The sequence below is a fragment of the Nothobranchius furzeri genome, chromosome 12, assembly GCF_043380555.1.
Source record: "Nothobranchius furzeri strain GRZ-AD chromosome 12, NfurGRZ-RIMD1, whole genome shotgun sequence".
Lineage (NCBI taxonomy): Eukaryota > Metazoa > Chordata > Actinopteri > Cyprinodontiformes > Nothobranchiidae > Nothobranchius > Nothobranchius furzeri.
Genome location: NC_091752.1, coordinates 12388631 through 12676988, shown reverse-complemented (window position 1 = coordinate 12676988; position 288358 = coordinate 12388631). Strand labels below are relative to the sequence as shown.

The 288358-nt window shown below is 44.7% G+C and overlaps 4 protein-coding genes and 1 long non-coding RNA gene across 17 annotated transcripts in view; 2 read left to right on the top strand and 3 right to left on the bottom strand.

Annotated features, from left to right (window-relative positions):
• LOC129161159 (adhesion G protein-coupled receptor A2-like) overlaps window positions 1–41820 on the bottom strand; it is a 113216-nt gene extending 71396 nt beyond the window's left edge. Inside the window, exon 1 of the mRNA XM_054738226.2 lies at window positions 40921–41820. Within this exon, the coding sequence (XP_054594201.2) occupies window positions 40921–41132 (212 nt within the window). The 5' untranslated portion in view covers window positions 41133–41820. The remainder of the gene's footprint in view (window positions 1–40920) is intronic.
• Window positions 41821–73728: 31908 nt separating this feature from the next.
• LOC107374282 (gamma-aminobutyric acid receptor subunit pi) lies at window positions 73729–256747 on the bottom strand. Of its 10 annotated transcripts, XM_070542263.1 has the most exons (12): window positions 255685–256742; window positions 230026–230141; window positions 229656–229824; window positions 187799–187888; window positions 166572–166684; window positions 163554–163621; window positions 156732–156949; window positions 108984–109066; window positions 99495–99632; window positions 80630–80782; window positions 78424–78728; window positions 73729–78335 (listed from the first exon to the last, which is right to left on the bottom strand). In XM_070542263.1, exons 4-12 carry the CDS (start codon window positions 187849–187851, stop codon window positions 77970–77972), a joined length of 1497 nt encoding a protein of 498 aa, XP_070398364.1. In that variant the 5' UTR covers window positions 187852–187888; window positions 229656–229824; window positions 230026–230141; window positions 255685–256742; the 3' UTR covers window positions 73729–77969. The 10 variants fall into 10 exon arrangements, 7 of the variants coding, with proteins under 7 accessions (XP_070398364.1, XP_070398362.1, XP_070398361.1 ...); XM_070542261.1 differs by lacking the exon at window positions 255685–256742 and having other exon boundaries at window positions 230026–233703; XM_070542260.1 differs by lacking the exons at window positions 229656–229824; window positions 230026–230141 and having other exon boundaries at window positions 255685–256741.
• Window positions 119770–121486, top strand: LOC139062063 (uncharacterized). Its single transcript, XM_070542267.1, has 2 exons — window positions 119770–121374; window positions 121455–121486. Exons 1-2 carry the CDS (start codon window positions 119934–119936, stop codon window positions 121469–121471), a joined length of 1458 nt encoding a protein of 485 aa, XP_070398368.1. The 5' UTR covers window positions 119770–119933; the 3' UTR covers window positions 121472–121486.
• A 14566-nt stretch (window positions 256748–271313) lies between the features above and the next one.
• Window positions 271314–279555, top strand: LOC139062065 (uncharacterized). Of its 2 annotated transcripts, XR_011515652.1 has the most exons (4): window positions 271314–271351; window positions 277867–278166; window positions 279076–279139; window positions 279226–279555. It is a non-coding gene; the product is annotated as an uncharacterized lncRNA (long non-coding RNA). The 2 variants fall into 2 exon arrangements; XR_011515651.1 differs by lacking the exon at window positions 271314–271351 and having other exon boundaries at window positions 277749–278166.
• A 1805-nt stretch (window positions 279556–281360) lies between these two features.
• On the bottom strand, window positions 281361–284540 carry LOC139062064 (spectrin alpha chain, non-erythrocytic 1-like). Of its 3 annotated transcripts, XM_070542271.1 has the most exons (7): window positions 284052–284540; window positions 282733–282855; window positions 282445–282662; window positions 282256–282360; window positions 282067–282171; window positions 281959–281991; window positions 281361–281886 (listed from the first exon to the last, which is right to left on the bottom strand). In XM_070542271.1, the coding sequence occupies exons 2-4, from the start codon at window positions 282743–282745 to the stop codon at window positions 282325–282327; spliced, it is 267 nt and encodes an 88-aa protein (XP_070398372.1). In that variant the 5' UTR covers window positions 282746–282855; window positions 284052–284540; the 3' UTR covers window positions 281361–281886; window positions 281959–281991; window positions 282067–282171; window positions 282256–282324. The 3 variants fall into 3 exon arrangements, with proteins under 3 accessions (XP_070398372.1, XP_070398371.1, XP_070398370.1); XM_070542270.1 differs by having other exon boundaries at window positions 281959–282171; XM_070542269.1 differs by having other exon boundaries at window positions 281361–281991.
• Window positions 284541–288358: the final 3818 nt, after the last annotated feature.

Genomic DNA, 288358 nt, shown 5'->3' with positions numbered 1-288358 from the left:
CATGACCCAAGGATCACCATAATATGGTAACATACAGAATATTTTACTGTAATATGCAGTAAATACACTCTATACTTGAATGCCTGACTTCACGTAACCTACTCAGGGTAACCTTTGACCCACCTTGTGTGGACTGACCAATGAGGAGAGAGTCTTAACTTGAGGCCCTCTCTTCATTGGTCAGTCTGCAAGAGACTGACTCTCAACTGACGTTCAAAGTCATAGGCAGCGAAGCGTCTCTGTGCAGCGCAAAAGCCCGGGTGGACAGTTTGTTTAATATAGGGTGAGCATATTTCCATTTCCAAACAAGAGGACAGGGGATCTGTGCCTATGACGTCACACTATGGCAACGCCACACAACGCTGGGACCCATTTTTTTGTAAGAACTAAATTAATATCCGATTCTGCCAATAAAAGGGCTCTAAAACAATAAATACTTAGCATATTTACTGCAAAATCTCATTTTTCTGCTTTAGTGCTGCAACAAGGTTTTATTAATAATAAATTATTATACCTTTTGTTTTACTACAGCATCGGTAAGCTTCCTGTGCACAGATTATCAAGGATGCTTGTTTCAGCTGTGAGATTAGACGATAGGATCAATGATCAAATAAGTTGTCACACTGGAAACTTTCAGAGAATCCACAAATAGTGGCTTTCAAATGGTTTAGTTACTTTTTGCAAGTTTAGAAAAAAAGCAGACGAGACAGCATGTCTGATAATTTAGTTTTTCATCTGATAATATTAGAACATGTCAGTAATGTCAGAGGTTTTTTTTATAAACACTGTATAACTAATATTCCTGGAGAGGGTATGGATTACACAGAGGCTTCTGGGGAGCCCAGCTATGGGGGTGGGGTGGGGGGGTCATTTTGCCTTGGCCCCCAAAATGCCTTGAAACGGCCCTGGGTGTGTGACTGAGTTGTGAAGGTGATCTGAATTGTATCAGATGTATAATTATTACATGTGTATAACTTATTGTTTTGCAGGTAAAAACGTGTAGTGGAGATAAATCTACCTACATTTTACTTTTCAACACTTTGTTTTGTTTTCTTGTTTTTATTTAACTATATTTTCCTGTCCTTGTCTCTCATCTTCCTGCATCTCCTCTAAACTCTCCAGAAAATCTGCTGCCTGGATTCTTACTTTTTCACCTCATCGGTTACTTTTGAGCAGATCAAAGGGATCTCCTGACCACAAAGCGGAGAGCGTGTTTCGATGCGTCAGTGCAGGTGATGAGCTCCGCAGTGGCAGAGCGCTTCAGGCACAAATAAGACAGAAAGTAGAGAACATGTGCGGACATGAACGATCGTGTGTTAATTATAGTTTTTTGGTTGCGCCACTTTGAGAATGGACCGTGCGCTGGACGCAGCAGCCTGGAGCGCTGCGCACCGATCATCGCTCTGCCGCTCTCTGCTGAAAAGAGTCCATGAATGATAATATAGTAATATAGGTAAAAAAAAAAAATTCCGGCTCCCCTGGATGTGTAGGATATACAGCTCCCCCATCCCTGCTCCTGGATGAAAAGCCGGACATTTTCATCAATACAAGAACCCGGACATCCCGGACAACAGAGTGAAAAGAGGACATGTCTGGGGAAAACAGGACGTACGGTCACACTAGTTTAATATGAAGCAGGAGATTACAGATACAGTAATTTGCTCGTGCCCTTGCTGCCCTGGGCCCTTTAGAGTTTGTGAGCCCTGGGCAATTGCCCAGTTGCCCATATGGTTAATCCGGCCTTGCATATTGATGAAAGAAAAATATTTGTAAAAGTAACATTGATTACTACTGTATATGTTCAACAAATAAAAATTATTTAAAAACATAAAGGAGACAGGTTTTCTTGCAAAACTTTATTGAACTCATTTACAAATAAAAGGCACACACGGTATTTGAAAAAAACGTTGTCAAGAATATATCTCAGAAACCAAAGCAGCACAAACGTCAATTTTACCTGCACAAATCAGCACAAACGAAGCACTAAAAAAGTTGACTAATATGGTCCATTTTGGAGCAGTTTGGGAATTTGATGATGTCATCATGCTAAATTAAAATGTGTAATATCTCAGAAACTGTTGCAGCACAAACGTCAGTTTCACCTGCACAACTCAGCACAGACGAAGCACTAAAAAGTTAGACTATCGTGGTCCATTTTGGAGCATTGTGGAGTAGTCTGGGGGGGACGGTGACCTCTGAAAGACCTATTGAATAAAGTGTAATATCTCAGAAACCATTGCAGCACAAACGTTAGTTTCACCTGCACAAATCAGCACAAACGAAGCACTAACCGAGCAGCCTATTTGCCTCCACTTTTGAAGCTGACGGGGGGTCAGCTTCACAGAGCTTCGCGTTGCTGGATCGTCTGTGCACGACACGTGTACGAGCGCAAAATTTCACACGCACGTTTTTCGCGTTTCGTTTAGTAGGAGGGAGACCCGCGATTATCGCTTTGCCGTGCATGTCTCATTGAAAATGAATGGAGGAGAGGCAATGTCGCCTCCCGTGTGTCGAGCCCATAACAAGGTCTGGTGCAGAGCTCTCTGGTTTGGAGGCCAGACAGATGGGGTGTTTGTGTCTGCAAAGTAAAAGTTACTTTCTGCTCATTTTTTTAGATGTAAATTTGACCTTTGATCCGCTACAATATTTTTGATGATCTTTGAGTTTTTTTACAACGGAGTTCTCTAGACATGAAAGTAAATTTCACTATAGTCGGTCTCTATCTGACAATGCTGTTGCATCAATTCAATTCAAGTTTATTTATAAGACGCCAAATCAGGACCAGAGTCGTCTCAAGGACCTTCACACAGTAAACATTCCAATACAGGTCAGGTCATTAAGCCAATCAGAGAAAAGTTTCCTATATAAGGAACCCAGCAGGTTGCATCGAGTCACTGACTAGTGTCAGAGTCTTTACAGCAATCCTCATACTAAGCAAGCATGCAGCGACAGTGGAGAGGAAAACTCCCTTTTAACAGGAAGAAACCTCCAGAGGATCCTGGCTCAGTATAAGCAGCCATCCACCATGACTCCCTGGGGATGGAGAAGACAGAGCGCGCGCGCACACACACACACACACACACACACACACACACACACACACACACACACACACACACACAGCAGTCTTCTTTCTGTGTGTTTTTAACAGTAGTCAGCATCCTTAGGGTTGTAAAGGCTGCCACACCACCTTTCCATAAAGGGAAGAACAGTGTTGAGCTGTGTGGCTCAAATAAGCAGACATTCTGCATTCTTCCATTTGGACTACAAAAATCTTAGCGAGAAGACTGGCTCTGTGTTCAGCCGGATGTCCAGGACCAGATTTGGCAGTTATCATGACGACATAGTCACAAGATGTATTAGACAATTAAAAAACTGAACAGGCGGACAAATATGACCTAAACTTCATAATAAAATACCTAAATAGCACCTCTAATGAATAATATAAGGCGTTTTGCACACTTAGACACTTAAAATGTTCAACGCACTGTGTTAAGGGATAAAAAAAGTTGATTTTTCATGTCTCCTTTAAGTGCATCACCGACGATGAGCTCCTCTGCAGGTCAGAGGATTAGCAAACATCCTGGGTTTGACAGAAACTGGAAGGAAGAAATCAGAATGTAATACAGTTTCCTAGTAACTAGTCCAGTCTGTCAGCTCGGCTCTGACGCTGATGTCCTTGTGCACATGATTCACACAAGGACAGATGTTTCACTACAGCAGAGGTATTTCACCCTCTGGAGCTTAGCTGACTCATTCATCTCAACACCAATCTCTTTTTTTTTCTGACATCATAGAGAAGGACCAAAGAAGCAAATCAAATTATTGGCTGTCATGACGTTCCTGTCATGAAGGAACTTTATCTATTTTCTCATCAGAGCCATTTCAGCAGCACCTCGGCAGATTAACCTGTAAGTAAATGTTTGTGATTTCCGCTAATCCGTTCTACTCTCAAAGTCCTGATCTGCTCTGCGCCCACAAGGTTTACCGATGAGAAAACGCACAGGTGTAGACAGGCTGTGTGCTGATGAAATATTCATAGATACGTACTCAGAACTCTGAAGAGGGTAGAGCACAAACAGCACCTCAGCAGACAAGGAAAAGGCCTCTGAGGAATAACAGCGATGAAGGGAATAAAAGAGGAGAAGTGAAAGGAAAAGGAGGATCCAAAAACCAAGGATGACCCGATATAAACTCACTCTGATGGTTGAAAAGACCTAATATACCAGTTCTCTTTGATCTTTGACTGTGGAGCTAAAAGGAGGAAAATAAAAATCGGGTTTTGTTTTTAACCCGTTTTCACGATGGCTGGAGTTTGATCAGGAGCCTCCAGACTCTCCTGTGTGGACACCGTTTGTAACTGAAAAGATGTTTGGATGTAAAACGGAACATTATTTTCTGTATTTGTCTGGTAAAATTCAGTTATGGATGATAAATCTAACAACTAATACCCTGAATCATCTCAGATGTTGACTTGCTGGATGCATTACAAGAGGTCTGGTTCGGTTTCACTAAAAGACCACAAAAAGTGAGATAGTTCGTATTTAACAGTGCTGCAGAGATACAAACTGTAGAGCACTTCAGACACTTCTGTAAGTAGATGTGTTAAGTTAAAGTCCCGTTCGTCGTCGTCACACACCGCTGTGGGAAATTTGTTCTCCACATTAGACACATCCCCTAGGAGGGCAGTGACCAGTGTTGCCACTGTTACTTACAAATAGTAATCTGACTACTGGCTACTGATTACTTCTTCCAAAAGTAACTTTGTTACTTTACTGAGTCATTTAAAAAGTAACTAAGTTAGATTACAAGTTACTTTATTAGTTACTTTCAGCATCTACCAAAAACACTCTCCACTGCCTCATCATGAAAACTACAACTGGTTTTGCCAACACTCACTTTATTGCAAATGCTTTTTAACAGTAGTCAACAATGTATCTTCTTACATTAAGTTGAACTTAAAACCTATTGCCTGACATAATGCATGTTTGTATAAAAATAAAATAAAAACAGTCTTTCTTGACGTCACTTAAAATAAACATTATTCATAAAAAATAAAACACACAGAGCCAGCACAGAGTGTACAACGAACCTTAATATTTTCATCTTTAGCTGATACAAACTCAAAATAGTGTCTATATTTCCAGCTAGAAAACGCACCTCTCTCTCCTCCCGCCATTGTTGATCACGCTGTAGTACAGGGGTCGGCAACCTTTTCCCATCAAAGAGCCATTATTACCCATTTCCCACAGTAAAGAAAACACTGGGAGCCAGTGTCGGTACAGGATCTGCTCAGGGTCCTTCGACTGCCGATGACGTCACATTACTGCAAATCTACTCGGCTTTCACACATACGTTTTGGAAAGACATCAGCAGTTTTGTTAATAAATTCTTGTTTGTTAACACCTAAATGTTTTCTTTATAATTGTAATTTGTTAATAAATCACCATATTATCTTTGTTTTGTAAAGAATGTGAAACTGCATAAAACCAACATCGGACTGACAAAACAATAGAACAGTTCTTATATGTGAAGCCATTTCTGTTTGTATTAATGTGGAGTTCATCTGTATATTTCCTTAGTTGTTATCTAAATACATTCTTTGACTCAAAATATTGCTTGGTGTCTTTCAATAGTTCTTATATTTTATTTTGCCTCATTTCATCAACATCAAGAGCTTTTGAGGGTCACCGTTTATCATTTGCTTATATTTTACATTTCCTTTAGAAATTCAAACCTATTTTCACCAAAAAGTGTTGATTTTTGGACTACAGGACTACAACCGCTAAGACTACAACCGCAAATTTGTTCTGACCAATCAAAATCATAACGTTATAACGTAACTTCCGTAAGCTTCATGTTTCAGCCAATCAACTACTTTGACGTCATCGGCAGTCGAAGGACCCCGAGCCGATCCTGCACCGGCACCGCAGCAGCCACGGCGATGTGAGCGGAGCCTACCCTCAGACAGCAGAGAGCTGCTTTAACCGATCACAACAGGTGACAGCAACCAAACCCAGTCGCTCATGTACCTCAAAGTTATCTTTCAACAGAAGATAATTAATAAAACAGTTTGTATAAAATTAACATAACTAGTAGCCCGTCTGTGTCGACAGTACTTAGATATTTTTCACTCTGTCACTGGTTTTAATGTTGAGCAGGTGGCGCTTTTTGACGCGTCACACACGTCTCCTTTTAAAACATGTTTAAACTGTTCAGAATACAAATCCAGGCTCTGTCTCGTTGGATTGTTGTAATTAAACTTTGTGATGAACTAAACTTTACATTAAACAACGTTGAAAGGGTAAGAAAAGGATCCGATCAATTTGTTTTTGCCTCATTAACAGAGATGGAGATAACGGCGTAGTGCGCGTGGCTAGGGATGGGTACCGAATTCGGTACTTTTTAAGGTACCGACCGAATTCCATAGTACTGACCGAGCACTGATTCACGTCATTTCATACGGTGCCTCGTTTCGGTACCCGTCCTTCATAACGAGAACTTGCCAAGACAGCTGCACATGCGCAAGAGTGTTATGTTGTCGCTCGCTGCGAGCGAGTGGTAAACAGAGCAGCATGGTAGAAAGAATGCACGCTAAAGCTTGGGTCCACTTCACTAAATGTGATGGGTAACTGGGTGATGATGAAACCAGCGACAACGATCTAAGTGAGACATCCTCATCTTAATCTGCTCCGGTAGGTAAAAAAAAAACGTTAAAGATAACGTTAGCTTGATATGTTAGCTTCCGTTTTGCTAATGGTGAGTTCGCTTTCTCCTCGGAACTCCGAATTTCCGACTAGAAGAACATAAACGCGCTCTAAAGTTTGGCTTCACTTTACTAAATGCGACAGGTGAAGATGAAACCAGTGACAATGATCTGTGTGAGGCATCATTGTTTTAATCTGCTCCAGCAGCTAAATAAACTGTTTAAGATAACGTTAGCTTGATATGTTAGCTTCCATTGCCACCATTCTTGTCAGCTATTGGTGCGTTCACTTTCTCCTCGGAAATTCTAACTTCCCAGTAGGAAAAATCTAATGAAAAAGGACGGCAAAAGGAATGAAGATACACAGTAAATTTAGTTCACAGTAAAGATGTTTGCTTCAGTTTAATTATCAGCTTATAAAACTACAAGGACGATGTTAAAATACAAACAGTTGAATGTTACTTATCGTGATATATATCAAATATTGTTATATATTGAGAAAGATATATATTTAATTATAAAAGAGAATTAAAATAATAAACACTCAAAAGTATCGAAAATTGGTACCGTTAAGTACCGGTATCGATTCCTAGGTACCGGGAATTAGTACCGAATCGATTCAAATGTCAAAGGTACCCATCCCTACGCGTGGCTCTGGTGTTAATCAGGTTTAATGTTCCTGTTTGCAACGATCTTCACAAGAAGGCAAAACAGTTAAATGACATGGTTCACAATGATTGGATATTTCCCGAATTTGATCATTTATTCTGACGGAGAAACCTCAAGTCTGCAGATGCGCTGATATTTGTATCGTTACGCACATGGCGGAGGTAGCTACACCAATCAAGAACAGATTCCCATCAGAACATCTGAGCTGGACACTGAGCTCCGCGCAGCACGCTGTCAGCTCACATGTAAGGTGCTGACAGCGAGCTGAAAATGTGTAGATCGGGGGCTTGGAGCGCGTTGCAGAACTAGAACCATTCGGGGAGGTTTCTCTCACTGAGGCGAGTGTTTTCCAAACCCTGTCTCTCAGAGAGACTTGTCACTTAGAAAATGTTCCTGATGATGAAACTTTGGCTGAATAGCGCTTGTTCCTGTCTCCAATGTGGCGATGCATCCATGAGCCGTCTGAGGAACAGTCCAGAATCTCACATCCTCTTCAGCTCAGAAAGCTCCTATAGAGACATCTGATTATGCACAAGCAGGTGGCCTGTTCAGGTTTATGCAGACTATCTTTACATTTAGAATTGGCATAACGATAAAAATGAATGCAGTAAAATAAAATATATTTTAATTAAATATTCATTAATTATTTTACAAGCACTCCTCCATGAACCGTCACCTTATCGTGGTGAAGGAGTTTGAGTGCCCTAATGATCCTAGGAGCTATGTTGTCTGGGGCACTTTGTGCCCCTGATAGAGTCTCCCATGACAAATTGGTCTTAGGTGAAGAGTGAGACAAAGAACGGTTCACAGGATCTTTCATGGATGTAAATTCAAAGAGTCGGAGTACCCGGCCCGGAGGGTTACCGGGGTCCCACCCTGGAGGCAGGCCTGGGGTTGGGGCCCGTGAGCAGGCGCCTGGTGGCCGGGCTTTCGCCCATGGGGCCCGGCCGGGCCCAGCCCGAGCAGGATACATGGGCTCATCCAACTGTGGACCCACCACCCGCAGGAGGAACATGAAGGGTCTGGTGCAGTGTGGATCAGGTGGCAGACCGAGATAAATGATAAATAATGATAAATGGCCCGCACTTGGATAGCGCTTCTCAGAGTAAGGACTCCAAAGCGCTTTACACTACAGTGTATCATTCATCCATTCACAAACACATTCACACACTGGTGGGGATGAGCTACGATGTAGCCACAGCTGCCCTGGGGCGCACTGACAGAGGCGAGGCTGCCGAGCACAGGCGCCACCGGTCCCTCCGACCACCACCAGTAGGCAAGGTGGGTTAAGTGTCTTGCCCAAGGACACAACAGCAGTATTCTCTGTCAGGAACCGGGATCGAACCTGCAACCTTCCGATTACTGGACAACCCGCTCAACCTGTTGAGCTACTGCTGCCCCAAAGATGGTCTGGAGCTCCCTAGTTGGGATGCTGCCCCCGTGACCCAGACCCAGATGAGATTACAAGCAGAGAGCCGCATCAGATGGATGAAAGAGCCGCATCCAGCTCCAGAGTGCATTATGGGTAGCCAGTTTTCCAGTTTTATGTTTTTATTGAGCATTTTGTTGGGGTTTTATAGGGTTGTGTTTGATGTTTTTAGTTGTTTATTCAGTAAAATGACTGTGCTTTTTTTGTTGGTTTTAATTTTGCACCACGAGTGAGAGTTATATTCCAACAAATGGTATCGCGGTGCCGTTCTATTTTTTGGTGAAGCAGTATACTGCTTCCCTTGTGCAAAGAAAGTGCGCGTTCATTGGTCAAATACATTATGTAAAGCTGATCTTGGCTTCTCCTCTGCCGTGTTTTATTTCCTTTACTCAGGAATTTCCTAAGGAGGAAAAATTCAGAGTAAAGGACAAAATAACGCAGAATGGCTTGGACAAGTAACTTTAATTTGATTACTAGTATGGAAATAGTAACGCGTTAGGTTAGTCGTTACCAAGAAATGATGTAACGCGTTACTGGCATCACTCGCGTGGCATCACTGGTGACTCATAACCTGGGGGAGCAGTGAACCATCCCCCAGGGAATGGCTCTAACCCTAACCCTGACCATTTACTAATAAGTTTGATCTTTTAAATGACCATCAATACAGATCTAGGAAAAATTGTTCAACCAATTAGCAGTTATGGAATTTGTAGAGCATATTGCAAAAGCAGTTTATCAGAAACTTCGTGTAGTGGTGTTTTAATTGACTTCAATCAATCAAAGCTTTATTTATAAAGCGCCTTCCGCAACCCTGTCAGGAAGCCCAAAGCGCTGAACATGGTACAGTTGTAAGTAATTATACTGAATAAATCAACAATAAAAGAAATTCAAATTACAAAATACAAATTACAAAATACAAAATGGAAATAACAAGATAGATGAAACATTCCGGTAAAATACAAATGTGTGAAACACAATTGGATTGAGTGGATGGATAGAGTGTACCAATGAAAACTGTGGAATGGATTCAACATAATAGAGGGCCATAATCAAACATGTTCTGGAAACGCCAAGTGGAGGAGGTGTGTTTTTAGGTGATTCTTAAAGACTGGCAGAGAAGGGGACAGCCTGACTGAGGGTGGCAACTGGTTCCAGAGTAACGGTGCTAGGACTGAGAAAGCCCGGTCCCCACGGGTACGACACCTAGACCGAGGGACAGCGAGCAGGCCTTGGTCTGAGGAGCGCAGAGCGCGTGATGGGGAATGTCTGTTCAGGAGTGTGGCCAGATAGGGGGGAGCACCACCCTGGAAGAAATGATAAACAAAGACGAGTATTTTGAATTGTGAGCGATAGCAAATCGGAAGCCAGTGCAGGGAGGCCAGAACTGTACTGATGTGGTCCCGTTTCCTGGTCCCAGTCAGGAACCTGGCAGCGCTGTTCTGCACAACCTGCAGGCGACGCAGTGTTGACTGACACAACCCTGCATAGAGAGAGTTGCAGTAGTCAAGCCGAGAAATTACAAAGGCATGCAGTACCCGCTCCAGGTGGGCTCTCGACAGCATATGCTTGATTTTAGCAAGGCGTCTCAGGTGAAAGAAACTGGACCGGATCACAGAATTGATGTGAGCATCAAATTTAAGTCCTTGTTACGGCCGCAGCCGTTTTGAAGCCCAGAGGTGTGCTCCGCGCCGTTCCCTGTGCAGCAGCGCAGCACCACGGACAGCTACGCTCTGGGATGTTGTCCTTACTCCAGCACCATGGAGAGCGCCGGAGCGGCAGGCACAAGCAGCTGGGACTTTTTATCTCATCAGCCGGCCCTTCAAAAGCGGCCAGCTGGAGCTCATCAGGGGAGAGAAATGTTTGGAGTTGCAGAGGCAACGTTTGTTCTCTCCCCGTTGGCAGTTAACAGGTTGTTGTTGGCTTTTTGTAAAGAAGCAGCTTTAGAACCTTTTGTGTTTTGGGATAGTTGCATTTAAGCGGTAATTTTGGTTTTGGTGTGTCTGCTAGACCATCTTGTGGTTTAAATTACCAGGTGGGGATTATTCCCCTTTTGAAGTCTCAGTTTCCTGAGCTATTTTTGTTGTTTGGGTAACCTAAGTTAATTCAGCATTTGGTGTTGTCTGTTAGACAAACCTTGGTTAATTTAAGGGTGGGATTTTCCCCTTTTGCGTTTCATTCCCTTTTTAAATAAAGGAGATTAATTTTAAGAGTGGTTGGTCCTCTGGACATTTTCAGTTATTCGTTTAAACTTAGTTTGGTAAGGGTTTTTGGCCCTTCTTTTGGTACTTTCTTTTTGTAATAAAATCCTTAAAAGGAAACTTTGAGTTTGGTCTTGCTTGGACAAGAGGTGCCTTTTTTTTCCCAACGAGGGTCACTTTTGTTAGACTGGTCCATCTTATGTTTATTCCCCTCACCTTCCTAGCTGAGCCCATAGAGGGGTGTAACATAAATGGGGGCTCATCCGGGATCTTACACTGATTTATAGTTGTTTTATTACACGTTTATAGCCTGTTTTAGATCAGTTAAGCCCGTGCCAAACGTTTGGACTAGTTTTAACATTTGCTCTTTGTTGGTTTTGCGAAGACACAAAACCCACGCTGTTTTGCGTTGTGTCATTTTGTTTTGTGCTTAAACATGGCTCAGTTTTGTGTGGAGACATTTATGGAGGCTCCATCCCGTGAGGTGCTGGAGCGTTGCCGCAAGGCTGACCTTCTGCAGATAGCTGTCAACCTTGCTCTTGACATCCCAAACCCTGTGCTGAAAAAAGACTTGAAATTGCTCATTGTGGAGCATTTGGAGGACATGGGGATTTTAAAGACTGAGAATGAGTCTGGTGCAAAGACGGAACCAGAAGGATCTCCTGCAGATCCTGATGAATGTGACGATCCTGAAGTCCCTGCTGCTGCGGAGGATCATGAGGGTGAGACGATGGAGACAGGAAAAACTCCTCTAACCGTACGAAAGTCTGTTCCGACCTCCCCAGGTTCGCCGACGGAAGGATCTCAAGACGCACGACTACAGGTGCGGCTGGCACGTCTGGACATGGAAAGAGAGGAGAGAGCCCAGGCAAAAAGACTCCAGATGGAACTGGAGGTTCGGAGGATGGAGATTGAAGCTGATACAGCTGTGAGAATAAGGAAATTGGAACTGGAAGCCCAGCTTTCCAACCCTGGACTTCATATCACGCCCACCAAAGCTCCGCAACCCGCCACAACCCCGGCCTTTGACATTAGTAAGTGCATTTCCTTAATGCCTACATTTAGAGAGACCGAGGTTGACAGCTATTTTGTAGCTTTTGAAAGAATTGCGGAGACGTTGCAGTGGCCGCGCGGGGTGTGGTCTCTGCTGCTCCAGTGCAAGCTGAGCGGCAGAGCTTTAGAAGTTCTGTCTGCGCTCCCTGTCACAGATAGTCTGGACTATGACCGAGTGAAAACTGTTATACTACAAGCGTATGAGTTAATCCCTGAAGCTTATCGTCAAAAATTCAGACAAGCTAAGAAAAGTGCTGGACAAACACATGTGGAATTTGCACGTGAAATAAGCATGCTGTTTGATAAATGGTGTTCGTCCACAAAAATTAAAACTTTGAGTGACCTCCGAGAGCTTATCCTTTTGGAGGATTTTAAACGTAAGCTGCCTGAGAGACTGGTAACCTACTTAAACGAACAAAAAGTCAGCACTTTATCAGCTGCGTCCCTTTTAGCGGACGAATTCACACTCACTCACAGAGAGATTGTGAGGAGAGATGAGAGAAAAGACGTTCAGCCCGTTTTGATGAAGAAATCCATAAAAAGAAGCTCTCAAAACGGAAATCCTGAAACCCGTACCTGTTACTATTGTCACAGAACGGGACACGTTCTTAAGGATTGTTTTATGTTGCAGAAAAAGAACGGGAAGCCCACTGCAGCTCCTAAGGAAGTTGCATTCCTTAAAAAGTCGCCTGTGGTTAACCCCTTGTGCGCCGCCGGGGAGCCTGATGCTTGTTTTGCACCCTTTATTCTTTCGGGGGGAGATCTCGTTGACTCCTGGTGATGCAGACAAGCAAAACGTTCGCATTTTGAGAGACACAGGTGCGTCTCAAACGTTAATACTGAGCAGCGCACTCCCATTTTCAGCCAGTAGTTCACGCGGGTACGCTGTTTTGTTACAGGGAATTGAAATGAAATCCCTGCCTGCCCAGGTGCACCGCGTTCACCTGGAATGCCAGCTCGTTAGCGGCTGCTTTGATGTTGCCATTTGTGACCATTTACCGGTAAACGGGGTTGATGTGTTGTTGGGGAATGATGTTGCTGGAGGTAAAGTGCTACCTCTTCTGGAAGTAGTTCCTCAACCTCAAGCCGAACGTGTAAATTGTGCTGCTGATTCACATTTTTACCCAGCTTGTGCTGTCACCCGTTCGCAAACGCAGAATAATGCGGACATCCAGTTAAGTGACTCAGTGCTGATGAGACTCCTCAGTGATGATTCCGAACAGACAGCCCATGATGGATTTGGATTTGTTCCGTCATCAGACGCAGAAGAGCAGAGAGAAAAGGCTGATGCTGATCCTCAGCAAGGAGAACCTTTTCCACTTACAGCAGAAACCCTTTCTGCTGCACAGAAGAGTGATATTACTCTGAAACCTTATTTTGAACAGGTGACCCCTTCAGATAAAACAGACAAAACTACAACACATTATTTATTAGATAATGATGTGCTGGTGCGTTGTTGGCCTCAGCCCGCGGCTGAGGGCATGGAATGGGGGTTGGTGAAACAAATAATTGTTCCATCCTCTTACAGAGAACATGTGGTCTCCTTGGCACACGAGAGTGACTGGTCTGGCCATTTGGGTGTCAACAAAACTTATAAACTGTTGTTGCAGCATTTCTTTTGGCCAGGGATGAAGAAAGAGGTGTCTCTCTTCTGTCGGCGTTGCCATGTCTGTCAGATGACAGGAAAGCCGAACCAGCCCATTCCTCCTGCCCCGTTACAGCCCATTCCTGTAGTGAGTACGCCTTTTGACCATGTCATCTTAGACTGTGTGGGACCTTTACCTCCTTCTAGAACAGGAAAGCGATTTTTGTTAACCCTTATGTGTTCAGCTACAAGGTTTCCGGAGGCCATACCGCTGAACTCCATCACCACCAGGTCTATAATCAGAGCTCTAACCCATTTCTTCTCCATCTTTGGGTTACCAAAGGTAATACAGACCGACCAAGGGACAAACTTCAAATCTAAACTGTTCAAACAGGTAACAAAAACCTTAGGAATCACACATGTCATGTCATCCGCGTATCATCCTCAGAGTCAAGGCACTTTGGAAAGATGGCACCAAACTTTAAAGGCAATGCTGACAAAGTATTGCTTAAGTAAAAGCAAAACGTGGGAAGAAGGATTGCCTTTTGTGTTGTTTGCTGCTCGTGAGGCTGTGCAGGATTCTCTTGGTTTTAGTCCTGCCCAGCTTGTGTTTGGACACACTCCTCGTGGTCCCCTGAAAGCTCTAAAAGAGAGATTTCTTTTTTCTGATCCGCCTGACAGAAAAGTGAGGGAGTATGTCCAACTCTTCCAGAAAAGATTAAAGGAAGCAAACTCTATTGCTAAAACTCACTTGGACAAAGCTAAACTGAAGATGAAGGTTCAGTATGATAAGACGGCAACCAGACGTAACTTTGCAGTTGGAGACAAGGTACTGGTTCTAACGCCTTTGTCCAATTCGGCTCTCAGCACCAAATTTGAGGGACCATTTGAGATCCTGAGTAAGCTCGGGGACACAAATTATGTGCTACACACACCTGCCAGGAGACAAAAAAGCAGGGTTTGTCATGTTAACATGTTGAAGCGCTATGAGGATGGTTCCCCTCTGTCTAAACCTGTAACAACTTGTGTTTTAGTACCAGATGCTGCTAACAAACCTATGGTACCACAGGAAGCTGGTGAAGTCGGAGAAGACTTCCCCTCTAGTTGTAGTCCTCGGTTAAATAACTCCGAGGCACTTACGGAACTGGAAGGACAGATAACACATTTGTCACCTGAAATGGCTGGAGACTTGGTGAAGTTAATTCACTCTAGGAAGAGTCTGTTTGATGATGTGCCCACTCAGACCACTGTGTTAGCACATCATGTTGAGGTGAGTGAAGCCAAGCCCATTAGACAGCATCCGTACCGTGCTAGTCCCGAGAAAAGACTGATTATGAAAGAAGAAACGGAGTACTTATTGAAAAATGGCTTTGCTATTCCCAGCAGGAGCCCCTGGAGTTCACCCTGTCTGGTGGAGAGGAAACCAGATGGAACCGCTCGGTTTATAACCGATTACAGGAAGTTAAATGCGGTTACCATCTCAGACTCATATCCTCTACCCCGTGTAGATGATTGCGTTGACAGTGTGGGACCTTCCAAGTTTGTGACTAAGTTGGACCTGTTAAAGGGATATTGGCAGGTACCTTTAACAGAAGAAGCTTCTCTTGTGTCAGCTTTTGTTACCCCAGATGCCTTTTTACAGTACACTGTGTTACCCTTTGGAATGAAAAATGCACCTGCCACCTTCCAAAGGTTAATTAACACTTACTTCTGGCCTCTCACATTGTAGTGCTTACCTCGACGATATTGTTGTTTATACAGACACCTGGGAAGAACACCTCAACACTCTCACTCAGTTATTTGATCGTCTGGTGCAGGCCAACCTGACCCTGAACTTGGCCAAATGTGACTTTGTTAAGGCTACCGTCACTTACTTAGGTAAAGAAGTTGGGCAGGGGAAAGTAAAGGTCCTGCATGAAAAGGTGAAGGCTATGATGTCGTTTCCTCCTCCCTCTACTCGCCGAGAACTGAGACGGTTCCTGGGCATGGTTGGATACTATAGGGGGTTTTGTCGAAACTTTTCTGCCGTTGTTCTTCCTCTCACAGATCAGCTAAGTCCCAAAAGGAAGTTTGAATGGACTCCGGAGTGCCAAGCCTCTTTTGAGGCTGCCAAGCTGCTGCTGTGCTCTGCTCCTGTCCTGGCTGCACCCGATCTGACCAGGCCGTTCAAGCTGGAAGTTGATGCCAGCGCTATAGCCGCTGGAAGTGTGCTGATCCAGGAAGATTCAGCTGGTATTGATCATCCGGTCTGTTATTTTTCTAAGAAGTTCAACCGACACCAACTGCACTATTCCACCATTGAAAAGGAAACGTTGGCTCTACTCCTTTCATTGCAGCATTTCCACGTTTACGTGGGTTCCAGTTGTTCTCCTACAATAGTGTATACAGACCATAACCCTTTGACTTTCCTCAGTAGGATGTATAACCAGAACCAGCGGCTTATGCGGTGGGCGCTCATCCTACAGGAATATGCCATCGAGGTTCGACACAAGAAGGGGACTAACAACATCATTGCTGATGGGTTGCCCAGAAGTTTTGGTAACCTGTAGCGTCCAATAACCACTACATATCACAGATGCATACAATTTGTTTTAACTCCTCCTTCCAGGGCCCCTTGTAGGCACAAGGGCTTCACCCTCTTTAGGGTGTTGCCGTTTGTTATTTTCTCTAGGGTTGCGGCAAGAGGCTAGTGTTGTCTGTGTCCTGCAGACATCTCGGGAGCACCCCAGGGTGATGGGGGGACGGGCTTGCCAATGGGCCACCCCTCGTCGTCGCTGGTTTGTATGTGTACACCCACACATGTGCTTAATCTGCCCGCCTTAACCCGCATGAAGAGCAAGGGTTGAGTTAGAGAAGCTCCCCCATAGGTAGTTAGCGGGATGCCCTGGTTGTGTGTAAATGGAGGATACTGTTGAGTTTTAAATGTATCTTGCGTTTTAAGAAAAAAGATGGTGGTGTCTTGGGTATGGTTTTAGATTCTTTATCTCACCCCCTCCTTTTTTCTTTTAAGGGTGGGGATGTTACGGCCGCAGCCGTTTTGAAGCCCAGAGGTGTGCTCCGCGCCGTTCCCTGTGCAGCAGCGCAGCACCACGGACAGCTACGCTCTGGGATGTTGTCCTTACTCCAGCACCATGGAGAGCGCCGGAGCGGCAGGCACAAGCAGCTGGGACTTTTTATCTCATCAGCCGGCCCTTCAAAAGCGGCCAGCTGGAGCTCATCAGGGGAGAGAAATGTTTGGAGTTGCAGAGGCAACGTTTGTTCTCTCCCCGTTGGCAGTTAACAGGTTGTTGTTGGCTTTTTGTAAAGAAGCAGCTTTAGAACCTTTTGTGTTTTGGGATAGTTGCATTTAAGCGGTAATTTTGGTTTTGGTGTGTCTGCTAGACCATCTTGTGGTTTAAATTACCAGGTGGGGATTATTCCCCTTTTGAAGTCTCAGTTTCCTGAGCTATTTTTGTTGTTTGGGTAACCTAAGTTAATTCAGCATTTGGTGTTGTCTGTTAGACAAACCTTGGTTAATTTAAGGGTGGGATTTTCCCCTTTTGCGTTTCATTCCCTTTTTAAATAAAGGAGATTAATTTTAAGAGTGGTTGGTCCTCTGGACATTTTCAGTTATTCGTTTAAACTTAGTTTGGTAAGGGTTTTTGGCCCTTCTTTTGGTACTTTCTTTTTGTAATAAAATCCTTAAAAGGAAACTTTGAGTTTGGTCTTGCTTGGACAAGAGGTGCCTTTTTTTTCCCAACGAGGGTCACTTTTGTTAGACTGGTCCATCTTATGTTTATTCCCCTCACCTTCCTAGCTGAGCCCATAGAGGGGTGTAACAGTCCTACATCAAGTTTCACCCCCAAACTGGTAACAACTGGTTTTGAGTATGGAGAAAGAGGGCCAAGATCAGCATAACGATCCACATTCCTGCTGTTGGGGTGAAAAACAATGAGCTCTGTCTTTCCCTCATTCAGATGTAGATAGTTGGACATTAGCCAAGACTTCACCTCATTAACACAGGAGACAAAGGACTGAATAGAGTGACCTTTCTCCTGACACAATGGAGAGTAAATCTGGCAATCGTCAGCATACAGATGGAATGATAGGCCATGTTTACGAAAGATTGACCCCAGAGGTAGCAGATAAATGGCAAACAAAAGTGGACCAAGGATCGACCCCTGCGGGACCCCCCACCGGAGCCCCTCCCAAGAAGAAAAAACGTCACCCAGTTTAACACAGAATATCCTGTTTTGGTGATACGATCTAAACCAGTCCAGAGCTGACCCTTTGATCCCAACCCATCGTTCCAAGCGATCGAGTAGAATCGCGTGGTCAACTGTGTCGAAGGCTGCTGTCAGGTCTAATAACAGAAGCAGCACAGATGTTCCCTGATCTAGTGATAGATAGATGTCATTTAGGACCCTCAGTAGAGCAGACTTTGTGCTATGGCCAGACCTGAACCCTGATTGGAAAACCTCAAACAGATCAGAGTCAGCTAAATGTGAGACCAGCTCCTGATAAACGACTTTCTCAAGCAGTTTAGATGTAAAGGGCAGGGTAGAGATAGGCCTGTAATTTTCGATCACAGAGACATCAGCACCAGGTTTCTTCAGGGTCGGCCGAATAACTGCTGCTTTCAAAGCAGCTGGGACCACACCTGTGCTGAGGCTCCCATTGATAATCTGAAAAAGTGATGGGCCAAGGCACGGAAAGGCAGCCTTCCAGAGACGAGGCGGTAGAACATTAAGTGGAGAGCCAGATGGCTTCTGCCTCGCAACTAGCTTACTCAGCTCAGAGTATGAAACTGTATTGAGGGAGCTCAGGGTGGGTGGTAATGGAGGAACTGGAACAGGGTCAACAGAGTTACCAGAAATGACTGCTCTAATGCCAGACACTTTATCAACAAAGAATTTGTGAAAAGCTTCAGAGTTTCCAGTAGCTGTAGGAGACATGGAGCTAGGCTCCTGATACACCAGAACTGAGTTTAGCGTTTTGAAGAGAATCTTAGGATTATTGGAGTTTGTCTCAATGATGTCTGCAAAATAGGCCATTCTGGCGGCCTTCACTGCATCCTGATAAGCAACCAGAGATGCTCTGAACAACTCACGCGAGACCTGTAGGCCATCCTTTTTCCACTTTCTCTCAGAGGATCTACACGCCCGCCTACAAGCCCGTGTGACATCAGAGAGCCAAGGCTCCCTCCTAGGCCGAGACTTGCAAAGCTTGAGAGGGGCAACCACGTCCAGGACCTGATTACAAAGTACATCAAAGTGTTGTGAATAGTGATCAACGTTAGATGGATCAGGGTTAAAGGTCTCTAACCTTACAGACATACAGTCCACAAACTTTGAAATTGTTTCTGCATCCAGGGCTCTGAACCTAGTAGCGGGAGCTTCGCACACAGGAACAGGACATGGCAACGTAACATCACAGAGTATTGGAGAGTGGTCAGAGAACACAGGAGGCAAAGTCACAAGGTTCATGATGGGTAGACCATAAGAGATAACCAGGTCCAGGGTGTGACCCCTGGCATGAGTTGGGGATGATACCCATTGAGTTAGATTGAATGACTCTAGCAAATTAAAAAAACCTTTAGCAAGCACATTATCAGGACAGCAGATATGGATGTTAAAATCACCAAAAAATAGGACATAATCATATTTTAGGATGCAGTCTGCCACAAGATCACAGAAATCATTAAGGAAGTTAGAGTCAGTCTTTGGAGGCCGATAAATCAGCACAACGAGCAGGCGGGGGGAGATGCACAACTCAAATAAGCACAGTTCAAAGGAAGAAAATGACATGGTGGGTGTAAGCTGTTTACAAGGAAAGCTGGATTTAAAAACAACAACCAGCCCTCCACCTCTGCCCCGCGACCTGGGGATATTAAAACACGAGCAGCCAGGTGGTATGAGCTTGAGTAGGGAACTTGTGTCGCCAGACGGGATCCAGGACTCACAGATGCAGAGAAAACCCAGGTCATGCTGAATAAAAAAGTCACGAAGAATACAAGTTTTGTTCAGCACAGACCTGGCATTGACCAAACCAAACCGGGTCTGCAGCGGGGCTGCAGCACAGAGATCGCGCACGGACCCAGTCCCCTCTAACTCTGTGCCCGTAACCGAGCGCAGATTCTCCCAGCAAACCCCAGTCTGGCGTGATCTTCGAGCCGATAGGCCGTGGCGCGGTGCCGATACACCATCAGAGCCGGCCGAGTTCCCTGGGCAGGGCGCCGAGTAATCCAGGAGACATCTCGGAACCATCAGGTCAGAAGCTGGGCCGGATCGGGCCAGCCGCTTGTTCAGGGATCCAGGCCGACGTCTCACGCGCCGGCTACCTCTCTTTCCTCGTCTTCTCCGATGCTTCCTTCTCGAGCTGGGGCGGACAGAGGGCCGACACATCACGGCTTAGGTGGAGAGAGCACGCGGGCAGTTCAACCAGCAGCATCGTCCGTGAGGTTCATAGCTCGCACAGCCCGGTTCCCAGCGCGCGCTGCCGGCTACATCAACGGAAGGACGAAGCCTCAGCAGCGCAGCTCGATCATATGTCAGCAGAGGATCCACACCATTCCAAAAAGGGATCAGCGACAAGAAAAGTGCATAAAAGCCAATAAAACGCCAATAAAAACCGATAAAATGCAAGGCATCAGTGCGTAAAGAGGACGAGCAGCTCGCAGCGTGACTGTGCGTAAGCGCCATCTCTCTCAACTCCTTGACTTCAACAAGGCATTCTGATATTTCATATTTATATGGAATATTACATCTTATTGTATGTCAGACACAAGGCCCGCGGGCCAGATGCGGCCCGCGGAGCATTTTTATGTGGCCCGCGAGATAAATATCAAAAATATATTAAAACTGGTCCGCTGGCCGATTTTACCGCAAAGACTTCAACTCCCATGATGCTTTGCGGCGTTAGCGCGGAGCCGACGCGCCCCCTCCTTTGTGTTTTTTCCAGGGCCTGCTGCCGGTGTCTGCAGCTCCGCTGTCTTGGACAAACACTCCTCTCACTCAGCGCCGAGTTTACTCAGCTGTTTTCTGACGTTGAAGCCCAGAAACAGAGATTCTAGCCGCTCAGTAATGTGTTCACGACTGAAAGAGAAAGTTTTCCAACTAACTTCCAGACAGAGCTTATATAACTTTTACACAATGTGTAAAACTAAAAGGTCCCACCATCACACAGTTTATAAAACTACAAGGACCCACCATCACACAGTTTATAAAACTACAAGGACCACCATCACACAGTTAATAAAACTATAAGGACCCACCATCACACAGTTTATAAAGCTAAAAGGACCCACCATCACACAGTTAATAAAACTATAAGGACCCACCATCACACAGTTTATAAAACTATAAGGACCCACCATCACACAGTTTATAAAGCTAAAAGGACCCACCATCACACAGTTAATAAAACTACAAGGACCCACCATCACACAGTTTATAAAACTACAAGGTCCCACCATCACACAGTTTATAAAACTACAAGGACCACCATCACACAGTTTATAAAACTACAAGGACCCACCATCACACAGTTTATAAAACTACAAGGACCCACCATCACACAGTTTGTCCAGAGGCGAAAGGAGAGGAACAGGAGTCCATGGAGCTGGTTTGGTTTTTGAAACACATCAAAATTTTCTTCTTTCTGTCCCCTTTTCATTTTGGTTCGAGTAACTTACAATTTGTGTGTTGACGCTTTTCTTTTATAAATAAATGAAAATAAAATTTGGGAAAAAAATTATTTTAAAAATTAAATTACAAACAGTTGTATGGTTTCAAAGTTTGCTTTAGTTTCATTTGTAGTTTATAAAACATGGTCTCCTCATCAGTTATTCCAGAGGGATTAGAAGAGGATTAGGAGTACATGGAGCTGGGTTCATTTTTGAGTCATTTAGAAACAGTTGTTAAAGGTTTTCATGTTGAAGAATTGTGCACAACACTACGATGATAAAATACAAACAGTTATATGTTATTTATCATGGTATTTATCAAATATGGTTATATATTGGGAAAATGACAGATTTAATTTAAAAAGCAATTTAAATTATTATTAAACACCCAAAAGTATCAAAAATTGGTACTGTTACGTACTGGTATCGATTCGTTGTCACAATGGGTGTAGCTAACCGCTCTGAGTTTTCCTGTTTGCAGGTGGGCGCGCCCGGAGAGTAGCTGCTGCGAATTCCCTCATCAGCTCGCAGGGGATTTAAGGAGCGGTGTGACAATTCACCAGTGCTGGATAATTACTCACATTGGGTAGTTTACTACAGCTCTAGACCTGTTTCAGATTATTCTGCATCCTGTTCTGCCTGTTTTAAGCCTCGTCATCATCTGTCCCGTTCCTCCATTCTCCCGCCCAGGTACTCTCATCATCTGCCTGTTACCAGCTTGTCAACCTGCACTCTCACTGTTACTACAAGGAGCCTCTGGATCTCCTGTCCACCAGACACACCGCTTCTCTTGGCCGCCTGCTCTCCTGCGCTCACCTGCCCGCTCTTGGAACCGGTGCTCAGCTCCCAGCCTCCTCCACCAGCTACCACTCAGACCTGACACGCCCTCCTCTCCGCGCTCCACTACCTTACTGGAATCCGTAAGCCTCTATTCGATCGCACCTTCCCCGTTTGCATTACATTTCTCATTCTTGTTCTCTATCTCAGAACGCTGCCAGAACCGTCCCCCTCCGACGTCTCCCCAGCCTCATCAACCTCAATAAATTATATATTATTTTTACTCACCTTGTCTCTTTCGTGATTCTGCATGTCGTGGGTCAAAAGACTCGACCACATCATGAGTAAGTACTGGGAATTGGTACTGTATCGATGCAAATGTCACTCCCCCACCCCCACACCCATATGTAGTGAATCCTTAACGCTACATTATCATGATATATCTCCGGTCAGCACACAGTGAAAAGGCTCAATAAAACATGAACAAACATCTGTAAATAGTAAAAGCCATAAAGCCAAAATGCAAAGTTTAGGGCAGAACATTGACCCAGAGGTTTCCTGATCAAGCAGACACATGAGAATATATGTAATGACCGCTTAGAGATGACACAAACTAGTGGCTAGTGCTAGCGGCTAGCAACTAGCACTGTAATAAAAAATGGTGTTCTTCTTCAAAGATTCATACTCGTTTATGCCTCTTAATTCTTCTTAATGCCTCGATTATTAGATTATTTTCCTCAGCTCTATCTAGCAGCCCAGCTCAACAAATAGGGCTGTAGCGAAGCCTCGACGACGTCGACGGCTCGATTCTAAAAATTTGTCGATGTCAGATCCGGAAGTCGACGCACCGTGCCCACTTGTTGCATCCCCAGGAGTTTGTAAATAGAAGAGGAATCTGCATGTTTTTCCTCTAGTTCGCCCTCTTCTCCGCCTTCACTAACATATCCGCCAAATACCGAAGACCCGGAACAATGTCCGTCCGCTACTAGATTCTTTTCCTGTTTTGTCCGCCTTCGTCTCCCGGCAACGGACAACAACTTCCGGGGTCAGATGCGCTGCTCCGTCTCTACCGCAGATGTAGAACATCACCGGGAGCCTTTCTCCCTTCATTAAGGAGCTTCTTTCAGACATTAGGAGAGCTGTTTTGGTGGTAGCAGTCTCTCCTCCGTGCTGGTCTGTTTGCTGCTGGGTGTTTTTGGTCTATTTAAACTTGGTAACCTGAACTTAACGTTGGTAAAGCTACTGTTAGCATCTTCGCTAACAGCTTCTTGCGTTTGGATAAGCTGTTACGTTTTGGTTTAGAGTTCATCGTTTTTGTGGCGCAGATCTCCTTTTTATTACATTTAGAGTGTTGTGGGTTTTCGGTTTAGTGTAAAATATAACCTTGAGTTTGGTTTAACCACCCAGTTTAGAGTTTGGACTTTTGGCGATTCTTATTTTGGTCCAGAACCCTGTAATCTTTGCCCAGTGGGACATCCCTAGTTATTTGTACTTTGTTTTAATTCCCCACAGGCAGAATTAGTTTTATTATTCCCAACCTGTGGATGGAAAGATTTATGATTTTTTGTAGTGTAAATAAACCTGATCATCATTTTAGCTTTTAAATCCCGTTATTGTCCCTTCCTTTTTGCACACGAGCCAATCTCCCCAGGAAGAGTCGTAACACCACTCGCCTCACGCACATAAGTGACCAAAACAAAGCAGCATGGAGACACTCCGTCTCCAGCCACCTCTCAGGCAGCAGCCTGCACCCCCAAGTTCTACACGTCACCAGAACATAACCAACCGCAACACAATAAAAGCAGTGTTATACAAAATGGAAGGCCTGTAGTGTTTATTCTCCTACAGTAAGAATTTATCAATTTTTTTGAGGAATTTGAGATTTTCAGGTTTTTGTTAATTGTGCAATAGAAAAATAATCATTAGATTAATTTTCTAAATAGTCATTAGAATAGTCGACTATTTGATAAAATAATCGTCAGAATAATCGTTTTAAAAATAATCGTTTACCCCCAGCCCTATCAACAAACCAAAACTTTGCCTAAAACTTGTTCTTATTGGTTCATCCATGTGTCTGCCATGCTGACAGAAGCAGAGTAGCAAATGGTACAGCTCGGTTGGGAGAAGAAAAAAAACATGTTGTTTACCCGAAGATGCATCCCGAAATAACTGCCCAGATGGGTTATTTAATCCAAATAGGCAGCTATATCAAATACCGGCCATTTAGCTAGCAGCTGTCACCTCCAGAAGTTCTCTGATGACTCAGCCATTGTCAGCTGTGTGTCTGAGGGGAATGACCAGCGGTACAGGTCACCATGGACTTTGTGGACTGGTGTGAGCATAACCACCTTCGCTTGAACACCAGTAAGACAAGGGAAATGGTGATTGACTTCTAGAGATACTCTCCTCCTCACTCACCAGTAAAGATCCTGGGAGCAGACATGGAGGTGGTAGATACCTTTAAGTACCTGGGTGTTCACCTCAACAGGAAACTGAAGTGGTCCAACAACACAGATGTTCTGTATAAGAAGTAGGGCCCGACCGATATGCTTTTTTGGGGCCGATACCGATATAAAACATTTAACAAAGACCCATAGCCGATATAATGGCCGATAAATCCCCCTCACAAAAAAAATTAATACAAATTTTCTTAAGATTAAACCCTTCATTCTCTGCCTTTTTGATGCTAACTTATTTCTATATTACACACCAAAGAACTGTCTCAATAACTCACTAGGGTTTCCAAGTAATGCAAATAAAATTTATTTTGCAATCTCAAAAACAACAGAACACACAAACTCAGTCAGTATAAATCTAACATTCAAGTTTTTTGTTTTCTGAGTCTGTGGAGTTTTACACTTTTGTGTTTTGATCCTTTCCAAAGCCGACAGTATTAGGAAAATAAAAATAAGATACGTTAAATGACTAGTATGTGGCAATGTATAAGCCTTATGTAAAATAAAAGGCTGAAAAAATACAATAGATTTATTCTATTGTAGAGAGGAATGTTTATTTTCTCGTATTACCGCCCCCCCTCCTCTCCCAGCTAGGGAGAGGAGGGGGGGACTCCCTCCACAGCGTTTCATTGCTTTGTTGCCAACCCCCCCTCGCCCGTCCTCAGCTGCGACAACGGTCGTGTGCCGCCGAAGCGCCGCGAAATGGGGACCGCCTTCATTCGTCTCCCTTGTTATCCTATTCTATAGGCCACATGGGCCGCCGAAGCGCTGCGCACGGGCGCTCCAGCCCACACCATGCAGCGATCGTTTCGGCGTCTGCACTATTTTTTTCGCAAGCCACGGGTGAACAGCGTAAGTTTGAAAAGACTGCTGAAGAAGAGCGGAGGAAATTGTCTGAGAATATTCCAAATGTCTACCAGAAAAAGGCCAATGTTACTTACTTACTGCCCTGCATGACTAAAGGGGAAGCAGTGTGAGCTCTGCTGCAGCAGTTTTATTTTATTTTTTCAGGTTAACTTTTCAATACGAGGCCACGAGGCACACAATAAACTTAGGAAGCATGTTGAGGGGAAACATACTTTTGTAATTGCTTATTTTATTGTTCAACTTACCACTGACACAACAAATATGCTTAAAACTGAAGATTTACCTCCTACTTCCTCATCACCGTCGTCTCTGCTGCTGCTCTGCTGCATGTGTGCTGTGACTGTGGCTCCACCCCCCGAGGAATGGAGCCACACAACATGAGTTCATAAAGCTGGCGCCATCTGCTGGATAGGTAGCGCAATATCGGCCATATCGTCTGTCTTTTTGGCCGATAGCCGATAGTGTTAATGACCCCTATATCGGCCGATAATATCGATCGGCCGATATATCGGTCGGGCCCTAATAAGAAGGACCAAAGCCACCTCCACCTCCTGAGGAGGCTGAGGTCCTTCAGTGGTAAAATCCTTTCATCACTCTGTGGTTGGCTCTGTTATCCACTCTGATGGTCTGTTGGGGTGCAGGCAGCTCTGACCGAGACAGGTAGAGACTGAACAAGCTAGTTCACAAAGCTAGCTCGGTTCTGAGCTGCCCACTGGATTCAGTTGAGGAGACGTGTGAAAGGAGGCTGCTGGTGAAGATGACCTCCATCTTTAAAAAACAAACCTAACCCACCCACTGCATCCCACTGTGGAGACCAACGGACAGCTCCTTCAGAGGCAGATTGAGACATCCCAGATGTAAAACAAAACGCTACCGTAGGTCATTCATCCCCTCTGCAGTAAGAGTGTAGAACTCCTCAGTTTAACTGGTACTGGCATTATCCTGGTACACAATACCACCAATGCAGTACCCAGTATGTGTTCAATATTCGTGCAAACCTGATGTACATCAGTGTGTCTAAGTTCCTGTGGCTGCATAGTGTTGGAACCCACCTTTTTTCCTTTTCTTTATTTGTGGTTTTTAGTGGTCAAAGGTTACGATACTAGACTACTGCCTATGTGTATAAATATATGTACCTTTGTTATTATTTGATCTTCAAATTAATTATAATAATTTGTTACGTGTTGGTGCTGCTGTAACAAGTAAATTTCCCCACTGTGGGGTCAATGGCGTCTATTCTATTCTTCACCAAATACAGTTATATGATCTCCGAGTTTTAGTAAATCGTTATCTCTTTATAACCCTCAAGAATCTTATATTGTCAGATCGCACGGCCCTAGCTGGGCCTGGTTAAGTTAGGCTAGGCTGGGCAGAGTTTACATGTTTCCATGGCAACGCTGGAAGTCCGCTTCAGCTCTTGGCTGTGTCTCAATTCAGGGTCTGCATCCTTCGAAGGACCCAGTCTACTCGGCCGACGTGGGCTGGGTCCTCCGTCGGCCGAGTTGACCGGATGTTAACAACTGTGAATTTGGACAGGCCTAGGCTTCATGAATTCCCGTCACTCCCTCGGCAAATGTTCCGTCGCCTAGCGACCGTGGAACCGCTGAGCAGAACAGAGAAGGAACTTTAAACGATGGAGCTCGAAGTCTTATTTAGCTTTTTAATCATTTCCTTGACTGTTGGAGAGCTAATTGAGCGAAAATACTTTCGACAAGCTGAGCCTGAGCAAAGATGTGATATTAGTTTTTATTACTTTCTAAGGGTCTTAATTTGACCAAAACCAATTTATCACCTTTTAAAGAGCAAGTCAACCCCTACCAGAGTCTAACTCCACTCCCACTTCTTGTTTGAAAAATGCAACAAATGCTGTTGCCTGGCAGATTGAGAAGGCGGAGCTGCTAACAAATACACACACACACAGGCTCACGACAGCATTGTGACATCATAATGTACCAGTTTACATCATAGCATACCTCTTAGCCAATAGCGGTGGCAGATTTAAATTAAAATACAGTGCAGAGTTTTTACCTGACAACGGCACAACACTGCCAGTTTTAGGCAGAATATTTAAATTTTAACTAAGATGCACTAAAGTGCAAAACTACTGACTACCCGTGTCTGCAGCACGATTAGACACTCGTTTATTTAGTTTATCGGCAAAAAAAGTTTATTTGGGAGTGACTTGCTCTTTAAGACTTTTCAAGACCCAGCGGGATACCCTCTAGTAAACAATTCTCATTTGTAAACAAAAATAAAATTCAAGAGTTTAATACAGAACTGATTTTATTTAGATATTTCTTTTATATGTACATTTTTTATCTTCCTTAACCAGTTTTTCTAGCAAAGTAAAAAGCCTGTCAGTTCTCCCTTCTCTCCTGTGCCCTCTGCTGCTCTGCCTCCCTCTGCAGCCTCATGTCCTCCCTGATCAGCTCCAGAAGCTGGTCATCGCTGTCACCTTCTCCTGGATGCCCATTTTCTCCAGAATAGTCTTAACAAACATGTAAGAAAAAAACAGATAGAGAAAAAAGGACAACGGGTTATTCCTTTCATGTTGTCGCAGAAAACAACTAAACTCAAACGAGTTTTTAAAATATGAGATGTTATTGTACCTCCATGCCACAGCCACCAAATGCTTTGCTCCAGTGATCATGTGGTCCATCTCCGCCCTAAGCTTAATAAATTCCCTGGTTTTCTCTTTTGTCCCTAAAATACAAACTCCTATTAAAATCAGGGGGAAAACGTAGCGGGAGAAGTACGACACCGAGCGGCCGAACATACGAGCCGAGACCGCAATAAAAGCACTTTTACTGTAACATTTCTAACTAAAATAACGTTCATGTATCACAAAAAGCCCTTAACCTAACAGTTTAAGTTTATACTGACATTTGGATGCGCAATCCTCTCAGACAGCTCCTGCTTCACTGTCCGCCATTGTTTTTAAAAGTTCTACCATCCGGCCCGCAAGGCATCTTGGGAAATGTAAACCATTGAAGGATACACCGGATCCATCCTTCATACAGGCGAAAAGAAGGCCGAATTCGACCGCATTTGAAGGAGTCTTTGAATTGGGACAGGCCTGGTCGCGGCGCTGTGATGTAACCGGCCGACGAAGGATGCAGACCCTGAATTGAGATACAGCCCTTGTTTCTCCACTTATTTTATTAAAGAGCAAGTCACCCCCTACCAGAGTCTTACTCGACTCCCACTTCCTGTTTGAAAAATGCAACGAATGCTGTTGTCTAGCAGACCAAGAGGGCAGAGCCGCTAACAAATACACACACACACACACACACACACACACACACACACACACACACACACACACACACACACACACAGACTCACAATGGCATTGTGACATCATATGATACCAGCTAACATTCTAGGGTACCTTTTAGCCAATAGCGATGGCAGATTTAAATTCAGCTGCAGTGCAGAGTTTTTACCTGACAACCGAACAACACTGATAGTTTTAGGCAGAAAATTTAAATTTTAACTAAAATGCACTAAAGTGCAAAACTATTGACTACACGTGTCTGCAGCACGATTAGACACACATTTATATAGTTTATCAGAGAAAAAAAAAGTTGATTTGGGGGTGACTTGCTCTTTAAAGTTGTCTAGCTTCCCTCATGATTTTACAGTCAACTTGACACAACCACCACTGGGTGGTGCTGGTGGTCCAAACATTTGAATTGAATAACTTCATTTTTACATTTACCAGTGTGTGATAATCCACCCATTTATATAACTCGAGCTTAACTACAGTCAAAATATTTCAGGAATTCTGCTAGAATCTGATTTAAATTAGCTCTATTGATCAGATATAAATACGTGTGAAATGATGACAATAAGTAGGAATGAAAATGACAAACAAGGTGTAAAACAAAGTTGAATTAAAAGAAATTCTTTTTTTACTACCTCATGTGTCCTAATGTTGCATAAAAGAACCTCTAGGCTGTAGTTTTATACATTTTTATATACTTACTGTAAAGATACACCCCCCGCTCCTCATGCCGATTATGTCCCCCCACCTCTAAAGTCAAATACATGTCTTCAGGAAACAACGCTGCAAGGAGCTCATGGGGTGAAAACAAAGACGGCACATGGGGAGGCATTTCAGACGTCTGCACAGGAGACTTCCATGTACACATTTCTCCTCGTATGTCTGTTTATTTGCACAGCCCACCTAAACAAAAGGCTGAGCAGTGCAGCCTGACAAAGGTCACGTTTCCCAACGCAGGAAAACTACTTCCTGACCAGCCGGAGCTCTGCTGTGGGACTAAATCCATCAGTCACATGGTCCTGAGTGGTGTTCAAACCAATTTTTACTGGTCTAATAATAACACACACACACACATACACACACACACTGGGGCATCTAGTATCTATGCTTGAGGCCCACACTAAAGACTCAGGCTCATCTGTAGGCTACAGAAAAAAACTGTTCATTCTGAAAAACCTTTTGAAGCCTTTAAGCGTTCTCATAAAGGAACAAAGCTCCTCTCATGTAAGCAAACACCACTCTAAATATACTAACTGTGAAGTGCTGCCGTTAGTCAGCGGGGCTTGTGGCTCCGAACACGCCGTCTGCCTGCGCCGTCTCCAGCATCTTTCCATTTCCTCCAGAGGCAGGCGTCAGACATCTCATAATCATAAGTCCTTAATGTAGCATGAGTCAGCGCTGGCTGACAGTGAGGACGGGTGAACAAACCTCTCCTGTCTGAAGACTCACATGATAAATCAAGCAGGTTGTTACAGATGAAGATCAGCCAACATTTGGATAACTTTGGATAGCAGGCAAATGGAGACAGCAGGGGGAGGCCAGAGTCTTCATGCAGATGGGCTGAAGACAAACTACAGAAGCCTTCAGTTATATTTTATTTCATGAGGATTTAACAATGGCCGATTACTGCGACCGTCCAAACAGATTAGAGCAAGTGTCAGACACAAGGCCCGCGAGAGATTCAAGTGTCTTAAAATAAGACTATGCTGCTTCAAAGCACACACTGACTATAAACTACATTTCCCATAATGCACGGCAATTGTGTTCCCAGTGCAGTGACTCATCACCAGGTTGCAGTGTATCCACTTCCATGTTTAATTAATACAACAAGTGAAACTAACTGTCCACACATCATCCCAACACGTCCAGGAAGAGAAAGATTGATGCAGAAGAAAGGAGTTTCAACAAAGACGAATCATGTTGATGCTTCAAGCAGAAAAACCGGTATGTTTACAGTAATTAGCATCCATGCTACTAGCAACAGCGTCTGCAGCATTACCTCCTCTGCCTCGGACAACCTGAGAACACTCCTCTTCCTCAGCGCCGAGTTTACTCAGCAACTAGCTGACTGAAGCCCAGAAATGGATTTTAACAGCTCAGTAATCTGTTGCTGCTGACAGAAAGTACACCGACCAACTTCCAGACCCAGATGATTTAACTCCAGTTTAGCGACACACTCAAGTCACATGACTCTGTGGCTGCTGCAGCTTTGATCCCCCTCCCCGGCACAACTGTGTGGTCCAGATGCTCTCCATGTCCAGCAGCACAAACTTGTGTGAGCAACTGTTTCTCACTGATGAACTCCTTCCTCAGCTCAGAGCCCAACCCCACAGGTGCAGGTCTGGTGGAAGAGGTGAGCATCACAGGAAACCAGAGTGGAGAAAACTGGGACTGAATTATTTTGCTTTTATTAACCTTTTCTGCTCCAAAGCATGAAAGTAAATAGGTGAGATATTGCATTTTCATTTAAGAGAATGACATTTTTTTATTTGTGTTGTTGGTCTGTGAAAATAAATTAAACCTACTTTAAAACAGGACAGAATACAGATAGAATAGAAATAAAATTAAAAAATCCCTTTATTGTCCCTCAGTGGGCAAAGCTTGGTGTCACAGCAGCAATAACATTCATCACAGGAGCAACAAAGGAGAGTCCAAAATAAAGAATAAACAAGAAAACAATATAGAGACACCTAAAAGATTCAAAAGATAAAAATAAGAAGAAATGCTGAATATGTACAGATTTGAAGGAATAAAATGTTTAAAAATTGAGTCATAAGTAACGAATACCACCGATGTGCTTTATTTAAAATGGACTTGCTTGTGTGTAAGGTGGTTATTCCACATTCAGTGTTACTGCAAAAATAAGTGTAACGTGAGGAAATATGGGTTTTCTGTCACAATGGGGGTGTTGGACTCAGCTGTGTCAAAGCTGGGTCGCTGAGAACTTTCACCCACAGATTAAGACCTGAACGCCAGCGAGTCTGGGAGGAAACCATAACATCTGCCACCTGCAGTCTACCAGAAGATGTGTTTACATGAGTTGTACCCAGACCAAGTCAAAACATAAAGTTTAAACTTCTTTTTCTTGATTTTAATGTTAAAGTAACCATTATCATTTTGCTCATTATAAATGTGATTAATCAAATGAATGACTATTTAGCTTTGGGGTAATTATAATGGTTTAATGAATCCATTCTTAAATAATGTTGAGAATGTTTGTTACTGACCTTCACACACACTCAAGCACAAACATTCACACACATCCACACACACCTGCTCACAGTAAACTCCAGACACATTTAATGGCGAGCGTATCCAGTCTTCTATATCTGCGATATGTCTGATTTCTAACATCTAAAAGCTACAAACAACGCTTTTCTCTGTGTTTCACTTTGATGTCTTATTTTGAAAAACCGGAAATTGTTCCGCTGAAGTCACTCTTCCGGGAGACGTCCGGGTGATAACTTGACGGAGAAGACCTCCGATCTCAAATTGACCGCAAATTACAGACCTAACTTTGATTTATCCCATCTTCGCCTTCGGAGCGAACGTGTGAGTTGTGCTTTTGACTAAATTCTGTCCATTTTGACGCGCCGCCGCGTCTCTAATCTAACCTCAGGTCGGACAGCTCCGTTTCCGCTCTGATCATTGCTGGGTGAGCTACCGTGCAGCTTATCCTCAGTTCCTAAAATTATCACTAAATTCTCCGAACCTCAGAACCGAGACTAACTTCTCGGACACCTTTCGTCTCAGTGTGTTGACACTGTGGGCGAGCTATTGTGAAAGAAGTTTCTACTGCATTCAGATTGCGTGCGCTTTTTAAACGGAATGCTCGGTGACACCTGCCGGAGCTTGACTGCTCGGTAAACGTCGTAAAGCGAGGCACAGCCGTTACGCGTTACTGCATTCGGATTGCGTACGTTTTTTTTAAAGTCCGTATTAAAAGTGGAGCGAGATGCCTACTTGTTAATCGGGGATATTTCAGTCTGGCCGCTACAGACAAAGAACGCTAGGCCTGGCCGGGGAGCTAAGCTAGCGCCACAGTTAGACAAATAGGGCACGCGTCCCGTTAAATTGTCATCATTTCTGGCACAGTCAGTCTGTGTCCTCACAAAACCCGCATTGGCGGTGATTCTTGTAAATCGCTACGGTGTGTAGAATCTACATTTTGCTACGTTTGTCCGTCTGATACCAACACGGCAGCGTAGGGTTTGTTATTTTTTTTTTATTATTTTTATTTTGGACCGGTGAACGGGTCGGCTTTCACAGCCTCCGTTGCTCGGTTCCATGCCTTTTTCTTCCATCTTGTGAAGTTGTGTGTATTCATTTCTCTATCAACAATTCCTTGTTTTACCCTGTGTCATAAAGTTAAGTAGGCTACGGTCAGTCCTTGTTTGTGTGAGACATATTAAGGAATCTGCCCGGAGTTTTACGTCGGCTCAGAAGGTAAAAACGCGAGTTGCTCTGAACTTAATGGGAGATGGACGAGACACGACAAAATCTTTCTTGCACTGTTACACCTGATGTAAGGTTCTCTGACGTTCTGCTTCCAGAACATGCCAAGACGCAGGAAATTCACCGGCCGAGCATCGCTGGTCCCTCCGCCCGCCCGAACGGGCCCGTTTTAGGCGGGTGCCGCCGGTCGGGAACAGTGGGGACTAGTGGCTGCGGTTCGGTGCCAGCTGCACTGGGTCGGAGGTGGTTCTGGTTTGCACTTCATGTCGTGAATTCGAGCAGCATGCTGTTTACAGTCATAACGCTTTTTCTTTACTTTTATTTCTTCCAGGGGGTCAAAAACCCACCATCAACATCAAGGTTTGAAATAAACAACACTTTCTCTGCTGCTTTTAAGCTGAATAAATCTCTTGAGCCTATGGTTAACCTCTCTGACAAACAGGTTGTGCTTAACCCTTTGTTTCCTGATGCTTCTCCTCTGTCATCCATGTTAAAGGCTGAACATCTCTCCAGCATGGGTGTGAAATCTTCAGGCTGTGACCCACCGCTTCAGTCAGAGGTCGGTTTTACTCGTCAGTCCGCCTCATGTACAAACCAGCTTCTTTATCGGGGCGTGATGGAAACGTCAGCCACCGTGAAACACTTGTGGTCTCCGGACGGAGCTACCATGCCATTTAAGGGGTTTGTGCCCGGACATCTTGACCTTTATGTGAATGACCTTGTCACTTTTCAGTTTGTGACCTCTGCTAATACGGTGGCCAATTCTTTTCTCCTTTCACAGGGGTGTGACTTAGTCTCGGGCCTCTGTGCTCTCTTTCCTGTGATTTCTCTTACAGGTGACCACGACGACGCAGAAAACCCTGCGGTTTCCAGCAGTCCTGTGGTCAGTGGCGATATTAAAGGTGGCTCGGTGGTTGCTGCGCACACCTCTCTCATGGGCTCGGGAAGGCAACCCGGCCCGGGAGGTGTAGATGCGTGCAGTGATGCTCTGCTCGGGGCCCCTCCTGACAAAGGGGGGGTGCTGAGTGGCTCTGAGTTTTCCGTTGCGGACTTCAACCGGTTCGGGGGAACGCCTCCTCCGAGCGGGCGGGTCATTGCAGAACTCGACACTGACCTTCCTCCAATTCAGCTGACAACATTGACCTCCGACCCGGAGTTAGGTGCTGCACCTTCTACGGGGCGGAGTTCTAGTCGGTCTGTAAATACTCTGGTTAAACCGGGTTTTTCTGATTCTGTGTGGGAACCTCCATCATTCTTGGGAATAAAGTATTCATGGCTTCAGTTTTCAGGACAGACCATGTTCCTAAAGCTAGCATCATGTCTGTATCTGATTCTAAACATGGCTAGGTTTGCTTTGACACCCGTGACACAACCATCCTTGGATCACTCCTTTTCAGAACCTCCAAGTCCAGCACCTCCAGGTCTTTGGACATCTGAACACCTGCTCTTTCAGCACGATTCAGGTGACAATGTGCATCTTCTTGGTAATAGAGCTTTTAAGAGCTTAAGAACTGTTCTTTGTTATGCTTCTCCTGTCTCACAGACATGGCATAGGTTTGTGCAACAAAAGGGGGGTGGGGAGCCTCCTCCCGCTTTGCGAGCATCAGTTTCGCATTTCCAGTTCACTACCATTTCTGATCACAACAAAGTTGCCTCCGTTAAGCTGCAACCCAACTTTGAGCAGGTAAAATCAGGTTCTGATCTAACAGCTAAACCATCAGCTTCGCTCCAGTTCCAAACGGAACCCTCAGGTAAATTCAAACAAGTTTCCCTGTGGGTTCGTAACACCAGATACAAACAGGTTGATAACCAAATCGCTTATGAGCCTGCTCCCACAGATACGTCCAAACTCGTGTCTCTGTGGGTCCGCAATACCAGATTCAAAACTCTATTCTGACCGACTCTATTCTGACCGGATTATTTTCCACTGACTGGTGGACCGTTACAAATTCTCTCGTTGTGGGATGGATTTTTAACAAATGTGATATCCTTTGAGTTTTTTTTTCAGGTTACCTGCCTCCAGCCAGGGTCCTGTTACTAACTCACATTTTTAGGGATTACTAACCTACTGATTTACATTTTTAGAACTGATTTACATCTCTATCTTTTTATTAGTGCTTTGTGTAGCATGATTATATTTGATTACAAATTTAATTTTATTTTCTTGCTATTTCCCTTAAAGGGCCACAAGCCAATTTGCCCTTCATTTTCATGATTATTTCCTTTATATATATGCCTTTAATTAGTGCAGCCTGCTGAGTTTCACATATCAGTTAGGATTTACTTTTTTTTTTATTTGTGGTTTCACTGCATCACGTTTTTACATGACACGTAGAACAGGGTGCAGAACATTTCTTCTTTAGATAATTCACAAAAGGCACCCACATTTTCCCAGAGGCACCCATAGATAGGTTTTGATTGATTTCTTTGTTTTGCATCAAGTGCTATCTATCGTGTGGGCTGTCTCACTTTGTCTCCTTCTCCGAGCTCGTATGGACTACATCCCATCAGAGGGGCCGTCTTCACCATCCTTCAACTGGTTTTCTGTCGCATGGGTCTTCGGTCGTGGTTCGAGATGGGTCGAGGTCTGCGCTGGACTTCGCCTGGACTACGCCTGAGGAATACATCACCTGCCCAGCTCCGTGTGGCACACGAGCTGCTTATCCTTTGCATACCTTTGCATTATTGCTGATGAAATTAACTGCTATTGAAAAAGCTCTGCTTTCAAGATTTCCTAAGTGGATTACTTTACAATGATTGCAACAGTTTTGGCCTTAATCATCTGATCAGGATACACTCCCTTCTACACGAGACCTGTGGTGACACTTCATCATTCCTGCCTTCATCTGGGATGTCTACCTTCACGAGTACATCACGTTATTGTGTTTGTAACGGCAGGTGGCCTGTGCTTGACCACCATGTCGTCACAAAAAGGGGGGGAATGTAACGTGAGGAAATATGGGTTTTCTGTCACAATGGGGGTGTTGGACTCAGCTGTGTCAAAGCTGGGTCGCTGAGAACTTTCACCCACAGATTAAGACCTGAACGCCAGCGAGTCTGGGAGGAAACCATAACATCTGCCACCTGCAGTGTACCAGAAGATGTGTTTACATGAGTTGTACCCAGACCAAGTCAAAACATAAAGTTTAAACTTCTTTTTCTTGATTTTAATGTTAAAGTAACCATTATCATTTTGCTCATTATAAATGTGATTAATCAAATGAATGACTATTTAGCTTTGGGGTAATTATAATGGTTTAATGAATCCATTCTTAAATAATGTTGAGAATGTTTGTTACTGACCTTCACACACACTCAAGCACAAACATTCACACACATCCACACACACCTGCTCACAGTAAACTCCAGACACATTTGATGACGCACGTTTGCTTTGAGAAGAGAAAGGTTTTTTGGTAAGTTTTCAGTCTTATGATTCAGTTCGTGTTGGGCCACGAGAGAGAGAGGACTTGTGAACCCTCGCTAACGGGGAACGGAGCCCATGGGCTCAATCCCCCCCCCCTCCTCTCACGCTGTTTCTGCCACGCCAGGCAGAATAGCTGAATCGCAACTTCTAACGCAGACTCATTACTGAGTCTTTTGATTTCTGAGTGAATTAACTTAAGAAAGCGCGTCGACAAAACGCTTTACCATCAACGTGTACCGAGGGGCAACTCTGGACCGGGTCCGCTCAACACCTACGTCTCCTGTCAGCGTCGGTGTCATCCGGATGAACCACAACATCCTCCACGGCCCGGATCCGAAAGAGGGTCCACAAGAATTCGGTGAGACAGAACACGGTGTTTAGCGTTTGATGCATCTTTTCCAACTAAAAGCCTAAGTTTATTAAAACCATCACTTTTCACTCAGACACCTGTTTCTTCCTGAAGCAAAATCAGATGCACTCACGCACCCATCCCAGCTCATATCACTCTCACCATCACAACATTCTCAATCTTCATAAATTCACCAGAAGGTCCATTTGAGCAAGAACAGCATATAAACTGTTAAAAGATTGTCCCACAAAGTTGCCAATGTGATTGTTATTTCCTGTTTGTCAATTTTCAAAATCATTAGTTTAATTTGAAGAATTAAAACTTTTAATCCTTCAAACTTGTTTCCTCATTGAACTGAAACACAGACAATCAGATATTATCGGCAGTTTATGGATGAAAACAACCTTTGAGTCTTCTGAACAATATAAAATTTGGTTATTGATTTATTAAAATTAATATTCCGAATTAATACGTAGCATGGTTTCTCTTTCATAAAAGAGCATAAATCCATAACGCTACATAAGTTTGTTTCCAAATGAAAAGGTTAAACCGTTCGTATCTGTAGATAAAGGAAAATCTGCACATTTGTGTCACTTTCAAAAAAAGTTTGACCCGCGACTTCGTCCCAGTTTTTCATTTTTGCCCGGTGGGAATTTGAGTTGGACACCCCTGGATTAAAGGCTTGTTTTTATGAACACAAGCAGCCATCTTACAAAAAGTGTTTTAGAGTGCTGATGTTCGTGTGTGTGTGTGTGTGTGTGTGTGTGTGTGTGTGTGTGTGTGTGTGTGTGTGTGTGTGTGTGTGTGAGACACAAGCTTATGAGAACACACACAGCAAATTAATAAGCTAATGTTGTTCAGAGTCTCCAGAAGCAGCACAGCTCATGTCCGCCTTTGTTTACCTGATTATGTAGGACACGGCGGACTTGCAGCGCGTATTAAACTCCACCCACAGGCTCGGGGATTTCCTCAATCCTGAGAAGTCCTTCAGATTTATATGTGAGCACTGTTCCGCCCATCCGAGACTGACCTCACGCCATCTAGCTCGACCGGACCCCAAATGTGCCGACGCTAGTGTGTAAGCACTATAAAGTTCAACGATCTGTCTGACCCTCCTCTCCAGAGCTCCTGAATAGTCCTTACCAGGGAGGCTCAGTAGTTTGATCCCTCTGTAGTTGGAGACCACTACCCCAGTCTGCCAGTCCAGTGGAACTGCCCATCGAGTCCCACAAGCCAAAAAGACCCTGTAGGACTCTTTCTTCAGCTTGACAGCATCCCTAACCACTGGTGTCCACCAGCAGGTTTGGGGGTTGCCGCCACGACAGGCACCAACGACTCTGCAGCCACAGCTCCAGTCAGTTGCCTCGACAATGGAAGCATTGAACAGGGCCCACTCCCCGCCTCCCCCCGAACTTTTTGGAAGTTCTGTCAGAGGTGGGAATTGAAACTTCTTCTGACAGGAGACTCCGCCAGACGTTCCCAGCAGACCCTCACAACACGTTTAGGCCTGCCAGGTCTGACCGGCATCCTCCCTCACCATCGAAGCCAACTCACCATGGTGAGGAATGGTGTAATGGTGTTCATTATGGACAATGCATGACGAGCACAGAAGTCCAACATCAAAACACCGCTCAGATTCAGATCGGGGGGGTTGTTCCTGCCCACCACACCTCTCCAGGTCTCACTGTCGTTGCCAACATGAGCGCTAAAGTCCCCCAGGAGAACGAGGGAGTCACCAGAAGGAGCGCTCTCCAGCACCTCCTCCAAGGTCTCCAAACAGGGTGGGTAGTCTGAGCTGTAGTTTGGTGCATAAGCACAGGCCACAGTCAGATCCTGTCCCCCCACACGTAGGCACACCGCCTCAGGCTCCTTCTCCACCAGAGGTGACATTACACATACCGAACTCCAGCTTTTGTAGCCAAGGATCAGACCACCACAGTCTCTGCCTTCGGCTGCAACCTATCACCCGACCCCTTTAGCCCTACCCGCAAATGGTGAGCCCATAGAGAGGGAGACCCAGTTTCCTCTTCGGGTTGTGACTAGTCAGGCTCCATGGGTGAAAGCCCGGCCACCAGGCACCCGCTGACATGTCCCTCCTCCAGGTCTGGCTCCAGAGGGGGGCCCCGGTGACCTGCGTTCGGGATAGGGGGCACTGTGTCCATTTATATAATTCATCTTAAGATGTCTTTGGGCTTCTCTTTGTCTGATCCTCACCTAGGACCTGTTTGCCATGGGTGACCCTACCAGAGGCATAAAGCCTCAGACAACTTACCTCCTAGATCATTGGGACACTAAACACCGCCACCACGGTAAGGTGGCAGTGGAGAAAAGGGGGGATTTTTAAATTTTTTTAAGCTTTTTAGTTTATTTGTCACCCACAGATCATAGAAAACGTCGGTGTACAAGTTGCAAAGACAATAAAGGTGAACTGAACTGAATCTTTGTCAGTTTGATATTAGTAAAGAGAAAACAGGTAAATCGATGGAGACTTGAGAACATCTCGAATGTGTTTCGTTTCAGAGGCTGACTTTGATCACATTAAGATAACATCATGGTCATCTGTGCCCTAGACTGAAAACATTTATGCATGCAGCCGTTTCCTCTTTCATGTTCTCTGATGTGAGGGATGGATCTGCAGAAGCTACAGAACATAAATACTACCAATAATAATATTAATAATTCATTTAACTTCTAAGTGCCTTTCTTTGTGTTAAATCTTTACCTACTTTATGTGATATAATACAATGATTCATCTGGTAAATAAACTAACTTTAATATCTTATCTTTACGCTAAAGCGGACCCTCAGAGCTGCCGATGGTCCCTGACTGCTGACGTGTGGACCAGCCGTGCTACAGAGGCTACTGTGGTGTGTCCTGCTATCTCCTGAGTTAAGATTGGAAGATGAAGCACTTCAACCTTGCCACCATGCCTCTTGTGAAAACAAGTCATTATGGTTTTAGGTGCCTACCTCCACCTGACTGCAGCATTTGTATTAACAGGTCTTTATTACTAGATAGCTCATAGCAGATCACAGCTAATGATGTGTACTGGGTTAGGGTTAGTCGACTACTCAAACAGTGGTTTGAAGCAGCCCTAGTCTGTAGCTACTAACTTGGTCAGTGGCCAGATTTCACGATTGCAGTTATGAGTCCTATCAAGTTGGCCTTTTGTAAATGATACATTTCTAAGGGTTTACAAGAGCGATGTTTTATCCATACCAAATGTGTCTTTGGAATATTTTAGTGCTGGGGTTCACTCGCATCATTCCTGCTGAGAGGGAAAGGGTCTGCTGACTCAGAGGCTGGGATCTCCGTGAGGTTTGAAATTAGACGCCAACTCTTCAACTGAACTAATGAAGTAGTTGTTTAGAGCTTTTGCCGTTGTTGTAATGTGTCCGTTAACGTTCCATTGAGTCAGTCCTGTCTTCTCTTTGTTGATGTGAGACCAGAGAGCTGAGCTGCTACCTCCTGATTGGTCTATCAGTTCAGTGACGTTGGCTGCTTTTGCTTCTCTTAAGGAAAATGTGATGTATCCTTGTTAAAAGCAAGTTGCCAGTTCACAGCAGGACAATGCTGAGACTCAGGACAAGCCACCATAGATGCACACAGCTTAGGACCAACAGTCATATCTGGGCTGTGGGAGGAACCTGGGGGGAACCCATGCATGCACAGGAAGAACAAGCTAACGGGATTTGAACCCAGGACCTTGTTGCTGCAGGGCCACGGTGCTGCTCACCAGCCCCAGCCCTGTCTAGGCATCACTGGTTTCCTCCAATCAGGAGCCAGAATCGGTTGATTACGTTGTGTTGAGTCTCTCACCTGTTTTACTCTGGTTTTATTTTAGTGTCTGAAACTAAACATGCGCCCTGACCTCAACTCAGGTGTGCTGAACGGGATCAACTTCCGGATTGACTTCCTGATGAGTATTTCAGCGACAACAGGGACTAAACGGTGTGTTTTACCGGGTTGACTCGCCGGTTCCGGTGCTCGTTTTACTCACAGAGAAACGGTCCTGTTGGGCAGGAAGCTGGGCGGCAGGGTGTCCGTCAGCTCCACATCCACACACACGACGCGGACGCGCTGCCTGCTCCGCGGCGCGGACCTCTCCGCTGCGCAGCGGCAGCTCTCCACGATCAGGTCCGGACAGGTTCTATAGCTCCGGGCGGACTCCAGCAGCAGGACCGTGACGCAGAGGAAACCCAGCGCTCCCATCGTGACTTTAATGGCACTTTTCTGCTTTACATGACGTCATCCAGGTTCCAAAGGGTCGGTATGTACAGTCTATGGTCGGAACCGAACGGCAGATGGAGTTCCGGTGTCCCGGCCACCTGCCTGCAGCCCCACCACACCGGGATCCCGCTGCGTAAACCAGTCAAGCGCCTAAAAAGTTCCCATGAACTTTTACTTGGGCTCGTCCTTCAGCCAGTCAGAGCTCCTCGTCCAGCCGTCCAGAAGCGCTCCAGAGACGAGTCCGCGTGCTGAGGAGTAAATCTCCTGAGGTCCAGCCTGGAAGACGCAGATCAGCCTCCACGGAGCTGACCGGCTGTGATGACGCCTGGTTTGGTCTTCGCGGTGAAACCTAAGCAGCTCTGGTCCCTCTGGCTTTCCGTGCAACAGACCCGGCTGGTGAAGCGGTTCCCGTTTTCACGTTAAACTTCTTTAGAGAGTTTCTCATGAAACCAGGCACCAGTGGGTAGTCTTCCTGCAACAGTCCGAACAGCCTTAGTGTGGAGAAATGGAGGGTCTGTCCTGATGTCCAACACCTCCTAACATCTACAACAGATCATCTGATTTTATTCTAAAGCAGATTTTAGTGAAACGGGTTTGAAAATCATCAAAGTTCTACAACAACTTTGTTTATCAGCCCAAAAGCTGAAGTGGAGTCCTGAACTTTACTTCCTCATCAAGAAAACCCAGCTGAGTTTCTGTTTTAGCATTTTTATTCATCTGGAACAACAAGGGCCATGAAGGACCCTAGATAATAAATGTAGAAGTGGAATCATGTGATCATATTCAGCTTTTAGACCGACATCCTCACATGCTCCAGGTAACTGCAGTGCCGTTCATTAAAATGACTGGAACAGGAAGCTGTGACATCACATAGTTAAAGGGCTAATTAGGTCCAAACCTATGTAAAACCAGGGCGTTGGAGGTTTTACTTCAAGATGGCAGTAACTCATGCTGACATGTAGGAGGTCAGATGCTTTTGACCCCGCGTGCCACAAGTCACTGCTGACGCCACCAGGCGCTGTACAGGTGCGGTGGTGCACCTGACCAACTCTTTGTGAGTAAGGAATATCTGATGTTTTTATTTATGATAAAAGGCTTTTAGGCTTGATCTCTGAAGCACATTTATTATCATTCATTTGTTTTCAGTGCATCGATGTGGACTTCAGCGAAGAGAATTACCCACAATCCATTTCTGCAGGAGAAAACGCTCAAGTTCCTTTTCTGAAAGTATTTTTTAATGAAAGTCGTTCGTTTTACGACGACTAGTTGATGCTCTGAAGTTTTCAGACAAGCGCAGCAATCAATGTAAATTTATTTCTAATCATTGGTTGTTGGTTTGAAATTTGTTAATAAAGGTTTTTGAAAAAAGTATCACAGCGACCAGCACCCCGGCACGCGTTGTGATCGATGATGCGGCACGAGTTGTGATCGATGATGCAACGCTCCCCGTCTCTGTTCGGTAAATATGTGCCCACTTGTACCTCGCACTCGAAGCCTTACAGCGTGCCTCCTCCTAGTGCACACTGCTGAAGAGCGCAGGGCGAGTGCTGGGATTGGGCCTCTGTGATGCAACCTCACCAGGTCAAAGAGAACTTCCAAAGGTTGGACTCAAACAGGGAGTAGAGGTCAGTATGGACAGTGAGCTCTGCACTGCCCCCTAGTGTACATTCTGTCTAAAAACCACACCAGCATGAAGCCGTGTGAGGAGCTTTTAGGCCGTGGTGATGTTTGAAGCAGCCCTACACAAAGGGATCAGAAATGAGCGTTCAAACTGCCATTAGGTCACTTTGGAGCGGCCCTTGAGTTTCATGCAGCTTATTTTTTAGCCACAAACTCCATGAAAATGGTGCATAAAATCATAAAAAAAGAGACTTCAACCTGAATTTCTAAATGGAGCTCAGACTTTCTCTGAAATAAGACTTCATTTGTGGAATTGCTGTAGCAACTTTTATGTCCACAGATGTGTTGCCTACATGCTCAGGTAACCTTAACAACAGAAGAAATCATCAAAGCTCAATGAAGCAGATAAAACAACAGGTGTGAAGATTAGTTGGTCGTTGAATGAGTGAAGGAACAAAACACCAGCCGAACATGAACACAGCAACGAGACAGGGACTGTGGCCGTGTTCCAGATGAGCCAGTTCTGTGCAGATTAGATCACCGGTGATCGTCGTGCAGTGCATGCCGGTTAGATTTGTGTCCGACTTGCTCTGACGTCATGCATACGTAGGCAACGATAACCTCGTGAGATCAAGGCGGCCGCAGATTTTGGAGCAAGGCGCTGCAGTTGCTCTCCCTCGGCTGCAAAACCTAGAGGATGACGGGAAACGCCTGGCTCTCACCTGATCTAAGATCTGATTGGTTCATATTTTGATCCAAACATCCGGTGGTAGAACATGAAATGTTAGTTGGTCACATGTATTCTGAAAATCATGTAACGTTGATGATGACAACTATATAGGCCATAAAGAGAAATGTGTTTTGTGTTCTTTTGTCACGTTTCCTATGAGCACACTAAACCTCTACAGCTGATAACCTTTACTTATTATTACAGTCATGTCTCCATATGTATTTTATGATATCCACAAGCATGTGAGGATGTTCCAGTTGCTAACAGGCACCAGAATTAAAATAAACAGTTAAACAAGTATGAACTCTAATGCGATATCTTCATCCATCGTCACCCCCGAGCTACACATGTAGGGAAATCTGTCCGACTTAAACGCCGGCTTTCAGCCACTCCCCCTGCTGCGTCTGTCTGCTTTCATCTGTTTTCCAGGCGAGGCGCTGCTCAACTCGAACAAGCCTTGTGTGAAGGTCCTCAGGTGTTGGGCGTTACCTGAATCAGGCAGGTGTAGGAAGCGTGTCCTGATTAGCCACCAGGAGACCCAAAGGTTGGAACCAGATGTTTGAGAGACAAATACAGGTCCTTCTCAAAAATTAGCATATTGTGATAAAGTTCATCATTGTAATGTACTGATAAACATTAGACTATCATATATATTAGATTCATTACACACAACTGAAGTAGTTCAAGCCTTTTATTGTTTCTAATATTGATGATTTTGGCATACAGCTCATGAAAACCCAAAATTCCTATCTCAAATAATGAGCATATTTCATGCGACCAATAAAAGAAAAGTGTTTTAATACAAAAAAGTCAACCTTCAAATAACTATGTTCAGTTATGCACTCAATACTTGGTCGGGAATCCTTTTGCAGAAATGACTGCTTCAATGCGGCGTGACATGGAGGCAATCAGCCTGTGGCTCTGCTGAGGTGTTCTGGAGGCCCAAGATGCTTCGATAGCGGCCTTAAGCTCATCCAGAGTGTTGGGTCTTGCGTCTCTCAACTTTCTCTTCACAATATCCCACAGATTCTCTATGGGGTTCAGGTCAGGAGAGTTGGCAGGCCAATTGAGCCCAGTAATATCATGGTCAGTAAACCATTTACCAGTGGTTTTGGCACTGTGAGCAGGTGCCAGGTCGTGCTGAAAAATGAAATCTTCATCTCCATAAAGCTTTTCAGCAGATGTACGCATTAAGTGCTCCAAAATCTCCTGATAGTTAGCTGCAATGACCCTGCCCTTGATGTAGTTCTCTGTGGGGACTTTAATGTTGATCTGGAAAATGTAAACAATTCAAAGACAGCAAACGACTTCATAAATTCAATGCATCTACTGGGTCTGTTTCCACTGATAACCAAACCAACAAGAATGGATGCGCATAGCTCAACAATTATAGATAATATATTTACTAATGCTTCAGAGGGGATAGAGAGAAGTGGAATAGTATTGATTGATATCAGTGATTATCTGCCAATTTTCACAGTCTATAAAAATCACCTGATCAAAAATCAACAGAAAATGGAAAAACTTATAAGGGACAGGTCACAAAACGCTATAGATGCACTAAAAAGCGATCTGGAACAACAAAACTGGGATGAAGTATATGTGGATGATGTAAACGTGGCTTACAATTCCTTTATAGGAATATTATATGTAGTCAGTATGACAAAAACTGTAAAACAAAAACTCAAACAAAAAGAGGATGAACAAACCATGGATGACAAAAGGGCTGCTGGATGCCTGTAAGAAAAAATACATTATATAGATGTTTTTTTAAACTAAGAACAAGTGAAGCAGAAAGGAAATACAAAAAAATATAAGAATAAATTAGTTTATATAATCAAAAGACAAAAAAGGAATATTATAGCAATTTATTAGAAGAAAACAAAAATAATATTAGTGCAACTTGGGGAACAATAAATGTCATAAAAAGAAATAAAATAGCTTCAACTGTTCCAAATTATTTTCAAAACGGACAGTCTGAAATTAGTGAAACCAGTAAAATTGTAAATGAATTTAACAATGTTTTTTACTAATGTGGGACCTGACTTGGCAAAAAACATTCCAAAAAGAACTAATTATAGTACAGGCGAGAATATCAAAAGCATTAAAAACAGTATATATTTAAGTCCAGTAAGTAGTGATGAAATAAGAAATATTATCAATAAATGCATCAATAAAAGAAGGACTTGATGGTTTAGACATAACAGTAATAAAAAATATAATAGAAAGTATTATTCATCCATTGACTTACATATGTAATTTATCTTTTGCAACAGGGACATTTCCTAACAGGATGAAAATTGCAAAAGTCATACCACTTCATAAAAGTGGAGACAAACATATCTTTTCCAACTATAGACCAATATCTTTAATGTCACAATTCTCAAAAATACTAGAAAAATTATATATTGCTAGGTTGGACCGATTCCTGATCAAAGAAGAGATATTAAATGACAGTCAGTATGGTTTTAGAACAAATCATTCAACATCCATGGCATTAATGGAATTTACAGAAGAAATATCAGAAGCCATTGACAAAAAAAACTCATAAGTATCTTTGTTGATTTTAAAAAAGCATTCGATGCAGTGGATCATAAAATTCTTATTAAAAACAGTAAATATGGCATCACAGGGATGGCCATAAAATGGATAATAAGTTATCTCACCGATAGGCAGCCATATGTTCAAATAAACAGCACAAAATCACATAAATAGCATTACTTGTGGTGTGCCACAAGGGTCGGTATTGGGCCCTAAACTATTTATCATTTATATAAATGACATTGTTGAGGTATCCAATATATTAAAATGCACCTTATTTGCAGATGATATAACTTTTTACTATTCAGGAGATAATGTTGAGCATATGATAGAAGTGATACAAACAGAGATGAAAAAAATTAAACTATGGATTAATGGGAACAAACTATCATTGAACAGTGATTAATCATGTTTTATAATATTTAGTAATACATATTCAAATGATGAAATTTTATTAAATATAGATTAGATTAATATTAAAAGAGTTAAAGAAGTCAAGTATCTGGGAGTCGTCAATGATGAAAAAATGACTGCATATAAACAGTGTCAAAACTAAAATATCTAAAACTATTGCACTGTTACATAGAGCAAAATGGTTACTTGATAATAATTCCCTATATTTGTTATATAACTCACTGATCATACCGTACCTGAACTACTGCATTGAAATCTGGGGAACAACATATAAAACTTACACAAATTCCATTTACATCTTACAGAAAACAGCATTAAGAATATTCACAAGGAGGAACTACAGAGATCCGTCCCATCCATTATTTATAAAATTAAAAACATTGAAATTCTATGATCTGGTGGATTACAATATTTTAAAATGTATGTATAATGCAAACAAAAGGAACGTACCTGCAGGATTAATCAAAAGATTTTCAAAAAGACATAGCAAATATGATTTAAAAGGACATGAATTATTTAACATACCTAGACATCGGATACTTGTAAAGGAACATTGTGTGTTCACATATGGAGATAAAATGTGGAATAAATTAAATACTGAAATCAAGAATGCAAAAACAATATTGACTTTCAAAAAATAGATAAAAAAAAGAAATGATTAACTTATATAGATCTGTTACATAAATGTGTGAGGGGAGGGGGGTTGGGGGGTGAAAGAAAAAAAATCAACTAGTATGTATTCATATGTGTATACATGTATGTATATACAGTAGGTCTATAACTTCATGCTTCTTTCTGTGTAACTTGTTTTCTCTTTTTTCAATTCTTGGGTTGAGATTGTGTCAGCCAACAAGTCCAGGAACCCATGCATCATCCCACAAACAGGACTGCTCTGTTATTTTGGCGCACCTCACTGCAGCAATACCTCCCCAATGGCTGTTCAAGGCCCAGCCCTGGTCATAACAAAGTGATAGCCTAATAGTAATGTCATAAAAATCAGAAAGGGCTCAGGTTCCACTGTATGAAATTCAAAACAAGACACAATTTGAACTGTTTCCTTTATTCACTTTTTTAAAACTCAAAATCACGACAAACATGTTTTTTTAAACATCTAACACACATTTATGACATAGTTCCCACACAATCCACACAATCCATCATTTTTGCATAGGTGTGTGTACTGGTTATGTAAGCTCTTGTGTGCAAAGATAAGTGTACCCCCAGCTGTACATCAACATCTTCATTAGCTTTTCAACTAGCTAGCTATCATTAGACTGTGAGATACAAGCTAATGTTTGCTAGCAAGAAAATGATGTATGGTAACGTATAAAAATCCTATACACACAGGCCTTGAATATCTGTGAAGATATTTATCTTGGAAAAGAATTCTGAGAGGACTAAAATGAGCCATTGTACATCATTAAGTAAATTAGGAGCGATCCTGCAGAGAGTTTTCCTTTAGTTAGCGATATGCTTTGTGCCCACTGGCAACTATTGTTGCCACTCACAGAAATAAGCTTATTAAGAAAAAAAAAATTATCTTTGGTATAACTTTTGGATGGAGGGTTACTCTAGAGACTTGAATGAGTAAATTATTACAAATATATTTGGGGGCAGTTCATCGGAAATGTCTAAAAATTACCTGTTTCCAGGATGATTTGCAGTCACCATGTCTTCAGCGGGAAGGAGCAGGAAGCAGATGATGTGATACGATAGGAAGCACTTGGAAACAAAATTTTTTAAAACAAAACTTTCGTCTAAGTTGTTTACTAGCAAAATAAGTGGAAAATGCTGGATTAGTAACACTGTAATTTTTTATTGTGAGTCAAAAATGACAGTGATACACTTTGGCAACAATAGTTGCCAGTGGGGCTAAACGGGTTGATAAAGATTAAAAAAAAACACAGTGGACCAACACCAGCAGGTGACACCCCAGACCATCACTGACTCTGGGTACTTGACACTGGACTTCAGGCATTTTGGCATTTCCCTCTGCCCAGTCTTCCTCCAGACTCTGGCACCTTGATTTCCGAATGACATGCAAAATTTGCTTTCATCTAAAAAATGTTCATTGGACCACTGAGCAACAGTCCAGTGCTGCTTCTCTTTAGCCCAGGTCAGGCGCTTCTGCCACTGTTTCTGGTTCAAAAGTGGCTTGACCTGGGGAATGTGGCACCTGCAGCCCATTTCCTGAATGTTTCTACTCCAGACTCGGTCCACAGCTTCCGCAGGTCCCCCAAGGTCTGGAATCGGTCCTTCTCCACAATCTTCCTCAGGGTCCCGTTACCTCTTCTCGTTGTGCAGCGTTTTCTGCCACACGTTTTCCTTCCCACAGACTTCCCACTGAGGTGCCTTGATACAGCACTCTGGGAACAGCCTATTCGTTCAGAAATTGCTTTCTGTGTCTTACTCTCTTGCTTGAGGGTGTCAATGATGGCCTTCTGGACAGCAGTCAGGTCGGCGGTCTTATCCATGATTGCGGTTTTGAGTAATGAACCAGGCTGGGAGTTTTTAAAAGCCTCAGGAATCTTTTGCAGGTGTTTAGAGTTAATTAGTTGATTCAGATGATTAGGTTAATAGCTCGTTTAGAGAACCTTTTCATGATATGCTAATTTTTTGAGACAGGAATTTTGGGTTTTCATGAGTTGTATGCCAAAATCATAAATATTAGAAACAATAAAAGGCTTGAACTACTTCAGTTGTGTGTAATGAATCTCACATGTTTGAAAGTCTAATGTTTATCAGTACATTACAGACAATAATGAACTTTATCACAAAATGCTAATTTTTTTAGAAGGACCTGTATACTTTAAGTTCACATTTGCTGTTTCATCATTTCTCCACACCTAAAGTCGTCCTCCTGAGCAGATGCTCTTCCTAACCCTGAACGTAATCCAGATCATCTGAGTTAGTGACGTCTGTCAGGTCGTTTAGAGGTGACTCCTCTCAAGGGTTCAGCCCTCATCACGCTGCTGGGTTTAGTTCACAGCAGAGGCTGAGATGAGGTGTTGTATCAAGGCTCCAGAGTCCATCTGCATTGTCCCCAACAGCAGCCCAATGGTAGCCAGGAGATCTCAGCCTCTCCCACTGACTCCAATGACCCCAGAGGCGTCTCTCTGGAAGAAAAGATGGGATAGGAAGTCCACACCCCTTGCCTCCTTGTTTATTGACATAAGGAGGTCTAGCTTGTGGGTTATGCTTGTTTACACAGATGAATGTTTATCTTGTACCACAGAAGGTGTAGGGGAGGATGGTTCAGCCAGCTGACCCCTGGGATGCCTCAAGGAAAGTCACCCGGCGTAGCTGACATGAGTGTTTGGAGTGATCCATCTTTAATCAACCCTCCAGGAACCTTTTTCCTTGGAAAGAAGCCATGGCTGCTCACTAAGCTACTTCTAATAAAAACCAGACCCTGCACAGCCGTGCTGCATCACAGACAGACAGTCTGTTGTAATCTGATTACAGCAAAAATAACAACAAACCAGAGAGAAGTATCAGAGCTCCACCCCGCTGAGGTGGGACACCAATACCTGGTGACCGCTGCTGCTGCAGGATGACAGCTCATCATCGTACCAGGACTTCAGTGGTGTTCTGGTTTCCTTTTGTCCTAAAAACGAGGTCAGAGCTGTTGCTCTGGGTTAGGGTTGGTTTCCAGGTGCATCCCACTGGCATCAGAGTTTCTGTTGTTTAGGGTTAGGTCTGTTGTTTAAAACTCCTGTAGTGTTGTTGAAGGACACACAGCTGAGGCTGAAATGCTTTTGCAGCTCATCGGAACATTTTGGTGCTTGTATGGCTTTTTCTTAGGGCTCTTACTCTGGTTAGTAAAAAACGCCTACATCTCATCTAAGAATCGAAACCACAAAACAACTTTCTGATTCCTCACGTTGCCTTACGCCGTCACTCATCAGGGAAACACTTGTTTCATGTTGCAGTCACTAGAGAACACTCTAACAGTCACACGTTCATATCTGCACAGATGGTTGAATAACATCAAAGTGAGGCTGAATCATAAGAAAATAGATCAGATCACACCTGAACTATCTGTTTTAGAACTTATGAAGACACGTCTTAAGCGTTTGTTATTTTAAAATGAAATATTTGGTTCTCTGAAGTATGTTTCTGTAAAGATACATAAATATCTCTTCTTCTCTGTTTGGAGGTAAAATAATGAGATTTTTGCTGCCGAATGCTTTATGATGACTGAATATGTCTCATTTTATGATGTACCTCTAAACAGTCTAACAGTAATAAGAAATAAAACAGGCCCTCACCACCTGTAGGTTCTCCACCAGGGGGCAGCAGACACGTACAGGACTAGATAGGGACAGCAGCAGCTCAGGAGGTACAGTGGGTTGTCCAGTAATCAGAAGGTTGCAGGTTCGATTCTGGCTCCCACCAGAATGCTGCTGTTGTGTCCCACCTTGCCTGCTGGTGGTGGCCAGGGGGACACCGGTGTTCAGCAGCCTCGCCTCTGTAAGAGCACCCAGGGCAGCTGTGGCTACACCGTAGCTCATCACCACCAGCGCGTGAATGTGTGTGTATGGACAGACTGTGTTGTGAAGCGCCTTGGGGGGTTGTAGAATCCCAGGGCACTATACAAAGACAGACCATTTACTATTTACCATGAAGGTAGGACAGAAGGGCTCTGGTGTGTGTGTGTGCGTGCGTGCGTGCGTGTGTGAGGCATCTTAGCCTTTCAGCTTCCAAGAGACCTACAAGAAAACAGAACATCTGAGGGGCTTCAGCTCCTCCCACCAGAGGTGAAGACGGAAAACATCAGCTCGATGTAAACGACGTAGTCACATGTTCCACCAGCAACAATGTGGTTGTTCAGCTAAAAGCTGCCCAGGCCTGTGTTTACCATCAGCAGATACTCCAGGTGCCAGGAGGATGTGGGACACCAGATCGACTTTTAAAGCTGAGCAATGAGGGTGATGTGGTGTGATGGGTGGATCCACTGACCAACAACCACCATGGCATGGCAGCAAGAGCTTTCAAACATTTAAAATCCTTTAAATAGAAACTATTGTAAAAAAAAAACTGTTATTATGTCCTTGTCTGGTCAGGGTTAGAGCCAGCTGTCATCAGGTTCTTCTGTACGGAGAGCTCTGTTGCATTATTGTTGTAGAAGGAGGAGGTTGCACACAAAATCAGGATCAGCTCATTTCTAACACGGAGTTTCATGAACATGCTGCACATAAATGTTACTCCTGTTTTCCCATTTCAATAAGATCCCCTGAAATTTCATCAGCCCACTCTTTTGTCATTATGAGCCCTGACGGAGGTCATTCTGGTGACTCTGAACTCCGAGTCCTGATGGGTGTCATGTGCTGCAGCTTTTGGTTGTCTTGGTGGAGAGCGGAAGGGGATCTCCAGCTCTGTCTGTAGCTCAGCACTGATGTGGTGTTATTCTTCCATGATCTAGGCTGTATGAGCAGGAACCCAATGAGAAGATGAGGTACCACGGCAGCAAGTGATGCTATCATGTATGGTGCTACCTCACAAACCCCTCTTCATGGAGTGGACATCTGAGAGTCGACCTAAACACGAGAACCTAGTGGAACCTCCAGCAGCCAGGTCATCCTCGGTCCAAACGATGAAGCAGACACACAGAAACACATGTCATATGAGCACATGGCCCGGCTCCGTCTAAACTCATACCCAACACTAAAGAAGACCCGAGGCTGGTGTTCACGTGAACTCAGTGGCTGTGGACTCACATCCTGCCCCGCCATGACTCTTCTGTTCAGTAATTCCTTCTTGTTCTCTGCTGAGAGGTCCTGTCACCGCTGAAGCTCTCCCACAGCAGACATCTCACGCCTGCAGTGGCTCGTTCTGCCCATCACTGATAAACAGACCCACTTGAGTTTGACGCAGACGTGTCCTCTTTGCTGAGACTTACGCTGGCCTGAATCTGAAGCCAGTGATTTTTGTTACAATCATCTAATTAATTGCAAACCCACTCATCCTTGACTAGCCTTTGGAAAAGAGACATCACTTCCCGTTTCCTGTTGGACTCAAGGTTGTAGGAACCCAGGAAAGCACATGCTGACCTGTAGCTACGCTCTGCCACATGATGCTGACTGTTCCCCACTCAGCCTGTTTCCCGTCTCTCCGTTGCCTACCCACGATCCAAACCTCAGCCCTGAATTCCCAACACAACTCTGCTGAGTGGAGCAGCATCAGTGTGGAAGCAAAGGAATGGGCTGCTTGTTGAGTTGCTCTGTACAATAATAATAATAATAATATTAATAATAATAATAATAATAATAATAATAATAAACATTCCTGTTGATTCCTGATCATGCTCAACAAGAATGTATATTTAAAAACATTTCTGTTGGTTTTGACGTGATCCTGATTCTGTGTTTTGGTTTGTGCAGCTGAATTAACCTCGATTCAACCACCGAGGTAGGTTGACCTCCCCCCAGCTGCGCTCTACCCTACCTAGCGTAGGTGAGTGTGTGCAGCAGCAGCAGCCTCTGACAGAAGACCTCAGGCATCCAGACAAGCTGAATCAACAGTCTTGACAGAGAAAGGTTCCCTCACTCCCTCACATGCACAACATTTTGGCCTCTTCTGTTCTTATTTGCCGAAGAGAAAAGCATAAAAAGTGGCAAGCTCAGTGCTCACAGTGATATTTATGACCTCTTGAGGTCAGCATGGGGGTAAAGCAGACAGAAGTGATGCAGTGAATGACATCAGAAGTTGATCCTGGCAGATGTGTGTGTCCTCAGCAGATGGGCCCATGCACTGGACTTAAAATATGAGTTTCCTTTACTTCTCGTTCCATTCCGTTGCACTCCCACGGTTCATGACACTGAACGCATGCCAAGCACAATGTTGATGTTGATACCCATCATTGGTTCTGCAGGGTTCAGACTCCGGCCTGCGGCAGGGCTGACCTGCAGCTGATGCTCTCCAACTCACAAGTAGTGGACCTTGGAAGACTGAGTGCCTGGACAGAATCAGCTTCTGACGAGCCTTTTTGTTACTGATGGCCGGTCAGCAGAAGGGTCAGGACGTTCCCGAGGGAGAGGAAAGTTAACGCTGAGCATAAGTGAGAACACTAGATCTCCATCCAGAAAATGCTCATGATATGAACTGGCTGCTCAGCTTTTGCAGCTCTAAATATGGACTGACAAAATCTTCTACTCTCCACACAGCTAGCTGTCAGGTCCTGGCCATGGCCCAGCCTGGCTGCAGCCCTACTGACACTGTGTGACATCACATCCTGTTATTGAGCACTTTAGTCCATCAAGACTCGTTTAGAAAGGAAAACAGATCAAAGCTGCATCATCTAAGCCACGCGTGCTGAATGAAGTCGTTTCCAGTGGAAAGGTCCAACACCACGCTGCTCAGCCTCACTAGAGAGCTCTGTGCTGGGATGTTGGAAACGAGGCTCAGCATCAGAAGGAGCGGTTCTTGACCCTTACGCGGTTACTGAGGGTGTGTGGTGCTGGGATACGTGCTTCTAAGTGGAAAAGGTGGAGTTATCCAATATCCATCTGCACATAGGAGGACATCAGTCCAGTCTGTAGCGAGGAGGCATGAGCTAAACTAAAAGGCAAAGCTCTCCATTCACTGATTCAGCCAAACCCCCATCAGCGTTCCTGAGTTTTAGGTCAAGACTCCTGGAAACAAGCAGCTGGAATGCACTTCTTTTGTGGGCCAACCGGGATCAGGAGCTTTGTCACACTAGAGGAGAAACGTGACCTTCATTTGAAGGTTTTCTGGAGCTTTCTATGGTGTTCCATGCTGGGAGGAGACCCCAGGGTCCACCCAGAGCCTGCTGGAGGGCTGGGCGGTGTCACTGGCTCGTTTTCCTCCTGGATCTTTGCCTCCATCACCCAAACTTAATATCCATGTATTGTTATGTGTGTGTAGATGTGCTGGCACCATAAATTCACACAAGAAGAATATTTTACTGTAGACTAATAACAAAATGAAATCTTTCCCCACTTGTATAACTCATGGGCCTGCTCCCACTGTCCCCAGGTGCATTCCCAGAGGTGAAAGGGCATCAGGGGAGTCTTCTGAACCATTCCTGATGCTTACAAATATAAAACATGATGCTCACCAAGTCTGAGAACTTTTCTCCTCTTCAGCACAAGTAATGAACTATTTTAGGAACACATGTGTTTTCTGTAGCCACGCACAAGGCAGGACTTCTTTAGCTGTGTGTGTGCAAGCATTAGATACAGATAGTTAATGTTTTCCTGTGTGTGTGTTTGTGTTTATGACTGCTTGCTCCTAATTAAGGAGAGCAGCGAGCTTTTCAGCTCTGGAGGGGATGTTATGGCAGCATGAACATCATACATCCTGACTCGGCGAGGTGAAGCAAACACAGCCCTGCAGCTGCCAAATCTCACTTGGTTTGTAGTCTAGATGTCAACAGTAAAGAGTGACAAAGCAGGAGGAGATAAGATTACTTAGATTTGAATGCTTAAACGTCTGTGTGTTGTTTGACTCCAATGATGGAATCTAAAAAGTTAGAAAATTATCAGAAATCGGTGTTGAAGCAGGAAGACGAATGCTACCTCATGTTGAAACCGAGAGACGTTCCATATGACTCTTTATCTGACTTCAAGACATTGTATGAATGACTTGGATGAACATAAAACATCTTTATGTGTTTATTAAAGTATGTAGATCCTCCACCAGGGGGCAGTAGACACCTGTAGGACTGGAGAAGGCACCTCACACATGCACATGCACATTCACATTCACACACACGCACACACACACATGCACACACATGAGTCATCAAGGTTGTGAGATGCAGGACTTCTTATCATCTACTCTGAAAAAAGTCTCTTTCCTGGCAAAACGACTCATAAACTTCATATAATCACATTTGGTTGAATGAACAACTTGTTTAAATCCAAAGTGTTTGAATAATGTGTTCTATACTTTACACTGTGGGTTAAAATGAATATATTTTTCCTGTAATGATTCCTTTCAGATCCTAAACTACACCAGATCAGTAATTGTTGATTCTAATAATTAAACAAGTGTGTGCTGCTGGGAAACCCATCAACTCCGTGCTACGGCCCGATTATAAGGAGAAGAACAAGGTAACTGTTAAACAGGACTAATTGAAAATGATGGGAGATATCTTCGGAACACTGTTAATGAGTTCATGTGCAGGAAAACAAGTAGCACCATCATTTAACCAACAGCAAGGACACAGCCTCTCATTTTAGTAATGGCTTCACTGATAAATTCATAAAGTAAGATGTGGAACGCAAGGTTATGAAAAGCCATGCCATCAAAAAGGATCATTGACTCACTAACAAAGGGTAAACGGTGCAGTGCTGATTTGTTGAGACCACGGGTAGAACCGAGTAGCAACAGACCAGCTGGATGGCTAAAGCTGGCAGCAAGTAAAGGAGAATAGCCATGTAGCTCTCTCACATGCTGGAACGCTGAGTACGGACTTGTAGGATGTCTGCTATGACACAAGTTCCAACAGAAAACCATGAAGTTACACTTCAGCCTGTCTTCCACTCTGAGCCATGAGAGATGCTCATGTGGAGCTGACGTGGCTTCCCTTGAGTAAAAGGGAAGTCCCAGGACTCGTCTGGTAGCTTTATTTTGTCTGAAGTGTAGTCAGATGTTCTCACCGCACCCGACCTCACCACCAACCAGTAATCCAAGTGGGACATCACCGAAGTGTTAACCACAAGAACTCTAGAAGGTCTACATCTCCTTATACACACAATACTTCTGGCCATTTGCTCCACAATCTATTTTATATGATCCCCAGGAACACCTGTCATGAGCTCCTGGTGCTTTTAGTGGGCACGGTGATGACATCATAGGATCTTATTTGGTAAACGCTTTGTGTCTTTTTTGCATTGTATGAATTATTTTGGAAAAGGACTCCAGGAAGAGTAGTTCAATAATAATCACCTTGATTTCCACATGATTTCCCCTTTTCACCTGATCCCCACAGGTAGCTCACCTGAGTTCAGGTGAGGAAAACAAACAACCAACAGCCAGATATGATCGTTTCTAGCAGCGTTCCACGAAGACAGACGTCAGACATCACAGTTCTGATCACGACACCTTCTAATTAAGCCAAACCACTCCAACACATTCCTTTACCTTTTCATCTTCAGCTTCCTGGTTGCTTTTCAAAATAAGATGTAAGAGTACAAAATATGAATGAATAAAACGAGGCTCGATTTCACACAATAACTGGTAAAATTCATTTTTTTAACTAAAACCAACTTTCTTCCCCGCTGAGACGAGTGACCACAGACAACCTGTGAGAGGGTTTGGGTCTGACAGCTGGACCCAAACACAGATTTGTGAGGGAACTTAATCCTGCTAGACTCTCTTTACATGTTTTGGGTAAAAATGACACTTCTCCTGTCTCACCCTTTCACTGCTGCCTGAATGGCCTCAGCTTGGAGAAATAAAGGAGCTAGCGGTCAGTTATTTAGTTATTCTCTTTCAACGTGACTCCACGTTTTTTCACTCGAGCAACCGCACACATGTCGATAAATAAACCCCACATAAACCAAGCTCCGCCCCTTCACCCACCTGCCCAGCATCAGTTAATCAGCTGAGTAAAGGTTTGTCCATGAGCCTTTCCCCCTGGTTTTATGCTTTGGATAACCCTAAACTACCTGCACCTTGGGTCCTACCTCTCAACAGGTGACATCATCAGCTCAGACATGTGTACTTCTTCATTTTCTCCACTTGTGCGGAGTTAAAGTCACTTTCAGGGATTATTTCTCTTTCAGAACAGTAAAGTTTCTAATTTTTTAAAACCTTTTGTGTTTTTATTGTTTTTCTCTGAATGAGAAGCTCTTATTATCCCTTCTTCTGTGTTTCTGCAGGATGTGGAGCTGTTGTCATCTCCATCAACTGTTTCCTATTTGCCGCTGAGCCTCACCAATGTAGAATAAAAGCAGGCCGCTTGTGAAGTCCTACTCTGCTGTGGGCACCTACATCATCGATCAGGTAAGACACAATGCTGTTTCAGATAAAGAGAGCTGGTGAGAAACCACCACTGCTGCAGGACCAACTAGAAACCGGAGGGTAAAGAATCCAGTGGGGGGTTGTGGGGAGAACTTGCAAAAATATACATCACACAACGCTGTTCTTCTGAGATGCCACTGCGGGCTTGGACAGTGCAGTGGTGGGAAAATGGAAAACACGCTCTTTAGCCACGGAGAGATGAAACTCAAACATCGAGCTGTGATACAACAGCAGAAACTGTTACCGTAGAGGCGTGCTTAAGAGAGGATGTGGAGGTGAAGGAGTCAAAAAGGGAAAAAATCACAGGAATTTTGCAGCATCAGGGGAAGAGGATCCAACGTGATCGTCTGCTGCTGGGAAAATCTATTCACATTCAACAGGTCATCAAAGACACGGGGAACCAACCGATGCTCAGACCTGTCTGAGTAAATCATGGTGTGGGGATCAGCTGAAGGGTCAGAGGTTGGGGGTTCTCTGCTTCAGGGAAGAAGCTGAGCTAGTCCAGGGTGTGAGGCTGCTCGGTAATCTGCCTGAAGGATGGAGGGTGAGCAGTAACAGGATGGGTGGGTGGGATGATTTGGTTTGTTTGCCAAGAACATTCTTCTTCATTTGCTTTATCAGGACATAAACTATTTAAAGTCTAATGATAATCATTTCTATTCTCCTGTAAAGTCCTGCCGCAATATAACAATAATACAAAAATAAAACTGGCCCTCACCATCTGTAGAGCCTCCACCAGGGGGCAGCAGACATGCTTAGGATTAGACTTAGCAGATTTCTGATCAAGTTACTAATGCTGATGCTCCATCTGGAGGCTTTGGGCCAATAAGGAGTTAGATGAGGCATCTGTGACCATGTGGTGAAGTGTACATGATTATGACTGCTCATTCTCATTGTAACATGAGTTCTTGTGTGTGTGTGTGTGTGTGTGTGGATAAATAAAGGTCAAAATAATAAAGTATGTATGTGTTGATGAAATACTGAATTTGCTCTGTCTTCTCTGCTTCCCGCTGAGCTGCAGAGGCACCACACTGAGTTATGAGTCATCATGAGCTCCAGCTGAGCTCACACACAACTACAGCAGACCGAGGGAGAGACGTTCCATAAGGAGCAACGACACACACCTTCAGCTTTGGTTTTCACATGCAGGTCACCGCTGTTCCACATTCAGCTCAGTTTATTTATATAGCGCCAAATCACGACAAGAGTCGTCTCAAGGACATTCGCACAGTAAACATTCCAACACAGGTCAGGTCATTATCAGTAACAAGTTTCCCTTATAAGGAACCCAGCAGGTTGCATCGAGTCACTGACTAGTGTCAGAGTCTTTACAGCAATCCTCATACTAAGCAAGCATATAGCGACAGTGGAGAGGAAAACTCCCTTTTAACAGGAAGAAACCTCCAGAGGATCCTGGCTCAGTATAAGCAGCCATCTACCACGACTCACTGCGGATGAAGAAGACTGAACACACACACACACACACACACACGCACACACACGCACACACACACACACACACACACACACACACACACACGCCAAGTAGTGTTTCTATGGTTACATTGTGATTTCTTGGTAAATATTCTATTTGGTGAGAGATAAACTTTATTGTATTTATCCTAGTGAATCTATAATTAATGTCACAGAGAGTAAAACGTTATCAGGAAAGGCATCCATTAAGCGTTCCATTTAGGACTGCTTAATGGATGTAAAGCAGCGGATGTCTATCAGGTTTATGACACTGAACAACCCCAATACTGAGATTTGAGTCTTTGGCAGACAACACCTTGTAGTTGGAGCTGTGAGTCCCCTTGGTCCCTTATCTGCATTCATGAAGCCCTCCATAAAAGACCTTGGGGTCTATTGGGGGTTCTTTTAACGCTGATAGACAGGTGAGTGTAGTGGTCAAGTCTGGCTTCTATCACTTAGTCTCTTTCCAGAGTATTTCTCTTATTCGATGGCACCACCTAGTGACAAGCATTTCACACAAATAATCTTGGCGACTTCACGGTTTTTATTTATAAATGTGCTTCTGAAGCTGACAAACAGCTAAAACACGTTGTTTTACAAGCATTGTCATGTTGTGTTTTCATATATTTATATTTGAAGCACTAACTTGTCTGTGAAAAGCCGAGGTTTTCCTTACATTTGAAGCAAGTAAGCACTATTCTAACACTATTGGTTGGTTCTGATCGGTGCACAGTTTCCTATTGCACGGAGTTCTGTGGGGCAGGGGGTGTGCTTAGCAACAAACATAAAAGGTATCGCTTACATTATATCACAGTACATGATGAGAGAATAACTTTTATGGATTTCTCAAAAATCCTACGTCATTTCTGAAAGTAGAAAAGTCCAGAAAGCTACTTTAAGGCAACTGGCAAGGGTTAAAAATATCTACCAGCAAATGTTTGGGAACAAGTTGTTCATTTGTTTTTCTGTTGTTGGCTGGACTACTGCAACTCCCTCTATAACGGCCTAGTACACCACCTCACGTCATCTGCCGTTGGTCCAAAATGCAGCAGCTCGCTTGTTAACAAGGGATCACATCACTTCGGTGCTTGCTGCCCTTCACTGACTTCCTGTTCAGTATTGGATTCAATGTAAACTATTGCATTTAGTTTTTAAATCTCTCTGGCCTTGCTCCCCCCTATGTTGATGATTTTGTTCCCAGTCACTGTTAGTGGTCCCAAAAGCTCATCTAAAGTCCCGTGGGGATCGAGATTTTCAGTGGCTGGCCCTACAACCGAAGGCCACTCAAAGCATGTAGCAGTTTAAGCCAAAAGTTCAAACATGTTTATTTTATGTGCAATACTGAGTTGTGTATCTATTCTATTTTATCTGGTTTGTTGTAGTTGTTGTTGTTTGTTGTTTTATTTTCCACTGGTCTGTTATTGTTTACTCATCCTTTTATTTATGGCTTTTATCATATACTTTGTTTTTAACGCCATATGTGTTGCTGGAGCATGTGTGATTTTATGGCATTGTTCTGTTCACTGGGTTACGTGAGCGACAGTAAAGGTGCTACCCTAATAAAGCTGACTGTGACCAGTTGGAGTCCTCTACCTAAAGTTACTTTCCTGTTGTGCTAAAGTCAGCACATTCCACGCATCTTTATGCGTCTTTAAAGCTCACGGACATCCTTTGTGAAATCCATGGAAAATATCAAACGAGACCAGAAAACAACTTCTATCCTCTCATAGACTCACTTTCATTTTGTCGGGGTGAGTTTGGGACCCATGGACCGGAAGTAGATGAGCGTGGCTCATGTTGGCACTCAGTCGGTGCCTTTGAGTGGAACAGCTGGTTAGTAGGCTACATGCAGCACCAAGTTGGTTTGAAGGGATTATTTACTCAAATGGAATCAGTAGCACATTTTCACAAGAAACACAGGAAAGAGAAAACAAATAAAACTGTGACTTCATCCAAACATCAAAGTGTTCTCACATCCTCACAGCTGATTTTATCACAGGTCTGAGATGCTGCAGCAGATTCCTTCAGGTTACTGCTTCTCTACTGCCATCTGGTGGTCACACTGAGCAGTGCATGCTGTCTCAGGGAGTGACCTTGGTAAAATCAAACTATTACCCAGAATCCTTCAGTGGATACTCCAGGTAGGAGGAATACTTTAAACATAATAAAATGTTCATAAATCAAAAAATGATATTTGGTGTAATTTAATACATTCTCATCTTCAGATAGATTCAGTTGGATCAGTACTGATGCTGTGTGTGTGTGTGTGTGGGGGGGGGGGATCTATTTACCTCATCAGGTGTTGCACTAATGTGCACATGCTCCTCTGAGGTGCAGAGAAAATGTTTGATCTGGTTTTGACTTTAAGTGTTATTAGAACAGACTGCCGGAGGACCTCGGGGCCATGGAGAACGTCCAGGCTCAAGACCCGCCATTTTGGATTAGCTTTTAACTCATTATTGTTTTTATGGCAGATGATTTACTTTGCATATTTTAATGAATTACATTTTACCACAAATTTATTCTACATCTGTTTTATTTTAATATTTATTACGTTTAAATAAGTTATTTTATTACTTACATTTACTGTTTTATTAGCTCCTGATATTCTATATTTCGCTTTATATTAATCTTTCTTCCAGTGTTTCCTCCATGGGGGCCCTCCGCCTCGGGGGCGATGGTCAGCTGTTGCTGCCTGGGATCGGAACGACAATACCCCCCATGTGGGAGGTGTGGGAATGAGGGTGTGTAGGGTAATTTTAATATGTAAAGCACTTTGAGTTGCATTCTGTGTAGGAAACCACTTTACAATAGAATAGAATAGAATAGAATAGAGTAGAATAAAAAAACGTTATTGTCTGACACCAAGCGGTTACAGAAATGTGTCTTTCAACGGCATTCACCATCATCCACCTCATCATCACACTTGCATAGAACAGTAAATACCATACCATACCATAACAACTTTATTTCTATGGCACAATTTAAGACACAGCGTGAGAGCTGACCAAATTGCTGAACAGGCAGGATTAATTCAAACAAAAGTAAAAACAAGAAGATAAAACACAACAATAAAATCTATAAAATCATAATATGATAACATGAATCGCTGTCTAAAAGCCAAGTCATAAAAATAGGTTTTTAAACAAGATTTAAAAACTGGCAGAGAGGATGCCAGCCTAACTGTAATGGGCAATGAGTTCCAGAGCATGGGGGCAGCATGGACTAACGCATGTTCACCTCGTGATTTGTAGGCCATACAGGGAGTGCAAAGCAGTAGACGCTCAGCTGACGTCAACATATGAGTAGGTACAAAGGGAGTCAGCAGGTAGGACAGATAAGGAGGAGCTAGGTCATGTAGGGCTTTAAAAACAAACATCAGTATCTTAAAACACACACGAAATGTGATGGGGAGCCAGTGAAGAAGTTCCAGGACTGGTGTAATATGGCTATGTCGACTTGTGTTTGTTAAAAAGCTAGCAGCGGCATTTTGGACAACCTGCAACCGGTTCAGGGCAGAGACAGGAGTTCCAACTATTAGTGCATTAGTGTAGTCCAAGCGAGAGTTGATGAAAGTGTGGATGACTGATTCCAAGTGCTTTCTCTTTAAGATTGGTCTTAAACGAGATAGGCGGCGTAACTGATAAAAACAAGACCTCCCCACTGAGTTTATCTGAGGAGTCATTGAGAAGTTGGCATCCATTTTTACCCCGAGGCAAATTACACACTGCTTAGGGTTTAAACCACCAAAAGTGGAATGAGAGCTAGAAGGATTGCAGGTATCAAAGACAATGGACTCAGTCTTTTGATCATTCAGCCTGAGGAAATTGGGCGCTAGCCAGCCCTTTACATATGCCAGACATGCCGCAAGATGAGAGTCCACATTTCCGTTTTTTAGTGCCACATATATTTGACAATTGTAAGCATAGATGTGATAATTAAGACTTTGCAGATTTAGGATTTTGCCCAGTGCTAGGAGATATATAGAGAAAAGGAGAGGCCCCAGAACAGAGCCCTGAGGCACACCCCAAGGCAGAGGGAGAGAGGAGGAGGAACAATCGCCAATCTGAACAGTAATAGATCTGTTGGATAAATAGGAGCGAAACCATTCAAGTGCAACCCCCTTTACCCCAACCCAAGACTCAAGATGGTCCAGCAGAACATGGTGGTCCACAGTATCAAAAGCTGCTGAAAGGTCTAGCAAGAGCAGTAATACCTTAGACCCAGAGTCTGATGCCACCAGGATATAATTTAGCACCCTAATCAGGGCTGATTCAGTACTATGGTGTGGTCTGAAAGCAGACTGAAACACATCAAACAATGAGTTACTCTCCATGTGAGCAAAGATTTGCATGTGAACAATTTTCTCCAAAACCTTTGAAAGAAATGGGACTTTTGAGATGGGACGGAAATTATCGTAAATGGTGTGATCCAAATCTGGTTTCTTCAATATCGGCTGTATAACCACATTTTAAAAAACTGTAGGAAAAACTCCAGTACTGAGACTAGTATTAAAAATGTTCAATAGAGCTGGGCTCAGTGCTGACCTTGTGCTGACTTATGGCATAGAGCAGGGGTGTCAAACTCAAACTCGCACAGGGCCGAAATGAAACTCTGGGTGGAGTCGAGGGCCAAACTTAATATTTTTTGAAAAAGTGACGGCAAATTTGCACATTTTCTTTATCAACATACAGGTGCTGGCCAGTAAATTAGAATATCATCAAAAGGTTGAAAATATTTCAGTAATTCCATTCAAAACGTGAAACTTGTACATTATATTCATGCAATGCACACAGACCAATGTATTTCCAATGTTCATTACATTTAAATTTGATATTCATAAGTGACAACTAATGAAAACTCCAAATTTGGTATCTCAAAAAATTAGAATATTCTGAAAAGGCTGAATATAGAAGACACCTGCTGCCACTCTAATCAGCTGATTTACTCAAAACACCTGCAAAGGCCTTTAAAAGGTCCCTCAGTCTTGTTTTGAAGGCACCACAATCATGGGGAAGACTTCTGACTTAACAGCTTTCCAAAAGACAATCATTGACACCTTGCACAAGGAGGGCAAGACACAAAAGGTGATTGCTAAAGAAGCTGGCTGTTTGCAGAGCTCTGTGTCCAAGCACATTAACAGACAGGCGAAGGGACGGAAAAAATGTGGTAGAAAAAAGTGTACAAGCTCTAGGGATAACCGCACCCTGCAGAGAATTGTGACGACAAACCCATTCAAAAATGTGGGGGAGATCCACAAAGAGTGGACTGCAGCTGGAGTCAGCGCTTCAAGAACCACCACGAGGAGACTCATGAAAGACATGGGATTCAGGTGTCGCATTCCGTGTGTCAAGCCACTCTTGAACAAGAAACAGCGCAAGAAGCGTCTCGCCTGGGCCAAGGACAAAAAGGACTGGACTGATGCTGAGTGGTCCAAAGTTATGTTTTCTGATGAAAGCAAGTTCTGCATTTCCTTTGGAAATCAAGGACCCAGAGTCTGGAGGAAGAGCGGAGAAGCACAGAATCCACGTTGCATGAGGTCCAGTGTAAAGTTTCCACCGTCAGTGATGGTGTGGGGTGCCATGTCATCTGCCGGTGTTGGCCCACTCTGTTTCCTGAGGTCCAGGGTCAATGCAGCCGTCTACCAGGAAGTTTTAGAGCACTTCATGCTTCCTGCTGCTGACCAACTTTATGGGGATGCAGACTTCACCTTTCAACAGGACTTGGCACCTGCACACAGTGCCAAAACCACCAGCACCTGGTTCAAGGACCATGGTATCCCTGTCCTTGATTGGCCAGCAAACTCGCCTGACCTTAACCCCATAGAAAATCTATGGGGTATTGTGAAGCGGAGGATGCAATACGCTAGACCCAACAATGCAGAGGAGCTGAAGACGACTATCAGAGCAACCTGGGCTCTCATAACACCTGAGCAGTGCCACAGACTGATCGAGTCCATGCCACGCCGCATTACTGCAGTTATTGAGGCAAAAGGAGCCCCGACTAAGTATTGAGTGCTATACATGCACATTCTTTTCATGTTCATTCTTTTCAGTTGGCCAACATTAGAGAAACAAACATTTTTTCATTGGCCTTTAGAATATTCTAATTTTCTGAGATACCAGATTTGATGTTTTCATTGGTTGTCACCTATAAATATCAAAATTAAACGTAATAAACATCGGAAATACATTGGTCTGTGTGCATTGCATGAATATAATGTACAAGTTTCACGTTTTGAATGGAATTACTGAAATATTTTCAACCTTTTGATGATATTCTAATTTACTGGCCAGCACCTGTATATGCAATTTTGAACCTTTAAATTTGGGAACAAACTTATTTCTGCATTAACACTGAATGTGGAATAACCAAATTACACACGAGCAAGTCAGTTTTAAATAAAAGGCATCAGTGGTATTCAATACTTGTGGTAAAATCATCATTTTTAAAATCTTTAAAATCTTTAAATCTTTTAAATCTTTTCTCACGGGCCAACAACAAAATAAAAATATAATTTTATCTTAAATGAAAATGCAATATCTCACCTGTTAACTTTCATGCTTTGGAACAGAAAAAGAGCATAAAACCAACATATTTAAAGCTCAGTTTGTTCCACTGGTTTACTGTGATGCTCACCTGTTCCAGCCAGATACCTGCATCATGGGGTTGATCTGAGCTGAGGAGGAGACTCCTGTTGTTTTGTTCATCTTCATCATAATAATGACAACATTAGATGACAACAGGTGCTCACATAGGTTTGTGCTGATGAACATGTCTGAGCAGCTTGACCACATTGTTGTGTGTCGTGGAGGAAACACAACGACAGCAACCACAGGGCCGTGCTGGTTTGAGCGTGTCGCTGTTCGCTGGAGTTATATCAGCTCTGTATGGACGTTAGTTGGAAAACTTTCTCTTTCAGTCGTGAACACATTACTGAGCAGCTAGAATCTCCTTTTCTGGGCTTCAACGTCAGAAAATAGCTGAACTCGGCGCTGAGCGAGAGGAGTGTAGTTTGTCCAAGACAGCGGAGCTGCAGACACCGGCAGCAGGCGCTGGAAAAAACACAAAGGAGGGGGCACGTCGGCTCCGCGCTGACGTCGCAAAGCATCATGGGAGTTGAAGTCTTTGCGGTAAAATTGGCCAGCGGGCCAGATTTAATATATTTTTGATATTTATCTCACGGACCACATAAAAATGCTCCGCGGGCCGCATCTGGCCTTGAGTCTGACATATGTGGCATAGAGTGTGAGGAAATAACAATCTTTCCACATAATCCAGTCCTCTCGGACCACTTTTTGATAACCTTTGACTTTTTTATAACTGAGTTCTCGAAACATGAAAGTAAATTTCACTATAGTCAATCTCTATCTGACAACGCTGTTGCATCTTTTAAATCAACTGTTCCATCTTTACTATTTTCAGCATCTCAGAGGAACATAGCAGAGGGCAATATTTTTATTTCTAGCCCCTCACAAATTGATTCTTTAGTTCATAACGTTACTTCCTCTTTACGTGTGGCATTAGATGATGTTGCCCCTTAAAAAAAGGTACTTAGGGACAGGAAGTTGGCTCCCTGGTTTAATTCTCATTCACGAGCTTTAAAACAAAACTAGAAAATTGGAGAGATGGTGGTCTACGCACCAGAAGTCCTACTTATCCTGGAAAAATAGTCTTGTGCTTTATAAAAATAAGCTTCAGCAAGCTAGAACTGCTTATTTTTCATCACTAATTGAGGAGAATAAGAATAATGCAAAATTTGTTTTCAGTACAGTTGCCAAACTTACACAGAATAATAGCTCTGAACCATCTATTCCCTTAGCCCTCAGCAGTAATGACTTTATGGTATTTTTTACAAGTAAAATTAATTCTATTTGAATCTAAATCATTAGCATCCTCCCTAATGCGATTTCTTCTTCCTCAGTAAGTGAGCCAGCATCAGAGGTAACTGTAGAACCTCATCTGTGTTTGAACCGTTTTGATCCAGTTGAGCTTTCATAGTTATCAAAAATATTAGCTTCATCTAAACCTTTCACTTGTATTTTAGATCCATTCCCAACCAAATTATTTAAAGATGCATTTCCTTTTTTCACTGCCCCCATTCTAGATATAATCAATCTATTCTTAGTAAATGGATATGTACCACAGGATTTTAAGGTTGCTGTAATCAAACCTTTACTTAAGAAACCTTCTCTGGATCCAGATGACCCAATGAATTATAGATCAATATCTAACCTTCCATTTTTATCCAAAGTCCTGGAGAAAATAGTGGCCATCCAAGTATGTGAGCAATTAAACACTAATGATCTGTTTGAGGAATTTCAGTCTGATTTTAGAGAGTATCACAGCACTGAAACTGCATTAGTGAGAGTTACAAATGATATTCTCATGGCCTCAGATAAGAATCTTGTGTCTGTTCTAGTCGTGTTAGATATCGGTGCTGCTTTTGACACAGTAGATCACAATATTCTTTTAGAAAGGCTTGAACATGTTGTAGGGATCAAAGGGAAAGCGCTAGGCTGGTTTAAATCCTACATGTCTGATAGATTTCATTTTGTAAATGTACTTGACAAATCTTCATATTCCAGGGTTACTTGGGGAGTACCACAGGGTTCAGTGCTTGGACCAATTCTTTTTACTATATATATATATATATATATATATATGCTTCCTATTGGTAAAACCACTAGACAGTATGGGATAAACTTCCACTGTTATGCTGATGATACTCAGTTATATTTATCCATTAACCCTGATGAACTTAATCGGTTAGTTAGATTACAGGCTTGTCTTGAAGTCACAAAAAATTGGACGGCTCAAAACGTTTTGCTTTTAAATCAAGACAAGACGGAAGTTCTCATCTTTGGACCTGAAATTCAGAAAAGGAAATTTCTTAGTCAGTCACCTGACCTGAATGGCATTAAATTAGTCTCTGAGAACAAAGTAGGGAACCTTGGTGTTATCTTTGACCAGGACATGTCATTCAAATCCCACATTAAACAGGTTTGTAGGATTTCCTTTTTCCACCTTTAGAATATTGCTAAGATTAGATGCATCCTTTCCAGGAGTGATGCTGAAAAACTAGTTCATGCATTTATTACATCAAGACTGGATTACTGTAATTCATTACTCTCAGGAAGTCCACAGAATGTAGTTAAAAGTCTTCAGCTTGTCCAAAATGCTGCAACTAGAGTTCTGATGAGAATTAAAAAGAGAGATCATATCTCTCCTGTCTTAGCTTCCCTACATTGGCTGCCTGTTAAATTCAGAGTAGATTTTAAGATATTCCTTCTCACATATAAACCTCTTAATAATCAAGCTCCATCATACATCAGTGACCTGATTGTTCCATTTGTTCCTAACCGAGCACTTCGCTCTGACTGCAGGTTTACTGGTGGTTCCCAGAATATCTAAAAATAGGATGGGAGGCAGATCTTTTAGCTATCAGGCTCCTCTCTTGTGGAACCAACTCCCAGCTTTAGTCTGTGAGGCAGACACCTTGTCTACTTTTAAGACTAGGCTTAAAACATTTTAATTTGATAGGGTCTATGGTTAAAATCTGATGTTAGCCTAGATCTGGACAAGTGGGGAGTAGAGGGAGGTGGAGTGTACAGTCGTTGAAGACGACTCTCCCTTGCCCTGCCTCCAACATGCCTCCATCTAAAAGGCTAGGTTATCCAGAGTTATCTCTGTAGTTGTGCTGCTATAGGAATAGACTACTGTAGATTTCTGACACTGACCACTTTCCACACTCGACTACTTTCTTCTACAATCTGCTCTTTAACTTTATTTTTTCCTGCTATTTCAGTTGTTAACTTTATTTTTTCTCTAAGTGTTATTCTCCCCAGAAGAAGCTACAATGATGTTCTGCTGAGCTGTAGTAGCCTCATGGAGGGGGCCATCAGCTAGCACACTGCTGCTAACCACTTAAACATCCTCCCTCTCCCGATAATAACACTTTACTTTCCTTGACATTGAATGTGCTACTACTAGTTGACCCGTTTAGTTATAGATTCACTAGGATAAATACAATAAAGTTTATCTCTCACCAAATAGAATATTTACTAAGAAATCACAATGTAACCGTAGAAACACTACTTGGTGTGTGTGTGTGTGTGTGTGTGTGTGTGTGTGTGTGTGTGTGCGTGTGCGTGCGTGTGTGTGTTTGTGCGTGCGTGTGCTCTGTCTTCTTGATCCCCAGTGAGTCGTGGTGGATGGCTGCTTATACTGAGCCAGGATTCTCTGGAGGTTTCTTCCTGTTAAAAGGGAGTTTTCCTCTCCACTGTCACTTTATGCTTGCTTAGTATGAGGATTGCTGTAAAGACTCCGACACTAGTCAGTGACTCAATGCACTTTGCTGGGTTCCTTATATAGGAAACTTTTTTTCTGATTGGCTTAATGAATTGACCTGTATTGGAATGTTTATTATGTGAAGTGCCTTGAGACGACTTGAGAGCCAGCTGGCTTCATGGAGCTGATTAACTTCACCAAGGCAGGAAACTGAACTGGAGTAAAGTCCGAGAAATTAGGTGGACTTGGTGGATCTACATGGACAATTTGTCCTAGATGCTGAAGGCTGAGTCTATCACAGATCTTATTTAAAAAAAAGTTCTGTAAGTCAGTGCGTAACTCAGCAGTGGGAGTAAAGCCAACAGACTCAAAGATAGCACAGAATTAATTGTGCTGTACATTTCGACTGGTCTCCATGGTGTTGTGAGATGATGTTTGAAAAATAGGTGTTTCGAGCAGATCTCACAGCAATAAACATCATACAATCTAAAGCACAGATAAAAGCTTAAAAGCCATAAAACCAAGGACACAACTATTTGCCTAAAACACATAAAATCATTATTGAAGTTGTGTGTCTGTTGAGGGCTGTGATTGCTGATGAGATGAATGGTTTCTTATGGCTTGCTGTTTTGGACGGTGGGATGTTGTATCTCCTGCCTGATGGGAGAAGACTGAAGGAATGGTGGAGGGGGTGAGAAGGTTCCTCTGGCTTTCCTAATCACAGAGTGCTCGTGCAGAAGGGAAAGGGGGTTTGCAGTGAACCCGTTATTTAGCCTGCTTGATGTGTGATCCGTTGGAGTTTACTTTTGTGCTTACAAGTGAGAAAGTTGTACCAGGATGTGATGTTAAACGTTAACATGGATTCTATGATTATAGATCAGAGTTAAAATGATTTTCCTGACATTAGAATCCCTTAATGTCCTGATGAGATGGAGGCGCTGGAGGGCTTTATTGTAAATGGAAGCTGAGGGTTGTTGAAAGGACAGATGATCATCTATCTGAGTCCCCAAACATTTAAAACTCTCCACCTGTTCAACCTGCTCTCCCTGAATGATCACCGGTTTAAAGAGCTGAGATGCAGTGGCTCTGTCTCTGCCTGCACTACACAACTCCTTGGTTTTGATGCTGAGTTCCTGTGAGTTTTCCTTAAAACTTGTGGTCAGGTCATCTTCTGCAAGTTGGTCCTGAGCCAGAGCCTCCACACTGTCCACCTGGACCACCAGGGCCATGTCCTCTGCATGTTTTAAAAGCTGAAATCCCGCCCTGCTACAGGTGATGTCATCAGTGCAAATGGAGAAAAGCAGTGGGGATAAAACACTGCCTTGTGGGAGTCCTGTGTTTAAAACCAGCCTGGTGACATAAAACCATTTACCTGTTGTGGTCTGTCCTCTAAAAAGTCCTTTATCCATAAAATCAAGGCTGGGTGAATCTGAGTCCAACAGAGGGATTTACGGAGTTAAAAGCAGAAGAAAAGTCCATAAAAATCCTAGCGTGCGGTCAGGCAGAGTCCGTGGTTGTTGCGACTGTATTTAAGAGTCAGACTTGCATCCTCTGCACCTCATTTTGCCCTGCAGGCAAATTGGAGAGGGTCCAGCTTCCCACACAGTGTGACATGAGATCACATACATTCATATGCAATAATTATCTTAACTTATTATGTACTCTTGTGTGATATTGTGTGCTACTGCTGCTATCCTGCTGTACCTGAACCATTGCAATATTGCAATTTCCCCACTGAGAGACTAATAAAGGTATTCTTATTCTTAACTCTCTCCATGCATTACCACAGCACCGCTGTAAGGGCCGCCAATCTGAAGTCATTAGGGTCTTTTGGATTTGCCTTTTTAGGAACTGGAATGATGTGGGATTCCTTCCACAAACTGGAAACAAAACTAAAGTTCAAAAGAAGCTGACGCAGTCTGGTGATGACGACACCCAGCTGTGTAACACCCTGCCCCTGAGCCTGTTTGGGCCCGGGGCCTTGTACGGGTTGACTTGCTGTAAAAGGGAAGTCACCAGTTTTTCATCAACACTGAGGTTTTGATTGCTGGTCTGACTGTTCCAGTTCTGGTTTCCTGTTGAAATATTTTGGTTGTATTTGCAGAAGAAAATGTTTAGTTCTTCTGCTAACAGACCAGGGTTTGTTCAGCGTGTCACAGCTGGTTTAGCGGCGTGGCCCATCATGCTATTTAGTCCTTGCCATGCCTGCTTTACATTCCCAGATGTTTGTTTCTTCTCAACCTTTTTCCTGTAGTTGTTGCTTTGCAAGCACAGACTGTCTCCTGAACTTCCTCTCCAGTTCTCTCACCTTCTGCTTATCCCCCTGGACGTTTGATTGGTTGATTATGCACTCACATGTTACAAGGTATTGCTAAGACTTTAGATACACTGACAGTTTTTGAGTCTTCTAAGGAGGACCCAGGACACGCTGGAGGAACTTTGCCTTTCAGCTGACCAGGGAACACCTTAGGATTCCCCTGGAGGAGCTGGTCCAAGTGGCTGGGGAGAAGGAAGTCTGGGCCTCCCTGTCACGAATAGAACTCAGAAGACCCGTAATGATGCCAAACACAGTAAAAGTATATATATAAAAAATCTTTTATTTTTTGTGGAATTACCAGAGGAGGGCGAGGCAGGAGACAGAGTCGGAGGGCAGGCGTGAGTCAAAACCAGATCGGCACAATCAGGTACAGGGAGCCGGCTGGAGACGTGGTAGAAGACAGGCGAGGGTCGTGATGGCAGGCAGAGTTCAAGGCAGGGGTCAGGAGAAAAATGAGGTCCGGAGGCAGAGATCAGGCAGGGTGGATGGCTGGAGAATTTACTGGCAAATGTTTTCAATAATCTGGCAGAGACTGGGTAGCTGAATGGATCTTTTATAGCAGGGGAAGCAGGTGTGTGAGATGAGCTGAGGAGTCAGGAGCAGGTGAAGTGGATGAAGCTGATTACAGGAACAGGTGAGATGAATGGAGTTGATGGTGGTTGCCAGGGAAACTGGGCTTGTCAGGAGCTTGGTGAGGGGACCAGGTGAGCTGAATGAAGGCTAAAAAATGAGAGTCATGACACTCCCTGCTTAGCTTGCTGCCTCTGCGGCCCGATTGAGATCAAGACACAAGCTTGGGTCTAGACTCAGGTGTGAGCCTACACTCGGGTGTGGATCTAAACTCAGGTGTGGGTCTACACTCAAGTGTGGGTCTAGACTCAGGTGTGGATCTAGACTCGGGTGTGGGTGTACACTCGGGTGTGGGTCTAGACTCAGATGTGGGTCTACACTCGGGTGTGGATCTAGACTCAGGTGTGGGTCTACACTCAGGTGTGGATCTAGACTCAGGTGTGGGTCTACACTCAGATGTGGGTCTAGACTCAGGTGTGGATCTAGACTCGGGTGTGGGTCTACACTCAGATGTGGGTCTAGACTCAGATGTGGGTCTACACTCGGGTGTGGATCTAGACTCAGGTGTGGGTCTACACTCAGATGTGGATCTAGACTCAGGTGTGGGTCTACACTCAGATGTGGGTCTAGACTCAGATGTGGGTCTACACTCGGGTGTGGATCTAGACTCAGGTGTGGGTCTACACTCAGATGTGGATCTAGACTCAGGTGTGGGTCTAGACTCAGATGTGGGTCTACACTCGGGTGTGGATCTAGACTCAGGCGTGGATCTAGACTCGGGTGTGGGTCTACCCTCGGGTGTGGGTCTACACTCGGTTGTGGATCTACACTTGGGTGTGGGTCAAGATCTAGACTCAGGTGTGGGTCTACACTCAGGTGTGGGTTTAGACTCAGGTGTGGGTCTACACTCAGGTGTGGGTTTAGACTCAGGTGTGGCTCTAAACTCAGGTGTGGGAGCAACATGATGAGTCAGCCAACCTTGTGAGGATGGATTTTAATCTGTAAAGGTGTGGATATTTAGATTTACCTGATGAATCAAATTGTTTCTAAATAAAGTAGGAACCTCTGGATAATTCAATCATTAAACAAAGTTAGCTTTTTCCGCTCAGATGGTAAAACATGGTAAATGGCCTGCATGTGATATAGCGCCTTTTAGAGTCCTAGAACCCCCAAGGCACTTTACAACACAACCAGTCATTCACCCGTTCACACACACAATCACACGCTGGTGGTGATGAGCTACGATATAGCCACAGCTGCCCTGGAGCGCGCTGACAGAGGCTGTGTATGACACGCTGTCGTACACAGGTACCATGGGTCACTCCGACCACCACCAGCAGGTAAGGGAGGTTAAGTGTCTTGCCCAAGGACACAATGACAGTGACAAACTGAATGGGGCTTGAACCTGCAACCTTCCGATTATGGGGAGTGCACTTAACTCCTGTGCCACCGTCGCCCCACCGATGGGCAAAGTCACCTAATGGAAATGTCCTCATGTGTCCGTTAGATGTAATTCCAGGGACAGTGATGTCCTCATCCTCTTCCTGTTGACCTCCCACTGGGACTCTGCGACCAGCGGAGGATCCACACCGACGGGCTTTCTGAAGACTTGAGAAAAAAAGTCCCAATAATCCACACTAACCTTTTTATTGCCATCATTCATATTCAGACACCAAATTAACATGCATAGTATCACTTATGTAAATTAGGTTAGGCCAACAGGTGCTCTACAGCTTATCAATACATTTCACTAAAGTTCTCAGTCCGTCTGACCTTTGACTCATGAGTCTGAGATCCAGAAGTAAAATTAAAAATCCACTCTGTTGTTTTACCAAAAGTGTTTAGAAAGACACTTCTGATGAACACGTGCACTCACATCTGAATGTGGCTGAGGAGCTGTAGGATTGGATGTGTGGTTTGGAGCCGCAGAAAATTCAAGGTAAAAATCTAGTTTTTACTTGTTTCTGGTGGCTCAAAACTAACAAAGCTGTTATTGTCTCATAGTTCATAAAACAGAAGCATCTCTCAGACTCCATCTGGAACCAGCTCTGATCCTGGTGGTGACCTGGGGTTACCGTCCTGTTACACAGGTCCTTAGAGAGCAGAACAAAGTTCATCATGCAGGAAAGACATTAAGTACTAAAACACTTTTACTAAATGGTGAAAGAAAAAAATCAGGAGTGAGTTATCAGGAGTGAGTCGTGTTTATGTTCCTGTCTCAGCAAATACAGATTCAGCTGTGTAGTTTCAGCCTGATGTCACTTCATCTGCTTAGATTTACTCCTGAAATGTTCCAGATCTTCGTTGGAGCTCCCCCATGGCTGCCCTGCATCAGTAACTGGCAGCCATTTGTTTTCTTATTAAAGCTTGAGATTCTTCTAGGCTCCTCCTGCTTCTCCAAGCTCTGGTCCTCACCTCCACATGACCCCAGATGGATGTTATTTCAACTTACAGCAAGTAACAGGACATAAAAACCACCATGTGAGGTTTGTTGTTTAGTCTTTCATAATCAGTGTTGGGCAAGTTACTTCAAAACTGCATTATTTATTACTTGTTACTCTCATTTTAAAGTAATTCATTACATTACAATAGTACTGATTATAAAATGTAAGGCATTACACTACTTTTGCATTACTCTAAGTTATTTTCACCAAAACAACTTCTGTATGAATCTGGTAATCTGACGCTCAGTGAGCTCATGACATATTTGTGGAAAGTGATGTGGTGTCTGAGCTAGGGTTGCTGTTAAAAACAGTCAGATATAATAACAGTGCTTTAAAATGATTGTTTATTAAATGAAAGCAACAACAATCTGTACTCTCAGCATGCTGCCATCTTATATTAACTGAGCAGGGAGTGAGGTGGTGGGGGCTCCAAGCCTATATTTGCCTTGGTCTCCAAATGCCTTGATACGGCCCTGGATGTGGGACTGACTTCTGGGGTGATCTGATTCTATCACATGTATAAATATTAAATGCTTATATATCATTGTTTTTCACTGGTAAAAATGTGTATTGGGGATAAATCTACCTACTTTTTTTCTTTTCAAGCACTTTGTTTTGTTTTCTTGATTTTATTTGAATGATTTTCTGCCCTTTCTCCCTCTAACCTTCCTGCATGCTGCATGTTTTCTCCGTCTTCCAGAAAAACTGTTTCCTAGATTTCCTATTTTCTAACCATCAGCCAAAGGGATCTACCGAACGCAAAAAAAAAAGCTTCATATGCGCTGCGCTCCAGCAACAATGAGTTGAAATCACCAGGGCACAGATTATGAACTCAGCTGAAAAGTACATGAAGTACCAGAGAATATGGGCTGATATAAATGATCGCAAATGAATTACTTTGTTTTGGTGGAGCGATTTTGTGAATATAACAGCAGCAGCGCGCAGGACGAGTATTTGAGCCATTACTGCTGCATCCTCTCTGCTCATAGAATGCCCGCAAAGCTGAGTCCATAAATGACGTCATATATGTGGATACCAGATCTTTTTTCAGGCTTCCCACAATTGGAATTTTTAGGAAACCCGCATCTTGATTCTAGGTTTAAAAATGCATTGTAATTACCGTGTTACTGACAATTGTACCTAGTAAATATCACCATTTTCTTTCCCTGTAATGCCTTACATTACGACATTACAGCATAAAGCAATGCATTACAGTAATTTATTACTTTTGTAATGCTTTACACCCAACACTGTTCATACTGATGAAGACCCAGAAGATTAGATGATTTAATGTGCTAAAATAACTCGGAAAGCATCCGTGACGAAAGAAGATAAACAGATGTTTTCCTAATTAAATATCAAATATGACATTGTTACCTTTAAACATTTGATGCATTCATCATTTATAAAACACCAGGAGTCTCTGAAGAGAGACAAACAGCAGAAGTGTGTAGTTTTCTTCAAAAGGTCATGCAGCAGTTCTCTGTGTGTGTGTGTGCGCACGCGTGCGTGTGTGCGCGCGTGTGTGTGTGAATGTATGGGTGTGTGTTGCTAAAGGTTTTCAGTTAGTTGCTTTTTGCCGTTGTGCCACTAGATGTCACTGTATCTTACACTTCTGTGATGCTTCATGCTGTCTTGCACCACGGACCCATAGCTGCTGCTTCTTTAGTCCAGCTGTTTATAAACAAGGCAGCTTTTGTTTGGAAATACTGAGGCAGATTTAAAAGATGACAAACTATTCACCAGATTTCTGATTAAAATCAATGAGGCCAAAGGCCACCACATTTATATGCAGGCAGTAAGAGAGCACACCTCTTCCACGACGGATGTTAGTAGGATTGTTCCTTTCTCCTCCACTGTCCATTTCCTCCATTATTGTTATTTAAATATTAGCTTTGCTGGCAAAACCGGAAAATTAGCCATAAAATACCGATGATTATTTTGTCACAACAGAACAGTTACATTTATTTCACGCTGTGGAAAACACACCTGTCGTCAAGTGTCAGATCACCACTCCGTCCTACAGTCCCAGATCATCCTAGAACAGCGATTCCTTCCATTAGCTAAATAACTGTCTCTGTGTAAAAGCTCACTGCAGGTTTGCTCACACACACACACACACGCACGCACGCACGCACACACACACACACACACACACACACACACACACACAGGTCTGATTCTGTTCCTTCCTCTGAGCTGACGAACATGTAGGATCCTGTCAGTGTTCCCAAACCAGAGCAGGCAGAACTCGGGAGGTAGAGCGCGCTGTCCTAATCAGATCGATTCCAGCTCCCTACAGAGAACTCTGCTGTTGTGTCCTTGGGCAAGACAGTTCAAGATTCAAGACGTATTTGTGATTTTGCACCATATTTGCAGAAATACAAATCTCACTAGCCTCTCCAAGGCATACTCAGTAAAAAAAAAAAACATTTAAAACTACAAATATGGTGACACTTCACCCCCCTGCCTGCCTGTTGTGTCCTTGGGCAAGACTCTGTAAGCGTGTCCCAGAGCAGCTGTGGCTACAATGTAGCTCACCACCATCGGCATGTGAGTGGATGATACACTGTGGTGTAAAGCGCTTTGGAGTCCAACGACTATGAAAGGTGCCATGCAACTGCAGCTCACTTCATAGTAAATGGCCTGTAGTTGTATAGTGTTCTACAGCCCCCCATGGCGCTTCACAACTCAGCCATTCACCCATTCACATGCTGGTGAGGATGAGCCACAATGTAATCACAGCTGCCCTGCAGCGTACTGACACAGGCGCCAGCGATCCCTCCAACCACCACCAGCAGGCAGAGTGGGCCAAAAGTCTTGCCCAAGGACACAACAGCAGCATTCTGTGGCGGGAGCGGGGATCAAACCTGCAACCTTGCTAGACAACCCACTCTACCCCTAGAGCTGCCCATTTCACAAGTGAAGTTCATTTTTTTGTTCCTTGTTCATATGAGCAACATGTGGAAAACATGTTTTCACATGTGACCTCCATGTGAAGATCATGTAGGGTGTCCTATGGAACCGTCCAGGAGGAGTTTCTTCCTAATTCTACCAACATCTTGTGTAATCGCGTATTTTATCTTGACACGTCTGGATCTGACTTCATGTAAACGGCAGAAACTAATGGAAGCACAAATTTTACATGAGCTGCTGTAAGACTGAAGCTGCAGCAGCATGCTCAGGCCAGCAGGACAAAGACTGTAAATATGCATAACCTTTAAGCAGGCAGAAACGTCCCACAGGTGTATCTAAGGTGCATCTTAATCATAAACTAGCAGGAGTAAGCTTCAAACGTTCACTAGAAATATGACTCCATTCATGAACCTAGATGTAGAAACTGAAAGAATCCATCTCAAAACACGCTCAGGTACCACTTCCTGTCTAGCCTCACATTCTCCTGGACACGTGTTGCACTGAAGCCGACGCTACAAGTACAGATAGTATGTCCAGTAGAGCAGGTTGACACCAACGAACGAAAGCGGGAAGGCAACTCTGGAATAGTTGTCTATGTGGTGCGGGTTCTCCACATGGCAGCAGCTTATAAGACGGAAAATTTTGCGAAAGGTGGCCAGAGTTGTGAGGCACAAGTTGGTGGGTTCTGGAGGGGACGCCTCAGGTTTGGGTTCACTGCCAGAGGGGCTGGAGGGGCTGACCGTGAGTTGTGTTGAGGCATGAGCAGGAGGCGTTGTTCCTGCAGGCTCCTTACGCCGCTTGGCTCTGTGGGAGTGACTGGTTATAGTGGTGACGATGCCGTTAATTTCATCCTCCATCTCCTGCATTTGGTGGCTATACTGGAGGAGGGAGAAGCAAGAAGGACAGTGGTGTGTGAGTGGAGGAGAATTTCTCAAAGCAGTGATTTTTATGACACGTTACACTCACCAAGATGAGGATGACAGGGATGACAAAGACAGAAACCATCACGATGAACACACTGACTGTAACCATGGCAACAGTCATGACCACAACAGTAATATTTATGTGAAGGAGTCTCACCATGAACATGTGAGCATCAGCATGACTCAGAGAGCAGAAATGAGCCACAGCGTATTCAATAAGCGCTCCGAAGATGAAGCTGAAGCAGATCCCCAGGTAGACGTCGATGGCTTTGATGAAGCAGTTGGCGTTGGGCAGCGAAGTCCGGGCTCCCATCATCAGGGTGGTCATGGTCAGAACGGTAGTCACTCCTGGAAAAACAAAAATAAACATGAAAATAAAATAAATCTAGATGGCATCTTAGGTGTTTTTTCTCCAATAATCAAGATGATAAATGTCAACAAATGTTAAAACTCAACATAATACCAGATAAAATACACTAATATGCGTGTGTTTACATATGTTTTTATATACATACATATATACACACACACAGACACACACACACACACACACACACACACACATATATATATATATATATATATATATATATGTGTGTGTGTGTGTGTGTGTGTGTGTGTGTATAAATGTATATATATATGTATTAATGTATGGATTTATGTATTTATACATATATGCATATGTTTATATGTGTGTGTGTATAAAAATGAAACCAAACATACAGTAAGAGTTGGATTTGAGGTGAAATGTGGTACAAATCTGATGCAATAAGATGTGAACAAACACAAGCTAATGTGATATTCTGCTATGAGATAAAATGAGATTTGTAAAATGATGATAAACAGCAAGATCCAACTAGGTGAGAGACAGTAAAGCAGAACAAGCTGAGAGTCCACTTCTTTATTTCTTGTCCACTGACGTCTCAGGCAGACGAGCCTTTTGTGATGATGGTGATGGTTTTATGATGAATGCTCCAGCTCCAGTCAGTAATTCAGACAGTTTTGCTGCTTATTTAAGGTTAATGTGTAGGTTCCAGGTCAAGAAGGAAAGCTCAGATGTTCCTGGTCCCAGCAGCACTCTTCTGTTACCCAGGTGAGATTGCCTAAGGAGTCCTTGGACCAGACAGGAAATATGATCCCTCCTGTGAGTTCTGAGTCTGTACAGAGGGAAACAACCAGAGGCTGGGCTCTTTAGTGCCAAAGCTGCTCTTGTCCTTTCAGTCACAATCCAAACCTTCTGACTATAGGTCAAATTTGGATTGTGGACATTCAGCTTCTTCAGATGGGAGTAATGCCCTTGTTACCAACTCTACTCCATCCACATCACCCATCAGCAAAAAAAGATTACTGGTTTTCAGCAGAGAAGCAGGACCTCCGACTCACATCTTTGGAATTAAAGGTTTACGTTAGTATCAGTGTCTAGTAGGGATGAATGCCTCAGGGGGATAACAACCAGTTACCCACATCCCAGCTGAGCTTCAGACGACAGGATCTGGAGTCTTAGTTCCTGATGTGTGGACATCTCTCCTCAGATTGGCTAACAGTAACACGACTCTACCACTGACTCTGTTCGCTGTACAACGTTGATGTTGTATCTACACAAATACCACAAACCTGGAGGAGTTCTGCTTTGTGGTGGAGTTGCTAATGCTAATGGTTAGCTTCTACTAGACGAGACGTTCTCTGCTGTTTCCTGTCCTAAACAAACAACAGCTTCCCCGTCGTGAGTCCAGATGGGTGAGGCCATGAATGTTAGTGACAGTGTGACGTAGATATGTCAGCATTTTCTATCCTAGAGTTTCACGATCTGTTTTCTATCAGAAGCTACTGCAGGAGGTAGGTGTAGGAGACATGTTCAGCCTGCATGAAACACTCAGAGTGGCCAATCAGATAAACAAACAAACAAATAACCGACTTGATCAGTAGGATATTTATCTAGGAGACTCTAGTAAATATTATTTAGTTTTAGTTTTGTTTTGTTTTGATTCTGTGAACTTGTCTTCTCTTGATATTTATTTATTCAGCTTGAAGTACACAAATTTAGATTTGCAAATAAAGACTTCCTGCAGGTTTGTGATGGAGACGTCTAAAGTCACGCCAGAAATGTTGGGCGTATTCATCCGGGAACCCAACAACCTGAGCAGGGACTTTGAGTCACATCAACACGGCAGTGGTTTAAAAACAAGAAACATGACATCAAATGAAGCCAACTATAAGATCAGGTTTGAGTGAACAAGCAGCAGAAATACCTATACAGATGCGAGCTGGAACAGAGGATAAGGAAATCCAGAAGGAAACCCATGAGAGGACCACCAGCAGGCTGGAGGGGACGTAGGTTTCCAGGATGAAATACAAAATGCTCCTCTTCAGCTCGAAATGGAAAACCAGCTTGGGGTAACTGCCTTTGAGAGGAGGGATGGAAATCTATTAGTGTATTTGTTGGATAATGGCTGAACTGGAGCTCTAAAGCTACATGAGATGAGCTGCTGCCAGGGTGTAGGTCATTAGTAGAACATCTCCAGAACCACAGGACAGACTTTAATGAGAAAGTTGTGTTCAGCCAGATTCAACATGGCTGCCACAGATAATCAGCCTTAAAGCTGTACGGCTCTGAGTAGAGCTGCTGCTCCTCCACTGCTGACAGGTGTGTGTGTGTGTGTGTATGTGTGTGGGCATAGTAATTCACCCATTTGTGACATCACAACAAGGGTTTTGTAGAAACTGTTCATTTTAGGCTATTTCCTGAGGCCAAACAGATTTATATGGGATTAGATTTGTGCCAATAGGATCAAGAAAAAACACTTTGGAGATCAAACAAATATTAAGATATTGACAGAGAAAAATCATCTCAAAAGAAAAACGATCTGAATCAGCTTCTTAAAATGAGTAATAAAGTATGTTTTATTTTTCTGTTTGCCTCTATGTGTTTTTGTTATCTATTTCCATTGTTTCATTCTTGCTGCTCAGAGCTTTGCTCTCACTACCAGATTTGCACTTACACTTTTTGCTTTCTCCGTTGCAATATCTGAGTTTTTGTTTGCAATTCTGACACAACCCTTTTGGGTGGGTGGGACTTCTGAGAAGTCCTCTCCCATAGAACAGTGGTTTCTCAAGAGTTCTCTTGAGTTCAGTGACCCGGAAGTGATGTAGCCTCCAAGACTATTTTTTTCCCACTTCGGTCAACAACATGAATTTTGAGCCCCAACCACGTTATTTCTGCTGTCTGTGGTGTCTACTGAGGATCTAAAGTGAGTATTGATAATATATTTTACCTTTTCTTAGTTAATCTGTAAGTTAAGCCACTTTTTAAGTTGGTTTTAACCAGAGGTGGAAAGAGTACTAAAATGTTGTACTTAAGTACAAGTATAATTACTTTCATAAAATTTTACTCAATTACACGTAAAATTACCTGCCTCAAAATGTAATCAAGTAAAAGTAAAAAGTAGCTTATTTCAAATGTAGTCAGAGTAAAAGTTACTTAGTTACTTTTTTGACTGTGCAAGGACGGGCTCTTCTGAATAGTTAAAAAAAAGACAATGGGGTATAAATGTCAAAGTGGCCGTTTTTTTAATTAAATGAACAAAGATGCATATTGAAGTACAAAGGCAGTTACACTGCAAACTAGTAACATGAATTAGGTTATAGTCACAGGCCCATGACTTTTCCCTGAATGCTTATTTAGAGCAGCTGATTTTTAAAGTTAGCAGAGTTCATCTTTGGTAGTGGGTTCACTCACTCATTTAAAGATATCGGCCAGAGGCAAAATTTGTTTGAACAGCATGTGTAAATGTGTATTAAAATCTCAGATGAAAAAGGTTTTTGGATTTTGACGGCTGGAATTGGAAGAAAATCTGATGTTTGTGACTGGCGCAGGAAAAACAGAAACTACCTTCCAGTCTAAGCCCTGGGCAGCAGTTGACGTTTCACATGGAGCTCTGCTGAAACAGCTGTAGTAAACAATGCCCAACTCCGGTGTTTCTGCATTAGCGTTACAGCAGAGAACAATGTGTCATCAATCAGATGTAGCTTCTGAAGCCTCTACTAGTCCATCAGATTTGTTTTTTCTCTGGGATACGGCGACGAGAACGGATGTTAGATTACTGGAGAAGTTCAACCGAACTCCGACCCCGCCAGCTGGATATCACTACCAGAGGTGCAGACATGTTTTAGACCGTTTGACTCAGAAGACCTGCGACCTGATTTGGACATAGAGGAGGATTCTGTTCATCTTCAGAACCAAAATCGGTACAGTTTGTTTACTTTTCTTAAATATTTCATTTCTGTGCTCCACTGGAAGCTCTAAGCTGGCAAGTTTTCAGCTGGTCTTAGCTCCATCATGTGTCCCAATATAGTTCAGTAATCTACAGTTTTACTGCTGTGTGTATTTATTGATATAACTCTGGAAAATAATGAACCTACAATTTACCAGAATAAATCTTCCTGATACTGAAGTAACTCCTTAGCTCAATTCGTTGTTTGCACTAATCCAGGATGTCATGGAGGTTCTAATGTTGAAATATAGAGATCATCTTTTAGATTATATCTCTGTGTAAGTGTGTGTGTGTGTGTGTGTGTGTGTGTGTGTGTGTGTGTGTGTGAGTGCGTGCGTGCGTGCGTGTGTGTGTGTCGTAGCTTTCCCAAAGGACTTGTTCTTTCCTTACAGGAGCTAACTCGGTTAGCAGTTTTGCTGCAGTCATGCTAACGGGACTCGTCTGGAGTCCAGAAGTAGCGGTGCGGTTCTAGATGGATTTATAGATGTAGGTTTAGATCAGACCTGTTATTTAAAAATGCGTGTAGGACACAGACACATGGCTCAGACCTTTTGCTGCAGCTGTAAACGCAATTTTACGTAATAATTACGAGCATGAAAGTAAACAAATAACAGTGATTCACAATATTAGCATCAGCAGCTAGCTTGTTTTACGTGCTGGAGTGACGTATGCGAAACACAGTTCTTCACTGTCTGGAGGAGAGGATTTATATTTTCTGTAATCATTTATGACAAAAGTCCTTAATAAAACAAAAAACTGGACCCAGTACATGTTTATATAGATAATAAAGTGTAGTTATTTTGCATTTCTACAATTTTAATGCCGAGCATTTAACCCTTCACCACTGAAATCAGTTTGTTCATTCCAGTCCTTCTAAATAATCCTCCAATCATCCAACTGGAATCCTTAAGGGTCCCGTAACGTCCATCCTGTCAGAACAGGCCTTGGGAGCCCAGGTGTTACTAGAACTAATGGTGTCTCCTCACCAGCGTGAGCCTCCAAACTGTGAAGGTTGGTCTCCAAACATGAACTTCAAATGCATGCATTTATCTCCTCTTGTAACACTTTAACATGTTTTAAAAGGCTTGTATCATGATATGTTACACCTCCCAGACCAAAAATAGGTCCAATATAAGATAAAACATTATCATAAACAATGCAGAGACGTCATGGTTTATTAAATACAAGTTATTTTCCTGAGCCATTACTTCAGCCAAGATATAGGATGCATGGATTTGATGAAGCCATGCTGTCTTATGCAGTCCTACACACACACACACACACACACACACACACACACACACACACACACACACACACACACACACACACACACACACACACACACACACACCATGACTAATTTAACTACACTGAACTGCTTTTGTAATAATTTAATCTCTTATTCTGGAGTAAAATAAAGAAACAAGCTAAATCATCACATATCTGTGGCATCAAGAAGCATCTTCTGAGTTCAAACACAGGGATGGAGCACAATGTTTACACCTGAACAGTATCAGGATGTTTTAACTCACAGAGGCCTGCAGGTCTTCTGTTTTATGAGCAGAGCGCTGATAATCCGCTTGTTATGATCGCTAAACGTTATTTTGCCGCTTCCGTGCGCGGTAAGGAAACACATTTCAAACACGGAACCGAGTCTGGTTGCCGAACCGAGCAGAATTCTGATGACGTCACACCGGTGCGCGAAGGTGCGGGTTCCAACCCACAGGAGAGGAGGGAGAGAGGAGGTAAACAGCGAGTGGATCACAGGGACTGAACTGATGTTTTTGAGCAAAACTGCGGTAAAAATGGCTGTTTGTCCTCACCATAAAGCGTGTAGCCCCCCCTCCCCGGTTTAGACATGGTGCTCATGCAGGTGTCTCTTTCTGTTCCGACGCTGCTACACGTAATATTTTTAATTTATTAAGCCTACAATTTATTTTTACTCAGTAACGGATATGATTTAAAATGTAGCGAATTACAATTCTTTTTTAAAAACTTACTCAAGTAAAAGTAAAAGTACAGATTTTAAAAACGACTTCAAAAGTATAAATTGTTGAGGGTCTGACCTCATGAGGAAATTACTATGCAGTGATTTTCTCCAAGATGACTGTGCTTAAATTGCTCTGAAAAGCAAATAATCACATCAGCGCCAAGAAACTTCATTTCCCATGATGCTTTGCACACAGAAGCATTGGGTGATGTCACCGCCTAGTACCAGAAACACGTTCTGCACATGTGCGGGAAGCCGTGGAGCTTTTCCCGCGAACTAAGACCATAAATCTTCAGCAGAGACAAAGAAACCTGGTTCTTTTGCCCAGGATACCTGGCGGTAAGGACACGCTTGTCGAACGCTCCGACAACTTGAGCACGCGGAAGCTCTAAGTGCCCAAGTTGAGCCACGAAACCGCTGGAAGCCACTCAACTCCATCGGGACCTGACTGGGAATGAGCGGAGCTCCATTCAGCTCTCAGAGACGCTGTAAGTTGTCAAACTCAGCACAAAAGAAACTTCGTTCTCTTTGTGTCCAGCCCGTGGAGAAACACTCCCGGAGAACGCCAAACAACGGAGAAAGCATCAAACCGACGGATGACGCTGAAAACTGCGGAGAAAACGGAGAACCGTCAAATCAAACAGCTGGGGACGCCTTGCTGCTCATCTGGTGATCAGAAAACTCATTTTTCTCTCTCCTTTTCTTCTCCCGTTTCCTCTATAGTCCAGAATAAGCAATAAAACCACGCTATTGCTTTAAAAGTAGCTTCGTGTTTTCCTCTTTCGTTCCCAAAACACGTCCGCCGGGTCATTTTGAAAGAATAAACTGCTTATTGATCATCGCTAATATCTTTAGTCGTCAGCTCTGGCCAGGCTGCCGACTCCTTTTAGATTAAATAATTTACAAGTGACCTTTTGTTGTTTGTTAACTTTTGAAGTGTTTGAGTTAAGTTTTACTGTGATTCTAAGCCACTAAGTGTTCGGGAAAGTAGAAAACTTTACACATCCAGGTCTCCTGTTGAATGCGAGGGGAGGGGAAGAGCCCCACACACACTCACAGCTCACTCCCCCCACCTACTCTGGGGAAACAAAGACCCATTCATCTCACACACACACACACACTCACTCACACACACCACACAAACACCTTGAACATTATTTTGAATATACATCCTTTTATTATATCACATGGTTATTATTCATTTATGCCACTGTTTATTCATTTGACAAATTGTTAATTAAACGTTATAAAATTCAGATTTTCGTCTCCAGTAGCTTTGTTGTGTCGAAGAGAAGTCTCTGCTCCAAGGATTCTACGAACTTCAAGAAAGACTGATAAGAGTTTTGGATTCAATTTTTCCCCGGTTAAAGGGGAATGGTGCCCCGTATATCTAAGAATATCTTAATTAATTAATAAATCAGTAAATATTTAGATATTTACAGAATTTATTGAAGAATCCAAAAGTAAGTTGAAGCTTACTAATTGTTCGCTCCTAATAACCCCAACATTAATTGGTGCGGCCGTGTGAGGCTTGGATACACAGAGACTTTCTATCCGGCACAAACAAACAAATAAATCCAAAGAGCTTGAATTAAAAATAATCAGTTGTTCAGCCTTGAACCAGCAACAGAGTGGTGCTGATTTCGCTGAGCAGGAAGCTGCATCGAACTCTCACCAGTAACTCAGTGCTTCTTTAAAGGTGCAACGTGTAAATTAATTCTGGTTGACCTTTTAGGTTAAAAATTCAGTTTTTCCTTAAAGGTGCAACGTGTAATTAATTCTGGCTAACCTTTTAGGTTACAATTCAGTTCCTCATTAAAGGTGCAGTGTGTAAGTAATTCTGACTAACCCTTTTAGGCTAAAATTAACTGCTAATTTAGCGACTTTAACTCACAGTGGCTATTATAACTAACTGAAACCTTCACTCAAAGACTGATAACACCCTGTTTGCTAATATTCTGAAGGAATAACTAGCATATTTAACACTGCAAGTGTTGTAAGACGTTGCTACGGCAACGCACCAGCTTGTGCTAAAATACTGAAAGGAATAGTATTTTAAGCGTCAGTCACGGCATTCCGTGCAATCTTAAAACGCTAAAACCTGTGCGCACAAAGGTTAATTTAGTGTTTTTCTGCTACAAAGCTAGCAGTTGCTGCCCAAAAGGTGCAGCTTGAGCTATCTGCAGAAGCTCTACTAGGCTATTTTTGGTTCGGTTGTTAAAATGGAGGGACAGAGTAGTGAACTGACCAACTCCCAGCAACCAGGTGGCGCTGCGGCCCACAAATGTGAACCTGGCCTACTTTCTGGACAAATATTGTCCAAACTGGTCGCGGTTGCTCGAGAACCCGACTACCCTTCTAGGGATTTCACTGAAGAACAGCGTAGCGACGAGCTAGAAGCTGTAATTGATCAAATAGAAAACCTGGATGGTACAAAACCAATCCAGGTTCACTTAGCTAAGTTAGCCTTGATCCTCTATCAGAGAGAACTCCAACATGATCGAGAGATCATGAAGCTCCAGAGCATGCTAGCTGAAAGGCAGCAAAATGGAAGGCAGAAGGATGACGAGGAGGAAGACAACACCGATTCTGGGGAAGATGGGGAGAAGACCCCGCCCCCCTCTGCTGATGACAACAGACAGTGGGAAGGGGGGAAACACCAGGACTCTCTGGACGGACGCACGCCGCAGGGGAGAGATGAAGCTCATCTGTCCCAACCTTCGGCCCCGTTCCCTACACACACTCTAGGGCATTCAGGACCACCTAGGGGCCGAGGGCAGTTCGCCCTCGAACCCCAGGTTGGACCACCACCCTCATCTTCACGGCCTTCTCAATCAGTGAGAAGTCGACCAGCTGAGCGGCACCTCTATTTAGATCGCTCCCCAGTCCACGAAGGGTGCAAGGTGCCGATTGGGGTTATGCACCCCAACCTGCACCTCAACCATTCACCCATCCTAGCTACTCCGGTATTTGGCATGCCAGCAACCAGCTGCAGGACAAAGCATCATACGCCAGTCCGTACCCGGACAGAGCGTATTACGCAGAAGCCCCAGTTGAAAGACGCAGGCTGCACTACGCAGACGTGCCCCGGGAGGAGGACCTCCCAGGACACCCACGTGACGTGCCAGCAGCCCGTCACAGCATGCCGAACCCCAATTTGGGCCCCAGGAGTCAACATTGGGAGCCCAGAGCACACCAGCGATATCCAGCACCCTCTGAGACAGACCGTGGGTCAGAGTCAGAGGATGACGCGCCGTACCGTGAGTCAGGGCTCCGTGTACGTCAAATTGAATCGCTAGCTAAAGACATAGAACGCTTTGATCCTAACACCAATTAATCCAACGTCGACGATTATCTCAGGGAGATAGAACGTTGTCTGCTTGATCTTCCAGCACCCTCTTCAAGGGAAAAGCTCAAGCTAATTTGGAAAACCACATCTAGAACGGTGCACGGTTTCATGGAAACTCTACTACCTGACATTCGAGATCGGTACTCTTCGCTCTGCCGAGCGTTGAGAGATGAATACGCCACGTATGCAGACTCTGCGTCTGCTACAATGGGGGCCTTCTCCATCAAACACGGGAGGAACGAACCCCCCAGAGAGTATTATCGCCGACTCAAAAGTGCTTATTTCCAAGGTCGAAACGGCCCTGGGGTCGAGGAAGACCCTGCCTTCAGATCCCTGTTCATTCACAACCTGCACGAGTGTGTTCGCTCCGAAGTCTCAATGTATTGTCGGATGAAAAAACTGACAACTCAGGAGGGTAGGAGATACGCCCAACAGGCTTGGGAAGCTGGCGGAAAGCCCCAAAAGCCTGACGCACATCACCGCGTCATGCACCTAACTCCCGACACCGAGCCGCGTTTGGAGCTTGAAGGCACAGAAGCTCCACCCACTAAGCCAAAATCTGCTAAACCTAGACCTGCTAAACCGCGAGAGCAGTCCCAATCTCCTCAACAGGGGAAGGGGGGTGCTAATCGGCCGCCTAGGTCTGGACAATCAGACAGGAAGTGGCCCAACCAAAACCAACGGCAGGTAGGTTGGAACAGTGGAAGGTTTAAGGAGCGCCGCCAACAGGTAAGTCCCGAACGCAAGTCCGCAGGTGAGTACTTGACCAAAGCCGACCTCCAGGAGATGTTTCAGCAGTTCCTAGCTAAACAGAAGGAACAGCTGAGATCTGCAGAAGAGACCCCTGCACCAAAGTCTTCTTCTAAGAAGCCAGACCCAGAGCCAACATCTGCATGACTAGGCGTGGCTCAAACCCCCAGCGTGGCCAGGACCTACCTGATCAGCTGGGGAAACACTACTGGTAGATCACAGGAGCCTCCTGAAATCTACCCCCCAGAGAAACCTGATACTAAGTTTCTGAAGTTCCTTGGTGACTTAACAAACCATGATCATGCTCGCCGTTTGTACTGTAGCACCAACGTAGGTGGATGCATACAAGTTGATGCTCTGCTGGATACCGGCTCAGAAATCACCCTGATATGCTCCACACTGTTCCATCGCTTGTCTGACACCATGCGGTCGCTCGGGAAACCAGTCCAGGTAGAACCCTGTGACCTGAAAATCACCAGCTACACCCAGACCCGGGAGTGTATCACTCACCGGGCGTGGCTGGACATCACCTTCCAAGACATGACTCTGGTTCACCCGTTTTATGTCTGCCAGCTAGACACTGAACCACTTCTCATTGGTCAGGACCTGCTTGAACGTCTAGCTCCCCTCATCGACTGCCAGAAGGGTCAACTGTGGGCCCAGGTGGACACACCTAAGCCCTGGAACCCAGATAGCAGCCGACCATCCTCCATTCTTGAAGTCAACATAAGTGAGCAGCAAAACCCTTGTTCCAAGGTCATGGCCCTCCCTACGGCTCCCTCAGACGATGTCCGCCTGCAAAGGCACGAAACCGCTCCTGGAACTCTGCTCTGCACACATTCATCTTTTCTCTGCTCGCTGAAGAACGTCAGCCTGCAGCCATATGCACCACACATAGTTGGTGGTCTCACCATCAACTGCACCCACATCTCAGATGCTCGCCTTGCTCTTTGGTCGGAAAAGTCAGCCATCAGCCAGCAGACGTTTGAACACCTGCGTCAGAAGGACCCCCTGCTGGTCAGCGTGACACGTAGCCATCGGCTCTTGTCACCTACTTGGCCGCAGAGGCTCCTGAAAGCGCCAGAGGTCTGCTCTCTGACTATCCAACTTGGAGCAAGACAGCTCACACATACATTCAGCATCATACCACAGCTTGATCCACCTGCACTCATCGGAGCAGATCTGCTGGTTCGACTCGGTGCCCAGCTGGACACTTGCAATCAAGTCCTTTGGGCCCGGGCCACACCATCCTCTGAGCCTCGCTCAGAAGGCCCTGAACACTTGCTGTCCAGACAGACCATTCCACAGGCCTGCCGTGCAGTGGTTGAGGCCAGCACGGTTCTGCCCCCACTGGTCAAAGGAGTGCCTGTTCGTCTGACTCTGATGAAGCATCAGAAGCTGCCAGGCACCCAAGCCTTCTTCCAGCCATCACCACACTTCTTGGAGCTCAACTTAGCCGTCTGTGGCATGCCACTCTTGGAGCTGAACAATCGTTCTGCTTACTTGTTGGTCGAAAATCCGACCCAGAGTCCTATCCACCTGCCGGCAGGAAAGCCCTTGGGCATGCTGATAGATAGCTCATTCCATGACTTCGAACTTTCAGTCCCCGTGATCAGACAACTTCCGTTGTTCTTGAATGACAGACAGGTTGGTGCAGACACATTCAGTACTTTCCCTTCACAAATGATTACCATCAAGCGGCATGAAGCCCTTCCTGAGGAACCCATTTGCAGTGCAACCTTAGATACTGACGGCGGTCAGTGTCTAACGGTTTTTGCAATAAATACTCAACCCTCAGAGTCACCGGTTGAAAGCCCGGAACACCAGAGACCCTCCTCCTCTGAACCTTATGACGGCTTCGAGGCCGAAGTCAGCCAGCAGCTTGACAAAGCGGATGCGCTGGAGTCAGAGGAGCAGAGAGCAGCGCTTAGAAGCCTGTTCTATGAGTTTCAGTCCATCTTATCCAGGGACTCCCTGGACTGTGGACTCACAAACCTGCACACGGTTCGCATTTCGACGAACCCGAATGCCCCTCCTACTTTTGTACGTCAGTACAAGATTCCCCTCGCTGCTTATGAGTCGATCCAGGAGATCCTCGATCAGCTGAAGGAGAAAAACATCATCAGAGAGTGTAACTCCACTTACAACTCTCCCATCTGGCCGGTTCTGAAACCGACTGGGAAATGGCGTCTCACCATAGACTATCGTGCACTGAACAAACAAGTACCTCTCTCCAGGTGGCCTATGATCCATTTAGATCAGGAGCTAGCCAGAGTCAGAGATGCTCGTTTCTTCTCTACGGTTGACGTAGCCAACGGCTTCTGGACCATGAAGGTTGAGCCGGCGGACCAGTATAAACTGGCTTTCTCCTTTGGAAATCGCCAATATACTTGGAACCGCTGCCCCTTTGGCTACTCTAACTCACCTGCAGAGTTCAACATCTTCCTCCACAAAGCCATGTCAGATGCTGCTTCTAGAGGGAACCTCATATATGTCGATGACATCTTGATGAGGAGTCGAACCTTCGAGGAGCACCTGGCCGAACTTCGTCACGTGCTGTAACAGCTCGCTGACGCCGGAGCTAAATTGGCGATTCTCAAGGGACAGTGGTGTCGAACCAAAGTGGAGTATGTTGGACTGCTGGTTGGCCCTAATGGAGTCGAGCCCCAAGCGGGACGCATTAGAGCCATTCAGGACATCAAAGCCCCAGCTAATCTGACTGAACTCAGGAGCTTCCTCGGAGTCTGCAACTACTCCAGGCAGTTCATTGAGGAGTACGCTGAAACAGCGAGGCCCCTCACTGAGCTGCTTCGGAACGACACACCTTTCGTGTGGGACAGACCCCAAGAACTCTCCTTCCAGTTCCTAAAACAGAAGTTGGCGTCCGCACCCTGTCTGGCTTACCCAGACAAGGATAAAGAGTTCTACATAGAGGCTACTTTCTCCTCTCACTGCCTGAGCGCTGCTTTGAAGCAGAAACACGATCAGGACATGAGAGTTGTGGCATACGTCAGCAAGCCTCTGAGCAAGGTGGAACTCCAGTTCTCAGACTGCGAGAGAGCTCTCCTCTCTACAGTCTGGGCCGTCGAACACTTTCGTAGTTACATCGGTGGACAGAAAGTGATCATTGAAACGTGTCATCAGCCTGTCACCTTCCTAAACAGCCAGCGACTGCGCGAAGGAAGAGTGTCAAACAGCCGCATTGCGACGTGGATGATGGTGCTCCAAGGATACAACATTGAGGTCAAGTATGGTCAGAACACCAAGCTAGCGCTAGGACAAGGGCTAGCAGGCTGCCAGCACTGTGACTCTGACTCCGTCATGGGCCCCCTGGACACACCTGCCGCAGTCTACCCAACCGCATCCAATCATCGCTACTTTGATGAGAATGTTTGCCAAGGGCTTCCGAAAGTTTACACTGACGGATGCGCCTACCTTCACGAAGGCCAGCTCCGTGCCGGGGTTGGAGTCGTTTGGGTGGACTGTGACACTAAGCAACCAAATCACTACCGGTTGGGCCAAAAGTCTAGTCAGTACGCCGAAATTGCTGCAGTGTTGATAACCCTCCAGCAGGCGGCAGCCTTGGACATCACTCAAATCGTCCTTTGCTCTGATTCAAACTACGCTAGACACAGCTTCATCTCTCACTTCCCCATGTGGAAGGAGAATCACATGAAAAACGCCAGGAACAGAGACGTGAAACACTCGGAGTTATTCCTAGCGTGTGATCTGCTCACCACTGAGAAAGGCATAATGGTCTACTGGAAAAAGGTCAAAGGTCACTCCAGGACCATAGGTCCGGAGAAAGATGGTAATGACGAAGCTGACCGCCTTGCTAAGCTCGGTGCTGACCAGGGAACCTGCTGGGAATTCAAAGACGAGTGGCTTCCTCCCAAGGCCGTTCACGAGGTCTGTGCGATTACTCGTCGCCATGCTAAACAGGCAGACGAACCTCGAACCGTTGGGGTACCCGTGTTTCTAGGCTGAAAACCACATGACGCGGACCTAGTCACCATGCAGGAATGAGATCCTGACCTGAAGCTCATCCGCGAGCTTCTCCAAAAGGGCCCGATACCTGAACAACCATCACCACCTATGGGCGCAAGCAGAGATTTGGTAAACCTGCATCGTCAACTCGCGCACCTGAAACTACAAAACGATTTGTTAGTTTACATGCGTGACGATCACAGCCCGCCGCGCTGGGTCGTTCCACTCGACCACAGAGGAGTAATGCTTGCCTACGCCCACGACACTCCGGTTGGAGGTCACCGCGGAGCAAAAGCTACGCTCGCATCACTGACAGAAGTAGCATATTGGCCGTCGATGTCCAAGGACGTACCCAGCTATGTCCAAGGCTGCCTCGTCTGTGCCCAGTTTCAACCCTCCCAGCCGCTTGCTAGAGCACCACTGCAACGCAGGGGAATAACCTTCCCTTGGTCCCACCTGCAGATCGACTGGGTTGGACCGGTTCCCAAATCGGCAAGAGGAAACAAATATATGCTAACTGTAACTTGCAGTTTCACGAAGTGGGTGGAGTGCCTTCCAGCGCCAAACGATACAGCCGTCACAACCGCTGTACTGCTGATTAACCACGTTTTCAGTCGATGGGGACTTCCACTCTGCATTGACTCTGACTGAGGAACTCATTTCACATCCAGTGTAATGACGTCCCTGTTTGAACTTCTGGGAGTGGAAGTGAGATTCCACCTCCCCTATCACCCACAGTCATCCGGACAGGTCGAACGGATGAACCGCACGGTCGTCTCTATGCTCAAAAAGTACGTCTGCTCCACTGGGAAGGACTGGGACGTCAAGCTCCCTCTGGTCCTGATGGCCATACGGTCCACTCCACAGCGATCCACGGGGGTTACGCCCTTTGAGATGATGACCGGCAGACTGATGACTCTACCACTGCACCTCCTGTATCACCCAGAGGATGTCAGTGTTGCCACTGCCTATACCGCTCATCAGTATGTGGCAGACTTGAAAACACACCTCAGAGCTACGTTCGCGCACGCTCAGAAAAAACTGGAGACCAACGTAGAAGGCACTAAGGCCTACTACGACCAAAAGACAACCAGCCGCGAATACGAGGTGGGTGACAAAGTATTCTACTTTCGGTTCGCCCAACCGGCACGCAAAGCTAAGAAGTTCCTGCCCTGCTGGTCAGGACCATTTGAGATTGTGGCAAAACTCTCTCCAGTTGCATACAGGTTACGCATCACCAAAGCGAGACAGGAGCCTGTCTACAAATGGGTGCATGCAAACCAAATCAAACCCTACGTCAAACCATCCCCGCGGGTACAGAGACCAGACTCCCCGCAGGAGGTAGACGTAGTCTCCACATAGTTTTATGCATGGAAATGGAAAGGGGGGGGAAGTGCACGTTTAACCCACTAACATGTACTAACCGACAAAGAACAAGACCCCCCCCCCCCCCCCCCCCCCCCCCAGCCGTTCTTTTCACTAACCACGAGTCTCTCCATTACAGGATGGAGTTCCTCTGGATCTTCTGCATCCTCTTTGGATCAACGGCAGCCACTCCATCAGCCATCATTAAACCGGGACCACCAACCAGGATGGTCCTCCAAGACAACCCCGGATTGTTGATCACACACTGCCGCATTCATACGCAACGTATCGTTGTCCGTTTGGACCCGTGGGACGTCTATCACAAACACGTGATACCGGCCCCTCCTCCTCACAAGTCCATTATTGGTACTGTTCAACATGCCAAGCGCACCACCGCTTACATGTTGGCACAACTTCAAAAATTTATAGTCACTGAAGATGACCTCGGAGAAAATAACCGCCCAAAAAGGTTTCTAGGTGGACTCATCGCTGCGGTGTCCGCGGTGGGTTCCCTCTTTTCAGTTGGACTTTCGGCGGCTAACACGATTAGTCTTAAGACTGTCCAACGACACATTGCCGAACTCCAGGATGAGATGCCAGAGATCCAGGGGAACCTCCTCCTCCTAGACCGCAAACAGGAAGCTCTTACTAAAACCTTACAGGGTACTCTTGTAACGGTCAACCTACATTCTGCTCTGATTAATGAATCTCTACGTGCAATCAAGACTTTGTCTGACACCATACATCAGGATATTGTGTACACATGAGTGGTGAGAGATTTGATGCAGGACCTGCTCAGGGAAATTGGTTCTACTCTGGACAGCCTGGTTGAAGGTCGCATTCCTGCATATTTGGTACCAATGGATCTGCTCAAAGATGTTTTGACTGCTGCTACTCCCTCCACTGTACACACTTCACAAATCCACCTAGCGTACAGCCTAGGCAGTGCAATTCCCATTCACGTTGATGCAGAAAAATTAGAACTCGGTTTCCTGTTAAATGTTCCCATAATTGAGACACCTCACATCTATAGGCTTAAGTCCATGCTAAACGTTGGTTTTTGGAAAAACGGTAAACATTTCCACCTTAAAACTCCGAGCTTCCTTGCTTACCAAGATGCTGATAGCAAACTCTATCTAACTCCTAACTTAGATTTATGCACAAAAACCAAAGATATTTACTGGGTGTGTCTTGGTAACCCATTTGTCCGAGACGTTGCCAATTATCAATGCGGCCTCAGGAGCGATGCGCCCCTGCAGAATTGCCAAGCTACGGTCACGTTAAAAGATGTTGACATGGATACCAGAGTGGAACGTGCAGGTGACAGATGGCTTATCAGCACCCCAGTAGACTCGGCCCTTGTAACTTATGACCAGCATAACGTTGCCACTGAGTTACAACTGCCGAACCAAACCTTTTTCCTCTCAGTTCCGCCAGGTGCAATTGTACACCTGGAAAACCTGGCACTCCATCACCTCAACCTCGAACAGCATGATTCGGAGATTGAGATCATGGACGCTTTCCAGGGTTATAACTTTACCATCGATTTAGAAATTGACCAACAATTACTGATTGAAGGAACCAAACTTGTTAAGTTCACACAAACCCCGCGTGAACTTACTTTGACGCCCATGAATAGATACCCAAGACGCTACATTGACACAGATTATACCACCTTAATCAACATTGGTCGCCCTGGGGATGGGATGGCTCATCACGGCCGTGATAGCTTATTCCGCCTACAGGCGTGTTAAGAAACTCCAAGATAAGATGCACTTGCTCACCTACGGTGTGCCTCGTGACCGCGTTCGGGGAGAATCCAAGCGTGAATGTACCACACCTGTCTAAAGGGGGTGAGCAACATTTTCTTTATAATTTTGTAACCCTAAGAGTAGTTCTCACTTTAGTCTACCTCACATTTTTATCTGAGTGTTGCATTATGTCACATTCTTTATAAGCTACACACGGAATGTATGACCTAAGAATGTATTTTATGAGACCTCAAGGTTGCTATGAATTTTCTTGGATGTTATATGTTTTTTTTTTTTGGGTTTTCTGTATTTTTGTTTCGTACTTGGTCACATATTAACTAGTGGTTATGTGCCGGCCCAGCTCAGTCTGTCAATGACTCTGTCTGACGCACCAGCACATTGTAGTACCTCTTAGTTTTATGGTCCTTGTTTTAGCCCAAAGACTGTCCTGATCCACCCTTTGGACCAAAAAAGGGGGGAATCTTGGGACCACATAGGTCAATGCGCGTTTGCGAACTATGGACCTCGTACATCACCGCGTGCTCCATAAACTGAACTGTATGGCCGGCGGTGAGATGCCTTTGTGTCCCCTTGTGGAGTTAACCGCCCACCGACCTTCCTCCTTCTACACTACTACCTCTCGCATGGACGACATCATCATTGCGTACCACCTGCGTGAGTGGCTTCTTCTCATTATGCGCGTTGGGGACTATCCCGTTTCCTATCCTCTTTGTGCCTGACCAGGATCAAAGACCAAAGGCGCCAGGATCCAAGACAAAGAACAAAGACAAAGGCGTCCAAGGAGACCAACAACCTAAGGGACAAACCCACCTGTGCTTCCGACAATCAAGTCGACCTACGTTCATGAGGAACAAACCCATCTGTGCTTCCGACGATCGAGCTTTGGGCGCGATCCTCGAAACCAAAAGGGGGAATGTTGAGGGTCTGACCTCATGAGGAAATTACTATGCAGTGATTTTCTCCAAAATGACTGTGCTTAAATTGCTCTGAAAAGCAAATAATCACATCAGCGCCAAGAAACTTCATTTCCCATGATGCTTTGCACACAGAAGCATTGGTTGATGTCACCGCCTAGTACCAGAAACACGTTCTGCGCATGTGCGGGAAGCCGTGGAGCTTTTCCCGCGAACTAAGACCATAAATCTTCAGCAGAGACAAAGAAACCTGGTTCTTTTGCCCAGGATACCTGGCGGTAAGGACACGCTTGTCGAACGCTCCGACAACTTGAGCACGCGGAAGCTCTAAGTGCCCAAGTTGAGCCACGAAACCGCTGGAAGCCACTCAACTCCATCGGGACCTGACTGGGAACGAGCGGAGCTCCATTCAGCTCTCAGAGACGCTGTAAGTTGTCAAACTCAGCACAAAAGAAACTTCGTTCTCTTTGTGTCCAGCCCGTGGAGAAACACTCCCGGAGAACGCCAAACAACGGAGAAAGCATCAAACCGACGGATGACGCTGAAAACTGCGGAGAAAACGGAGAACCGTCAAATCAAACAGCTGGGGACGCCTTGCTGCTCATCTGGTGATCAGAAAACTCATTTTTCTCTCTCCTTTTCTTCTCCCGTTTCCTCTATAGTCCAGAATAAGCAATAAAACCGCGCTATTGCTTTAAAAGTAGCTTCGTGTTTTCCTCTTTCGTTCCCAAAACACGTCCGCCGGGTCATTTTGAAAGAATAAACTGCTTATTGATCATCGCTAATATCTTTAGTCGTCAGCTCTGGCCAGGCTGCCGACTCCTTTTAGATTAAATAATTTACAAGTGACCTTTTGTTGTTTGTTAACTTTTGAAGTGTTTGAGTTAAGTTTTACTGTGATTCTAAGCCACTAAGTGTTCGGGAAAGTAGAAAACTTTACACATCCAGGTCTCCTGTTGAATGCGAGGGGAGGGGAAGAGCCCCACACACACTCACAGCTCACTCCCCCCACCTACTCTGGGGAAACAAAGACCCATTCATCTCACACACACACACACACTCACTCACACACACCACACAAACACCTTGAACATTATTTTGAATATACATCCTTTTATTATATCACATGGTTATTATTCATTTATGCCACTGTTTATTCATTTGACAAATTGTTAATTAAACATTATAAAATTCAGATTTTCGTCTCCAGTAGCTTTGTTGTGTCGAAGAGAAGTCTCTGCTCCAAGGATTCTACGAACTTCAAGAAAGACTGATAAGAGTTTTGGATTCAATTTTTCCCCGGTTAAAGGGGAATGGTGCCCCGTATATCTAAGAATATCTTAATTAATTAATAAATCAGTAAATATTTACATATTTACAGAATTTATTGAAGAATCCAAAAGTAAGTTGAAGCTTACTAATTGTTCGCTCCTAATAACCCCAACAAAATTTACAAAAAAGCTACTCAATTACAGTAACGTGAGTAAATGTAATTCGTTACTTTCCACCTCTGGTTTTAACCAGACGTTAGCTCACTAGCTAGCTGCTAAGCTAGCCTCTAGGACAATGCTCTATTGCTTCGTGTTAAAGTCTCATCTTAACATATTCATTACTGGTTTCATGGAATTACATATTATTGCAGTTTATTTTAATAAGTTTGCTCATTTTTCAGGAATCTGTAGAAGATCAGAGACTTTGCAGCTACTGGAGCTAACATGTGTACAGCTAACTTGCTACAGAGGAAGCAGCGGAAAGCAGAGCCAACAGACTGTTTGCAGGTAAATACTTTTTTAGTGGAACTGCAGGATTTTTATGGTATAACTCAGACAGAATCTACATGAGCTATTGTGGGAAGACATTTAAACTACATTTACATACAGATACATGTATTTTTTATTCTATTTTACTTGGTTGGGCTAAACAAGTTCATAGTTCTGCCTGCTCCTTTTTCAGTCAAACGAATGGATTATATGACGTAACTCTGACTGAATAATCATCTAAGTGAGAAAATAAATGTCTTACCAGTATACAGATCTGACATTTGTCAGAGCAGGACAAATCAGATTCAATGTACTTTCTGTCACATGTGTTCTGTATTCTCCATCAGAGGAATGCTATCCAGGACAGATAATCAATATAATACATGCTTTTAATTATTTAAATCTTTACATTAAATATATATTTTTGTCTAAAAGCTATTTCTTTTGTTTCTTAGTTGTTTTTTTTTCTTTTTAGATTGAAAACTGCTGCATTGCATTACAATGGAAGTGCAACACGGTCACATGCATCAACTGCAGCTGGTGAGTTAAGACACACCATAGTGTACCCAAAGTACACTGCAGACAAGAGTTGTAAGAAAATATCAATATGGCAATATACCGCGATATATTTTTCCAGTGATATTGCCTGGATTTTCAAAAACTGTGTCTCTAAAATATCTATATGGCAAGATGTGGTAATATTTTTTCCGGATATATTACATCAATTTTCATAATGGGTGTATCTAATTTTTGGAAGAATGGGGTGGGGTGGATATGTCCCCTTTAACTGTCCCCTTTAACAAACACGAAATAGTAAGAACTCCGATCAGATCTGATGGGTTTGTGTTGTTATTTACATGTTGTCTGACGTTCTGGAGTTCTTTATGATGACCAGGCCCTTCATTATTAAAGCACAACTATTTAAATATTAGCATTAATTAATTCATAAATACCAGTTTCATAGACCGCCTCGGAGACAGATGTGTAGTGGTCCTCCACGGTGTACTGAGCTAGCTGGAGAGTGTCCAAGCCACTGACAGACTCATTTCCTCGGGTCCAGTAAAACATGACATCATTAATGTTGTAACCCCCTTGGAGAGAAAAAGCAGAAAGGTTTCAGTTTCACAGTTAGAACATTGTTTTAATTGTCCTCACCCACAGATTACCCATGTTTGACTTGCTCTGTCTTTTACTGTTTTGTCCTGGTGGTGTCTACAGCAGCTCCCATCCATCCACATAACCCTAACCCGATACAGTGGCATGTTTAATGTTCCCACACCATGTTGGAGCCATCAGTAAACCAACCATGCTGTGTTTGTTCTGTGGGAGGAGAACCCGGAGAAAACTCACGGAGGGGAAATAATGAGCTACACGGGCTTCTCTCTCACCCGCTCCTGTAAAATACCCAAAATGTTCTACATAACTGAGCTACGATGATGGTACACACCCACAAGCTGCTTTGGTTTCTAGTTGTGTAGAAATTGTGTTGCTTGTTTTCGGTAAAGCCTGCAGCGACATTAAGGGAAACAGCATGAAGCACCAGCAGCCCTTCTGAGCACAGATCAGTTAGAGGCGAAGCTGTTTGGAACTGCAGCCCGTGGTGGGAGGTGGATCTTTCATAATGCTCAATGTCTAAGAGGCGTTTGGGGAGTAAACAAGAGACTGTAGAATCATCTTGTCTTCAGCCACTAAAAATGACTTGTGTTACTATAGCAACCGGATTTGGGAATTACCTCAACCCTAATCCACCTAGTCTGAATATTCTGGGATTATTCACAGCATGACAAACAGGGATGCCATGGTATTAACCTGTTTTCCTACTCTGCTCACAATCCTGTTGTTATTTACATGTTGTAAATAACAACAGGTTGTCCTGTTGTTATATACCTGTTGTTATTTACAACAGTATAATCCTGTTGTTATTTACCTGTCGTAAATAACAACAGGGTTCTTGTTTGAACCAACAGGGTTGTTGTTATTTACAACATGATTGTCCTGTTGTTATTTACCTGTTGTTATTTACAACAGAATAATCCTGTTGTTATTTACCTGTTGTTATTTACCTGTTGTAAATCACAACAGGTAAATAACAACAGGACAATCCTGTTGTTATTTTCAACAGGATTGTCCTGTTGTTATTTACAACAGAATAATCCTGTTGTTATTTACCTGTTGTAAATAACAATAGGTAAATAACAACAGGACAGTCCTGTACTAAATAACAACAGGATTGTCCTGTTGTTTAGTGTTATGTGACTTTAGGTTATGATTATGCTGATAGTGTCTACATGTTAAAAAATAATACAAAAGTTCTCCACCAATTGTTGTGAAGCAGGTAAGAAAGCCCCGCTCCCAGTGGACCTCTATGGCTCAGGTTGACCTCCTATTAGAAACATGATTCTGAGTTTAAACGGGTCTCAGAAAGTCAGACGCTATGTGACTCAAACTTGTTTTGAAATATTTTGTTATTTTAAAGTTTGAGTTTTTTGAAGATTTTTCCAAAGTGCTTTTTTACAAACAAACTCATGTCATTCCCTAAGAGACTGAATTCATGTACAGGTTTGTGTCCCACTCACTCTGCTGCTATTACTGTGCCCATGGGCAAGACGCTTCACCCTCCTTGCCTGTTGGTGTTGGATTAGGGTCAGAGAGACTCGTTGGCACCAGTTTTGCTGAGTTTACTGTCAGGGACAGAGGGACACAGGTAGGTGGGTACCATGGTTACCTTAAAGATCTACCGTTTGTATCAAGGCAACCTTAAAGGATCACTGGTAGTTACCATGGCAACCTTAAAGGGCCACTGGTAGTTACCGTGGTAACCTTAAAGAACCACCAGTCGTTGGTAAATCCAATGAATGTGCAGCAGTTTCAACAGTTTTTAGTTTCTGCTTTCTCTGCGTGTCTAAACAACGAAGGTCAACATTATTTCCCACTCAGATCATAACGTTGTCAGGAAGTTTCTCATCAGCACCCTGCAGAAATGTTCTAATTACTAAATGTAGCATATTCATTTTTCTCTTTCATCCCTTACTTAAAGAGCAAGTCACCCCCAAATCAACTGTTTTTTTCTGATAAACTATATAAATGCGTGTCTAATCGTGCTGCAGACACGTGTAGTCAATAGTTTAGCACTTTTGTGCATTTTAGTTAAAATTTAAATTTTCTGCCTGAAACTGTCAGTGTTGTGCCGTTGTCAGGTAAAAACTCTTCACTGCATTTGAATTTAAATCTACCACCGCTATTGGCTAAGAGGTATGCTATGATGTAAACTGGTACATTATGATGTCACAATGTCGTGAGTGTGTGTATTTGTTAGTGGCTCCACCCTCTCGGTCTGCTAGGCAACAGCATTTGTTGCATTTTTCAAACATGAGGTGGGAGTGAAGTACGCTTCTTGTAAGGGGTGACTTGCTCTTTAAGAATGAGAGAAGTGCATCACTCTTACATCACATGATAACAGGCTCACCGTGCATATTGCACCGGGCCCTGAAGAGCTGCGTTAACCCAAATCATAGTTGGAAAAACAGGCGTGAAAATTTCATACGATCAAAGATGGCTCCGTTAAGCTGCATAGCAAATACCGGAAGGAGTGTTATTAGTGTTGTTTTCATTTGCATATTTACATTAGTCACAGCGATTTGATGAATCAGGCCACAGCTGGGTGCATTTTTTCTGATTTATCAGTAGAGGGAGTAAGAGAATAGGAAGTCAAGTTGGTTTTATTTGTTTGTTCTAAAGCTGGGATGCATCCATGTAAGCTCGTGTTTGGAGGGTTTTCATTTACTATAACTGTTCTTGTTTGAACCTGTGAAGTTTGCAGAGAAATGTGCCTAAAAAGGACAAAAGTCCCACCTGTCTCAGAGAGGAACTCACCACATCCCTGAGCCAACGCCTTGATCTGACTTCTCCAAATAGAGACCCACGATGAAAATGAAAATTGGGCGAGCGTTACTCTGAGGTGGGGTTTTCCCTCTGTGTCTAACTTATGAAACTGCGTCCAAATTCTGTCTGAGGGATTTTTGAATGAAAACAAAGGGAAAAAATGCTTCATTCTTCTGTCTTCTTTGCTGCCAGGACTCACTAAATATTTTAGCGAAATCTGGATTTGAACACCCCACACCCTCCCACAGTGACACTCTGGTTTAAGATCCTCCTGTGCAGCAGATCCAGTTTTGGCACAGCATTAAAAGGAACAAACTCTTGAATATACATTTTCCTAAGAGCAAGTGGGAGAGGGAGACTGAGGGAGAGGAAGGGAAGGAGAGGATAGATACAGAGGGAAGCAGGAAAACGAGCATGAAGGATGGAAGGGAAGGAAAGAAACGGCGACAAACGGGGAGAAGAAAACGTATGCAGATATTTAGCCTGAAATGATTGAAGCAGCAAAGGATCCATGCAGTTTAACCCTTGTGTGTCTTCTAGTCAGCTAAATGGCACCAGAGACAGAGCTAACTGTTGGAGTTGGCTCTGAGGCCCTGGTGGGCTTCCGGCCAGGTATCCGACTGAGCTTAGCTTGGTGGGCTGTCATGTAACAACAAGGAGTAAAATCAAGCTTAAAGATGGATTTCAGTGAGAAGGAGAGGGGCTGAGCAGCGCTCCAAGGTTGATTTTTCAGTTTCTAGTTAACATTTTAAATGGCAGTTTGTAAATTATTTCATTTAGGTCCCGTCTACTGATAAAAACCTCACAACAAATCCCCAAAACTCAAAAGATGGCGACCCATTTGTCATCCTTTAACTGTAATAAATAAATAAATAAATAAAAGCTAAACCAAAAGGAATCAAATTAGGTTATTAAACAACTGTTCCTAAATAAATGAACCAGCTGATTGGATTGAGGCACACACACACCACCACCCTTTCAGCGTAGTGGAGTATGATGGCGACTGCAGACAGGAAAAGTCTCTCTGAACCATCAGAACCAGAACCGGGATCAGAATGAATGGAGTTGACAAGCTAAATAAATCTCAGTAGGAACCATCATGCCAGCCCCTCGTGTCACAGGGACTCTAAAGGAGACTGACAGTTCTGGGAGCAGATCAAACAGCTAAACCATCAGAGAGGCAGCAAGTAAGATGTGGACGGCTCACCTGGTGGGGCGGGTCCAGAACGTGTTCCTGCTGCTGCTGTTTGGTGAACCTTGTTGTTGTTTAGGTTAAAGGTTGTTTCTAGAGGTGATTGTTCTCTACCTCAGATGTTTATGGTTCTTTATCTTCTGCTTTTACATCTTTTTGTATTTGATGGCTTATTCCAGAGCTGAGCTAATTAGCAAAGAAGCTAAATTTGGATTGGTGCTGGTTCATGGTGATGAAGAAGAAGAAGAAAATATCATTTCTATAGCACCTCTCAAAATAAAAATCACGAGGCGCTGAACAGTGTTCAACACCATCTGCGTACTTGTGTCAGGATTAAGGGGCTTTGCTAGTGATTGTGCTGTGATTCTGGATCTTCACCTGTAATATGTCAAACATAAGCCTGAGTCTGTTCAGTGCTTCATTGTTGTGTGGCTTGTTAACGTGTTGTTGGTCATGATGGTGGTGATGGAACACCTGGATGGTTTTCACTCTGGATGCAGAAGTTTGTGGCTCTTCCTTCTCTTTATGCTTTTGTGCATCTAATGGGCACAATACAAAATCTGTTTCCCAGACCATCATTTCAGTTCAATCATGCATTCAAATGTAGCATCATGAATATCCTGTTTTTGACCTAAAGGTCATGATGTGCTGCGTCTGCTCGAGCAGAGACATAAAGTCTCTGACACAAGCCTAATCTACATGAGATAGTGGCCAAGGTCTTTCATGCACTCTGCTCATCTAAACTGCTTCACCTCTGTTACAGCTCAAGACGAAGACGAAGAACTCTCTTGATAAACACATAATCAAACAACGTTTGTTATTGCTAATAATAATGTGAGCCCAATGTTCAATCAATCTGTGAAATGACAATGTTATTACTTGATATTAAAATCCTGTGATCAGTAGTATTTTACAAGTAATTATAATCTTGGACATTTGCACTAGACACTGATGACACGTAATGCTAAAGTCACACAACACATTTCCTTTTGTCTGATCCAATCAGAACCTTCGTTTCTGACGCGAGGCGTAGTTTTCTGTGGTGTTTGTATAAACCCTCTTTTGCATGTCAAATTCTGATTCGCCAGTAAACCAAAATATGACAATTATAAAAACTATTCCACTCCACCTTTTCTTTAGTTCAAAGCATTCTAGAGAAGCCTTGGACAGGCCATCCGGACTTCCTCTTCAGCCAAAAGAACCTCGACAAGCTGGATAAAATCTGTTGCAAGTTACACCTGACCACAGCGGTTCCTTCAGAATAAAAGCTGAACCTCACAACCCCTTCAGGGTCTCGCTGACGGCAATGATAACCTGTCGTGACCTGGAAGCATTCCAAGACCACTTTGGTCAGCACCAATGCTTTTCTACCGGCTTTGGTTCCAAGGAGGGTCCACGAGGACCCCGACATTCTTGATCTAAACAGAGGCTTCCCCTGGGTACGTAGACTGACAGATGGCGTCTCGTGTGTTATAAATCTTCAACTATAGTTTAGAGCGAAACATTCACGCCCACTCAGAACTAAATGCTTCTCCAGATCTGCTGGTTCTGAATAACATTCCACACATACACCATCATCTCACGTCTCATTCCACCTTAGTCCATCAGTACACAGTGTTTAAAGTTAGTCTTGTTTAAATTGTGTAGAAATAAATTTCTTAACTATTTTAAACCTGACTCTCTTTCTTCCATTGGAGTTAATACGAAGTGTCGCTTAATCCCTGCAATAAAAAGTTCTGATCTTCTGGTTAAAATAGTCAGTGGTCCATCAGATTGATATTTCATATTTCTATGGAATCTCACATTTTGTGGTTCATAAGTAAGATGTAAACTACCCATCATTACACAAAGTTTCACTAAATTATAGTCAGAATCTGTAGGACTTGGATCCCTGCTCCCCAGCATGTTCTGCTGGAGTCCAATCAATGCTCCCTGAACCACTTTTGAGTCTGAGCGATCCTGGCTCAGGAATGAGCCGTTGGTGAGGGAAAGAACACTGCTGATGGAAAAATCTCATGTGTGTGCGGAGTAGAGACTACACTCACCTGTACAAGCACAGACGCACGCACGCACGCGCGCGCGCACACACACACACACACACACACACACACACACAGTAGAATTACTAGCAAGAAGCCACCTGACCCACTGAAAAATGATCCAGCACACCTTTTATCCTCAGAGCTCATCGCCCTCCAGCAGTGAAGCACCTGATGCAGCTGCTCAATCCGCCGAGGTTAAAACCATCTTTAATCCTCATGTTTCAGTAGAAACTGGACATTTCTTTAGTCTATTTAATTAAAACCAACTGCTGAAGGTAAACGCTGTGTTTTAGCCTGCATCTGTTTGTCTTTCAGCTGAAGTACCATTGGAGGGTTATAACGTTTAACCCTTTCCTGATGTTTGATAATGCCTGTGGACATCCTGACTGGATTGCAGCACCTATTTGCTCCTTTAGATCTGATACAGACAGGAAGGATCCATACACCTTCATGGTGGCGCAGTGGTTAGCACTGTTGCCTTGCAGCACGAAGGTTGCAGGTTCGAAACTCGGCTGCGGCCTTTCTGCGTGGAGTTGCGTGCTCTCCCCATGCATGCGTGGGTTTCCTACGGGTACTCCGGTTTCCACCACAGATCACAACAAGCCCTATAGGTTATAAATTGTAAGTAGCTTTGGATAAAAGCGTCTGCCAAATAAATACACATAAACACCATCTTTTATGGTGGTATCTTATATGGTTTTTCATATAGTGCCTTCTAGCGTTCTACCCCCAAAGTGCTTTACAAAACAACCAGTCATTTATCCATTCACATGCAGGTGATGATGAGCTACATCGTAGCCACAGCTGCCCTGGGGTGGGGTACATTTCTCCCTTCCCCAGTTATTTATCACAAGAAGTTCACTAATGAGACAGTAAATCCTGGGTGTACCTGCATGGTGAGTCTAGAATGCCTCCAGGAAGGAAAAGTTCATTCCCGTTACACCACCAATCAGCTCCCTAATCTGAACAGAGAGGGTCTTTTCTAAAAGGGCCGGGAACGTTGACACAGTAATTCTACTAATCAAACTCAGCAGCTATCTGTGTGCAGGCTGCAAGCTGATAATGTGGTTATCCTGTGAAACGTAAAAGCCTCTGCTTCCGTTGGAGGAAACCAAACACACAGTGGCAGCAAAATCTCTCAGGCAGCAACAGCGCATTTCCCCTCGGCTCAACTCTGATGTTCCTGAGGCCAAACAGAAAAGGAGGCAGTTAATCCACATTCTGTTTATCTGTAATCTGGGGGTGTGTGAAGGACATGGCAGTGGACTCAGAGATTAAAAGTGCTTCAGTTGACTAAAATGGTTGTTTTCTTTGTGTCAAAGTTAAAACGTTTAAAGCTGTTGACAGCCAGCAGATCACACTTAGTGAAATGCACCAAAGTTATTAAATTATTACTTTTAAAATATACATGGTGTCAGCGCATGTCGGTGAGTGAAGCAGATGCAAGGATCCACATGCGGGTGAGGGAAGCAGGCAGGCAGACAAACCAGCATGAGTAAAAGTATTTAATGATCACACGGTGGACAATGAAACAATGATCCACAAAGAGACACAGAACTGAAGGGGCTTAAAAACAAGAGGGCTGGGAGCTTGGGTGATTGGAAAACGAGGGGCAGGTGGGAGCAATTATAAGAGACGCAAGCTGAACCAAATGGGGAGACAGGACATGGTGTGACTTCTGGTCCAGGGGCGTCGGCTTCTGGTCCGGGGGCGTCGGCTTCTGGACCGCCGACTTCCGGACCGCCGACTTCTGGACCGGAATTGTCGACTTCTGGAGTGGAGGCGGAGCAGCTGCAGGAGGAGCTGCCATCTTCTGGACTGGCCGGCCCAGGGGAAGAGCCTCTTGGGTCACTGCCGGGACCAGAGCGGACCGAACTGGAGGCGCCAGAAACTAGGAGAGCAGGGAGGACAGACCGTCCAGCTGGAGCTCCTGGAGACTGAGGGTCTGATGGAGTTGGGCCAGCTCAGCTCGGAGACCGGCGAGCTCTGCTGGGTGGACCGCGGGCTCGCTCCTCTTGCCCTGAGACGAGGGAGCTGCTGACTGGACTGAAACCTTCTCCTGATGATTCGGGGAGGATAGGGTGTCCAGGTGGGACTCCTGGAGGCTGACGAGCTGACGGATCCGGCCAAGCTCTGCCTGGAGACCGGCGAGCTCTGTCAGCTGGGCTGTAAGCGTGGTTCCTCCGCCTGCAGATGACGGAGGTGCTGATTGGACAGGAGACGGGACTGCTGGTCTGACTGGGGGCGGGTCCAAGCTGGTGCGCCAAGCCAGGGCAGCGGCGAGCTCGCGACTCCGTCTGGGACACAGGGTTGCAGTGGAGCCCGGCATCCTTCCCCACACCGTGGGCCAACTCCGGGGGAGCACACAGTCAGTCTGGTGCCCACGTAACAGGAGCAGTCTGGCAGCGTCTCCCGGTCCAACCTCTCATCTGGCTCCGGGAGGGTGGAGAGGATCGCCGAGGCTGAAGTTCGGTGGCGGCGTCTGCGGCGAGGCGACGCCGGAGGAGGAAAAGCCGGCCGGTGGTCCTAGGAGAGAAATTGGAGCAGGTACTCCCAGGGGAGAGTCTCCCCGCTGGATCCTTTAGTGGGGTGGATCATTCTGTCAGCACGTGGCGGTGAGTGAAGCAGACGCAAGGATCCACGTGCGGGTGAGGGAAGCAGGCAGGCAGGCAGACAAACCAGCATGAGTAAAAGTATTTAATGATCACATGCTGGACAATGAAACAATGATCCACAAAGTGACACAGAACTGAAGGGTTTAAATACACGAGGGCTGGGAGCTTGGGTGATTGGAAAACGTGAGGCAGGTGGGAGCAATTAACAGAGATGCAGGCTGGACCAAATGGGGAGACAGGACAGGGTGTGACACATGGGGCCCGCCTATTGAGTACCGCTGCTCTAGACTGTCTCAAACGTATTTTTATTGTTTTGTAGGTTTTGTGTTTGATTTTTATTTATCAGTTTAATTTAATTTAAAACAGATATAAAGTTTAAAGGATCATTTTAATCAAGTAGTTGTAGTTATTCATCTGCTGTAAAGACCAATCCCACATGATCTTGTTTCTAGAAACTCCACCTACCTTGAGTGATGTCACCAGTTGGTGCGGACCTTACCGCGGATACATAAGTTCCCGTTTAAAGTCCTGATCATCAAAGTAGCAATGAGACGTACGTATAAATAAACCCATACCATAGTATACAATAAGAAGGATAATGCTCACACACACACACACACACACACACACACACACACACACACACACACACATACACACACACTCCTTGGAGCAGCTAAACTTCCTGCATTAGGAATGATGCACACTTACAGCTCTCTAGTTGCAGCGTGCAGGTCTGCTTGTCCATGGGATACTTCGTCAGATCCATGTTGCAAGCCACTGTAGTGGTAATCCTGGAGAAGAAAGATCAGGTCACCTAAAAGTAAATTCATGAAACCACACTTAGTTCATAAAACTGATTTTGGGTCGCGGGGGCAGTAGCCTAAGCCAAGACACCCAGACTTCCCTCTCTCTTCCGCCACTTGGGCCAGCTCTTTCGGTAGAATCCCAAGGTGTTCCCTGGCCAGGTGAGAGACATAGTCCCTCCAACGTGTCCTGGGTCTTACTTTAGGTCTACTCCTGATTAGACTTGCCCAGAAAACCTTACCAGAAAGGCGTCCAGGAGGCATCCTGACCAGATGCCACCTCAACTGGCTCCTCTCGATCTGGAGGAGCAGCAGATCTACTCCAAGCCCCTCCTGGATGACCGAGCTTCTCAACCTATCTCTAAGGGAGAGCCCAACCACCCTGTGGAGAAAACTCATTTTGGTCGCTTGCATCTGCAATCTCGTTCTTTTGGTCACTACCCAAAGCTCGTGACCATAGGTGAAGGTAGAAACGTAGATCTACCGGTAAATTGAGAGCTTTGCCTTCTGGCTCAGCTCTCTATTCACCACGACAGACCGGTACAACACCCGCATAACTGCAGACGCAGCACCAATCCACCTGTTGATCTCATGCTCCAGCTTCCCTCATTCGTGAACAAGACCCTGAGATACCTAAACTCCTCCACTTGGGGCAGGACCCATCCCTGACCCGGAAAAGGCATTCCACTCTTTTCTGACTCAACACTATCACATTCTGATGAAGCCAACAGGACCATATAATCTGCAAAAAGCAGAGACTCAATCCTCAGGCAACAAAAACAGAACCCCTCAACACCTTGGCTGCTCCTAGAAATCCTGTCCATAAAGGTTATGAACAAAATTGTGACAAAGGCCAGCCTTGGAGAAGCCAACTCTCACTGGGAACGAACCTGACTTACTGCCGGCAATGCGGACCAAGCTCTGACACTGGTCATACAGGGACTTAACAGCCCGTATCAGAGGGCCTGGTACCCCATACTCTCGGAGTACCCCCCACAGGCCCCCCAAGAAATGCGGTCAAACGCCTTCTCTAAATCCACAAAACCACATGTAGATTAGTTGGGCGAACTCCCACACACCCTCCAGGACCCCCTAAGGGTATAGAGCTGGTCCAGTGTTCCAAGGCCAGGACGAAAACCACATTGCTCCTCCTGAATCTGAGGTTTGACAATCCGCTGGACCCTTCTCTCCAAAACACCTGAATAGACCTTACCAGGAAGGCTCAGAAGTTTGATCCCCCTGTAGTTGGAACACACTCTGCGGTTCCTCTTTTTAACCCCCAGAAACCCAAATATAGAAAAAAACTGCAAAATCTTTTTCAACCTTTCACATGTTGTTCTAGGAGGCTTGTGATGCACAAATCAGTGTTTTTTTTATTATGATATTTTAGTAACTTTTGGGGGGCATGTTGTAAAATTGCAACAATGGGCCTGTAGGGTAGCAGAATTTCATTGAAATCACTCACACTCTGAACACATGTAAGTGACAATTAAAAGTTTATTTGTACATTACTGCGCATAAAGGCCAACCGAAGTGTATGTATCTACACAATATCAATGGTTTAAGAGAAAAAAAATTTTTTATGAACAATTTATTACAAAAAAGGACTATTTGAACCAGGCTCTATGTGGAAATTCTGAAGGAGAAAACACACATAAATGTGCAGGTTTCATTTGTTTGATTCAATTGTGGTAGTCCCAAAAGCAGTTATTTTTGCTCTGAAAAGCAGAGGCGGACATTGCACTTCTTGCAAAGCGTGTTTGTGTAGCCTTTAGCACAGTTTCTGCACCATCCTCTGTCGACTTTGATGGGAAAATATCCGATCATGTCCTTGCGAACTTCCTTTGGAGGGTGTGCATTTGACTTCTTGGGCATTTTGGCAGCTGGAGAACCTTCATCTGTGAACAGCCTGTTGTGGGAAGTCAATGTGCTCCCCCTCAATGACACTGGGCTTGAAGATGGTCGCCCTCGCTTTGGCACTGATACACCTGTGCCAATCAAGAGAAGAGATGATGCCAACTGGGCCTGAAAGTCTCTTGTTTAGCACCTGTTTCTTTGGAATATGCAAGGCATTGCAGTCCCTTTTGTACAGGAGCCAAGCATTGATCACAGCTAGGATAATGGTGTGCCAGAAGATATAAAGGTACCAGCGGCAGGACTTCAGTGGTAACTTGTATTTGAAGCCCCATGGGTTTGGCTTGCCACACATGTACTGTTTGATGCTGCTGAATTTCCCCCTGAAAGGGATCATCATTTCATCAACAGTTATGTTCTTCAGGGACCACCTTTAGGCATTTCTCTCCGAAAGCATCAAGCCATGGTCTGAGTTTCCAGAGTTTGTCAGCATTTTGTTCCTTCTCAGACACAGTTAGATTGCTCACAAAATGTTATGATTTCAACAGAGACTGGAATCTGTTTCGTGACATTACATCTGAGATTGGACTGTATCGTGTGTCTGCTTCCCGGTACATGCGAATGCCAGGCATTTGGACAAGGCCCATCTTCAGATACATGCCAATCATCTGCTCTATCTCCTTTGTGTTGGTGTGTCCTTTCTTCTGAACACTGTACTGATTAGTGTTATCTGCCAGAGCCTTGATCATGTCCTCTGTCACAAACTTCTGAAAGTACTCCAGTGGTCCGCAGAGGGATTGGACACCATTAGTGACATCCTGACCAGAAAAATCAGTACTGGGACTGATGAAATTCTTTTTCAGCCAGCGATACCTGTCATGGCACATGGTCCGGGAATCAGAATGCCCTGCTTCTGTTGGGATGATGTGAACATCAGATGTTAGTTGGCCATTGGGTAATTTATTTTCCTTGTCCACTTCACAGATAACTTCATTCTCCTCTTCATCATTTGAATCTGATTCAAATGACATTTCCAAGTCACTGTCTCCATTCTGGATGGCTTCAATAGCATCCTGGACACAGTACCTGATGTGGCTTTTCCTGGTTTCAGGCATGCTGAAAGTTACAATAGCAGATTAGTTTCCAGGCCAGGTAATTGCAATGCAAATTAATTTTAGATATGCCAACACAAAAGATTCACACATTCCAGAGATCAGCAATTGTATCAGTTGCTCCCTTTGTCATGCTATGAGCACTTACACCCCTACTTCCCAGAACATTATCACCTTATCATTCAAAAAGCAGCTATTTGGCCAGCCAAGCAGAACCCAGGAAAAAGAAAACCAGCACTATAGTATATTGCAAATTATGCCACATAAATCTTTCAATCCTAATTACTAGTATAGTGCAACACATTATATTAGTACAACAAAAAGTTGTATTTTGATCCAACATCAAATTTGTAAAATATGTCAAAATTGTTGCAACATTAAAAACTGATCAAAAACATTACAAACTGATTAAATAGTAATATTTATCCTAGTATTTTCACCATCAAACAAGTGGAAAGTAAACTCCCTCAAGTGCAGGGTGCACACCCAACTTTTGCTACTCCTAAGACCCACTGTTGCAAAATTACAACATGGACAAAACAAGCTCAGAATCTCACATCATCAGTATATTCAATGATGTCATAAAATCTGTATGATCTACACACATCAATTATCACAGAAAAAAATACTTAAAGCTTTTTACTTACTTGAGTCTTGATTTCTCCTGTTGAAAACTACAAGATAATGTTCTCCAAAGCGGGCTCTCAGGTTGTTTGACTTCACGGCCAGATAAACGGGCCTATTTACACATTTTAACAGCCAATAGTGTTGCAGAACTGAACAATAGAGCTCCGGACCCCACGTGACTCTCAGTTAGTAGACGCCATATTGGCAGGTAAAAGAAGCTAAACAAACATGGATCTTAACCATGAACGTGAACGGGATCAGCTTGGATTTTACTTCGTCGGAGTTTACTTCACACTTTAAAACCGAAGAAATCGTTTTATATAGTCAGAAATTAAACAGAGTAAACATCTACGACCCTTACCGTGCCCCTGGGATACTTTTTAAAAACGCCAGAAGCTGTCGGAGCGGACTTCTTACCGGACCTAGCCGGGGAACCCCTTGGGATTTACCTGGAAGAGCTGGCTCAGGTGGCTGGGGAGAGGGAAGTCTGGGCCTCTCGACTACTGCCCCCGTAACCCGACTCCGGATAAGTGGATGAAAATGGATGGATGGATGGATGGACAAATAACAGATTTACACGTAAGTAGTTTAAATAGAGTGCTGTGCTGTTTGAATGTATAAACTGAACGCCAAGAGAAATCAATAGTTTGATTTTTTTTTTCCGTGAATAAAATAAATATGTCAGGCAGGAGCGTCTCAGGATCTGTCTGAGATCTGTCTCGGTGAGACAGATAATAGCAATCCAAAGTGCTTTTTATGTGTGATCTGACAATTGATCAACCATTGCTTAAAAATTAAATACAGCTTAGCTGGTTAATTGCTGTGATCATAAAACACGTAAACGGCAGCACGCAGAAATCACGAGGCACAGTTTTACGTGATGTTTACTTGTTGCTATAAGTAATAAGACAGAAAAAGCCACGCCAAAATAAGTTTAGGAAGCCCACTAAGAATCGTAATAAAAGCATTTAAAATAAATACCATACACAGTTGAGGAAACGTTGGTTTAAGTACCTGATATGAAGCGCCCGCTGCATAAGCGCAAACCTTTATTCTCGGGATCCCACAGCTTCATTTCAGCCTGGTCACTAGCGCGTTTTATTACAACGATCCAACGTTTGCGGCGCTCCGGATCTTGGGGAATCCTGTAGATGGCTCATTCCTTATGTTGTCCGTGTCTGTTCTGCATCCTGGGGCACAACAGGAATCTACCATATTTCCTGTCTGATTGAGTTTTCTGACAATAACAAAAAGTCCAGCTGCTGGCTTCTACCTGCCAATATGGCGCCGTTTCGATTTGAACTTTTGCATGCCGGGAGAAGTGACGTCAACTCCCGGAGCTCTATAGGACCTATTAGCAATGTAAATGTGGTTTTAAAAAGAAAAAAATGGGGAAGGTTTATTTTTGTAGACTTAAATCTGATGTTGTAATATTACAACCATGGGTCTCTGGGGGTTAAATGGGGCACCACCACCCTAGTCTGCCAGTCCAGTGGGAACTGCCTCTGATGAGATATTGAAGAGTCACATCAATCAACACAGCCCTTCAACATCCAGAGCCTTAAGGAATTCCGGACGGATCTGATCCACTCCCAGAGCCTTGCCAACGAGGAGTTTTTTGGACCACCTCAGTGACCTCGGCCCCAAAAATAAGAGAGGCCAATCCAAAGTCCCCAGACTCTGCTTCTTCACCGGTGGGATTGAGGAGGTCTTCGAAGTACCCCGTCCACTGATCCACAACATCCCGAGTATTGGTCAGCAGCACACAGTCACTTCCATCACAGTGTGTTGGTAGCACACAGCTTTACCCTCCTGAGATGCCAGATGGTGGACCAGAATCTCCATGCAGAAGTCTCGCTCCATGGTCTCACTGAACTCCTCCCACTCCTGGGTTATTTCTTCCATGAACAACTGAACCGCATTCCACTTGCCAGTACCCATCAGCTGCCTCTGGAGTCCCACAGGCCAAAAAGACCCGATCGGACTCTTTCTTCAGCTTGATGGCATCCCTAACTGCCAGTGTCCACCAGCGGGTTTGGGGGTTGCCGCCACAATCCATGACATGAACAGAAGTCCAGTAACAAAACACCGCTCAGATTCAGATCAGGGGGGCCTTCCTCCCAACCACACCTCTCCAGGTCTCACTGTCGTATCCCACGTGAGCGTTAAAGTCCCCCCAGCAGAACGAAGGAGTCACCAGAAGGAGTGCTCTCTAGCATCTCCTCCAAGGACTCCAAAAGGTGTTGGTAGTCTGAGCTGCAGTTTGTTGCATGAGCACAGATAACAGTCAGGACACACGTACCACACATAGGCGGAGGGAGACTACCCTCTCGTTCACCAGGGTAATGGGCAAAATCTATGCCCACCCCTGCTTGGCGCCTCTCAGTGGGAGCAACTCCAGAGTGCTAGAGTGTCCAGCCCGTCTCGAGGAAACTGGTTCTGCTGCCAGAGCCATTCATTAAGGCGAGTCCAACTATGTCTAGTCGGAACCTCGCAACCTCACGCATCAACTCCAACTCTTTCTCCACCAGAGAGGTGACATTCCACGTACCGAGAGCTAGCTTTTGTTGCTGAGGATCAGACCACCATGGTCCCTGTATTTGGCTGCCACCCGACACACAATGCACCCAACCACTTTTGCCCCTCCCACGAGTGCTCATGGAAAGGGGTGTCCTCTTTGGGCTGAACCCGGCCGGGCTCCATGGGTAAAAGCTCGGCCACCAGGCACTCGCCAACGTGCCACAACTCTAGGTCTGGCTCCAGAGGAGGGCCCTGGTGACCTGCGTCCAGGAGAGGGAACAAGATTTCCTTTTGTGTTGTTCATCTGTGTCTGTCGGCTGCACTTACTCTGATCCTTCATTTAAAGTCTAGGAATAAAAAACAAAATCATTGTAGGACTGAAACCGTTACCACAGAGTTACCTTTTAAATTCTGATAAACTCTAGAAATTAGTGCCTGTTAGTGTTGAAGACATGTGGAGGCATCATCTGGCTTTCACCACCTCCGTCCTCTGGTGAAAGAGGTGGGGAGAAATCCTCCCGATGCACGCACTGCTGCAGAAGTGATGGTAGTGTGCCCCCCAAGCCCCCACAATGCGGCTCTAAAATTGGTCCCAACCTGGAAATAAGAAAAATTGCAGTTCCACCCTCATCCGCTGGGGGCTGGTACCAGAAGCGAGCAAATCCTCATTGACTCCCATGTTAAAAATGCCATTTTTACAGCAGAAATAAACATGTTTACAGCCTGGTACCAAAACATGTTTTTTGTCTAAATTATCTAGTTTACACTCATGACAACTCTGAGGGGGGTGAATTTTTTTCTCACTCTTCTGTTTAAGTGTATTGAAAGCCTAAAATTCTGTATAATTAATGAGCATCCGACACACGTGACCGCCGCCTCAGACCCACGTGACAACAGAGCTAGCTCCGTGGAAAGGCCTCAGTACAGCCTCTGTCTCTCCTGGAAACTGTTTCGTGATTTTGAGTCTCTGTGCTTGTGAATTCTGTTTTGGATATTATTGGTGTAATTGTTGGACAAAATGACTTGCTGTGTTATTAATTCCACTAATAGACCGTCCAAGGGGTCTCCACTTCATTTTTTTTGGTAAGTTAAAATATATTTTTGTATTTAATGTCACTGCCGCCTTTAAACTAGCTGAGTTTATCGAAGTAGCTAGCTAACTATCATTTTAACATGTAGCATGTACTGTTTAACCATGAAATTTAGATGTAAAATACGGTAAAATAATTAATAGGGCATATGTCGATGGGTAAAACCCAGTGCATTTAATATAAAAATGGGTTGAAATCATTGAAATATGACGGAGCGCTTGGAGGGACACTTCTGTGTTCCATTCTTCCATCCGGTTCTCCCCAGCGGTCAGGCCGGTGCATGTCTGACCGATGTGGCGCCTAGCTGCTGCGCGGGCTGACCGCTCGTGGAGCTCTCGAACTCGGAGACAGATCTGACCGGAGAAATACTGCAGCTCGGTGAGTTGTTTGATAGTGCTTGGTGTTAGTCTCCATAAGTCTATAGGGCATACAGGGTTTCCCTTAAATCCCACCGCCACGCCGACAAGATCCCACGTTTTTTTGTTTTTGTTGGCGCTGTTTCCCGAAGAAGCAGCGGGAACTACTATGTTGTCGCTTGTGATCACAGCCAGTGGGCAGCAAGGATGAGCAGGCAGGGCAAGGTAAAGTTACAGCATAAGTTACTGAGTTTAAAATTAGAAAGGTAGCAGTGGATATAATGCTTTTTGGTTTACATGTTTCAGTAGCATTAAGATAAACGAGTGTTGATGATCTTGACAGGGTTTCCTCCAGTGCTTATTAGGCCAGGTTTTCCTCCCCCCACCAGGCATAGCATCACTTATTCATGTAAAATTTAGTTTCTCATGTCTGACTTTAACCGCATCTAATACTGTATTACGATGTGAGCGCAACAGCGACAACTTAAGATCGATGTGTGAGCAGCCTGAGAGGTCGGGTGTTTCATCTGAACCCTTAAAACCTCCAGCAGGCTATGCTGCACTATTGACGTGTTAGCGCGCGGCGCCAACAACTTAGCGACGTGACATGTCTTGGAGAAAGCGTAAAAACACGTTGGACGCTTCTTCTGAAGCGGGAAAATAACACCGCTTCTTAAGCAGAGCACGACGTCGCCTCGGCTCGTTCAAGGCCGAGCCGGACTGAGCTCGATAACATTGACCCAGCACAGCCACTGGGTCGTTGGAGCTGCCAACGGGCCTGCTGAAGGCCCAGCAAGTTTCATCAGACTTGTAAAGTTTCTTGTTTTTGCTGGGGACCCCTGTATTTTACCGCTCCCTCCTGCAGTCTTCCCCTATTACAATTTAAAATGATTCTGTAAACTCCGTGTATCAATTATGTAACGTGAGGAAATATGGGTTTTCTATCACAAAGGTGGTGTTGGACTCAGCTGTGTCAAAGCTGGGTCGCTGAGAACTTTCACCCACAGATTAAGACCTGAACGCCAGCGAGTCTGGGAGGAAACCATAACATCAACCACCTGCAGTCTACCAGAAGATGTGTTTACATGAGTTGTACCCAGACCAAGTCAAAACATAAAGTTTAAACTTCTTTTTCTTGATTTTAATGTTAAAGTAACCATTATCATTTTGCTCATTATAAATGTGTTTAATCAAATGAATGGTTCTTATGCTTTGGGGTAATTATAATGGATTAATGAATCCACACTTAAGTAGATAATGTTGAATGTTTGGTACTGACCTTCACACTCAAGCACACAAACATTCACACACACCTTCCCACAGTAAAATCCAGACACATTTGATGACGCACATGTTTTTGCTTTGAGAAGAGAGAGTTTTTGGTAAGTTTCAGTCTTTTGTGAACAGTTCGTGTTGGACAACGAGAGAGAACAGACCTGAAAACCAAAGGGGGGGCAGAGCCTGTTGGCTCGTTCTTCCCCCCTTCTCTCACGCTGTTTCTGCCACGCCAGGCAGAATAGCTGAACCGCAACTTCTAACGCAGACTCATTACCGAGTCTTTTGATTTCTGAGTGAATTAACTTAAGAAAGCGCGTCGACAAAACGCTTTACCATCAACGTGTACCGAGGGGCAACTCTGGACCGGGTCGCAGCGCATCTTTGTCTTCTTTGCCAGCCAAGGTGACCTGGATGAAACATCCTAAGGTGACGTCCCGGGTCCAACAGAGGGTCCGATTTTCGGTGAGGCAAAACACGACAGATAGCGTTTTGATGCATCTTTTCCACTAAACCTAAGTTTATTCAAACCATCACTTCACTCAGACACCTGTTTCTTCCTGAAGCAACATCAGATGCACACATGCATTCATCTCATCTCATGTTCAATTCTCACTACACTTGGCACCCACACGCATCCATAATCACATCATATCACTCTCAATCTTCATTCACCTACAGAAGGTCTATTTGAGCATTAACAGCATATCAACTGTTAAAAAGATTGTCCCACAAAGTTATCAATGTTGATTGTATTTCCTGTTTGTCAATTTCAAAATCATTAGTTTAATTTGAAGAATTAAAACTTTTAAACGTCAAACTGGTTTCCTCATTGAACTGAAACACAGACACTCAGATATTATCGGCAGTTTATGGATGAAAACAACCTTTGAGTCTTCTGAACAATATAACATTTGGTTATTGATTTATTAAAATTAATATTCCGAATTAATACGTAGCATGGTTTCTCTTCAATAAAAGAGCATAAATCCATAACGCTACATTTAATGGCGAGCGTATCCAGTCTTCTATATCTGCGATATGTCTGATTTCTTACATCTAAAAGCTACAAACAACGCTTTTCTCTGTGTTTCACTTTGATGTCTTATTTTGAACTTAACCGGAAATTGTTCCGCTCACTAAATTCTCCGACCTCAGAACCGAGACTAAGTTCTCGGACACCTTTCGTCTCAGTGTGTTGACACTGTGGGCGAGCTATTGTGGAAAATATCTCCATTGCATGAGCGACTTATAGAAGCCGAATCTAAACGGAATGCCCGTAGGCACCTACTGTTGCTTGATTGCACGGTAAACGTCGTAAGCCGGGTTATGGCCGTCACGCGTTACTGCATTCAGATTGCGTGCGCTTTTTAAACGGAATGCTCGGTGACACCTGCCGGAGCTTGACTGCTCGGTAAACGTCGTAAAGCGAGGCACAGCCGTTACGCGTTACTGCATTCAGATTGCGTACGTTTTTTTTAAAGTCCGTATTAAAAGTGGAGCGAGATGCCTACTTGTTAATCGGGAAAGTTTAAGTCTGGTCGCTACAGACAAAGAACGCTAGAACTAGCCGGAGAGCTAAGCTAGCGCCACAGTTAGACAAATAGGGCACGCGTCCCGTTAAATTGTCATCATTTCTGGCACAGTCAGTCTGTGTCCTCACAAAACCCGCATTGGCGGTGATTCTTGTAAATCGCTACGGTGTGTAGAATCTACATTTTGCTACGTTTGTCCGTCTGATACCAACACGGCAGCGTAGGGTTTGTTATTTTTTTTTTATTATTTTTTATTTTGGACCGGTGAACGGGTCGGCTTTCACAGCCTCCGTTGCTCGGTTCCATGCCTTTTTCTTCCATCTTGTGAAGGTGTGTGTATTCATTTCTCTCTCAACAATTCCTTATTTTACCCTGTGTCATTAAGTTAAGTAGGCTACGGTCAGTGAGACATATTAAGGAATCTGCCCGGAGTTTTACGTCGGCTCAGAAGGTAAAAACGCGAGTTGCTCTGAACTTAATGGGAGATGGACGAGACACGACAAAATCTTTCTTGCACTGTTACACCTGATGTAAGGTTCTCTGACGTTCTGCTTCCAGAACATGCCAAGACGCAGGAGACTGTTCACCGGCCGAGCATCGCTGGTCCCTCCGCCCGCCCGAACGGGCCCGTTTTAGGCGGGTGCCGCCGGTCGGGAACAGTGGGGACTAGTGGCTGCGGTTCGGTGCCAGCTGCACTGGGTCGGAGGTGGTTCTGGTCTGCACTTCATGTCGTGAATTCGAGCAGCATGCTGTTTACAGTCATAACGCTTTTTCTTTACCTTTGTTTCTTCCAGGGGGTCAAAAACCCACCATCAACATCAAGGTTTGAAATAAACAACACTTTCTCTGCTGCTTTTAAGCTGAATAAATCTCTTGAGCCTATGGTTAACCTCTCTGACAAACAGGTTGTGCTTAACCCTTTGGTTCCTAATGCTTCTCCTCTGTCATCCATGTTAAAGGCTGAACATCTCTCCAGCATGGGTGTGCAATCTTCAGGCTGTGATCCACCGCTTCAGTCAGAGGTCCGTTTTACTCGTCAGTCCGCTTCATGCACAAACCAGCTTCTTTATCGGGGCGTGATGGAAACGTCAGCCGCCGTGAAACGCTTGTGGTCTCCGGACGGAGCTACCAGGCCATTTGGGGGGTTTGTGCCCGGACATCTTGACCTTTATGTGAATGACCTTGTCACTTTTCAGTTTGTGACCTCTGCTAATACGGTGGCCAATTCTTTTCTCCTTTCACAGGGGTGTGACTTAGTCTCGGGCCTCTGTGCTCTCTTTCCTGTGATTTCTCTTACAGGTGACCACGACGACGCAGAAAACCCTGCGGTTTCCAGCAGTCCTGTGGTCAGTGGCGATATTAAAGGTGGCTCGGTGGTTGCTGCGCACACCTCTCTCACGGGCTCGGGAAGGCAACCCGGCCCGGGAGGTGTAGGTGCGTGCAGTGATGCTCTGCTCGGGGCCCCTCCTGACAAAGGAGGGGTGCTGAGTGGCTCTGAGTTTTCCGTTGCGGACTTCAACCGGTTCGGGGGAACGCCTCCTCCGAGCGGACGGGTCATTGCAGAACTCGACACTGACCTTCCTCCAATTCAGCTGACAACATTGACCTCCGACCCGGAGTTAGGTGCTGCACCTTCTACGGGGCGGAGTTCTAGTCAGTCTGTAAATACTCTGGTTAAACCGGGTTTATCTGATTCTGTGTGGGAACCTCCATCATTCTTGGGTATAAAGTATTCTTGGTTTCAGTTTTCAGGACAGACCATGTTCCTAAAGCTAGCGACATGTCTGTATCTGATTCTAAACATGGCTAGGTTTGCTTTGACACCCGTGACACAACCATCCTTGGATCACTCCTTTTCAGAACCTCCAAGTCCAACACCTCCAGGTCTTTGGACATCTGAACACCTACTCTTTCAGCACGATTCAGGTGACACTGTGCATCTTCTTGGTAATAGAGCTTTTAAGAGCTTAAGAACTGTTCTTTGTTATGCTTCTCCTGTCTCACAGACACGGCATACGTTTGAGAAACAAAAGGGGGGTGGGGAGCCTCCTCCCGCTTTGCGAGCATCGGTTTCGCATTTCCAGTTCACTACCATTTCTGATCACAACAAAGTCGCCTCCGTAAAGCTGCAACACAACTTTGAGCAGGTAAAATCAGGTTCTGATCTAACGGCTAAACCATCAGCTTCGCTCCAGTTCCAAACGGAACCCTCAGGTAAATTCAAACAAGTTTCCCTGTGGGTTCGTAACACCAGATACAAACAGTTTGATAACCAAATCGCTTATGAGCCTGCTCCCACAGATACGTCCAAACTCGTGTCTCTGTGGGTCCGCAATACCAGATTCAAAACTCTATTCTGACCGACTCTATTCTGACCGGATTCTTTTCCACTGACTGGTGGACCGTTACAAATTCTCTCGTTTGTGGGATGAATTTTTAACAACTGTGATATCCTTTGAGTTTTTTTTTTCAGGTTACCTGCCTCCAGCCAGGGTCCTGTTACTAACTCACATTTTTAGGGGTTACTAACCTACTGAGTTACATTTTTAGAACTGATTTACATCTCTATCTTTTCTTAGTGCTTTGTGTAGCATGGTTATATTTGATTACAAATTTAATTTTATTTTGTTGCTATTTCCCTTAAAGGGCCACAAGCCAATTTGCCCTTCATTTTCATGATTTTTTTTTTATATATACATGCCTTTAATTAGTGTAGCCTGCTGAGTTTCACATATCAGTTAGGATTTACTTTCTTTTATTTGTGTTTTCTCTGCATCACGTTTTTACATGACACGTAGATCAGGGTGCAGAACATTTCTTCTTTAGATAATTCACAAAAGGCATCCACATTTTCCCAGAGGCACCCATAGATAGGTTTTGATTGATTTCTTTGTTTTGCATCAAATGCTATCTATCGTGTGGGCTGTCTCACTTTGTCTCCTTCTCCGAGCTCGTATGGACTACATCCCATCAGAGGGGCCGTCTTCACCATCCTTCAACTGGTTTCCTGTCGCATGGGGCTTCGGTCGTGGTTCGAGATGGGTCGAGGTCGTCACTGGACTTCGCCTGGACTACGCCTGAGGAATACATCACCTGCCCAGCTCCGTGTGGCACACGAGCTGCTTATCCTTTCAATACCTTTGCATTATTGCTGATGAAATTAACTGCTATTGGCATAGCTCAGCTTTCAAGATTTCCTAAGTGGATTACTTTACAATGATTGCAACAGTTTTGGCCTTAATCATCTGATCAGGATAGACTCCCTTCTACACGAGACCTGTGGAGACGCTTCATCGTTCCTGCCTTCATCTGGGATGTCTACCTTCACGAGTACATCACGTTATTGTGTTTGTAACGGCAGGTGGCCTGTGCTTGACCACCATGTCGTCACAAAAAGGGGGGGTATGTAACGTGAGGAAATATGGGTTTTCTATCACAAAGGTGGTGTTGGACTCAGCTGTGTCAAAGCTGGGTCGCTGAGAACTTTCACCCACAGATTAAGACCTGAACGCCAGCGAGTCTGGGAGGAAACCATAACATCAACCACCTGCAGTCTACCAGAAGATGTGTTTACATGAGTTGTACCCAGACCAAGTCAAAACATAAAGTTTAAACTTCTTTTTCTTGATTTTAATGTTAAAGTAACCATTATCATTTTGCTCATTATAAATGTGTTTAATCAAATGAATGGTTCTTATGCTTTGGGGTAATTATAATGGATTAATGAATCCACACTTAAGTAGATAATGTTGAATGTTTGGTACTGACCTTCACACTCAAGCACACAAACATTCACACACACCTTCCCACAGTAAAATCCAGACACATTTGATGACGCACATGTTTTTGCTTTGAGAAGAGAGAGTTTTTGGTAAGTTTCAGTCTTTTGTGAACAGTTCGTGTTGGACAACGAGAGAGAACAGACCTGAAAACCAAAGGGGGGGCAGAGCCTGTTGGCTCGTTCTTCCCCCCTTCTCTCACGCTGTTTCTGCCACGCCAGGCAGAATAGCTGAACCGCAACTTCTAACGCAGACTCATTACCGAGTCTTTTGATTTCTGAGTGAATTAACTTAAGAAAGCGCGTCGACAAAACGCTTTACCATCAACGTGTACCGAGGGGCAACTCTGGACCGGGTCGCAGCGCATCTTTGTCTTCTTTGCCAGCCAAGGTGACCTGGATGAAACATCCTAAGGTGACGTCCCGGGTCCAACAGAGGGTCCGATTTTCGGTGAGGCAAAACACGACAGATAGCGTTTTGATGCATCTTTTCCACTAAACCTAAGTTTATTCAAACCATCACTTCACTCAGACACCTGTTTCTTCCTGAAGCAACATCAGATGCACACATGCATTCATCTCATCTCATGTTCAATTCTCACTACACTTGGCACCCACACGCATCCATAATCACATCATATCACTCTCAATCTTCATTCACCTACAGAAGGTCTATTTGAGCATTAACAGCATATCAACTGTTAAAAAGATTGTCCCACAAAGTTATCAATGTTGATTGTATTTCCTGTTTGTCAATTTCAAAATCATTAGTTTAATTTGAAGAATTAAAACTTTTAAACGTCAAACTGGTTTCCTCATTGAACTGAAACACAGACACTCAGATATTATCGGCAGTTTATGGATGAAAACAACCTTTGAGTCTTCTGAACAATATAACATTTGGTTATTGATTTATTAAAATTAATATTCCGAATTAATACGTAGCATGGTTTCTCTTCAATAAAAGAGCATAAATCCATAACGCTACAATAGAAACAATCTCTGCCTCTGCCAGCTGCAGTAAATGTAGTTTCCAAATAATAAATAGGAGGTGCAATCATCTGTGTATCTCCTTTGATCCGCATTAGTGATATTTTCAGCACCAGAACAGTGAAGCAACAGATTCCTGAGTTTGTTAGTAATTTTATTTATTAGGTGCATCTAACCTGTTCTATTTTTCTCTGAAATGAGATCAAATCAGTGCTTCTATGGGGTTGGCTCCACTCTGCACTAGAAATTTTTACTTTATTTAAAGACGTGTCATAATTTCTCCCCAAGCCTGACCTGACCATAGATACACTGCTCAAGCTTCTTCGCAATGTCTTTTCAACTGTTAAAGTTATTGTTAGGGAATATGGCCAGCTGATACGTTGGCAGTACATTGAGGAGTTGCAGAAGCTTCAGGAGAGGGAAGGCTTGCGTCTTGGCAACAAACTCAAAATGGCTCACATTCAGTGGCAACATCAAAAAATGAAGGTTCACCTTGCGGCCCAAATCTTTAGCAGCAGCGTGGCTGCTGCTCTTGAGTACTGCGAGCAACAACTGAGGTATCCACAGTTCCGTGGATGTGCAGCCACAGTTGATTTCCTGCGCACAGTAGATGCTGCTTTTGATGTCCTAAATAGCCTCAATCCACTTGGAAAAGGACACAAAGCACCCATCACACCAACAACTAAAGAACATGCCATGGTCACTTTAGCCCCATTCCCACCTGTACCGGGTCGGCCCGGGCCGGGTAGCCCCAGTCGGCCCCAGCCTGGCCCGGTTGATTCCACACATCCTTGCCTTAAGCCCATGTGGGCTGATTCTACCCACCAATCAGAGGCTTGCTCTAATGGAAGGTGTGAATGGGCTGATTCTACCCACCAATCAGAGGCTTGCTCTAATGGAAGGTGTGAATTTGCTGTCAGCAGTGGGCGTGTTGGCCCTGGTCGGCCTGAAGCAGTACCCCTCGGGAAGAGGGCCGAGAATGAGCCTTGGTTGGCCCGGGAAAATTCCAGGCCACCCAGATATGTAAACAACCTACGCTACCCGGCCCGGGCCGACCCGGTACAGGTGGGAATGGGGCTTTAGAAAGAAACAGAGTCTCTCCTCAGAGGGCTCAAAATCATAGGGAAAGACAACAGAGCGGTACATTTGCATTCCACACAGAAAATGACACTCATCTATGGTTTCATTGTCTGCTTTAGAAGTGTGATCTGCATCTATGAAGACCAGCTGCTCTTTGTCGATATCTTCTGACTTACAAACTCAGTCAGGACCACTTGGAGCTGTTCTTCTCTGCAATCAGAGCACCTGGTGGTCACAACAACAACCCCAATGTAAGGCAGTTCAGAGGGGCATACAAGCGTCTTCTTGTAAGGCACCAGGTTAAAAAGGGCACAGGTAACTGTCTTCTTCGTGACAACACAGCCTTCCTTGACTCTACACAGCAACTGTGAACATTGCACGCAGGTTGGATGTGGTGCCTGTAGAGGCACTTGTACTTGACGATGACTCCATCAGTGATCTTCCTGATGTCAACAACCTGTCTGAGTACAAGGAAGCAGCAATTTCTTACATCACTGGTTTCATTGTCAAAAAGTTGAAGCAGAATGTTACATGTAGGCCTTGCTCACAGGCATTGACATCGAATGAATCGGTGCATCCACTCTTGGCTTTGAAGGACAGAGGTGGATTACAGAAACCATCACAAGGCATCACTGCAGTTTGCCATGCAACAGAAAGATGCTTCCAGCGGATTCTTAAAGCCAGTGAAGGAAAGGCTCCACGTGGAAGAGGAACTACAGCAAACATTGTTGCCCAGGTTGTCACTGACTGTTCAGAGAAAAATCTCTTCCCGCAGCTGCACAGCCACAAGTTTGACGTGTGCGGAAAGTAATCACATCCATGTTCTTGTAAAGATGGCTTCAGCGTGGTACTGCAAAATTAGATTAAATCATATAGCACGGCAGGAGACGGACCGGATAAAAGAAGGCAAAACTGTCCGCAAGAAGCTCACAAAGTTAATCCATTTTTATGGAGATTAGAGAAAAGCTGTCCTCGTCATATCTTGTAGTCTGTCTGTACATTTTGTTATGTGCTTGTCAGAAGTTGTGACCATGAACATTTTTCTGATATTTGCAGACAGAACATAACACATGAAGAGCCTTCCTTTTATTGGACATCCTTTTAAATGTTACTTAGAGCCTGCATGAACGGGGCCTAAGTATACACTGACGAAGCTCTTTATCCTTGAAGTTTGACACCAACATACAGGATGCTACACTAAGTTGTAAATGGAGTTTTAAACAGTCAGGCACTGTTTCATTTACTGTTACATATATGTTACTATCTATCCCTTAGAGTCTGCATGAATGGGACCTAAGGTGATATTCTAACATTTATGTAAGTGAACACTTGATAAAGTTCAGAGTAAAAGTTACAACATGCAAAATGCATATGCAACCTTCTCAGTTTTCTGTAATATATTTGATGACAAATTTCTTGATAAGTTGATGTTACATTGAAGAAAAACAGAAACTATCTTAAAACTAAAATCATTTTGATATGTTATTGCACAGATAAGCTGTATTGTTGAATCCCAGCAGTATGGTTTTTTTTGGGGGGTTTTTTGTTCTATTTTGTTCCTAGCAGGTATTCATTTTCTCTCTGCGGTTGAGTTCCTGCCAGTTCACCCCCAGTTTCAGCTGCAGAACGTCATCAGCTTATCTGAAAGTAAGATTTAAAAGACCCTATCATGTTTGGTGATCTCACGCCTACAAAACATCCTTTGTTCTAATGGTGAAATTAATTTTAGCTGATCTTTTACCTGCTGACCTCTATAACTTTATTCCTGTTCCTACTTACAAAGAAACACCTGTGCAGAGGAGGTGTTTTGAAGGTGACAGTTTCTGCTTATCAAGCAACAATCGACAGCTACAATAAAGCCTGATTCATGCTTCTCTGTCAGCTCCAACAGGGAGAGACACACACGCACGGACAGAGACGTTTAGCTCTCATACTTCTCCGTCTCCTGGGGAGTGTTGCAAAGCAATTCCTGGCCAGGACAGCAGAGGGCGGAGAGCTGTTCTGTGGTATCCTGTCATGTATCGGTCCAAAATAGTGTGTTTATATTGTGTTTTTTGTACATAAGAGACTTTTTAAACAGACAAATTTGTCTAAATGTCCTCCACCTCTTCGTGGGCTCGCCACCTCTAAACCCACTATTCCTGTCATTTCCGTCCACAAATAAAACGCTTGCTGTGCACCTTTTCACTCCTCCAGTCACAGGGAATAAACACGTTCATGTTTTTAGAGTTTTTTTGCAAGGTGTTCTTCAAGTTTCTCCGTGTCTGCCGCTAGTTATCCTCGGCTTTGTTTTTGAGTGCGCAATGGCGGCGGTGTAGACGACAGCGGCATCCTGACCAATCACAAGCTTGCGCTGTCCGTCTCGTTAAACGGATGTTTAAAAAAGTGGGCTCGACTCCATGCGTACTTGCGTGCCTGCTGGGGCCCTACGCAAGGACGGATAATGGAGTTGTGTGTCTCCGCACTGACGCAGGAGAAGCATGAATCAGGCTTAAGATCAACCCTCCTATGGTCATGAAACCAAAGAAGTCCAATTGCCTTCTTTAAAAATCCATTTGATGTCATACTGAACAACTGTTGTATTTGATTCAAATTTTAATGATTCTGTTTCAGGTGGAAATGCTGTGTGATTCCTGTGTCCTGTGGCCCATGACCTGTGTCAGCCCGGTTCTGGATGTGGCCTTGCTGAGTTCTCTGTAGCAAGGTTTTCTGGTGCTTGGGGCCATTCCAGAGTGCACCTGATCCTTGGAGGTCTAACACTTCACATCCCAGCACACGCACGAACACGTTTGTTGATGTTTGTTGTTCATGATGTTTGTGGTTCATGGTTTACATATTTATAGTTGTTCATCCCACATTTTCTTGATGATTCTTAGAAATGTTTCTTCACAGGTGCAGCTGCTGGTTGCTGTTTTTTGTTGGTTTCCTAGTTGTATTAATTTTTCTCTTATTTACTTATTTATCCTCTATCAGCAGTCTTTATTCCAGATTGGTTCAGCATGCTGATGTGGTGATACATAACCCAAACCAATATTACTCAAGGGGAACGTCGTACACAAAAGGCTCCTCTTGATAGAGCAGATCTGTTCAGCACATTCTGACAGACAGACCACCATTCTTCTGTCATGTTGCTGTACAGGACATTTTTAGTTTTTCTTTCTAAAGATAAATAGTATTACATTTAAAGAGCAATACTTTCATATCATCATTTCCCCACACTTTCTGTATACCTGTATTTTGTTGTTTTTCAATAAAGAATGACAAATTATTTAAGTTTGGTTTTTGTTGCACACAAATATATATCTGTAAAAAATACCTACAAAGCTAATATTTACATAACAAGTATGATTGGGTTTTGCAATATGGCACTGTTTATTTTAGTAAGATTTTTAAACCAAGTAAAGTTAGTAAAGAACACATTTCTATTGGCTGCTAAGAAACTGTTGGGATTTAAAATGGGCCTGTTGTACAAATAACTTGTAAATGATTATTCCTCATTTTTTGTCTTAACCAAAGAAATTCCAGTAATTGAGCAAAAACATTTATTTTTTATGCTACATTTTATAAAATAACAGGGCACAAAGTGTCGGCACATTTAAAAAAAACTTAAAATAATAAAATGGGCCCAGAGAGCTGCAGAGTGAGTGCAACATTGTGGTTTGAAGGAAGAACAGTTCAACAGTGTAATGGCTACAGATAAATTACATCATCAACACATTAGCTATAACAGTCAGGGATATGTTTATCCTGTTTGCCTGAAAATAAATCTGTCATAAAGGCCAAATTCAAAAGAAGTGAGACTCCCACCTGGAAGTCTTTCACTGCTTTTGGAGCTGGCCATTAAGACAATCGGCATTGTTAGTTAAAAATATATCATTTCCCCTATTTGTGAAATGAACTCTGTCTGACAAAAATATCCCTGGACTGTCTTGTCTGATGTGAGGATGCACAACAACGGCACCATTTAAACTAGAAATAAAAGTAGCCATTACACTGTTGACGAACCTCCTGGCCTTCTCAATTTTGGCAGGTTTTACACCTGCCCTCCATCTACGCCTTTGGGTGATGGACGACATGATGATGGTCATATATGGGTGGAGAAGTTGAAGCCGGTGCAGGTCGTCCTTCATCATGTTCACCAGCTTCACACTGCTGACCACCCCCATGTCATTGCCGCCGCAGTGAATGATGAGGACATGAGGAGCTGCTCTTCCATGCAGGGAGTGAAAAAAGAAGGGGAGAAGGTCTTTCCACCTCAGTCCGCCCCAACCGAACCAGGAGACGCAGACGTCAGGGAGGCCAAGATTGTCTCCGACGGTCTCTGCAGCTCCCTGGGCCGCGCCTTACGTAGCTGTCTCCAATGATCCAAATGGCTATGGTGAAAAAATAACAGGTTAGTCATAATTGTTTAAAGTACAAAACCATACATGAAGTGGTCAAGACAGGTATTTGGTACTTATACTTGCTGCTTTGTGTAGCTGATGTTGGAGACACACAGGCTGCCATGGTGACCTTTCAACAGATCTAAGAAAAAAATGTAATAAAAGAATGAAACTTAAAAACTCCCAGACCTCATGTCATATTTACTAATCAGCTATGACTGATTTATTGTTTCAATCACAGTGAGTTACACTGATTCTAATATATTTTTATTGCTATTATACATACATACTTTTCAACTGTTATTTTCACATGACTGTTATCAGGCTCTCTTGTTCTGGTTCTCATGATAATTCCGTTTCTTCCAGTAAGTTATCTTGTGCTTACTTCATCTGTACAATGTCTTTTTACTTTTGGTGAATTGTACTGAGTCCAGAATAAAGGCTACTTGGCTGTACAAGATACAAACAGGTATTACGTTTTGGAAATATATTAAATGTATTTAGCCTGCTAATTTAGCTCTAATACTAATAATTACCGTATTTTCCGGACTATAACTCGCACTTTTTTACATAGTCTGGCCGGTCCTGCTACTTATACTCCGGAGCGACTTATATAGCAAAATATGTAAGCTACAACGCACTGCTGCGGGCCGACTCCGACCCACCCAAGAATGAGTTCCCCTGTCCCGCTGGGAGGGTTTCAAACACCGCCAGCATCTGCTGGAGCCTGTGGCGGGGTGCTGCGAGCCGACTCCGACCCAAGAATGACTTCCCCTGTCCCGCTGGGAGGGTTTCAAACACCGCCAGCATCTGCTGGAGCCTTTGGTAGGATGCTGAGGGCCAGCTCCAGCCCAGGAATGAGCTCTCCTCACCCGCCAGGAGGGTTTGAAACACCGCCATCCTCTCCTCTGCTGGAGACCATGGCGCGCTGCTGCACCCGCGTTGTTCATTCTGTTATGGTTACCGGTGCTTGTCTTGCAATGTGAAACGCTTGGTCTCAGATTTTGTAAGAAAAATAATAAAATGTCCCCCCAAACTACGACTTAAATATATTTTTTCTTCATCATTATACATTTAATGGCTGGTGCGACTCAGGAGCGACTTATAGCCCGGAAAATACGGTACTGAAAACTTGCTCAAAGCAAAACATGTTTTTATTACGGAAATAAATGATAAACTTACCGATTTAATACTTTTTTAATCCAGGTACTTTTCACGAAAAAGCGCCGAAAACCTCCACCTTTACTTCGTGTGAGGTTCAGGTCGATGGGTGTTCCACATTTAGCTCCGGTTGGGTTGAAGCTAGGTGGCTACATCCGTTAGCTCGGCTCCCACCTCCACGTTAGCTTTGGGTTAGCCAGGGTTATCTTCAGGTTAGCTTGTAGCTAGTTTGACCGGGTGTCGTCATTAGGGTTGTCACGGTAACCGGTATAGTGGTAAACCCCGGTAAAAAAGTTGACAATAAAAATAACCGTCCAGTTTTTAAAAAACTAAATTATCTCGGTGGGTTTACCGTGGCCGCGGTTTAGGCGCGGTGACCCTTACCAGCCACCGTCGCTTCTGCTGAAGTTCCCGCGCACACGCACTTTTTAGTTTGCAACCAAAACTTTGAAGCTGAAATAACGCCGAAGGAGGAGACGGCAGCGCCCAGGACATCCATCAGCCCTCAAAGAAGACTAAATCGGAAGTTTGGGCATATTTTGGATTTCTGAAAATTGCTGAGGGACAGTTAATAGAAGACTGCTATCACGTTTGCAGAACGTGCAGGAAAAAAGTGTCTGCAAAAGGCAGCAACACTTCGAATCGAATAGCACATCTGCGTGACCATCACCCACGTCTCTACAGCCAGTGCAAGCTAAGTTAACATTAGCATTTTAGCTTAAAGGCACAGTCCGCAGGATGACGCCGTCAGGGTGAGGAGGAGGAGATTTTTAAATTCGAACGGCTGTTGCTCACTCCCCCGCCCTTCCTGAAAGAGCCGAAAGCCACACCTCCCAATGTGCACGCGCAGGAAAAGCAGAGTCAACATCGGAGCATTGCTTCTTGTAATAGAGCTGAGCTGTGTTAGCAATGGAGTTATCTGAGGTAAGAAAGTTGTATTTAACCAGCACATTAAACACTTACTGTTTACAAAAGGCATTTTATAAAGAATATCTATAAATATATTTATATTTAAAAATACCAGTAACAGTTGGCAATCTATATTGTAAATAAAATTAATCCTATCAAATTGTTAGCATTTTATTGCAAGTAACTAGCTTATTTTTAATTGCTTTGCCATTCAAGATGGGATGAATATATCAAAGCATATAATTTATGTGGAAATCATGAATAAACACTGCATATTAGTATAATTTTTTTATTCTAATACAATTTAGAGTTCAGTGATTGAGGAATCCTCTGAGGAAGAGTTTGAACCTCCTATTGCATCCTCAAGACGTGGTGCAAAAAGGAGATGCCCACCATCATCTCAAAGCCGTGGTGCATCCAGAGGCCGTGGTGCATCCAGAGGCCGTGGTGTGTCTAGAGGCCGCGGTGCATCCAGAGGCCGAAGAAGTGTGAGACACTCAGCTGTGGACCTTGGAGATGAAGATCTCTCTCGAGTTCGGAATCTTTGTTCCGAGCGAATAGACTTTGAACGTGTAAGCATAACTGTTGCTGTAGCATCTCTTTCCACTTTTGTAGCAACACATACAGAACCTGAACCCTCAGCAGGCTATTGACATCCTTACCATGGTGCTGGACAGACATTGGTGTTCTCTTTGATGTAATTGCCCTCTCTGGTCCACCTGCCACAACACCTCCAACACCCAATCAACCTTCATGGTGTGTATCCTCCCACTGCAGAGATATGCCAACTGATTTGGAAAAGAAATGCTGCCAACAGCCTCCCCAGACATGTATTTCAACTGTACCAGACATGGAGGAGTTTATTCTGCAAAATTCCCTGACCCCAGTGGTAACTACACTGGTTTTATTCCAAGACGATTGTAAATAAATGTATATATTTGATATTTTACATAAGTTTGTTTTTATATATTTTTGTGTGATGCTCTAATAAAGTGTTCTAAAGCACAACTCTGTGTTGCATTTGTAAAAATACCATAAATTTTAAAACTCCTGCACAACAACAAAAAATTATGTCTACCTCCAACATTTTACATAAATTTTTAAATTATTAGTCCTTATTTCCCCAAAATATATCTTTATTTTCAAAAAAAACCACAGGAAACAAAAATAAAGAAGGTTTTGGGTTTTCTCTTGCCTCCCCCAACACCTATGTCTGTGGCAAAGTTTTACCTGTAAATAAAAAATAAACTCAATTAGCAATGGACTATTGTGTGGAAGATGTAAGGCAGATAATGTTTTATTTTACCATCACCGCAAGTCCGTAGGTGTTGTAGAAGTTCCTCTGTTGATGGTGCAGGAACTCCGGACAGCAAACCATAACGCCTTGGATCCTCAGGCCTTAGCTTGTAGCGTCGAGGAAGACCTTTCTTGCTTGTCAAACGTCGGTCAGTTGCTTCTGGGATATTCCAGTCATGAACTGTATCCTCTATGTTAATTTCTTGCAGAGTCTCAAGTTGTAATGTTTTTTGTAATGCTGCTCCAGTCCTGTGAACAAAAGCTTTTTATTAACTATGTGCTATTGCAGTTTTATAGAATGTTAAACGAAAAGAATTACCTTATGTGTATATAAGGTGTGTAGTCCTCATCACCGCTGTCATCAGTACCGCTGTCCATCTCGATGGTTTCGTCCTCCTCTGAAGACGAATCAACTTCTGTTTCTCTGTTTGGTGACCATGTGTCATCTGATGACTCTATTCTGAATATACACAATATAAAGTTTTTAGTATGGAAAATTAGACACATTTTATTAACATCTGAATACTTACACAGAGTTTTGAATATTGTTGAACTCTTCCTCGTCAATGTTTGCTTCAATTCCCACACAAGATAACCTAAAAAAGTAATTATTGTTTACTTTTCCTGACAAATGTGACAGCCGTATACAGATACAACCTTGTGCTTACATTTGTGAAGATCCTTCTTTTTTAGTTTCACCTTGTTCCATCACCTCCTCCAAATTATCATCCCTATGAAAATAAAATACAAGCACAAGAATATGATTAGAATCAATACATATTTTGTCATTTTGAAGGTAATAGACCTCGTCTATTGGCCGTCATCATCACCCTCTCCTTATTTTTCTCACTACTTATTACGCATTTCTCTGTATCCACTGAATTCCTTCTTTACAAATAATTTCCTGTCTCTCTCTTTACATTTTAAAAACACAATTGTGTTATTTTTTTCTCATAAACTTTGAAATAAAAATATAATTTTTTAAAATATGTTTAATTTTGTTGTTGTGAAGTGTCTCAAGAGTTTTATCTTGAGAGGCGCTATATAAAATGTAGTTTTACTATTCATTTCTATATATTTTTTATAGTCATTCATTATCCCATTTCTAGAATTTTTTCAAAATAATCCACCACTAACTTAAAACAGAGGCAAAATTATAATATTCCTGGTAGAGGTTTTTACGCAGCTATTTACCTTTCAGATGATTCTCCATGAATGCTAGACAGAGCTGGCACTGGTGTTGGAGAAATACACAGTTGGCGCTTCAATGGTGTAGATGTTGATGCTTCATATTTGGACTGATGACTGTAAAAAACAAAGCCCAAAAATTAGTGATCACAAGCTAAACAAGTCTCCCCAGCCTTCACAGATTTTTGCACGAGCTGATTATCATTCCTTTTATTTTAATATGGAGTTTTCACGTAGGTAAGACCACAAACTCAGACGGTAATCCGTACACGTGGCCCACCCAGGTTAGCACAATATGTCTTTCAGTGCTAATGGAAACGTAAGGTTTTGGATTCGTTCCTGATCAATCACACCTAATTCTAACTGCTGAATAATCTCCTCAGACTTCTACAAGTGCTACATGAGCTGCTGATTACTCATTTTAATCAAACACGCAGCTCAGGAAAGTGTAAACATCTAATTCAGCTTTCAAGATGCTAACTGAACCCCGCTAACGGGGAAGTTATAAACAAGAGCTTAAAACAATATACTGATGTGGCCTATAGTTAAACGCCACACTAATCATTAGCTCCCATATAAACAAAAAACTAAAATCCCCTTTCGTTACTCAAACTTCTTCCAAATAAAGCATAAATAGTTTGACTAACATCGATTCATGTCGACTTAGCATTCAAGCTAATGCTACATTAGCCAATAGGACACCAAGCATACAAAGCTTGTTTGCTCTATTACTCCTTTCAGTGAAAGAAAGATTATAAGTAAATTTATCCGAAAAACAATAAATAACTTACCTGTCTAAAAGATACTTTGCCAACTCTTCATCCGTTTTCAGGCCGTGTAGATCACGAAAATCTCTCCATCGTGTGTAAAACAATCTCCAATGTAAATTCTACTTGACTGTCTTAAACGTCTTACAGCCACTGTTGAAGAAGGGCTTTTAAACTTTTTAAATGTTTTTTGAGATGTGGAAGTGTTGGATTCAGTGTCTACAGGTGTAAGTTATAATGAATGAACTCATGTCAGAATAAAAGGACGGGTAAGGCTCCACCCACTGTGTGGAAAAGGACTGTCTGTCACAAGCGGTAGCAGATGGCGGAGGTGCAGTGGTGGAGTCCCCCGTCATGAAAGAAGACTGTATGATTCTCTCATTTATTACCACTCAAATTCCAGTACAAGGGCGCAGCCCGAAAGCGACTCTGCTAACAGGTTATGGGCCCAGATGAGCGGCGGAAGGAATCTGCAACCAGAGAAGGAAGGGCGGCGTACCTGAATCAGCGAGTCACCAGCAGGTGTGAGGAGTTTGACACAGATTGAGTGAGTGAGCGTCTTTACGCACCATGAGAAGACACGCAGCAGAGTCGGGGAGTCGATATTCCCGTTTGCAATTTGATGGAGATGAAAGAAAGTATGAACTATGGGAAACTAAGTTCCTCTGTCATCTCCGATTGCAAGGCTTGAAAGATGTCATCTTAAAGTCGGAGGTGCCTGAAGGTGAGGAAGAAGATGACGAAGACGCTGATAAGAATGCCGAAACGTATGCGGAGTTGATCCAATTTTTGAATGATAAAAGTTTATCGTTAATCATGAGAGATGCAGTTGATGACGGTCGGAAAGCACTGAAGATATTAAGAGATTATTATGCTGGAGCGGGCAAGCCACGGATCATGAGTCTGTACACAGAATTTACTTCTCTCACAATCGAAAGGAACGAGAGTGTGACAGATTATATTATCCGAGCAGAGGCAATCATTACAGCGCTAAAAAATGCTGGTGAGTCACTGAGTGACGGGCTTCTGATCGCAATGATAATGAAAGGCCTACCAGAGACATTTAAACCCCTTATTGTGCACATTACCCAGAGTGATGCAAAAATCACATTTCCAGAATTTAAAGTAAAACTGAGAAGCTATGAAAACACCGAGAGAATGCGTGCAGCGGTAACTGATGACAACGTAATGAGGACAAAAGTGCATCCTGACCAGGAATCCGCTTCATGGCGAACAGTGGATGGAAGATCAAAGATTGTGTGTTTTAAATGTGGACTGAAGGGGCACACAGCAAGAATGTGCCGATCCAAAGTGTGGTGCAGTTATTGCCGCAGTAATACACACAAAGACGCAACCTGCAGAAGGAGAGTGAAAAGAGATGAAGCAAGAGGAGTCGCGGAGAACAAGGAGAAGGACTACGCGTTCCAGATCGGTTCCAGACTCCAGAGGATCCGGGACGACGGACCAGAGATGACGACTACACAGCTTCTGGTGGACACGGGAGCGACATCGCACATCATCACCAAGATTGAAAGCTTTAAGACTTTTGATGAGACTTTTAGACCGGAGGCTCACTGCGTGGAGTTGGCTGACGGGAAGAGGAGCAGAGGAGCTGCGCAACGGCGTGGAGATGCCGAGATAAGTATGCTGGACAGCAGAGGATGCAGTCACAAGGTAACACTGAAACAAGCACTGTACATCCCATCGTTTCCTCAAGACATTCTGTCAGTTAAAGCAGCGACTGGTAACGGAGCCACGGTGGTTTTCAAACATGGGGACAGTTTTCTTAAACATGTCGACGGAACAAAGTTTCCAATTTATGAGCAAGAGAGACTGTTCTTTATGAACACTGTGAAAGAGTGCAAAGACAAATGCAATGGTTGTTTTGATATGCAAACGTGGCATGAAATTTTAGGCCACTGTAATTATGATGACGTTCAAAACCTACAAAATGTTGTTGACGGGATGAAAATTACGGGTAAAACGAACAAAAATTTACAATGTGAAGCGTGCATTCAAGGAAAGTTTACGCAAACCAGGAATCGAGAACCAGATGAAAAAGCCAGCGCAGCTTTAGAGCTGGTGCACACGGACTTAGCTGGTCCGATTACACCAAACTCTAAGGAAGGGTTCAAATTTGTTTTGTCCTTTGTTGATGATTTTTCGGGTGCGACATTTGTGTATAATTTGAAACAAAAAAGCGATACAACTCAAGCAACCGAAAAGTTTATTGCAGACATGGCTTCATATGGGAAAATCAAATGCATTCGCTCTGATAATGGAACGGAATTTACAAGCCGGCAGTTCTGAGATTTATTAAGCAGAAGCGGTATTAGACATGAAACGTCGGAGCCGTATTCACCGCATCAAAACGGAACGGCAGAGAGGAACTGGCGCACGCTCTTTGATATGGCAAGATGCATGTTAATTGAGAGCGAGTTGCCGAAGTCTTTATGGCCATATGCCGTCCAAACAGCGGGAGTGATCAGAAATCGATGTTTTAATAAACGTACAGGGCTGACACCGTACACGATGCTGACTGGGAAAAGACCCAATCTTTCAAGGATGAAAAAATTTGGGTCATTGTGTTATGCCTATAAACAGAACAGAGGAAAGCTGGACTCTAGATGTGATAAAGGAGTTTTCTTGGGATATGATTGAAATAGTCCTGCATATTTCGTCTATTTTCCGAAATCTGGCAAAGTCGAAAAACACAGGTTGATTAAGATATTAAATCCAGCCACAACAGATCAACAAACGCAGAGTGACCACATTTTTGAAGACGAGATCTTTGAATCTATGAAGCAAAGTGAATCTGAGCAGACAGAAGAACAAAAAACCACTTCGCATGTGGAAATTCCAGAGCCGATGGAAAGCAGTCAAACGGATTCTGAAGTCAAAACTGAGGAAACCGTTGACGATGGAGCAAAGCGTTATCCATCCAGAGTTAGAAAGAGACCTGATTATTTAAGTGATTATGTCTCGGATGCAAAAGAGTGTGGAAGCGAGCAAATTCTAACCAACCTGGATTATTGTTATAAACTGTTGTGTGATATACCAAAGTCGTTTTCTGAAGCTATTGTGTCAAGCGAGTCAAAACAATGGGAAAAAGCAATGGAAGAAGAAATTCAATCACTCAAGGAAAATGACACGTTCTCTGTAACCACTCTACCAGAGGGTAAAAAGGCAGTGGGGGGTAAGTGGGTTTACACCGTTAAGAGAAACTCCGATGGCTCAAACAGATACAAAGCTCGATTTGTTGTAAAGGGTTTTAGTCAAACAATGGGAGTTGATTATGGAGAGACTTTTTCACCTACTGCCGATTTAGCTAGTGTGAGAATCCTGATGCAAAAAGCCGTCCAGGAAGGCATGTTGTTGTCTCAAATGGATGTAAAAACGGCTTATCTACACGCACCAATAGATGAAGAAATATACATTGAACAGCCAGAAGGTTTTGAGACAGAGTCTAGTGAGAAACATAAACTGGTTTATAGATTGAAGAAATCACTCTATGGATTGAAGCAATCGGGACGTAATTGGAATCAAACATTGCATGATTATTTACACAGTTGTGGATTCAGACAAAATCGTGCTGATAATTGTGTTTATACAAGGGAAACTGAAAGCCAAAAAGTAATCATTTTGGTGTGGGTGGATGACTTACTTATTGCAGCTAACAATGAAAAAGTGCTCTCGGATTTAAAGGAAATGCTCTCTTCTAGGTTCCAAATGAAAGACTTGGGAAAGCTTAATAATTTTTTAGGAATACATTTCCTTCAGAAAGCGGGGTGTATTAAGATGTCACAGAAAACATATGTGGAGAACATTCTAAAAAGATTTGATATGCAAAACTGTAAGCCGAGGTCAACACCTTGTGAGCAGAAATGGGTTCATTCTGATGCATGTGAGACGTTAGCAGATCCGAGAAAGTATCGTGAAGCTGTTGGATGTCTTATTTATCTGAGCTACGGTACCAGACCTGATCTATGCTATGTTGTTAGTAAACTGTCACAACATTTTAATGCGCCAGCTGTTGATGATTGGACAGCAGTAAAGCATGTTCTGAGGTACTTAAAGGGTAGTCAAGAAAAAGAACTGTGTTTCAGAAAATGTTCAAGTGGAAAACTAGGTCTTCAAGCATACAGTGATGCGGATTGGGCATCTGATGCTTCTGATAGACGTAGTATGACAGGGTACTGTATAAACCTAAGTGGAAATGGCCCTTTAATATCATGGAAATCCAAAAAGCAGACTACTACAGCGCTATCAAATTGTGAAGCTGAATACATGGCATTAGCAGCAACAATTCAGGAATGCATGTATTTAACTTATTTGATTGAAGACATTGATGTGTTTGAGTATGAAACACCTACGATATTTGAGGACAATCAGGGGACAATAGCTCTGTCAAAAAATCCAGTGAACAGGCAAAGATGCAAACATATAGATGTAAAGTACCATTTCATACGGTCAGCAGTACATGAAGGAAGAGTACTTATTGAGTTTTGTCCAACTGAATCAATGGTCGCAGATATGATGACAAAACCAGTACCAAAGTATAAGTTGGAAAAGTTCTCTGTATTCATGTTTGGAATGTGAAATTGAATCGGTACGCATTTCAGTTTCCTTGCCTTTTCTTAACCTGTATACAAGTGGGGGTGTTGGATTGAGTGTCTACAGGTGTAAGTTATAATGAATGAACTCATGTCAGAATAAAAGGACGGGTAGGGCTCCACCCACTGTGTGGAAAAGGACTGTCTGTCACAAGCGGTAGCAGATGGCGGAGGTGCAGTGGTGGAGTCCCCCGTCATGAAAGAAGACTGTATGATTCTCTCATTTATTAACACTCAAATTCCAGTACAAGGGCGCAGCCCGAAAGCGACTCTGCTAACAGGAAGGCAGTCGAGGAATCGGTAATTTGGGGTTTTGTTGCTCCATGTTTCTGCAGTAAGCCGAGTGAGGCGCGTGACACTGTTGTGCACGCTGAGATCTAATGCTCGTGCTCGATGATTGACAGCTGCCCCCTGTTGGAAACGCAGCGCTATTGGTCAACGCGTTAGGCCTGCAGAAATATTGGCTGAGCTCTACAGGGCAGGGGAGGGACTTAGGAGAAAATTGAAATATTAAAGATTATTTACTTTTTTTAATAAAATTGGGTCAGATGGCGAAATCAAACATTTTTAAAGTTATTCTACATTTAAATGTTGCAGACTGTGCCTTTAAATGCATGACGTGAGGACTTTTGGTTGAGGGAGAATGCAACGAGTCACTATATACTGCAGCCGCAGCGTCCTCTGCCAGCATTTAAACCGTGTCACGGACACCCTGTTGCTGGATGAAGCATCTTATTTGTTTATGATGAAGAGAAATATACAATTAGTTCCTTGTCATTGATTTGTTTACTTTTTCAATGCCATTTATGCTTGAACATTTGGATTTGATTACATAGTGTAGTAGTTATTTTAGTCATTTGTTTAAAGTGGCTATTTATTTTAAATACATATTTTTTAAGGTTGACTTGTACAGTGCTCAAGTCAAGTGTGGACTGGAGTTTTAGATTTTCATTTTGATAATGAAGAAAACAAGTATATGAGAAAACAAGTGGTGTTTCTTTGATTTGTTTACATATTGTTTATGTTTTGAATGTTTGGATTTGTATAATTTAAACCTGCACTGACTACTGTAACATGTTCCAGCAAAAGAAGCTATTTGTTCCTTTACTTGTGAAAAGTTGCACTTTTGCTAAGGCTTTGTGTTATTTTAGGTTTAATAAACACTGTTAAACCTTTTCAAAACTATTTCAGTTTGTGTAGAACAGGACTATCAATGCTTTCTGAACATATGCAACACCGTTTAAAAAATACCGCGATAATACCGAAAACCGTGATAATTTTGGTCACAATAACCGTGAGGTTAAATTTTCATACCGTGACAACCCTAGTCGTCATTTGATCCCAGCCTTACAGCCCCACCCTCAGCTCCTCCTCTCTTCCCTTTTATGGAATTGTCTGGGCTGGACGGAACCTGTGACACAGTCAAAATGGCGGTGGTGGCCACCTCCCATTTTAGACCAAAAACTTGTTATTGGAGCATATGGAATCGAATTGTCCAGTATATATGTCGATGGTGCCCCCGAGACTGGGAGATCGAGGTTCAAATCCCAGTCGGGTCTTACCCGACAAGTGGTTGTATTCAGGGATTAAACCACCAAATAGTTCCCGAGCGCAGCCACAGATACAGCTCACCGCTCCCCATGGAGATGGGTCACATGTCATGCGGAGAGTGCATTTTGCACACACATCAGTGTGTGTGACAACTAATGGGACTTAAACTTCTCATGATGAATTACTGCAAGTTTCCACTGGATAAACATGTAAAACCTTTTAAACATCAGCTGCATGAACAGCTGTGATCAGTTTGGCAGAGACAGGTAACACTTTAAGCTGCCTTCATGAGGATGTAAACTCCATTTCTGCAAACGAAGGCTCTTCAGGAAGCTTCAACGGTTTATCATTTTCATTTTGGTCCAGCTAACAGACCCTTTTAAACACTTGTTGGTCGTTTTGTGCAGAAGAAATAGATCTTGCTAAATCGTGTGACGCGCTGCGCTAGGCTCCCTGGATGTGACCCGCAGAAGAGCTAGCAATAGCATTCTAGCCCTTCTACTTCTATGCTTTGGCCACACACTGGTGGTCCACGTGGCCTCTTGGATCTGCTTTTCAGCTTTTTAAGCTTCAGATTTTCTACCAACACAGATTTTAGATTGCCGACCTTCAGATGGACTTCTCATCCACCTCAGAGCAGGGGTGGACATTAACTTCAAAACCAACCGGCCAGCCGGGCCGGTAACTCTGAATATTTACCGGCCCTGCCAAGAATCTACCGGCCCCGCTGGTCAGCTGCCAAAACGAGTCAAAATAACAACTGAACGGTTTTAAATGTAATAAACCTTTATTTTGTACACGTTCACAAACATAATAACGTATTCAAGTTTGAATTTGTTTGTTCCCTCAACAAAACTCGATTTTGTCGTCGCATACTTCCGGCATACAACGCAGTACATCACCAACGCCGCCTTGCTGTATTCGAGCCATTGGCTGTGTTCGAGATGAGCCATTTCTGCGCAGATTAGACCAGCGGTGATCGGCGAGCAGTGCATGCCGGTTAGATTTGATTCCGACTTGACGCCGACTTGCTCTGACGTCATCCATACGTAGACAACGATAACCTCGTGAGATCAAGGCGGCCGCAGATTTTGGAGCAAGGTGCTGCAGTTGCTCTCCCTCGGCTGCAAAACCTAGAGGATGACGGGAAACGCCTGGCTCTCACCTGATCTAAGATCTGATTGGTTCATATTTTGATCCAAACATCCGGTGGTAGAACATGAAATGTTAGTTGTTCACATGTATTCTGTAAATCATGTAACGTTGATGATAACAACTATATAGGCCATAAAGAGAAATGTGTTTTGTTTTCTTTTGTCACGTTTCTATGAGCACACTGAAGCTAAAGCTGATTACCTTTACTTATTATTACAGTCACGTCTCCATATACAATATATGATATCCACAAACACGTGAGGATGTGTTTCAGCTGCTAACAGGCACCAGAATTACAATTGAACAAGTGTGAATGCTAACGCGATATCTTCAGCCATCGTCACCCCCGAGCTACACATGTAGGAAAATCCAAGAGATTCAACTGGCAGAAACAACTGGTTCACACCATAGGTTCTCTCACACACACACACACACACACACACACACACACACACACACACACACACACACACACACACACACACACACACACGTAGAGGAAAAGAGCTGAGAAAAGATAGAGAGGAAATGGAGGACAAGTTAAAAGAAAAACTACAGCTGAGCCGAGGCGCGCCTCGAATGGGGCGCGTCTGATCTGAACTGAGGAGCGGCGAGCAGCGGCCGGACTTCGTGAGTGATTAGCTTCGGGCGCTTCCGCGGCCTGTGTGTCCCCGGCGAAACGCCGGCTTTCAGCCACTCCCCCCGCTGCTTCCGTCTTCTCTCGCCTGTTTTCCAGGCAAGCCGCTGCTCAACTCGAACACGGCCATTCTCTGCACCTCCCGTCTTCTTTAAACCGCCAAGCTGGGACGTAATTTTGGGGGGGGACGGGTGGGACATGTCCCCCCCACTTTTTCAAGAGGCAGTTTTGGTCCCCTGCACTTTTTTCCGTCCGAAAACAATGTTACGCTCCATTAAATGGCTTTGGTTGAGCACTAGGAACGAAACGGAAACCGGTTTACTATTAGACCCGCCCAAAAGCTAATCTATTGGCTCTGCTGATACTTGCTAACGTATTATTGGCTGTTGCTGCTGTCACTCAAGTTGGAAACAGTCAGAACGTGCTCACGTTGTTTTGCTAGTTTGGAGCCGCTAGGGAACACCGGTACTGAGTCACATCGTCAACTAGACGCTGTGTAATATCAGAGCTCAGCTCAGCTTCCATTACATAACATTTGAATAAGTGTTCATTTGTGAGTCTTTGGTAGTTAGGCACAGCCAGGAGGCAGCATGTCAAGAAAACGAAAAGTGGATATAAGAGACTTCTTTCAAAGTCAAAACGTAAGTTGGAACACGTGACAGACCTGCATTAAGCTCAGACTCACCTCCTCCTTCACAAACATACTCAAAACTAACTTTTACAAACTCATCTCCTCCACATAACTGACTCCTCAGACACAATTTATTCGTATTATTATAATTATTATTTTTTTATTATTACTATTATCGTCGTCGTCGTCGTCGTCTTCCTCCGCTTATCCGGGTCCGGGTCGCGGGGGCAGCATCCCAACTAGGGAGCTCCAGGCCGTCCTCTCCCCGGCCTTGTCCACCAGCTCCTCCGGCAGGACCCCAAGGCGTTCCCGGACCAGATTGGAGAGGTAACTTCTCCAACGTGTCCTGGGTCGACCCGGGGGCCTTCTGCCGGCAGGACATGCCCGAAACACCTCCCCGGGGAGGCGTCCAGGAGGCATCCTGACCAGATGCCCAAACCACCTCAACTGGCTCCTTTCGATCCGGAGGAGCAGCGGTTCTACTCCGAGTCCCTCCCGAATGTCCGAGCTCCTCACCCTATCTCTAAGGCTGAGCCCGGCCACCCTACGGAGGAAACTCATTTCGGCCGCTTGTATCCGCGATCTCGTTCTTTCGGTCATTACCCAAAGCTCATGACCATAGGTGAGGATTGGGACGTAGATCGACCGGTAAATCGAGAGCCTGGCTTTCTCCCTCAGCTCCCTCTTCCCCACGACAGATCGGCTCAGCGTCCGCATCACTGCAGACGCCGAACCAATCCGCCTGTCGATCTCCCGATCCCTCCTACCCTCACTCGTGAACAAGACCCCGAGATACTTAAACTCCTCCACTTGAGGTAGGACCTCTCCCCCGACCCGGAGGTGGCAAGCCACCCTTTTCCGATAATTACTATTATCATCATAATTATTATTACTACTAGTAGTAGTAGTAGAAGTGTAACTTCAAAACTCTTATCATTTAACTTTATTGTAAACTTATCTATTGCTATGTATATTTTCACATTAAAAAGCTCTGAAAAATGAACAGTATCATCATCGTCAACAGATTTTTTTAAGCTTAATGTCAAAGATGTACACTTTTCATTAGATTTATCTTATTTTTTCCTTTTATTTTTTGTGTGTTGAAATGCAACAACTGTTTAAACACTTTTAAGGGAAAAAACATATTTAATATGTTTTTATACACTCAAATGTTAGGGTGATGATCATGTGTAAAACATTAGTTCAGCATGTCCTCTAACACAGCAAATGAACAAACGGCCAGATCTCAGGAGGGACCGTTTATGTATAAATAATTTTTATACTTTTGACTAGGCCTGGGAAAGTAACAAATTTTGCTGGACGATATTTTGTCCAACAAATTGTTGATGATAAACGATATCATTGTCAACATTATCTAGACCAAAATAACCACTAATATAATGTTAATATATCATAATAATGCAAGTACACCCTTTAAAATGCAACAAATGAACCTTCATTTAACATTGAAATGTCCAGAACCAGAACTTCTAAATGAATAAAAATAACAAACAAAAATTAAATAAAAAAGGAATCTCACTCCCTGTTAGAAAATGTTGCACCAAAAACAATAAAAAAAGACCCAAAACAATAAATGCAATGGCCTATCCATTGTCAACAGCCAAAACTGCACTTCAATAAGGATGGAAAAATTATTGAGATGGGCACGTGACGTGTCAAGGGGTCTTTACATAACACCCCCCACCCCAAATCCGCACAAGCCTGCTGTGTCTCCCCCACTTCTGAAATCAAAATTTCGTCCCTGCCGCCAAGAATCATTCCACCTACGCACACGCTTCTCTGCTTCATACCGTTTCGAACTGTCTCGCTTCTCCTCACCAGTTTTAAAGCGTTTTGCGAAGATTTCATCAAGAAATCCAATCCCTGTGGTGGCGTGATCTCCCTGCGTGCTTGTGTGTTTCTAGCGTTGTTCCACTTCGTCTTTAATAGTGAACTTATAGTTCACGTGACTAGAACTAGAATTTGCAGTACGTGCACGAATCGTACAAGTGCAGTACGTGGCTAGAGGCGCGCAGGTTCACACGCGCGAAACGAAAACTGCAGCTTCCTACAGGGCGGGGCCATGATGCAGGTGAAAGCCGGTGTGTAAATGACAAATAAGGCTTGGGCGCCACCCGGGCGGTAAGTCGTCAAGTATTTACTGCCCGACGACAAAATTTTGCGCCATTGGCGCTCGGGCGCTTTAAAGGTCCACCCCTGTCAGAGCTTTGTCGTTTATTACCTGCTGGCACAGAGACGTTCATCACAGCTGGCGCCTCACTTTCTCTCATTATGTCGTCCCTTTTCACAGCCTTTATTCCCAGAAGGGTGCCTTGCTCCCCCACCTCATCTGATGCTTTTTTATTCTCACTGCTCTGTTTTTTTTTTCCAACAGTTGAGTCATCCACGTGTGTCTTCTGTCCCTGCTCCGCGGGTAGGGACAACTTCGTCACTGTAATATGATAGGTATTTTCTGTATTTAGTGTACCTTTTTGAGGCCTAAAGAACATTGCAGGATATGATAAGTATTTGTTTAAACGAAAGGTCATTGATCTTCTTTGATCACATTGTAGAGTGGTGAAGAATGGCCTCTGTGATCACTTCCTGAGACAAGATGAAGGTCCAAACAACATGTGTTGATTGAGTTACCCCTGTCAGCTGATTCTGAAGAATGTTGATTAAGTTACCGGTCAGCTGAGGAGTTATGTGTGTATTTTGACTGTGTAGTTCCTCTGTAAGCCTGCTGTGCTGTTATCTCTGGAATATGGTTTCCTAGGAGATGAGTCTGTAACTTTGAAACTCAAGGAAGGCCCGCCCTCCATCTCATTGTTCAATAAAAACCTCTGTTGAGCTGAGAGGGGTGGGGGAGACGATGGAAACAGCTCCGGAGGGAGTTGTGCATCGCCTCCTCTCCACTCTTCATGAGACAGTGTAAATTGAACTCCTCTTTGTATTTGGTGTGTTTATTTCAGGTAAAGGGTTATGGAAAATACAAATTACCCAACATTTTGGTGGAGAATGCGGGCATGCAGAGCAGGTGAGCTGAGGGCTTTGTCTGTGAGCTGAGTGGGGGTGAGGCTCCGTTTGGCTCCATGGACGGGCTTTCTGTGCCCAGCTCTCGCATATCGATTCAGGGTCATGGAAATTACGAATAATCAATCTACACTCTCTCTCTGTGTGTGTGCGTCGTCCTTTAAGGTAATATGGGATAAACGAATGTACCACGCAGAGGAGCGTAGGGTTGTCACGGTATGAAAATTTAACCTCACGGTTATTGTGACCAAAATTATCATGGTTTTCGGTATTATCGCGGTATTTTTTAAACGGTGTTGCATATGTTCAGAAAGCATTGATAGTCCTGTTCTACACAAACTGAAATAGTTTTGAAAAGGTTTAACAGTGTTTATTAAACCTAAAATAACACAAAGCCTTAACAAAAGTGCAACTTTTCACAAGTAAAGGAACAAATAGCTTCTTTTTCTGGAACATGTTACAGTAGTCAGTGCAGGTTTGAATTATACATATTAAGATCCCTCCGATCAGCTGATCAACACCTCCTACATGTCCCTAGCTCTCGCTGTAAGTCCCGCGGGGAGCGCGCCTTTTTCAGTTTGTGCACTGAAGCTCTGGAACCACTTGCCCCTCCTGATCAGACTCTCTACCTCTCTTTCCCTTTTTAAGTCTCGTTTAAAAACTCACTTTTATTCTCTGGCTTTTAATTCAGTCTAACTTATTCCCTTTCTCCTTTTCATTTCGAGTTGGTTTACTTGATTTTACTGGATTTCTTGATTTTAATGGATTTAGTTTTTATTTTAGATTGTTTTTATTGTGTGGTTTTGTTCAGCACTTTGGTCGGCTCTCATGCCGTGTTTAAATGTGCTATATAAATAAAATTGGTATGGTATGGTAAGTAAAGGAACAAATAGCTTCTTTTTCTGGAACATGTTACAGTAGTCAGTGCAGGTTTAAATTATACAAATCCAAACATTCAAAACATAAACAATATGTAAACAAATCAAAGAAACACCACTTGTTTTCTCATATACTTGTTTTCTTCATTATCAAAATGAAAATCTAAAACTCCAGTCCACACTTGACTTGAGCACTGTACAAGTCAACCTTAAAAAATATGTATTTAAAATAAATAGCCACTTTAAACAAATTACTAAAATAACTACTACACTATGTAATCAAATCCAAATGTTCAAGTATAAATGGCATTGAAAAAGTAAACAAATCAATGACAAGGAACTAATTGTATATTTCTCATCATCAACAAATAAGATGCTTCATCCAGCAACAGGGTGTCCGTGACACGGTTTAAATGCTGGCAGAGGACGCTGCGGCTGCAGTATATAGTGACTCGTTGCATTCTCTCTCAACCAAAAGTCCTCACGTCATGCATTTAAGCTAAAATGCTAATGTTAACTTACCTTGCACTGGCTGTAGAGACCTGGGTGATGGTCACGCAGATGTGCCATTAGATTCGAAGTGTTGCTGCCTTTTGCAGACGCTACTTTCCTGCACGTTCTGCAAACGGGATAGCCGTCTTCTATTAACTGTCCCTCAGCATTTTTCAGAAATCCAAAATATGCCCATACTTCCGATTTAGTCTTCTTTGAGGGCTGATGGATGTCCTGGGCGCTGCCGTCTCCTCCTCCGGCGTTATTTCAGCTTCAAAGTTTTGGTTGCAAACTAAAAAGTGCGTCTGCGCGGGAACTTCAGCAGAAGCGACGGTGGCTGGTAAGGGTCACCGCGCCTAAACCGCGGCCACGGTAAACCCACCGAGATAATTTAGTTTTTTAAAAACTGGACGGTTATTTTTATTGTCAACTTTTTTACCGGGGTTTACCGCTATACCGGTTACCGTGACAACCCTAGAGGAGAGTAAGTACTTCATTATTTGCACCTATTTTCCTTAACCGCTGGCAGTGTGGTTTAAGTTGATTGTATGGTGTTTGAAGCGTGCCACAACCCGTGCACGCGCATTGGGTCCACAGCGCGCGTGTGAACGGGACTCGCGAGCGAAAATATACATGGCAGCACGCGTGTGAACGGGACTCGCGAGCGGAAATATACATGGCGAGAGGTCATTTGTGCACTGAGAGGGAGCAAACTGTGTCTGTGAGCGCACAAGGATGTGCACAAGTGACAAACCTGCGTGCGCGCGTTGTCAACGAGCACACGGCAGAGGAAAACGTGTGCGCGCGGCAGCCTCTGTGCGCGCTCGGCAGCCTCTCTGCGCGCTCGGTTTCTGACTCCTGCTCGCTCGGCTGTAAGGGCTTTTGGCACTCTGGAGGCGTGGCCTGTGGCAGATCTTCTCTGTCCTCTGATTGGTTAGTGTACCCCGCACTTTACCCTCTACCTATCTATATAAAAAAGTCTGCTATTCAGTAGTTGCTGGCATAGCTCAGCTGGGAGAGCGGGTGACTCTCGCCCCGGAGGATCCAGGTTTGAGTCCGGGCAAGGAAAATGCAGTAGATGTCATGTTTATTTTTCTTAATTCCAGGTATTTTACAGTTGTGACCGTTCAACTGTCATTAAACGTCCGAATGTTTGCTGGGCAGTGTTTTAAAAAGTGCACATAAGCTACATGGTTTTAACCATATAAAATTACATTTTTTGTGATACTGGAAAAATACATACTGAAATAAAACTACTGATTGAAAACTTTATGACTGTGGTTGTACAATATATGACTCACTAATACACTGCAAACTCCCTTAGAGTGGGGCTTCCAGAGAGAGAGAGAGAAAAGTTCTTGCCTCATTAATGAATTGTTTATTTTTTTCAGTATTTAATTGACAAATTATCCTTTCAAATAATTAATTGATGAGTTACATAATTGTCCATTTAGAATTGTTGAATGGACTGAGTCAAGTTTGGTGCACTTTATATATTTCAAAACATGTTTTTTTTATTTTAATGATGCATATAAATAATTTAAATGTTAATTTAATGAAATATTTCTATTTTTTCATTACCTCACCCTTGTTTTGACAAAAACGGGACCTTGCTGGATAACATCATGGAGAAACTATTTGTTCACAGTACATGGCTCAGTGAGGATCTGTGTACCAAAGGAGGAGATACTCAGAAATCTGTCTGCAGATTGTTACAACCCAGACTGGAAGTGGTGGGCTGTAATAAGAAAGGAGACCAAACAGAGGAGTGGGGGTTCAACAACTGATTTATTTAACAAAAGTAAGGATTTACTAAAGCAAGTTAGTGAACAGAAAATGGCCAGTGAGGACTCTCCACCACACAGGAGAGACCCAGTGAAAGCAGAAAAACAGTAGGCTTTGTAGGCAGCACCACACCCTGAGCCCAGGTGCCTCCAAGGCTGCTTAACCAGCTGCCTACAACAGAAGAAAAACACAATTAAACACAAATGAAAACCCAATGAGACGGTGGGGGCATCACAACACGTTCAGGACTACCCAAACACCAGTAATTCTTGACTGCACTGATCTGAGGTGTCAATGGCCATATTCTCCTCTCTTCCAGAGTCATATATTTTCCTCAAGTTCAACTGCACTCTGAAGAGGCTCATTTGGATTGTGCCACATAGGCCAGTGACCTTTGTCTCAGCACTGTATGCTGGAACTATCAGCGACCAACCTGGGAATCTGGTGTGTTGAACATGCTACAACTAGAGATGGTCATCATGGTAGACAGGGGTTTCTTCATTGATGACATTGTGCCCTGCAAAGTGTACAGGCCAGCTTTCCTTTCTGGCAAACCTCAAATGTCTGCATGTGAAGTTATAGAAACAGAAGCCATAACATCTCTGAGTGCATGTGGAGCGCTCCATTCATCTGGTCCAAGAACACAAGCTTTTTGATTGTTATTCCCCTCCTTGCATTTGTAAACAATCAGCTATATGCTGCGGTTTTTCTCCTTACCAACTTTTAAAATAGCCCACTAGTGAAGGCCTGGGCAAAGAAGCCTGATGTCTGAGAACCTCAACATATGTACGGCATCCACACTGTATATTTACACACTTTCATAAAGAAACTGCATATCAAGCTTTCATTCAGATGGCCTTCAACAGTGCTGCACCCTGCTGAGGGACATCCGAGTAAAACCTTGAGATGGCCATTTTCTGTTCACTAACTTGCTTTAGTAAATCCTTACTTTTGTTAAATAAATCAGTTGTTGAACCCCCACTCCTCTGTTTGGTCTCCTTTCTTATTACAGCCCACCACTTCCAGTCTGGGTTGTAACAATCTGCAGACAGATTTCTGAGTATCTCCTCCTTTACACAGATCCTCACTGAGCCATGTACTGTGAACAAATAGTTTCTCCATGATATTATCCAGCAAGGTCCCGTTTTTGTCAAAACAAGGGTGAGGTAATGAAAAAATAGAAATATTTCATTAAATTAACATTTAAATTATTTATATGCATCATTAAAATAAAAAAAACATGTTTTGAAATATATAAAGTGCACCAAACTTGACTCAGTCCATTCAACAATTCTAAATGGACAATTATGTAACTCATCAATTAATTATTTGAAAGGATAATTTGTCAATTAAATACTGAAAAAAATAAACAATTCATTAATGAGGCAAGAACTTTTCTCTCTCTCTCTCTCTCTCTCTCTTTCTCTCTGGAAGCCCCACTCTAAGGGAGTTTGCAGTGTATTAGTGAGTCATATATTGTACAACCACAGTCATAAAGTTTTCAATCAGTAGTTTTATTTCAGTATGTATTTTTCCAGTATCACAAAAAATGTAATTTTATATGGTTAAAACCATCTAGCTTATGTGAACTTTTTAAAACACTGCCCAGCAAACATTCGGACGTTTAATGACAGTTGAACGGTCACAACTGTCAAATACCTGGAATTAAGAAAAATAAACATGACATCTACTGCATTTTCCTTGCCCGAACTCGAACCTGGATCCTCCGGGGCGAGAGTCACCTGCTCTCCCAGCTGAGCTATGCCAGCAACTACTGAATAGCAGACTTTTTTATATAGATAGGTAGAGGGTAAAGTGCGGGGTACACTAACCAATCAGAGGACAGAGAAGATCTGCCACAGGCCACGCCTCCAGAGTGCCAAAAGCCCTTACAGCCGAGCGAGCAGGAGTCAGAAACCGAGCGCGCAGAGAGGCTGCCGAGCGCGCACAGAGGCTGCCGCGCGCGCACGTTTTCCTCTGCCGTGTGCTCGTTGACAACGCGCGCACGCAGGTTTGTCACTTGTGCACATCCTTGTGCGCTCACAGACACAGTTTGCTCCCTCTCAGTGCACAAATGACCTCTCGCCATGTATATTTTCGCTCGCGAGTCCCGTTCACACGCGCGCTGTGGACCCAATCCGCGTGCACGGGTTGTGGCACGGGTCTGACGCGATATGATTGTGGTGACTGACATTCACGCACGAAAAGACATTTTCGTGTCCAGCTAGGGGTTACACGTGTGAACCGTAGAGGTAGCACTGAAACATGAACCGTGGCTGTAGACCTGGCCTCGTAAGAAGGAGGTTGTAATTCATCTGTGTCTGCGCGTACATGCAGCCCACAGTGCTGTGGGTGGTAAATACAGGTGAATGTTCAGGTGCACCTAAAACTGTTGTTATATACACGCCACACTCCATGTGCTGGTGTCGAATGGAGAGGTTGTTGCTAAAATCACACTGCCGCAGGGAATTGTTTAAATATGCTATGGTGTGTACACTAAAATTAATTTGGCAAAGAATCCTAAGTCGGTCTAAATTCGCCCTTGTTGTATGTTATTTGTGATTTTTTGTGTTGCTGGCATCGTGGGATACGTTCCATTTCTGAGTGGTCAGGATTGCCACTTCTGGTTGTGCAGATCTTTGTGATCATGTAATTCTTTGCTGACATATTGGTGTTGGCTGCCCCAGCACGGACATCGGACGTCTGTGTTGTATTGTGGTTTTTAAGTCTGTGCAAAAGTGCTAAGAAAGGAAAAAACCCCGGCTGTCTGCTGACTCGTTGTGTCTCTGTGTGTGAAACAAAACCTGCAGGTTCTGTGTTGTACTTTTCTGTTCTGTTCCGTTCTGGTCTGTTCTGTGCATGTATGACGGTGTGTTCAGGTGTGTGTGTGTGTGTGTGTGTGTGTTGGTAGAGGTGGATTGGCTGCCGTCTCGTTGTGTTCGTGTGTGTGAGTGAGCCAAAGGCTCTGAGTGTGTGACTCGGCCGAGATCTCTGTGTGTGTGTGTGTAAACGGAGGAGTGGTGATTTGCTTCAGGGGCTGCCAAATGTTAGCAGGCAAAGTAATTTTAACAAAGTAATTTTAACATATGCCCTTACCTACAGTTTAATTGTATTGCTGACAATTTTTGTATGGAACTCTTTGGCGTGCTCCCAGCCTGTTTTACTAAGCCAGTAAACAAAACGACTTAGATAGAATGCTAGGGTAGAACAATGAAAGATAGCGACGATTTGGCTTGATAAGACAGGGGGATGGTTTGGTAAGGCTGCAGCCCACCAACAAATCAGATAAGAAAATAATATGAGAGGTTAGAAGAAAGGAATCTTTGTTTACATTTAATTTCTAAATTCGTAATGTTCAAAATACTTCTTACAACTTGTCTAACAAGAAATGAGTGAATCACAATTGATGTGACTCACATTAGATTGGGTTTGTTTTTCCCTTTAATCATCCAGGATTTTCCAAGATTTTGGTATTTGGTTTTACTGTTCCTCAAATGCTTTATTATTCTTTAGATGGATCCATCATTCTTTCTATGTGTTGAGATATAAATTAATTAACTCCTTCAGTTCTAGAGAACAATCAGAGAAGTGGGTCTCAGAGGTGTTTCACGCGATTGCCCCTCAAATTAAACTAGATATTCTGATCTACAGCCCTTTTATTATTTTATTAAAATAATCAAATACCCTTTTTTACAGATCATGCAGTTTCATTTACCTAAGTAGTATTGATGGATTTAACCCCGAGTTACAGAATTAGAAGGGAAAATTATTGTAAATCATGCTTTTGTGTTAATGAGGTACAAAACCTTATAAATAGCTTTTCTCAAATAGTTGTTAACTTTTATTTCATCTCACTCAACAGTTCGGCTGTTTTGTAGCAATTTCATTGGTTTCCTTAAATTTCTTTAATTTCCCCAGATTGACTGGTGGAATAAGGAGTGTCCCTGGGTTATTAGTGTCTTTTGTTTGGGTCATAAGGATTAAATTGAAAGGTTTGACTGCACTGTAAACCTTTAAAACCTCCTTTTGTTGCATGAAGTTTAGTTCCTGTATGTTGTTCCCACATGTGTGTGAAGCCCCACAGGGGGTGATGGGATTGATAATGTGTGTGCCAGCTTTATGATAAAGATGACCTCTTTGATCTAGTCCTCCTATTGGTTTGTAACGCCCTCCTGTGAAGAAGCTGTTATCTGACTCCCAGAAACGGCTGGTTCTGAAGAATTTGTGTGTCTCTCCAAGGCAAATAAATTCAAGCTTGTCACCATTTGGGGTTATTTTTGTTTGTAATTAATTATGACAAACCTTACTGATTTCTTTTATGCTAACCAGACATCAAGTTTACTTAAGAGAAATTAACATAGAAAATGGAGTTTAAATGGGGGAAATTTTGAGAGCAAATGTTCCACTCTGTTCAACCTCTGGGTTACAGCAACAGCAACAGTTGGTAAACATAGAGATTCATGAAGTGTTAATAAAACAAATTGGGCATCTTTCAGGCTCTAAAGGTTGTTGTGTATCCATGGTGAATTCATCTGCTGCTCCGTAAGGAACTGACAGAACTTGATTAACAGGTGACAAAGACAAAGATGACATTGGCTGACCTGCAGTGGTTTTCTGCGGACAACACCAAGTTCACGGACACAAGTAACTTTGCACCCCCATCGACCTCACCTCCCAACAACCAGGAAAGTACTTGATTCCAGCACAAGATGGTTGCTATTTCATGCCCTGCTACTCACTGCAAATGACCCAAATTACACTGGGTCCAGTTTCTGTGCTCTCCGAATGCAGGAATGGCTCGCTCAGGAGGAAAAAGGAGACATAAAGACTTTGGAAAGGGAAGGTCACCCAGCCATCACCAGCAGGGGGAGTCTGATTCCCCTGTGCAGCAGCTGTGACAGTTCATGAGGAGGTGGAGACTGCTGACCTGCAGTCTAAGATGGAGAAGGAACTGAGCTGACCACAAAACCTGCTGTAGATCAGTCAGCTCAGAGGTCCCAAAATGATGTCATCAACAGCCAGGTGGTATCTCCATCATGCAACAACAAGTTCCTCCAGCCTGCAGGACGACACAAGAGCTGAGCACACAGTCTGTGACCAAGACCCAGTGCAGTGCATCACACCTGGACTGGAGATGAGGTGCGGGGGTCAAATATCAAGTTCAGGGGGGACCAGGTCAGTCAGCACACTGATAATCATCTGTGACAAACACTTTGAAACCTGTTCAGTTCTACAAGCCGTGGTTCACAGCAAAGGAGGAAACAACAGATGTGGAAAAGTTTCAGATGCAATTCCTGGAGTTCCGCAAGTGTCCAGCTCCTCACCTTGAAATTTAATCATCTTCTGTGTTATATGACATGCAATTTTCATGCATTAGGTCCATGATGGGTTTAATGGTCATTAACTCTATCTGGTTTTGATGACTACTGATGTGGGTTAGCTTAATAAAGCAAGGAACTCAAGATATTATATGGGTTTTTGGTGTCTGGCTTATTGTTGAGCTAAATTGAGCATTCCAAATTCCAGGTTGGTAGGTGTGTCATAATTCCAAGATAATGTGTTTTATTTTTATTGTTTCATCTTTTCTTGCTCAAAAAGTTACATTTCAGGGGGGAAATGATAGGTATTTTCTGTATTTAATGTACCTTTTTGAGGCCTAAAGAACGTTGCAGGACATGATAAGTATTTGTTTAAACGAAAGGTCATTGATCTTCTTTGATCACATTTTAGAGTGGTGAAGAATGGCCTCTGTGATCACTTCCTGAGACAAGATGAAGGTCCAAACAATATGTGTTGATTGAGTTACCCCTGTCAGCTGATTCTGAAGAATGTTGATTAAGTTACCGGTCAGCTGTGGAGTTGTGTGTGTATTTTGACTGTGTAGTTCCTCTGTAAGCCTGCTGTGCTGTTATCTCTGGAATATGGTTTCCTAGGAGATGAGTCTGTAACTTTGAAACTCAAGGAAGGCCCGCCCTCCATCCCATTGTTCAATAAAAACCTCTGTTGAGCTGAGAGGGGTGGGGGAGACGATGGAAACAGCTCCGGAGGGAGTTGTGCATCGCCTTCTCTCTGCTGTTTGGTGAGACAGTGTAAATTGAACTCCTCTTTGTATTTGGTGTGTTTATTTCAGGTAAAGGGTTATGGAAAATACAGACAACCCAACATAATCGATCACAAATTGGATTTGTGTCCAGACAATTCCTCTGAACCAGCAAAACAATATTCTATGTTTTGCTGCGTTAGGATTAATGGCGGACAGAGCAAACCCTAAATGTCCAGTCCAATTTACAAAGACGAGACCGACACAGCCTCCATGATTCACGCCCGAAACCTTTTCCTGTTTGTTTTGCTCCATGTCAACAAAACGTTCCATGTTTAGGACATCACCGCTGATGGAGTTAGCATTTCACCATATCAGGAAATCCTGGATGTTGTCTTTAATCTTACATTTGGAAAATAAGAGTCACGTTTTGCATTATTAAACAAAGAACTGCAAATATATATAAAGTCTTTCTCTAAAATTATACATTTGTTTATTTGTAAGAAAAGACAGAACCTTCAGGATTAAAGTCGCACGTTTATCAATGCTGTGTTCTTGGTCATTTTTGCTTTTATGGAATTTTATTCTTGGGATTTTAGGACATTTCTACATCACCACATCCTGTTGTTGTCTAAATAATTTAATTCCTTTTGAAATGTCTTTTATGTTTAAATGAACCTCAAACCAGAACTGTATCCCTTCACACCAAAGTTGACAGAACTGCATCGACAAGTCAAGACAGAAATCAGAACATTCAAAAATTCTCTTTAAATTTTTCACATTCTGGATTTGTGATCCCGCTTCCAGATCATCCCAGATTCAGCCTCTGTTTCTTGTTCTTCCTGTCTCTGCAAACCTACTTTGATTATCTGCAGTGACAGAAAAATGCATCGAACCAACACTGAGTTCAATCCCACCTCAGAGCATAAAGAACGGTCCCGTTGGGGAAGATTCGGATCAGTCTGTTTTCCACTGTGATATCGTGGAGAAATGACTTCTTGGAGTCGACGATAAACGTGTCTGGGACCCAGAGGAGTTCCACCAGCCGCCCGTCCAGGCTCAGGCTCTTGTTGCCCTCAAACACCAGACGCTCATCCGTCCAGCGCTGGCGCAGGAATATGGTGGCCGTGTAATCCTGCAGCAGAGATGAAGAGGACAGCGCGGTTGGCAGCAGAAGGCTTGGTTAACTTTACTATTGTGAAAAGTTTTGTTATTGATGGTGTCGAGTCCTGCTCTTCCTCAGGCATCATGTATCCCTCTGAGCCAGCAGGCTAGGTTTGGTGCAGGAGGCTTTGCTCTTGCATCAGGTGACTAATCTGTTTATTTAGGGTTCCAAGCCCAACGGGCAGGGAACCCTATTGTTTTTCTACGGATTTTTCATTATTATTTATTCTTCTTCTTCTCTGCTAAAACTGTATGGGGGCAGGAGCCTGAAAGTGCCAGGAAAAATCTGATAGAAAATCCTGACCGCTACTCAGATTCGAAAATTTGGACCCCGAGTCACCTAGGTGGCGCTATTGCGGAGGTGAACATGTTTCAGCTACTAGCTCCCAAACCATAGGCCCTACAGTCAAAAACTTTATATGTCCATGATCCTTGGATGATTCTGCATCTTTTTTGTATTGGCCACAAGTGGCGAAGGTGAGGGCGGGACCGGGTGGGCGACTGGCACTGGATGGCTTGGAACCCGTTGATAACTGCTTGCAGTTCTAGTTGTTCTCACCACGTTGCATAAACTATGCCACTGAGCTTCTGTTACCCACACACCTTTGAAGAGGACAAAGTCCACATTCTGGACAGAGAAGACAGATGGTGTGAGGGAGAAGTAAAAGAAGCTATCAATGTCAAACGTAAAAACCCCACTTTAAAAAGGGGAGGGGCTTAGATTTCACCTTTCCAGTACCTATAGAGCTCCGAGAATTGACGTCACTTCTCCCGGCATGCAACAGTTCAAATCGAAACGGCGCCATATTGGCATGCAGAAGCCAGCATCTGGACCATTTGTTAATGTCAGAAAACTCAATAAAACGGGAAATACGGTAGATTCTTGTTGTGCCCCAGGATGCAGAACAGACGCGGACGACATAAGGAATGAGCCATCTACAGGATTCCCCAAGATCCAGAGCGCCGCAAATGTTGGATCATTATAATAAAATGCACTAGTGACCGGGCTAAAATGAAACTGTGGGATCCTGAGAGTAAAGGTTTTCACTTATGCAGCAACCACTTCATATCAGGTACTTAAACCAACGTTTCCTCAACTGTATAAGGTATTTATTTTAAATGCTTTTATTACGATTCTTAGTGGGCTTCCTAAACTTATTTTGGCGTGGCTTTTTCTGTCTTATTACTCATAGCAACAAGTAAACGTCACGTAAAACGTTGTCTCGTGAGTTCTGCATGCTGCCGTTTACGTGTTTTATGATCACAGCAATTAACCGGCTAAGCTGTATTTCATTTTAAGGCAATGGTTGATCAATTGTCAGATCACACATAAAAAGCACTTTGGATTGCTATTATCTGTCTCACCGAGACAGATCTCAGACAGATCATCAGACGCTCCTGCCTGACATATTTATTTTATTCACGGAAAAAAATGAGACTAGTGATTTCTCTTGGCGTACAGTTTATACATTCAAACAGCACAGCACTCTATTTAAACGACTTATGTGTAAATCTGTTATTTGTCCATCCATCCATTTTCATCCGCTTATCCGGAGTCAGATTACGGGGGCAGTAGCGTCGAGAGGCCCAGCCTTCCCTCTCCCCAGCCACTTGGGCCAGCTCCTCCGGGGGAATCCCAAGGGGTTCCCCGGCCAGGTCCGGTAAGAAGTCCGCTCCGACAGCTTCTGGCGTTTTTAAAAAGTATCCCAGAGGCACGGTAAGGGTCAGAGATGTTTAGTCTATTTAATTTCTGATGATATAAAACGATTTCTTCGGTTTTAAAGTGTGAAGTAAACTCAGACGAAGTAAAATCCAAGCAGATCCCGTTCATGTTCATGTTTACGATCCGTGTTTGTTTACCTTTTTTTCCTGCCAATATGGCGTCTACTAACTGAGAGTCATGTGGGGTCCGGAGCTCTATACACACAAGTGTGTGTGTGTGTGTGTGTCTGTTTCTAGTTGCTTTAACCTGGTGAGAAATATGTTGTTGAACTATTTGTTGCTTACCTTCCCCTTAGGCATTGCCTCATTATTGATTATTGTTGGTTGGGGGGGGCTCCGGGGAAAGGCCTCAGTCTGAGCCTCGGTCTGGCCTGGAAACTGTTCCACCATTTTCAGTCTCTCAACTTAGACCATTAGCTGTAGTGTTTGTGCGTTCTTTTTGGATATTATTTGTGCAATTGTTGGACAAAATGACTTGCTGTGGCATTAACTGCACTAATAGAGCGTCCAAGGAGTCTCCACTTCATTTTTATCACTGAGTAAAATTATATTTATGTATTTATGTCGATGATTTTACGTCACTGCTGCTCTTGCACTAGCCGAGCTTAGATTTTAACATGTACTGTTTAACCATGAAATTTAGATGTAATAAACGGTAAAATAATTAACAGGGTATATGTCGATGGGTAAAACCTAAAACCCAGTGCATTTAACATAAAAATGGGTTGAAATATGACATGTTGGTGGAGCTCTCGGAGGGAGATTTCTGTGTTCCATTCTTCCACCCAGTTCTCCCCAGCGGTCAGCCTGGCACATCTCTGACCACTTCGGCGCCTGCCTGCTGTGCGGGCTGACCGCTTGTGGAGCTCTCTGACTCGGAGAGAGACCTGACCACAGAAATACTGCAGCTCAGTGAGTTGCTTGATGTTAGTTTCCAGAAGTCTGTATGCCATCAGATAAACTTGCTAGTTTTTTATAATTTTTGCACATTTGTAAAATAGTGGTGGTGGGGATCGACTAAATAACTAATTTGTCCATAAAGAGCCCCGACTGGGTGCCCTGTTCTCATGGGAACTAGTGCAGTTTAATAAAATGGAAATTAGTTAATAAAATTGATTATTAAAAGGTGCATATCCTATCCAATAAGGCGATAGACTCAAGTGGTTTGTTTTATATTGTTTTTTATAAAGTATGCATTTTGTATTACTCTTTATCCTAATTTTAGACCTTTTACTACAGGCCATGATAAGCTATTAAGTATTCTAAACCCATATGCTTAAGTAGTTCTTGGTATGAAGTTTTCCTCTAGGTGATCCAGAGAGGCTTAACCTTTGGGTAAGCAACCACAGAAGAGAGTGCTGGACTCCCAGTTCACACTCCCGCTTTGAGAGTCATCACTTCACCACGGACTCCAGGGTACAAACACATTACTTCATATTTTGGTTAAGATTGAAAAAATTGAAGCATTAGCTGTATAATATACAGATGTTACATGAAGTGTAACAAGAAGAAAACTTTCCCCTCCCTTGAACTGTCTGTGACTAGGGCTGTTTAGATGGGAAACAATCACGTTATTAATTTCCATCTAATTCTATGGATAATTATTCTGACAAACAAATTAATTTTTTGTCAGTCTTTAATGTATGTATTGGGATGAATGACAAATATTCATTTTAAACTAAAACGTTAGGCATTTAAGGAGAAATTAACAAAATAATAAACATTCTACTGTTGTCAAATAAATCAAACTGTAATTAAAATATATATTTTCAAAGTGTCGATTCTGGATAAAATCTAACTACATATGCTTTATAAATAACAAACACTCTCCACATGGCTTTTACACACACACACACACATGCATGCACGCAAGCACGTGCACACACACACAGTGCTCTGGTGTACCAGTGTGTTTTTGAAATACAGAAATTGACCTTGTCTGATGTGTTTATGTGAATCTCTCTTTTTTTTGCGGAAACTTTGCCTGAAGTACACAGCTATACCTACAATCTTCTCTTCCTTTAAAGTCAAAAAACATCTTCCAAGAAGGAAAGTACAGGTCAGTAGGAATGACAAGGTAAGTGACAACCCCATTGGTTTTGTAAATAGTTTTGAGAAGGTTGCAGATGTAGAAGCAGGGGAAGACAGTGCCATAAAAGTTGCTGTTGATCTGAAGAGCCACCGCAAGAGGTCTTTGTAACTCAAAATGTAACACATGATGACATTCCTCTGCAAGCAGTTGAGTGTTATACTGCTCATTTTGGTCACAGTGTTCAACACTAGAATGACTCAGACTCTGGTCAGTTTAACACTGTGCCATTACAGCCGAATAGCATCCTGAGTGACCATTGCTATCAAGTCTCCCGAAACGCTTAAAAGGAGAGTTCTGTCAGCAAATGAAAAGGTATGTGTAGTTCAAAAGAAGCTTAGATTGGAATCCCAGCAGACAAGGAGACTGAAGGAAAGAATTTCTTCTTTGAAAAATGTCACCAAAATTCTTCAGAAGAAACTTCTAATATCAACTGAATGTGCCTCTCTTCTTGATGGTTTGGATGGTGTTCCAAAAGAGTTGTTTCAGAAAATGAATCAGAAGAAAAGATAATCTTTTTCTGAGAAAGTGAAGCAATTTGCAACTACGCTGCATTTTTACTCTCCTAAGGCTTATGAATATGCTAGAGAACACTTTCACTTGGCTTTGCCTCATCCGCAGACCACTCGCAACTGGTACAGTAGTGTTTCTGCAGATCCTGGTTTTACTCTTTCTCCATTTACAGATTTTAAAAGTTATGTTGTTGAGAAGAAGAAGGAAGGAAAAGAAACAGTTTGCTCTTTGATGTTAGATGAAATGTATATTCATGAGCAAACAGAGTTTGATGGGAACCAGATTCATGGCTATGTTGACATCGGAGCTGGTGTGATTGAAAATGTTGTTGCAACACAAGTATTGGTCATCATGGTTATTGCCATCAACGAGTCTTGGAAGCTCCCGATTGCCTACTTTCTTATCAACAACATGAATGGGAAAGAAAGAGCTAGCCTCATTCAAGAGAGTCTGTGTAGGCTTCATGACATTGGAGTTAGGGTTGTATCCTTGACAAGTGATGGCCCCTCCCAAAACATGGCCATGATCTGGGAGCTTGGTGCCAATCTGGACATAATGGACATGAGATCATTCTTTGTCCATCCAGCAGATCACACACAGAAAATTCATGTTCTCTTGGATCCATGTCACATGCTCAAGCTTCTTCGCAATGTCTTCAACTGTTAAAGTTATTGTTAGGGAAGATGGCCAGCTATTACGTTGGCAGTACATTGAGGAGATGCACAAGCTTCAGGAGAGGGAAGGCTTGCGTCTTGGCAACAAACTCACCTTCACATTCAGTGGCAAAATCAAAAAAATGAAGGTTCACCTTGCGGCCCAAATCTTTAGCAGGAGCGTGGCTGCTGCTCTTGAGTACTGCGAGTAACAACTGAGGTATCCACAGTTCAGTGGATGTGCAGCCACAGTTGATTTCCTGCGCACAGTTGATGCTGCTTTTGATGTCCTAAATAGCCGCAGTCCACAAAAGGGCACAGGTAACTGTCTTCTTCGTGACAACACAGCCTTCCTTGACTCTACACTAGCAACTGTGAACATTGCACGCAGGTTGGATGTGGTGCCTGTAGAAGCACTTGTACCTGAAGATGACTCCATCTGTGATCTTCCAGAAGTCAACAACCTGTCTGAGTACAAGGAAGCAGCGATTTCTTACATCACTGGTTTCATTGTCAAAAAGTTGAAGCAGAAGATTACATGCATGCCTTGCTCACAGTAGGTATATATATAATAAAATGTCACCCCGAAATGCAACTTATAGTCCAGCGCAACTTATTTATGTTTTTTTCTTCTTCATTATACTTTTTATGGCTTGTGCGACTTGTACTCCGGAGCGACTTATAGTCCGGAAAATACGGTACGTTAAAAATATTGAATACTTGCTCAAAGTTAAATATATTTTCTTTAAGGAAATAACTCATAAACTTACCGATTTAATACTTTTTTATTCACAGAAAGATAGTTTTCATGAAAAAGCGCCTGCAAAACTCCACACAAACTCAGTGTGAGCTTCAGGTCACTGGTGTTCCACAGAGTTAGCTCCGGTTGTAGCTAGGTAGCTACCTCCATTAGCTTAGCTCCCACCTCCACGTTAGCTTTGGGTTAGCTTGTAGCTAGTTCGACCCGGTGTCGTCATTTGATCCCAGCCTTACAGCCCCACCCTCTGCTCCACCTCTCTTCCCTTTTGTGGAATTATCTGGGCTTGACGGAACCTGTGACACGGTCAAAATGGCGGTGGTGGCCACCTCCCATTTTTCCTCAAAAACATGTTATTGGAGCCTATGGAAACCCAATGTCTATATGGGTATATATATATATATATATATATATATATATATATATATATATATATATATATATATATATATGTCGATGGTCATAACTGACAAAGCTCCTCAGACGAGAAGAGAAACATCTTCAAGAAACAAAAGAAGTCCAGCTGCCTTCATCTGAACCCTTTTGGATCACCATGACCTGGATGACTGAGAACCTTCACCAGCACTCTGCTGTTTACATCAAATTAAGGCTTTTAAGTGGTGGAATGATGGACATAACATCATTTTTATTTAAAGGGTTTTTGTTTAAACTTGCATTCATTACGCCTAGAGCTCTGTAACCAATCAGCTTGACTCTTTAACAAGACGAGGCTGGTTCCCGACGGATGTGGTTGAATGTCTGGATAACTGTCATTTGAAACCAGAGCTTCCTGTAACGAGACATCAGTAAAACACCATGAAAGGACTTCAGATCAGCTCACCATGTTGATCTCTGAGATGGTGTCGATGCTGGCGATGTCCAAACTCATGCCCACACTCACAGGCCCGTCTGAAAACAGGATTACAACTGGTTACTGGTTAGGTTCCTGGGAAAAGTCTCACTGGCAGCTAACCAGCAATATTTAAAATTTTTATATATGGTTTTGGCTAATATTCAGGTTTAAAGTCAGGCACATGGGCAGGCAGCACAGGGCCGCTGCACAAACGTATTTAAATGTATTTTTTTTACATTCTGGGTAAACCTCTGCTTCATAAATGCTCTAAAGCGTCATGGTCACCTGACCTCTGCTTCATATTTAACACCCGGTCTGTTTAAAGATGCATTTAACTTTTGTAAATGATTCTTTTAACACTGAGCTCAAATGGTAAACGGCTTATGGCTCTACAACCCCCCAAGGTGCTTCACAACACAATCAGTCATTCACCCATTCACATGCTGGTGGTGGTGAGCTACGATGTAGCCACAGCTGCCCTGGGGCACCCTGACAGAGGCGAGGCTGCCGTATACTGGCGCTACCGGTGTCGGTACAAGATCTGCTCGGGTGCAAAATCGGCTCGGGGTCCTTCGACTGCCGATGACGTCAAAGTACGGCAAACCCACTCGGACAAAATACACTACACATCTATACTGTTGGAAATAATTTAGCAGTTTCGTTATTAAAATAATATTTCTTAAGACGTAAGTTTGTGCTTATAATGGTAATTGTAAAATAAAACACTATATTTTAGTCATAATGTTGAACTCCTCTTTGAGCACATCCCTTGAAGAATCATAGGTATTAGCAACACCTGTGAAATTGAATTTGCAGGAAAGAAGTGTGTCCCGTTTATTGAAGTATTTTGTGTTTAGAGTTTTTGACGTCTTGTTCATGCGTAGTTCAGTTACGCTCATTGCTGCTAGCCAAAACTCTGGAGTTAAAAGTTTTCTGGCTTTACTAAATTACCTGTCTGTACTTATTTGATTGATGGTAATTTTACTTTCTATTAGACTCCAAATGTAATCATTTGACACGTTTCTCATTCATAATTTGTAATAATGTAATCGGTGATATTAGCATTAGCATTCCTATGGGTTTTTCCATTGCGCTAACCACTCGCTGCCAAATTGCAGCCTTTGCAATTAGAAAATCTCCTTTTGTCACATCGCAATTTAATTGCACATGCAGTTAATCGTTCAGCCCTAATATACATGCAGCTCTAGGCTAAAAGTGTATTTTCAAAGAGGTAATGATGGATTTCTTTGTAAAAGTTGTCCATCTTTCCAACAGAAAGATTTGCCTGGACCAACGTAACGTGATAACAACGTAACGTGATTACGTAATTCCGTAAGGTTCATGTTCAGCCAATCAACTACTTAGACGTCATCGGCAGTCGACGGACCCCGAGCCGATTTTGAACCCGAGCAGATCTTGTACCGACACCGGTCCTTCCTACCACCACCAACAGGCACCGTGGGTTAAGTGCCTTGCCCAAGGATAAAACAGCAGCATTATCTGGTCGAGCCGGGGTTGAACCTGCAACCTTTCGATTACCGGACAACCCGCTCTACCTCCTGAGCTGCTGCTGTCCTATGTACCCTCAAAGGTAAGACTCAACTGCTGGCAAGACTCAGGGTCACAAATGTGCATCAGCTGCTGTTATCAGATGTTCTTCAGCATGTAGAGGAGGAGGAAGCATCCAGACGTTAGCTAACCGTGGTCTGCTGTTGTCCCGATTCTCCAAGTGGTGCTCCGCTTTCCCTCACGGTCAAGTGGATTTTAAACACATTCATGAAAGGCTTCCTTAAAGTAATTCTGCTGCTGCTAGCATGAATTATTGATGGTGCATTCACAGACCTGGGAAAATGTCCGTATTTTTTTTCTGTGGTTAAAAAAATAAATAAAAATAACTACTGAACTTGGATTTCAGACACTGAATAAAGGATGAAGCAGAATATCATCTGATTCTGATAATCAAACAGTTAATATTGTGAATATTTTACTCAGAATGAAGCAGTGTCACGTTGGAAGCCAGGAGGAGGTTAGGACCTAAAGATGCAGAAATTCCAGATGACAACAGGGTTGAGAAATACTGTAAAATCCTTTATTAAAGAATAAGTCCAAAAAGGCAGGGAGCCAAAAACAAAAATCAAAAAGTCCCAATAACAAAACCTAGAGTATCCAAAACGTACGAAACAAAAATCTAGAGAGGGGAATGAGACAAGGGTGACACAAACAATGACCCAACGACACACCGAGACGCAGACAGGGTTAAATACACTGGGACATGATGAGTGGAAGATCAGCTGCAGGTGCGTGGGGAGAGAAACCTAGTGAAACCAATCAACTAATCAAGGAGAGGAAACTAACATGACCTAAGAGCAAACACAAAACCTAAAGACCAGAAGAGCAAGCTAAATAACTAATTTTCTAAGGGTGAAGGAAAACTACGAAAACCGGTGGGGAAAGAAACACAATAAAGAGACTAATTAAATGAAAAGCTGAACCTATAGAAAAACTGCAGAGGGGTGACTAGGGGAAACCAAAGGAGCACAGGACCTGGGGGCGGATAGTCTGGAGGGCTACAGACCAGGGGACACATGAGGAACACAAAGAGACACATAAGGGTATCCTTAGAGGGGGATGGAGCACACAAGGAGACACATGAGGGAGACGCAGACCATGACAAGCGACTTTGAATCACACATTATAAAAGACGACAGCAGTAAATGATAAAAAGGGTCATTCTAGTGAAATCTCAAGAGTTGTCAGAAGTTATATAGTTAGTAGTGAATCATTTACTAATTAGGTTCATTCTGATTTAGCTGCATAAATAATCTGATGGGTCTTTTCTTACTGAAATCTTCTGGTTTTGAGTGACTTCTACCTTAGAATATGTGAATATCAGCATAAAATAGATGGAGGAGACAAGAAAGCTGAGATCTGTGAGACGAAGCCCTCCTGTGAGGCGTTTGTTTCCCTGGAGTGTTCCGTCATCTCCATGCCTGCACAGTTTCTTACTGTCAAAAAAAGGCCGGAGGTACTTGTTGTATCCTTTCATCAGCCTCTGAATGGTGGGAGGCAGAATCTCTCCTTCCTTCACTTCAGCGCTGAGCAGCGAGTTCTCCAACAACCTGAGAACACAGACAGAGGCAGAAAACGCTGGAACAAAAGTAGATTCTGGTTAGGGGGTCTGTGTGTGTGTGTGTGTGTGTGTGTGTGTGTGTGTGTGTGTGTGTGTGTGTGTGTGTGTGTGTGTGTGTGTGTGTGTAAATCAGGCTCGAAACACACAGTAGCTCTGCTCAGAGAAGCCCCCCAAGGCCCATGCGGTGATGTAAGAGACGCAAGACGGATCGGGCCGCATGCTCCAGATGCTGGCAGTGGGCTCACTGGTCTTAGAAGAAGAGATGAGAGATTTTACTCTTCATCCTCCTAACATTAACACCTTCATGAGTCATGCATCCTCAGCATGTGTGAAACCATGAGAAATGAAATTAATTGCCCTATGGTGGGAAAATTACTGTAACCAAATGAAATAAATTAGGTCAACATGATTAAAGTTCCAGTCCCAAAAGAGCTCAGCTGTTCCTCCTGCTCGACAGGTTGCTTTTGTTACGTTTCTCTAGACCCATCCATCTATCCATCCATCTTCTGAACCCGCTTTGTCCATGCAGGGTCGTGCGGGGGGGGGGGGGGGGGGGGTGCTCCTGGTGCCTATCTCCAGCAGTCAACGTGCAAGTAGGCGGGGTACACCCTGGACAGAGAGCCAGTCCATCGCAGGGCAGTTTCTCTAGACCCATAACACTTTAGTGTTGGGAACACAAATTAACCATTAATTAGCTGTCAATTAAAATGCATATTAGTGGACTGCGATTAGTGTTGTTTGTGTGCATGTTGTTCAGTAGCTAATTCCATCATTAATATCATCTGGTTGTTTTCATAAGCCTTACACACTGTGCGTGATGCACATTTGGGGAGCGCAGGCACTGGTTTAGCGTGAGATATTGGAGGTGTGGCGTGAGAGCATGTGAAGAGGGTCAAATGCGTGTGTCACGCTCAGTGCGTGAGAGTTGGCAGTTCTGTGTTCTACCGAGGCATGTATTTTTCATTTGTTAGCCGTTTAGCTAGCTGAGCAAGGACACACGGGAGATGTCTTGTAGCCTAGCCTTGGCCAAAATTTACCCACAATACACCATGGTATTTTCAAAAGGACGGCGGAACAGAAGCCGGCAGCTACTTCGGGGACAATTTTCAAGTTTAAAAGTAAGTCAGCTAATTTAAAATGTTTATTTTAGATCCAAAGAAGTTATCTATGGTTGGTTAGTTGCTTAGTGGTTGTAGCCTCGGTGGCTAGCGGGTAGTAACTCGCTTATATTTTTAATTTAATAAACAAATACACAATTTTTAAAGTAAAAGGCTCGTTATATATTTATATTGAAACTAATACATATAAAATATAACGTTATCTCCCGTGTCACGTGACGTTACGTGACCGCCGTGGAAGCCGCGGTCACGTGATGCAAGTCTGTTCCATTTAACCGTTTTCTTTGACCAAGGAAGGACAGTGTCCTCATAAGCAAGGCGCCTGGCCTCGCAAGACATCACCTCACAAGGCCAGGTGCCTTGACATTGAGAAACACCCATGAACTGACAGCCGGGTTTGGGGTCGGTGAGTGGTGTAGTACCGCGAGCCTCCGCTGGATGACTCTCATGAGCTAAAACCCATGAGGGAGGGGGTGAGTGAGTTGTATGTCCTCTGACTGAGCCCAGCTACAGAGGGATTCGTTCATGCTACGATTAGCACCGCTAGCTAGCTCTCAGGAAGGGAGGGGGTGAGTGACACAAACGTGGTGTTAGCAAATCTATGCTACTGTGAACTAATGAGCTTAATCAATTTCCCTCTGGGATTAATAAAGTACTTTTGAATTGAATTGAATTGAATTCCAGCCCAGAACAGGTAAGAAAAAGCTTTTGTTGACCAACTTGTTGTTGTTTTAGGAACAATTTTAATAATGAACCAGATATATTTCTACTAGCGAAATTAGTTTGCAAACAGTAACAGGCATGAGTCAGTTAATGAGTCAGTTGGGGTCGTGAATCATGGTTCGTGAGTCAATAAAGTGATTCTCGAGTATAGGGAGCCTAACGCCCTTCTACTTCCGGAAAAAAAAATGAATGAATGCAAGTCAACGGGGCTAAAAACACTCTTTTTCTAATTCCACTTGTTTTGTTCCATGGATTTCACATATGACGTCCATGAATTTTAAATACCCATTTTGATACCAAGAACTCGCTTATTTTCGAACAGGGGGGAACGTTATTTTAGTTTTTGTATGAAGATAAGTCCAGGACTAAAAATGTGCATCATGAAAGTGACATCATCGAACCAGACATGGAGAAAAACAGGGAAATCAGCCATAAGTTCAGAAAACTTCAAATCCTTCCTTCAGGAGGAAAAGAAATCACCATAAATCTGGTCATGTGGTGAGTAGCAGCTACGCTGAGGGGAGGAGACTCTGTGGTGATGTCACATATGTCTAATTGTAGTCATGCTAATTACGAACTCTTACAAGCTGATACATCTCAAAGTATGTGACTGGTGTGGTCGAAACACCATCATTAGTTTTCATTTTAATAGAAGTACAACATGTGTGATCCAGGGTCTGCGGGTTAGAAAATAACTCTTTTAGCTCTGTTGACTTTGCTGTCTTTGCTTTATCAAGGAGCAAAACTCCCAAAAACCACAGGTGATGAGATCTTAAACCACCAACCTGCATATCCACACTTTGTTGTTTAGGTTCCTCCAGAGGTTCTGGATACGCTTAACGTCGGGGACACACCGGCCGCGGAAGCGCCGTGAAGCGCCGAGAAGCGAATCGCTCACGAAATTCGGCCGCTGCTCGCCGCTCCTCAGTTCAGATCAGACGCGCCCCAGTCGAGGCGCGCCTCGGCTCAGCTGTAGTTTTTCTTTTAAAACACTTGGTGTCCTCCATTTCCTCTCTGCCTTTTCTCAGCTCTTTTCCTCTACGTTTGAGTGTTTGTACGCGCGCGCGTGTGCGTGTGTGTGTGTGTGTGTGTGTGTGTGTGTGTGTGTGTGTGTGTGAACCTATGGTATGAGTTGTTTCTGCCAGTTGAATCTCTTGGAACCCGCTCCAATTCTGCAGCTGTATCCTAGCAGTTTTTTCCGAAATGGGTACGTAAATAATCATGTTTTTCTGGGGTAGTACAGCTCCTTGTGCTTCTCAACTTCCATAACTGATTTAAAGTCATCCATCCTAACTGCTTGCCTCAGACTTTCTGCCTCTCTGTCCTGTTTGCTCCGGTGAAAAGACACCCAAAACCGCACCCCCCCTTCACGCGGTCACACACGCACACAAGTTCGATGTGTGTGTATGTGTGTGCGTGTTCGTGTGGTTTTTCTGCAGTGTCTGTTTACGAACACATTTGACTATTGCGGAATTTTATTTTGAAATGCTTTATTTTGTTAACTTTACGGGCCTGCCTCTTATGTCTACGTTTGACTTCCTGCCAGAATTGACGCGATTCACCCGCAGCACGCGAAAAAAATAGAGCCAACGCCGAAATGATCGCTGCACGGCGCGGGCTGGAGCGCCGGCGCGAGGCGATTCACGGCGCTTCGGCGGCCCATGTGGTCTATAGAATAGCTTAACAAGGGCGCCGAATGAAGGCGGTCCCATTTTCGCGGCGCTTCCGCGACCGGTGTGTCCCCGGCGTTAATCTGGATTCTTGTTGAATCTTCAGAATTTTTAGGTTAAGGTTATTAGGGCTTGAAATACAGCTAACCTGGTCACGTTTTTAAAAAGGAAATTACAAACTAAATTAAAAAAAGGTTAGAAATAAGCTAAACTGAAATAAAATGAAAAAATTCTAGAAATTAAAATAAGTTTTAAAAATAAAATAAACCAAAAGCCTACAAATGAAAAGTTAAAGGTTTAAAATGAGTTCCTGTTAGTTACTGACGGAAATGACTGACCCCTACCACCACAGCCTGTATGTCCCTCTACTCATTTGGGCTGTAGGCCATGTGAATGTGGTGGAGAAATGGCTTCAGACACGATGACAGGGTAGCTAGGATGGAGAGACTCGACCCCCGTGGCACGATTTGCCTTTTCATATTCCTTTGCATGACAGAGTCCCCCATCACATCCACTTCCCCTACTTCCCAGTCTCCAACGCATACAAGGCATTAGTCCAGCCAGGCCGTGTGCATTTCACAACAAATTAATTCAGCTGAGCGTAACCCCTGCAGAGAGCTGAGTGATGCTGTCAGTGGACTCCCGTGTCCCTGTTCTTGTGCCGTACACTTCCCGCTCATAAGAGTGTTTGTTTCAAAACAGCTTCTTGATTTTTTCCCTTATTCCCTCTGGCTTCCTGGCCTCCTTCTGATGACCGTATGAGCCGCCAAAATACACGAGGACATCAGCACACCTTTCAGCTCGAGCTGTGTGTGTGTGTGTGTGCACGCGCACGCACATGTGTGTGCTCTTGCATTTGCTCTTCTTTCAGTCTTATTTTATATTTCAGTCTTTCCATATCTTGTAATTTCTTCTACCAATTTGTTCCATTCTTCTTGTGTTGGTGAGTCAGGTTGAAGCAACTTTCTGGTGATTACCTTCTTAGCTGCTGTAAGAAGGGTCCTAGTCAGGTATTGGTCTTCTTTGGATAAGGTTTCTTGTATGTAACCCAAGTACATCACCTTAAGTTTGTGGAAAGGATATCCCAGTATATTAATAATGTTTCAGAATATGTGTGTATGATTCTGATTCATAGTCACATTTCTCCAAAATTGTAGTTTTTTTGTACACGTTTACTTTAGGTGTAATAAAATAGCATCTTTGGTTTAGTCATGCAAACGCTCCGTTTTTGTGATTGTGTTGTAGTCATTTGTGATTTTCACATCTTAGACCATTCTGCCTCTGAAATGTCTTCTCTTATTTCTTTCCCATTTTCCTTTTAAATATAATGTTGATTGATTCAATAGTTCCATTAAAGTTTAGTAAGGGTGTTTGTCAGGAGGGGTCAGAGGTCAAGCCCACCATATTGTACCGTGAGCCAAGGCCTTGAGATTTAACACCTAGAGTTAGCCCGGTGGCTTGGCTTACGACAGTTGTGAAGAGCCATGGGGGGTTGTAGAACCCTAAGAAGGTGCTATACAAGTACAGGCTGTTTACTAATGTAAATATGGTTTTATCTATCTCACCCTTAGTGATAATTAATCACTCTTTATCGCGCATCTCTTTGACTTACATATTTTAGTGGATTAGTCATAAGGATAGCTATCCTCTCTCACGACTGTTGGGACATGAGCTATAGTACACATTTCTAAATGTTCTTGCTGTGAGAGGTGAGTCTAATGAAAAAGCTCATCTGTATTTTTTCCTTCTTGCCCTTTTGACTGGATTACCAAGTCCATTTACATTTAGTGACATCATTTTTACTTCTTGTTGCTTAAAGTTAGGCATAACTTTATTTTGAATTTTTCATACTTCCTTATGTGTTCATTTGAAAAGGTTGGATCCTTTTAAATATGTCCTGATGTGTTACGCCACACAAAGATGATTTCTTCCTAGAGATCATTAACTGACCTTTGACATTTTAGTTTCATGGTTGAACACTTTGTTCCCGGAGAGAACTTGTATGAAGTGGATGCTGTTGTTGCCATACGCTGCTGACGTAAGGCCGCCGCCACTGGTTCAGCTGCAGATACTCGTGAGATTTCTCTGACTGTTCCCCGTGAGCGAGAGGAGGCATGCGTTTTCTCATGACAGGGTGCTGGGGTAACAGGTAGAACATACGGTGAAGATCACCCCTTATAGGTGAGCCAGGCATGTCAGCCTCATGCAGGATGCTCTGCTTGTCAAACTGCCTTAAATGTGTTATTTTTCTTTTGCTGAGAGTCTTCCACTTTTGCAGCGGTGAAATAGGATTTGAGAGGGAAAATGTTGCTGCTCTCAAGTGCAGATTATCTTCTCTCACTCATCAGGGACCCCTCAGACCCTCTCGGCCATTTCAGGCTGGGAGAGGCAGAGGCAGGGAACTGGGCCCCACAAGAACCAGTCCTCTTCAGTGTCTCAGGCCTGTGTGGATAAAAGCAGCTGTTTCTCTCTTCCATGCCATCACAGTGCGCTCCCTAAGCCCCTCCACATGGGAGAGTCGAACTCCCCTCTGCCAAACAGAACATTTGCTTTCTTCTGAAGACTTCTGAGGAGTCACATGACTTGTCAGTGAAAAGGGTAGATGCACAAATATTAGTAAAATATTAAAAGCAAGGAAGCAGAAGCACACACCTTCCTTTCATCAGATTCAGAAAGCAGTTTGCATCTTATTAGACATGGTGATAAAAACATCATCAAAGACGAGACACAATTTGACAGAGTGGGAAGTGATGCAATGATCAGTAAAATCAGGGAAAGGAAAAGTGCTCTGGAAGCAGGAACAAAACCCCAAAACAGAAGAAAAAGAAACCCTGAAGAACAGAAGCAATCAGTTCTGAGCAAGTGCAGCTTCACTAGTGACCTTCTCATTCAGAGATCCTATTTATAGAACGCCCAGCTTCATACAAGTCAATGAAATAAACGCACACGACCCACCAACGTGTTCAACACGTTAGTAACATTGATGAAGAGGAACTTCTGAATCATTCAGGAGGAGAAGACGAGTGCGCTGTGATGTAACTGCACAATGAAACTGGGTTTCATGGATCTAAGAAGCAGTAATGAGATGAAGTTGGCTTTACGCATGTTTCTGACTGCAGCAGCATTTCTTTGACTCTGTGACTAACCAGGTTATTCCACTTGTAAGGTCTTCATTTCACTTTGACGCCATCAGAAATAGCAGGTCTGAAGAGGGTAGCCTGTTTTAGGCCCTTTTCTACAAATGTTCTCATTCTTTTACTGCTGTTTGTGCAGCAGATGTCAGACAAGTGTGTCCTAAATCTGATCTTCTTGTTGGTGAATTCCTCCTAAAAGCTTCTCTCAGAGCCCCAAACCCCTAAAAGAAAGGCCCTGCTGTTCTGTTCTAATGAACTGTTAGAGAAATGTAAAGTTCACCATCTTCTGGGCTTCAGTGGCTTCCCTGACCTGATAACGACACTCGTGTTGAGCTTCTTCATCGCAACACACACACACACTTGGTCGTATCGCTCCGACTGCACGCTAAGCTTTTATTAGGCTGAACGCTGAAGCTGGAGATTTGTTTTTGTCTGCAGCCAGTTACACTCGAGAGCAGCTCTCTTCTGCACAGAATCAATTATAGCAACAGAAACATCTGAACATGTTAGAAAGCATAAATTAAATCGAGTGATTCTGCTCATGTTCTAAAAGTTCTCTGGTCTCACATAAAACGCCTCAGCAGCTTTAAGCCTAATTTATCTCCGTCAGGTCCACCAACGAGAGACACGAATGGACGGAGACAATTTACAAGAGGTGTGACCAAGTCACTGCTGTGCAAGTCACAAGTCTTTCCAGTCAAGTCTCGAGTCAAGTCCAAGTCAAAGACAACCAAGTCCAAGTTGAGTCCAAGTCCTTAACTTTGAATTTTCAAGTCATAATCAAGTCATCTGTCCAACTTCAATTTAATGCCAATGATTATAAATAAATTCCAGAAATAAATCTTCTTACAGCTTCATTTATTTGCTCAAACAGCAGAAAGTGAAACTGATCATAAACAAAGTTCTGCTTCAAACCAATAAATAAACAAAGTGCTGCTGCATTCAGCAGAACAAGATCAAACCCAGAACCAAGAATGATTTATGATCTTTGTTCATGTCACGCCACTTTTGTGCTACAATATCAAATATGCTCAAGTCATAATCAAGTCAACAGATGCAAGTCGATTCAAGTTGCAAGTCATTGGCGTTCAAGTTCGAGTCAAGTCATAGCTCTTTAAAATAATGACTTGAATCTGACTCGAGTCCAAGTCATGTGACTCGAGTCCACACCTCTACAATTTACCCTCATACTGTCTTCCTGGGGAGTGTTGCAAAGCAATTGCCTGCCAGGACAACAGAGGGTGTAGCGCTGTTCTGGGGTATCCTGCCATGTATCCGGCCCAAGATGGTGTGTTTATATTATGTTTTTATATTTCAGAGAATTTTAAATGCAGACAGATTTGTCCCTCATCCTCCTTCCCCTCTTCTTGCACTCACCACCTCTAAACCCACGTTTCCCGTCATTTCCGTCCGTGAATAAACGCTTGCTGCGTATCTTTTCACTCATCCAGTCACGGTGGAATCAACTGTTCATATTTTAGAGTTTTTCGACAAGGGGTTCTTCAAGCTGCTCCGTGTCTGATGGATCTCCAAGAGCTTCCACGATCCAGGGTTCGTAGACTAAACAATTTCATCAGAGTAGTTAGTATGAATTTGGTAACTTGTTAAATTACATCCAAGAAACTGCCACATTTATTTTATAAACCCAAACATCACACCTTTCTGAGTCACTTAGAACAACTATTAACAAGTCATGTTTCATCAGAGTTCATTCACTGTCTCATTTGAAATCACTGTGAATCACCATTCATAATCATTTGCCTGTCGTCATCATTTATAACAGAAATATGGTAAAAAATGTATTTTTGTATATTTTCGTCTCTGTGTCCAATAATAATGAAGCATTGGTTCCCTGGCTTACCCAAAGTACCTAGTTTCATCATCAATCGAATATCAAAGGTTCAACATTATTGATAATCCATATTTTTATGGAATATTACATTTTATTGAATACCTTTAAATTCTGTTGACAATTTATTAAAAGTAACCACTTATAAATCGTTACAACAGGGCGGGTTCGAAACAGCTGCAAATGTGCTCATTAAGAAAACGAGAACTAACCACACGGCGAGCCCAACCCTAACCCAAATAAAAACTAAATTATGTTTTTTTCAGAAATAACAAATGTCATTTAGTAGATATTTAGAGAGGAGGAATAAGAGATCACTGAAAAAGTCAAAGTTCTAATGTTGGACATCTGACATTATTTCTCATTTCTAAAAAGAATAAGCAATCAAGGATTCAATTAAATAATAACTGTTGCTTAATGTGCTTTAAAAGGGTTTGATTTGCATGTACATGAAAAAACAACCCCAGCACTTTGTCGCAACGCCATTATCCGTCCTTGCGTAGGGATCCGGCAGGCACGCAAGTACGTACGGAGTTGAGCCCACTTTTTTAAACATCCGTCAAACGAAACGGATTACGCAAGCTTGTGATTGGTCAGGACGCCGCTGTTGTTTACAGCGCCGCCATTGCAAAGAGAGCCGAGTTTAACTTGCGGCAGACAGGGAGAAGCTTGAAGAATGCCTCGCGAAAAAACTCTAAAAATATTGTAATGACCTGGCTGGGGTTGTAAGCCAGGTGCATTCTGGGTATTGTGTTATATGTGTTTCCTATCCTTCTGCTAGTTTCTACGCATTGATTTGAGTGTTATGTTAATGTAAGCCACAGGGAAGGTGATGTGTGTTCTGTGGAGCGGGTTGAATTAGCATGGTTAACTGACACCGTGACTCTGTGTGGTAGGAGCGTGATAGAAGTTCGGTGTCTGTAGTGTTACAAAGGGTTGAAGAAGAAACCTAATAAAGGTCTGGTGTGAACCACTACTGCCTCCTGCTGGTTGAGTTGGGGACTGCCGCTGAGACGCTCGGGGTCACTACAATATGAATGTTTCATCCTCCCGTGAATGGAGGAGTGAAAAGATGCGCAGCAAGCGTTTTATTTGTGGACGGAAATGACAGGAAACGTGGGTTTAGAGGTGGGGACCGCATGAAGAGGTGGGAGAATGAGAGACAAATATGTCCGTGTTAAAAGTCTCTTATATACACAAAAAACACAATATAAACACACGATCTTGGACCGGATACATGACATGATACCACAGAACAGTGCTACGCCCTCTGTGGTCCTGCCAGGCAATTGCTTTGCAACACTCTCCAGGAGACGGAGAAGTAAAAGAGCAAAACGCTTCTGTCAATCCGTGCGTGTCTGTCCCTTGAGGAGCTGACGGAGAAGCATAAACCAGGCTTTAGGCTCCTTCAACTTTTCTCCACCGCTCTCAACTCTCTTCTGCTGTGGTTCGTGCGCGGTGCGCTCCAGGCCGTCATAAAGTCCCGCCCCCTTGCTGGATCAACAGCCACTGCTTTGTCCTCACCGTTTATGTAAGTTTTAAACATTAAAACCGTCAGCAGCAAGGGACAGTGGGGAATCTGGTCTCCTATAACTACAGCATATCAGCCAATCAGGAGGCTCCGAGACCGACTCTGGGAAAGGTGAACAGGGTCAACCTCCGGTATGTTGCAAGATCTGATGGAAACGGACTTTCTCTACAATCGGATACTCAGTCGACTCGCTTTGCGCTGATAAACGCCAGATCTGTTGGAAATAAAACTTTTATAATAAAGGAATTCTTCCAGAACAATAGCCTGGATGTTTTATGCGCCACTGAATCATGGATTACCCATGGGGATTCGGCCTCAATAGTTGAACTGTTACCTCCTGGGTGCTTCTTCATTAACATTCCAAGAGCACACCGCAGGGGCGGAGGCAAATCAGATCTTATCTGCACACCAGTTACCCTTCAGTCAACTCCATTGTCCTTTGAATTGAGCTTATTTGAATTGGGTCGTTCTCCTACATTATTATGTGCTCTCATTTACTGTCCACCACCTTACAACAAGGATTTTCTAAATGAATTTGCAGCTTTTCTGGCTGAAGTCTCCTGTAGACACGGAAAAATACTCTTGCTTGGTGATTTTAATATTCATGTCTGCTGTCTTGACAAACCTTTGGTAAGGGATTTCCTAGATCTCATCGACTCTTTTAACTTGTCCCAACGTGTTAATGGCCCCACACATGGGCATACACACACACTTGACCTGGTTTTCTGTCATGAGCTGGAAATTAGTGATCTTGGCATTTTACCTACGACTTTTTCAGATCACTCACCAGTTTTGTTTAACTTGAAATTGGACTATGCCCCTCGTATTGAATATTTCCGTCCCAGCTTCTCTCGTATAATCACACCCAATACTGCTGCAGATTTTGCCTCTGTTCTTACTCTGAACTCAGCTCCATATGATTCTACTGATGCGTCTTCTGTAGTTGAGGGATCACTTTGTGTGCTTGATTCATCCTGCCTGGCTGACGCACAAAGCACAGCGCATCCCAACGCACGCCATCACGAGGTTACTATCGTCTTCAAACGGAGCTCACGATGCTTGAGCAAAAACATTGTTTTTAAAACTCCACCTACTTTAGATCAAACACAGAACCTGTTTGGGAAAACAAAGTTGCTGCTGAGTTGGTGCACCAGAGAGCTTCAGCCAGGAAAGTTCAGCTGGACTGTTTTGTTTCATTGTGACACTATTTCATTGCCACATTGTTTCACAACCAATCAGAACTGAAAGTTGAGACCAAACTCCCACAGATCTGAGCAGACTTAACTAATCGATCACTGAATCTAAATGTCTTTTCTTTCTGAGCATAGATAGTGTCCATTTTATTTCTCTGTGAAAGCTGTCTAAATTTTCACTGATGTAAAACATTCATTTTAGGTTTTTTATATTTTTTATTTCTTCTTGAAGAAACTACGATTAAACAAGCAGAGAAACTTTCAGAATTATTATTTTGTTTCAAATTCCGTTTATTTTATAATAAATTCTAGTAATTTTTTAAATGAAATTGTTCTTTATGTCAAAATAAACAAATGACATAATTTTTAACAAGTTTTTGATAGAAAGTCTTGATTTTTAACTTTTTTTAGTTTTATGTCACACTTTGAAAGGATCCTTGTAGAGCCCTGCGCGGGACTGTTTTCTTCATCCCGCTGAATTTCTGACCATTACCGCCCGCAACCGCAAGGTGTGTTACACTCCCGCCCGCACCCACAGTGTACATGTCTACTCCCGCTCGCAACCGCAAAACTCGGAGAAATTGTTACGCCACAATAAAAGAGATGTATTGAGTTTGCTTCCTCTCTGGTCCTGGAGAAAACATGTCATTTTATAGGCTATACCAGGGGTCGGCAACCTGCGGCTCTTCCATCCATCTGATGCGGCTCTCTGTGCTTGTAAAATGATGAATGGATATTTAAATAAAATGCTTTATATTTTATTAAATTAATTTTATATCTGTATGTCAATTCTAAATGTAACGATTGTCTGCGTAAACCTGAACAGTTCCAACCCGGTCTTACTGTGAGACTGGGTTGATGGGTCACGCTTGTGCGTAATCATATCGGTGTGTTCTGAGCTGAAGAGGATGTGAGATTTTGGGCTTCTCCTCAGATGGGCTCATAGATGTGTCGCCACATTGGAGACAGGAACAAGCGCTATTCGGCCAAAGTTCCATCATCAGGGAACATTTTCTAAGTGACAAGTCTCTCTGAGAGACCGGGTTTAGAAAACACTCGCTTCAGTGGGAGGAACCTTCCCGCATGCGCTCTGGTTCTGCGACGTGCTCCATGCCCCTCTCCACATCTTCAGCTCGCTGTGCACCTTACGTACGCTCTGACAGCGAGTTGCGCTGAGCAGTGTTCAGCTCAGATGTTTAGATGGGAATCTTTTCTTGGGTGATTTAGCTACATCTGTGATGTGCGTAACAAATAAAATGTCAGTTCGTCTGCATGCGTCGGGGTAATTCTTTCTATTCTTTCTCCGTCAAAATAAACGGCCAAATACAAGAACTATCCGGTTAACACAACACAAGCCCTGCTTTTAACTGTTTTGTTTTCTTGTGAAAATTGTTGCAAAGAGATAACAGTTTAACTTGATTACCACCAGAGCCGCGCACTGCGCCGTTATCTCCGTAACTGTAAATGAGGGAAAAACAAATTGATCAGATCCTGCACATCTTTCAACACATTGGTCAGGATTGACGCACTTGGTTTTCATTTAGTTTTTAACCCTTTAGCACCGATGCATCACCAGGAGTGACGCCTGGCGCATGTGATTTCAAATAACTCCTCGCTACGTAAACTATAAAATTATTTAAAAAAAATACATAAAGGAGCTACCATGGTGCTTAAAGGGTTAATGAAACCAAGGCCATTTCATATTCTATTCTCCTCTGTAATCAGGCAGTGATCAGGTCGCTTTTCTAAAGCCGGGCGTACACTGTGCGACTTTTTCACTTTTTTGAGCCGATTTTCCAGTCGTGCGAGAAGCCACGACATCGGGGCGAGTTTTGCGCCGAGCGGTCGTGTAGTGTACAGGGGGTTACGAGAGGCGATTAACACCACGTGACCAGCCGCCGATCAGCAGTCGTGAGGTCGCAGGGACTTCTGGTGTGTTTAATATTTTGCTCGTCCCTCGTGAGGGTATCGCACTGTTGAAGCGGCGCTGCGAGCAGCTGCGAGCAGCTACGATCCAAAAAGTATCAGAACCGCTCACGGCGCATGCGCGCGCAATCCTGCATCAACGCCGGCCGGTCGCTCGCTATTTCCCTAATAACACACGCTGTTCGTTTTTGTTTCTACACGTTTTTTTACTCACAAAGATTGTCAAGAAAGCGTGTTTGTCGTGTTCATGTCAAATTAAACTGATCACAAAACACAGATTTACTTTATTTCGTTTTCCTCATCCAACCCCCATAAATCCCTGTGTGTCCTCCTGCAGCACTCCCGAAGGACAACAGGCAAGACAAAAAAGTCTGACGTGTTGAGTAAAAACTGCTATTTTTAGCACATTTTTAGGGCCGACGTGTTGCTACCAGACGTACAGTGTGAGCAGTCAGGTCGCATGCGAGAACTGGGTCGTGCAGTGTGAGCACACGACTCGTGAGATCTGCCCTGCGAGGAAGTCGTACAGTTTGAGCTGAAGCTGAACGCTGCGAGTGAAAAAGTCGCACAGTGTACGCCCGGCTTAAGAGAGACCTGAACGAGAAATATTAACACAATCGGAGAAACTCCTCCCAAATGTCTGACTTGCCTTGCTTTGGTTTTTGTGTCATAAAGACCTTGTTTCAGCTTCTTTTCAACCTCAGTTCCAACTTCATCATACTCATCCCGATCCCGCACTGTTTCTTTCAGCCGACCATTCCCGCCCGCAGCAAAATTCACACCGCCTGCCCCCGCAAGATTTGTGTTGGGTCCCGCGGGACCCAATCCCGATGCAGCCCTCCAGATCCTTGTATCAACACCATATAGGATGAATCTGGTTTCAATGGTAAACGGCCCGTATTTGTACAGCGCCTTCTTAGGGTTACAGCCCCCCAAGGCGCTTCACAACACAATCAGAGACTAAATTCAGCCAGACTTCCTGTTGGAAAAAGGCGTCGCCTGGAGGACTGAGAGAGCGATACTGAGACAATGATTGGCAGCACCAACCCCCCCCCCCCCCCCCCCCCCCCCCCCGTGCACTTTCAGTCGGACAAAATAGCCATTAACAAGCCTGCACTCGCACGCACAAACAGCAGACTCACTGCTCAGGAGAAGAGCAGACACAGAAACCGACTGCAGGAAGAAGGATTTCCTGTTCATCAGAAAAAAGGAGAGGAGGACATTTTTCTTAAGGAGGTGAGCGGCTCCGAGTGCCAACGTGTCCATTCAGCAGGTGAGTGGTTGAGCCGGGTGGAGGTGCAGCAGGAGTCCAGTGCAGTGCAGCCACGTAGCACGGTACAGGCATCAGCTGTGGCTGACTCTGACTCCATGTGGAGCAGTTTAACCTGAAGATGGAGACAGAGCTACAAACTGAGGCTGAAATATTAAAGCTTAAGTAAGTTCACTAAACTGCTAAAATAATGATTACACGTGTACAGCACCATCAGACACTCATCTATTCGAGGATCTTTTGTGACGTCAATGTTTGTTTCTCGCATTGCATCATGGGAATGTGTGGCAAGAAACAACGCATGTTGCCTATAATTTGGTTGAAAGTTGATATTGCATATTGATAGCAGGTTAGTTTTGCCACCCAGCAACTCGGGCATGCACACAAAGATGGAGAGAGATTGCTCACTCTATAAACTAACAAAAGATGCTTTGGTACATAAAACCAGATAGTTACTAATCTTTTCTTCTCTTATTTATTATTTTCCGGTGTTGTCTGCAATATTGGAATGCATGAATTATCTCACCACACTGTGAGCCATCCTCTTTATGTGTGTATCCAGTTCTTCTGGGCATTTCAGCAAGAAACATGGGCAGAGGGATCTATCTGAGGCGTGACTGTTGGAAAACATGCCTCTCATGATTACGCTCCATCGGTAGTAAGCCACATCGTGTGAAGGTCATTCAAATGGGCTATTGGATTGGCCTCCAGCTTCTCTCTGGGATGAGAGCCTAGATGTGTTTCACAAGCCTGCAGCTTTTAGATGATGGTCCTGGACGTTTCTACCAGTGAGTGTCACACGCTTTCAGACTGTTGTTTAGGATCGTTTGTATTCAGCCTGCAAAGAGAACGCCCCCTCTCTGATGTCATGGTCACAGCCAACAGGGCTTCAGGCATAAGCAGCCTTTAGGAGGAGGTGATGACAGCATGCATGATGGATTGTTCATCGGTCAATGGGCAATCAGGCGGGGTACACCCTGGACAGAGAGCCAGTCCATCGCAGAGCAACACAGAGAAACACAGGAAAAACAATCTCTCACACACACACACACACACACACACACACACACACACACACACACACACACACACACACACACACACACACACACACACACACACACCTAAGGACAATTTAGACAGACCAATTAGCCTAACAGTCATATTTTTGGACTGTGGGAGGAAGCCGGAGTACCCGGAGAGAACCACGCATGCACAGGGAGAACATGCAAACTCCATGCAGAAAGATCCCAGGCCAGGAAGCGAACCCAGGACCTTCTTACTGCAAAGCAACAGCTCTAACCACTGTGCCACTGCGCAGCCCAACTGTTTATAATTTGCAATAATTTAATACTTATTTAAATTCTCCTTTGCTTTATTAGGTGGACTGTGGAACACCAAAGCGACATCTAGTGTGTAGAGGTTGTAGTCGCAGCAATAGAACAAGGTTTCCAACCGTCAGGATGCCAGGTTCGCTGCCGAAGCGTGAGATCAACAGGTGGATTGGTGCTGCGTCTGCAGCGATGCGGGCGTTGTACCGGTCTGTCGTGGTGCAGAGAGAGCTGAGCCAGAAGGCAAAGCTCTCGATTTACCGGTACATCTATGTTCCTACCCTCACCTATGGTCACAAGCTTTGGGTAGTGACCGAAAGAACGAGATCACGGATAAAAGCAGCTGAGATGAGTTTTCTCCGCAGGGTGGCTGGGCTCTCCCTTAGAGATAGGGTGAGAAGCTCGGTCATCCGGGAGGGGCTCAGAGTAGACCCGCTGCTCCTCCGTATCGAGAGGAGCCAGTTGAGGTGGCTCAGGCATCTGGTCAGGATGCCTCTTGGACGCCTCCCTGGTGAGGTTTTCCAGGCACGTCCAACTGGGAGAACACCCAAGGGAAGACCCAGGACACGCTGGAGGGATTATGTCTCTCAGTTGGCCAGGGAATGTCTTGGGATTCCCCCAGAAGAGCTGGTCCACGTAGCTGGGGAGAGGGAAGTCTGGGCCTCTCAACATAGGCTGCTGCCCCCGCGACCCGACTGCGGATAAGCGGCTGAAAATGGATGGATAAAATCTAGCTTTTAAAGGAAATACTGAACCTTCCTTCTAAGCACCTTTAAACGACCTGTGGAGGTATTATTTTTTTAAATGTAGCTCTTTTATTTTATTTAATTTTTTTTACCATGTCCTGTCTGGCTGTGAAGCAAACAGAATTGATGTCTGAATGCTGGTAACAAGCCTTGCAGATTTACTCTCAGGTGGAGCATCAAAGCGTCTGCTTTTAATGTCACGCCTGATACTTAAAACTTTATTGTTGTTGTTTTTGAATGCTTTGTAATTCCGACCAGACACGGAGTCGGAGGTTAAAGAGAAAGGAAAAGACAAATGGTGGGGAGATAGGGGGGAAGGGGGGGGGGGGGTCCCACACAAAAATAAACAATAATTAACAAGAGTCTGCTTCTAGACCTGCAGAAAGAGAAAAAAACGGGACACACAACAATACATCAGGAGCAAGGTATCACTGCGTCAACCTGATGATGAAATATAAAATCAACATTGTTTAACTGAACAATCACACGATAATAAATCATAGTGCATGTAGTGGCAATGATAGCCTTAAGATATGTGTTGAACGTGCCCAAGCCCGTACTTTTGAGAGCACCATGTGAGCACCTGTGTGTCCACGCGCTTGTTTATTTAAGGTTTTTCTATAGGAGCGTCCAATGGAGTGTGTGAGGGACCACAGATCTGCCCCCCAAAGATGTGTAGGAGACGGGGGGAGCTCCAAGTCCCAGAGATCCAGGCGCTGCCCCAGAACACAGGAACCCCAAGGAGACTGCAACCAGAAAGGCCCCCGCCCCCCTCGAGAGGCACAGAGGGTCGCCCCGGGGGGCCACAACCAGCAGCGGGCAGGGTCCCTGGAGATATCAGCAGCAAGCCCACAGGCCCGCCCGCAGCCTCCCACCCCCTAGCCGGCCGAGCCCGGGACCCAGCGACCCGGGACCCAGGGGCGACCACCCCCGCCGGGGACCCAGCAGAGCCCAGGGAGCCCAGGCAGCCACCGGGATCGACCAGGCAGGCGCCAAAGATCTTAAACCCCCTGACCCGGGAGCCACGAACACTCAGGCAGACCAAGGCACCAAACCCCACACCAGGTGTGGCAGGGGGAGGGGAGACGAAGATCTATATCATCAAAGAAGTCCCAGGAGAAGAGAGTAGTCAAAGGCCCCAGCTCACACATGCACATACAACCAAAGACTTACAAAAGTGCACGCCGGACACCCACTCATGCTCCCCATACACACCCTATTGATTCTGGTCCCGGTACTGCTGCACATTGGGTACAAACATCCCCGGTAACCAGAGTTTGACCCTTTCTGCTGGGGTGCTGATGAGCAGGCTCCCCCGCCCAACGCCAAGCACAGCAACCCACCACTCCAGACCCCAACCGGACGGCCAGATCTCCCTCCTAGCCTCCAGCCCCAGGAAGCCAAGCAACAACAGAGGTGTGCTAAGACCCCTAGTCTCCCTCCACCTGCTCCAGTATAGTGTTGTGTGTTGATGAGATGTTTTCAATGGCTGTGGTGAGCGGGCAGTGCGGGCATTGTCTGGCCTATGCCAGCTGATGCCACCGCAAAAAAAAATATATATAGCTCTTTATTAAATTGTTCCATATTCAACCTTTAAATGTTTGTAGAGATTCAAACCCAGGGTTCTACCCACACTCTTTGCTGGTCCTGGGACCGAGCTCTTCTGGACAAAGATCTCCGAGATTGTTCTTCTGAGCCACTCTGACCAGTCTGGGGGTCTGAAGACCCCTGAGACTACTGAGACCTTTGCTTTCCACTGACTGTGTAGTTCCTTCTTCAGCTCTTGGTTTTTCTCAAGCTTATTTTTGTTTCTTCCCCTTTTGTGTCACTATATTTACTACTTTTTATTTTTGGAAAAACACATCTGGAATCACCAGGGCCCTCATTTCCAACCCTGACTCACAGATCTGTGCGTACTTCATGTGTTGGAATGTTCTTAGGCACGGTGTGGTATTTGTCATCTAGTACTCGTGTGTAGAAATGTTCCTAAACATCAGAGCATCTCTGGCCACGTGTAGGAACAGCATCTAGTGGTAGAACGGAGGAACCACAGGTCTGAAGGTCAGTAATGATGTCAAGGGAGAAACAGCAGTAACACTTTACAATAAGGGTCCCTTTATTAACGTTTCTTAGTGCAATATTAAGCATTAATAAACCATTAAATAGAGTGCAAACAATGCTTTTATGCATTACTAAACATTATTTAATGCATTATTAAGCAGTTAACTAATGTCTATTACTGAACCCTAGTTAATGCAGTACTAAGCTTTAAATAACACTAGCATCATTTAATTTCTTTGCATCACTTGTGTTAATTACCATGTTAGTTAATGTGTTAATAAACCCTTAATCGTTTTTAAAGTAGTCATTTATTATGGGTGTGTATTTACAGTGAATAAGCAATAAGTAACAGCTAACTAATGCATCCACTTATCCTGCCCTGTACTTTGGATGTTACTTGGATGAACATTAATAAACATTAATTAATGTCTTACAAATGCTGTATTGTGTTTGTCATCAGGAAGTCCTTTTTTATCCCTATGTTAGTGTTTTTAGTTGCTGTATTTGAAGCACTTTGGTCAGCTCTCATGCTGTGTATTAAATTGTGCTACGCAAATAAAATGGTATGGTATTGTAAAGTGTAAACGTTTATCCATAAATGCTTAATAGATGCCTAAGCATTACTTAACCATAATTAAAAGCATAAAAACTGTTGTTAACACTCTATGTAATGGTTTATTATTGCTTAATAATTCACTAAGAAACGTTAATAAAGGGACCCTTAGTGTAAAGTGTTACCAAAACAGCTTCATCACATACCTGCTGCTAAAGACACCCGTGACCCACAGGAACCTGACAGTGTAACATGGCTGATCTGCAGGTGTTGGCTCTTTGGAGGGAAGGCGTCCTCCGTGAGAGCTCTGAACTGGCTAGTGACGTCAGTCTGTGTCTGGTGGCTTTAGCTGCTTATCTGCAGCTCTTCTTGACTCCAGAAGTCTCCACTGAGCTGCAGATGGACCCAGACCTGCTTAAGTGAGTTCTGATCCCAGCCGGATCAATCTAAAGATATGGTCCTGGTGTCTCTGGACTTTTTTGGACACGCTTTCTTCACAGGGGAAGTAAGGTTTTGGATTTTAATTCACTCTCATTCAAATAATCTTAATTCACCTGATCGTTTTATGAACATCCCTCATAAGAACAGAGATAAGTTATCTGGGTTGGGCATGGCTAAACTGTTAAAAGTTGTATTTGGACATAATTTAAATTAGGAAATGGAGCCATCTGTCCAATGCCTTCAGCTCAGCTGGTTTTGTTACTATTCATCCTTCATAAACACAGAACATCTCTTTATTCTGTCAGTCAGCGTTGACTGAATCGTACTGGTGTATTAATGACGACCTATTTTAGACCAGCTACTTAAAAACAAAAGTGGGGCAGAAATGAGACGTATACCCACTCCTCCTGGCAGCGATACACCAGCGTGCATCAGTAACTTGCTTCTGTTTTACTTACATAACACAAACATGTCTGTATGAGACTCTGTCTCAATGCTGTCTCCCCTGCTGCTCTGCATTAGCCTGCAGATAAACAGCGGGTTGCTAGAACATAGGGCGTTCGTTCCACTGCAGATGTATGAAACATGTGGGTGAAGGACCTCACACACCGGGTCACAATCTGGACTGTGTGGAGTCATTTCTCATGTGATGCTCAGCAGCTTGTATATAATGTTAAAGGACATCAACAGTCTGGGACACGTCCATAAACGCCCAGAACTTTGTTCAACATTTGATCTCTTGCAAAAAGGAATAAAGGCAAAAAAAAAAAGATGTAATCGAAAATTTTTATGATAAAGTAAGAACATCTTCATTAAAAGATGTGGAGCCAGCTGATAATATGGCTCTGGTTTAATGACCACAATCAAACGTGTCTCTGGGAGGCTGTACTGGAACCAGGTGGAACCTTTCAGACTGTGTCTGGCTGTCTTCTTCTCTTTGTGAGCAAGTGGAATCCTTCCTTAGACTGATCCTGCAGCAAGATGCCTCCAGAGCAGTAAACCACTCCTACAACTCAATAACCCAAAGCACAGCTCTTCTATTGGGTGAGAGACAGTCGGTCTGCCTGATCGAAGGCATGTACAGAGCAGAAGCTTCTCCACTCAATAACACGCATGCACCAAAACATCTCATTTTGACCTCAGCAGGAATTACAACACCGATTCCATGAAAGGAGGGATCCATCATAATGTAGCCTTAGGATTTAGCGAACATTGCTCTCCCTTTCTGAGATTACAGCATCAGGTTTTATGTTTATTATGTTTATTCACCTAGCAGACGCTTTTATCCAAAGCAACTTACAATTAATAACCTATAGGGCATGTTGTGAACTGTGGGGGAAAACGGAGTACCCGAAGGAAACCCACGCATGCATGGGGAGAATAAGCAACTCTGCGCAGAAAGGCCGCAGCCGAGTTTCGAACCTGCGACCTTCGTGCTGCGAGGCAACATTGCTAACCACTGTGCCACCATGCATTCCAGGTTTTATGTTACGGTTTATTTTTCCTCCTGATTGCACTTTCCAGTTTCATATTTATCTGATGCAGATGTTGTCTCACCTGCTAATGAGGAGGATGGTGAGCACAGTCCCTCCTGAGACAGAGGAAGCCATGATTGCTAGAGGAGAGACGATGCCTGGTTGAGTTCACCTGGAACAAAAATAGACAGAAAAAAGAAGAAATAAGTCTCAAAAGCAACTGTTTTAATGACTCCTAACAAAATGATGCCAAGACCTTCATAGATATTCAGCTACAAACCTGGCATCATTTATTGTTGTGTCAGAAGCTTGACTAACATACATCAGATTTGTCTCCCAGGCAACCATCTGAGCCTCTTTATTGTCTTTCACAGACACTAGAATGTAGAAGTCTTTCTGATGTCTCTAGAAATCCCACGGTAGCGAGCAGCAGCAGTGATTTGCCTCAGGGACACGCTCTCAACAGCATGATGACCCCACTAATGACTTCACCCTAACTGCAACTCCAGCTCTGAGCTCTGACATGGCTGAGAGTAAGAGCGTGTTTTCCTGGGAGGGGGCTGTCAGGGTCTTCTTCCTCCTGCTCCTCGTTCTGAGATACAAGTAGACAGGAAACCCCTCAGAGAACAGAAGGGCTAAATCTCCAAGAGCCAACCAGCACATACCGTAGCAGACAGACTTGCCATCTGGCAACCCTAGGTAACTGCCACAGGGTTTTATACACCTCATACAAAAGCTAAGAAACACACACCATGGATTTCATTTGTCCAGCTGAATATCTGCTAAATGATAAAAAGTTTGGTCTGAAACATCGCCCCTCCCTATCAGGCTCGTTCCATGGTGCTGCTGTACCATACTGATGCTAACAAGCGGCCACTGCTGTGCAATGCCAATGTGTTGTTTAAATGCCAAATCTTCAAATAAATAAATTCTCCAGGTAAATAAATTAATTAAAGATAAAGTCTCTTTTGTGGTTCTAGGAGATGGTGAACACAACAAATAAACAATCAAAAAACAATTTTATAGTTTAAACAAAAGTAGAGCAAACCAAATGTACTGTAGTGGCCGAAAAGGTCAAGAGGTCATCTACAAAAAGTATTGAGCTGAATTGTGAGTCTTTGGGTTAAAACCTGATGGGAAGGTTTGTGTGCTGTTTTTTCCCATCAGCTCCAAAGGAATTTCCTGTTTTGGCCAACGTTGAGATGTGCTTCCAGTAAAGCCTGATGCTTATCTGACTTGTTAACAGTAAACTGATGTGAACCAGAATGTTCCTGTGTTCCAGCCAAAAGTCTCCAGTAAGAGGACGTGTTAATAGTAATGCGTATCAGAAGTGGACAGATGTTTCCTGATGTTTCCTGTTGCTGTGTCAACACTGTTGCGCGCAGCGCGGGCACGTAGCAAGAAGTGTATAAATGAAGCACTCCAAGCTTGGTCTTGGTCTTTTGTCTAAAAGGCTGTCCTGTATGCTGTGAGCAGATTAATTAAAGACCCACGCTGTCAGATGGTGAACCCGTCTCCGACTCTTTTGTAAAACCACAGAAACCCACAGTACCCATACTGCTGTTGACTTCATCTTTAACAGTTTTTTTTTATCTTTAATTCTTCTAATAAACTATTTTCTTTCTGTTGTGGAGGTTGTGCTCCAACTCAGTCACAATGATGGATGGCTGGATGGATGGATGGATGGATGGATGGGTGGGTGGATGACCTGATGGAGGAAGCAGCTAAAACAGAATCGGTGAGCTTCGGGGTTGCACATAGTAACATTTTCTACAATTATAACCAGCTGTTTATGTTTTCTGCTCTGATTAGTCCTAGGAAATTTTTGTTTTAAAACCACCCATAGTCCAGTGTTCCACGGCCAGAACACAAACCACATTGCTCCTTCTGAATCTGAGGTTCAACAATTCGACGGACTCTCTTCTCCAGAACCCCTGAAAATACCTTACCAGAGAGGCTCGGAAGTGTGATCTCTCTGTAGTTTGGAACCCACCCTGCGGGCCCCCCTTTTTGAATAGGGCGACCACCACCCCGGTCTGCCAGTCCAGTGGAACTGCCCCAGATGTCCAAGTGATATTGCACAGCGGCATCAACCAACACAACCCTACAACATCCAGAGCTTTAAGGAACTCTGAGCAGCTCTCATCCACCCCCAAAGCCTTGCCACCAAGTTTTTTTAACCACCTCAGTGGCCTCAGCCCCAGAGATTGGAGAGTCCAACCCACAGTCACTCTGCTTCCTCACTGGAAGATGTGCCGTTGGAATTGAGGAGGTTTTTCGAAGTACTCTGCCCACCAATCCACAACATTCCGAGTAGAGGTCAGCAGCACACCATCACCACTGTAAACAGTGTTGGTAGTGCACTGCTTTCCCATCCTGAGGCACCGGATGGTGGACCAGAATCTTCTCACAGTTGTACAGAAGTCTTGCTCCGTGGTCTCACCGAACTCCTCCCACTCCTGGGGTTTTGCCTCTGTGACCACCTGAACCGCATTCCACTTGGACTGATGGTACCCATCAGCTGCCTCTGGAGTCCCACAGACCAAAAAGTCCTGATGGGACTCTTTCTTCAGCTTGATGGCATCCCTAACCGCCAGTGTCCACCAGCGGCTTTGGGGATTGCCACCACAATCCATGACATGAACAGAAGTCCAGTAACAAAACTCAGCTCAGATTCAGATCGGGGGGGCATTCCTCCTACCCACACCTCTCCAGGTCTCACTATCGTCTCCCAGGTGAGCGTTAAAGTCCCCCAGCAGAATGAGGGAGTCACCAGAAGGAGTGCTCTCTAGCACCTCCTCCAAGGACTCCAAAAAGTGTTGGTAGTCTGAGCTGCAGTTTGTTGCATGGGCACAGACCACAGTCAGAACCCGTCCCCACCACGTAGGTGGAGTGAGGCTACCCTCTCATTCACCAGGGTAAACTCCAACGTACAGGCACCAAGATGGAGGGCAACAAGTATGCCCACCCATGCTTGGTGCCTCTCAGTGGGAGGAACTCCAGAGTGGTAGAAAGTCCAACCCCTCTCGAGGAAACTAGTTCCGAAGCCATGCATTGAGGTGAGTGCAACCATATCAATTCAATTCAATTCAATTCAGTTCAATTCAGTTCAATTCAAAAATACTTTATTAATCCCAGAGGAAAATTGATTGCTGCATTAGCTCAGAATAATAATAATAATCAAGTCATCAAAGAGTTGTTGTATATTACAATGGCTGTTGGCAGGAAGGATCTCCAGTAGCGGTCAGTGTTGCAGCGAAGCTGAAGAAGCCTCTGACTGAAGACACTCTTCTGTTGTCGGACAGTCTTGTGAAGAAAATGCTCAGGGTTGTCCATAATTTTCTTGATTCTCTGGAGAATCCTTCTTTGCATTATCTCCTCCAGTGGTTCCACAGTCGTCCCCAGAACAGAACCAGCCTTTTTTATTAGGCTGTTGAGCCTTTTCAGGTCCCTGCTTCTGATGCTACTACCCCAACAGACGATGGCTGAAGAGATTACACTCTCAACAACAGACTTGTAGAAGATGTGCAGCATCTTGCTACAGACATTGAAGGACCTAAGCGTCCTCAAGAAGTGCAGTCTGCTGTGTCCCTTCTTGTAAACGGCTTCACTGTTCTTTCTCCAGTCCATTCTGTTGTCCAGGTGAACTCCAAGGTATTTGTATTCCTCAACCACCTCCACTTCTTCTCCCATGAAGGAAACAGTGTTTGACTCCACCCTGTTTTCTTCTGAAGTCTAAAATCAGTCAGATGATTGCTTCCACACCATGCCACAAAGTGCTCCACCAGCTCTCTGTACTCAGCTTCCTGTCCATCTCTGATACACCCGACAACTGCAGAGTCATCTGAGTATTTCTGTAGATGACAGGTCTCTGATTTGTACTGGAAGTCTGATGTGTACAGGGTGAAAAGGAATGGTGAGAGTACAGTCCGCTGTGGTGCTCCAATGTTACTGATCACCTGGTTTGATGTGCAGTTCTTCACAAACTGTGGTCTGTTTGTCAGGTAGTCTTTAATCCAGGCGATAGTTGAGGCCCCCACCTGTGTCTTCTGGAGTTTCTATCAAAGTACATCAGGCTGGATTGTGTTAAATGCACTGGAGAAATCAAAGAACATGACCCTCACAGTGCTGCCTGCTTTGTCCAGATGACAGTTGAAGCAGCTGGATGATGGCATCTTCAACTCCAACTCCATGGCGATAAGCAAACTGCAGCGGGTCCTGATATGTTCTAGTTTGCTTATTCAGGTGGACCAACAAGAGTCTCTCCAGGACCTTCATGATGTGGGATGTCAGGGCAACCGGTCTGTAGTCGTCATTGACTGATGGCCGAGTTTTCTTTGGAACTGGAACAAGGCAGGATGTCTTCCACAGGACTGGAACCTTCTCCTGGGCCAGGCTGAGGTTGAAGAGGTGCTGCAGAATCCCACAGAGCTGCTCTGCACAGGCCTTCAGTACCCTGGGGCTGACACCATGTGGACCTGCAGCCTTGTTCCAGTTCAGTCTCTCCAGCTGCCTCTTCACCTGACTTCTAGAGACAGATAGGTGGGAGGGGAGGTAAATGAGGCAGCACTATCTCCTGACTTGGTTGAAGACAGATTTATAGAACCAGTGGAGTCCATGACTGTGTTAGAGGACAAAAGAGCTGGTGTGTGACAGGAAAATGTTGGATCAGAGGAGGATGGGATGTCTGATTGGCTGGGGACAGGTGAGGAGGATGCTGGGTTTGTTCCTGAACTGAACCTATTGAAGAACTTGTTCAGTTCATTGGCTGTGTCCAGGCTGCCATCTGTGCAATCCTTCCTCTGCTTGAAGCCTGTGATCTTCTTCATCCCTGACCAGACATCTCTGATATTGTTCCTCTGTAGTTTGTTCTCCAGCTTCTTCCTGTATGTCTCCTTGCTGTCTCTGATCTTGATCTTCAGTTGCTTCTGTATACTCCTCAATAATTCCTTGTCTCCCTCCTTGAAGACTCTTTTTTTCTCATTTAGCAGATTCTTCAGGTCACTGGTGATCCAGGGTTTGTTATTCGCGAAGCATCTCACTGTTCTGGTGGGTATGATGTTGTCCACATGTAGCCATACCAGCCCTGGTACTGGTAGGTCCAGTTCTTTATTAACTCTGCATTGTGTTGTACAAAGAATCTTGAGACAAAGTTTTTGCTGACACCAGCATTTAATCTGTTAACACAGGAACACTGGTCAGAAACCTAGCTTTTGGTAGGATCAAACAGCACACTCTCGAACGGCTCCGTCTTAAAACTGACTAACATCCGTTAAACACATAACTTTAACAATAACCTGTTAACACAGGCATGCAGGTCAGAAACCTAGCTTTTGGTAGGATCAAACAGCACACTCTGTTGGAAAAAAAACTGAAATAAGTATTAAATAACTTTGAAAGTTTTCCTCACAGACCGTGCACTGATAGACCCCGACCCACCTCGAACAGCTCCGTCTTAAAACTGACTAACAGCTGGATACGTTAGCACATTAACCGGAGACGTTTTCAACTGTTTTCCTGATGGCAAGTGGAATGACACTTTTTACTCTGTTACACACACAGAAGTTTATATAGTCAGTGACACATCCAGTCATGTCATTGATGTCCTCTTCACATCCTTGGCAGAGAGTCATCCAATCTGTGGTCTCAAAACAACTCTGCAGGGCTTCTTCAGCGTCCTGTGACCATTTTCTAACATTTCTTCTTTTCACAGGTTGCCTCTGAACAAGTGGTTTGTATTCTGAGCAGAGAAAAACAAGATTGTGATCTGATTGTCCCAGAGGAGGTCTTGTTTTGGACATGTAAGCATTCTTTACATTTGCATAACACAAATCTAATGTCTTGTTTTCTCTGGTGGAGCAGCTGACAAACTGTTGAAATGTTGGAAGTGTAGCAGAGAGCGAGGCATGATTTAAATCACCAGATAAAGCCACAAATGCATTGGGGTGCTGGGTTTGTAGCTTAGCCACAACAGAACTGATGGCATCACATGCATTTTCAGCAATGGCTGAAGGTGGAATATAAACCGTTGCCAAGACAACACTGGTGAACTCTCTTGGCAAATAATATGAGCGACAACTTACTGCCAAGAGTTCAACATCTGGGCTGCAGAGACGACGTTTCACTGAAACATGACATGGATGGCACCATCTGTTGTTGAAAAGCACTGCCGCTCCACTTCCTTTTCTTTTCCTGCTCCTCTTCAGATCTCTGTCTGCTCGTACAGTCAGTAATCCTGGCAGAGAGATGCTGGAATCGGGGATATGGTCCTGCAGCCACGTCTCAGTGAAACACATAACACTGCACTGCCAATACTCTGGCTGAGTTCTTGAAAGGGCCTGGAGTTCATCCATCTTGTTGGCCAGTGATCTCACATTGCCCATTATGATCGATGGAAGAGATGGTTTGAGTTTCCTCTTTCTCTGTCTCCGTTTTGCTCCCGCTCTGCATCCACGCTTCTTGCGTTTTAGCTCATTTGGGATTTGTGGCTTCAGTTGAGGTATTATTTCAGCCTTTCCAATGTTAATCAGCTGCTCCCGATTGTAAACCAGTTTGCTGCCATGGTTATGCATCATAACAAATGCTCAAAAAGTGAAAAAAGTTTAAAAATAGCAGTAAAAATCCTCTAAGCTTCCCAGCACCAGAAACAGAAAAGTAAAAGGTCCAAAAAATACAGTTTTTCTTAAGATGCTAGAAGAAAAAATGTCCAAAAAAGGCTAAACCCACATGCAGTTAACAGAGCTACTCCAACATGCAGCCACTCAGAGCAGCGCGAGAATTGCAATCTAGTCGGAACCTCTCAACCTCACACACCAACTCCGGCTCTTTTCCCACCATGCTAGCTTTTGTTGCCGAGGATCAGACCGCTAAGGTCCCTTCCTTCAGCTACCACCTGACCCACTCTGTACCCGACCCCTTTGGCCCCTCCCACTAGTGCTCATGGAATCTCCTCTTTGGGCTGTGTCCAAAGAGGTAAAAGCCTGGCCACCAGGCGCTCGCCAATGTGCCCCACCTCCAGGTCTGATCATGATTATAAACCACCCATCAGTTTTCTGTGAGTGTTACAGAGGAGTTGGGCGTACACATGCAGATGTTCAAACTGCAGCTTAAGTTAATTTGTCAGACTATCCAACGTACATGTTTTCGGACTGTCAGAGGAAACTGAAGAACTCCCATCGTGTCCTAGAAGAATACGTCAGAAACGTAAAGCTTCAAATTTTTTGAATTCGATTTGAATTTACTGCTAAATGTTTCTTCCCTGACACTTCTTTATGCTAAATGATGGATGTAAATAAATATCTCAGCATGTTTCGGTGGACATTTACTCTGATGTATGAATTATATAAACTAGGCTGCAAATCAGAAGCAATTAGTAACCAGCAGCATTGGAGAGGTTAGTGAGGATGTGTCTTCATGATGTTGGTCTGACTAAATCTGAGTTTAATCCAAAAACATTCATGATTCTGCATCCTGTAAACACTGTTCATCCTTAAACTCCTCATGATGGCTGCAGGCAGCTCCCACGGTTATTACGAGCTTTCTGGAGCACTATGATTCATTCACGTGGAAGTGCTTCTGTCATCACTTTTCTCAGGTTCACACAAGCAGGCCTAAGGAGCTTTTCAGAAGAAACAGCAAAAACGAACATCATATATTAGCCTCTGGCTGTTTGTCACAAAAGCTCAAGTATTTGGAGATTTCTGTTTTTTTATTTTATTTTTTGAATGAAAATAAACTTAATAAATCCACAATTATTGTGGGTTGTTTTCCAATTTGTGAGCTTCACCAGTAAATGTTTATTCTCTGTAATTTAAGGGCTAATTAAAAATGCCCACAGTTAGTTTCATGAGTTTCACCTTAAGAATAATTTAAAATAATATATTGTAACATACCATAACATAGTGTAGTGTAGTAATAATCAAAGCAAGGCCAATTCCAAAGTCAACTTCAGAATTATATTACTAGTTCATTCAAACATGTACAGGCTTTGAGGTGTCTGAAAACCTCGTTTTTTCATGTTATTTACATGTTTAAGCTGAGAAAACCAGAATTAGCTATCTGAAGCACTTCCTGCTTTTCCGATGAAGTGTTATGTAGATCAGCGCTAGCCTGGCCTGCCAGACTCGTCTTCTGTTTAATTCTGCATAGAGAGAATCTGGTAACTCACAGGCAGAGAGGCATCTGCGGGGCGGGACTAGGCAGCTCAAAAATAACCAATCGGAAAATAACGATGCGTCATGAGTGCACCGCCCAAAGCATACGTCACTAAGCAGACCGCTAACCCAGACAAAGCTGAAAAATAAAAATACTCCGTTTTGGTGTCAGTTCATGATCCAGCGCATCTTCCTCAAAAAGGAAGATTCATTTTAAAAATCCTCACTTTGGCGTCAGACTCCGGCTTCGGGTCTCCTTTTCTCATCTTCCAGCTAAACAGCAGCTGTCATCTGGTCACTCATCCTTCTCCTTTATACACAAGAGCTAAACTACAGAGAAGTAACAATCTGTCACAGATCGCTGCAATATCACTTTTGCTGTGAGTTCTGTCTGACTGCTCCACAGCTGCGCTCCATGACGCCCACTGTCACAGAGAGCAGCTTCCTCTGCCCCGAGGCGGAGTCTTGCTGCTGCGGCATCCCAACGGTGTGTTTTCATTGGTCGGTTGCAGACTTTTTGAGGCTGATTTGATTGTGAGACAGCTCAGAAAGCTGCCACTTAGCCACAGTCACAGCCACAGTCACACTGTGTGTTCACAGCATGGTGCACATGTATGCAAATCACTCTGACGCTGTCCGTTTGTTGCCATGACTCTGCTCAGGACTAGGGATTTGGCAAAGATGGCCAAAAATCGAACAGTGTGATCCCAGCATAAGGGAGAGCCCAGCCACCCTGCAGAGAAAACTCATTTTGGCCGCTTGTATCCACAATCTCGTTCTTCCCGTCACTACACAAAGCTCATGACCATAGGTGAGCGTAGGAACGTAGATCGACCGGTAAATCGAGAGCTTTGCCTTCTGGCTCAGCTCTCTCTTCGTCGTGAACAAGACCCCGAGATACTTAAACTCCTCCACTTGGGGCAGGACCTCATCCCTGACCCGCAGAAGGCATTCTACCCTTTTCTGATTCAACCCTCTCAGGCTCAAAATACATTTTGATAAAAGGACAACAACTAAGTACTTCAGGGGTACTTCTGAGTTTAAAAATCCTCATGAAATACGTATGTGGAGTAACCATGTCGCGAGAGTGTCCTATTTGTCGGTTCCTTAAAAACCTAGTTCCGTTAGAACTTATAAGACTGCGCTGCTTTCTCAGGGTTCGTGGGGGGCTTCGGTGAGTTTTATTGTATTAGACCCTGGTTTGGACTCCCTAATTAGAATCAGTTTCCTATTTTAAGGTAAAATGATATGCCATACTCGTTCTTTTGTGATAGCACACTTTCTTTTTTAATTTCTCCCGTTATCTAGTGGTTTTAGATACTAGGGCAAAGTTCAGCGGGTGGCCATCCGTCGCTGACAATTCTTTGGGTTATATTAGGATTAATTTGCGCCTCTGTCAGCTTTTGTGGGCGGTGGTAACTGGAAAATGATTCTTGTTAGTTGATCAGGCTAACATAGATTTATCAATTAATCTAATTAATCCAACCTTCCCACGCTGGCGGAGACTTTTTCACACTTGCAAACAGAGCCTAATTTAACCTTCTAATGTTTTGGCTTATCATCCTTAAGACATCTGGTTACTCACGGGAGAGGAGAAGACTAGCTTCTTTACTAAAGGTTTTTTTTCTTAATCTGTCACAAACCGTAAAGCAAATCCTGATAATTCAGGAACCTGTAATTAATGTGCTTACCTCTCCTTATTGTTCAGGTCGGGGCCCCAACCTTAACCTTTAAAAAGGACCTGGAAGAATCAGGGATGTGGATTCTTTTTCAAAAAGTTTATTACAAGATTAAAAAATACAAAAAATGGGTAGATATAAGACTGATCACTACCCCCAAGGTAGCATTAATCCTAATAATTAACTAAGTATAATGAGTTGGCTTACACCAACTCTAAGTCTTCTTCAGCTTCAGCTTAATACCCTCTAACATACGCTCACTGACTCCTCTCAAAAATTGCTAAATACAAAAAAAATTAGTAAATATAAAAATAACCTATCCCCTGTGGAGGATGCTAATGCTAAAATCTTCCTGACCTGTCATCCTCCATCCAGAGGACGGAGGATGACCTCTTCTACCCCAAATCTGCTCTGTCTCTCACTGTCGTCTGCCCCAACTGTTGTGTCAGCTCTGCTTCTAGCTGCTCTTTTTATACTCTTCTTGGGACTGCCTAGACAAGGTAAAAAGTTCACTAGTTACTCATATATCATTATCACATGACAGCAAGGTCATGGGGTCATTTACCAGATACACACTTTTTTAGTTCAACACATTCTTCAGGACGGCTTTTCAGCTGAACACAGGCCATTATGTGTCTTTTCCCGAAGTCCAGCATTCCTCATGAAGGCTTTCCGTCTCCTGATAGGCTCTTTTCAGTCTGTCTCCTGCAGCTCCACCTCTCCTGCTGATGGCTGGGTCAGACACTTGTTGACCTTTTGCCCAATTTTACTCGCAGAAGCAAGTTCTGATCCCTTGGATTCTTCATCTGAAGGGTTTGTCCACTTCTGAGATGCTTTATCTTCAGTTGATCTTCTTTTGTCCATTGGATGTTTGTTGTGCAGTTGGGCCCCTGTCTTCTGGCTGATTTTACTCTCATAAGCAAGTTCAGTGTGTTTCAGTGTGGGTCCAATCTTATCTCTGTGGCCCACCTGTTGACTCCGTTTCTTGCCACTGTCTTTGGCATGTGGGAACTTGCAACAACCAGGTAGGTAGGTTTTAACGTTGCACATCTGCAATGCCGGCCTCCAGAGGGTTAAGACCACGGTCTCGAATTTAGAGGAGCTGATTCTCATTGCAGCTGCTTCACACTCTGCTGCGAACCACTCCAGCGAAAGCTGGAGGTCACGCTTTGATGAAGCCAACAGGACCACATTAGAGAACCTGGTACTCAGTACTCCCGAAATACCCCCCAAAGAGCCTCAGGTGAAACAGTAAAAACTAGAATTTGGAGCAAAAGTTCATTAATGTCAGTAATCCAGCTCAGACTGAGAGACCATCTAAAGCAGTGGTATTCAGTTCCGGGACTGGAGGGTATTTTTAGTTTTAACTAAACACACCTATCAATCAGAAGGTGATTAACAGGCTTCTGCAGAGCTTGATGAGCTGCTGCACAGGTGACTCAACCACTGAATCAAGTGTGCTGGAGCAGAGAAACCACTAAAACAAGCTGGATACGGGCCCTCCAGGTCCAGGATTGAATACCTCTGATGTTAAGACTCCTGAACCCTCTGCATGTGTACTGGATTCATCAGCTGATTAGAGTGTGACCCTTAGAGTCTGGAATATTGAACATTTTAACAATAATCTAAGAGCCTGAGATTCTGAATGCAGGGTTTTCACATCAGCTGTTCTCCATAAGCATCACTGTTAGAACAGATAAAGGCTGAAGCATCTGGATTAGCCTGGATTGAGTCTGCGTCATAGATTAGTTAGATTACTGACAATAATGAACTCTTACACCAGATTCAGCGACCTTGAGAGTCTTGAAAGGCGCTTATATTATTTTAATTTTTCCTGTAATGTGAAACAGGTCATTTTGGGGGCTGAAACAACGAGACATATAAATCGCACGCCCCTAGTTTTACAGACTTAAATGGGTTGGTTTACTTTTCCTGTTGCCGCCAGATGATAGAACACAACCTTCTACACACACTTGTAAGGAATAAGTGTCTCTGCGACATCACTCGTGCTCTCTCTGTCGTCTCGTCAGACATCAGAGGCTGGCTGTCTCTCTTGATCTTATTGCTGAGGTAATTTCAGGTGTCTGGCATGATGAGAACATCATGCGAATTTCACATAGAACAGCTGCAGGATTCAAACCCCAGACCTTCTTGTTGCTAGGCAACAGTGCTGCCAACCATGCTGCCAGTGTAAACAGCACAATAACAGAGGGATGCAGCCACTAAATCCACCACAATAAAAGAAAAATTCTATTACGTCCACAGTGAGTGTGCTGGCATTTGTGATGCTAATTGTTAATCCTAACACACACACACACACACACACACACACACACACACACACACACACACACACACACACACACACACACAGGGAAAAAACACACAAAACATTAATGCAAAAGGCAAACAGTGTGAACATGGTGGTTATATAACATCCATCTTGGCTTCCCTTATGGTCATGCCCCTGTAATCCATGTTAAAGCCTCTGTAATCCACGTGTAAGCGGGTGAGACAAAACTCATGTCAGACTACTTTCTCTAACAAAGTTTGTGGCTGACGTTTCACAAACTCAGTCAGCTGCTGTGATAGGTCAGCGATAATGAGTACAGCTTTTTTCTCCAGCTGTCTTGATGCCTTCTACAAGAGCGAAGGCATCAAGGTTCTCAGTATTAAGACAATATGTCTGCTACCTGTACAGATCAGATAAAAGGCCATGGTGTCATTCCAATCACACATCAGTCTGTGAGGCAGACACCTTGTCTACTTTTAAGACTAGGCTTAAAACATTTTTATTTGTTAGGGCCTATGGTTAAAATCTGATGTTAGCCTAGATCTGGACAAGTGTGGGAGTAGAGGGAGGTGGAGTGTACAGTCGGTAAAGACGACTCTCCCTTGCCCTGCCTCCAACATGTCTCCATCTAAAAGGCTAGGTTATCCAGAGTTATCGCTGTAGTTATGCTGCTATAGGCTTAGACTGCTGGAGGATACACTGACCACTTTCCTCTCACTTATCTCTCACCAAATAGATTATTTACTAAGAAATCACAACGTAACCATTGAAACACTACTTGGTACATGTGTGTGTGTGTGTGTGTGTGTGTGTGTGTGTGTGTGTGTGTGTGTGTGTGTGTGTGTGTGTGTGTGTGTGTGTGTGTGTGTGTGTGTGTGTGTGTGTGTGTGTGTGTGTGTGTGTGTGTGTGTTCTCCATCCCCAGTGAGTCATGGTGGATGGCTGCTTATACTGAGCCAGGATCCTCTGGAGGTTTCTTCCTGTTTAAAGGGAGTTTTCCTCTCCACTGTCACTGCATGCTTGCTTAGTATGAGGATTGCTGTAAAGACTCTGACACTAGTCAGTGACTCGATGCAACCTGCTGTGGTCCTTATATAGGAAACTTGTTACTGATTGGCTTAATGACCTGACCTGTATTGGAATGTTTACTGTGTGAAAGTCCTTGATTTAGCGCTTTATAAATAAACTGAATTGAATCAGTTCTGTCACTCGAGCAGCTTCCTTCCACCTGAAAAATATTAACCGCTTGCATCCATTTCTATCATTTTAGTCAACAGTTTGGTGACCTCCCGCCTGGACTATTGCAACTCACTTGTCTTTGGTCTGGCCCAAAAGTTAATGCATAAACTTCGGCTGCTCATATAATCACCAGAACATCCTGTTCTGATGACATCACCCCGTTATTCAGCAGCTTCATTGGCTGCTGATAAAGTTCAGGGTCCACTACAAAAGTTTAGTTTCTACATATGAGACCATTCACAATCTTCCCCCCTCTTATCTTTCCCAGCTCCTACAGGTTACTAAACCCTCTCGCATGCTCAGATGCTCTTCTTCCATCTAACTAATCCAACAGCAGTGTCTTGTCACGATGGGATACCGATACCATAACATGGCATTTAGCAGGTCGGTACCCTCCCTATAGAACTCATTACCTTCTCACCTTAGTAACATCACTGCCCTTCACCTGTTTCAGGCTAATGTCAAAAGTCATCTGTTAAAAACTGCTTATTCACTGTAACTTTTAATAGTGCTTTATCTTATGTTGTATTTGGGTTTAACATTTTCAAGTCATCATGTTGAATTTTTTCATTTATTATTTATTTATTTTTATCCAAATTTTACAGTGACATTGAGTTTTTTGTTTCGCTCCAAATCAAATGTATAACAACAATATTAATAATAATAATAATAATAATAATAATAATAATAATTATTATTATTATTATTATTATTATTATTATTACTATTACTATTATTATTGTTATTATTATTATTATTATTATTATTATATTTATGGCAATAATATTTGTATTATTATTACTATTGTTATTATTATTATATTTTTATTATTTTTTTTTTTTTATCATTAACAATGATAACAATGGTAATTGTTAATGATAATAATAGTATAATATCAATAATAATAATAGTAATAATAATACAAGTTTATTGTTGTCATTAATAATAATAACAGTAATAGTAATAATAATAAAAGTATTAATACTATATTGTGGAGGTTATTAGGAGCGAACAATTAGTAAGCTTCAACTTACTTTTGGATTCTTCAATAAATTCTGTAAATATGGGAATATTTACTGATTTATTAATTAATTAAGATATTCTTAGATATACGGGGCACCATTCCCCTTTAACCGGGGAAAAATTGAATCGAAAACTCTTATCAGTCTTTCTTGAAGTTCGTAGAATCCTCGGAGCAGAGACTTCTCTTCGACACAACAAAGCTACTGGAGACGAAAATCTGAATTTTATAACGTTTAATTAACAATTTGTCAAATGAATAAACAGTGGCATAGATGAATAATAACCATGGGATATAATAAAAGGATGTATATTCAAAATAATGTTCAAGGTGTTTTGTGTGAATGTATGTGTGTGTGTTTCTAAAATGGAGTCTGTATGCAAGATGGCTGACCCCTTTGTCTGGCTAAAGTGTGGGTGGCAACATGCACTTTAACTTCCAAAGCACTTAGAATCAGTGATAACTTAACCTTAAATCACTCAAAACATTTCAAAGGATCATGAAACAACACAAAAGATTAATCACAAGTTAATATCTTTTAGTTTATCAGCCTGGCCATGGCCGAAAACATTTAAAGATACCAAACAATGATCAATAAGCAGTTTATTTATTCAAAATGACCCGGCGGACATGTTTTGGGAGCGAAAGAGGAAGACACGAAGCTACTTTTTAAGCAATAGCGCGGTTTTATTGCTTATTCTGGACTATAGAGGAAACGGGAGGAGAAAAGGAGAGAGAAAAATGAGTTTTCTGATCACCAGAAGAGCGAGGCGTCCCTCACTGTTTTGATTTGACGGTTCTCCGTGTTTCTCTGCAGTTTTCAGCGTCATCCGTCGGTTTGATGCTTTCTCCGTTGTTTACCTCCACGAGTGTTTCTCCACGGGCTGGACACAAAGAGAACGAAGTTTCTTTTGGGCTGAGTTTGACAACTTACAGCGTCTCTGAGAGCTGGATGGAGCTCCGCTCGTTCCCAGTCAGGTCCCGATGGAGTTGGAGTGGTTTCCAGCGGTTGCGTGGCTCAACTTGGGCACTTAGAGCTTCCGCGTGCTCAAGTTGTCGGAGCATTCGACAAGCGTGTCCTTACCGCCAGGTATCCTGGGCAAAAGAACGAGGTTTCTTTGTCTCATTCATGATTTATAGTCTTTGAAGTCGCGGGAAAGCTGTCCAAGCTCCCGCCTCCCGCGGATCGTGTTTCTGGTATTAGGCGGTGACGTCATCACAATGCTTCCGTGTGCAAAGCATCATGGGAAATGAAGTTTCTTGGCGCTGATGTGATTATTTGCTTTTCAGAGCAATTTAAGCACAGTCATTTTGGAGAAAATCACTGCATAGTAATTTCCTCATGAGGTCAGACCCTCAACATTCCCCCTTTTGGTTTCGGGGATCGCGCCCAAAGCTCGATCGTCGGAAGCACAGATGGGTTTGTTCCTCATGAACGTAGGTCGACTTGATTGTCGGAAGCACAGGTGGGTTTGTCCCTTAGGTCTCCTTGGACGCCTTTGTCTTTGGTCTTTGTCTTGGATCCTGGCGCCTTTGGTCTTTGTCTTTGTCTTGGATCCTGGTCAGGCACAAAACAAAAGAGGATAGGAAACGGGATAGTCCCCAACGCGCATAACGAGAAGAAGCCACTCACGCAGGTGGTACGCAATGATGATGTCGTCCATGCGAGAGGTAGTAGTGTAGAAGGAGGAAGGTCGGTGGGCGGTTAACTCCACGAGGGGACACAAAGGCATCTCACCGCCGGCCATACAGTTCAGTTTATGGAGCACGCGGTGATGTACGAGGTCCATAGTTTGCAAACGCGCATTGACCTATGTGGTCCCAAGATTCCCCCCTTTTTGGTCCAAAGGGTGGATCAGGACAGTCTTTGGGCTAAAACAAGGACCATAAAACTAAGACGTACTACAATGTGCTGGTGCGTCAGACAGAGTCATTGACAGACTGAGCTGGGCCGGCACATAACCACTAGTTAATATGTGACCAAGTAAGAAACAAAAAATACAGAAAACCCCCCAAAAAAAAAACATATAACATCCAAGAAAATTCATAGCAACCTTGAGGTCTCATAAAATACATTCTTAGGTCATACATTCAGTGTGTAGCTTATAAAGAATGTGACATAATGCAACACTCAGATAAAAAATGTGAGGTAGACTAAAGTGAGAACTACTCTTAGGGTTACAGAATAACAAAGAAAATGTTGCTCACCCCCTTTAGACAGGTGTGGTACATTCACGCTTGGAGTCTACCCGAACGCGGTCACGAGGCACACCATAGGTGAGCAAGTGCATCTTATCTTGGAGTTTATTAACACGCCTGTAGGCGGAATAAGCTATCACGGCCGTGATGAGCCATTCCATCCCCAGGGCGACCAATGTGCAGATTAAGGTGGTATAATCTGTGTCAATGTAGCGTCTTGGGCGTCAACGTAAGTTCACGCGGGGTTTGTGTGAACTTAACAAATTTGGTTCCTTCAATCAGTAATTGTTGGTCAATTTCTAAATCGAAGGCAAAGTTATAACCCTGGAAAGCGTCCATGATCTCAATCTCTGAGTCATGCTGTTCGAGGTTGAGATGATGGAGTGCCAGGTGTCTAGTTCAAGGTGGAAATGCCTACCGTCCTTTCAAATACCAAAGTTTAGCATCGACTTAAACCTATAGATGTGAGGTGTCCCAATTATGGGAACGTTTAACAGGAAACCGAGTTCTAATTTTCTGCATCAACGTGAATGGGAACTGCACTACCTAAGCTGTACGCTAGGTGGATTTGTTAAAGGTGCACAGTAGAGGGGTAGCAGCTGTCAAGCTAACTTTGAGCAGGTCCAGTGGTACCAAGTACGGGGAAATACGACTTTCAACCAAGCTGTCCAGCGTGGAACTTACTTCCCTGAGCAGGTCCTGCATCAAATCTCTCACCACTCGTGTGTACACAATATCCTGATGTATGGTTTCAGACAAAGTCTTGATTGCACGTAGAGATTCATTAATCAGAGCAGAGTGTAGGTTGACAGTAACAGGAGTACCCTGTAAGGTTTTAGTGAGTACATCCTGTTAGCGGTCTAGGAAGGAGTTTCTCTTGGTTAGTGAAAGTGACGGCGGGGGGGGGGGGGGGGGGGGGGGTTCTTTGTCGGTTAGTACATGTTAGTGGGTTAAACGTGCACTTCCCCCCCTTTCCATTTCCATGCATAGAACTATGTAGAGACTACGTCTACCTCCTGCGGGGAGTCTGGTCTCTGTACCCGCGGGGATGGTTTGACGTAGGGTTTGATTTGGTTTGCATGCACCCATTTGTAGACAGGATCCTGTCTCGCTTTGGTGATGCGTAACCTGTATGCAACTGGAGAGAGTTTTGCCACGATCTCAAATGGTCCTGACCAGCAGGGCAGGAACTTCTTAGCTTTGCGTGCCGGTTGGGCGAACCGAAAGTAGAATACTTTGTCACCCACCTCGTATTCGCGGCTGGTTGTCTTTTGGTCGTAGTAGGCCTTAGTGCCTTCTACGTTGGTCTCCAGTTTTTTCTGAGCGTGTGCGAACGTAGCTCTGAGGTGTGTTTTCAAGTCTGCCACATACTGATGAGCGGTATAGGCAGTGGCAACACTGACATCCTCTGGGTGATACAGGAGGTGCAGTGGTAGAGTCATCAGTCTTCCGGTCATCATCTCAAAGGGCGTAACCCCCGTGGATCGCTGGGGAGTGGACCGTATGGCCATCAGGACCAGAGGGAGCTTAACGTCCCAGTCCTTCCCAGTGGAGCAGACGTACTTTTTGAGCATAGAGACGACCGTGCGGTTCATCCGTTCGACCTGTCCGGATGACTGTGGGTGATAGGGGAGGTGGAATCTCACTTCCACTCCCAGAAGTTCAAACAGGGACGTCATTACACTGGATGTGAAATGAGTTCCTCGGTCAGAGTCAATGCAGAGTGGATGTCCCCATCGACTGAAAACGTGGTTAATCAGCAGTACAGCGGTTGTGACGGCTTTATCGTTTGGCGCTGGAAGGCACTCAACCCACTTTGTGAAACTGCAAGTTACAGTTAGCATATATTTGTTTCCTCTTGCCGATTTGGGAACCGGTCCAACCCAGTCGATCTGCAGGTGGGACCAAGGGAAGGTTATTCCCCTGCGTTGCAGTGGTGCTCTAGCAAGCGGCTGGGAGGGTTGAAACTGGGCACAGATGAGGCAGCCTTGGACATAGCTGTGTACGTCCTTGGACATCGACGGCCAATATGCTACTTCTGTCAGTGACGCGAGGGTAGCTTTTGCTCCGCGGTGACCTCCAACCGAAGTGTCGTGGGCGTAGGCAAGCATCACTCCTCTGTGGTCGAGTGGAACAACCCAGCGCGGCGGGCTGTGATCGTCACGCATGTAAACTAACAAATCGTTTTGTAGTTTCAGGTGCGTGAGTTGACGATGCAGGTTTACCAAATCTCGGCTTGCGCCAATAGGTGGTGATGGTTGTTCAGGCATCGGGCCCTTTTGGAGAAGCTCGCGGATGAGCTTCAGGTCAGGATCTTGTTCCTGCATGGTGACTAGGTCCGCGTCATGTGGTTGTCTGCCTAGACACACGGGTACCTCAACGGTCCGAGGTTCGTCCGCCTGTTTAGCATGGCGACGAGTAATCGCGCAGACCTTGTGAACGGCCTTGGGTGGAAGCCACTCGTCTTTGAATTCCCAGCAGGTTCCCTGGTCAGCACCGAGCTTAGCAAGGCGGTCAGCTTCGTCATTACCATCTTTCTCTGGACCTAGGGTCCTGGAGTGACCTTTGACCTTTTTCCAGTAGACCATTATGCCTTTCTCGGTGGTGAGCAGATCACACGCTAGGAATAACTCCGAGTGTTTCACGTCTCTGTTCCTGGCGTTTTTCATGTGGTTCTCCTTCCACATGGGGAAGTGAGAAATGAAGCTGTGTCTAGCGTAGTTTGAATCTGAGCAAAGGACGATTTGAGTGATGTCCAAGGCTGCCGCCTGCTGGAGGGTTATCAACACTGCAGCAATTTCAGCGTACTGACTAGACTTTTGGCCCAACCGGTAGTGATTTGGTTGCTTAGTGTCACAGTCCACCCAAACGACTCCAACCCCGGCACGGAGCTGGCCTTCGTGAAGGTAGGCGCATCCATCAGTGTAAACTTTCGGAAGCCCTTGGCAAACATTCTCATCAAAGTAGCGATGATTGGATGCGGTTGGGTAGACTGCGGCAGGTGTGTCCAGGGGGCCCCTGACGGAGTCAGAGTCACAGTACTGGCAGCCTGCTAGCCCTTGTCCTAGCGCTAGCTTGGTGTTCTGACCATACTTGACCTCAATGTTGTATCCTTGGAGCACCATCATCCACGTCGCAATGCGGCTGTTTGACACTCTTCCTTCGCGCAGACGCTGGCTGTTTAGGAAGGTGACAGGCTGATGACACGTTTCAATGATCACTTTCTGTCCACCGATGTAACTACGAAAGTGTTCGACGGCCCAGACTGTAGAGAGGAGAGCTCTCTCGCAGTCTGAGAATTGGAGTTCCACCTTGCTCAGAGGCTTGCTGGCGTATGCCACAACTCTCATGTCCTGATCGTGTTTCTGCTTCAAAGCAGCGCTCAGGCAGTAAGAGGAGAAAGTAGCCTCTATGTAGAACTCTTTATCCTTGTCTGGGTAAGCCAGACAGGGTGCGGACGCCAACTTCTGTTTTAGGAACTGGAAGGAGCGTTCTTGGAGTCTGTCCCACACGAAAGGTGTGTCGTTCCGAAGCAGCTCAGTAAGGGGCCTTGCTATTTCAGCGTACTCCTCATTGAACTGTCTGGAGTAGTTGCAGACTCCGAGGAAGCTCCTGAGTTCAGTCAGATTAGCTGGGGCTTTGATGTCCTGAATGGCCCTAATGCGTCCCGCTTGGGGCTCGACTCCATTAGGGCCAAACAGCAGTCCAACATACTCCACTTTGGTTCGACACCACTGTCCCTTGAGAATCGCCAATTTAGCTCCGGCGTCAGCGAGCTGTTGCAGCACGTGACGGAGTTCGGCCAGGTGCTCCTCGAAGCTTCGACTCCTCATCAAGATGTCATCGACATATATGAGGTTCCCTCTGGAAGCAGCATCTGACATGGCTTTGTGGAGGAAGATGTTGAACTCGGCAGGTGAGTTAGAGTAGCCAAAGGTGCAGCGGTTCCAAGTATATTGGCGATTTCCAAAGGAGAAAGCCAGTTTATACTGGTCCGCCGGCTCAACCTTCATGGTCCAGAAGCCGTTGGCTACGTCAACCGTAGAGAAGAAACGAGCATCTCTGACTCTGGCTAGCTCCTGATCTAAATGGATCATAGGCCACCTGGAGAGAGGTACTTGTTTGTTCAGTACACGATAGTCTATGGTGAGACGCCATTTCCCAGTCGGTTTCAGAACCGGCCAGATGGGAGAGTTGTAAGTGGAGTTACACTCTCTGATGATGTTTTTCTCCTTCAGCTGATCGAGGATCTCCTGGATCGACTCATAAGCAGCGAGGGGAATCTTGTACTGACGTACAAAAGTAGGAGGGTCATTCGGGTTCGTCGGAATGCGAACCGTGTGCAGGTTTGTGAGTCCACAGTCCAGGGAGTCCCTGGATAAGATGGACTGAAACTCATAGAACAGGCTTCTAAGCGCTGCTCTCTGCTCCTCTGACTCCAGCGCATCCGCTTTGTCAAGCTGCTGGCTGACTTCGGCCTCGAAGCCGTCATAAGGTTCAGAGGAGGAGGGTCTCTGGTGTTCCGGGCTTTCAACCGGTGACTCAGAGGGTTGAGTATTAATTGCAAAAACCGTTAGACACTGACTGCCGTCAGTATCTAAGGTTGCACTGCAAATGGGTTCCTCAGGAAGGGCTTCATGCCGCTTGAATGTAATCATTTGTGAGGGGAAAGTACTGAATGTGTCTGCACCAACCTGTCTGTCGTTCAAGAACAACGGAAGTTGTCCGATCACAGGGACTGAAAGTTCGAAGTCATGGAATGAGCTATCTATCAGCATGCCCAAGGGCTTTCCTGCCGGCATGTGGATAGGACTCCAGATCGGATTTTCGACCAACAAGTAGGCAGAACGATTGTTCAGCTCCAAGAGTGGCATGCCACAGACGGCTAAGTTGAGCTCCAAGAAGTGTGGTGATGGCTGGAAGAAGGCCTGTGTGCCTGGCAGCTTCTGATGCTTCATCAGAGTCAGACGAACAGGCACTCCTTTGACCAGTGGGGGCAGAACCGTGCTGGCCTCAACCACTGCACGGCAGGCCTGTGGAATGGTCTGACCGGACAGCAAGTGTTCATGGCCTTCTGAGCGAGGCTCAGAGGATGGTGTGGCACGGGCCCAAAGGATTTGATTGCAAGTGTCCAGCTGGGCACCGAGTCGAACCAGCAGATCTGCTCCAATGAGTGCAGGTGGATCAAGCTGTGGTATGATGCTGAATGTATGTGTGAGCTGTCTTGCTCCAAGTTGGATAGTCAGAGAGCAGACCTCTGGCGCTTTCAGGAGCCTCTGCGGCCAAGTGGCTGACAAGAGCCGGTGGCTACGTGTCACACTGAAAAGAAGGGGGTCCTTCTGACGCAGGTGTTCAAACGTCTGTTGGCTGATGGCTGACTTTTCTGACCAAAGAGCAAGGCGAGCATCTGAGATGTGGGTGCAGTTGATGGTAAGACCACCAACTATGTGTGGTGCATATGGCTGCAGGCTGACATTCTTCAGCGAGCAGAGAAAAGATGAATGTGTGCGGAGCGGAGTTCCAGGAGCAGTTTCGTGCCTTTGCAGGCGGACATCGTCTGTGGGAGCCGTAGGGAGGGGCATGACCTTGGAACAAGGGTTTTGCAGCTCACTTATGCTGACTTCAAGAATGGAGGATGGTCGGCTGCTATCCGGGTTCCAGGGCTTAGGTGTGTCCACCTGGGCCCACAGTTGACCCTTCTGGCATTCGATGAGGGGAGCTAGACGTTCAAGCAGGTCCTGACCAATGAGAAGTGGTTCAGTGTCTAGCTGGCAGACATAAAACGGGTGAACCAGAGTCATGTCTTGGAAGGTGATGTCCAGCCACGCCCGGTGAGTGATACACTCCCAGGTCTGGGTGTAGCTGGTGATTTTCAGGTCACAGGGTTCTACCTGGACTGGTTTCCCGAGCGACCGCATGGTGTCAGACACACGACTGAACAGTGTGGAGCACATCAGGGTGATTTCTGAGCCGGTATCCAGCAGAGCATCAACCTGTATGCATCCACCTACGTTGCTGCTACAGTACAAACGGCGAGCATGATCATGGTTTGTTAAGTCACCAAGGAACTTCAGAAACTTAGTATCAGGTTTCTCTGGGGGGTAGATTTCAGGAGACTCCTGTGATCTACCAGTAGTGTTTCCCCAGCTGATTAGGTAGGTCCTGGCCACGCTGGGGGGTTGAGCCACGCCTAGTCATGCGGACGTTGGCTCTGGGTCTGGCTTCTTAGAAGAAGACTTTGGTGCAGGGGTTTCTTCTGCAGATCTCAGCTGTTCCTTCTGTTTAGCTAGGAACTGCTGAAACATCTCCTGGAGGTCGGCTTTGGTCAAGTACTCACCTGCAGACTTGCGTTCGGGACTTACCTGTTGGCGGCGCTCCTTAAACCTTCCACTGTTCCAACCTACCTGCCGTTGGTTTTGGTTGGGCCACTTCCTGTCTGATTGTCCAGACCTAGGCGGCCGATTAGCACCCCCCTTCCCCTGTTGAGGAGATTGGGACTGCTCTCGTGGTTTAGCAGGTCTAGGTTTAGCAGATTTTGGCTTAGTGGGTGGAGCTTCTGTTCCTTCGAGCCCCAAACGCGGCTCGGCGTCGGGAGCTAGGTGCATGACGCGGTGATGTGCGTCAGGCTTTTGGGGCTTTCCGCCGGCTTCCCAAGCCTGTTGAGCGTATCTCCTAATCTCCTGAGTTGTCAGTTTTTTCATCCGACAATACATTGAGACTTCGGATCGAACACACTCGTGCAGGTTGTGAATGAACAGGGATCTGAAGGCAGGGTCTTCCTCGAGCCCAGGGCCGTTTCGACCTTGGAAATAAGCACTTTTGAGTCAGCGATAATACTCTCTGGGGGGTTCGTTTCTCCCGTGTTTGATGGAGAAGGCCCCCATTGTAGCTGACGCGGAGTCTGCATACGTGGCGTATTCATCCCTCAACGCTCGGCAGAGCGAGGAGTACCGATCTCGAATGTCAGGTGGTAGAGTTTCCATGAAACCGTGCACCGTTCTAGATGTGGTTTTCCAAATTAGCTTGAGCTTTTCCCTTGAAGAAGGTGCTGGAAGATCAAGCAGACAACGTTCTATCTCCCTGAGATAATCGTCAACGTTGGATTCATTGGTGTTAGGATCAAAGCGTTCTATGTCTTTAGCTAGCGATTCAATTTGACGTACACGGAGCCCTGACTCACGGTACGGCGCGTCATCCTCTGACTCTGACCCACGGTCTGTCTCAGAGGGCGCTGGATATCGCTGGTGTGCTCTGGGCTCCCAATGTTGACTCCTGGGACCCAAATTGGGGTCTGGCATGCTGTGGCGGGCTGCTGGCACGTCACGTGGGTGTCCTGGGAGGTCCTCCTCCCGGGGCACGTCTGCGTAGTGCAGCCTACGTCTTTCAACTGGGGCATCTGCGTAATACGCTCTGTCCGGGTACGGACTGGCGTATGATGCTTGGTCATGCAGCTGGTTACCGGCATGCCGAATACCGGAGTAGCTAGGATGGGTGGATGGTTGAGGTGCAGCTTGGGGTGCATCACCCCAATCGGCACCTTGCACCCTTTGTGGACTGGGGGAGCGGTCTAAATAGAGGTGCCGCTCAGCTGGTCGACTTCTCACTGATTGAGAAGGCCGTGAAGATGAGGGTGGTGGTCCAACCTGGGGTTCGAGGGCGAACTGCCCTCGGCCCCTAGGTGGTCCTGAATGCCCTATAGTGTGTTTAGGGAACGGGGCCGAAGGTTGGGACAGATAAGCTTCATCTCTCCCCTACGGCGTGCGTCCGTCCAGAGAGTCCCGGTGTTTCCCCCCTTCCCACTGTCTGTTGTCATCAGCAGAAGGGGGCGGGGTCTTCTCCCCACCTTCCCCAGAATCGGTGCTGGTGTTGTCTTCCTCGATCAGCCTTCCATTTCGCTGTTTTTCAGCTAGCATACTCTGGAGGTTCATGATCTTCTGACCACGTTGGAGTCCTCTCTGATAGAGGATCAGGGCTAACTTAGCTAAGTGAACCTGGATTGGTTTTGTACCATCCAGGTTTTCTATTTGATCAATTACAGCTTCTAGCTCGTCGCTACGCTGTTCTTCAGTGAAATCCCTAGAAGGGTAGTCGGGTTCTCGAGCAACCGCGACCAGTTTGGACAATATTTGTCCAGAAAGTAGGCCAGGTTCACATTTGTGGGCCGCAGCGCCACCTGGTTGCTGGGAGTTGGTCAGTTCACTACTCTGTCCCTCCATTTTAACAACCGAACCAAAATAGCCTAGTAGAGCTTCTGCAGATAGCTCAAGCTGCACCTTTTGGGCAGCAACTGCTAGCTTTGTAGCAGAAAAACACTAAATTAACCTTTGTGCGCACAGGTTTTAGCGTTTTAAGATTGCACGGAATGCCGTGACTGACGCTTAAAATACTCTTCCTTTCAGTATTTTAGCAAAAGCTGGTGCATTGCCGTAGCAACGTCTTACAACACTTGTGGTGTTAAATATGCTAGTTATTCCTTCAGAATATTAGCAAACAGGGTGTTATCAGTCTTTGAGTGAAGGTTTCAGTTAGTTACAATAGCCACTGTGAGTTAAAGTCGCTAAATTAGCAGTTAATTTTAGCCTAAAAGGGTTAGTCAGAATCACTTACATACTGCACCTTTAATGAGGAACTGAATTTTAACCTAAAAGGTTAGCCAGAATTAATTACACCTTGCACCTTTAAGTAAAAACTGAATTTTAACCTAAAAGGTTAGCCAGAATTAATTTACACGTTGCACCTTTAAAGAAGCACTGAGTTACTGGTGAGAGTTCGATGCAGCTTCCTGCTCAGCGAAATCAGCACCACTCTGTTGCTGGTTCAAGGCTGAACAACTGATTATTTTTAATTCAAGCTCTTTGGATTTATTTGTTTGTTTGTGCCGGATAGAAATCTCTGTGTATCCAAGCCTCACACGGGCTGCACCAATTAATGTTGGGGTTATTAGGAGCGAACAATTAGTAAGCTTCAACTTACTTTTGGATTCTTCAATAAATTCTGTAAATATGGGAATATTTACTGATTTATTAATTAATTAAGATATTCTTAGATATACGGGGCACCATTCCCCTTTAACCGGGGAAAAATTGAATCCAAAACTCTTATCAGTCTTTCTTGAAGTTCGTAGAATCCTCGGAGCAGAGACTTCTCTTCGACACAACAAAGCTACTGGAGACGAAAATCTGAATTTTATAACGTTTAATTAACAATTTGTCAAATGAATAAACAGTGGCATAGATGAATAATAACCATGTGATATAATAAAAGGATGTATATTCAAAATAATGTTCAAGGTGTTTTGTGTGTATGTATGTGTGTGTGTTTCTAAAATGGAGTCTGTATGCAAGATGGCTGACCCCTTTGTCTGGCTAAAGTGTGGGTGGCAACTTGCACTTTAACTTCCAAAGCACTTAGAATCAGAAGTAACTTAACCTTAAATCACTCAAAACATTTCAAAGGATCATGAAACAACACAAAAGATTAATCACAAGTTTTAGTTTATCAGCCTGGCCATGGCCGAAAACATTTAAAGATACCAAACAATGATCAATAAGCAGTTTATTTATTCAAAATGACCCGGCGGACGTGTTTTGGGAGTGAAAGAGGAAGACACGAAGCTACTTTTTAAGCAATAGCGCGGTTTTATTGCTTATTCTGGACTATAGAGGAAACGGGAGGAGAAAAGGAGAGAGAAAAATGAGTTTTCTGATCACCAGAAGAGCGAGGCGTCCCTCACTGTTTTGATTTGACGGTTCTCCGTGTTTCTCCGCAGTTTTCAGCGTCATCCGTCGGTTTGATGCTTTCTCCGTTGTTTACCTCCACGAGTGTTTCTCCACGGGCTGGACACAAAGAGAACGAAGTTTCTTTTGGGCTGAGTTTGACAACTTACAGCGTCTCTGAGAGCTGGATGGAGCTCCGCTCGTTCCCAGTCAGGTCCTGATGGAGTTGGAGTGGTTTCCAGCGGTTGTGTGGCTCAACTTGGGCACTTAGAGCTTCCGCGTGCTCAAGTTGTCGGAGCGTTCGACAAGCGTGTCCTTACCGCCAGGTATCCTGGGCAAAAGAACGAGGTTTCTTTGTCTCATTCATGATTTATAGTCTTTGAAGTCGCGGGAAAGCTGTCCAAGCTCCCGCCTCCCGCGGATCGTGTTTCTGGTATTAGGCGGTGACGTCATCACAATGCTTCCGTGTGCAAAGCATCATGGGAAATGAAGTTTCTTGGCGCTGATGTGATTATTTGCTTTTCAGAGCAATTTAAGCACAGTCATTTTGGAGAAAATCACTGCATAGTAATTTCCTCATGAGGTCAGACCCTCAACAATATTATAATAATCATTTTATTATTATTAATACTATATTATTATTATTATTTTATTACTAGTATTAACATTATTAATTATGATAATAATAATACAATTATTATTGTTACTATTATCATTAATTTTATTATTATTAATTGATCCCAAATGTCACTGTCCATAGATGAATTTTGGCTCTTTTGTCAGATGCATACAAAACCTTCCATTAAGTCGTTATTATGACCTCCTTGATAACATATGACCTCAGCAGAGTCTTTGATTACAGGTCATATGAGCAGGGCCAGATTAACACTTTGTTGTACCCTGGGCAACTATATTCAAGGGCCCCATCATCATGACCCAAGGATCACCATAATATGGTCACATATAGAATATTTTACTGTAATATGCAGTAAATATACTCAATACTTGAATGCCTGACATCACGTAACCCGCCCAGAGTAGCCTTTGACCCACCTCGTGTGGACTGACCAATGAGGAGAGGGTCTTAACTTGAGGTCCTCTCTTCATTGGTCAGTCTGCATGAGACTGACTCTCAACTGACGGTCAAAGTCATAGGCAGCGAAGCGTCTCTGTGCAGCGCAAAAGCCCGGGTGGACAGTTTGTTTAATATAGGGTGACCATATTTCAATTTCCAAAAAAGAGGACAGGGGATCTGTGCCTATGATGTCACACTATGGCAACGCCACACAAACCACATTGGGACCCATTTTTTTGTAAGAACTAAATTAATATCAGATTCTGCCAATAAAAGGGCTCTAAAACAATTCACATGTAAAAATTTAGCATATGTATTGCAAAATCTCATTTTTCTGCTTGAGTGCTGCAACAAGGTTTTATTAATAAAAAATTATTATACCTTTTGTTTTACTACAGCATTGGTACACTTCCTGTGCACAGATTATTAAGGATGCTTGTTTCAGCTGTGAGATTAGACGATAGGATCAATGAAAAAATAAGTTGTCACACACTCCATGATGGAAATTTTCAGAGAATCCACAAATAGTGGCTTTCAAATTATTTTGTTACTTTTTGCAAGTTTAGAAAAGAAGCAGATGAGACAGCATGTCTGATAATTTAGTTTTTCATCTGATAATATTAGAACATGTCAGTGTAGTGGAATATAGCTGTATATTCTTACACTATTAGGTCCAGATATTATAATCAGAAGAGGTTGTTTTTACCTTCAGGGAGTTTTATTTAAACACTTTGTATTGACTTAGAGACAAGAAAAGAAAGAGTTGGGATCGTTTAAGAATCTTTAATTTCTATAATTATAAATTCAAACAATCATCCAGGACTAACTTTGTTTAGTTTTCTTGTTTTTATTGAACTATTTCCTGCCCTGTCTGTCTATCATCTTCCTGCATCTTGTCACAATGGGTGTAGCTAACTGCTCTGAGTTTTCCTGTTTGCCGGTGGGCGCGCCCGGAGAGCAGCTGCTGCGAATTCCCTCATCAGCTCGCAGGGGATTTAAGGAGCGGTGTGACAATTCACCAGTGCTGGATGATTACTCACATTGGGTAGTTTACTACAGCTCTAGACCTGTTTCAGATTGTTCTGCATCCTGTTCTGCCTGTTTTAAGCCTTGTCATCATCTGTCCCGTTCCTCCATTCTCCCGCCCAGGTACTCTCATCATCTGCCTGTTACCAGCTTGTCAACCTGCACTCTCACCTGTTACTACAAGGAGCCTCTGGATCTCCTGTCCACCAGACACACCGCTTCTCCCCTGGCCGCCTGCTCTCCTGCGCTCACCTGCCCGCTCTTGGAACCGGTGCTCAGCTCCCAGCCTCCTTCACCAGCTACCACTCAGACCTGACACGCCCTCCTCTCCGCGCTCCACTACCTTACTGGAATCCGTAAGCCTCTATTCGATCACACCTTCCCCGTTTGCATTACATTTGTCATTCTCGTTCTCTATCTCAGAACGCTGCCAGAACCGTCCCCCTCCGACGTCTCCCCAGCCTCATCAAACTCAATAAATTATATATTATTTTTACTCACCTTGTCTCTTTCGTGATTCTGCATGTCGTGGGTCAAAAGACTCGACCACATCATGACAGAATCATCCAGCCAAAACTCAGACCCACTCGCTGAATCACATCCGCCTGATCTCGCCACAACTCTGTCCCAACACGAGAGCTCTATTCGGTCCTTCCATGATCAGCAAGCTAACACCAATCAGCATTTGTTCCAACTGGAGAGCCTTATCCGGCAACTCCACGAAAAGATCTCTCCTCCTGCGCCTTCATCGGCTGCCCAAGAAACCCCCGTTCAAACGCTTCCAACGTCTCGTCTACACTTCCGGGTCCCAGAATCCTCCCCATCTGTCACCTACAGCGGTGAGCCTGAGCAGGTACGGGGTTTTCTGTTTCAGTGCACGTTACATTTTGAAACCTACCCTGAAGTGTTTTGCACTGATCAAATAAAAATTTCCCACATAATTGGTCTGCTTCGGGGCCGTGCATTACAATGGGCGGAGGCTAGAGGTAGAGACCCGTCATTCATTAAAGGTACACTGCGCGAATTCCTGTCAGAATTTAAACTAACTTTTGACCACACAGAAACCCCAGCAGAAATATCGAGGACCATCTGGAACCTTAAACAAGGTAAACAAACAGTTCAGGATTTTGCCATAAGTTTCAGGACGCTGGCCACTACTTCCAGTATGGATGCCGACTCATTGAAGAGAGCATTCACCCAGGCTCTCAGTGAGAGAATTCAGGATCAGCTCGCCTACTGTCCCGAACCAGAGAACCTGGAGGACCTAATCAGTCTTGCGGTACGGATAGAGAAGAGGCTTAAGACTCATCAACCACGTTCCGAGCAGTGTTTCCAGCCACTTCATCCCAACCGGCCGATCAAGTCATCGCCACCGGTCAGCCCAGCCTCGGCCCCAACCAACCGGGGGGAGCCCATGCAGATAGGCCGTCCGGTCTGACTACGGAGGAGAAGCAGCGTCGGATCACCTCTCGGCTGTGTCTTTATTGTGGGCTGTCCGGGCATTTCCTGATCAACTGCCCCGTTCGTCCAAAAGGGAGAGCCCACCAGTAGGACCGAGCGTATTGGTGGGTGGAAATCTTTATTCTAAGATATCTCGGTGCCTGTTAACCTGTTCCATCCTTTTTAACCAGCAGAGTATTCCCGCTAAAGCCCTAGTGGACTCCGGGTGCGAGAGGAACCTGCTTGACCTGAACATCGTGGATCAACTTAAAATACCCACGACGCCCCTGTCCAACCCCATCAGAGTCTCATCACTGGAGGGCAGCTCCCTAACCACTATTACTCACCAAACAGTACCCATCAAGCTGCAGATTTCGGGTAACCACCATGAAACATTGTCATTTTTTGTTTTTCCCTCACCCCAGTCACCTATTGTCCTGGGACATGACTGGCTCACTACACACAACCCTCACATTGATTGGAGGACCAGCCAGATACTTTCTTGGAGTCCGTTTTGTCTCTCTCACTGTCTCTTATCTGCTAATCTGTCCTCCCAGGCTCCGGCACCCGTACCCCCCACTCCTCCTGACCTGTCTCTAATACCCCCTGAATACCACGACCTGCAAGCATTTTTCTGTTAAGGACCGAGCAGCCTCACTACCTCCTCATCGACCGTACGACTGCTGCATCGATCTCCTCCAAGGAGCCACTCTGCCTTCCAGCAGACTGTACAACCTGTCCAAGCCTGAACGAGAGTGTATGGCCACCTATATCTCTGAGTCCTTGGCTGCAGGCATCATTCGCCCATCCACTTCTCCACTTGGAGCCGGCTTCTTCTTTGTGACTAAGAAGGATGGATCCCTACGCCCCTGCATTGATTACAGAGGGCTCAAACAAATCACGGTAAAAAACAAATATCCATTACCCCTGCTGTCTTCAACATTTGACCCAGTCCAGAATGCAACCATTTTCACTAAACTGGACCTACGAAATGCCTACCACCTCGTCAGGATCCGGGAGGGAGACGAGTGGAAGACGGCCTTCAAGTCTCCCCTGGGTCATTTCGAGTATCTCGTCATGCCCTTCGGCCTTACCAACGCACCCGCCGTCTTTCAATCCCTGGTAAACTCCGTTTTAAGTGACTACATAAATAAATTTGTTACCGTATACCTGAATGACATATTGATCTTCTCCAACACCCCATCTGAGCACTACCAACATGTCCGAGCAGTCCTGCAACGCCTCCTTGAAAAACGCCTTTTTGTTAAAGCGGAGAAATGTGTGTTCCATGCCCCTTCAGTCAAGTTCCTGGGTTTCATTCTGGAGAGTGGGCGCTTACGGACAGATCCCGAGAAGGTGGAAGCAGTCCGAGAATGGCCGACCCCTACCACCCGCAAGCAATTGCAGCGTTTCCTCGGCTTCGCCAATTTCTACCGACGTTTTATTCGTGGCTACAGTCAAGTGGCCTCACCACTCACCCAGTTGACCTCCACTAAACACCCTTTTGTCTGGTCCGAGGCCGCAAACAACGCCTTTCTTGAGTTGAAGGACCGTTTCACTCAAGCCCCCGTCCTCTCTCGCCCCGACCCTGCTCGCCAGTTTACCCTTGAAGTGGACGCTTCCGATTCGGGTGTAGGTGCCGTTCTCTCTCAAATCTCCCCCTCTGATAACCAACTCCATCCCTGTGCCTTTTTTTCTAGAAAACTGACCCCGGCGGAGAAAAACTATGATGTGGGGGACCGGGAACTGCTAGCGGTGAAGTTGGCCCTTGAGGAGTGGCGCCATTGGCTGGAGGGAGCTGAGCACCCCATAGTGAACTGGACTGACCATAAGAACCTTGCCTATCTCAAGGAGGCTAAAAGACTAAATTCCAGGCAATCTCGCTGTTCTTCACCCGGTTCAATTTTGTCATCTCCTTTCGTCCAGGCACAAAGAACGTCAAACCCGACGCCCTGTCCCGACAATATGCATCCAACAAGGATCAAGAACCTGCAACCATCCTTCCTTCATCCTGTGTGCTCGGGGCAATCACCTGGGAGATCACACAGAAGGTCCTGGATGCCCAAGGAACGGACCCCGGCCCAGGTAAAGGACCGCCCCACAAGCTATGCGTGCCCCAGCAGGTCCGAAGTGCTGTAATGCACTGGGCCCACACAGCTAGATTCTCTGTCCACCCGGGAGTGGCCCGCACCCTCGCTCTGATCCGCCGGTCCTTCTGGTGGCCATCCATGTTCCAGGACATCAAGGAGTACGTCAAGGCTTGTCAGGTCTGTGCCCGCAATAAATCAGAGAACCAGCCTCCCGCCAGACTACTCCGTCCCCTTTCCATTCCCTCTCGTCCCTGGTCTCACATTGCCCTCGATTTTGTCACCGGTCAAAGGGATTCTCAGTCATACTTACCATCATTGACAGATTCTCTAAGGCTTGTCATTTCGTCCCACTAAAATCTCTGCCTTCCTCCTCAGTAACCGCTGAACTTATGGTCAAGCACGTCTTCCGACTTCACGGCATCCCGGACAAGATCTTGTCCGACCGTGGCCCCCAGTTCCTCTCGAGAGTCTGGAAGGAGTTTGCTGCCTCCCTGGGAGCCACGGTTTCTCTGAGCTCCGGTTACCACCCCCAAACTAACGGCCAGTGTGAGCGGCTCAACCAGGAGCTTGAAGCCATGCTCCGTTGTGTGTGCTCCGCCAGCCCTTCCAGCTGGAGTACCCAACTGCCCTGGATTGAGTATGCTCACAACACCCACACATTTCCTCAGCTACAGGTCAGTCACCTTTTGAATCATCTCTGGGCTACCAACCCCCACTTTTCCCTTCAGATCTTCCCCCCAATATCACAGTACCCCAGTTCATTCGCAGAACAAATAGGACGTGGACCCAGACCCGTGCGACCCTCCAGCGAACTGCTGATCGCAACCGACGGTGGGCAGACCGCCACCGTCGTCCCGCTCCTCCTTACACTGTTGGGCAACAGGTCTGGCTGTCAACCAGAGACATTACATTGAAGGACACAAGCAAGAAGCTCTCTCCCCGGTTTATTGGTCCCTACTCCATCAGCAAAGTCATCAACCCTTGGTCGGTTCGTCTCTCGCTGCCCTCCTCCCTGAAGGTCCACCCTGTTTTTCACGTCTCCCTCCTTAAGCCCGTCTCATCGAGTCCATTGTGTCCTTCCCCAGCCCCTGCTCCTCCTCCTGTTCGTCTGTCTAACGACGATCTCGGTTATCATGTCCAGCGCCTCCTTGAGGCCAGACCCCGCGGTCGGGGCCGCCAGTTCTTGGTCGATTGGGTGGGCTACGGTCCGGAACATCGGCAATGGATTCCAGCATCTTGGATCGACGACCCGTCCCTCATCCGGGACTTTGATGCAGCACGGTCCTCCTCCTCCTCCTCCTCCTCCTCCTCCTTCTCCTCTGCCTGGCTGCCGGGTGGCGGCCTTTGAGGGGGGGGGGGGGGGGGGGTACTGTCACAATGGGTGTAGCTAACCGCTCTGAGTTTTCCTGTTTGCAGGTGGGCGCGCCCGGAGAGCAGCTGCTGCAAATTCCCTCATTAGCTCGCAGGGGATTTAAGGAGCGGTGTGACAATTCACCAGTGCTGGATGATTGCTCACATTGGGTAGTTTACTACAGCTCTAGACCTGTTTCAGATTGTTCTGCATCCTGTTCTGCCTGTTTTAAGCCTCGTCATCATCTGTCCCGTTCCTCCATTCTCCCGCCCAGGTACTCTCATCATCTGCCTGTTACCAGCTCGTCAACCTGCACTCTCACTGTTACTACAAGGAGCCTCTGGATCTCCTGTCCACCAGCCACACCGCTTCTCTTGGCCGCCTGCTCTCCTGCGCTCACCTGCCCGCTCTTGGAACCGGTGCTCAGCTCCCAGCCTCCTCCACCAGCTACCACTCAGACCTGACACGCCCTCCTGTCCGCTACCTTACTGGAATTCGTAAGCCTCTATTCGATCACACCTTCCCCGTTTGCATTACATTTCTCATTCTCGTTCTCTGTCTCAGAACGCTGCCAGAACCGTCCCCCTCCTACGTCTCCCCAGCCTCATCAAACTCAATAAATTGTATATTATTTTTATTCACCTTGTCTCTTTCGTGATTCTGCATGTCGTGGGTCAAAAGACTCGACCACATCATGACACATCTCCTCTAAACTCTCCAGAAAAACTGTTGCCTGGATTCTTACTTTTTCACCTCATCAGTTACTTCTGAGCAGATCAAAGTGATCTCCTGACCGCAAAGCGGAGTGCGCCTTTCGTTGCTGCGTCAGTGAGGTGAAATCACCGCAGCACAGGTGATGAGCTCCGCAGTAGCAGAGCGCTTCAGGCACAAATAAGACAGAAAATAGAGAACATGTGCGGACATGAACAATCGTATGCTAATTATAGTTTTTTGGTTGCGCCACTTTGAGAATGGACCGTGACCCCAAGAACCCCCCGGACAGAGAGTGAAAAATGGACATGTCCGGGGAAAACCGGACATACGGTCACCCTAGTTTAATATAATGCGGGAGATTACAGATACAGTACTTTGCTCGTGCCCTTGCTGCCCTGGGCCCCTTAGAGTTCGTGGGCCCTGGGCAATTGCCCAGTTTCCCATATGGTTAATCCGGCCTTGTATATGAGGACTAAGCAGCGGTGCGGCGTCTCTTCACACGGAAGACAGCTTTACAGGATACATCTGCTTTCCTACTCATTTTGGTTCTCCTGTCAGACTCCAGAGCCGACACCCACTAAGACACATGAGACTCACACAAGATTGGATCTGATTTGAATCTGAATCTGACCAGGTCATCTGAAACTGTTTGTTATTTGGTCCACAAATAACCTGTTGATTGTGGAGCAAAATTCAAATGTATAAATGTTGTCCTAAGGCAGAAGTCTCGAACTCCAGTCCTCAGTCCAGCATGTTTAGTTGTTTCACACCTGATTTAATCAGCGGGTGATTGACCAGCCAGACAGGTGACTCGGTTGAGGTGTAATGGAGCAGGGAAACAACTAAAACATGCTCCAGGACCAGAGACCCCTGTTCTAAGGGGTTTTAAACTCCTGTCTCAGTTTTTTGGCTCTCCTTGACTTAACATGCAAGCGTGACACACACACACACACACACACACACACACCCTGATGAACCCTGTTTAAGCAGCCACACAAACGTTTGGAATCACAAAAGCTGCAGGCCTCACTGATAGTTGAAGAGCAACCTCCGTCAGACTCCAGTGTGACGAGTCTGTAGACCTGAGGTGACCCACGTGAGTGTTTCATAACAGGAGCAAATGTAGAAATCACTACGTCTGCATGGTGGTCTGGGTCAGATCCGATCTGAGGTGTACACACTCTCATCAACACTCCATTTAGGTTTTTTTGCCTGCTGCGAGAACCTTGAATCTTGTAATTCAAGGAATCTGCAACACTTTTAAGAAACAGCAAGCTTTTCAAATTGATCCAATGATTTTCTTTGTTTTCGAATACAGGCCCATAATTAGCCAGCTAGTCTGGCAGCTAATCCCAGTTAATCATTTTATGGAGCTAATTAATTATTTGTAAACCCTTCTGCAGTGTCCTGGGGACGTTGTGCCCTGTGGAACGCACTATGTGGGAGGAAATGTCATCCTCCAGTCGGATAAGGATCCAGATCCATGAAGTGAACCGCCATTGCTGGTTCTGGATCCAGCCGAGCTAAAGCTAGTTTTCCAGGAGCACTAAAGCGGCTCTGTACAGTGAGGTTTGAATCAGCCCATCTGTGTGTTGTTTTGTTCCCATGACAGAAAGTGGGTCCGCCCCTCATGGGTTGGGGGGGATTTTTACTCATGACAAAATAGTACGAGGTCATCAGTAAACAGTAGACTACACTACGTGTGAGGCTGTGCTTCCATTGCCATGTAGAAAAGATGCTTCTGGGTGGAGTTATTTATAACGAGGTTGTCCTTGTGTTACGCAGCTGGGGCCTCATTTATCAAGCTTGCTTACGCACAAAACGGGGTCGGAAAACTGTGTAAGCAACTTTCCACGCAAACTTTGGGATTTATGAAAGAAAACTTTGCGGAAAAATGTGCGCAACTTTAAGTTGACTTAAGGTTGGTTTATGCTTGACGCGTCCGCGAGGTCCGCACGGCTCCGCGCGGAAAAGTTGCGTCGTTTTGCGTCATTTTAACAACCACGCCCCTCCACCGCGTCTCCGCACGGCCCAGAATTTCCGCAATGCGCACCTCGGAAAATTTCTAACCACGCGGACGGTCGGACGCGGAAAAACATGGCGGACCGGCACGGCAGAGGTTCGTAAATACAGACATTTGTATGATTCAGCTCTCAAAGATCACCGTGATCAACATGTTGTAAATAATTCTTGGAGAGAAATAGCTCGCACTGTCGGAAAAGACGAGAACGCTGTTAAAAATGCTGAAATGTCATGTTGTAAACAGTAATTTCTACTTCTACTATGGTGTAGTGTTGGATGCTTGACGTAGAGCTCCATGCTGCCCCGTTCAGTTTGGGAGAATATTGGCTCACCGCAGAGACGAGCCGCACAAACCATAAACACTGCGAGTTGTGAAGCGCGTTCCAGCCGCGAGCCGCATCACCGCTCAGAAAGTGAATGCGTCAAGCATAAACCAAACTTAAGGACCTGGCTTACGCACATGCTGGACATGGAGAGCACCTGCAGTGCTGCTGCTGAGAAGATACAGTTATGAAATCCTGCAGCATTTTCACTTGTACCCACCCCCCACCACACACACACACACACACACACACACACATACACAGCCTGAAGCTCAGAATACAGAATGCAGAATATCAGCAGGGGGACAGGTTGAGAAAGGATGTCATGTGTGTGTGACAGTGTGAGCGTCCTGTCACTGTGACCCAATTGACGATGCACCCTGGCTACTTGGACAAGGGAGATCTCCATTTGGGTGACTGGTTAGGGCGCATGACTTTCACCCGGGAGTCTGGGGATTGAATCCCGATTGGACCATTTTTTATATCCACCACAGATCTCTCTGAAGAATTCACAACATTGACGGCTTCAGCAACGCTGTGCCACTCCGTGGATTTTCTCTTATTTGTTTTGCAAAAGCACTTCCTTTCATTTCTCCGCCTCACCCACAAGTACCTCAACTTCTGCTTGTGAAATAGTGATTCCTTGATCTGCCTTTATCTACGGTCGCCATGTCATTGGCGGAGTGCTGCAACAGCCGGCATATGTATATGCATGAGATCCACAAAGCACTTTGCATTGACTATTTATGGCAGTAAGTGGGCGTGGTGAGGGCGGGATGGGACTAAAAAGCAGCTGAGAACCTTTCTAGATAGTTTCTGATTCATGAAGCGGAGATTGCGTGCAGCTGTGTGTACTCCATGTTTGATAGATCAGAAACCTACCTGGCATAAGTACATTTTGTTGCTGAGCTTAAGTACGGTTTTAGTAAGGATTCTACGCAATGTTTGATAAATGAGACCCCTGTTCTGTAGGCGACTCAGACATGTAAACAATAACAAAGGTGGACACCATGACTCCTCCAGGAGCAAAGTGAAACTTTCTGGTCACTCAGGTGCAAAGAGCCTGTGAAGAGAACAAGCTAGGCAAAGGCTGCAGGCAGAAAGACAACCACTGGAGAGACAGGATGATGGTAAGCTGATGGCATCAAAAAATGGGATCAGATAACCCCGGTGTTGGCGTCACTGAGATGGCTTCCTGTCCGGAACAGGATCTACATAGAACTACTGCTCCTTGTCTTTAAGTCTCTGTCAGGCACAGCACCTGGTTTCTACACACTCCAGCCAGAACCCTGCCTTCACACGAACTTTTGGTTGTGCGAAGAACGAGAAAGAAATCCCACGGGGACCAGGAATTTTCTGTGATTGGACCTAAACTCTGAAACCAATGTCCACCTGACATCAGGCGTTAGACATTTAAATCCAAGTCGGTTCTGCGTTTCCGAGCTGTCACCAGGTTAACTCAGGCCGTTGCTTTTATGTTTGACTCCAATTTTTTTTAATCGGACAACTTTTTAACACGTTGTCTTTTTCTTTTATGTTATTTTATCTTGATCTCATGGATTTATTTATTTTAACCTGTTTTATTATGTTTTTATCCTTTTGGTTTGAGTGTTTACTTTGACTGGTGGTAAAATGGTGCTCTACAAATAAATAAATGATGGGGGGTTTATGGCTCCTGTTTTGATATTTCCTGTCAAAATAAATCTACGAACCACTTTATGCGGTATGGTCATTAGACATGATAAATCAACATACAGCCATGCTGCTGTGTGTGTGTGTGTGTGTGTGTGTGTGTGTGTGTGTGTGTGTGTGTGTGTGTGTGTGTGTGTGTGTGTGTGTGTGTGTGTGTGTGTGTGTGTGTGTGTGTGTGTGTGTGTAAGTAAACACAAACTTTTTAGGCAGTTGTGAAAAAAATGCTGTTAAAGAATGTTTTCAGAAATTAAACTTATTGTTTATTTTCATTAATTCCCAAAATGACTTTAAACATCCAGCCAAATCATTAGAACCATCTTCATTGTAAAGAAGAACCAGAAGTGATGGTCTGGTCTCCACAGAGCCCTGATCTCAACATCATGGAGGTGTTTTCCTCAACAACGGTGCACCTAGAAGAGTTGATGCTGTTTAGGAGGCAGAGGGTTGTCACATCAAATACTTTGATTTGGTTTTTGTTCACTGATGAAAATAAATACATGCACTAAATCTACCAGCAGAGCAGCCGAGGACCAACTGCAAGCAGCGTCCTGCTCCATCTCTGGGCTGCTTCATGACCCCTCGCCTGCTCTGATTAAACATAAAAGGAGGAGGATGTGTTGGTCCTCCTGGCGGGTCTTCTTCTTCCTTCTCCCTACACAGAAGGAAGAAGAAATGGGAAATTGGTAACTACATTTAGTAGAGGTGGGCTGGTACGCCCCTGTGTATTCGAATGTGTCGGTACGCCCCTGTCGGTCCGGTACGCACTTTCGTACCGAGTTTCTACTCTAATTGCATTGCACATTAACCTACAGCATGCTAACTAAACACATAGTGGAGCGCCACAGAAGTTATAGCAAACTTGGGAGAGGAAGAGCTCCAATATCCACCGTTGTCATTAAAGTCTCCTGTTTGGGAACACTACAGCTTTCCGGTGAGATATGTAGCAATGAACACATGCATCCCCACATTGCCAAGCTAGCAAAATGTTACCTTGCCATACCAGCGTCCTCTGTCCCCAGCGAGAGGGTTTTTTCTACTGCTGGAGTTATCGTAACAGTCAACAGATCTGCCCTTTCTGCAGACAATGTGGACTAATTTCTGGCAAAAAACATGAAGGTTGAGTGAACCTAAAAAGGCAACAAGCTGGAACTCCTAATGTTGCAGAATGTTTTTGTTAACCTATTTCAATCTGAATAATTCCATTTGTTCCTTCATTTACACTTTAAGTTCTTCAAAAAAACCAGCACAATAATCATCTTGCAGATTCCTAAATAAATATTTAAACTTGCATATATTTATTTTTTTATCTTTTTTTTTCTCAGACTAAATGTTAAAGAGTTTACAAGAGATTATAAGGATAGTTGCACTTTCTAAATTCTTAAAGTTTTGCTTGTCTGCACAAAATAATTCTTTATTTCAGTAGTTAAGCCACTTTTAGTTGCACTTTGTTTATTTGTAAAGAGCAAGTCAAATGTTGATGCTGCATTTTTCCAATAATAAAATATTGAAACCAGTATACATTTTTATGTTAAACATTATATATGTTAATTTTCATTTACTGGGAATATCTTGCAGAATGTAATGCAAGTAAATGTTCAACTTAAATGTAAATAAAGAATTTACTGTTTACACAAAAGAAAATCGTTTTTATTTTTTTATTTTTTACTAGGGATGAGCGAGTACACCGCTATCTGTATCTGTTCAACCAACTAAATTATCTGTATCCGTACTCAGAATGGGCGTGGCATAAAACGGAAGTGGGCGTTGTTTAACCGGAAGTGAGTGTGGTTTACATCAATGTATTATTTTAAGTCTGAAATTGATATGGATTGATCAGAAGTTGCTATGTGTGTTGTTTATTTGAAAACTATTTACAGAGCAGCCTCAGAATTGAGATTAAATATTTTTGATCACAATAGTAAATAAACTATTACAGAACAAGTTTTTCAATAAAATCAGAACATTAATATTTAAGTGCATGGATTAATACATCTGAACTCATGCAGTAGGAACTAGGAAATATGAAATACTAGAACCAGACACAACTTTATATATATATTTTTTTTATTTTAATTTTTTGATTAAACTGATAAAAAAATCAGTTCTTGGCCTTTTCCCACACAAAGTTAAACAAAACAATGTTGATTAAGGTGTGTGTGTGTGTGTGTGTGTGTGTGTGTGTGTGTGTGTGTGTGTGTGTGTGTGTGTGTGTGTGTGTGTGTGATAGAGAGGGAGAGAGGTAGAGAGGGAGAGAGAGGGAGTTAAAAAAAATAAAAAACCCGACCGGAGCGGAGGTAGTGACTGACACAGCACGTCAGCTCTGTCTTGTCAAATGCACCACGTACGTTACGAAAGAAGTAACTTTAAATATTCAACCGAAAAAGAGGAGAGCTGAAGAAAACCTAGGGACTACTGAAGAAACGTGAGCAACAGTGAAGCAATCACAGCGAGATCCGTTACTGTCTGTGTGTGTGCGTGGATGGGCCGGACGGACTGCGCTCCCGGCCGGCTGCAGTTTTGTGTGTAGGGAGGGGCGGGCGCTCTATGTGACTGGCCAATCACAGAGCGTGAAGAAAGTCAGTTACCCAATGAGGATTTTCCTTCAGCACGATTACAGATATTTATGAGTTTTACTCGTATCATGCTCGTATTCGTCAAAAAAATGCTTTATCTATTTTTTACTGTACCGAAAACTTACCGAACCGTAATATTAAGCCAAGGTATGTACCGAACCGGGATGTCAGGCGTACCAGCACACCCCTAAAATTTAGGCACGGCAACTTTATTTTTATAGCATCTTACAATGGTATAAAACCGACCAAAGTGCTTCACAGACAATGAAAACATTAAAAACAATACTCAGCATAAATATGCATAAAGGCGAAAGCTTAAGAACAAACATTAAAAGACTCTCATGCTGAGTTAAAAGCCACATCATAAAACAGGTTTTCAAAAGAGATTTAAAACCAGACGGTGAACAGGTTGACCGAACGCTCAAAGGCAGCACATCCCAGAGCCTAGAGGCTGCTACAGAGAAAGCCCCGTCACCTCTGAGCTTATGTCTGGTTTTAGGGACTTCCAGGAGCATCCTATTTAGAACAGCACAGAAAATAGTAAATGAAACAAATGCATGTGCTGTAACAGGAGGAAGTGCTTCGTTGTTCAGTGGGGAGAGGATCAGTATTACTTTTAAATGAACATGAAAATATAAGACTGAGCATCAAGGGCTGCTGGAACAGGACTGGCAGGGTGAGCGTGCTCATTTCCATTTGATTACAACCATAACTTGTGCTGATGTTCTATCATGCATTGTTGGTTCTTATTTAAAACACAGAAAAGGTTTATTTTTACCTTGCTGCTGACAGTTTCGTTCGCAGCTGCAAGTTTTTCTGTGTTTTAAATAAGAACCAACAATGTAGTTAGAAAATCAACGCAGCAAGAACATACCAAAGATGTTCCACCATGTTTGTAGTTCTTGAGCTTTAGTGGTTTGTAGTTTTACTAACACAGCTACAGTTTAGCTCAATAGTAGAAGCTCAGAAGCATGGCTCAGAGCCAGTGCACTTACATTAGTGAACATAGTTTATCCAGCTGAACAGTAATGGTGAGCAGACCTTCTGTTCCTCACAAGATGTAACTGATCACACTAATCAGGCTGGGTTTTAACACCAGACCTTCTAGAGTTTACCAGTTTAGTTTGTGTGAAAACAAAGAACAAATGAAAAACTGTCAAAAAATGAGTTTGATCAGCAGAAGACACGTTTCATCATGTTTTACTGGAATCTTTCCAATATTTATTTGATAAATTAGAAGTTTTATAAGAAACCTCTTTTACTTTGTTATTAGAATATTTAGGAAAGCTTTTAGCAGCTTTCACCCATCTTAACACCTCCGAAGACCTCCTTACCGACGACAGCAGGCTGCAGCGTGGTGCTGAGGCCCTGGCCCACAGCCTGGAGGTTCTGCTGCTGCTACAGGTCGGCTGGTGCAGGCTTCGGACAGCGGGGGCGAGTCCGGGGAGCTCGGTTGTTATAAATACTGAGTATCTGAACACTCCTTGCATGTCTGGAGATAATCTGGAACAAAGAAACCCACAGCTGAAGGTCACACACAGAGCAGAGTGGAAAATACAAACATAGCTTTGATAGCATTGATGCTAGTTAGCTTTAGTCTTTGTGGGAAACACAGTGGGATCAGCCTTTTGTGTTTGGTCAAAAATATACCTCCACTGATGGGATTAGTAACTTCAAACAAAATTAAAGTCACAAAACACTCACCATCATCCTTAGTGGAGTCCCAGGATGCTGCTGCTGCTCTGTGTCCTACAGCACCTCCATGTGCTCCACTTTCAGCTTCAGTCGGTCTGACCCGCTCCTTCCCTTCTGTCGTGGTCCTTTATCGATCAGTAACAGCGCTTTATTAGAATTTTTTATTTGTTACCACATTGTTTGCTTGTTCGCTGGTAACTGTGAGACCAGTGACTCCACCCCCTAGCCATGCGATCAACAGCCCTTTGAATATGCATCATGGTGCCTACTCGGAGTGAACGGAACTCCTCAGAGAATGGTTCTGAAAATGTGAGCTAGCGCTGAACTTGGTGCTAGTGGAAGCACAATCATATCGCAAAGATTAGAGTGGTGTCAAGCAGGTACAAGTGGAACTGAGGTACGAGAAGAGTGGTTTTAGTAGAATGAGCGCTACAAAAACCTGACTGGAAGCTATCATCGATGTTATGTTCATCAAGAGCAGCTGTGAGCTGTTTAGCCACAACCTTTTCCAAGATCTTGGAGATGAACGGAAGTTTAGAGATGGGTCTGAAGCTGCTATGGAGAGAGGCGTCAAGACTCATTTTTTTAAGAAGTGCTAGTGGAAGTGGAGGGTAAGTACCGAACCGTGCCCTTGGGAACAGCGGTCAGGCCGAGCTGCATCAGTCTGAGTTACTGAGTAGTGCTCATGGAAAACCACCTTAAATCAAGCGTACCTGTCTTGTGAAAGTGCTTTAGATTACCTTGAGACAGTGACAGCTAAGGCTGGGACGCTACAAAAACTTCATTTTAACTCTGACAGTGTCTAAATGTCCTTATTCCAAACGTGTGCTACAGAACAAGACTTACCTAACTTTGGAGTCATACCTCACGTCAGAGACAACAACTAGTTGATCATCTGAGTATGGCAAGACCATTTGTAATTAAAAAAACACTTTAAATGAAGTAGAAAGAGCAGTTTGTGTCCGGGCTGACTGTTTTCTTAGATGAAACAGTTCTCCAAAGTCAGCTGTGACTCCAGCACTGGCAGCTTGATTTTAAGCTGACTTGAAAAGGGCAGCAGCAAATATAAAAAGATGTGTCAGGCAGAACTGACTCACTTTATCTAATTCCCCTGCTTTTCTTTCCTTTATTATTTATTGCTTTTCAAGGTACTTATTCAAGGCACTCTAGATGAGTCATTGGCCTCCAAGCTGCTCCCAGTTATACTAGAACACAGGGAAACACACGCACACACACACACGCGCGCACACACACACATTGTTCTAGTAGAAAATAAAACAAGATCCTTCCTTGTTACCATTGATCAAACGGAGATGAAACATTAAATAGTGCCTCCTTGGCATTCAGGATTCAGTCTCATCCAGGTGTTGCTGATCAGATGTATTGATTAACTGATCAGCATCTGAATTACGCTATTTTCTAATTCTACTTGTGATAAGCCATGGATTTCACATAAGATGTCCGTGAATTTTAAAGACACATTTTGATACCAAGAACGCGCTTATTTCTGAACGGGGAGAAACGATATTTTAGGTTTTGTGTGAAAATGAGTCCAGGGGTGTTTGTCAAGGCCAAGGAACCTTGTCTTGGCCCCGCCCCATTTGCCTAGGAGATATGTCATCGGGAGCAGCCAAGACGAGCTCCAACGTTCATGTTCTACCGAGGCGTGTGTTCCCCGTTTGTTACCCGTTTAGCTAGCTGAGCAAGGATACACGGGAGGTGTCTTGTAGCCTGGCATTGGTCAAAAATTACCCAGAATACACGGTGGTATTTTCAAATAGACGGTGGATCAGAAGCCAGCAGCTACTTCGGGGACAATTTTCAAGTTTAAAAGTAAGTCAGCTAATTTAAAATCTTTATTTTAGATCCAAAGAAGTTATCTATGGTTGGTTAGTTCCAATTCCAATTCCAATTCCAATTTTATTTATAAAGCGCATTCACAAGGCATTACAACCAAACAAGGCGCTGTACACTAAAAATGTTGGTTAATTAAACAGGCGTTATACAAACATGTCGAACACAGATAAAAGATAAAAAGGAAATACAACAAAATTCCCAAAAATAACAGCTAAAAATCATTAAGACACAGGGTGAAGTAAAATTAGGAAAAAAAAACATTTTACAAAGAACCTCAATAATACGGAAGTCGATAATTGTGGAGTCAGTCTATTAACAGTGCAGATGTCAGTGAGGTTCATAATTATGTTGTATAAGCTAGGTTGAAGTAGTGAGTTTTCAGGCATGATTTAAAAATGCTAGCTGTTGGTGCTAGCCTCACTAGCAGTGGTAATGCGTTCCACAGCTTCGGTGCACAGACAGAGAAAGCCCTTTCTCCACGGCTTTTTAAACGAGCATTCGGAACAGCTAGGAGGAGCTTATCTTCAGACCTGAGAGCACGCGGCGGGTTGTAGTAATGGACCAGTTCACACAGATATGGAGGAGCTTGATGGTTCAAGGATTTGTAAGTGAGAAGCATAATTTTGAAGTTTATCCTGAACTGCACGGGCAACCAGTGGAGAGATTTCAGAATTGGAGAAATGTGTTGTCTTCTGTCAGCTCCAGTCAGCAACCTAGCTGCTGAATTCTGGACCAGCTGAAGTCTAGAGAGAGCTGCTTTACTGATGCTGTATAAGCAGGAGTTGGAGTAATCCAGCCTTGAGGTGATAAAAGTGTGGACCACCGATTTCAGAAGACGTACACTCAGGATGTGCTTTAGTTTTGAGATGCGTCTTAGTTGGTAAAAACATGATTTACCTGTGTTATTGACCTGGGTATCCATCTTCAGAGCCTGGTCCATTTTTACTCCAAGGTTGGAGATTACAGAGGATACATTAGGTGAGAGATAGTTGATGTCAGGTTGTTGAGTTGCCGTGATACTGTTAGGACTGAAAACGATTAAGTCAGTTTTGGAGTCATTGAGATGGAGGAAGTTGTCAGCTAGCCATTGCTTGACCTCAAGGATACAATCAGACAGAACTTTCGTTGACTGAGTTGGCTTAAATGAAAAGTAGATTTGACAGTCGTCAGCGTAAAGATGGTATGAGACAGCGTGCTTTCTGAAAATGGCTCCTAAGGGCAGTATATAGAGGTTGAACAGTAACGGGCCGAGAATTGAACCTTGTGGGACACCCCAACGTAGAGGCTGTGACTCGGATGAACAGCCGTCCAACATGACCCTAGCAGACCTGTTACAAAAGTATGACCTAAACCAATCCAGGGCAGTGCCTGAAATGCCAGCCCAAGTGTGAAGTCTTGTGATCAAAATGTCATGATCGATCGTGTCGAATGCTGCAGATAGATCCAAAAGTACCAGAACCACATGGAAACCTGAATCTAAAGCCAGAAAAATGTCATTAAACACCCGAACGTGAGCAGTTTCAGTGCTGTGCTGTTGTCTAAAACCAGACTGACAGGTGTCCATTACCTGATATTCATTTAGATGGTTCACCAACTGTGCATAGACTACTTTCTCAAGGACCTTAGATAAAAACGGTAATTTGGAAATTGGTCGTAGATTAGAGTAATCGGTGGGATCGAGGCCGGGTTTTTTCAAGATTGGTTGTAGAACAGCGTGTTTAAAGGCACGAGGAACTTCAGCCAATGTCAAGCTACTATTTATAATGCGTAGCACGTTATTGCTAATTAAAGGAAACACCTCTTTCAGGAGTCGAGGTGGGATAACATCATCTGGGGAGCCAGAGGGTTTCATGGCTGCAACAGTTTTTTCTAGACAGGCCAAAGAGATGGGCTGAAAGCTTTGAAGTTGCCCGTGAGAGGGGATAAATGAATCTGGAACATGGTTGGTGAATCTGAGCTCTGATTACAGTAATCTTATTTAAGAAAAACTGCAGGATTTGGCTACACAAGTCAGCGGACACAGAGGAAAATAGTTTTTGAACTGGGGAAAGCACTGCATTTATGGTTTTATATAACACACCTTGATTGTTTGAATTAGCCGTGACAATGCTGGCAAAAAATCGATTTCTCGCTCCTCTGACTACTTTTTGATACTGAGACCAAGCCTCTCTCATGGCCTCAAAGGATACAGTAAGCCTGTCTTTTATCCATTTACGTTCCAGTCTCCTGCAATTTCGTCTCATGGAACGAGTTTGTTCGTTCAGCCATGGGTCTGACTTGGATTTCTTTCGACTTGATTTTAATGGAGCGACAATATCCATAGCAGCCAGGCAGGATGAATCAAGCACATGAAGTGATCCCTCAACTACAGAAGACGCAATAGTAGAATCATATGGAGCTGAGTTCAGAGTAAGAACAGAGGCAAAATCTGCAGCAGTATTGGGTGTGATTACACGAGAGAAGCTGGGACGGAAATATTCAATACGAGGGGCATAGTCCAATTTCAAGTTAAACAAAACTGGTGAGTGATCTGAAAAAGTCGTAGGTAAAATGCCAAGATCACAAATTTCCAGCTCATGACAGAAAACCAGGTCAAGTGTGTGTGTATGCCCATGTGTGGGGCCATTAACACGTTGGGAGAAGCTAAAAGAGTCAATGAGATCTAGGAAATCCCTTACCAAAGGTTTGTCAAGACAACAGACATGAATATTAAAATCACCAAGCAAAAGTATTTTTCCATATCTACAGGAGACTTCAGCCAGAAAAGCTGCAAATTCATTTAGAAAATCCTTATTGTAAGGTGGTGGACGGTAAATGAGAGCACATAATAATGTAGGAGAACGACCCAATTCAAATAAGCTCAATTCAAAGGATAATGGAGTTGATTGAGGGGTAATCGGTGTGCAGATAAGATCTGATTTGAATATAGTGAATAGGCCACCGCCCCTGCGATGTGCTCTTGGAATGTTAATGAAGGAGCATCCAGGAGGTAACAGTTCAACTATTGAGGCCGAATCCCCAGGGGTGATCCATGATTCAGTGGCGCATAAAACATCCAGGCTATTGTCCTGGAAGAATTCCTTTAAAATAAAAGTTTTATTTACAACCGATCTGGCGTTGATCAGCGCAAAGCGAGTCGACTGAGTATCCGATTGTAGAGAAAGTCCGTTTCCATCAGATCTTGTGACATACCGCAGGTTGGCGGGATTTCTTCCCCGCTGAGTGAGCCGGCCAGAACGAGAGCAGCCGAAACGCGCGTGGGCACCCAGCCGGCGAGTCATCCTCACATCCCACGCGCTCATGCAGCTCCCCGCTCCGAGAGCTCCCAGCCGGCAGGACATCCTCGTTTCAGATGCAACCATGGAACATTCAGTTCCGTGTGCTCCCGGTAGCAGCGAGATCGGCCGAACGCAGTTGAGATGACGCTGGATCCGGCACATCACAGTCACGGAGCAGCGCTCCGATATGGCCTCGCCGCGCCGGATCCTTCGGAGCTGAACGAAGAAGCCGCCTCGCTTCCCCCGTTTCCTTCTCCACGGTCTCCGAGGCAGCGGCAAACCAACAGGCATCACAAGCCTGAAGGCTTGGCTAATATCAGACTCCAGCGGCGGTGGGAACGCATGGGGCCCTAAAGTTAGGTTAGCGTCAGTCTCCAGCGGCGGTGGAAAAGCGGGTCCCGCAGTAGAATACTGGAGGTTGTCCATTCCAGACCGGATCGAGAGCAGGAAGTCCCGATCATACACCAGCAGAGAATGAACACTATATATCGAGGAAACCATAAAATAGAAAAGAAAAACCATAGAATAGAAAAGAAAAACAAAAAAGGTCGGGAGCCGAGCAGACACGCAGCCGATCAAGGGCGCCATCTTGACTTCTTCACTTAGTTGCTTAGTAGTTGCAGCTTTGGTGGCTAGCGGGCAGTAACTCACTTATATATTTAATTTAATAAACATAACCACAATTTAAAAAGTAAAAGTCTTGTTATATATTTATATTGAAACTAATACATATAAAATACAACGTTGTCTCCCGTGTCACGTGACGTTACATGACCGCCGTGGAAGCCGCGTTCACGTGATGCAAGTCTGTTCCATTTAACCGTTTTCTTTGACCAAGGAAGGACAGTGTCCTCGTAAGCAAGGCGTCTTGACATTGAGAAACATCCTGTGACTACAAATATGCTTCATGAAAGTGGCATCATCGGCCCAGCTACACAGAGAAAACTGAGGTCGATGATGCCAAAAAGGGCCGTAAGTTCAGCAAACTTCCCACAGGAGGAAAGAGCCACCATAAACCTGGTCATGTGGTGAGTAGCAGCTACGCTAGGGGGGAGGAGATTATGTGGTGACGTCATATATGCGTCGTGCTGATTTCTGGAGTGTAGTCATGCTAATTACAAACTTTTACAAGCTGATAAATCTCAAAGTACGTGACAGGTGTGGTGGAAACACCCATCATTAGTTTTCATTTAAATTGCAGTACAACATGTGTGCGATCTAGGGCATAAGGCGGGTTAGAAAATAATGTGTTTAGCCCCGTTGACTTGCATTCATTGTTTCAATCCTCTGGGGACCCATGGTGCGGAAGTGACTTAGGCTCCCTATCCAATCACATTCAGTGATGTCATACTTCACCAAAGGTGCAGGATGGAGCTGGGTATTGACTCTGTTGGTATCAACAGGCTGAAAAGTGTCTATTTGCTTAACAAACACTCAATAATGAAGACTCTAATGGCTCTGTGTTTATTCTCAAACAGAAATCCAACAAGTTTGAAATAAAAAAAAATAAATAATTGTTTTTATTTTTAAGCCTCATCACACCGCCTTAATTTATATATTGACATAAAACCTCTTGAAGACATTTAAAACTTTAACAAATGGACTGAGGCCACCCTCCACTTGGACCAAATGCTCAGTAGAGTTTGACCCCTCTGGGCTCAGGTTTGTGCTGTCTATGAAGGATGTGCTTTTGTATTCTATTCCAACATTATCCAGTAAAATCAGATGGTTTCTCAAGCAATTCTGTTGACATGGCACGTATGGATTAGATTGAGAATTGCTGACAGGATAAAATAGGTTGGAGTCTCACAGGCAGCTCTAATGCGCTGCTTGTGATCTCTGGAGAGCTTCTTATCCCTGCAGACCACGCCTCCAGTGTTTGGCTGCATTTATATCACATGTAACAGAAGCCTGAAGAAAAGCAGTGGATCTGAAACCACATCAGGACAATCGGGACAATATGACGACACATGAATGAACAATACCAGAAGGACTTTGGCCATCAGATTGCATTAATGATGACACGTGACATACCAGCCACGGAGCAAGCTCTCTGATGAGGAGAACCAGAAGGTCATGAATCCTGCCTTCATGCACCTGTGCTGCAGCCAAACGTCTTTCTGTTCTGTCTTGGTACATTGGTACAAAATAGTGATCAGTTCCACAGATTCTGATTGCCTGGAGTTATTGAAAAGGGAAAGCAAAGGAAATCTTTAGTCTGGTCTATGTGAGAGGGTTGGAAAACACCCCAGTCTGGCATTTTGATGATAACAGGAAGCCTTTTCATTATCTCTACACAACTCTATTCTTTAAACCGCATCCTTTCCTTTCCCATCCTTCCTTTCTTGAGATGGCCGACCTCAAATTGAAGAGCTGAATCTGAAGGGTGGCTTAGAGCCTGAGAAAAGAACGGAGAGTCTTCACCAATTAGGTCTGCCTCATGCTATTGATTATAGGCGTCATCATTGCATTAAAGCAGCTTTCCGGAGTTTCCCCCTTTCAGAAATTATGTAAATGCTTCCTTATATAGGAAACAATTTCTGATTGGCTTAATGGCCTGACCTGTATTGGAATGTTTACTGTGTGAAGGTCCTTGAGACGACTCTTGTCGTGATTTGGTGCTTTATAAATAAACTTGAACTGAATTGAATTGAAAAAAGTATGATTTTTCAGATATCTGTAAAAGTGATGATCTCATCATGTACTGTGAGAAAATGTAAGCAATATGTCGTTATTGTTGCTAAGCACGCCCCCTGCCCCGCAGAGCTCCGTGCAATAGGAAACTGAGGGCCGACCAGAACTAGCCAATAGCGTTAGACTACCGCTTACATGCTTCAGATGTGAGGAAAACCTCGACTGATGCAGAGCTGATAAACTTTTCACAGACAAGTCTCTAAAATATAAATATATGAGAACACAACATGACACGAGAAAAATACTCACAAAATACGTGTTCTAGCTGTTTGTCGCTACAGAAGCACATTTATAAACAGAAACATGAAGTCGCCATCTTAAACAAAAAGAGCAACAGAGATTTTGTGTGACACGCTTGTCAGCCACTAGAAGGTGTCATCAGATAAGAGAAATACTCCAGAAAGAAGCTTTAAGTATAGGTTTGAGGCTTCTGGGAAACTTGCCCTAAGTCTTCATGGAGCATTAGCACAATTTTAATAGCAGTTTTAACATTCTGGAACCCAAGCATAGTGGGGGGGTCTGTCTCTGTTGACTCTCCAGCTAAACTGTTTATCTGCTGCTGTTGCTAATGCAGCAGCGGCTGCTGCTGTTGCTTATGTTGCTGATAAAGCAGCAGCTGCTGTTTCCTGATGCTGCTGCTGTTGCTGATGCAGCTGTTTTTGCTGTTGCAGCAACAACAGCAGCAACTAAACCTTTAGCTATCAGGTGATAAATTATGCATGGCTGGTTGGGCTCACTCATTCAAAATAGAAATTATGTTATTCAGATCAACCTTTGAAATTTTGGATTTAATTAAAATGTTTAGCTTAAACCTTATGTGGGGGTTAAACTATTAGATATTATACTACTGGTTGTGCAGCACCAGGCTAAAGGTCAAAGGTGACGGATCGTCTGCTGCTGTGGCCCCCAGACTCTGGACCTCTCTCCTCCTGAGCCTGAGACCGGTGAACTCAGTGGTCTCCTTCAAACTCACCTGTTCAGGTGTGGTGGGACCTTCATCACCTCCCTCTCCTTGTTCTGCTCTCATTCCACCTTTCCAGGGATCCACTGATTTCCCTCTCTCCTATTCATTTTCTCTCTCCTTTTCCTTACATTTTGTAATCACAATTTTTTCTTCTAATTTTAACCATATTTTAAATTCATTCCTTGAAGATTTTTTTTTTAATTTTTTTGTTCTTGTGATGTTTATGTTGAGAGGCGCTATGTGAGAGATTGTTGTCTTTCTTCCTTCTTCCTATTCCAGTTATACCTACATATTTTACATTGAATCTAAATAAATATGTGTGTAAAAATCTAACTGTTAAGCTACAACTATATACTTAGATTTGTACAAGCCCCCACAATGCGGGTGAAAAATTGAAGCAAACGCGGAAATGAAATAAACTGCAGTTCCACCCTCATCTGCTGGGGGCTGGTGTCAGGAGCGAGCAAATCCTCATTGACTCCCATGTTAAAAATACCAATTTCACAGCAGAAATTTACAGCCTGGTACCAAAACATGTTTTTGGTTTAAATTATCTAGTTTACACTCATGGCAACTCTGAGGGGGGTGAATTTTTTCTCACTCTTCTGTTTGTGTAATAAAAGCCTAAACTTCTGTATAATTAATGAGCATCAGACCCACGTGACCGCAGAGCTAGCTCCGGGGAAAGGCCTCAGCCTGAGCCTCGGCCTCGCCTGAAAACTGTTCGGTCATTTTCAGTCTCTCAACTTAGACCATTAGTTGTAGCGTTTGTGTGCTCTTTTTTGGATATTATTTGTGCTATTGTTGGACAAAATGACTTGCTGTGGCATTAATTGCACTAACAGAGTGTCAAAGGAGTCTCCACTTCATCTTTTTCGTTAAGTAAAATTATATTTATGTATTTTAGGTCACTGCCGCTCTTGCACTAGCTGAGCTTAGATTTTAACATGTACTGTGTAACCATGAAATTTAAATGTTACAGGGTAAAATCCAGTGCATTTAACATAATGCTGCACTTTAGAAAATGGGTTGAAATATAACATGTTGGTGGAGCTGGGTTCCGACTATCGGCTTGAAAAGCTCTCGGGAGACCTCTGTTTTCCACCCGGTTCTCCCTTCCCTGCAGCTCGGCGCATCTCTGTCTAATCGCGGCTTCTGTCTGCTGCGCGGGCTGCCGGCTTGTGGAGCTCTGGATTGAAACCTTTCCACCCGGTTCTCCCCAGCGGCAGCTCTGTGCATCTCAGATCGCAGCGGTGCTTGTCTGCTGTGTGGCTGCCGGCTTGTGGAGCTCTCGGGAGAGCTCAGTGTTCCACCCGGTTTTACCCAGCGGTCAGCCTGGCGTATCTCTGACTCAGAAGCTCTGGTGTTGTGCACAGTTAACTCCGGTTGTAGCTAGGTTGTTACCTCCGTTAGCTTAGCTCCCACCTCCGCGTTAGCTTTGGGTTAGCTTCAGGTTAGCTTGTAGCTAGATTAGGGTTGTCACGGTAACCGGTATAGCGGTAAACCCCGGTAAAAAAGTTGACAATAAAAATAACCGTCCAGTTTTTAAAAAACTATATTATCTCGGTGGGTTTACCGTGGCCGCGGTTTCGGCGCGATGACCCTTACCAGCCACCGTCGCTTCAGCTGAAGTTCCCGCGGCGCGCACACGCACTTTTTAATTTGCAACGGCACCAAAACTTTGAAGCTGAAATAATGGCCGAAGGAGGCGACGGCAGCGCCCAGGACATCCATCAGCCCTCAAAGAAGACTAAATCGGAAGTATGGGCATATTTGGGATTTCTGAAAAATGCTGAGGGACAGTTAATAGAAGACGGCTATCCCGTTTGCAGAACATGCAGGAAACAAGTGTCTGCAGAAGGCAGCAACACTTCAAATCTCATGGCACATCTGCGTGACGATCACCCACGTCTCCACAGCCAGTGCAAGGTAAGATAACATTAGCATTTTAGCTGAAATGCATGACGTGAGGACTTTTGGTTGAGGGAGAATGCAACGAGTCACTATATACTGCAGCCGCAGCGCCCTCTGCCAGCATTTAAACCGTGTCACGGACACCCTGTTGCTGGATGAAGCATCTTATTTGTTGATGATGAAGAGAAATATACAATTAGTTCCTTGTCATGGATTTGTTTACTTATTCAATGCCATTTATACTTGAACATTTGGATTTGATTACATAGTGTAGTAGTTATTTTAGTAATTTGTTTAAAGTGGCTGTTTATTTTAAATACATATTTTTTAAGGTTGACTTGTACAGTGCTCAAGTCAAGTGTGGACTGGAGTTTTAGATTTTCATTTTGATAATGAAGAAAACAAGTATATGAGAAAACAAGTGGTGTTTCTTTGATTTGTTTACATATTGTTTATGTTTTGAATGTTTGGATTTGTATAATTTAAACCTGCACTGACTACTGTAACAAGTTCCAGAAAAATAAGCTATTTGTTCCTTTACTTGTGAAAAGTTGCCCTTTTGCTAAGGCTTTGTGTTATTTTAGGTTTAATAAACACTGTTAAACCTTTTCAGAACTATTTCAGTTTGTGTAGAACAGGACTATCAATGCTTTCTGAACATATGCAACACCGTTTAAAAAATACCGCGATAATACCGAAAACCGTGATATTTTGGTCACAATAACCGTGAGGTTAAATTTTCATACCGTGACAACCCTAAGCTAGATCGACCGGGTGTCGTCAGTTTATCCCAGCCTTACAGCTCCACCTCTCTTCCCTGTTGTGGAATTGTCTGGGCTTGACGGAACCTGTGACACGGTCAAAATGGCGGTGGTGGCCACCTCCCATTTTTCTTCAAAAATGTATTATTGGAGCTTATGGAAACCCATTGTCCAATATTTATATGTCGATAGATTTTTATAAAGTGGGGGCATTTTACTTTTGTGGGTCTGGCTCTGTATATCCCTGTAAGGGCCGGCCTCATAGGCTTGAGCTCTTCTGGATGTCTGTACCAAACGCCACCTAGTACCATGTTACCAGTGATGTACAGTGGGGCAAAAAAGTATTTAGTCAGCCACCGATTGTGCAAGTTCTCCCACTTAAAATGATGACAGAGGTCAGTAATTTTCATCATAGGTACACTTCAACTGTGAGAGACAGAATGTGAAAAAAAATCCATGAATTCACATGGCAGGATTTTTTAAAGAATTTATTTGTAAATCAGGGTGGAAAATAAGTATTTGGTCATTTCAAACAAGGAAAATCTCTGGCTCTCACAGACCTGTAACGTCTTCTTTAAGAAGCGTTTCTGTCCTCCACTCGTTACCTGTATTAATGGCACCTGTTTGAACTCATTATCTGTATAAAAGACACCTGTCCACAGCCTCAAACAGTCAGACTCCAAACTCCACTATGGCCAAGACCAAAGAGCTTTCGAAGGACACCAGGAAAAGAATTGTAGACCTGCACCAGACTGGGAAGAGTGAATCTACAATAGGCAAGCAGCTTGGTGTGAAAAAATCAACTGTGGGAGCAATTATCAGAAAATGGAAGACATACAAGACCACTGATAATCTCCCTCGATCTGGGGCTCCACGCAAGATCTCATCCCGTGTGGTCAAAATGATCATGAGAACGGTGAGCTAGAATCCCAGAACCACACGGGGGGACCTGGTGAATGACCTGCAGAGAGCTGGGACCACAGTAACAAAGGTCACCATCAGTAACACACTACAATGGCAGGGAATCAAATTCTGCAGTGTCAGACGTGTTCCGTTGCCGAAGCCAGTGCATGTCCAGGTCCATCTGAAGTTTGCCAGAGAGCACAAGGATGATACTGCAGAGGATGGGGAGAATGTCATGTGGTCAGATGAAACCAAAGTAGAACTTTTTGGTATAAACTCAACTCGTCGTGTTTGGAGGAAGAAGGATACTGAGTTGCATCCCAAGAACACCATACCTACTGTGAAGCATGGGTGTGGGAACATCATGCTTTGGGGCTGTTTTTCTGCTAAGGGGACAGGACGACTGATCCGTGTTAAGGACAGAATGAATGGGGCCATGTATCGTGAGATTCTGAGATAAAACCTCCTTCCATCAGTGAGAGCTTTGAAGATGAAACGTGGCTGGGTCTTCCAACACGACAATGATCCCAAACACACTGCCCGGGCAACAAAGGAGTGGCTCCGTAAGAAGCATTTGAAAGTCCTGGAGTGGCCTATACAGTCTCTAGACCTCAACCCCATAGAAAATCTGTGGAGGGAGTTGAAAGTCCATGTTGCTCGGCAACAGCCCCAAAACATCACTGCTCTCGAGAAGATCTGCATGGAGGAATGGGCCAAAATACCAGCTACTGTGTGTGCAAACCTGGTAAAGACCTATAGTAATCGTTTGACCTCTGTTATTGCCAACAAAGGTTATGTTACAAAGTATTGAGTTGAATTTTTGTTATTGACCAAATACTTATTTTCCACCCTGATTTACAAATTCTTTAAAAATCCTGCCATGTGAATTCATGGATTTTTTTCACATTCTGTCATCCAGGTAGGCAAACACCCACCAGCCCAGCATGTCGCAGAGGACATCGTTAATGAGGCGTTGAAATACGGCGGGGCTATTGCACAACCCGAAGGGCATGACCTGGTACTTCTAATGACCGGTGGGTGTGATGAAGGCGGTCATCCACTCATCCCCAGCTTTGATGCGGACCAGATTGTAGGCACTCCGGAGGTCCAGTTTTGTGAAGATCCGTGCCTGGGAGATGGTCCAGAGCAGTCGTGAGGAGTGGCAGGGGATGGCTGTCCCTGATAGTGATCTTGTTTAGACTCCGGTAATCTATACAGGGACGAATGTCACCTTCCTTTATCTTCACAAAGAAGAATCCTGCAGCACCCGGGGAAGAGGAGGGTCAGATGAAACCCTGCTGGAGGGCCTGGTTGATATATTCCTCCATAGGTCTGGATTCGGAGGGAGAGAGAGAGAAAAGGCGCCCACGGGGAGGACTGGTACCTGGTTGTAGCTTGATCTCAATGTCATATGGGCAGTGAGGCAGCTGTGTGGTGGTGCGTCGCTTATCGAAGACTGCGGCCAGGTCCCGATAGAGTAGTGGCAAATTGGGTGGTAGAGGACCAAGACCACCAGCCGGGCGGTCTGCCACGGGTGGAGGAGGAGAGAGGTGGGCCTGGCACTGGGTCCCCCAGCCTAAAAAGTGGTTCTGGGACCAGGAAATCTGGGGGTCATGGAGATGGAGCCAGGTGAACCCCAGGATTAGAGGAGAGGAGGGAGCGGAGATGATGAGAAAGTGGAGGGTTTCTCAGTGGCCTTGGAGGACCATCTGGAGTGACTGGGTTCGGTCATGGACAGGATAGGGCTGGAGAGGTCTGCCATCCACCGAGGTCACCGGAACAATTCGTTCCAGGGGAGTCAGGGGGATCCATAGGCATTTAGCCAGATCCATGTCCATTAAGTTGTCGGCGGCTCCCGAGTCCACCAGAGCATGTACCTGATGTGAGGTCTCGTCGTGAAAGAGGGTGAAAGGAAGGAGGAGTCGGTGGGAAGAGATAGGGGCAGAGGGTGACCCAGGGCTGAGCTGCCCCGATACTCAGTGGGTTCCTCCGTTTCCCGGCCGTAATGGGCAGTCCAGGCGCCGGTGGTCAGGAGAGCCACAATAGGCACAGAGACCCTCGCGCCACCGTTACTGTCTCTTCTCAGGGGGAAGGTGGCCTAGCTGCATAGGCTCCTCAGTTGAAGTGGGTCCAGGAGCTGGTGTTGGTGAACGAGGAAGAGGTCCAGGAGCCCTGAGTGGGCGAGTGGATGACCTGGGTCGAACCAGAACCCGCTGGTCGATGCGCGGCGCCAGGTCGGCAACTTCATCCAGGGTCTGGGGCAGTTCTTTTCCCGCCATCTCGTCTCGGATGTAGGGTGCCAACCCCTCCAAGAAGACAGCCCGAAGGGCAGAGTCATCCCATTGTAGTTTGGCCGCGATGGTGCGAAACTCGGACACGTAGGCGCACACCGAGCGTTCCCGTTGGCGGAGCTTGAGGAGACGTGCTTCAGCCCCCACTTCACTACTGGGTGGAACGAAGGTCTTCCTGAGGGCGGCCACAAAAGCAGCATAGTCATTGCAGGCAGGGGATTTAGATTTATAGAGAGCAGCGGCCCACTCCTGAGCACGTCCAGAAAGCAGGGAGGTGAAGTGCGCAACCCGAGAGCGGGCAGTGGGGAAGCGTCCTGGTTGGCACTCGAATTGCATGTCGAGGGAGGCGAGCAGACCATCTGGGCTCCCAATCTCTCCATTCCACCTCTCCGGTAGGCTGAACTGCGGCTCCTCCTTGGGTGGAGCGAGGGCTTGCTGCTGAAGAGCATTGATGGATGTGGATAATTGAAGGGTGAGGTCGGTCAGAGAGTTCACCTTGGTGTTGAGCCGGTCGACCAAGGCGTGAAGCTGAACAATCTCATTCTTCATTCGCTCAAACTCGGCTGGGTTAATGGACTCAGTCATCCTGTCAGACTGGTCGGCTGGATTCGGGAGTTGAGCTTGTAGAGAGCGTGGTTTCACAGACGCGGAAGTGATAGCGTTGGTGAAACGCTGGCTCACGATTTAATCTAGGAATCCCCGAGCGTTCGAGTGTCAATAAAGTGAAACGGAAATGCCGGGTTTTCCAGAAGTAAGTAAGAACACTTACTGTGAGTGGATAGTTCGTAAGATGGATCGGTTGATTGGAAACTCTGATCATGGATCTGAAGAAACGATGACTGAGTGGTGAGCTGGGGAGGCGACTTCCGTATATAGTCGCGGTTAGTGACGTAGGTGTGACGTGGAGGGAATCCCCGCGAGGAGCATGCTGGGAGTTGTGGTCCATGGTGGAGATCGGCTAGCTGGGAGAGGCTGGTTTGGGGACTTGAGTTCTGACATGGAGCTGACACTCTTTGTTAACATTGATTGTGAATCGATTTAAATTGAGAATCGAGAATCGATTCTGAATCGAATCTGCGCCCCAAGAATTGGAATCGCATAAAATCGTGAGTTGCTCTAAGATTCACATCCCTACTAAATACTTGTTTAAAATAAGGTTTTGTAATATTGTAAATTACCTGACTTAACCCCTACTGTATTTTAAATATTATACTGAAAATCATAATTAGTTTTTAAATTCCTAACAGCAGTGCATACTTTAATCTTAAACTCTGCCTGCTACTGATGGATCACACTCATTCCCTTCAGATGACATGTTCTGGCCTGAATGTGGCTCAGTTCTTTTAATCTTGCAGAGAAGTTCAGCAGAGAGACCCAGATGAGATGGTGGGAAGGTCAGGAGTGATCAGGGGTGATCTGTCTTCTCCAGTCGTCCATCGCCTGGGGAATCCCTTATTTATCCATGCTAAAGGTTCCACCTTAAGGGTGGCCTCAGTAATATTCATTTGTTTTTGCTGAATAACTACGCATCTCTACTGTGTGGCAGCAAATCCTGCTGGGTGGAGACCTCTTTTCTCGAAGGTCATTTTAGATGTTTTCTGGTGAGAAACTGGAATAAGCCAGTGAGTGGTCAGGCCTGTCCTGTAGGAGTGAGCTCCAGCTCTCCTAGCAGGTACCTCCTTGTCATGTTCCTGGGCAGAGGTGAGTCACACCTTCTCCTCTCACCAGACTCTGAGCTAATTCTCCACAGGTGAGGAGCAGGGGGAGCGGCAGCTGCAGGAGATTTCCCAATCAGGGACGCGGGTTCAAAAGGAGGATGGAGACACATCACTTTGCCGGATGATTGCACCAGTTTAGGTAGCACCAGCCACTCGACTCTGAACTTTGATCTTGTTAATTTGTGTTTTGACTCGCCTTCGACTAGTGGATTTATGACCTTGGATTGTATTTTGGATTTGGAATTGGATTATCCCTTACGCCTGTTTTTGTCTCGCTCAGGATCATCTCATCATCTACTCACCCTCGCTGTCTTCGTTTTCTGGAACATACTCATCAGGTCCCATCCTCCTCCGCCGTTCCTGTTTGGCTTTCCCTCTGCTACCTCACCCCTCCTGGATCTCTCATCCTCTGCCCAGCGTCCTCCCCGGCTTCCCCTCCTCTACTGATTAACCTGAGCACCTCAGAGACTCGAGCCGTATTGCTCATCCCACAGGACTTCCCTGTGCGGTTTCAGTTCCCGTTTTTATAATAAAGACATTTTACTTTACTGCTTTGGACTACGTGTGCTGATTCTGCATGTCTTGGGTTAGACACTTACCTCGAGCCATGACAGAATCATCCGGCCACACATCTAATCCAGCGGAGTCAGCACTCGCGGATCTGGCTACCCGGATGTCCCAACAAGAGCAGACACTTCCCGTCCTCATGGAGCAGCTGAATATCACCAACCAACGTTATCAACGTTTGGAGACTGTCCTGCAGCAGCTTCAGGAGCAGCTCTCCTCTACAGCCTCGGGTTCCGTCCCCGCTCCAGCGACAGCCGCCGCTCCGGCGTTCGGAACAGAACCACACGCACACGCCTCGGGAGGTGTGGTTTCACCTGGACCGGAGGCGCTCGGCTCTCCGGAAATCACCCACTTCCGTTCGGCTCCTCCTCGGCAATGTCCGACCTTCTCCGGTGAATTCGAGGATTGCTTTGGGTTTCTGCTACAGTGCCGCCTAGCGTTTGAAGACTCCCCGAGGTCTTTTCCTACTGACTCAATGAAGATCTCGTTTATTGTTGGACTACTTGGAGGCAAGGCGCTTCGGTGGGCGGAGGCTAAGAGCAGAAATCCTAATTTCCTGTCTGGTTCTTACCCAGATTTTCTGGAGGATTTTAAACTGACTTTTTGCAGTTCAGAGACCACCACTGATATCAGAAAAAGACTGTTGCACCTCTCGCAGGGAAGAAGGTCAGTGGCTGACATGTCTCTGGAGTTTAGGACCTTGGCTGCAATGACATCATGGGGAGACGATGCCCTTAAAGCAGCATTCATCGAAGCGCTGAACGATCGGGTAAGGAACCAGCTGGCTCTGTGCCCCGAGCCATCAACCCTGGACGGACTGATCTCATTATGCATCTCTATCGACAAGAGACACAGGGAGCTTCAGAAGACACCATTCAGGGATCTGTCACCACCTGTAGCACATCGTCCATCCCATAGGTCTCCTCCTCTGGACTCACCCGAGGAGCCCATGCAGGTGGGACGTACCCACCTTACTCCAGAGGAGCGCCAACATCGTTACAGTAAAGGGTTGTGCCTTTACTGTGGAAAACCAGGACACATGGTGCACACTTGCCCTGCGGCGTCAAAAGGGCATGCCCACCAGTAGTTCCGGGAGTTCTGGTGGGCAGTCATTCAGGTAAAGAGACCTCCCGTTTTCTTATTGACTGTGCTTTGACTGTTAACAGTCGTCGCCACCGGACGACTGCTCTAGTAGACTCAGGATGTGAACAGTCTTTGGTGGACCCTCAACTGGTGCGGGATTGGGGACTGTCTACTGTTCCACTGCCGGAACCTTTAACAGTGTCCTCCCTGGATGGGAGGCCCCTGGCCACAATCACCCACCGGACCCAACCACTCCAGCTCCAGGTCTCAGGTAACCACACGGAGATGATCTCATTATTTGTGTTTCCCTCCCCGCAGAACTAGGTAGTTCTAGGCCATTCCTGGCTTAGGGTACACAACCCGTGTTTGGACTGGAGATCAAGCCGTGTGGAGACCTGGAGTCCGGAGTGTCATCTTACCTGCCTGACCTCTGCTTCCTCTGGATCCAAGGACTCTGAAAGGACTCTTGTGGAGCCGCCCGATCTCACCCAGGTACCAAGTGAGTACCATGACTTGCAGCAAGTGTTCAGTAGAGATGAAGCAGCCACGTTGCCACCTCACCGTCCATTTGACATTTGAATAGACCTGTTGCCAGGAGCTCCGCTCCCAACCAGCCGCCTCTACAGTCTGTCCAAACTTGAACAGGACAGTATGAGGAAATACATTACAGAGGCCCTGGCCAATGGCATAATCAGGCCATCCACCTCGCCTCTGGGAGCTGGGTTTTTCTTCGTGGCCAAGAAGGACGGGTCGCTTCGCCCTTGTATTGATTACAGGGGTTTAAATCAAATAACGGTGAAGGACAAGTACCCGCTCCCTCTACTTTCATCAACCTTTGAACCTGTGCAAGATGCCACTGTTTTTACGCGGTTGGATCTCCGCAATGCATATCACCTGGTCAGAGTCCGCCAAGGTGACGAATGGAAGACAGCTTTTAAGACACCCCTGGGGCACTTTGAATATTTGGTGATGCCCTTTGGCCTCACTAATGCTCCAGCGGTGTTTCAGAGACTCGTGAACTCAGTTGTTGGGGGACTACATTAATGACTTTGTATCTGTATATCTTGATGATATTTTGATTTTTTCTAGGTCCATTGATCAACACCAGAAACATGTTCGGATGGTACTCCAACGGCTGTTGGAGAACAGACTATTTGTAAAAGCCGAGAAATGTGAATTTCATGTTTCAGTAGTTAAGTTTCTTGGTTTTGTTTTAGAAAGTGGACGGCTGAGGGCGGACCCAGACAAGGTCCAAGCAGTGACTGAGTGGCCTACCCCTGCCACCAGGAAACAACTGCAGCGGTTTCTTGGCTTTGCAAACTTTTACAGACGGTTTATCCGCAATTACAGCCAGACCACAGCCCCTCTGACAGCTCTAACCTCTGTTGTTAAGCCCTTTTCCTGGTCTCCAGAAGCCGAAGCTGCATTTAGGACTCTGAAGAGGAGGTTCACCGAGGCCCCAGTCCTCTCCAGACCAGACCCCAAGCAGCAGTTCACTGTGGAGGTGGACGCCTCTGACACCAGGGTTGGCGCAGTCCTCTCTCAGGTATCCCCAGAAGACCACAAACTTCATCCGTGTGCCTTCTTCTCAGGGCGCTTGACACCCACCGAGAGCAGGTATGACGTGGGGGACAGGGAGTTACTGGCAGTAAAACTGGCTTTGGAGGAGTGGAGACATTGGCTGGAGGGGGCTGAACTACCATTTATCATTTGGACTGATCATAAAAACCTGATCTATCTCAAGGAGGCAAAGAGACTGAACCCTCGACAGTATAGGTGGTCTTTGTTCTTCTCCCGCTTTAACTTTGTTTTGTCCTATAGACCAGGATCAAAGAACACAAAGCCTGACGCTCTGTCTCGCCAGCACTCCTCTGAAGATGAGACGGCTCCTAGCACCATCTTGCCTGCCTCCTGCATCGTTGCTGGAGTAACATCAATCCAATCCAATCCAGTTTATTTATAAAGCACTTTACAAGACCCAGCACAGGAACAAAGTGCTGTACAGAAAGTACATTAAAACAATTGACTAGAAAGAAAACAGCAAAGATAAATAAAACACATGATACATAAAATTAAACTAGCCCTATATTAAAAATAAAAACTTGATAAAACTTGATAAAACCGCATTTGAATCACCTAAAACAGCTAAAATAAAATAAAAAATAGAAACCAACATCTCACAAGGTATTAAAAGCCAGGGTAAAGAGGTGTGTTTTCAGGAGTGCCTTAAAAGCAGATAAGGAACTGGCCTGTCTTATCTCTAAAGGAAGTTCGTTCCACAGTTTTGGGGCTGCAACAGCAAAAGCACGATCTCCTCTAAATTTACGCTCAGTCCTGGGTACAATCAGGAGCAGCTGATCAGCAGACCTGAGAGAGCGGGAGGGAGTGTAAGGCTGTATCAGATCAGAGAGATAAGAGGGGGCAAGGCCATGAAGACCTTTAAAAGCAAATAAAAGAATTTTAAAATGAATCCTAAAAGAAATGGGCAGCCAGTGAAGTGAAGCTAAAACAGGGGAAATGTGCTCAAACTTTCGAGTGCCAGTTAAAAGACGAGCTGCGGCATAAGAGACCAGGTCCTGGAGGGCCTTAAGGTGGATCCTGGCCCAGGTAACGGACCCTCCAACAGACTGTTTGTTCCCCAGGCACTACGAGGAAAGGTTATTCACTGGGCTCACACCGGGAGGTTCTCAATCCACCCTGGAGTAGGACGTACTGTGGCTCTGATCAGGCGATCTTTCTGGTGGCCCTCCCTCTACAGAGACGTGAAGGAGTATGTGTTGGCCTGCCACGTCTGTGCCCAACAAAAAGGTGCCAATCAGTCTCCAGCAGGCCTACTCTGTTCCCTACCAGTGCCGTCCCGTCCTTGGTCCCATATTGCCTTGGACTTTGTTTGTGGGTTGCCACCTTCGCATGGTTTTAGTGTCATTTTACCTGTTGGGACAGGTTCTCCAAAGCCTGTCATCTGGTGCCGTTAAAGGCTCTCCCTACATCTGCCGTCACGGCCCAGCTTTTAATTAAACATGTCTTTCGTCTGCATGGGATCCCAACAGAGATCCTCTCTGACCGAGGCCCCCAGTTCGTGTCTCGTGTCTGGAGGGAGTTTGCCACCGCCTTGGGAGCCCAGGTGGCTCTGACCTCGGGGTTTCATCCGCAGACCAACAGACAACGCGAGCGGATGAACCAAGAGTTGGGTGCCATGCTTCGCTGCGTCTGCGCCACCAACCCATCCACCTGGAGTGAGCATTTGGCTTGGGTCGAATATGCCCATAATAGCCATGTCTCCTCCGCCACAGGTCAGTCTCCCTTCGAGTCCTCCCTCGGATATCAGCCCTCTCTGTTCCCCCTTCATACAGATGCTACCATCACCACTCCTCAGTTCCTTCGTCGGGCCCGCCGCACTTGGATCACCACGAGGTCGGCTCTTCAGCGGACCGCGGAAAGGAATCAGCGACTGGCTGACTGACACCGTCGTCCTGCTCCCACCTACTCTCCCGGTCAAATGGTCTGGTTGTCGTCCAAGGATGTCCCGCTGAAGGCGACCACCAGGAAGTTCTCTCCTAGGTTCCTTGGTCCCTTCAAGGTCGCGGCGGTCCCTAGTCCGACGACCGTGCGGTTGGAACTCCCGTCGTCTCTTCGGATCCATCCTGTGCTCCATGTCTCCCTGATCAAACCCGTCGTTTCCAGCCCTCTGTGCCCGGTTCCGGCTCCGCCTCCTCCTGCTCGGCTCTACAAAGGGGGGCTGGTATACAAGGTGCGGCGCATCCTCGACTCTCGCCCCCGTGGTCGGGGTCTTCAATATTTGGTGGACTGGGAGGGGTACGGCCCGGAGGAACGCTCCTGGATTCCCCGGTCCAACATCGAGGACCCCTCTCTCATCTCGGACTTCGAGGCCTCCAGATCCGGTGCTAGGACGCCGGGGGGCGTCCGTTGAGGGGGGGGCACTGTCATGTTCCTGGGCAGAGGTGAGTCACACCTTCTCCTCTCACCAGACTCTGAGCTAATTCTCCACAGGTGAGGAGCAGGGGGAGCGGCAGCTGCAGGAGATTTCCCAATCAGGGACGCGGGTTCAAAAGGAGGATGGAGACACATCACTTTGCCGGATGATTGCACCAGTTTAGGTAGCACCAGCCACTCGACTCTGAACTTTGATCTTGTTAATTCGTGTTTTGACTCGCCTTCGACTAGTGGATTTATGACCTTGGATTGTATTTTGGATTTGGAATTGGATTATCCCTTACGCCTGTTTTTGTCTCGCTCAGGATCATCTCATCATCTACTCACCCTCGCTGTCTTCGTTTTCTGGAACATACTCATCACGTCCCATCCTCCTCCGCCGTTCCTGTTTGGCTTTCCCTCTGCTACCTCACCCCTCCTGGATCTCTCATCCTCTGCCCAGCGTCCTCCCCGGCTTCCCCTCCTCTACTGATTAACCTGAGCACCTCAGAGACTCGAGCCGTATTGCTCATCCCACAGGACTTCCCTGTGCGGTTTCAGTTCCCGTTTTTATAATAAAGACATTTTACTTTACTGCTTTGGACTACGTGTGCTGATTCTGCATGTCTTGGGTTAGACACTTACCTCGAGCCATGACACTCCTCCTGAGCTCAGGCAGAGGCGGTTTTACCATTAGGCATAGGTAGGCGGCCGCCTGGGGCCCCCTTGTGTTGGGGGCCCCCCTAGCCCTGACAGCCAGCACCCCTCTGTTAATGCCACAATATTCTTATTACCAACCTGTGGCCGCAGACGGGATTGGACATGCACACTTCTCATTACCATAATTCCTGAACCGTTCAAGATATCTTTAAAATTCCAAAAGTGCTGAAAAGATTAAAAATGGGGCTTTCCGTGCATATACAATACATTACAGTAGCTACTGGGATTCCCTGTCTTGAGCGCACCGAATCACAACAAAGATTCAGAGATGTGCTGAGTTTGTCATCCAAAATGCTCCGCTTTATAACTTTTGAATGGCTGATCAGATCCAGGAAATTCCAACGGTTCCTAAAAGTAAATAAAAGCAGCTTTCCAACGATCTATAGCATGAAGCAATCAGAGTTAGGGAAAATATCGCTACGAGGGGAAATCCTGCTTTACTGCCTGATTGAAACGGAGCGCAGCGCCGCGGTGAAAGCGGATAACGGAACGGGGAAGCTAATTAGCATAAAAACCAGCATGAAATTATGGAAATACCTCAAAGAAAATCAACACGATCCATTAGGTGTCCCAGAAGGCTTATATCTGAAGACAGTGACCATGAAGAAGGACAGATCTCCAGTGAACCAGGATATGAACGTTTGTTCAGTCTTTATTTTTTATTTTTTTATTTGAACAACCCTCAACTATTTGCTAATTTGTAAGATTCAGCATCATTCCAGCAATATTTATCTTTTTACAATAAATAATTATTTTTGCTAAAACAAATGTATTGGTATAGCAGTGCACGGTGTGCCAGAGAAGCCCCCCATGGAGGTGTGAGGTGTGCAGGACTCTGCCTGCAGCTGGAGAGAAGCTGCTTCAAGGTCTACCACGTCAAATAAAAATGTCTGAAAGTTTACAAAAATAAAGTCTTAAAAACTGCTACAAGACACCAAGGTTCAAACTTTTTTAAGAATAGATGCATTTCAGTTCAAAGTTTAAATTGTTTGCCCAGTAATTTTGAAGTTCCTGTTCAGTAATAACTGTAAAAAATTCAAATCCGTTTTTTGCTTTTTTTCACTTTTAAGCTGATTTTTTAAAGGCTTTAATAGAAATACATTCTAAATAGAAGAAGAAGAAAATATCATTTCTATAGCGCCTGTCAAGATAAAAATCACGAGGCGCTTCACAAAAACAAAAATATAAATATAAAAAAGCATTTAGAAAATGTTTAAAATATATTTAAAATGAGCAAAAATAGGCAATTGGGATTTAAAAGAAAAAATTTTAAGAAAGAGAAAGAGTGAATAGGAAAGAGGGAAATCAGTGAGGAAGGTAGAATAGGTGGGGAGAGCAGAATAAAGAGAGAGTGGTGAAGAAGGTCATACAAAAGCCAGCTTGAACAAGTGAGTCTTCAGCTGCTTTTTAAAGGAGACCACTGAGTCCACTGATCTCAGGCTCAGGGGAGAGAGTTCCAGAGTCTGGGGGCCACAGCAGCAGATGATCTGTCACCTTTGGTCTTTAGCCTGGTGCTGCACAACCAGTAGGCTTTGATCACTGGACCTCAGGGACCTGCTGGGGGTGTAGGGACTAAGAAGATCACCAATGTAAGATGGTGCTTGTCCATGTAAGGCCCTATAGACCAGAACCAGGATTAAGAAATGAACCCTAAAGTTGACTGGCAGCCAGTGAAGATGGAGGAGAAGCGGCTTCACGTTTCTTTTCGTGAAATGTTATAGTGGTTTGGAAATACAAACCACACACTGAAAGCTGAGGTTGTTCTGAAAAAAGGAGAAGAGTTACACACACTTTGCACTTTTTATTACAATTTTACAGCCAAAAGATTAAAAAAAAATACCAGGCGGCCCTGTTATAATTATGGTCATAAGAGGGTTATTAAGACTGCGATGCACAAACAGGAAGTGATTGGTAGTCATTCCACTCCAATCCAGTTGGTGGCAGTAATGCACCAAATTGTTGTTTGCCAAGTGCCATAAGACCACAAATAAGAATAAGAAGAGAGGTGGGAGCGTTCGTAACAAACTCAAAGTGATAGTCAAAACATGAAGCATGACATGAAGTTATCCTAGTGGCTCCAATAAGAGAAAGAAACAACTTGCTTCATAAAAGCTTTTATCTTCACTTCTGAAAGTGACGTTGTTTTTCGATGTAAACATCAAAAGGAAGCAGAAAGGAAAGACAATGGAAAATGTTTAAAGGGCGGAAAACAGACCAAAATGGAAAATAGAAAAAAAAAACTAAGGCTAAAGCACAGGAGCGCTGACAGAAAAAAGAAAGCAGGGCAAACATTGAAAGCACTCAAAGGGAGGGAAATACAGGAAAAAAAGAGGAGGACTAATAAAAAGGGAAAATAACTCATGTCAGAAGAGGGGGGAGTTTCGCAAATCCAGTTAAAGGTAAGATTGTCGAAAATTTAGTGTAAGGGGCCCCATGTCTGTGTTCGCCTTGGGCCCCCAAATTGCTAAATCCGCCCCAGAGCTGCTCAGGTCTTAGTTTGACAATATGAAGCTTTTAAGTTGTAACTGACATTTATCTCACTCTGAGACGGTGTGTGTGTGTGTGTGTGTGTGTGCGTGTGTGCGTGTGTGTGTGTGTGTGCGCGCGCGTGTGTGTGTGTGCGCGCGCGCGTGTGTGTGTTTTATTTTATAATAATTGACTGTAACAAGGATGAGTCGGTTGGGAGTTCAATGAAATCAGCTAAATTGGAAAAAACACACAGAGGAGCGCGTGCGCGCGCACACACACACACACACACGTGTATATATGATGGAGTTGTTCAGATGGTGTAATTAACAGGAGCCAGGCTCTCGGAGTTTTCTCATCCTTCTGCACCTCAAAGTTCGCCTCTCATCGGTGCGTCATTAAAGCGCGTGCGGAGCAAAGCGTGCGAACAGGGAACAATCCCGCGTGATCAGCTTGTCAGGCGCATCAAACCTACAGACGTGTCAACATCATTTTAGAGGAAATCAGTGAGAACTTTACCTGTTCCGATCGGTCGCCTCGAGCATGTCACGCGCGTGCGTCAGTCAGCGCATGCTGGAAATGAGTCCGTGATGTAATGGATGTCCCTCAGATCGCTGCTGAAGCTCCCACTTCCATCCAGCGTCTGTTAGAGACAGCACCTGCTGATCCGCGCTAACGTATGCCCGCACACACAACTGCGTGTGCTCCGTCAGCGGACTCCCGTTAACCACTGTGGGCTGATGCGCCGCTGCGCAATGACGCACGCTATGGGCTCAAAGCTGATTTGGAATCGCTCGTGATATATCCCAGAAAATACCCCTCTCCCATTCCAGGATGGAACCGGTGAAATGTTGCTCACAGTTAAGTCTCTCTTTCCAGTCAGGAGATTTGTTCCTAAACTTAGAAAGAATCAGGAATCCGCCCACGTGCCAGACCCAGCAGGCACCCAACGCTTGTGTTAAAGAAACCAAAGGACAATGTGTTACCAGCCTTGGAGTCTTTTTGTTCGGTTTCACACAAAGAAAAGGTGAAAACAGGTGAATTTGCTAGAGATCACCTCAGGTCTGCAGGTCAGAGAGAAGGTTTAAGGTGCAGGTGATGGACACAGGGTGATGGACACAAGTGGATCTCCAAGTCTCCATAGAGCCTGAGGTCTAGGCAGTGATGACTGTAGGAGCTGGAGGAGAACCTCCTGATGAGGGAATGTTGCTGCTTAGGAGGACAGTCATCCAGGATGGTTAAGCATCTTCTCCCCGTTGACCTTCATGCTTCTGCTAGAATAACTAAGGTTTAGATTAGATGTTTTTACCAGTTTAGACTCATTCTGTTTCCTTCTCTCTTTTTCTGCTGATTCTCTGAGTTTTTCAGCAGGCTTTTGAATATTTCATAGAATGCCTCCCAGTGTCTCACATCCTGGACTTCCTGGCCTCAGTGACTCCACTGATGGTGTGAGCTCTGCTTGGTCAGCTCTCTGTGGTGTTTCTGTTTCTCTTTTTGCTGCCTCTGCTTTTCTGCTGAAAAGGTCATGTTTATGTCCGTAGTTATGACCTCTGCACACAGTGAGCTGGTATAACCTCAACCCTTCACCAGTCTAACCATTACGCTATTCCTCTCCAAACAGGATGTTTCCACTCCTCCATCTTGGTTCCTCTCGTCTGAATCCCTGCATATTTTCTTTACCTGTATGAAACAGAAACCAGGCGAGAAGGTCTGTCTACTGATTGGTCAGACTGTCTGGGGGCGGGGTGACCAGAAGGTTGTGTGTTCAGAGTAAGAGCCGATCCATCTGATCACCTGCACAAATGTCAGGAAACCCGAACCCTGATGTTTGTGTCCACCTGTATCCCAGAATGCAACTGTAACCTGTGAGAGGAGGGCGTTTGGCTCAGACAGCGGCGTGGTTGTTGTGTCAGATAGAGGTCAGAACACGTTTACACTGTAAATGGACCGATAACCCTTCTCCAGCGGGGCTCGGTATGGTTCTGGTGAGGTTCCACACCTGCTCAGAGGAACCAAGCCAGGGAGAACCAGTTGTGGAGAATTAAATTAGGAGATGTGAAATGTATGGGTGTTCTACAAGGATCTGTAGTCAGCCCTTTATTGGACATTCCTGTGATGGAGAAAAGATCTGACCCGACCATTTCCTCATCTGCTTCTTGTTTCCAGAACATTTTCATGTCCAGCATGCAACAGACATGCAGACATGAATATTACAAGCTTTCTATGGTAGCCAGAAACAGAAAGAAGAGACAGAGTTTTGAGTTTGCGATTGTTTCGTTTTGTTACTTGTTGAATCTAAATGTTCTTGAGTATCTTTCTGTTGTAGCATCACAAAAGGAACAGGTGAGAACACGACAGTCTGTACCACCTCTGCAGGAGCATCCCACCTGAGCTCTGGTTCATCTGCTCCTGCCAACAGAGTCCTTAACTCACATGTTTTACGCATGATTTATCTGCACTGAGCTCCAGGTTTTAGCCCACGGTCATCAGAGAGGACCAGATCAAACGTGCACCATGAGAACCTGGTTTCAGGCTCTTGTCCAGGGATCATGAGCTGAGTCTACAGGGTCAGGAGTTAGCCGTCACTCACAACGAGCGTCAGTACGCATCTGAGAATGGAAGCCACCATAATGTCATGTTTGGAGGGAGGTACTTAACCCAAGACATATAGAATACAACACTGACCAAAAACGGATGGAAAAAATGATTTATTTATAAGGAGGAACTTAAGGTGCACAGATAAGTCTGTGGTTGGAACTGCAACAACAGCTCAGCGTCTGGAGGAGGAAGAACACAGGTGAGCTTAGGTTCTGGTTTCAAAATCCATAGTAGGCAGGCATAGGTGTTCAGCAGACTTACTGTGGGGCATGTATATGTTGGCTGGAGGAGGGAGAGGTAGAGAGCCGGGGGAAGCGCAGGAGGGGAAGCAGAGGTGGAGAGAAGCAGGGCGTCCTGGTGGATGGGGCACTGGGTGAGATGAGAGGTAGGTTATGGAGGGTGGTGATAAGGTCCGTGTGCAGAATATCCGAATCCTGGAGTTGAGGTCAGTATCCAATGAGGCCGACAGGAATCCTGAAGAAGGGTAAATCCAATATAAGAGCAAAAAACACTATGAAATAACATTAATCCTAGGAACACTAGAGGTAACACGAGTGGCTGGTTACTACCAAAACTGAGGCAATCTTCCGGCGTCGAATTGTGTCCACCATAAATAGGAAAGCACCCTGCTGATTGCTGATCAGGAGCAGCTGGGCCACTCCCTCTCCTGGCAGGAGACTCACAGATGGTTAAGAGAACAGGAGTACTCACCCCAGCTCATGACACGTAATGGAGGTAAGATTAGTTGGCTAAGACATCCAGGCTCAGCTGCTGTTATAACAAATACCAGATTAATTGATTTAAAATGTCAGATTATTGTTGCTGTAATATGAACGCAGCTCTGCATTATGCTGCGCTGCAACAACAGCTTCCTTCATACTCCGAAAATTCAGCTGTTTATAAAACAGTGGTTCCAGGGTGACTCCTAATCGGGAGATGGGTGAAGGTGGGAATCCTGAAGGATTACTCATCTCTCTCTCATCAAGGCACCTAAAGGAGGCGGGGGCGGGGCTAAACCACATTAATCTATGAATGTTTCTTGTCATGCGCGCCGGCTGGGTGAAGCGGAGAAGAGATGAGGATCCAGGCCGGGGAGGAAGCAGGCAGACAGGTAGGATTCTTTACACACAGGTTTATTAGGACGCACACTGGACAATGAAACAATGATCCGACATGAAACACAGAACAGAAGGGGTTTAAATACACGAGGAGTGGGAGCTAGGGTGATTGGGAAACAAGAGGCAGGTGGGAGCAATTAATGGAGACACAGACTAAAACATCAGGGAAGACAGGACAGGGTGTGACAGTCCCCCCCCCCCCCCTCAAAGGGTGGATCCCAGATGCCCACAGGAACAAGGAGGAGGGGGATCCGGAGGGAGGGCCCAGAGGAACCGAGGGACCGATGGAGAGGCGGCAAGGACCAGCAGAGTCCGGGGGCCTGTGCCTGCGGCAGATGAGGAGGCGACGGACCCTTGGAGGCCGGCTGGGCCGGGGACACAGTCTCTGCAGGCTGGGCCAGGGACATAGTACCTTGGACGGGCTGGACCGGAGCGACCTTCAGAAACACCATTGGAACCAGAGATGGTGGAGACGTCGGACCAGAGGGAGCGTCGACCTCTGGAGTAGATAAGGCAACTTCAGACGAGACGACTTCAGAGGCGACTTCAGACGAGATGACTTCAGAGGAGACGACTTCAGAGGAGACGACTTCAGAGGAGACGACTTCGGAGGAGACGACTTCAGACACGTCGACTTCAGAGGAGACGACTTCAGACACGTCGACTTCAGAGGAGACGACTTCAGAACAGGAAGGGACGTTGACTTCAGAGCAGGAAGGGGCGTCAACTTCAGAACCGGAAGGGGTGTCGACCACAGGGCAGGACCGGGCGTCGACCACCATCGACTTCTGGTCCAGGGGCGTCGGCTTCTGATCCGGGGGCGTCGACTTCTGGTCCTTCGATTTCTGGACAATCGACCTCTGGACCGCCGGCCTCTGGACCGGAACCGGAACTGTCTGCATCTGGTCCGGGGGCATCTGCTTCTGGCCCTGGGGAGTCGGCCTCTGGTCCGGGGGCGTCGGCTTCTGATCTGGGGGCGTCGACTTCTGGTCCTTCGATTTCTGGATCATCGACCTCTGGACCGCCGGCCTCTGGACTGGGACCGGAACCGTCTGCTTCTGCTCCGGGGGCGTCCGCTTCTGGTCCGGGGGAGTCGGCTTCTGGACCGTCGACCTCTGGACCGCCGACCTGGGGACCGGAACCGGAACCGTCTGCTTCTGGTCCGGGGGTGTCGGCTTCTGGTCCAGGGGAGTCGGCTTCTGGTCCTTCGACTTCTGGACCGCCGACTTTTGGACCGATCCGGTACCGTCTGCTTCCGGGCCGGTCCTCTCTGCTTCTGGGCCGGTTCCGTCAGCTTCAGGGCCCGATCCGTTAGCTTCTGGGCCCGATCCGTCAGCCTCTGGGCCCGATCCGTCAGCTTCTGGGCAGGTGCCGTCTGCTTCTGGGCCAGTTGGGGTGCGACCTCCGGGACCACCACTGGAACTGGCTGGGAGAGAACTGGTGGTGCCGGAAACAAAGAAAGCAGGGAGGACATCCTGTCCAGCTAAAGCTCCCGGAGGCTGAGGGCCCGATGGAGCTGGGCCAGCTCAGCCCAGAGACCGGCGAGCTCCGCTGGGTGTGACGAGGATGACAGAGCGTCCAGGCGGGATTCCTGGGAGTAGACGAGCTGGCGGAACCGGTCAAGCTCCGCTGGGAGACTGACAAGCTCGGTCACCTGGGCTGCGGGCACTGCTCCTCCGCCTGGAGAGGATGGAACTGCTGGTCTGACCGGGGGCGTGTCCAAACTGGCGCGCCGAGCACGGCAGCTCTGTGCTGAAGCGCAGGGCTGTGGTGGATTCTGGCGTCTTTCCCACACCGTGGACCGACTCCGGGGGAGCAGATCGCCACTCTCGTGCCCTCATAGCTGGAGCGATCCAGAGCGTCTCCCAGTCCAAACTCCCCTCCGGTTCCGGGAGGACAGGGAGGAACGCAGCGGCTGAAGGTTGGCGATGGCGTCTTCGGCAAGGCGAAGCAGGAGGGGGTAGGCCGGCCGGTGATCAGACGAAAGGAACCGGAACAGGCACTCCCAAGGCAGAATCTCCCGGCTGGATCCATCAACGGGTTCGGGTCGGATCATTCTGTCATGCGCGCCGGCTGGGTGAAGCGGAGAAGAGATGAGGATCCAGGCCGGGGAGGAAGCAGGCAGACAGGTAGGATTCTTTACACACAGATTCATTAGGACGCACACTGGACAATGAAACAATGATCCGACATGAAACACAGAACAGAAGGGGTTTAAATACACGAGGAGTGGGAGCTAGGGTCATTGGGAAACAAGAGGCAGGTGGGAGCAATTAACGGAGACACAGACTAAAACATAAGGGAAGACAGGACAGGGTGTGACATTTCTACTATGAGGTTGTGTAAAAAAAATCCAACCTTTGAAAGTTAAATTAAGCTATAAAATACAAATTTAGTATTAAAAATGCTGAAGGAAAATCCTACTAAAGCAAAATGATTCAAAGCAAAATGAAGACAATCTAAAAGAGTCATAAACTATGTCTTTTAATAAAATATGAATGAATTATTTTACTTTTCATTGTGTTGTAATCTTTACTAACCCAAAGCAGTTAAAAAATACATCAAATGAAAAGCTAATTGATGCCTTAAGGTTTAAAAAAATCAAATGTTAGACCTGATTTTCTGTAAATATATATTTTTTAGATGTTGACACATCCACCTCCCATTTTTCTATAGGAATTGCTGTTGAATCATCTATTCTGGACAGTGTCTTATGTATTTTAGACAGTAGTTTGGGGAATTGAGATTAAGGAAGTCTAGTACCCTTGGTGATGTTTGTAATTCTACTTTATTAAGCTTAAAATTTTGTTTAACTGCAGATTTTATTTGGTGATTTTCTTAAATGTATTCTTATCTATCCCATAAATGGCATGAAATGCAATCTTTCAAATATGAATTCCAGGTATAGGACTCCTTTACACTTCCACAGGGTTCCCGCAGGGTCTTAAAAAGTCTTCAAAGCACTGAATTTAGGAAATTGTAAATAATACCTTAAAAAGTCTTGAATTTTGACAACTGGGCTTAAAATGTGTGTCAAATTCTCCGTACTGTATTTGTCAGCCACAATAATTTATATAGAGCTCCGGGAGTTGACGTCACTTCTCCCGGCATGCAACAGTCCAAATCGAAACGGCACCATATTGGCAGGCAGAAGCCCGCAGCTGGACTATTTGTTAATGTCAGAAAAAATCAAATGGGAAATATGGGAATGGTAGATTCCTGTTGTGCCCCAGGATGCAGAACAGACGTGGACAACATAAGGAATGAGCCATCTACAGGATTCCCCAAGATCCGGAGCGCCGCAAACGTTGGATCATTGTAATAAAACGCACTAGTGACCGGGCTAACATGAAACTGTGGGACCCCGAGAGTAAAGGTTTTCACTTATGCAGCGACTTCATATCAGGTACTTAAACCAATGTTTCCTCAACTGTGTATGGTGTTTATTTTAAATGCTTTTATTATGATCCTTAGTGGGCTTCCTAAACTTATTTTGGCGTGGCTTTTTCTGTCTTATTACTTATAGCCAAAAGTAAACGTCACGTAAAACGTTGCCTTGTGAGTTCTGCGTGCTGCCGTTTACGTGTTTTATGATCACAGCAATTAACCAGCTAAGCTGTATTTCATTTTTAAGCAATGGTTGATCAATTGTCAGATCACACATAAAAAGCACTTTGGATTGCTATTATCCGTCTCACCATACAGATCTCAGACAGATCCTGAGACGCTCCTGCCTGACATATTTATTTTATTCACGGAAAAAAAAAATCAAACTAGTGATTTCTCTTGGCGTTCAGTTTATACATTCAAACAGCACAGCACTCTATTTAAACTACTTACGTGTAAATCTGTTATTTGTCCATCCATCCATCCATCCATCCATCCATCCATCCATCCATCCATCCATTTTCATCCGCTTATCCGGAGTCAAGTTGCGGGGGCAGTAGTGTCGAGAGGCCCAGACTTCCCTCTCCCCAGCCACTTGGGCCAGCTCCTCCGGGAAATCCCAAGGGGTTCCCCGGCCAGGTCCGGTAAGAAGTCCGCTCTGACAGCTTCTGGCCTTTTAAAAAAAGTATCCCAGGGGCATGGTAAGGGTCGGAGATGTTTAGTCTATTTAATTTCTGATGATATAAAACTATTTCTTCGGTTTTAAAGTGTGAAGTAAACTCCGACGAAGTAAAATCCAAGCCGATCCCGTTCAATTTGTTTACATTTGTTGCCTGCCAACATGGCTTCTACTCTCTGAGAGTCACGTGACGTCCGGAGCTCTATTAGATAATGTAGCATAAATAAAGAGTGGCGAAACCAATAATTGAGAACGCAGCGCAGCCCTGGGTCTAAATGCTCCTAACACATGACATTCAGGTCCCGCGCTACAGCAGTGATGCTAAACGGTAAACGACACAGACCACACAGACTTCCAGCAGAGGAGAAGCCAGGAAAATCTCAGCAGACCATGAGAAACGTTGACTGGTGCCCAGGGCTGGGTGCCAGAACTCTGGACCTCTTTGGGACTGAGTGGAAACATCTGGTAGGAACCGATATCAGAAAAAAGTGTTCAAATGTCCCGATGTGCCACCGCGGGTCACATGACTGATCCCGAGTCACGTTATGAGTGGAGGAGACGCATCTTCTTTCAACACTTCTCTGCAGTTCATGGATGAAAATGCAAAAAACTCAAACGTTTGGGTGCGTTTAGCTAAAGGAAGCAGCAGCTAAATGCAACACCAGCAAGAAGATTTGTGCCACGAAAATCAAGAATAGCAGCAATAAAGCACCTCGTCGTGCAGGGCGTCATCTGGAGAGCAAACACATGGAAATTCTTTGACTGCAACAACGTAAACCCGAGTCCATCATCTTCCACACTGGAGGAGTCTGAGGATGGAGGCTGAGCAAAGCAGAAACAGGACATAAAACCACCTTAGCTGCCTTATAAATGCAGTTCCGCAGGTTGTTATTACTGCTGTTACTGACATGAAGGGAAGCTATTTTTATACATATATTTAAATGTTGGGCCTTTACTGTTTGCACTGAAGCTTTGCTGAAATAAAGTATAATTTAAATAAATATAATAAAATATAAACAATAAGAACAAAACCTTTTAAGTACACTCAACAAAAATATAAACGTAACACCTTTGTTTCTGCTCCGATTTTTCATGAGATGGACTTAAAGATCTAAAATTCATTTCAGATAAACAATATTACCATTTCTCTTAAACATTATTCACAAATCAGTCTAAATGTGTGATAGTGAGCACTTCTGCTTTGCTGAGATAATCCATCGCATCTCACAGGTGTGCCACATCAAGATGCTGATCCGACATCATGAGTAGTGCACAGGTGTACCTTATACTGCCCACAATAAAAGGCCACCCTGGAATGTGCAGTTTTGTTTCACAGCAAAATGCCACAGATGCCACAAGCATTGAGGGAGCGTGCAATTGGCATGCTGACAGCAGGAATGCCAACCAGATCTCTTGCTTGTGCATTGAATGTTCATTTCTCCACCATAAGCCGTCTCCAAAGACATTTCAGAGAATATGGCCTCACAACCGCAGATGACGTGTAACCACACCAGCCCAGGACCTCCACATCCAGCAGGTTCACCTCCAAGATCGTCTGAGACCAGCCACTCAGACAGCTGTTGAAACAATTGGTTTGTATAACCAAACAATTTCTGCACAAACTGTCAGAAACCGTCACAGGGAAGCTCAACTGCATGCTCGTCGTCCTCATCGGGGTCTTGACCTGACCAGCTCGTTGCCGTAACAGACTTGAGTGGGCAAATGCTCACATTCGATGGCGTCTGGCACATTGGAGAGGTGTTCTCTTCATGGATGAATCTCGGTTTACATTGTTCAGGGCAGATGGCAGACAGCGTGTGTGGCACTGTGTGGGTGAGCGCTTTGCTGATGTCACTGTTGTGGATCAAGTGACCCATGGTGGTGGTGGGGTTATGGTATGGGCAGGCATCTGTTATGGACGAAGAACAGGTGCATTTTATTGATAGCATTTTGAATGCACAGAGATACCGTGATGAGATCTTGAGGCCCATTGTTGTGCCGTACATCCATGAACATCACCTCATGTTTCAGCAAGATAATCTATGGCCCCATGTTGCAAGGATCTGTACACAATTCTTGGAAGCTGAAAATGTCCCAGTTCTTGCATGGCCAGCATACTCACCGGACATGTCACCCATTGAGCATGTTTGGGATGTGCTTGACCAGCGTATACGACAGTGTGTACCAGTTCCCACTAATATCCAACAACTTCGCACAGCCATTGAAGAGGAGTGGACCAACATTCTATAGGCCACAATTGACAATATGATAAACTCTATGCGAAGAAGATGTGTTGCACTGCATGAGGCAAATGGTGGTCACACCAGATACTGACCGGTTCTGAGTCCCCAGACCCCCCAATAAAGCAAAAAACTGCCCATTCCAGGGTGGCCTTTTATTGTGGGCAGTATAAGGTGCACCTGTGCACTACTCTTGATGTCAGATCAGCATCTTGATGTGACACACTAAAAAGAGAAATGGTAATATTGTGTTTCTGGAATGAATTTTAGATCTTTAAGTCCAACTCATGAAAAACCAGAGCAGAAACAAAGTGTTGCGTTTATATTTTTGTTGAGTGTAGTTTGTTATCCTCTCTTAAATTTAAAAATATGGATTTCAACAAAAGTATTGTTAAGGTACCGCCATCAAAACCCAGGTATCGTTAAAGTAGTAGTATCAAGAAGTATCTCCTCGTACCCAGCCCTACTGACTGTTGTGGAATTTCTTTTAGAGACGTAATTAAATAATAAGAAAGCCATCCATGATTCAATCAAAAGGGTTTTATTTCAATATCGAAAGTAGCCAAAGTAGCCTTGGGAGTGAGTCCTGATCAGCAGACCCTCCCCACTTCTATTTATCACCCTTTAACCCCCACCCCCCAAACAAAGGAAGGCCCTACAGTGCTATGTGGGGGTGATCTGGACCCATACCATGGGGCAGTGCTTACAAGAGACCGGATGTAAATTATGCTTCTCCTAGCCTGGCAAGCCAACCTAAATAAATGTATTATTTAATCTGGCAATGCTCCGTTGACGGGTCTCAGTTGTGGGGTGGGCTGTAGTGTTGTCTTTCAAACAATGAACAACGCGACTTACTCACCGTGGCAAATGTTGGTAACGAGGAGGCCCGCTGATGAAGAAGGTAAAAGTACATCCTTTTGTCTAAAAAAGAGCTTAAGTACATCTTTCTGCTCCTGATTTTAAAAAAGCCAGAGTCCAAATAGTCCAGACTGGATGTAAATGCTGTTTCTAACGAGCTGTTGCCATGTTGTTCCACTCTGTTGCATCGTCCTGCCCACCAGACAAATAGAGGGCCCTGATTGGCCCACAAAGCAGATAAAGCGCTGTGATTAGTCCACAGTGTGGCTTACTGAAAAACAATGTTTTAATGATTATTTCTGATTCTAACAGGTCACTCTGAGTTTCATAAGCAGGCTGAAGATGAAATAGTCTCCTACACCTATCTCCTGCAGTAACTTCTGATAGAAAACAGACAGTGAAACTCTAGGATTAGAAAATCCTGACAGATCTACCTCACACTGTCACTAACATTCATGGACACCCATAGGCGTCATTTTAACCGGGGACGCCGAGGACATGTCCCCGGCAAAATTTGTGATTGGCAGCTGTGTCCCCCCCCCCCCCCCACTTTCAAAAACGCCTGCTGATGAGGATTTTTGTTTTACCAGCTCAGATCTTATCCAGGGGTCGGCAACCTGTTCCCATCAAAGAGCCATTATTACCCGTTTCCCACAGTAATCCTGGACGGACCTTAATAAGCAGTGACTTAAGTGAAGCAGGCAGGTCGCGCTAGAAAATTTTGTTTAAAAAGACATCATAAATGTTTTCCCCCATCCTTTTTACTTATAAAATATGAAGTTAAAAACTCACAATTTAATTTTCATTCATTTGTCATTAACATGTAGTCTACACCCGTGCGTTAAGTGGACCATCTTCCAGTAAACGCACAGCATCCAGCCCACCTCTCCAAATGCGTAAAATGTGCATCAGCCGCTAGTTAGGCGCACCATCAGCTGATCAGCCCAGACAAGAGCAGAGCAAATAGAGAAAGAATAGAGGATGATTCTGTCTGGATGTGGATGGAGATTACATTTTACAGCAGCCTGATCATCATTTAAATACGTAAACCATCACCTGTCTTCTAGTCCATGCTATCAGCATATATTTTAATTGGTGTGTGTGTGTGTGTGTGTGTGTGTGTGTGTGTGTGTGTGTGTTTTCCACTTCAAACACTGGTCTAACCAACCAGACCAGCATGTCCAGTAACGTATTAATGTTACAATTAAACAGTTTCCCTTCATAGGCTAGGAACGTTTCACCTGCCGTGGCCCGACCGCTTCTGCTCCACATAAACTTTGTGCGTGATCAAACGTCTCTACGCGTCATGCGTCTCCATATTAGAGACGGGAACAAGCGCTGTTCAGCCAGTTTCATAATTTCATAAAAAGAACATTTTTCCAAGTGACACATCCCTCAGAGAGACCGGGTTTCCAGACCGCTTCAGTGGGAGGAAATCATTGCATGCACCATGGTTCTGCGCTGCGCTGCGAACCCCCCAGATCTTCAGCTCACTGTCCACCGTGGGCGCTCCGAGCCACACTGAACACAGTGTCCAGTATAAAGCTCTGATGTTCTGATGGGAATCTTTTACCTCCGCGATGTGCGTTAACGATTAAAATGTCAGCTCATCCATGTGCATCAGTGTGTGTCTGGGTAATTCTTTCAAACCAAGCAACATCCTTGAGTTCATCTGTCAAAATAAACAGTCAAATGGAAATATCTGTAACCTGCCGTTTAACTGTTTTGCCTTCTTGTGAAGATTGTTGCAAAGAGAAACAATTAAACTTGATTAACCCCAGAGCCACCCAGAGCGCATGTGGGAAGGTTCCTCCCACTGAAGCGAGTGTTTTCCAAACCCGGTCTCTCAGAGAGACTTGTCACTTAGAAACTGTTCCCTGATGATGAAACTTTGGCTGAATAGCGCTTGTTCCCGTCTCCAATGTGGCGACACATCCAGGAGCCGTCTGAGGAGAATCCCAGAATCTCACATCCTCCAGCTCATAAAGCGCCTATGATTACGCACAAGTGTGACGCGTCAACCCGGTCTCACAGTAAGACCGGGTTGGACCTGTTCAGGTTTACGCAAACAATCTTTACATTTAGAATTGGCATACAGATGTAAAATTAATGCAGTAAAATATAAAGCATTTTATTTAAATATCCATTCATTATTTTAAGAGCACAGAGAGCCGCATCAGATGGATGGAAGAGCCGCATGCGGCTCCAGAGCCGCCGACCCCTGTGCTAGCCTACTTTATTGTCCCCAGCAATTTTTAAACCCCACTGAAGTGTATGGTTATTGTCCCCAGTTTGTGGAAACAAACTGACGCCCTTGTGGACACCTATCTTGACTCACGACGGGGAAGGCTGTTGTTGGTTTAGTCCAGGAAACAGCAGAGAATGTCTCAGCTAGTAGAAGCTAAATGTTAGCATTGACATGACATCTTTCTAGTACTGAAATGGCGCACCGGAGCTTAGTTTCCCCAGAGTACGACTTAAGCCTATGCTTCTGCATCTGTGTCGGTGTGGAGACACAATGTCCTTATAAGTCCTCGCGAGGACTCTCCAGCAGGCTCACAAGGATGCACGGAGTTGAGCCCACTTTTCTAAACATCCTTCCTACGAGACAGATGCAATGCAATTTGCGCCTGGGCAGGACGCCGCTTTTGTCAGCGATGCTGCCACTGCGCCCTTAAAAACCTAAACAGAGCTGAAGATATCCAGCGGCACACATGGAGCAGCATGAAGAACACCTCGTGTGTGAGATGGCCGTCTGGATGGGTCTGCTGACAGTGTTTGCCCCGAGGACATTTATATTTCAGATCACCATTGCATTTTCTTTAACTTGTCAGTTTCTGCGTCCCCACCCTCCTGCTCGCCGTATGGTTAGTTCTCGTTTTCTTAATGAGAGCACAGCTAGCAATTTTTCTGCTGCTTTTGATCCACCCTGTTCTTCTGATAATGACCCAGATTCCTTAACTTCTCAGCTTAACGAGCACTAATTCTCTCTGGACAACATCTGTCCTGTCAGAACCAGATCAGGTCCTGCAGTGAACCCTACTCCCTGGTTTAACAACAGCCTTCAGTCTGAAGCACCAATGCAGGAAAGTTGAGCGCTTTTAGAAGAAACCCATCTCCACGTCCATCTGCTGCACCTAAATGATCTTCTGACATCCTTTAACTCTGCAGTCAGAGACGCCAGGGTTTCCTATTTCTCCAACCTGGTGTCCCAGAGCAAAGGGAACCCCAAGGTGCTGTTTAACACCATCAGCAGCATCGTCTCTCCTGCCTCTCCTACAGCCTCCATCCACTCTGTTGCAGACTGTGAGAACTTTCTGTCTTTCTTTGTGGACAAAGTCAATAAGGTTAGATCTAGCATCTCTCCTTCAGCCTTATCTCTGCCTCTCCCAACTCCAACCAGGCCCATCATCCTAGATAGCTTTGCTCCTGTTTCTTTGTCTGAGTTAACCAAACTAGTTAACTCTATGAAGACCTCTGCATGCCCCCTCCACATCTTACCCTCATCTTTGTTTAAATGCGCTTTTCAGTCCATCGGTCCCAGCATGCTCTCTATAATTAATGTTTCTCTGGTTTCTGGTCAGGTCCCTGCTTACTTTAAGAATGCTGTAATCCACCCGCTTCTTAAAAAACCGAGTCTCGACCCCTCTCTCCATAGCAGCTTCAGTCCCATCTCTAAACTTCCGTTCATCTCCAAGATCTTGGAAAAGGTTGTGGCTAAACAACTCACAGCTGCTCTTGGTGAACATAACATCGATGATAGCTTCCAGTCAGGTTTTTGTAGCGCTCATTCTACTGAAACCACTCTTCTCGTACCTCAGTTCCACTTGTACCTGCTTGACACCACTCTAATCTTTGCGATATAATTGTGCTTCCACTAGCACCAAGTTCAGCGCTAGCTCACATTTTCAGAACCATTCTCTGAGGAGTTCCGTTCACTCCGAGTAGGCACCATGATGCATATTCAAAGGGCTGTTGATCACATGGCTAGGGGGTAGAGTCACTGGTCTCACAGTTACCAGCGAACAAGCAAACAATGTGGTAACAAATAAAAAATGCTAATAAAGCGCTGTTACGGATCGATAAAGGACCACGACAGAAGGGAAGGAGCGGGTCAGACCGACTGAAGCTGAAAGTGGAGCACATGGAGGTGCTGTAGGACACAGAGCAGCAGCAGCATCCTGGACACAGCCTTGGACTCCACTAAGGATGATGGTGAGTGTTTTGTGACTTTAATTTTGTTTGAAGTTACTAATCCCATCAGTGGAGGTATATTTTTGACCAAACACAAAAGGCTGATCCCACTGTGTTTCCCACAAAGACTAAAGCTAACTAGCATCAATGCTATCAAATCTATGTTTGTATTTTCCACTCTGCTCTGTGTGTGACCTTCAGCTGTGGGTTTCTTTGTTCCAGATTATCTCCAGACATGCAAGGAGTGTTCAGATACTCAGTATTTATAACAACCGAGCTCCCCGGACTCGCCCCTCTGTCCGAAGCCTGCACCAGCCGACCTGTAGAAGCAGCAGAACCTCCAGGCTGTGGGCCAGGGCCTCAGCACCACGCTGCAGCCTGCTGTCGTTGGTAAGGAGGTCTTCGGAGGTGTTAAGATGGGTGAAAGCTGCTAAAAGCTTTCCTAAATATTCTAATAACAAAGTAAAAGAGGTTTCTTATAAAACTTCTAATTTATCAAATAAATATTGGAAAGATTCCAGTAAAACATGATGAAACGTGTCTTCTGCTGATTAAACTCAGTTTTTCATTTGTTCTTTGTTTTCACACATCTAAACTGGTAAACTCTAGAAGGTCTGGTGTTAAAACCCAGCCTGATTAGTGTGATCAGTTACATCTTGTGAGGAACAGAAGGTCTGCTCACCATTACTGTTCAGCTGGATAAACTATGTTCACTAATGTAAGTGCACTGGCTCTGAGCCATGCTTCTGAGCTTCAACTATTGAGCTAAACTGTAGCTACATGTTGGCAAAACTACAAACCACTAAAGCTCAAGAACTAACATCGTGGAACATCAGCACAAGTTATGGTCATAATCAAATGGAAACATCAAATGGAAATCCGCACACTCACTCTGCCAGACCTCTGGTTGTCATCTTGTTCCAACAGCCCTTGATGCCCACTCTAATATTTTCATGTTCATTTAAAAAGTAGCACTGATCATTTCCACTCATCTCGCTGTGTTCCGAGCATCGACATATAAATATTGAACAATGGGTTTCCATAGGCTCCAATAACATATTTTTGAAGATAAATGGGAGGTGGCCACCACTGCCATTTTGACCGTGTCACAGGTTCCGTCAAGCCCAGTCAATTCCACAAAAGGGAAGAGAGGTGGAGTTGAGGGTGGGGCTGTAAGGCTGAGATCAACTGACGACAACCGATCGAACTAGCTACAAGCTAACCTGAAGCTAACCCAAAGCTAACGTGGAGGTGGGAGCTAAGCTAACGGAGGTAGCAACCTAGCTACAACCGGAGTTAACTGTGCACAACACCAGAGCTTCTGAGTCAGAGATATGCCGGGCTGACCGCTGGGTAAAACCGGGTGGAACACAGAGGTCTCCCGAGAGCTCCACAAGCCAGCAGCCCGCGCAGCAGTCAGGAGCCACGATCAGACAGAGATGCGAGGAGCTGCGGGTAGGGGAGAACCGGGTGGAAAACATCGGTTTCCATCCAGAGCTCCACAAGCCAACAGCCCGCGCAGCAGACAAAAGCCGTGATCAGAAGGAGATGCGCCGAGCTGCGGGGAGGGGAGAAACGGGCGGAAAACATCGGTTTCCATCCAGAGATCCACAAGCTGACAGCCCACGCAGCAGTCAGGAGTCGCGATCAGACAGAGATGGGCCGAGCTGCGGGGAGGGGAGAACCGGGTGGAAAACATCGGTTTCCATCCAGAGCTCCACAAGCCAACAGCCCGCGCAGCAGACAGAAGCCGTGATCAGAAGGAGATGCGCCGAGCTGCGAGGAGGGGAGAAACGGGTGGAAAACATCGGTTTCCATCCAGAGCTCCACAAGCCGACAGCCCGCGCAGCAGTCAGGAGCCGCGATCAGACAGAGATGGGCCGAGCTGCGGGGAGGGGAGAACCGGGTGGAAAACATCGGTTTCCATCCAGAGCTCCACAAGCCGACAGCCCGCACAGCAGACAGAAGCCGAGATCAGAAGGAGATGCGCCGAGCTGCGGGGAGGGGAGAACTGGGTAGAAAACATCGGTTTCCCTCCAGAGCTCGACAAGCTGACAGCCCGCGCAGCAGACAGAAGCCGCGATCAGAAGGAGATGCGCCGAGCTGCAGGGAGGGGAGAAACGGGTGGAAAACATCGGTTTCCATCCAGAGCTCCACAAGCCGACAGGCCCCGCAGCAGTCAGGAGCCGCGATCAGACAGAGATGCACCGAGCTGCGGGGAGGGGAGAACCGGGTGGAAAACAGAGGTCTCCCGAGAGCTCCACAAGCCGATAGTCGGAACCCAGCTCCACTAACATGTTATATTTCAACCCATTTTCTTAAGTGCAGCATTATGTTAAATGCACTGGGTTTTACCCTATTATATTTAAATTGCATGGTTAAACAGTACATGTTAAAATCTCTAGTACATGCCCACATTCTCCACCACTCCTCCTTGAACCGTCACCTTATCGTGGTGGAGGAGTTTGAGTGCCCTAATGATCCTAGGAGCAATGTTGTCTGGGGCACTTTGTGCCCCTGGTAGGGTCTCCCATGACAAATTGGTCTTAGGTGAAGGGTGAGACAAAGAACGGTTCGAAGGATCTTTCATGGATGTAAATTCAAAGAGTCGGAGTACCCGGCCCGGAGGGTTACCGGGGTCCCACCCCGGAGCCAGGCCTGGGGTTGGGGCCCGTGAGCGAGTGCCTGGTGGCCAGGCTTTCGCCCATGGGGCCCGACCGGGCCCAGCCCGAACCGGATACATGGGCTCATCCAACTGTGAACCCACCACCCGCAGGAGAAACATGAAGGGTCCGGTGCAATGTGGATCGGGTGGCAGACCAAGGCAGGGGCCTTGGCGGTCTGATCCCCGGACAAGGAAACTGGTTTTTGGGACATGGAACGTCACCTCGCTGGCGGGGAAGGAGTAGGAGTTTGTGGCAGAGGTTTAGCGGTACCGGCTAGATATAGTCGGACTCACCTCGACACATAGCATTGGCTCTGCAACCCAAGTCCTTGAGAGGGGTTGGACACTCTCCTTTGCTGAAGTTGCTCCGGGTGAGAGGCGGCTTTTTGTTAGCCTCAAGACTCTCTGCCTGTGTGTTGGGGTTTACCCCGAGGGACGAGAGGGTAGCTTCCCTGCGCCTTCGGGTCGGGGAATGGGTCCTGACTATTGTTTGTGCTTATGGGCCAAATATCAGTTCAGAGTACCCACCCTTTCTGGAGTCCCTGGGATGAGTGCTAGATAGTGCTCTATCAGGGCACTCCATTGTCCTGCTGGGGGACTTCAATGATCACGTGAGCAATGACAGCTTGACCTGGAGGGGTGTGATTGGGAGGAATGGTCCGCCTGATCTGAACTCGAGTGGTGTTTCGTTATTGGACTTCTGTGCATGCCGCAGTTTGGCCATAACGAACACCATGTTCGAACATAAGGATGCCCATTGGTACACTTGGTACCAGGGCAGCCTAGGGCGCAGGTCGATGATAGACTTTGTAGTCGTATCATCTGACCTGTGGTAGTATGTTTTGGACACCCGAGTGAAGAGAGGTGCGGAGCTGTCAACTGATCACCACCTGGTGGTGAGTTGGATCAGATGGCAGGGGAAGATGCCGCGTAGACCTGGCAGACCCAAACGCATAGTGAGGGTCTGCTGGGAACGCCTGGCAGAAGAACCTGTTAAGACTGTCTTCAACTCCCACCTCCGGCAGAGCTTTGACCACGTCCCGAGAGCAGTGGGGGACATTGACTCCGAGTGGGCCTTGTTCCGCTCTGCGATTGTTGTGGCGGCTGTTGCTAGCTGTGGTCGCAATGTGGCCGGTGCCAGTCGTGGTGGCAACCCCCGTACCCGCTGGTGGACACCAGAGGTTCGGGGAGCCATCAGGCTGAAGAAGGAGGCCTGCAGGGCGTGGCTGGTCTGTGGGTCTCCGGAAGGAGCAGACGGGTACCGGATAGCCAAGTGGGGTTCAGCAGTGGCAGTTGCCGAGGCAAAATCTCGGGCATGGGAGGAGTTTGGTGAGGCCATGGAGAAAGACTATCGATCGGCTCCAAAGAGGTTCTGATAAACTGTCCGGCGCCTCAGGAGAGGAAGGCAGCAACTCGCTCACACCGTTTACAGTGGGGATGGGAAGCTGCTGACATCAACTGGGGCTATAGTCGGAAGGTGGAAGGAATACTTTGGGGAGCTCCTCAATCCCAACTATGCACATTCCGAGGAGGAACCAGAGCTGGGAGACCTGGGGATGGATGGTCCAATCTCGGGGGCAGACGTTGCTGAGGTAATCAAACAACTACACAGCGGCAGAGCCCCAGGGGCAGATGAGGTTCGTCCTGGGTATCTCAAGGCTATGGATGTTGTAGGGCTGTCATGGTTGACACGTCTCTGCAACATTGCGTGGTCATCGGGGGCAGTTCCTGTGGAGTGGCAGACCAGGGTGGTGGTCCCCATCTTTAAGAAGGGTGACCTGAGGGTGTGTTCCAACTATAGGGGGATCACACTCCTCAGCCTCCCTGGAAAGGTCTCCTCAAAGGTACTGGAGAGGAGGGTCCGATCGATAGTTGAATCTCAGATTGAGGAGGAGCAATGTGGTTTTCGCCCTGGCCGTGGAACTGTGGGCCAGCTCTATACCCTTGCAAGGGTGATGGAGGGGGCATGGGAGTTTGCCCAACCAATCCACATGTGTTTTGTGGATTTGGAGAAGGCTTACGACCATGTCCCCAGGGGCACCCTGTGGGCAACGCTCCAGGAGTATGGGGTGGGTGGCTTTCTGTTAAGGGCCATTCAGTCCCTTTACCAGAGGAGCGTGAGTTAGGTCTGCATAGCCGGTAGTAAATCAGACCTGTTCCTGGTGAGGGCTGGACTCCACCAGGGCTGCCCTTTGTCACCGGTTCCGTTCATTACCTTTACGGACAGAATTTCTAGGCGCAGCCGTGGTGTGGAGTGTGTCAAGTTTGGTGGCAGGAGAATCTCGTCTCTGCTTTTTGCGGATGATGTGGTCCTCCTAGCTTCATCCAGCTCTGACCTTCAGCTCTTGCTGGGTAGATTCGCGGACGAGTGTGAAGCAGCTGGGATGAGGATCAGCACCTCCAAATCTGAGACCATGGTTCTTGACTGGAAAAGGGTGGCTTCCCAACTCCGGGTCGGGGGAGAGGTCCTACCTCAAGTGGAGGAGTTTAAGTATCTTGTTCACGAGTGAGGGTAGGAGGGATCGGGAGATCGACAGTCGGATTGGTTCAGCATCTGCAGTGATGCGGACGCTGAGCCGATCTGTTATGATGAAGAGGGAGCTGAGCCAGAAAGCCGGGCTCTCAATTTACCGGTTGATCTACGTCCCAATCCGCACCTATGGTCATGAGCTGTGGGTAATGACCGAAAGAACGAGATTGCGGATACAAGCGGCCGAAATGAGTTTACACCGTAGGGTGGCCGGGCTCAGCCTTAGGGATAGGGTGAGGAGCTCGGACATTCTGGAGGGACTCTGAGTAGAACCGCTGCTCCTCCGGATCGATATCCTGCCGGCAGGAGGCCTCCGGGTCGACCCAGGACACGTTGGAGAGGTTACATCTCCAATCTGGTCCGGGAACGCCTTGGGGTCCTGCCGGAGGAGCTGGTGGAGAAGGCCAGGGAGAGGACGGTCTGGAGCTCCCTAGTTGGGATGCTGCCCTCGCGACCCGGACCCGGATAAGCGGAGGAAGACGATGAGACGACGATGTTAAAATATAAGCTCAGCTCGGCAGTGACCTAAAATACATAAATGTAATTTTACTTACCGAAAAAAATGAAGTGGAGACTCCTTGGATGCTCTATCAGCGCAATTAATGCCACAGCAAGTCATTTTGTCCAACAATTGCACAAATAATATCCACAAAAGAATACACAAACACAGAGACTCAAAATCCCAGAACAGTTTCCAGGCCAGACGAGGCTCTACTGAGGCCTTTCCACGGAGCTAGCTCTGTGGTCACGTGGGTCTGAGGCTCATTAATTATACAGAATTTTAGGCTTTTAATACACTTAGAAGAGTGAGAAAAAAAATTCAACCCCCTCAGAGTTGTCATGAGTGTAAACTAGATCATTTAAACAAAAAACATGTTTTGGTACCAGGCTGTAAACATGTTTATTTCTGCTGTGAAATTGGTATTTTTAACATGGGAGTCAATGAGGATTTGCTCGCTTCTGACACCAGCCCCCAGCGGATGAGGGTGGAACTGCAATTTTTGGTACGTCCGGGTTAAGACTAGTTTCAGAGCCGCATTGTGGGGGCTTGGTCGGAACCCAGTTACGTCCACAGCGTTTTTGGCAGCGGTCTTGAAGAAAAGTGTCCAGTTGGAGAGTTGAGACTGCTGTCAAGGCAAGTGGCTGTTGAGAGCAGACAGGAGTGGCCTTTAAGTGGTGTCCTCTCCTTTCTGCAGCAACTTAGTCACATCTCTCACTGCAATTTTTGGTACTTACGGGATTGCTTCAATTTTTGAGCTGCATTGTGGAGGCCTGGTTCTGAGCACGACCAGCTCAGGGGTGGGCGGCTGCTGATTGCGACCCCTTGGGTAATCCTCTGCTCCTGTTTGGGGGTTTGGGGCTTCTTTGGTGGCAGTCTCCCTGGGGTCCCTGCGCTCTGGGGCAGCTCCTGGATCTCTGAGACTTGGAGCTCCCTCCGTCTCCTACACATCTTTGGGGGCAGATCTGTGTCCCCCCAAGCCCCCACAATGCGGGTGTAAAATTGAGTCCAACGCGGAAGTGACTCGATGATGATTACGATGATGATGGTTATGATTTTGATGATTATGATGGTGAGGAAGAAGATGATTTGGATGATGATGGTAATGATGATGATTTTGATGATGATCATTAAAATGATGATGGTGATGATGATAATGGTGAGGATTTTGATGATGATGATGATGATGATGATGGTGGTGGTGGTGGCGATGATGGTGGTGGTGATGATGATGATAATTTTGATGATTTTGATGATGTCATGATGATGATGGTGATGATTTTGAGGATGATGATGATGATGATGATGATGATGATGACGGTGATTTAGATGATGATGATGACGATGAGTTTGATGATGATGATGATGATGATGATGTTAATGATGGTGATGACATTGACATTTTAAACACATGACCTGTGTGGTGGCTGTGGTTGGCACTAAATGCACTGTGAATTATTACTGTGTTTCTCAGTAAAATAGTAAGTTTATAAATCCTTGTGTTGCTGGTGCAGTGGTATTTGGTCTTGTTGTGTTATTGTGTGTCCTCTTTCTCTCTGTCTGCAGGGAACCAGGTTCTTGTTCATCGTTTATTGTTTATTTAAAGCGTTTAAACATTAGCAAATATGTTTGTTTTATCTGACAAACAGACCAATTAAACTCAGTCGTTCACTGAGGAAATGCACATTTTTCTGTTGGATTCAGTAACATTTATTTTGTTTCCATGGAGACATTCAGAATATTCTGCACCATAATGTCTACTGGGACATCGATGGAGCAGCATAACCCAGTTTAGCTGATAAACAGCCAGGAGGTTGTCTGCTGCAACCATAGACTGTACATATACTGGACAAACGGATTCCATTGGCTTCAATAACACGTTTGTTGTCTATAATGGGAGGTGGCCACCACCGCCATTTTGACCGTGTCACAGGTTCCGTCCAGCCCAGACAATTCCATAAAAGGGAAGAGAGGAGGCGCTGAGGGTGTGGCTGTAAGGCTGGGCTCGAGTGACGACACCCAGGCGAACTAGCTACGAGCTAACCTGAAGCTAACCCTGGCTAACCCAAAGCTAAAGCGGAGGTGGGAGCCGAGCTAACGGATGTAGCCACCTAGCTTCAACCCAACCGGAGCTAACTGGAACACCCACCGACCTGAACCTTACACGGAGTTTAGGTGGAGGTTTTCTGCGCCCGTTCGTGAGAAGTACCTGTATTAAAAAAGTTTTAAATCGGTAAGTTTATAATTTATTTCCGTAATGAAAACATTTTGCTTTGAGCAAGTTTTCAGTACAGTTTTTTTCGGCGCTATCACTCCTGAGTCGCACCAGCCATTAAATGTATCATGAATAAGAGAAAATATATTTAAGTCGTATTTTAGGGGGACATTTTATTATCTTTCTTACAAAATCTGAGACCAAGCGTTTCACATTGCAACACAAGCACCGGTAACCATAACAGAATGAACAACAGCCAGCAGAGGAGAGGATGGCGGTGTTTCAAACCCTCCCGGCCGGCGAGGACAGCTCATTCCTGGGCTGGAGCCGGCCCTCAGCACCCCGCCACAGGCTCTAACAGATGCTGGCGGTGTTTGAAACCCTCCCAGCGGGACAGGGGAACTCATTCTTGTGTGGGTCGGAGTCGGCCCGCAGCAGCGTGGTGTAGCCTACGTATTTTGTTATATAAGTCGCTCCGGAGTATAAGTAGCAGGACCTGCCAGAAAATGTAAAAAAGTGCGAGTTATAGTCCGGAAAATATTGCAGTTATTAGTATTCGAGCTAAATTAGCAGCGTAAATACATTTCATATATTTCCAAAATGTTATACTTGTTTGTATCTTGTACAGCCAACTAGTCTTTATTCTGGACTCAGTACAATTTACCAAAAGTAAAGAGACATTCTACAGATGAAGTAAGCACAAGATAACTTACTGGAAGACACGGAATTATCATCAGAACCAGAACAAGAGAGCCTGATAACAGTCGTGAAAATAACAGTTAAAAAGTATGTATGTATAATAGAAATAAAAATATATTAGAATTAGTGTAACTCACTGTGATCCAAACAATAAATCAGCCATAGCTTATTAGTAAATATGACATGAGGTCTGGGAGTTTTTAATTTTAATTTTGATTTTTTTGTTAGATCTGTTTAAATGTCACCATGGCAGCCTGTGTGTCTCCAACATCAGCTACACAAAGCAGCAAGTGTAAGTTCCACATACCTGTCTCACCACTTCATGTGTGGTTTTGTACTTTAAACAATTATGACAAACCTGTTATTTTTTCTCCATAGCCATTTGGATCATTGGAGACAGCTGAGTGAGGCGTGGTGCCCAGAGAGCTGCAGAGACAACCTTGGCCTCCCTGACGTCTGTGTCTCCTGGTTCGGTTGGGGCGGACCATCGACATACATACATGTGCCGACACTTTGCGCCCTGTTTTATAAAATGTAGTGTTAAAAATAAATGTTTTTGCTCAATTACTGGAATTTCTTTGGTTAAGACAAAAGTGAGGAATAATCATTTACAAGTTATTTGTACAACAGGCCCATTTTAAATCCCAACAGTTTCTTAGCAGACAATAGAAATGTGTTCTTTACTAACTTTACTTGGTTTAAAACTCTTACTAAAATAGTGCCGTATTGCAAAACCCAATCATACTTGTTATGTATACATTAGCTTTGTAGATATTTTTTACAGATATATATTTGTGTGCAACAAATCCAAACTTAAATAGTTTGTCATTCTTTATTGAAAAACAACAAAATACAGTTATACAGAAGAGTGGGAAAATGATAATGTGAAAGTATTGCTATTTAAATGTAATCCTATTTATCTTTAAAAAGAAAAACTCTAAAAATGTCCTGTACAGCATCATGACAGAAGAATGGTGGTCTGTCTGTCAGAATGTGCTGAACAGATTTGCTCTTTGAGGAGGAGTGTCATGTTTGGAGGAAGGTACTTAACCCAAGACATGCAGAATACAACACTGACCAAAAACTGATGGAAAAAATGATTTATTTATAAGGAGGAACTTAAGGTGCACAGATAAGTCTGTGGTTGGAACTGCAACAACAGCTCAGCATCTGGAGGAGGGAGAACACAGGTGAGCTTAGGTTCTGGTTTCAAAATCCATTGTAGGCAGGCAGAGGTGTTCAGCAGACTTACTGTGGTGGGTGTATGTGTTGGCTGGAGGAGAGAGAGGTAGAGAGCCGGGGGAAGCGCAGGAGAGGGAGCAGAGGTGGAGAGAAGCGGGGCGTCCTGGTGGATGGGGCAACGGGTGAGATGAGAGGTGGGTTATGGAGGGTGGTGATAAGGTCCGTGTGTTGAATATCCAAATCCTGGAGTAGAGGTCAGTATCCAATGAGGTCGACAGGAATCCTGAAGAATGGTAAATCCAATCTAAGAGCAAAAACACTACGACATAACATTAATCCTAGGAACACTAGAGGTAACACGAGTGGCTGGTTACTACCAAAACTGAGGCAATCTTCTGGCGTCAAATTTTGTCCTCCATCCACCTTAAATAGGAAAGCACCCCGCTGATCGCTGATCAGGAACGGCTGGGGTGGAGTCACCAGAACCATGAAGAACGTGTCTCCAGAGACAACTCGGGTCCTGGTACCGATCAGGAAAGCGGACCTTATCACCCAGAGCTGCCAGGTCACGCTCAAAGCCTTCATGTTCACGCTGCAGAGCCTGAACGCTGGCCAGGTGGTGGCCGTAGTTGTCTGTGTTCAGGGCCTGGTTCTTCTCCTCGATCCACTCTTTGGTCTCATCAGCGTCTCTGAGAAGACATCAGAACTCCGTCTGAGTGTGGGTCCAAACTCTACTGACCCGTAAGCGGCGCATAAGTGTGCGGGGTACCTGTGGAAGCGCTACACCTCATGGGCGCTGCCCAGCATGTTGCAGCGAGCGCCAGCGGTTGTTCAGCTCCTGGAGAGAAACCAAACCCAGTGAGATGAAGGTGGACGCCAGCGGGCTGGACGCCGGACGAGGAAACCTGGAGACGGATCGCTCAGACAGGAAGGGAAGAGCTTCCTCTTACCTTGATGGAATTAAAGTTAGCCGTCGTCTGAACGCCCAACCGTACGGTCTGAGGTCAAAGGTCACAGGAAACACACACCAGTCAGCAGTCATACAGATGCATAAAGATAACTGTAGCCATGGCAACCAGCTGACATGTCCCCACTTTCACCAGCACCTGGTGCCTGCCGGGTCACCTGAATTCCTGTGTGATGTCAGCACGGTCGGCCGTGACTGCTGCCATCAGAGGTGACCTCTGATCAGCTGAATGAACTCACCTTCTAGGGTGACGCCGTGTTACCCCGGGTTTCCACGGGAGCCGTCAGCAGCACGTTACTGCAGCAGCACGTCTTGCTCGCGTAAGCTGCTGCTTGGCCCTTCCCACGAGATGCGAAGCAGCAGGGGAGCAGCTGTCACCGACCGAGCACGAAGTCACTCGAGTGACTTCGTCAGTAAACACAACAACAAGCAGGAGAAAATTACAACATGGTTTGTGTTTTATGTTCTGTCCGTTTTATAATCGCCAATACGGACCTGAAAAACAAAGGAGACCGCTAGCTAGGTGATAACTTCTCACGGGGCCGCTCAGTTAGTAACCTTTTTTAAAAGTAAAGCAACCGGAAGGCAGTACGTTCTTTATTCTGAAAATCTCGGTAGCTTCTCTCAATTTCCGCGTCCGATTTCCTGTCTTTCCTTCCCCAAAAATGTCGAACTTGACCCGTTTCAAGGCGTCGCGCGTAGAAAATAGAACCGGCGCGTAAGGGCCGCGACATGCTGCTCCTGAGACGTGGCCGACTCGCGCTGCTGACGGCTCCGGTGGAAAAGGTTCTGTTGACCACAGCGGTTCCTATCAGCAGCTATGACGTGCTGCTGCAGTAACGCGCTGCTGAAGGCTCCAGTGGAAAGCCGGGGTTAGAGTCGGCTTCATCCTGTAAACAAACAAATGAGTGGTAACAAAAACACCACGTCTGGTTCTGGTGGAGGCGGAGGACAACACGCACCTTTCCAGGAGCAGAACCCAGATGTTCTTGTTGCTACAAACAGAGACGAGCAGAGTTAACAAACCAGGAAGTGAGAGGGACCAGCTGCTGCAGACAGGTGACGCTCACCTGAGCCTGAACCATAGGAGCCTCCTCAGCCATCAGATCTTCTGACTCCATTTCAGATGCCACCTTGTTGATGTCCCTCAGGCGGGACTCGTTGGCCTTCAGGTCCTGCAGGACAAAAGCACCTGCTGATTATCACCTGAGCTGATCTGACAGCTGCTGCTGGAAGACGGAGAGGAGGAAAAGTCCGACCTTCTGGAAGTCGTCAAACTTCTTCTGCAAGACCTCGACCTGCTCCAGGTCCGACCCGTCTCTCCATCCTCATTCAGCTAAAGACGCGAGTTCAAGTAAAACAACCTAAAGTCACACAAACACAAAGCAGGTGTGGAGATGTTCGCTCTGAGCTGGAGGTCGTTCCTCGGCTGTGAAGGGCACACGAACCTTGTTGGTGCTGTTGAGCAGCGTGAGGATGTCGCCCTTCTTCATGGTGACCTCTCCAGGACTCTTCTCCTGGTAGTCGTACAGAGCCAGAACCAGCTCCTTCCCGGTCTCATCGTCAGTTGGAGCCACTTGTTGCTGTTGGGTTAACAGGTCTGATGTTAGAACGTGGTGGATAAGAATGTTCTGACGGGCCGAGGGTTCTGAACCAGCGAAGTGACCTGGACCCAAACAAAGTGAGCCAGAACCTGCAGACACCTCAGAAACATGTCAGGACCAGACCTGCTCTACCTTCCTCCACCATGGTCTCTCCTTTCTGGCTGACAGCCTTGATGCGAGGTTCATGACCTGTGATCTCAGCCTGCAGAGCCTCGTGCTTCTTCAGCAGGTTCTGGACACCAATCAGGTCCTTCCCTGAGGACACATGTTAGAGTTCAGCATTATGCAGTAGACAGACCAGTTTAACCCAGGGGTTTCTTTCTTCTACAATCTGCTCTTTAACTGTATTATTTCCTGCTATTTCAGCTGTTAACTTTATTTTTTCTGTAAGTGTTTTTCTCCCCAGAAGAAGCTACAATGATGTTCTGCTGAGCTGTGGTGGCCTCATGGAGGGGGCCATCGTGTAGCACACTGCTGCTAACCACTTAATCATTCTCCCTCTCCTGATAATAACATTTTACTTTCTTTGATGTTGGATGTACTACTGCTAGTTTACCCGTTTAATTATAGATTCACTAGGATAAATACAATAAAGTTTATCTCTCGCCAAATAGAATATTTACTAAGAAATCACAATGTAACGTGTGTGTGTGTGTGTGTAAAAGCCATGCGTAGTGTTTATTTATAAAGCATATGTTGTTGGATTTTATCCAGAATCAAGACTTTGAAAATATATAGTTTAATTACAGTTTGATTTATTTGACATCTGTATAATGTTTATTATTTTGTTTTTTCCCCCTAAATACCTAACGTTTTAGTTAACATGAATATTAGTCATTCATCACAATACATGAAGCTACACATTTTAAATTTTAATAGGGGAAGACTGCAGGAGGGAGCAGTAAAATACAGGGGGTCCCCTGCAAAAACTAACTTTACGAGTCTGATGAAAGTTGCTGGTATTCCCGCTGCTTCTTCGGTAAACAGCGCCAACAAAAACAAAGAAACTTGGGATCTTGTCGGCGTGGCAGTGGGATTTAAGGGAAACGCTGTATGCCCTATAGACTTCTCAACGAGCTGCAGTATTTCTCCGGTCAGATCTGTCTCCGAGTTCCACGAGCGGTCAGCCCGCAGCAGCGAGGCGCCGCATCGATCAGCCTGCCCGGCCCGACCGCTGGAGATTACCGGATGAAAGAATGGAGCACAGAAGTGTCCCCCCAAGCGGCGCGCCCCGTCATATTTCAACCCATTTTTATCTTAAATGCACTGGGTTTTACCCTATTACCCATTTAAATATGCCCTATTAATTATTTTACCGTATTTTACATTTAAATTTCATGGTTAAACAGTACATGCTACATGTTAAACTGATAGTTAGCTAGCTACTTCGGTAAACTCAGCTAGTTTAAAGGCAGCAGTGACATAAAATACAAATATAGATTTTAACTTACCGAAAAAAATGAAGTGGAGACTCCTTGGACGCTCTATTAGTGCAATTAATACCACTGCAAGTCATTTTGTCCAACAATTGCACCAATATTATCCAAAACAGAATTCACAAGCACAGAGACTCAAAATCCCGACACAGTTTCCAGGAGAGACCGAGGCTGTACTGAGGCCTTTCCACGGAGCTAGCTCTGTGGTCACGTGGGTCTGAGGCGGCGGTCACGTGTGTCGGATGCTCATTAATTATACAGAATTTTAGGCTTTCAATACACTTAAACAGAAGAGTGAGAAAAAAATTCACCCCCCTCAGAGTTGTCATGAGTATAAACTAGATAATTTAGACAAAAAAACATTTTTTGAACCAGGCTGTAAACATGTTTATTTCTGCTGTGAAAATGGCATTTTTAACATGGGAGTCAATGAGGATTTGCTCGCTTCTGGTACCAGCCCCCAGCGGATGAGGGTGGAACTGCAATTTTTCTTACTTCCGGGTTGGGACCATTTTCTGAGTGGCATTGTGGGGGCTTGGCTGCAACACAAAAAAAAACTGTTTCTGATTGGACAACGCTTGTTGGCTTTCTGGACACCGTTTGCCTCTGAGATCGTTTATTGTTGCCTGATTTTTGTTTATTTTTACTGTTTTTGTCTGCAGTTTCCCTTCAGCTCCTGATTTGTTATCGGTTAGTTAACATTTTATGGCAGAGGAAGCATCGACTGCAGCTGCATGTGATCCTGATCCCGATTTTGATGATGATGATGATTTTGATGATCAGAATCAGAATCAGAGAATCAGAGAGAATTTTATTGCCAGCGCTCCAGCGAACCAGAGCATAGGAACTTGACTCCACGGAACAGCCTGACCAAGGTTACACACACACATATAGACAGAACAGATACAGGCAGACCACGAGAGCAGCCATTACGGCGCTCATTTCAATAGATGAAGAGGGGATTACATGAGGAGAGTTGGGGGAGGGGAAAAAAAGGCAGACCAGAGTTACTCCCGGCAGGGAGTAGCTCTGCTATGCAAAAAAACACCTCAACATATTAGCACGAACGTCACAGTTCACAACATGAGACCCGGTAGGGGGGCTGGGATCCTGGTTTCCTCAGCGGGAGCAGCCTATTTGGCGCTCAGCCAACTGTATCCACAGGTGGGTGGGAGGTCATGGGAAAGCACAGAGCACATTGAGTTCCTGCATTTTGATGACCTCGCTATGCAGAGACCACAATCTGAAGGCGGGGGGGGGGGGGGGGGGGGGGTGTTCTCACAGCATGTCTGCATTCCTTCCATCGTGGGGGTTGTAGCATGCAACTCCAAGGATGCTTTGGCGTCAGATTGGAAAACAGGACTTTGTTTGGGTCAGGCAGAGATAAATTTCCTCTCTGCCTTAAAGTCTGTATTGATCATTCAAGTCCTCCAGTGAAGCCAATTCAGGTAGTAAACATCTCCACACCGTCCAGTGACCCTCTCCGAGATGACATCCATTTTGCGCACTAATACCGGCAACGCAGCAAGGACATTGTCCAGCTTACGGTTCACCTCGAGTAACGCCCCAGTCTTCAAGTGGTGCTCGCTGCAGAACCACAAAGTCGGAGCTGCACCAGAAGGTGGAGCTGCACCAGAGTCAGCCCCGCCCATTCCAGAATCAGCCCTGCCCATTCCATCAGAGTCAGTCCAATTCCTTCCAGTTGTCAGACTTGATAGCATTCTGGAACCAAAGAGGGTGTTATAGCTAAAAAATGCAAGATTGAGGATGGAGTTGAGAAGTTAATTGAACAGTTTTTGTAAAGGTTCCATATAATTGAAAATCTAACTTTTGGAACTTTTAATCATGTTATATTGTCATTTCCTCATAAGAAGCATGCCAAAGCAATTTTTAGCCTCATTCATGCATTTTCCTCCCATCTCAGCTTCAATTTGGTCTCCTCCCCCTGAAGCGGGTCTGGTCTTGGTTCTCAAATCTGTATATTCTGTGAATTTTCTGACAAATTATTTCTGAAATGACTTCTACTGAGACACCGCCGAAAAACCATACAACCCATCTCAGAGACACACTAGGCAGCACAATTAGATGTAACGCCGCATGAGTTATAACAGATGTGGTGGTGTAGTGGTTATGGAGTCAGGTTTACATGCAGTTTTGCGCAGGTTCGCCTCCCATTACTGTAAGTTTTAGGTAGTGTACAACCTCTTTTCTTCATTTCTAGCTACACTTGCCAGTACTATGTTTACAACAATTTACTGGTATACAGTTTAACATATAATGACTAATGTGTTTTTTTATTTATTTATTCGTTTATTTAGCCAGTGTGAGTCCATTTGTGAGCAGAGTTTCAACTAAAATGCTGTTTAGGAACGACCAAATTCAAAGAACTTTTACAGACATAAATATTTTGCTGAAAATAAACATTACAACTAAAATATAAACAAATTAAATGTTTCAGCTGGCTAAAAAGATTGCTGACGACCCCACCGAGAATCGAACCAGCATCAGCTGAGGGGAAAGCAAAACTTAACTCAGACGATCTCACCACTAGACTACCAAAGCCCATTCAAAAGTCTGTAATGCTGTTTATATGGCGTTTAAAGCGTGCCACAACCCGTGCACGCGCATTGGGTCCACAGCGCGCGTGTGAACGGGACTCGCGAGCGCAAATATACATGGCAGCGCGCGTGTGAACGGGACTCGCGCGCGTGTGAACGGGACTCGCGAGCGAAAAATATACATGCAAGAGGTCATTTGTGCACTGAGAGGGAGCAAACTGTGTCTGTGAGCGCACAAGGATGTGCACAAGTGACAAACCTGCGTGCGCGCGTTGTCAACGAGCACACGGCAGAGGAAAACGTGCGCGCGCGGCAGCCTCTGTGCGCGCACGGCAGCCTCTCTGCGCGCTCGGTTTCTGACTCCTGCTCGCTCGGCTGTAAGGGCTTTTGGCACTCTGGAGGCGTGGCCTGTGGCAGATCTTGTCTGTCCTCTGATTGGTTAGTTCACCCCGCACTTTACCCTCTATCTATATAAAAAAGTCTGATGTTCAGTAGTTGCTGGCATAGCTCAGCTGGGAGAGCGGGTGACTCTCGCCCCGGAGAGTCCGGGCAAGGAGAATGTAGTAGACGTCATGTTAATTTTTCTTAATTTCAGGTATTTTACAGTTGTGACCGTTCAACTGTCATTAAACGTCCGAATGTTTGCTGGGCAGTGTTTTAAAAAGTGCACATAAGCTAGATGGTTTTAACCATATAAAATTACATTTTTTGTGATACTGGAAAAATACATACTGAAATAAAACTACTGATTGAAAACTTTATGACTGTGGTTGTACAATATATGACTCACTAATACACTGCAAACTCCCTTAGAGTGGGGCTTCCAGAGAGAGAGAAAGAGAGAGAGAGAGAGAGAGAGAGAGAGAGAGAGAGAGAGAGAGAGAGAGAGAGAGAGAGAGAGAGAGAGAGAGAGAGAGAGAGAGAGAGAGAAGTTCTTGCCTCATTAATGAATTGTTTATTTTTTTCAGTATTTAATTGACAAATTATCCTTTCAAATAATTAATTGATGAGTTACATAATTGTCCATTTAGAATTGTTGAATGGACTGAGTCAAGTTTGGTGCACTTTATATATTTCAAAACATGTTTTTTTTATTTTAATGATGCATATAAATAATTTAAATGTTAATTTAATGAAATATTTCTATTTTTTCATTACCTCACCCTTGTTTTGACAAAAACGGGACCTTGCTGGATAATATCATGGAGAAACTATTTGTTCACAGTACATGGCTCAGTGAGGATCTGTGTAAAGGAGGAGATACTCAGAAATCTGTCTGCAGATTGTTACAACCCAGACTGGAAGTGGTGGGCTGTAATAAGAAAGGAGACCAAACAGAGGAGTGGGGGTTCAACAACTGATTTATTTAACAAAAGTAAGGATTTACCAAAGCAAGTTAGTGAACAGAAAATGGCCATCTCAAGGTTTTACTCGGATGTCCCTCAGCAGGGTGCAGCACTGTTGAAGGTCATCTGAATGAAAGCTTGATATGCAGTTTCTTTATGAAATGGACAATTATGTAACTCATCAATTAATTATTTGAAAGGATAATTTGTCAATTAAATACTGAAAAAAATAAACAATTCATTAATGAGGCAAGAACTTTTCTCTCTCTCTCTCTCTCTCTCTCTCTCTCTGGAAGCCCCACTCTAAGGGAGTTTGCAGTGTATTAGTGAGTCATATATTGTACAACCACAGTCATAAAGTTTTCAATCAGTAGTTTTATTTCAGTATGTATTTTTCCAGTATCACAAAAAATGTAAT

Excerpts from the sequence above, each read along its gene's own strand:
- LOC139062063 (XM_070542267.1), top strand. The coding sequence starts at position 119,934 with ATGGACGAGACACGACAAAATCTTTCTTGCACTGTTACACCTGATGTA.
- LOC107374282 (XM_070542263.1), bottom strand. The coding sequence starts at position 187,851 with ATGGCTTCCTCTGTCTCAGGAGGGACTGTGCTCACCATCCTCCTCATT. Across the intron at positions 163,622-166,571 it reads CCTCCGGCCTTTTTTTGACA|ACGGGCCTGTGAGTGTGGGC; the intron begins GTAAGAAACTGT and ends TCCTGTTTTCAG. Across the intron at positions 80,783-99,494 it reads CGAGGCGGTCTATGAAACTG|GCAGTTACCCCAAGCTGGTT; the intron begins GTATTTATGAAT and ends CTCCTCTCAAAG.
- LOC139062064 (XM_070542270.1), bottom strand. Across the intron at positions 282,361-282,444 it reads TGCTCAACAGCACCAACAAG|GTTGTTTTACTTGAACTCGC; the intron begins GTTCGTGTGCCC and ends GTGTGACTTTAG.